Below are 288,358 nucleotides of genomic sequence, written 5' to 3' on the forward strand. Positions count from 1 at the left end.
AGAATTTAAACAATATAAAAAGAATGTATAAAGATTAAACAATATTAGATATGAATTGAACATATATAGGGAATGATCATAATTGACATCTTATGATTAACGATGATAAATAAAAATGTATTCATTATTTGATTATTCTTGAATAACGAATGAAAATTTATTAGTTATTTGACACTTATGATATAATGTTGGATAAAAATTTATTCATCATTAGGCCAGTCATTAATATTAAAATATAGAATGAATACAAATTTATTAGTTTATTTATTATTCGATCACATTTTGAATAATGAATCAATATAAAACTTATACTATATTACTACAAAACGTAATTTTTAAAGGAAAATTAATAATATTATAAGGGAATTTTATATATCTAACTAATTTAAATATTTGACTAATGACTTTTATGATTTTTATGAATTTGTGTTGCATTGTGAATTTAAATGAAAAGATGCTCATTATACCAAATACGAAAGTTGTTGTAAAATTAACTTGACTTATTTGCTGTGTATTATTAAACATTTGTAATTGTGTCGATTTAGTTGAATTTTCATTCATGTCACAATGTATGTCGCCACATTTTTTTACGTATTTCTTTTCGCTTATACGTCAAATTCCACAAACGGAATCCAATTTCATAAGCATATGGCGAGATTTAGAGCACTCGTTATTACACGAAGAAAAATTTATAAATCAATAAAAAATTTTTTTATCCATATTATGTTAAAAAATATAATCTTTTAATTAATTTATCTGCTCTTAATTTTTTGTTACATTTACAATAGCCTGGGAAAAAAATGTTTCATATTTTCATACATAATCATATAAAATTATATAAAAATATATATAATTTTATATATATAATATTATATATTTAAATATATATAATTATATACAATTATATAAAATTATATATAATTTTATACATATATAATTGTATATAAAACATTTTTTCCCGAGAAGAGAAAAAAAAATCATTGGAAAAGAAAAAAATGATATCGGATATTTCCTGAAATACAATTGTGATATTCATTAAAGCTAATGTTATAAAAATAAATAGATATAGCTCTATTGCATATAATATAATATAATATAGAAAATGCTATATAATATAATATAGAAAAAATTAAATATCTATTTTATTATATCTTTAATATTTCATATGTTAATTGCAATTTTAACTGTTATTAACTTTTTTTTATCACTCTTTCAATTTATAGTTGACGAAATTATTCATGTTGTTTGCGAAATTATGCCAACAATTTAATGCACCGACAAATAGCAATACGATTTGGTATAATAATAATAATTTGTGTGTGTGTGTGTGTGTGTGTGTGTGTATGTGTGTGTAGTTTACCAGAGGAGTAAAATTGTAAAATAAAATAAAAAAATCATACAAATAATTCTTTTTTATGGTGATTTTATTTTATAATAATAGTGAGTACCGAAAAAATTCTAAATTTGTATTACAGATGAGTTTCTTTTATAATAATGGAACATATTATTTAGAAAATTAGGAGCAATCTTAATATTTTATTATTTATGTACATCAAATAATATATATCTTAACAGTACTAATTAAATGAAACTTAATAAATTAACAATAAATAATAAATTTATAGTTATCTTTAAATTTATTATTATAGATAATATTTTTTTTCTTATTAAATCTAGTTAAGTAGTCTCAGCCGCTATTCACAACAGTAATAGAATGATGAAAATTACGTATCTAAGATATCTCAGATCTAGAATCATACTTTTAATTCACCCTAAAATTTTTGATCAATTTTGGAATAAATATTTTTTCATAAAAATATTTAGTAGCAAGTTATTAATTTTTTTATATTAAATATTGTGTGACTCAATTATACACAGAAAAAATCATTTTGCATTTATGTTAAAACGAATCCTTGTTAAAATTTTTGTGTTAACTTTTTAACATATTCGAGTTTTAATTTAACATTTCTCAATGTTAAAATAACACAATTTATAGGTAATTAAACAAATAATAAAAATATTGTAGTTTTAAATTTTAAGAATAAATGGATAAAATTTGTGTGTTGATTTAATGTATTATAATATTAATTTTATTGAAGAAATATATTCTGTACAACTAGTTACATATTTTATATATAAAAAGGTATAGATATTTTGTGTTATTTTTTTCTTTATAACAGTAAATATCTGTTAAATATCTATATATTGCATATGTTAAATTGTTAAATATCACAAAAGCATCGCCAAAACTAATTTCAGTTAAATTTAACATTATAAATGTGTCAATTCAACATAAAATTTGTTTTTAAATTGGCAAAGCTTTATTACGCTTTTTGTGTTAATTTTGTACATAATATTTGTGTTACTTTCTAATATATTCATCTTATGTTAAATTAACACAAAAATTTGGGTGGATCGTTTGAAATATGTGAAATGTATTAAATTTAACATAAAATTTTTTATTGTATATCTTTATGTATTTTTTATTGTTTTCAATCACTTGAAATTAAAATATTATTGCTTGGTCGACATTTTTATTGATGAGCGAAAATTGATCCTTAAAAAATTTTTAAATAAAAAGTAACTCAATTCTTTGAGATCTAACATATTTCTATGTAATATCAACTCTATTTGTTATCACTAAAAAAAGTTCAGAAAATTACGTTAGTGTCGATTCAGTTGTTTCTATTGAAGGATTTTCGATATCGTCCAATATATCAGGATCGAGTTCTGTCAAAACTTCGTTTTTGTTTCTTACATTATTTTGTTTGTTGGCAACAGGATTATTGTGTTCCTCTATATTGAAAATATTTTTAGGAAGTATAAGATCTTTGATGCGCATTATATTATCTTCAACAACAGCCTCATCTTCGAAAAATCTGTGATTCATTTCTTTTACAGGATTTGCATGTATACTATTTTTAGTTTCTGACAATTCCTGCGTTTCTGATTTGGTAGGATATTTTTTATCATTTACAATATTTAAGTAGCGAGGAAGTATATAAGCATTATAGGCATTGATCACAGGTGTACGGACAATTTCAGTACTGGTGTACGATTTGTTTTTTTCTCGAAAGATTAGATCCTCGTTTTGCTCGTCCTGGAAGTATTTATTATTTTCTTCAGAATATAATCCCAATTGTCCCATCTCTTGCGAGTTTTCACGTATAAAATTTAAATCGTCGAATTCTTCATTCACTCTTCCTTTCCAAATATTCTGAGGAAATATATGAGGATTAATATTATTTCGTCCAGTTTTGATATTATGTTCAGTCTCGTCTTCAAAATAATCTTTCATATCTTTGTCATCCATGAAGTATTCAGTCTCGTCTTCAAAATATTCTTTCATATTTTTATCATCTTCCTCATTTTCAAAAGATTTAGTATTTGCTTTCATTAAAGAATCGAACAATGTTTCATCCTTTCTTGATTTCCATGTATTTATATCCTGAGGAAACTTAGAATTATGAGAATTAGAATTGATTTGTTCATTATCGTCTTTAACTATAATTTCTTGCTTTCTTGCAGGATATAGTTCTAAGAAATTATTTCTAAACTGTCCTACATTCGAGGATTGTGAATTCTTAGCGATGTCCCAATTATCAAAGAATTTTTTGGTTGATTTTGAGATATCCGAATCCTTAACATAAGGATCAGGTTTAACTTCTGATGGATTAAATCCTACGGGACTATATCTTTCTGGAGAATATCTAAGCTGGCTGGCGGAATTTGAAGATTCCTTGATTGCATCTTTTTGCTCGTCTTCCCGACGAAGTCGGTAAATATTTTCTATTTCAGAGAAAGATTTCTCTGACTGCATGATGTTTGAAGACGTGTCTCCTGGATACTTCCCTGACGACTTTGTATCTTTATCATCGGCGCGATGTACCAGTACTTTCCTCATAAGATCTTCTTCGTTCTGTTTATAATCTTCCATCCTTTTATAGTCTTCTAACTCCTCGAATTCTGAATATTTATTGTGAGGATTTCTGAAAAACCAATTTTTTTCGAAAATTTGTCTCGATGGAATAACACGAGGATATTCTCTCATAGGTATGTCTTCAGAAAATATTTCTTGTCTGTCTGAGGATTGCGGAGAACTATTAAGATAATTCTTGACAAATGAATTTTGGCTAACAGGTTCTTGTTGTTGAAATCCTCTGTAGTTTCCGGAAGACATCAAATTTTTTGTTTTATATAATGAAACATTATCATCGCGTGCTATATTCTGAGAGATTTCTCCTCGTAACAAGTGAGAATTTTGAAGCGAATTTGTAGAGAAATCTTGCAAATTTGATTCTTGATGAGTATTCCTGAAACATGTCGCAAATTTTTTCACTCGTTAGATTTATAATAACATTCTTCAAATTTTAAATATATAATTATAACTTCATGGTTGGCAACGTTATCTCATAAAAATAACTCATTACTGTTACCGTTCTTTTTTCCTAAAAATAACTCATTATCGTTACTCGTTATTGATTTGTAAAAGTAACTCGTTACTTTTTCGTTACTTTTTTTCTTAATACTAAAAAAATATTATATAGCATTTTTTATTGGCAAAACTTGTGCGCACTCAATGTACATTAAAGCCGTTGTACACAACGCTAATCTAAATGTAAAAATGAAATATCTGAGAGAATAAAATGCCTAAAATATATTAGGTGTTGGAATTAATTCGTAGCGTTTTACAAGTGATGGGAAGTACTTTCATTAATGTATTTTTTAATGCTCATGTGAAATAAATAACATTCTTTCATTAAAAAACGCTACGAATTAATTCCAACACCTAATATTTTATCAAATAACATAATAAAATGTATTGAGGATTTCGTAATTTAACTCGTTTCTATTTTTATTAACATACATTTTTACAGCGTCGATTGTACAGCGGCTTTAAAGTGCACTGAATGCGTATTAGTTCTGCTAATGAAAAATGCTATTATATGCAGATTTTTGCGGTAACTATAAAAAAGATGGAGGAAAAAATTAAAAGACTGATAAATATGTATATGTATATCGCTCTAGTTACGATTAAAACTTTTACATAAATAGAAATAAAGTAACGATGAAAATAACTAGTGAAATCGTTACCATTACCTCAAAAATTTAACTGCGTGACCATGCTACCATGAACGTTATTCAGAAGAAAATGTAACGTCATTACTCAAACGTTACCGAAAAAAGTAACTTGTAACAACGTTACTTGTCAATTCTATATAACTTTCTTTTACATTTTAAGATTAAATTCTAAAATGCTGAATTTTTTACTTATCTTCTCTCTTTGGAGAGAAAATTGAAGTGTTAGCTATAGATATAGTCATATTATATACTTAATATAGTTACTATCATACTGTATTAATATTGCAAGTATACGATTATTGATAATCCAACTTTCTTAATGATAGCTTATATCCGTTAGTTTAAATTAAGATTCTTAAATTTTTCTAATTTATATAAATTGTCATAATAGCGTAGTTATGTCGTATTACTAATTGGACATGTATAATATAATCCCACTATGTATTAGATATGTATAAATAAATAAATAAATATATTTTATATATATTTTTTATGTATATAATAATATATTAATATTATTTTGAATTAGAGGCACATTCTAGTTTGATTGAATGTTTTTATTATGCATGAAAATTTAAGTTGTCAGATTGGAAATTCTTAAATTTAGCAGTTTCTAACTTTTATATATTTTGATTTAAGGATCGACAAGAGTGACTATAGAGATCTCTGTCAGAAACAATTTCTTTATGCTAAAATTATGGCTATAAAATACTGAGAAAATGTAACTGCAATGTTTGTAATCAAGAAAGTCGGCTAAAGGCTTATACGGCTTACATAGTGTCTTTGTTGAAAAAAAAAATAGTTAAAATAAAAATTTCATATCATATAATCATTTCGATATCTTACTCGGTCTGCACTATAAATATAGTTATTGAAGTGCAGATAATTTTATTTATTATAATGTTTTGAGAACTAAATTGTAAAATCCGACTCTGTACACGCTTTCGTAAGTTTTACAAAAAGAGAAGCTGAAAAGATTTCATAATGGTCAATGTTACTTCTAGGAGAGAAAATATCAGTATGAAAACGTGCATCTGCATCATGCAAGGAGCAGATTATTTTATTTGTTATATAATACTTTTAAGAACAAAATTGCAAAATCCTGCTCTTAGCAGGCTTCGTAACTCGTAAAACATACCAAGTAAAAAAGAGTTTCATGATAAAATATTATTTTATGCTGAAATATATGATGTAATGCAGACATGTGTAACAAGCTGATGTTATTTGTCATTTTAACATCAAAATAACATCAGCTTATTATCTGAGAATGTATATAATATATGTATCTATATCACAAAAGGCGTACCTAACTTGGTTCTTGTTGACCCTTAAATTATATTCTTACCATGGTAATTGAACGGTCAAAGCTTCTGGGCAATCTAGACTACATGAAGGGCAGGATGCTTCTTTAGGAATTCTTCGAAACGATCCGCAAGCTAGGATTACGCTCACAGACAAATAAAACAAATAGCGACAAGAAATTTGTCTCGACATACTTAAAAGATTCGAATAAAGAAACCTTGACGATTCTTTATAAGCTCGCATGTTAGGGATGCAGCGAGGACACACGATGCTGAGTACAAAAATGTTTTTTCCATGTTGCATCAATCGCTTCCTGTATATATCTGTTAATTTTTAAATGAATTGTTTGCTTATTTCTTTTTCAATTTCTTAATATTCACTTCCTTTTATCTTTAATCTTTAGGCAAGATAGAGGTGACGACATAATATCGCAGAAGTCTTTGGATGTAGTGAAAATACTTATACATTTTTTAAAAGAGCGTAAGTCTATTTCAAAATGTTTTCTCTTTTTTGTAAATTGTTGAATTTTGATGTTAAAATTCATTTTATAAGAATGAGTTTTTATAAGAAATTCGATATTATTGTGAAAGATCATGGTATTATTTTTTTTAAACGATTATTTTAAGCTTAGAAAGGCTATCCCGGTAAAAAAATTTGTGTGTGTGTGTGTGTGTGTGTGTATTACATACATAAACGTGTGTAAATATTCATAAATATAAAATTATGTATGAAATACGTACATACATGTTCAGACATCCTTCATTTGCAAAATTACTTTATTAGTGCACTAAAAATAATAATAATAATGAAAAAATACCAAAAATAACTAAAAGGAAAATTTTCGCATTATTTGTTTTCGAAAAAATCAATTTTGGAGAAATGTAAAAGAATTGCTCATATATAATTAATAATTATATAATATTAATAATTATATATAGTTATGTATGAGCAAATTTTTTTGCATTTTTCTAAAACTTACAATGCAAAAATTGTTCCATTAACTATTTTTGATGTTTTTTTCAATATTACTATTTTTAGTACACTAAAAATAGTAATATTGAAAAAAGTAATTTTACAAATGAAAGAAAGATGTATGAATATATTTCATGTGTAATTATATGTAATTATTAATTATATATAATTATGAATATTTATGCGTGTTTAGGTATGTTTATACATATTATATTTATATACATATGTTCATGTATAAAAAATTTTTATCGGGATCTTACATTACATCTTTATCAATTTTTGCCCGATAATGCCATTAAGCTAAGTAAAATAAAAATACTGTAAAATATCAACTTAAAATTTTTGTTTAATGAAGTCAAAGAAACGAAATAAAAAACAAATTTACAGCTCCATCTCTTTTCTTTAAAATATTTTTTAAACTTCTCTATGATTTTTTTATACTAAAATACTTACGTACGTATATATCGTATGTTCTAATATAATATATTTGTATATGTTTTAATATAATATAGAATTTAATTTATATTTTATAATAATTTTATAAAATAATTAAGAATAAACGGACAACTGGGAATTGGCACATTGATCGGTGCGTAATTCGCTTTGAAAAAAATAAAGCTTTTTTAAAGCGAACGAATTACGCACCGGTCATTGTGTCAATTCCCAATTGCCCGTTTGTTCTTAGTTATTTTATAGTTTATTACGGGAATTCCAATATTGTTATCTTTAATAATTTTAATTCTGCATCAAAGATGCTAGAGTGGAAGGATTATTTCGACGAGCAGGACGTCGTGAGGTTCGACGACATATTCTGAATTCTCTAAAGAAAGGCCATAAACCGCATTTTGAAAATTCAAATAATGTTGCTCTGGAATGTGCGGCAGCTTTACAAATTTTTCTTAGCCGCTTAAAGAAACCAATTATGCCGCAGCACGTGCAAGAATTGATTCTTGGTAAATATTAACAAATAAATAAGGAATGAAAGTGATAAATGTGTAAGAAAACAACGAATATTTCTCGTAATTATAATTTATTTGTCGTTTGAAAATGACAAATATGTATAAAATTCAACGTTCATCGAAGCGTAAATTTATAAATTCAGCGTCAGCAGAATGTTAGTTCTGGTGAATTATGCCAGTTATTACGATATTATCAAATCTAAAATTTTGATGACAAATAAATCTTCGATGATTTAAAATCTTTGATCTATATACCTAATTAGTATAATAGATTTTGAATTAACATTTCAGTTTTTATTCGATATTAATATTAATATTATTAAATATAATTTATTAATGTTAATTATCATTTGTAATATTAAAGATATTTAGAGAACTTTGTATATTTTGTGAATGGTATAAATATAAATCTTAATATTTATATATGATCAGCTGATAATCCAGGTGTAGAAGCACAAGTTATTGCACAAGATGCTCTAGGACTTATTAGACAGGATGTCGGTGGTCGTCATTGCGAGCTCTTGACTCATGTTTTGGATCTTTTAAGGCACTTAACTCTTTCAGGACCTCCTTCTGAATGTTCCGAATTGCGCGGATCTCCATTACCTGTTGCACTTTTACCAGTGTTTTTTAATTTATCCGTAATAATATATTATTTATAATATCTCATTAGTCCATCAAATCAATTTATTTTATACAAAAATTTTTAGCGTTAAAGATCTTATACAATGCAATTTACTCTTTTTAACATTGAGAATTTTACTTAGATATTAAACTCTTAAATATTTATTTTTTATTTTGCATAATTGGAAAAGAAGGTAATTATGCATATATTAGGAGCGAACTCACAGATTTCAATGATCTTGACATATGTTGTCTTCCAACCGGGTTTAGCCATCGTTATTCATTAAAAGGTTATGAATAAAATAAATTTAAGAAATAATGTCTTTTTTCTATTACATAAAATAAAAATTCTCTATTTTAAAATAAATCTCTTCTGTCAAGAGGCGCATGACTTTCATACGAAGCGAGTTCCACCTTACCTCCTACCCTGCGAAGGAACGTGTGATTTTTCACGCGAAGCGAATTTCACCCCGCATCCTCCCTGCCAAGTGGTGTTCCAAGTTTCCATCATGGTAGAAGGAATAAAGATAGAATCACACGATGCTTGATTTCTTGAATGATAGCATACAGCCGTCTGCTCTGATGTATGTAGAATATAGTAAGTTCATGCATTAAGCGTTGCATGCTGCATACATACACGATTTTTATATTTATTATGGATTACTTCATAGCTTATTTCCTTGCATGCACCAATCAAAAGAAATAATTGCTAATTTCATAGTTATTTGTCAAACGCCAGACTGTATGCATCAAAGCAAGCATAGCAGCATGCATGCGTCTTCTTCTTATTCTTCTCATTATTCCTCTGCTTAGTTTTCCGATCCAAGAAAAGGATCATATCATGCGGTGAATTTGAATCTTAGATTGTGATAACCTCTGCGGGGGAGGGGGTGCATGCTTATCATTCAAGAAATTGAATATCGTGTGATTCCGTCTTTACATGGTGTGTGCAGTTGGACAGTATCTCTTTCTATATCTCTGCCTTCTCTGTCTATGGACTGTTCACAAGGAGGAAAAGCTACGAATTGTGAAACGCTAAACATGGGACGGTATTCATAATCCATTTTTATTTTAAAACTTTATCTTAAATATAATGTTTTAAGATGCTAATAGTCTTCAGATTGACTTACATCTTAAGATTGTAGCTCTTAAATCTCATGAACATCCATAGGCAGAGAGGGCAGAGATTTATAGAAAGACACCGTCCAACTACACACACTATGCTACTCCTTCCATCAGATATGTGAGTGGTGCAATTGAACTGTGTGCAAGTGCACTGCTTCCAAAATTAAAAAAATTCGTAATTTTTTATTATATAAATAATGCTGTATAAATAAGTATATATATTTTTAATGCTATAATATCTTATATATTGCTGAAAAATTATATTTTTTTCTCTAAAGTTATTATCTCTATTGATAATCGAACTCGGATGATAACATTAAAATCAGTTTTAAATCAAAATCGAGTATTATTAAGTTTTAAACATATATACATGTCTACGAAATTAATAAATCATGAAATCACTACTGTATTATTAGTTTCTTATTCTTAATCATTTAAATTTTAACAGGCACGCGAACTTCGCCGACTGTCTTTAATAATATCTCGTTGGTGCTCAGGGTCATGATCTTGATAACATATATCAGGATCATTAAAATCTGTGAGCCCCTGATATGCATAATTACTCTGGTGAAAACTTTTCAGAATTTTTCATATAATTTTTCAGAATTTCTATATAATTTTATAACTTTCTAACATTTTTATACAAATTGGAACATTTCTCAGAAAATCTACATCTTTTCTCAGAATTTTTCTTATATGTTAATTATGAAATATCGTAAGATTTCTAAGATTTTTTGTAAGTATAATTTCTGATGAAATGTTATAAAATCTGAAAATATTTTTTAAAAATTATGAGATAAGAAATTTCAGAATATTTCAGAATTCACTTGTATGAAAAATTCTGAGAGAAGATATAAACTTTTCGAATATTTCTGAGTATTTCTGAAAAATGTTCCAATTCGTATAAAAATTATGAGAAAAATTTTCACCAGGGTATTGAAAAAAATTACGCATTTAAATCCTTATAAAATGAATTATATTAAGTATTTCTTTCATATAATTTATTTTGGTCTCATTTTATAGCCTAGTGATTTAATAAGATGGAAACAAGTGGCGGCCAGATTCAGCGAATTAATTACGGAAGCCGCTGCGCAACTCCGTCGCGATGTACAACATGGCATTTATACGGAAACTATAAATTCCATGACGAATTACATCGATGTAAGAGACCTTTACTTTAAAGCAATTTAAAAAATGCATTAACATTTCCTTAACTTAATTTTGAGTCATATTTAACTTTATGTAATTGTTTTCATCTTAGAATAGTTTTTTTAGTGAAAAATAACCGCTATCATCCGTATTATGCATCTTTAGACAGCTTCGACCTCGCAAGAGGAAGATGAAGAATTAACGAGATGGCAAGAGTTTTCCTTGTTGTATCCTTTTGTTCGACTTAGAGATCATTGTAATATTTGTAAGATATTATTAATTAATTTTTATTATTATAATTTCACTAATATGTAGATCCACTATTATTTCGTAAAGTATGATTATTTTAATTTTATTATTTTTTTTATTATTAAGACTCCTGATTAGTCACCATAACTATATTGAATCGTGACATCAGAAAAATGACACATTAATTTTTGTTACTTGCCATTTGTAAATTAAGACAATTTGGATAAAACAAAATGATGAGATCGCTTGAAAACATTTGTAAAAATGGATGAAAACTATGCTTATTCCCTCTGATTCCCTCAGTAAATAATCGTAAAATGATAAAAAGCACGTAAAATGTTTTTATTTAATAATGCCTATTTTCACTTGCACCTGCCTTTTATCACTTTTTATGATTATTTACTGACTCTGAGGCGGAATAAGCATAATTTTCATCTATTTTTACAAATGTTTTAAAACGATCTCATCATTTTGTTTTATCGAAATTGTCTTTATTTACAAATGGCAAATAATAAAAATTAATGTCATTTCTCGCTTCTGACATCACGACTCAATGTGATAATTCAGAAGCTTTAATGATAAGAATACTAGTGATTTGGTTTATTTTCTCTAATAAAACGTTTATTAACGATTCAATAAAATTTTGCCGACAGGTCACGTTGGTGAGATGGCACGTGTTCTTATTACACCGTTACAACACCCGATCGTTGGAAGGTTACATCCGACAATTGCTAATCCTAATTAAAAATTTTATAACAATCGTACAAATGTGCAAAGTATTTTTAGATGCAAATTACTGTATTTATATTGTCATAATTTTGTTTATGTAAATTGATTAAATACTTCAATTATACTTTAATTAAAATATTATGTTTACAGTACTGCCAGTGAATAGTAACGATTAACGATCTAATTAAAAGTAACTAGATCAATTCTAAACAGAATCATGAGGCTTGTAATTTGTTTTCGTAAAACTTGTAAGAACTTATGACTGACATTATAATTCTATGTGTATGTATAAGATGTACGGTCATTCGTAAATATCCACGATTTTTTATAAATCTTATGGCTAGCAAGAAGCTGTCTGTAAAGATATTACAGTAAAATTATAAGCGCTTGTAGGTATTAATCTTACAAGAACATATTACAAATTTTATGATTTTCTTAGAATTAAGACTCGTTAAATTAAATACATTGTAATATAAAATGAAGATGTTTATTTAAATAAGATGTTTATTTAAATAATTATTTGCAAACACATATATTTTTATATCTTTTTCAGTGCCTCTATACATTAAACTGCAAATAAAATATTTCATACATTATAAATTCACCGTAAAATTGTACACGATAAAATTATTTTACTGCTAACGCGCGCGAGCAAAACGTAAATAAAACGTTTCGCATATGTAAGATGTGCACTAAAATGTGCAATTAAACTTTACGATTTAAATTTTAAAATTTAACTACATATGCCATTTTGTGGAATGACTTAAACCAATTTCCTTTAGGCATTCTTAAAATTTAACTGTGTAATCGCATACGGAGTATGATATTTTCAGGTGTATTCTATGATACGAAAGTACGTAAAATCGTTTCACAGCAAGCTTATGTATGGAACGTGTATGAAACTACGCCTATGTATACATTTCAAAAAATGCAGTAATCAATTAGACATATTCCTTTAATAAAAATAATATTGATAAAAATAATATGATGCCTTTTCTTATTTAAAATTAAAATCATAATCTTCTTCCTCTTAGATTTTTCTTTCACGAAAAAGATACTATGGTTAAAATTAGGTTAATAACAAATTTTTAAGTTTTATTTACATTTTCTAAAATTATTTTTCTTGTACTTTTTTTCAAGGAAAACTACGTAAGTTGTGTGTGTTACTATAATAAAACCAATTAAATTACTAGTGTAAAGTTCATTTAAAGAATATGTCATGATTGATTTGTGCATTCTCTAAGATAGATAAAAGATGAGCATGAACAACAGAGATTGCCATTCATTTCTTTTTTAATATTAACCGGAGCGACAGAAAACTGCTGCAGAGCTCAAAATCAATTGTTGCACTAATTGTGGCTACGACCAGGAAAACCACGATCGTTGTGTGGGTGACTTTGGCGTAGTTGGCATAGATGAGGACGGTGTACCGGTCTGTTTCTCATCAAGTTGATTTTTCAGTCTAACCTTTTCATTTGTTTCGATTTGCATTTTCTGCTCATATTGCCGTACATTTTCCAGGTTCATGTCATACCACTCGTCAATCCAGGCAAATGCCTGTCTGTGACCCAACACTAAAATATCCCTTATACACTAAAATCAAAAAGAAAATAAAATAATCAATATGTAATCACAACTTTTAATAGAAAAGACTCTAGAGTTTAGTACTGTTACTGTTCTTTGAATATTACATTCAATCTGTATATCAAAAAATCGAATTCATATAAACAATAAGAATCTTATTGGACCATACAAGTAAAATCACTAATCTCAGTTGTTACTTCATATAATTTTGTATTACTAAATATTAAATATATTCTGAATAGTAATGATTATTTATACAACTGTTGAAAAAAATATTATTAAAATGTAAGGCAGATGAATGGTCAATTAGACAAACTTACTCTATGTATGAAATCTTCAACTCGCGTTTGCATACCCCAGACTTCAAACGAGGCATGAACCAATTTATACGAGCACATTATAGGTTGTGTTGTGTCCCTCCAACCTTCAACCAGAGGGCCACGGCCTGTTCTTTTCGATTGAAAGTACTTTGGATCCTGTTACAATTAAGACATCTTGATTAGAATTAAAATCTAATATTAGGAATTAAATATGAATCAAATTATGGTTATAGGCAAGCCTACTTCTTCCTCTTTGTAATGTTTTGCGGAGAGTTCGTCATATGCAATATCTACAAAATCGACTTCTCGATGGATCAATTCCATGGGTGACAGCTCTAAGCACTATAATTTAATAACAATAGAATCATCAGTATTAATATTATATTATTAAATAAAAAGTAATAACAAAATGTATGTTATAAATATGATGTAATAATAAGTTACTTACATTTTCTGTGGAGCCATTATTGTTTTCATACCGTGTGTTTATCGCTATATGAAACTTTGGCATAAAGGAACACTGAAAGAAAAGAAATTCAAGAATAATATAAAATTTTATAACAATATTCATACTGAACGTTACTCACAGTGTAGTCTGCAGTCGTCAGGAAGGAATAAACATGCAAGAAAATAAAAAAAAATTAAGACAGTTTAATTTCTTTCTTTTTTTTTTAAATACCAACAATTGAAAATCATTATTTATATTAGTACTAAAAGAGAGTCATGTTACTTCCAATTTCTAAAGTAATGATTGTAAAATTTGATAAAAAACAATTACACTAGTTTACAAAATTTTGTGCAAGAGTAAATGAAGGCTGTTCTTAGGGTAATTTTTTCAATGTTAAATCAGAATGTGCCATTAAAATATTTCCATTAGGTCTTGTTTTTCAAATATAAGAAGCGATTTTTTTTAATATATTTGCATGGATTAATATCTAGTATAGATCTGTCCAACACTTTGCTCGTAAGCCGAAATGCTTATATCTCTCCTCCGTCGCGGTAGAGTAAGACGGAGCGAAAATAACAAAGGATTAGACACCAAGATTTTGTCTGAATTCAGGTCTGTCTAAATGTCATAAAAAAGAACCAAAAGGAAACCCATTTTTCAATTTGCAATTATAGTAGGTGTTTTTATTTTGTTTATTATCCTGTCTGTGACACCCAAATGTTACAATAAAATTTTAATCAAATGTTTCGACGCTTAAGATCAATGATTTTTATAATAACTGACGATGATCAGATTTCTGATGCTTGGGCAAATCTGAATTCAGATGGAATCTTAATGTCTATTCTTTGTTATTTTTACTCCGTCTTGCTCTACCGAGATAGTGGAGAAGTGGAAGAGTTTTGGTTCACAAGCAAAGTGTTAGATAGGTCTGATCTAGCAGTAATCGTTTAGCATGTTTTCATTCCAGTATCCTGATGTTTCTTAATTATCATCAAATTCTAGTGGATTTGCCTTTCTCATCATTCATCGCAAATTATTTAGAAAAAGTCTTAAAAATTGACATGCAATATCTTAAAAATTCGACCAGATGAAACTTTTCTAGTAGCAGATTCACCGTTTAAAAATGATTCAAAATTTGTAATTCAGTGTTGTGATTATATCATGCAAACAAAGCAAAACATACCTGTTATAGTAAAGGGATAATAGTTCCATGCTTTTTCTGTCACATAAAATATTCGTGGCAAGATGGATTGAATCCAATAAGGGAGTTTACTGAAAAAAAAAGAGATAGTGAAAATGTTTGTTTCAAGAAAGCAAGCACTATAAAACTCCTATATAGGACATTTTTCAGCAAGGACATATTCTTGTTGTTTACTAATGTTAAACAAGGATGAAATGATTCGCATGTTATACTGTATCCTTGCTGGAAAACATCCATACCTGTTGCAATACTGTATGTATTTCTATGGCTCAGTTCCACAACTCATACTTAATTCTTAACTCAGGTTCAATTTCTTTTTTATCTATTTCCAATTTTAAAATTGGAAAGAGACAATGAATAAGTTAAACCTTGATTAAGAGTTAACCATAAGTTATGGAACTATGCTTATATGTTATATATTTAAAAATAAAATTTACCTAGACAGATGGATTCTTTTCTCAGTATATTGACCCTTTCCGTGAACAGGATCCTCACAGACAGTATTTTCAACCACTTCCACTCCTTCATCGTTATCGGATTGTTCATGACTATGTCTGGCGATCATGTATAGTTGACCAATGCGATACTATACAAAGAAATTGATCGATCATTACAAAGATTCTTAGAGAAAAGATTTCGACATCTTTAAAAAAAAAAGATCAATATACGATAGGTAACGATTATCAAATGAGTGGGATAAATACTTTCGATTATCGAATAAAATAATAAATAATTAAATAAGCGTTCGAAGGTTACCTCTTCCGTAGTGAGCGGCATGCAAATGCGGTACTCCTTAGTAAGAACCATCCTTGAATTATTTCCGACAGTCGATCAAACGCAATGATTGATCAAGTCCGTTTTACATGCGTCCTTACTGGAGGAGCGACACAATTCTATATGTTCTGTGATGATTCTCGTGATTTTTCGCGTCCGACGTTACGTAGGATAAACCATAGGATAAACATTACAACCCGCGCGCAACGGCGACCGTGGCGACGAGAAGTTTGGTGGAATTCGTCGTTGGTGCAGTGATCGATATGAGCACAGATCGACAATCTGCTGGCGAAAAAGTCACAGTCCGACAGCTCGTGACAGCCTGTGTGGATTGGCAGTGACGGCGTATTTCGCGCGAAAATTCAGGCGTGCACTCCCCCTCCCCCGACAGTTTCACGTTTCACGCAGTTTCACGTGTTACGTGTACAAAAATTGTGTGTGCAAAGCGGACGACGGAGACGAAATCGCGTTTGCGGGCAACGATGTGCAGGTAACATTGCCGCGCGCATCGGTGCGACATGCGATGGTGAAACGAGCAGCAGGATTGGAGAGCGGCGTGTATGTAGCTGCGAGATCTTGGTGCGAACGAAGGAATACGTTCGGCGTGAGGTCGCCGACAATCGATGCCAATGGCCTACGAAGCATTATGGCACGAATACAAGCAGATGCCCGTGGTGACGCGGGCTTACACCACAGCCTGCGTCATCACGACCCTTGCTGTGGTACTTATCTCGTGTTTTTTTTTAATCCCGTCGATCAACCTCGCCCATTGGCCGTCCGTCGCACGGGTCCAAACCCGAATCTTCCAAAATGCCTATCTTATAAATTCTCTCTTTATCTGTTTCTGCAAGATAAGTCTTATACTTATTTTGTAAGATTCAAGTATAAGACTCAAGTCAAAGTTGAGCACATTTGATGACTCAGCACTTATCCTTGCCACTGATGCTTGCCTAATGATTGTATAAAAATGATATACAGAGAGAAGCCTGATAATTAGGAAATAATTTTAATCGAATGAACAAATGGATTTCGTTGAGTTTATAAAATATATTTGCTTGTCAGCAATGTATAATTATTTTAAATGTTTCAGCAATTAGACTTGGTATCCCCATTTCAACTGTATTTCAATCCTATTCTTATTGTGGAGCAATACCAGGTATGAAAGTATAGATATGCAAATGACTATGTAAAATTGACTTTATTATGTAAGATAATTCAAAGGTTATTATCATCGTTAGAAGAAAATTTATGAATAGATTTGTACTTTTTGTCAAATTGATTTTTTTGTCATGTACTAAATCAACAGTACAATCACAAGTAATCCTAAAGTAAAAGTATTATACTGGATTATTTCAGATATGGCGATTAATAACAACATTTCTGTTCTTTGGAAACGTTGGATTCAATCTATTATTCAATATGATCTTCACATATCGATATTGTCGTATGTTGGAGGAAGGATCTTTCCGCAGGAGAACAGCTGATTTTGTGATGATGTTTATTTTTGGTGGATTATGCATGATTGTATCCTTGGCAAATTTTAATTATTATAATTTCAATAATTATAATTATAATGATATTCTATAATATTATCGATTGCAACACTAATATTCTATTAATAATTCAATTAAATTACATTTCTGTCTTAATAACAATTACAATTAATAGCACTTGTGTATATAATAATCTTCATAATTATAATAATAATTTATAGTAGATTGTAGTAGTTACAATGATAATTATAATTATGATTATGGTAATTATAGTTATAATTATTAATGTTTGCTATTTAAAAAATGTCTTTTTTAAGAATATTTTTGTCCTTGTTCCTTAACTATTCATAGACTTTTGCATTCTTCGTCAATTTGCTATTCCTGGGGCATGCATTCACAATAATGTTGGTGTACGTGTGGTCACGACGAAATCCTTTTATCAGGATGAACTTCTTCGGACTTTTAAACTTCCAAGTAGGTTCAATTTAAGGCAATATACATGTCATGCATTATTTTTGTTTTATTAATATTGTGTAATTAGCTATTGCATTATTATTCTGACTTCTATTTAATAAATAGTCATGTTACAATTACCCATAACTTTTTTTTAGGCTCCGTATTTACCGTGGGTGCTGTTAGGCTTCTCTGTGTTGCTTGGCAATACAATATGGGTTGATCTTGTGGGAATGGCAGTAGGGCATACTTACTATTTCGCGGAGGATGTATTTCCTCGGATAAGAGGTGGTTTCCGAATTCTAAAAACTCCTCAAATATTGTAAGCAAACTTAACATTAAAATTAAGATTATTAAAATTATGTGATTATATTATTAGGGATGATTACTAGAATATCCAGGAAGTATCCGATATTATCCGATACTTATACCTACTATCCGGTCGGATAGCCAGATATCATTATAGTACTCGGTATTATATATATATATATATATATATATATATATATATATATAAATCCATATAATAATTCATAAAATCCATATATAAATCCATATAATAAAAAATTCAGCTAAAAAACATAAAATTCTGTATTAGTGATGCAAATTTTATATTGAAAATTGCATCATTAATACAGAATTTCTTGCACAGTTCATTTTTCCTCTTTCTCTTTTCGGGAAGATGAAAAAAATTATTATAGCTATTTTTCCTTGCTTTTTTTGGAAGCTTTCTTCCAGAGATATCCGAGATATATATATATATATATATATATATATATATATATATATATTCAAGTATATCCAAGGAAATGTTCGGTATCCGATCAGATAATTACCCTACTGGATATCCAATATCTGATGTTCGATAATTTTACTATTCAGTGTATCCCTAATTATTATGATCATTATTTAAAATGAAAATTATAGCTTTATTAATTAAATTGTCGAGCAAAGAAGATGGGTGAAATTGCTGGATTTTGACTTAAACAATGGAACCTCTTATGCGGTTTTCTTGTATTTTTTTTATGTACTGCATCATGTAGATACGTTTATTTCAAATTGATCTGATGGCAACACGTTGAAAATCGCATTAAAAGTAACATAATTTCATCCAAATCTAGTTTTTTATTGCAACTTTCAATATTTTTCCGTCAGTTTAGCTTGAAATTAATGTTTGCAAATGATTTAACATATAAAAAAAAAATACATATAATAAAATAAAAATGCATAAGAAAGATTCCATTACTTTAATCAAAATTGATCTATTTTATTCATTGTCTAGGGTCTAGGACATTGTATAAAATAGCCAATTTTAGCCTAAGCAATGGAACTTTTTTTTATGTATGTTTCTTTCGTACATTCGATGTGCTAAATCACTTGCAAACGTTAATTTCAAGCTAAACTAATAAAAAATCTGGTAATTTCATTCAGCCTCCTTTATCGAGAAATATCTCAAAAGTTGAATGGCGATAAATAAACGATAGACTATTGACGAGAGAAATAATATAATTTTTTCTTCTTAGAAAGACTTTGTTTGATGCATATCCTGAGGATCCAGATTATATGCCACCACCAGAAGATCGGCCAGGTGGCTTCAATTGGGGACAAGAAGCTAATGTACAATAATCGAAAAATTCAGCATTCTCTTCTTGATGCTGTTTCTTGCGTTGAATTGTCCGAGGATTGATGCTATCATTGTTCCTTTCAAATTATGTATAACAATTTTTAGAACCTGGGTTTGTATGCAAAGATGTACAATGTGATACACGTAAAAGATAATATATGTATAGGGTGTATAAGAGATCGAGCGATTTCATTCCATTAAAGATCTTTCGAAAAACATAATAAAAGCATAAGCTGATATTTTTTTAATAAAAATTCGATACCAATATAAGATTTTACTTAAAGATTGCGATTAATAATCTTCAATAATAATCAAATTGTCATCGAAGGAAAGTCTTTTCAAGGAATTAATAAATATAAAAGAAAAGGCTTAATAAAAGACAAGCCAAGTATTGGTCTTTCTTTTATTATTTTTTAAAATTTTTGAGCCTTAGTATATAATTGTTAACTTCTCAAGAAATTTGTAGACAGAAAACGCGCGAATATTTATACACTCTGCATATAGTCGAAGAAGCTACAGAGAAACGCACTTAAATAATCGGTAAACTTTATTGATTTTCCTAAATTCCATTTATACATTCATATGTGTTTTTCGATATTCGTTTCTACGTATAGAATCTATATTAGCTTTGGAAACCAAATGTTGCTTCTAATGCTATTGCAGAAAATATGAATTAAATTGTTTTATTTAGAATACCGCGAACAGAATGTCGCGTACTTTATTTTGTTTTTCATAGGTTTTTCATTAAGTTTGAAATGAGTTAAATTGTAAGATTAGTAATTTTAGTTGTTATTAAATATTTCAGTCTATAAGCTGTTTATACGATCCTAATATCGTATATAATAACTTATTTCATTCTAAACATGTACTGAGTAAAATGTTTTAGTAATAATAAATATTAAAGTTTGTCGTATCCCGCAGATTTATATCTGCTGCAGAATTTAAAATTCTCTAATTCGATAGAAATAAAATTTTAATGTACGCGAATGCAACTGAATTAGCATTCCGAGGGTTATACTTCTATCTGTCGCTAGAGAATAAACTTCCGGTTCAACACGGGAATTGTAATTTTCCACTCGCGAATTAATTAGATTTATTATATTGAGAATGTCACTTTTGTAAGATATTTGCGATCAGTGGTAATTGTGATACACTAATTGTACTCATAGTTCTTGCAAGATCTATGATGGAAGAAAGAGGAAAACAATGCCATTGTGACAAGGAGAGTATTTTAAATTGTACTAAAGTATTTATTTATATTTATTATTGTAGCGAAGTGTAATCAATAGGTAACATCTACAAAGTACAAATCGTTAAATATAAATTGAAAAAATAATATATATACACTTCCCACACTTTGTTCATACGTGTATATTATGTACTATATGAATACAATGGAGATTTTGCATTGATAGTTAATAACTGTCGCTTCTTTTTTTCATTACCTTTTCATTACAGAATGATGGAAAGGTAATGTTTTTTTTTCTAGGACCAATCTATTATATAGTCAATTACTAAGAATTATTTAAAGTGTGAGTTAAGTTTTAGATAGTTTTGCATCTTGAAATTTTTTTTTCTTATTTAGGAAAGGTGGATTATTTTTTCCAAATACGATTAATAATTAGCTTCGATGTAACTTTTTCTGTGATTCTCGTGAGTGCTACGTGCAGTTATCTTAAGCTAAACAGTTGTGAATTTTTAACATAAGTCACCTCCGAATGTTAATGCAAATATATTTTATAGTGGATTGATTTAAGCAAAGAAATAAGAAATTTAGACTCCCGTACGATTGCGAGGAATAATTATCGTTGTTTTAATAGTTCTAATAATTTCAATTTCTAAGATTCTTAGAGATTTTAAGTCCTTTAAATTATTTATTCCTTTTGAATACTGGATTCGAATGTCTATATCATTTTAATTTCTTATAGCGTTTTTCATTGGCAGAGCCGTTGTACACAAATCGACATAAAAATGTACGTAATAAAAATATAGAAACGAAAACCATACGAAATCCTCAATACATTTTATTATGTATTTGATGAAATATACATTGGGTATTTTATTAATTGAGATATCTCCCAGATTAAATTAATGTACAGCTTTAATGTGCACCAGTTCTGACAGTGAAAAACACTATTAAATTTGCACATATTTATCTTTTCTTATATCTTTGACTTCCAGGATCATAGGATGTTTTTCCTTCGCACAATGTATTCCTTGAATTTAATAGTTAATAATTATCAAAGAGTTGTTGTAAAGAAAATAATAATGAATAGTATAAGAAATGATTTTATAAAACCATTTATTTCGATTTAAATAATAAATGATTAGCGTAATAGGATTAATATAATGATGTATAACTAAATACATATACGCAATGACATGGACTATAATACAATGATCATCAGGGCTCTATTGTACACTTGTTTCTTATTGTTTTTATCATATCGCCACTGTTGCTAAAAGCACCGTGATGTCGTCTGGTTTACCACCTGAAAGATTAAAAATCTATCTTTCCATGCTTTTTTATTAAATATCTTGAATTTAAACTTTTTACATTTATTTATTTATATTAGTGAATTAAGTCCAAGCGCAATGAGTAAAAGAAAATTTTCATTTAATATTAAATTTTTTTATGAGAGAGAGGGAAGGGAGAGAGAGAGAGAGATAATGAGAAATTATATATGATGAGTTTCTTTTATAACTTTTCAAGATATTTTTATAGAAAGTGATTTTTTTGTTATCGAAAAATGTTACTTAAAATACGGCATAAACAATTAATATTTTTTTTTTACATACCTATTGCATCGATCCCATTCTCACGGGCATTTTGAGCAAACGGAGACATAAAGGCGTCATCAAAAGCTAAACGACGTGCCATCCATGCTATCGTGTTAGCGACGCACTGTATTTTCGTTGGATCTCTTTCGCCTTCAATTTTACGCATCTCTGTGACTAGCAACTGGTCAGGCACATTATCAAATACTCCATCGGTTGCCAGAAGGATCACATCGCCGTCCTCGACACCAAAACTCGAAGTGTCGGCGGATTCCGGACTGAAAAGAAAAAAAATATTATTAAGAGGTTAGACAGCGGTGTGATCAGCCGTAAAAATAGGTAATTTTTAAGCGTGGATTGCTGAAGAAATAAAAAAGCTGCAGACTTGTATTTTGATACCTTATTCAAGTACACATTGAAGATATAAAATATGCAAAATGAAAGAAAAAAGTAATAAACATCTTAATACCATTTATTAAAATGTTATGAAAGATCAATTTTTTTCGCATCAGTCATTGATGTCGATGATTTCGCAATATTGTTTCGTATGAAACAAAAAAAATTACTGAAGTGTATTGTATTCCGTAAGTATTGACCGAGTTTATTCAAAATTTATTAAAATTTGACTGAAAAAAATTTTTTTTAACTTTTGGTTTGACTTTTGGCACAAATATTGTCAATTAATTTATTAGTACCTTGCAAAATAATAATGATATTATTAAAAATCCTCGGTCAATGCTTAGAGAATACTATAATAAGGGTAATAAAAAACCAAAATTCAAGTCAATCTGATGAGTATATTCTGAGAAACCTTCGACACCATTTTAAAAAACAAAGTTTCAAGAAAAACGCATTTAAAATTCTACAACATATTTATATTATATAGTGCAAATTTTGTAGACTTTGTAACTCAGAAACTAACTCGAATTTATACTTAAGATCTTTTGTTCCATATTCTATGGGTTTCTTTTTATTTAAATACTTTTTAAGCACTTTTTATTTAAATACTTTTTAAACACTTTTTATTTAAATTATTTTTTAAAGCAAACAAATTTTTTCGATTTTTTTAAAATTTTGCACCATTCTAACCCCTTAAAAAATAACTTTTCACGGCAATCTCACATATAACATAAATATATAAAAATATACATATAAACAGAATATTTATCAATATATACATAATAATAAATAATCTACCTGTCACGAAGTACTAGATCAGAATGTCCTGGAGGTGGCAATGACAATTGGAAAGGAGTATTGAAGTAATGTTGTTGCTCTGAGGACCGATGTACTACTTCTCCCCTTCGTACGACTACAAAACCGCTATCTCCTATATTGGCTGCATAAATGCTGCTCGTTTCTTTATTGAGAATTATTACGCACGCGGTGCTGCTACCTATATACCAAAGAAATAATCGATGTCTAAAATAATTTTAGAACATTTCTGAATACTTTTATCTCTAATTTTTTTATTGAAAGCAATTTGTTTACCTAATATTGGTTGTTTATTTTCTAACAATTCATAGTAACTACGTGCTAATAAGCCAGCTGGTTCTGTAGGTGTGAATCTACCCATGGAGACTAGCCTCTCACACGTTCTCATTAAGAAATTAGAAAACTCTCCTGGATCAATTCCATAGTGTCGCCATCCTCCCACACCATCAGCCACACCTGAAGCATAACAAATAATACCTGTATAAGGCAAATATCTGAAAAAGCTGCTGGTCAATTTTATATTTTCATGTATAAAACTTAATCTAAAAATTAAAAATTGAAAACAAAATGTATATACATCATATAATTATATTATTAATATAATTATATTGTTTTAAACAAAATCTATTATATATTTTATATTTTAATAAGCATAACATTATACGCATAAAATTGTTAAGTTTAAATTATTAAGTACTTTATAAATATTTTAAATAAACTATATCTATACCAATAAGGTACAGTAATTATGCATTTTTATAGACATACATGAAGTATAATTAATTAAATACTTCATACTTAATATGTATATAAATGTCTAACATTATTTTGATAATTATTTATTTGAAGCAAAAATTATATAAAAAAATTAAAGTGAATATGTTTGTTTTTTCTTGTATATGCATCTTTATTTAAAGATATTAAACTTTTATATTTAAAATAAAATGCATGCATCTGTATGTTAAAGAAAGCAAAAAAATCAGCATATATAAAATAAATTTAAAGAATTAATGATAAAATCACTTAGGTTTGGTTGCATCAATTATTTTGAGCTTAAGACTTAAAATTCTTTGTCTCATTTTAAAGCCTAAAGAGAGAGACAGAGAGAGCTTTAAGCCTCGCTTAAAGTCAAAATAGCACTGATGCAACTGAGCAATTAAAATTATAGGTTTTTAAATTTTCATATTTAATATACTAGAAGCCTTTTTATTTAAAAAAAGGACAAAAATTGTAGGAAAATGCAGAAAGTGTAGCAAAAAGTTCAACTAAATACTACATATGAGACACCTGACAAATGAGAAAATATATATATGTATCTTATCATCTTTTAAAATGTAGTTTTACGGCAAATCTAAAGTCTTCTTTTTGGCTGCAATTTTCTTCACTTTTTTTACAATCTTTATTTTTCTTTTTTTTTCATACTTTTCTTCTCTCTTTTTGCACCAATGAATGTATACTTATTTCATTTTAAGTAGCAAGTATCATAACAATACAGTTAAAAAATAGATCTTTTTTTCAACAGCATATTTGAAATCTGAATTGTCTGTTAAGCGATTCATGAATTTTACATTGTTGCTAATAAACTCTCATGTTCTTGTAGAAACAAAGTGTAAATCCTATTCTACAATTGTATAAGTGTAGTTGCAAGTAATTGGTAATTGTAAGAATTGATCTATCATAGTTGAATATTCTCTTTATATTTGATTGTGATTGATTTTTTACAATTACACTTACAAATATGACTATGCAATTGTAAAATGTTTCAGTCTATATATATTTTTTTTCAGCTGTATAGGATAAATCCGTAATCAGATTGAAACAATAATTTGAAGAAAGAGAGATGAAAAGAAAAAATAGTTAAAAGCCTACTCTACAATATACAATATGCACTTTGTTTTTTGTTTCTTGCTTTTTACCATTTTTTACTTTTTGCTTTTTTGCATCTTATCTAATTTTTTCTGATGTCCGAGATGAAAATTGATGAATTTCGGAAGAGACAAGGAACACATGAAATGCAATTAAAATGGTCGCAAAGGAAAAAAAGAGCACGAAATAAAAAGCAAGAAAAGTAAAGAACACATTATAGATTAGACTAAAGTGAAGTCCCTTAGCTATTTTATCTTATTGTTAGGTCTTTTATTAGATCTTTAAATAGATGCATGGGATTTGGAAAAAAAGAAAAACATAAGAGAAAACTTAAAGATGCAACTAGAAGAAACAAACTTCCAGTATGCATAATGTAAGCTCAGAGGAATGCGATCACAGGTTCTTTGGTCCCACCTATAACTTCAGTTGTCCTGAATCTAGCAGTGAACCAGGCATCGTCGCCAAACTGGCCCCTACGTATTCGGCTTCGGGCAAAGTCCTTCGGAAAACCGCATACGGCGGAGACAAGCGAGGCCTCGTGGCGCCTGCTGCTCACAATAGCCGTGCTTGACTGTTGCTCACTACTGCACGCAGAGCTATAGCTCGCGATGCCATTCCAGAGCGCGCGTGATAGCAATCGTCCAGTCCAGTAGATGGATTGCATCGCAATTTTGACTCACGAGTATCACCACTCACGATGACGACGACGAGAACCAGCATGTGATCAGCATCAGCGAAGTCAACAGCATCACGACACACATTCCTCTTGCTTGTTCCGTTTCACTTTTCGGCTCACAATTATCTCGCCGACTCACAGTCGTTTCGATGTTATTGCCATCCTTTTTCTCTCCCGTTTCTTCTCTCTCTTTCTTTCTCTCTCTTCCTCTCTCTCTCCTCTCCCTCTCTCTCTCTCTCTCTCTCCTCTCTCTCTCTCTCTCTCTCTCTTCTCTCTTACAACGCGAAGTTGGCACGAATAGTCTGTTTTTGCATTGCTTACACTTTTTGCACTCAGCATTTTCGTTTTCTCTCTATTTCGCCCAAATATATATCTATCTCATTTTCACAAGTTTCAAAAATTTTTGGAGATTTTAAACAATGTGAACAAACCTTTTAAATCCAAAAATTTTGGGGAATTTCGAGCAACGCGAATAGGGCCCTTATTCTTGAAAAGAGACATTTACGAAAATCTAGGGAAATATAGTATACGTTACGTGTTCTATAGTTTGAACTATTGTACAATATTATCCTAGTTTTTCGTATGCGATACTTTTCAAGAATAGGAGCTCCTACAACAATTTATTTTAATGCTGAAAATGAACGTCAGCATAAAAAAGCATCTTAATAAGCGCAATTGAGTGAGTAGGAGCTACAATTGGAGGAAGTAAAAATTGGAGAAGCGTATTGGAGCATGCGACGCGAACAAACCTAATGGGCCTTCTACGATAAGCAATTTAATCATAAATCAGAAGTCAGAAGCTAAAAATTGACCAATCACAGTCGTCAATTTTTATCTTCTGACTTCTGATTTAGGATTAATGGTTTACTGTACAAGACCCATTATGCTTTATGTATTATTGTAGATCCGGGGTTATGCAAGAATGTGCTTCCCACTACGCATAAAACATGAAACATAAGAAAATCAATCAATCAGAATCCTTATTTCAGAAAGGAAATAAAGGACTTTGATTGGTTCATTTTCTTATGCTTTATGTGTTATGCATTATGCAAGTCTGTGCTCTCCGCTTTAGGCCGGAATCAAACTACGCATTGAAAAATAAGATTGAGGATTGAAAGATTGAAGTTTGACCAATCAGAACAAAAAAAGGATCCAAAACTTCTTTGTCCTCATTGGTGAAATTTCAATCTTTAATCTTTAATCTCAATCTTCAATGCATAGTCTGATTCCGGCCTCCTGTTCTTTTTGGTTGAATTTTTGCACTAGTTCATCTTTCTTCCTTTTCTCTTCGGGAGAAAAAAAAGGAAGAAAGATAAACTGATGTAAAAGTTCAGTTAAAAAGAACAAGCCTATAATCAAAGATGATCAAAAGTAGAAATGATGGAGGATATGGATAGCTTGGATGACAAACTTTTCAATAATGCATTTAGAAGAAATCCATCCATTGAAAATAGCAGAAAAAGAATTACATTTGCAGGTTCAATTAAAAAATATTAATCAATATGCATTTTATAAGTTATTTATCTGAGTAAAACATTTGGAAGCGTTTAATAAAGTTTTTGTAGCTAATTTTACAGATGTATAGATTATTTTATTATTTCTCATTTATAGATGAGGATGATCCATTAGTTAGTTTGCTAGCCGATAATGAAGATTTGTCATCGAATCAAAAGATTCCAGTAACAGTAAAAGATAAACGAAGTATAATAGATGATTTGTTCAGTAAGAAAGTTTCCAAAGAGTTGTTATCAGATTCAAAGTCAGATGAAAAAGAGATTAGCTTGATGTCTGCATTAAATACTACAGAAATTGAAAGATTAAAATCGGATGATAAGATAAAAAAATTGTCATTAATGCAAGATCTGTTTGGAGATATGCATACTTCATTACCATTGAAAGAATCAGTTAGTAAAAGATCTGTACAATTAGAACTGGATGTTACACAACCTTCAGCTGAAGTTTCTAAGACACAATCACAGCATTCGACTTATGCGCCAACGTCTTTTGGAACAAGAGAATCTCGTAGAGGCAAAAGAACTTCAGAGATCATTAATGATCCTCTAGGTTTATTTTTCTTGGATACAACATCAAATCAAGCTAAGCAAACTGTAAATATAAATTCATTAGGTTTGCATATATTTCTAATGTCTGATAATATTATTAATTTTGTTTTCTACTCATGTTTGATAATTCTGTTGTTATTTCAAAGACAATAGAAACACATACAGTGCCTGCAGAGCTTGATAAACAGAAATTGGAAATTAAAGAATATTTACCAAATTGGTTGGAACCTAAAAAAGTGTCAGAAGATAAAAAAAGTAGCGATTATGTTCAGGATAAAGTAACGCCTACCGAAGAATTGTTTAGTAAATATAGGAGAGCTAGTTCTGATAAAATTATTCAAGAAGTAAGCAATATCATTGATGTACAAATACAATAAAAATACTATTATTGTTTTAATTCTTTATTATAGTAATTATTCGTTACAGATGCCACAAGATGATAAGATAATGGTAACCAAATCACTGCCACAAGAGAAGAAAAAATTGTTAAATTTATCAGATAATCAAGAGATAGAAATCAATGAGTATGAGAAACAGGAAATTGAAGAAAATTATGCTAAAGTAAGTCTTTAAGTTACTTATTTTAATAAGAAAAATTTATATTTATGATTATTTTGTAATTAAGATTTATTCAGGGATGCCAAAGAATTTCACTACTTCGTAATCTATTACTAGAGATGTAATGGATCACGCTGATAATCCATAGACCTTTTGGCTTCTTTGAAGAAAATATCTGTAAAAGCTCAAAAGTTTAATTAAGATTTATTAATCTTGTAGCAATCCAACACAACGGTTGTTCCAATTATTTCTGATATAAATACAAATTCGGAAGATGTACGTATCTTAACTCATAAAAATATAGACTATGAAAAAGCAATTCATAATTTAGAATTAGAAAAGTCTCATTTGTCGGTAACATTACACAGCTTAAACGAAAAATATAAAAATGAGATAATGATTCTAGATGAGTCATATAAGTAAGTAGGAGCTCATTATTTTATATATATATATATATATTATATATATATATATATATATATATATATATATATATATATATACGCACACACCACACACACGCGCGCGCGCGCATATATATCTATAAATATTTCTTTTCTTTTTCAAAAATGTACAATTGCTCCAAAGACGGCAAATAGGATTCTTACAAGAAAAAATAGACACATTGGAAAAGAAAATGCAGCAAGAACTTGAGTGTTTAGAGACAAATTATGAAGCAAAAATTGAAAAACTGAAAAACAATGAAGTACAAATTGAGACATTTTATAAAGAAGAAGTACAGAATTTAAAGGCATAAAATTTTTTATTACTTAAAAATTATCTGTGGCATTGATTATATTGCTATAATTAAAGTTAATGTTTAATGTGATTTATTTTATTTAGAAAGAACATGCACAATTTATAGAAGAAATTCATAAACGCCATTTTCAAAACGTAAGACTGCTGCAAAAAGAGCATTTTGACACGATAGAAAACATATTAAAAATGAGAGAGGTAGAGAATTTAGCTATGACAACCATAGCGGCTCACAAGACTGACTTGCAAGATTTGTTACAAAAAGCTAATTTTATTATAGAGAATATAAAACTTGTGCAAGAAAAGACTGATCAGAGGGACGACCAAAGTGTAAAGTTAAGAGAATATTATTTAAAAAATCAGGAGGAAGACATGCAAAGTATGTTAAGATGTTATTATATAAGTAGTTTAAATAATTCATAGTTTTTATTCACTTTATAACTTCACTGTAATTTTATTACAGTACAAAATGTAGAAATCAAAAAGCAACAGAAATTATTGGAACAAGAACACGAGAAAATAATGAAAGTAGCAGACAAATTAGATTCGCACGTTACACAATTAATGCTCAAATTAGAGAAAAAAAGTGTGGAGCTTAATCAAACATTGGAAACATTACAAAAAAGAGAACAATCTTTGTCACATGAAAAAGAAATGTTTGAGGAAAAAGTACAATGGGAGCGTAATCATTTACAGGTACGTAATCATTTAATATGGATAATTAATATTTGTATGAACATTATATTTAAAACATTTTTATGTTTTTATATATTATATATATTTTATAAGATTTTGAGAGAATCTTGGTTTAACGAACAAGAGAAACAACTAAAGACTTTAACAAAGGAGAAAGGAGTGATCGCGGCTAAAAAGAAGCAATATGAAGTTTTAAAGACAATTAAAAGTAATTCGGATAACTTCACAAAAATAGAGGTAAAAGGATAAATCTATGAAATATAGAATATATTAGAAAAATAAAAACTTACTTTATAGTTAGCAGCTGCTATAAAAGCAGCACAAGATGCCACTACACTCGCAAATCAAGAACGCTTGAAATGGCAAGAAAAAATTAAATATCTTGAAGTGCAGCAGCAGGCTTTACAGGAAAGAGAATATCGGCTCTTAGCACGCGCCCAAGATCTCGAAAATTTTACACAGGTAATGATAATCGAATGTGCGATACAGTTGATATTAACACAATTGAATATTTATCTAGATAGCATTTGAGAAAAATGAGGAAGCCACTAAATCATTGAGAGATGCTCATTACATCGAAAATGAGCATAAAACTAAATTTGATCCTCATTACAGGAAATTTGGGAAGTTCAATTTGGCAAGGTAATATTTTGAATTAATTTTAACAATTTAAAAACCAATGTTTAAATATTTTTTAATTTTCTCAGCGAAAAATTATCTTTGGAGAAAATAAAAAAAAGTACAAATATCCCTTATAATTACAAGCGAACGTTATCTAATCAACATGAGTTTCAAGTTACTACTCATTTTACAGTAAGATAAATATAATTAGGAAATAATAATGATGTTCTTTATCTTGAATTATTTCATAAATTAACATTTTATAAATATATATACGTATATGTATGTATGTACATATATATATATATATATATATATATATTAGGTGTTGGAATTAATTCGTAGCGTTTTTTAATGAAAGAATGTTATTTATTTCACATGAGCATTAAAAAATACATTAATGAAAGCACTTCCCATCACTTGTAAAACGCTACGAATTAATTCCAACACCTAATATATATATATACAGTATATATATATATATATAATTATTTTTCAGGAAGTTGTTGATCCTCAATTAGTAATGTTGAAGTTGAATCTGGACGATCAATTAGATAACATTCAATATACATGACTGCCATAAAATTTTGATATAACATTTGACATACATGTGTTGTATACTTTTCATATATGTGTGAAAACTGTCTGTTTAATATATTATATATTTTAAGTAACAGATAATAAATGCATGTGTTAACATATTTATTACATAATAGTTGAACTGCTATCTGTTGATTCATTATTGATGTTAATTAAATCTATATTTCCATCTGAAAATAATAATCTTTAGTTGCTATTATATTCAGATTACTATATTTCAAATTGATATTTTTTTTTATTATTATATATGTACAGTACCTAAAGCTATATATTATTTTAATCTTCAATAAAGAACAAATAATATTATTACTAACATTTTTACCAAGTGTTGATTATAAACAAGAGATTACCTTCAATATTATTACTATTATCTAAGAGATGTTGGAGCACTACTATATTTTCCTTCAATGTTTCCAGCTGAGCAATACTGCACTTTGTTTGATATAACTTGTTTTCTATAACTTCTGTGCACATTGTCTACAAGATAAATTAGAAAGTGTTAATATACTTAAAGATATTTTATCTTCAGTACCTGTGAATAATGTCCAATATTTTACCACATCTTGAATTAATTTTGAAGGATCCACATTATTTTCTTTAACATTAGTGAGTGCTTTGTGAATATCTCCTATATTATTCAAGAATTCAATTGCATCAATGAACATTGTTGTCATATTTCTGAAACAGAGTGTTAATGTTTTGGAGTGTATGTATATATATATATATATATATATATATATAAAATTTTTTTAATAAAAAATGTATGAATCATATATACCGTGCATAATCATGTGATACAGGTAAGCCTGAAATATTGCTCGTAGAATGTACTATTTTATGTACAGAGTGTTTGTGTGATGTTATCATATTAAGATGTTTTGTGATGTTCTCCTTGCATTGTTCTGTCTCCCCTATGAACAATAGATTTATGCCTTGTATAACTGCAAAGTTTTTCAATAACAAAATTCATTCCAATTAAAAATAATCTAGAATAGCTTACTTCTCAAGTCTCGCAATTCCTTCATTAACTCTTTATGTTCACTAGGCTCTTTGTCGAGACATTCTAATTCAAGCTGATTAGCCAATCTTTTTTGTTGCATAACTCTTATAAAACGTTCTATATCGTCCATATTGTACACGCTAAAACAAAATGCAAAACAAATTCCAAAATCTTTCTATTGTAATAATCACTTTTCAAATATATATCTCAAAAGATCATTTAATTTCATTTTGAAGAATTTTTCAAACAAACTTATGTAAAGTAATCACTATAGAATTTGAATTTATAAGGATGAATTGCAAATTGTACAGCACAGAGAATGTTTATAAAAGAAACTTGTACATATTCAATTTAACTTCAATCCATTTATTCACTAAACATTACACTTTCAAACGACTGATTCAACCGATGTCAAGTATAAGCACAGTATATACAGTAACGCAACTCTCCTGATTTTATATTGGCCAAAATAAAGTGCGCATGCGTGAAATAAGTACAGTAGAGCCTCTCTAATATCCGTATTTATAGTTCTTCCTTGAGGAATGAGGATTCCTTGTTCCTCATTTCATGTTTCATAAACCTTCCTTGACCAAGGAAACAAGGAGCCTTATTAGCTTTGTTTTTTCAAGGTAGGTTACGAGTTTCCTTGAGGAGGAGATATAGTCTTCATAACTAAACAAATCTCCAAATTTAATTCGTCATACCGGTCTTTTTACTTTCGATAGCATTTAATTTAAATCTGACGCATCGATAATTATTTTTGATAACTTTTTTTTCGGAAATAAACTTCTCTAAAAGCATTTTCTCCTTCTTATAATAAGCATTATGACGTATTCGATTGGAACACTGATGCATATTAAAGCCGTTGTACACTAATTTGAGTATAAAAATAAAATATTTCGAATATAAAATACATATTTTATCTAACAGTACAATAAAATGTATTGAATATTTCACAATTTAATCGATTTCTATGTTTATTTATAAACATATATACGTTATATATATTGTATATTTACGTTATTTTGTATGTACGGCTGTTTTAATGTGCATCAGTGCGCAATGAGTGCGTCCAATCAAATTCGCTATTAATTTTATTTTTGTCCATTATTGTTGCAAAATGCTTAATCACGACCTTATTTAATCAACAATGCCTTTATAATCTTTATTATTCGTAATTCACGATATTAGGTATGCATATACTATATATACAATATTATGACATGCTACTCTCAGTAGGTTACTAAAATTCCTAAAATATTCCTTCCTTCGGGAAGGCAGACTTAAGATCCATTTATGAAACAAGGAGGCCTTGGGAATCGAGAAATCCTTCATGGAAGTTTCCTCCATCCTTAAAATAAGGAAAGACTATAAATACGAATGTAAATTTGGCCCATGGGGCGATAAAAGTGCCAAAATTATAGAGTACCCTCTCTACAGCACGAGTCTACCAATCATCGCGCAGTTGCGCATGCTAACCTGTCAAAGTGCACTACAGTGTACATAACCTTAGCAGAACAAGTCATATGTACATATGTATCATATATTATGTATCACAAAAGAATACATAAAGAATTACACAAATAATTAATAATTATACATAATCTGCCTATGGAATTACATTACATACACTGTGAGACTAGCATACCTAGTACAAAGTGCAGATGCGCGCGCAAAATATGTCCAACCTACTATACATGGAAAGAGCATGACATTAGTGTTTGTAAAAATACGTGTGAAGAATGCAAAGATTATAGAAGTCAAATTTAGAGAGACTCTACTGTAAAGTGAACAAAAGTAACATAGAAAACCGAGTAAGAAAGATTACTTTTTATTTATTGTATTTTAAACTTATTTTTTGAACATATGTATATAAATTTCTTTTATATCAGCTTTCTCATAATATTTTCATAGCATATATAATTACATAATATTTCTTTATACAAATATACATTTTTAAGTTAATTTAATATTTTTCTTTATTTTTCAATATATTTATAATTTATTTTTATTAATTTTCATAAAGTTTAAATTATTTCATTGCAATAGTAGGTTTATTGGTCCAATTTGCTCCAATATGCTCCTACAATAGTTCTTACTCACTTCAACGCATTCGTTGAAATGCGATGCGAATAAATCTAGTGAGTTTTGCAAGGAATTTTGACAGAGCGAAAAAAAGGATGAAAAGAGAAAGAAGTTGAGGTGGTAACCATGACAATGCTTGATAATTTACTTATTTCTCGCATGCGCACTCCATTTTGGCCAACACTAACATCAAAGACAGAGAGCTGATAGAGAGTTGCGCTACTGTGTATACTGTGTATACTATGGAATTACCGAGAGAGGGATTTGTGTGGGAGTTTATTCCTTACAGAATTACATGGACGCGCGAATGTGTAGCCAGTGACATACCGGATTGTGTCGCTGCACTTTTCTTTAATAATGTGATAGGAAACCTCGATCAAATAATTCATTGGATATCGTTTTGAGCAGATCCAAAAATGAGCACGATCTTGGAAAAAATCGCCTCAATTGAGGCTGAGGTAATGTCTGTTATATTGTGTTACGATATGATTCACAATAGGTTATTCGCAGCATAGGTTATTTGCAGCATTATTGTTCATCACGATTTGCTTTTCCAGATGGCTCGTACTCAGAAGAATAAAGCAACTTCTGGACACTTAGGTTTGCTGAAAGCAAAACTAGCCAAGCTCAGACGTGAGTTAATCACTCCAAAGGGTGGTGGTGGAGGTGGCGAGCAAGGTTTTGAAGTTGCCAAAACTGGTGATGCTCGTATTGGCTTCGTTGGTGCGTCTCTTCCAATCACATCATAATCTTATACTCTATTACAGCTATATTATCTCTATATTAGTTTGATAAATTCACGTGTTATAAGTTTCATTCTAACTTTCCTCTGCAAGTAATGAGTGCTAAAGATATTCTAAGTTTACACAGTGCATGAGCACCGAAACTGAACTCAACCAATGTCATTAAACAGACTTGTTTAAAACTTTATCTCTAGCCGACGTTTGATTTAAATGCTCGTGTGCTTTAAGCCTGGATCTATAATATAAATTTTTAAGTATTAAGCTATAAGAAATGGACGAATCATTGTCAATTATTTTCCTTGCATTTGACTTTAATTCTGCAAACACAATAGAGTAGTAAATCTTAAGGCTTAAGGAATTGATCAATCATGTTAGATTGTTCTTCTCACATTCAACTGTGATTGATCAATTTTTTTTAAAGCTTAAGGGAATTCTAAAGCCGCCTGTATTACCGATTAATCATAATTTTTGTATAACAATTTTTTTTCTTTTACCGATTTGAAAATCCTTTTCCAGGATTAGAGTATACGCATTAATACGTGTCTGTGAGGTGGAGTTTATGCCGAGAATGACAAAAAATTTTTCTTAATTTTAATTTAAAACATTTTATCGTTTTTGGAATAAATTCCATCTCACAGATACATATTAATGTGTATACTTTAATTTTGGAAAAGAATTTTCGAATCTGTAAAAGAGATAAAAAAAGTAAGTCCTTCCAAAGCATGTAATTTCATTTTAGAAGAAATATTTTTTTCTATTCTTTGAATCTTAATTCCATAAACATATTGTTCGTTCAAGTAATCCCGCCCGAATGCTTATTTTTAATTTATAAGTAAAACTTTTATATCAAGCAATGGCTGAAAAAGCAGCTTTGCAATTGTTGTAAAATTCTTTAATACGATTGATCCTGCTCTTAGTTCCTCACTGGATCTAAATGCATAAACTCATATTCAAGAATTTTACAACAATTGCAAAGCTGCTTTTTCTGCTGAATGCAGCCAATGTTAATCTCAGGTAACAGTTGCATGTGTCAGAAAAAGTGAATTTTTTAATTTTTTTTTCGATTTTCTCGTGAAATCGTGTTTTCCGGAATGTCTTTTCATGCATTTTTTATACTTTTTTCTATTTCTTTATTCTATTATTACATGAATTCTGTAAACAAATTTTGCAATCCGTGAAACCAATTCGGAGATTTCTCCTAAAACATAATCTCGTAAAACAGGACGACTTTAAGATCTCTTTAAGGCTTATTATATCTATTATGTTTGCAGGGTAATTGGTTAATTTCTTATGGCTTAAGGCTTAAAACACCTATTGTAGATCTGGACTAAATACTTATAATCATCATTCTCTGTCTTTATTATTTATTAGATCTAAAACGAAGATAGAAACACTGAAAGCTTTAAAAGCATCCAAATTGAACTCTAATATCTATTTTAAAGTCATAGGCGCATAATAGAACAAATATTAGGAACAGGAATAAATATTAAGATTTCAACCTATCAGATATCAGTTACACCGGAATACACAGTTTCTAATAGATTGAAATCTTAATATTTATTCCTGTTCCTAATATTTCCATTGTGCACAGGGCCTTATATTAATGATACTAAAAATTGTTCCAAGATTGAGAGAAGGAAAAAATTAACAAATCACCTCTAAATAATTCGACCAAAAATGATCAATACAATTGATCAATTCTATCTTGGTCCGACATCTCGGAGTATATAATTTCTAGTATCACAAACTCAAGGCTTAAGGCTGCAGTACAACTTTGTACAGAAGTGTGTTGTGCAGAAGTCTGTGCTGTTATATTATTGTTTTCTCTTTGTTTCACTCAACAAAGTGATGACAGGAGAAAGTATTTAACTCTCGAGTTAAGTTTCGAACGATTTATATTAGACTAATATCTCTTGAACTTTGCAGCATCTTTTGGAATATCAACATCTTATAAATTATATACTACATTCTTTGTTTCTACGCATGATTTTCTTCAATAATTAAATTTACAGGTTTTCCTTCTGTGGGAAAATCTACATTGTTGAGTACACTCGCTGGCGTATATTCCGAAGTAGCTGAATACGAGTTCACAACACTCACAACTGTTCCTGGTTGCATAAAATATAAAGGTGCAAAAATACAGGTAAATCTACAATGGATTATAGTTACTTATTTAGATTGTCTCTGTATATAGTATCAAAACTGCTACAATGACTTTTGCATGAAAATAAGTTGAAAATGTCTAATAAATATACATATGTCTGATTCCAAATAGTTTCGGAGTTACGGGATATTGAAATAAGAAAATATGAATCATAATAAATGTTTAATGTTCGTTATTCTATTTAATGCTTTACAAAACATGTTCAAAAATTTCTTCGTCGACTTTGATACACTTTCTAGTACGAATTAATAAATTGTTTCGGACTTGATGACAAATATTTGGAGTTTTGCGGATATCGGCAGCGTTAAGTATTAGTGGCTATAATTCTGCATTCTGAATCTCATTCTGGTAGATTAAATCTTTCATTCGTCCCAAAGAAAAAATCCAGTGATGTGAGGTCGGAACTTCTCACTGGCCAGTAGGAGCATCTTAACTTCGTCCAATTCAATAAGGATAGTGGAGAAACATTCGCACAGAACGTATAAAGTGAGATGGTGCCTTGTCATGCATGAACCACATGTTTCTTCGAATTAGAAGATTTACATCCTCCAACAGTGCTGATTGGTCATTGCTCAAAAAGTGCAAGTAAGCCTTTCCTGGATAAATAAGGCAGCCTGAAGGACTTAATTATATGGTTAGCAAGGATTCTAGTCCACACTTTGACAGTGAATTTGAGGAACGAATGAAAGATCTAGTCTATCAAAAAAAAATTCAGGATTCAGAACAACAGAATAACGAACATTAAACAACATTTACTACAATTCAGTTTCCTTATCTCAATATTTTGTAATTCTAAAATCATTCGAAATCGAACATATGTTTATTAGACTTGTTTTCATATGCTGAAGCCGCTGTAGAAGTTTTAACACCATATGCAGAGATACCCTGTATATAACTAAGATAATTCATCTTTAATATCTTTTAATATTTCTCAGTTTAAATTAGAATTTGAAGTTAATAATGTACATGTAAAAAAGGACAGTAATATCAGCTAAATATTAGTTGCTGGTTTAAACTTTGCTACACATAGAGAAAAGATTAGCCAACGCAGCTAAAATATAGCTGTGGCAGTTAAAATGTGTCCTTATAATAAGGACAGCTAATGTTTACTGTCAAAGCTCAATTTATTCTATTAAAATTTAGGTACTGCAGTGAAAAATATTCACTGCTAGAGTAAAATGATGTTCAATTAAATATATATAAGCTAATTTCTTTTTACAATAGAAATTAATAATATTTGCAGCAAGATTAAAAATCTTAGCTGACATTGTATAGGGTGTCCCATTTTAATGTCCCACTCTAAATAACTTTTTTATTTTTGATCTTAGAAAAAATATTTTAGACAACAATCTATTCCACAGTCTTGTTCAGTATTAATGATATAAATTAATAAAATAAATAATATTAGGTGTTGGAATTAATTCGTAGCGTTTTTAATGAAAGAATGTTATTTATTTCACATGAGCATTAAAAAATACATTAATGAAAGTACTTCCCATCACTTGTAAAACGCTACGAATTAATTCCAACACCTAATAATATAAAACAGTCGAGGACTCTTAAAAATTAAATAACAATATAAGGATAAAACAGGCAAATAAGAATCGATTCTTTAAAATGTAACGTATGAAACTTATTAATAGGAGTTAAATACATAATAAAAAACAGAAATATTATCTTTCCTATATTGAGTTATCTTCAGATATTATCCTCTTCATTATCACCTTATATTAGTTATCATCGTCAAAGAGATAAAAAACATGAAGTAATGTGTCCAATTTGTGTCCAATTTGTGTCCAATTTGTGTAGCAATCTTGATAAATGTTACATGGAAGACGTCAGTTACTCATAAACGATTAGATGTTACGGAATTTTATGATATTCTGATCAGAAAGACAAAATTCGTTCATCGAGAACTACCCAGATAGCCAAGTCTGTAGAAAACAGATTTTTTTTAAATGTCTGCTACACACTATGCCAACAAAATAACAACAGAATTAGATGTATATATCAAATTGAGCTTTGGCAGCAACGAAATTGTCCTTTATAAAGATACATTTTAACTGCCACAGCTATATTTTAGCTATATCGGCTAATCTTTTCTCTGCGTGTATATGATAATAAAATCAAGTAAGATTATAACAGAATGCATCTTGCAGTTGTTAGATCTTCCAGGTATTATAGAAGGCGCAAAAGATGGCAAGGGACGTGGACGACAAGTCATTGCTGTGGCACGAACATGCAGCTTAATCTTCATCGTTTTAGATGTGCTCAAACCACTCGGACATAAGCGACTGATTGAACACGAATTGGAAGGTTTTGGTCTGCGATTGAATAAACAGCCACCAAATATAACTTTCAAAAAGAAGGACAAAGGTGGTATTAATTTACAAACAATGGTGAGAAAACAATTTGTAATAATGGACTCTTGATAATTGAAATAAATAAATAATAAAATGGATACGGGAGTCAGGTGGAGATTATTATGCAAAATTAGTCAATAAAATAAGTTTAATACAATAAACGTAAATAAAACGATATCATGTTTTACTGATACTTTTGCTATTCTTGGATCCTTGAGGATAAGCTACTTTCAGTTTTAAATATTTTGTTAATTTTCACTTGCATGGGTTAATTAAAAATCTCTAGTACAACTAGAGATTCTTGTCAAGCGGTCATCCAATCACATGTGAGCAATGCTCATGTGGTCAATCAACGTTAGAAGTGACTTATCATGACCCATAAATAGATTATTGTTGTTAATAATTATGATCTGAAGAAAGCTCAAAACATAAATTGAAGCTTGTAATCATTAAATATTATTTTATTTAGTGCACGTATGTATTAAATTTATTTTATTGACTAACTGTGCAATAATTTCCACATCTGATCTCTTATCAGTTTTATTATTTATTTGAAAAAGATTTATGAAATAATTAATAATTACAATAATTTATAATTAATTCTTTGCGCCACGATGGGACCCATCAGCCGAAACGTTTATGTTATGAATTTTAATTGTTAACAATAATTTTAAATATATGATTTCGCTACGAATAATTTGCGTTTAGCTGTATGCTCCTTATTTGATTATTACAATTTTTTAATTCGTCTCTTATAAAACAAAATATATAGGATGAGATCGGAATTGAACTTAGGATTGATCAACTATGAGTTGATTGCTCTTGCTCGGAATTACATACCACCTGATTAATATTGATAGTCAATACACCAAATATTGATATTAAAAGTTATTACGTTTTTGTATTTCAGTGTCCACAATCTGAACTAGATTTTGACGCAGTGAAAATGATCTTGTCAGAATACAAAATTAGTAATGCGGACATTACACTAAGGTACGATGCTACCTCAGACGATTTGATTGACGTTATAGAAGGGAATCGCGTTTATATCCCTTGTATTTATCTCTTAAATAAAATAGGTAATTGTGTGTAACATGATAAATATAAGTATAAGTATTGTACAATAAGAAATATTGATAAAAATGGGGAATTCTCTTGTAGATCAAATAAGCATAGAAGAACTAGATATTATTTATAAAATTCCACATTGCGTGCCAATCTCAGCCCATCATAAATGGAATTTTGATGATCTATTAGAGAAAATGTGGGATTATCTACAACTTGTTAGGATGTAAGTTTACAATTTATCTCGTATATATCATATAAGCTAATTTAATAGAATTTTATTAAAACAATATAATTTTAATTTTTAAAATAGTTATACGAAGCCGAAGGGACAACTCCCAGATTACAACGCACCCGTAGTACTAAACACCGAAAAGCGAACTGTTGAAGATTTTTGTAACAAGCTTCATAGATCAATCGCAAAAGAATTTAAATAGTATGTCTTTCATATTTCATCATTAGTTTTGGGGTTTTTTTTATTACTAAATATTTACTCTTTTTGTTGCAGCGCATTGGTATGGGGCTCATCCGTAAAACATCAACCCCAGAAGGTAGGGAAGGACCATCTTCTTTGTGACGAGGATGTTGTGCAAATTGTGAAGAAAGTGTGATATTGTTTTCCTTGCACAGTCGTTTATTGGCAGCACAAATAAACTTAACTAATGAGATATATTTAAAAAGATCATTTTAATTAATTATAATGGATAAATTAATACACAATCATATAATATATGATTTAAATCGTTATTTGATCGATGAGAAGATGCAGATGCAACATAAATGATGAAAAATTGTGGTTAAATCTTCGTAACATTATAAACGCATTTGGTTTTGTGTATATAAAATAATAATCAGATTTATATTTTATCATTTAAAATGTCTTGAATGAGAGAGAGAGAGAGAGAGAGAGAGAGAGAGAGGGGGGGGGGCGTATATAAGATACACAAAGTCCCGAATCTTTTAAATGTCTTGAAAAATAAGCATTTCTGAAAAAAATATTTCATACAAAAGTTATAGGATTTCAAAGCTCGAACTCCGACGAAATCACCAGAGGTTGCGCCGTGCGCCGCACATCGACATGTATTTTTATTTATTTATTTTATTGAATACTGTACTGCAGAAGCATTTCCAAATCATTGGATACTGACTAGTGACTTCGTTTATCAGAATAGTTTTATGTTATGAGCCAATACGCGTACGAGGCTGCAATGTATAACGTCACTAGCCAGTCATTTGGGAACGCTTCTCCAGTACAGTATCCAGTAAAATGGCGGCTACTGAATACTGCACTGAAACGAAATGGGAACACAGCCTAAGAAATGGTAAAAAATATATCAATTTTGAAATTTTTGATCGGTTTCGGTATAAACTCCACTTTCCAGACACAAGTATTAATGCGTATACTTTAATTCTGAAAAAGGATTTTCGATTCAGTGAAAGAGAAAAAAAGTATTTTTTATACAAAAATTATACGTGCTTACGTGATAAAACAGGGGACTTTAGGATCCCCTTAATAGGGCCCGAGCATAATTGAAGAAAGAACAATGACATTACCGACAATTAATAAAAATTCATGATTATTAACGTATTTTGATAATACATTAAATTTGTGATTTTTTATTACAAAAAGCTATATAAATAAGTATGCATATTTTAATACTTTTAATGCTATAATATCTTATATATTGCTAGAAAATTACAATTTTTTTTCTCTGCAGTTATCATCTCTATTGATAAACTTGGATGATAACATTAAAATCACAGTTTTAAATAAAAATCGAATATTGTTAAGTTTTAAACATATGTATATGTCTACGAAATTAATAAATCATGAAATTAGTATCATATTATTAATTTTTTATTCTAAGGCTTGATTGCACTAACGTTACTTTGATTTTAAGTAAAGCTTAAAACTTTTTCTGTCTCTATCTCTTTTTGGCTTTAAAACGAGACAGATAGAGTTTTAAGCACTTAAAATCAAAGTGACATTGGGCTTTAAATTTTAACAAGTAAATATTCATAATCGCCGACTGTCTTTAATAGTATCTCGTCGGTGCTTACATATATAACATTGTGTTTATACATTTGCAAAAATAAAATATTTAAATATAGATTGTTAAATTTATGTCAATCCTTCATTTAGTATAGTTAAGAAAGTTACAATTTTTTAATATTTTTTTAACCACTTAATGCATTTTAAAAAATATATCGGACATGATGACTCCTGTATACACTTAATGGGTACTAAAAAAATCTATACACGATAAGTAAATATATATTTGATACTTAAGTAATACTTAAATTTATTACGTCGACATATAACTTAAATATTATTTAAGTATCAATTAAACACATATTTAAATATCATTTCTGAAGTTCTTAAAATTTTTTAAAAGTTTTGTGATCTGTTTACAGATTACAAACGTTAAAAACGTTAAAAAACCAAAAATCTGAATATTTAATAATTTAATCTTAATGTACACTGATTAGTTGGCAATAACAACGCTCCGATATTTATAGTCCGTCTACAATTGGAAAGTAGGCCTTGGAAAGCTCCTCCAAATCTGTCTGCAGGTTGAGACCACATGTCTGTCTTCTGATGTGTAGCATCTCTGACACCAATCTCTTTCTGTATTGGGTTCCTCATCCAAAATGCAATATTTTCCCAATCGAATTCGTGGTCCTCTTCCAATCGGTGGTCTGTTATATGTTGTGTTCCACCGAATATGATTCCTATGCTCATTCCTATTCTCGTCTTCAGCTGTTCCTGTTTGTCCCACGTAGCTCACATCTCAATCTTTGCAACAGATCTTGTATACCATATTAGATTTCTTTTCATATGGAAGGGGATCCTTATGTACCTTGATGAATTCACACAACTTATTAATACTATAAAATGATATTCTAATATCCTTGCTTAATCTATTGAATTTCTCGGAAAACATCGGAACATAAGGAACAGTAAACCATGAAGCGCTTTCGATATTGTCATTATCCTATTTCTTTTTCTTAAAATTAATAATGTTTTTTAATCGTTTACTAATACTATCAAAAATGAATTCTAATGGATAATCATTCTCTAACAAGATTTTAATTACAAAACAAAAATTATCAAGATGAAATTTAGGATTCAAAAGTAAAATTATTCTATCTGCCCAACCGGCAATCGTGCCCTCTTTTGAGAAATCGGTGATGAGACAAGAAATTCAAATATACCTCCCCGAAAACGTTAATTTATGGTACCAATCAAATTCGATTTTATTATTATTAATAATTAAAATAACATCCAAAAAGTTTAACCTATCGTCTCCATGGTAACTGAATCCACAGATGCTCAGATCCTCAGAGAGTTAAAAATATCGGGAACCGAATTAATCAAAGTGGTAGGTACCATCATAATTATATTGTCTATCAATAAAATAGCGGTGAACGAATAAAAGACACGGCACTACTTCCAAATTTTGCATGATCAGATCAGCAACGACGGGAGATAACGCAGAGCCCATGGGAGTGCCAATAGTTTTGCTTATATAGGGTGTCTCAGAAATAGGAGCCGCATTGGGGGCGTAGAATGGATCAAGGAACAAAAAAGTCTGATATTTTGAGATTTTCGCTGTAGTTTTCGAATTAAAAAAGGAAACATATAAGCCAATGTGCAATGAAGCCGCGCCGCGCAAATTCGTAGGACGGTCCATCGCTATATGTAGCACGATTATATGAACTAAATATTGATTTATCATCTCCTGCTTTTAAAAATGGACTACCTTAAAAAAGTGGACATTGCTATGTAGTTTACATATTGTCAGAAGGTACTAGTACGTGGCAGCATTTTGCGGTTACAGGTTTTGAGCCGTCATGTCCTCTCTCAGGTTTTTCTCTGGTAATATTGACCTACCGACTACTGAATGCACTTAAAACTTCTTAAAGGTATTCATAAAAATGGAAAGTAATATGAATAATAAAAAAATATTTAGTCAATATTTTATTCATAATTTTTTATTCGATATTTTTATATTTAGCAGCAAAAAATATCGAATATTCGATATTGTCTAATAACAATAAACATCCCTAGTAAAGTTCCCACATAATACCATTATTTATATAATGGTATTAATATTACCATAATTTATATAACAAAAGTTTTTGGTAATTAAAGCAAAATAAGTCATTCATATATAAAAGTTTTTCGCAATTAAAGTAAAGCAACTCATGATAATAAAGTGATATTAAACTGAATTGTGATTAATAAAAAAGTGACTTTTAATAAACATTTTGGAGCCATTTTAACCATTTTAATCATGATGATTTTTTTGTTCTTTTTAAATATGTTTTTAAATTTATTGCGTTGATAGATTTTAGAAACATTTCTGTTAAAACATTTTATATGACATATATTATATTAGAATCTTTTCAGAATTATTGCACATGAGATGTGAAAGATTGAAACATTTTTGAAAATTTCCGCAACAATCGGTGCTGTATGTGAGGATTAAACTATACGCATTAATATGTATTTGTAGAATTTATGCTGAGAACAATTAAAAATTTCGAAATTGATATATTTTTTATCATTTGTTAGTGTAACATAGAGTCTCAACCCAGTCAGAAATGATAATGGAATCGACATCGAATCGATCTCGAATTAAATTAAATATTTATTTATGATCTCAAATGCGAAATAATTAAAAAAAAATATGTATGCAATGTGCTGAGAAAAATGTGATATAAATATAAATAAAAGTTGAATACAAAAATGTGAAAATTTATTGTGCTTGAATTCTGTCTTTTATTTGTTATTGTATATATAACAGCAATGAAATAGCTATTTTTTTGCTATCATTTTGATGCATCAACTTTTTTTTGGTCATCGATGATACATCGAAGAGAAACTTTTCCACTGCTAGAGGGAGAAACCGTTTGTCCGATATACCGATTTGTGCGCTGGAAAACAGCGACTTCTGGTGACTTTATCGGAGTTCGAGCTTTAGGGTCTGAGCACAAGAATTGTCATAACACTTACTTTAGAGACTTAAGTTGTAGACATAAGTAACGCACAAGCTTTGGCATATGACGTACGATTTATTTTATTGCCGTCTCTTGGAGACATGGCAATAAATTGTACGTCAGTTATCACGTACGTTATACGTGAAAGCTTGTGCGTTACTTATATCTACAATTTAAGTCTAAGTAAATGTTACGATAATTCTTGTGCTTAGACTTTTAGGATCCCCTTAAAATAAATTTATTTACAGATATTCAGTACAATTATTAGATAAATAACATCAATTTGTTTGCTAGGAAACAACATGTATATATACATATACAATCTTCTAAATTAAGTTATTTACAAAGTTTTCAAAATATATTCCTTCCTTTGTTGATCCAACAATTTTTCCAAATGTTCACATCTTGAATTAACGTCATCCAATTTTTTATTGAGATTCTTTATGATTAAAACCTTTTGAGTGACTACAAATTTTATCCTAAAATAAAACGTCATATTCGTAAGATCTACAATATATTATACATTATGACATATACTGATCCATAAAAAACTAGTATAACATTACAGTGACTAGTTTTTTGCAGATTAGTATTAAAAGAATTATAAATTTATAGTATTAGACTTAGACCTGATTGCACCAACATTACTTTAACTTTAAGCGAGACTTAAAATGTTAAAACCGAAAAGAAACAGGAACAAAGAAAGTTTTAAGCCTTGCTTAAAATTAAAATAACATTGGTATACCCGAGTCTTAGACCGCGACAAATTTGTTAGATGAAAATTGATACAAATTTATATTATTAATGTATTAATTTCTTATTATTGCACTATTAGATATTAATTTTTACCTGCTGTGTAATTGTGCCATAAGTTGATCTCTATTAACATTATTTTGTCTTATTTCTTGATAAAGCGATGCAATTTTATCTTTCAACTCTTTTTTCTCTGTCTCAATTTCCTGTCTTGCTGTCTCCTTTGCATCGTTTTTCTCTGCAGTTAATTTTACGATTATCTATAAATTAACAAATCACCAATTTAACGACAATTATTATACCTAACTAATCAATTATTTTCATAAAATTTACTTTATTCATATTATTGAGATTCGATATGCATTCTTTTAATTTATTTTCTGTTTTTTTAAATTGAATTTCTGTACATTTGAGTCTTTCTTCCAATAATAATAACTTATTTTTATAAATATCCTCGCTTTTAATTGCAGCTTGCAATTTTGCATCATAATCTTCATTTATTAGCCTGAAAACAATTTCAATAATTAAATTGTGACAATTTTCTTTATATTTCTATATTTTAGAAAAAATATGTAAACTTACTCCAATTTATTATCAAAACTTTGCTGCAACTTGGCTCGCATTTCACGAGATTCTTTTTCCAATCTAACTATAACGATCTCTATTTGCTTATCTCTTTCCTTTTGACAATCATTACGAATTGCAGCCTCTGCTCTTGTAACAATCGTGCTTTGTTCTTTTTTATAATTATCCGCCCACGCGAGCCATTCTTTTCTCAAAGTTTCCTCAAAATTCTTCTTAGCAATTTCATGTTGCTCTTTTAATTTTTCTTCTTCTTTCTGCAAAGAAAAGTTCAATGATTGTATAAATCACTGTTAAATGATTAGGTTTTTTTTTATCAATAACAGAATAATTTTATTGTAAAACGGACTTGAAAATGCAATTCCGTTCGTTGTATCATCACGCTTGTTTCCTGATCACGTTTTTTTTGTTCTGCAATGAGCATCGATTTTTCTTCTTCAAAATGCTCTGCGAATGTTTTCTGTTGTATCTGAAAGTGCGCTTCTTGCTCTTCCAGATTTTCTTTATACCTAGTCAATTACGATTTATATAGACTTAACTAAAATGATATTAAAATCAATCAAAGCGGCAGAATTCCCATACCTTGTAGCCAATATGTTCTTCTCTTTAGCTAACATTTTCTCGTGGCTGTCCGTCAATTCGATTCGCAATTGCTCCAGCTGTTGATTAGATCTACGCATCGCGCGCAATTCCGTATCTTGCAATTCCTTTATATGCGCACATCTTAACTCTTGTATCTCTTGTTGATGTTGCTCCATCATATTGTTCAATTCTGGTTCCAGCCCTTTTACTGTCATTTCCTACGATATCGGTAATCAATGCATAAATTTTAATTATTTGTCACTGCATTTATTACATTGTATAACATTTTATTTACATTGTCATTATCTATGGAATATTTTGTATAAAGAAATGAAAGAATTACATTCTAATTTCAAAATTAAAAGCGAACCCTTGTGTGTGTGAACTATTGCTAATAGTTCACAAAGTGGCATGAATTAATGATAACCTTGATTTTTGACGTTTTCACCTCCAACCATTTTTCACGCCGGATTTTCTCAGATGCTGCTATGTGTTCCTTTGCGCGTTGCAACTCAACAGCGTGCCTCTCGGTAATTACTTTCAGATCTCGTTGGATCTTTTGTTCCATCTCTTTAATTTGTTGCGCCAGAGAGTCACATTTCTGCGTAAGATCTGTCTTCTCAGCGAGTAGCTGTTCGATAAACTTCTGATGACGTTTTACGATCGTTCTATACTTATTCTCCAACTCCTTCATCTTGATAATGTGATGACGTTTCTGCGATGTCATTTTGTCACATGCTGCCTTACGCTCGGATTTTAGATGCTCTTTCAAACACTCTATTGTCGCATTTCTTTCCTCGATTTGTAATTTCGCAGTTTCTAAATCATCCCATTGAATCGAACCAAAATTCTGCACATCATGTCTATGAAAAAAGCAGTTCTTATAAAATTTTTGTCTGCTCTTTAACATGATATATTTCGCTTATAAGCTATTAGAGCAAGTCAGTTTCCTACCTACTAGCATTTTGGCAAGACGAGATTATAATTGTTGCACTATTGGCAGTGATATCATTTTCTAGCATATCTTCTACAATAAAGATATTACATAAAGCTTAGCTTATTTTACAAATCAAATAAGCAGAACTCTCAATTTTAAATATAATTTTAACGATACTGATCTATTAAACGTTAGTACCATTTTGTAGCGTTCCCAGGAAGGACATTATGTCTTCGTAAGTTGTTGCGATTGGCCCATATTTGTTTGTAGCGTCTTTCTCAGGTTCGATCTGCGCTTATATTTGATTTTTAATAATAAAACAGAATTATTGTGTTTGTAAATAGCGATATATGATCCTTAAATAAATCGGAAATTTTATTCTTAAAAATTAACTTCCCGGCAAACATCAAACTAACAATAACATAACTGTTAATTATAGTTTCTCATTCAAATATAATTATTACGTACAATATAATTATTACGTACATACATACAACATGTATTATATTATAGTTATGTTATTGAGTGGGAAATTATAACCAACAATTATGTTACTATTAGTTGGTGTTAAATTTAGAAAATTAAATTTTCTTGCTCACTTGTTCCGAATATTTGCACATTACTGACTCCAGATTGCCATCATATTTTACATCGACGGCCAGTAAATCCATTGGATTACATTCCACGATTTCAATATTGCTATCTTTTTCCAATTTATTTATCGTGTTGCACTGTTCGAACGGACGAGATGGTTCGATCAAATTTTGATTGAAATCGCACTTTTTGTCATATAAATTCTTTGCTGCCATATTCGTTTGACGTATTACGTATGCTGTATGATTATAAAAAAATACATAAACGGGGTACTGAACTGGTCGACAAACTTACGTGCATTGACGTGTAGATAGCGCAAACGCACTTATTTATACGTTGCCCAACGCATCGCCATGACGATGCGTGTGTTGTAAACAAGGGTGATGAATTTTCTTATGTATCGGAGAAACATAAAATGCGCATAAATGCAAGTGAATTGCAATGAAGGAACGACTGTATGCTTAACGTATGGGCATATCCAGGGAGGAGGAGTTGGGGGTGAAATCCCCCAAAATTTTTTATTTCATTTTGAGAGGGTCCCGTTAGTGCATATTCTGATATATCCACTCACATCGGTTGGTATCTAATAATTTTTCACTTTACTAGTGAGAATATTTTATTTTGAATTGGCGATGTACATATTATCGAACTTCTTTCTTTCATTAAATACGATAAAGAAAGCCAAAATCGATCAAGTTGGATGTTTCAAATAATACATTACATATTAAATTAATTTATTTCAGATATATCCTTTCTTTCATTTTTAAATATAACCAATTTTACTTTTGATTTTGTGTGAGTTTTTTACATAAAATTTTTTTTTCTTCTCGTTACAAAACCATATAAATAATTTTTAATACTTCTGTTAGTTTGACAATGAGTTTTGACAAAATATGCGAGAAATAGAAATAAAAAATTTTTAAGATTTTTGCCACGAAAAACAATATACACTATGATTGACACTCTTGTAGTAATTATATTATCCTTCTTTAAAAAAAGTCTTTAAAAAAATAAATAAAAATTACGTGATGTACAAAACATTTTTCCTCTTCAAAATGAGATACGAGGAAACATTAAAAGTTGTAAAAATATCCAAATGGAATTCATTAATATTAAAAATTACAATAACAAAATTAATGCAGTGACGTTCTTTTCAGTACAATAATAAAATTTGTTGTCTTTTTTTTGTTGTCATTCTGATTGGTGCATGATACATCCCTGGGTTGATTACCCCCCCCCCTCTCGAAACAAATTTCATGATATGTCCATAGCTTAACACATCTTTTTACAATTTCTTTAAACCAAGTCACAGTAGTGATTTTATTACTCATAGCGACAAGTATGGGAAGTGGGTAACCTTTTATTTCATGTAAAACATAAAAACAATATATATATATATATATTTAAGTCGTGGTCGCTTGAAGGGAGATGGGCTTTTTAAAATGTTGCAGATTTTGATTTTTTTATTGAAAGCGTCTTAAATATATATGTATTGTTTTTATGTTTTACGTGAAATAAAGGCTAATTCTGCAATGTGCTCTTTGTTTCCTACTTCTTGCTGTTTGTCTCTGTTTGTCTCTTGCCTTTTTAGTCAGTAAGACAAGAGACAAACAACAAGAAACAGAAAACAAAAAGTACATTGTAGAATTAGTCAAAAGGTTACCCATTTCCCATACTTGTCGCTATAAGTAACAAAATCACTATTCATCAGTGGCCTCTTGATCTATTTGTATTTGATTAAAATATGTACATTATTTCAAACTTTACATATTATCAAACTTTAGTTTTTAAATAATATATGCTCTGAATATTAAACAAAAGATTATATTTATCAGCCCTGATGAAAATTTTTCTTTAAATTCTTCATATAATTTTTCAGGATTTCTATATTAACAGATATATAATTACAGATATATAATTTTAGTATTCTTCAAAATTTCTTAGATTTTTTTATATAAATTGAACATTTAAAAATATGTTGCAAAAGTCTATATCTTTCTTAAAATTTTTTTATATGTGCGAATTCTGAAATTATATCTATGTATATTTATATTTAAGATTTCTTATTCTATTATATTTCTGAAGAAAATTAACAAAATTTAAAAGTCAGTTTTCAAATAATAACAAAAATATTCGTATATACTTGTATATATATGATTTGAAATGTTTTTAGAAATATTAAAGTTTTTATTAATCTACAATGTGTTTTTTGTTTTCTTGCTTTTTATCATTTTTATTTTTTGCTTTTATGTCTCTTACTCAGTTTTTTCGATCTCTTAACCGAAATAAAAGTTGAGGAACTTCGGAAAAGTGAAGAAACATAAAAAGAAATGCGATTGCCGATAAAATGGCCGCAAAGAAGGAAAAAAACATGAGATAAAAATAAAAAAAAACAGAAAGCAAAGAATACATTGTAGATTAAGCTTAAGAGATAGTCTTAGAAATGTCCCTCTTGTGTGAAAGTTAACTGTTTGACCTGGAATCATATACTTCCATTTGATATCTTCCATTTCAACTTTTGGTCAAGAAAATACCTATTCATCAATTTCCAAAGGAAAATTCCTTTTATCCGGATTCATGTCCCAATAAACTTCTATTATAACAATGTGTTTAATTTTAATCTCGGTTCTCTCTCTCAACTTTTACTCTTCTAATTCTATAAGAAATAGAAAAAGATGAAGAATAATTTGAACCAAGATTAAAGTTAATCTACATTAAAACGAGCAGCAGTCGAGTTTATCGTTGTCTAGAATCACGTTTATCCTCAGAGAGATTTCACCCCTCGAGATCTCTCAATGCGAAACTTCGCTGTATCCTCGGGGGTGGTATTCCTACGTAGTTGCAGGGTTGGCTGTCGTGGCGTTCGCGGGGCGAGGTTTCCTAGGATTTCAGGCGGCGATGGGGAGGTGGCGAAATGGGAGGGTGGATGATAGGAGAGGGTGCAGGGTGGTACGTGCAGAGCGGCCCTTCCGACCCCTCGCGGCGTACGGCGGTACGTACCGTAGGAGAATCGATCTAAAACTAGGAGTCGCCGCAGTAATTGCTGGGAGGAAGCCAGTGTTACAATTCGCGGGGGCCTCTGTCGTATGCGCCAGTGAAATCTTAAATACACGCCTGTTAATCGCACGTACGCACGGCACGGCACGGTCGTCAGGCCAGGTACGTCCACGTTGACGGACGTACGTACGTCGCCGTAACCCCTCCTCGTCGCTCCTCGCCGTTCAATCGCCCTCTCTCTTCCACTGTCTAGTCTGTCCTGGTGGTACGACAGCACAGGGGCGGCCGGCCGGGGGCGGCCGTGCTTTAATTGCGAGATACATATAACGGAGGGTGTTGTGCATTCCTCGCTCTCGTCTATCTCGCGTACGTACGTTCGAGCGAGCGAGACGGAGTGAGGCGCGGCGCCGCGGGTGCGACAAGAACGGCGAGGAGCAACCACATGAAGAAGGGAAGATTCCACGGTCTGTCATCAGTGATACAAGTCAATCAGCTAGCCAACTAGTAGCTACTACAGCTCACCGCTATTCGATCAGTGAGAGTCCAACCAAGTAGATACCTAAACGGCCGGCTAAGTAAAGTGTCGCGCCCGTTAAGAAGACAAAAAGAAGAAAGAGAAGGAGAAGAGAGGAACAGAGACGGTGCGTGAAGACGAGAGAAAGAGAGAGAGAGAGAGAGAGAGAGAGAGAGAGAGAGAGAGAAAGAGAGAGAGAGACAGAGACAGAGAGAGAGACACCTTGCGAGGGTGTACGCACGAGCAAGCTGGGCGGACAGCAGCGCGACCAGAGAGCAGCATCCTCCGATATATAATGCGACGTGCAACCTTCTTCACTTTCGCCTTGGTGGTCGTTCCTTCGGAATAAAGCATTGCTGCTGGGACGGTTCCTTACCTGCAGGGCTATGACGTAATGGCAAGAGAGGTACGCATTTCCTTCCGGCAGCTTCCTTCCTTTCTCACGCGCATGCAGCATCCACCCTGCAAATCACTTCTGCAATGGAGGAAGGGAGAGGAAAGGAGAATTGCTACTTATTTGTATCGTGAATGAAAGAAATCATTGATGTCGTGGGAGTTTTCTCTCCGCGGAGAGGACGCCTTTCGATGACCTATTTTCATGTGACCTCGTGACACCCGACGATCGGTCCTCAGTTTGCACCCTCCCTCCCCCCAAAGTGCATCACCCTCTTGACAAGGCCGAACGGCCGAAGGGACGAGCCCTTTAGCCCGCTCCTTCCTTCCCGATAGATATGCGTTTCTTCATAAAGAAATGTTTGCGCGAATGTTCCACTTTTTCGCTCATAGAATCGCACGGCTTCATTTCGCTCTTTCGGGATATCTCTGTGTGCTTGCGAGATTGCCTTTTCTGAAACCTCCCGATTGCAGGATTCTGTTTGCTTGGAGTATCCTTCGAGATTAATCCTTGCCATAACTTTGAACGTCTGCCTTCATAAGGATTTATTTCGCTTTATTGAATTATGTCGTGGGTGTATTTAGAATTCTATCTTGATTAAGATACCGAGAGGATTACATTTCTCGATAATTTCTGAAATTCCTAAACTCTCGCATCATTGTAATGGACACGGTTTTTCTTCATTTGTAATATGAAAGCACATAGTTGTAGAGATACTACTGTTGTCCTAGTTTGTGTATATGTTCAGAGTTATGATTCAAGTCGTTTATCACAATCTACGATTTCTAAAGAGAATAATAAATAAAAAGGAAACATGTTCGAACGTATCTTTTAAGAAATAGAGAATCGGATCTGGAATTTAAGATTTTTTCTCATTTATAATTCATATTGTCTTTTGTTTTAGAGTAGCATTTTATCATGATTTTTTGTGTTAATTAATAATAATTCTTTCTATTGGTATACTCTTCATATATATACGTTTTTCTTAATAATTATTTTTTAAGATAATTTCTAATTATTATCTTAAAAGCATTGATTATTTATTATTATCTTTGTATATTTTAAAAATTTTCATTATTATTTCTTTTAGTTCCTAAGTGTGCTTCTTATTATTTTATTTTATATTGAATGATTAAAATCTTCTTTGTGGAATTATTATTAATGTTTTATTTATCTCTTATTAACAAAACTTTCTACAGAGATTTTTCAGCATCAGTAAAATCTTTCTTATCATTTTAGTACATAGATTAGTACTACTAATATTTTTTCCATTGAAAACATTCGCTTCGTTCATTTTATTCCTCAATAAAAGCTAATTCGTCGCTTTTACGTTTTTATAGAGTCCTTGCATCCGTTTTGTCTACTGCTAGAAACTTTTTTCATGCTTTTCTCGCTCATATAGACTCGTCCTCATTGCCTTCTTACAATACACCCTATTTTACTCGCTCGTAGATTCCGCTTTACTGATTTGTAGGATTCTGAAATCCCTGTATCATCATTAGTTGCTGGAATCTTCTTGAAGAAGTCCGCAAGATACAAATTTTAAATTCAATACGCTTTTTGCAAATATTCTCTCTCGACCTGTTTATATTGAAAATTATATACAAAGCAGAGTCGCGAGAATGTTACTTTTTCGTTGTTGGAATGCTTTTCTCGCTCGAAAAACGCTCTGTGCCTCATTGTATGTTCTGCATGCTCGCAAAATTCTTCTCGTCGTTCTGCACGTTCGCGGATTCTTTCATGCAAAATCCTTACCATCGTTTTTCACGTTTCATAAAATTCCATATCTTTTGTTTCATTGCAGAGATTTCTTGTCGTATTTACAATTTTATGCCAGATTTCCCGAAATATTTCAAAAAAAGATTTCTTCTGGATTTGGCTCTATATTACAATTTATGAAAAAAAAACAAATTCAAATGTAATAAATAATTAAATGGACTGTATGTACAATTATAAACTTTTTATTAAATAACTTTTATTAATATTAAAAACGAATTTGTAAAGATGAATCTCAAATTTTTTATAAAAAACGTCGAGTTATATAATATTTATGAATTATAATATTTATAATTTTTATGAAGAAATCTACATTTTTGTACAGATTATACATATAATTTTTAATATAAATAATATAAATAATTTCAAGAAAAAGTTTTTAAATATGCATGCAGAATCGAATTAGGTTTAATATCAGGTTGTGCCTCGCCCTGATGAAATGAACTGCAATGTTTATGAAACGTTGGTTAATCTAATAATATATCTAGTAATAATGAATCTGTACACAGAAATAACCCGTTAAACGAATGGCTTCTGTACAGAACCGAATTATTATGTTTCTTAAAAAAAAATATATATTATATATATATATATTTATCACAAATAAATATCTTAATTAAGGCGAAGATCCGAGAACGTGCAAATGCATTAAAATGATATCGCTTCGTAAAAGAAATGTTTCGTTAATATTTATTTAGCATTATTCTTGGCTCGTTGAATATCACTACTACAAATTTTACTACTTTAAAATCCTCCGAATGTGACGGATTTAAGTAAATCAAAAATTCTCGTAGTAGTCGACGGCAGCGGTTCTAAACGATACTTCGTTAGGGGATGCACCTGGGTACATTCGCGTTGCAGCTGCAGGCGGTTCCCTATTTGCTCGTTAGCACGTTGCGATGTTTACTAAGTTCCTTCCACAGCGAGTTCGTGGAAGCGAGGGGGTTATTACGTGGGAGAGGTTGATATTCGTATAGTTAAGATAAACATTCAATTTTAGGCGTTTAGAATCTCTAAATTCTCAGATTTTGAACACCCGCTTTGTGTGTGCAAAATCTGATCCTTAAATTCTGAATTTTTTTTGATACTTCAATTTCTTTATATTTTTATGCAACGTGAATTATTATTTTTGTTTAGATTATTATCATGTTATATAGACTTGTGTGTCACTTATCTTTTTAATTGTTTACGTATTTTGGAATTTTCTTAATTTCTTTCAATTAATTAGATCTATAGATCTTCGAATATATCGTTAGATAAAAAAAAGCATAAAAGTGTTTGAAACGTTGTACTTTAATTTCTAGTATTTCTTAATTTTGAAATATTTAGTCTTAAGGAACAATAAAATATGAAAGATAACAAAAAATAAAAATGCAAATAATTCGTCTATACAAAATAAAAATAAATAAATGTAATTTTTTACATCCAGTTGAATCGAACATTCGTATATGACGTACATTGCTCTGGTGGACGTATTTAATAATTATAAATGTTTAATAAATATAATAATGATATATTAGTATGGACAATGAACAACCGATAAATCCGACTGTGCACAGAATAAATAAGCGATATTACAAGTTAAGACCGGTTAAACCAGGTCAGTGCTTTCGATCATAAACTGCGCACGCGTCTCGTACTCTTAGCGCCACCCTGTTGAGGACTAAGGATACAATCTCAAACATAATGCATCCCTTCGGCTCGCATTATTTCGAGATCGCTAGCGACGTCGGGATGCAATCTCGTCGATCGAAGAGTGCAGATGTACTTATTCACAGTGCGAAATACGATAGAGTGCAAACGAGACAGAGGCGAATATTCGCGAATAAATTGTATGGAGTAAATGCACCTCTAAAATAAACCTAGTAAATTAAAGTAAATTAATGAAATAATTCACTTCTCGATAAACATCTTCGAGTGGAAAGTTCGTGGAAAGATACGTTGCTGTAAGTGTCCTGCCATGCATTATTGCATTTATATTTTCAATATCATTAGAATATCATTAGATGTAATCACTTTATTGTAATCGATTCGATATAAATTAGTTCTTCGCTATTTGACATATATGTAAATCTAACATAAGTATAAAAATTTGCGTTGCAAATTTTGAATGCTTGCAGAAATTGTAAATATATTTAAATATTTAAATTTCTAAATTTCAAGATCTGAGAGAAAGGATAAGGGGAGAATCATTAAACTCTCAAATTCCCAAATACAGTAATTGCATTAATCTAAACATTGATTTTTGTTTTGCAATTATTTTTATATTATTTTATTGTTTCGATTGTTAGTTACAGTCGTAACTAAGTTAGTGAACTTAAAATAATTTTTATAATCTTGTATGTGTTCTGCATGTTATATTATATATTTTTAATTTCCACTTAAATTTGTACTACACTTGTACAAATAAATAAATGTAAGATGCAATCCTGTCGCGGCGTTATACTAAAAATTTTTTAAATATTGAAATATTTGATAGTTTTATATGCGAGATTTTATTTATTAGCTGTTCTATATGGCGACTATGTGTACAAAGCATACTGGAAAATTATTTACTCCATTTAACATCTGGGCGACCTGGGATCAGCTTTCACTCGCTTTTCTTGTCGCGAATTATTTTTAATTTGTGTATGAATTATTTCTTATTTGCAAAATTTCTTTAATTCTTTCTTACACATACACACACACACACACACACACACACACACATTCTACAAAGTGTAAGAAAATTCTATTTTAATAATTTTTTCGTTTATGCATATATTTATAAATTTTGCAAATTTTAATCACGCACAATATATGTATGTGTTACGTTTTATATTATCTAAAATCACGAAGAACTGTATTATAAAACTAAAACTATTATATAAATTGCGTGATTTAACTAATACTAACAGAAGTCTGCTATTTTACCTTTTTTCTTATGTTGAATATCTTTATTTTTACAAAGCGCTTTAAATGCCTGCAAGTTGCACGAGCTTCCGGAGAACATTTAAGGTCAATAATAAATTGCAAATGTCAGCCATTTTTAACTTTACCGTGCATTAAAGTGCAGTACACCGGCATTTTTTTCACTGCACTAAAATTAATGATGTCAGATGTCATGCCCTTTCTATCATATAAACATTTTTGTCTTTCTCTTTTGATATTTGATTTTCATTTTAAGTAATATATGTTTAATATTTTTCTAAATTACCATTCTATTTTTTATTCAAAAATAATAATTAATTCACATTACTCATGTTTTAATCTTTGTAACTGATATTAATGCTAATTATATAATTTTTACGCAGGAGTTACGGACCAAGAGACCTTTCAAGATATGGGACAGTTGGCGTAACGTAAGGAAAGGACTGGTCGTTAGCAATTTCGAAGAGTTGATTGTTCGAGGTGAGAAAGATCTAAATCTAAGAAATTATTCATAAATTATAAGCAAAGACAATTAAAAGTCAAAATGCATTATGCTACAAACTTATAATATTATCAGACATTAAAGGTTGCTTCCTATATTATCGTTAAAATAATTTGCACTTTTTTTAAAGGTATTACGCTTCCAAAATCTATCTAATTTAACAGAATAAACATTGTTGAAATAATAATTTATCATCTCTATCTATTGTTTCCTGTTGTAAATTAACAGTAACATGTTATATAATATATAATATATTTATTTTTACGATATTCAAGTTATTGGATCAAGTTATTAGTTACAAGAATCGCTTTTTTTCATAGAATATTTTTTTGAAATTGAAAAGATTCTTTTTTAAGACTTTAAACAAGGGGTAAATCGCTGAGAACATTACGTGTATAAATTTGAGACATTATTGAACATTACTAGGCATTACTTGAGAGAATTGTGTATTATATTAAATGGTATGAGATTATGCATTACTACAACATTAAGGAGATCCTAAAGTCATCTATATTACCGACTAAACGCAATAATTTTTGTATACCAATTATTTCTTTCCTCGTTCATAAATTTGAAAATTATTTTTCATATTAGGATTAAAGCATATGCATTAATACGTGTCTGTGAAATGGAGTTTATGTTAAGAACGAAAAAAAATTGTTTAAATTAAGATCTTTACCATTTCTTAGTCTAATATGGCGTTAGAGCTGTCAATAGCTTAACAACATTTGCTTAATATAAAAGCTTTGCAATCTATACTTACGAAATTGTGGTCCATAAATAATCACATAGTTCGCATGAACAAACAACGTCGAGTTCTTGGAATTAGATTTATAAGGAGAGACTCACATAAGTATTTCATGGATGTTGATCAGCTTTTGCATAGTTATTCTGGGGCACCAAAAAATAATCCCTGTAAAGCAGACCTGTAAATTGTACCTCTATGTATTTTTCGAAAAAATCGTGATTTTAGGTCATGACGGATCGCTTTCAAACTTGGGGGAATTGATAGATATTTAACAAACGAGTAATTTTTATGTGTGTGTATATATATATATATATATATATATATATATATATATATTAGGAAAATTAATTTTTAGTATACGGTTTATTTCTCGTTATTCATTCACTCTCTAGCAAAATGATATACACAATGATGGGTGGTAGCTGTCATAGAAGCATGCGAAGCATACTGTCTTTCTTCATCATGTACTTCTTCAGTGTACCGAATAAACGTATAAAGTGTCATGCCACAATCACATTCACTAACCGTACTTTTATTAAAACATACGTCATTAGCATTCAAAAAAGCGCAAATTATTCATTTTTTAAATATCTATCGATTCCTCTAAGTTTGAAAGCGATCCGTCATCATGACCTAAAATCACGATTTTCTTAAAAAATACGATGAGGTGCATTTTACTGCTTTACAGAGATTATTTTTTGGTGCCCCAGAATAACCATGCAAAAGTTGATCAAAATCCATGAAATATTTATGTGAGTCTCTCCTTGTTAGACACTTTATTGCAACGAATTTATTATACGAAAATTTACACGAACGTGCGATTGCGTGTATTATAGTTTGCGTGTATTGTAATTTGTGTGAGATATTGGTGTGACAGTATGTACTAGATATGTCAATGTGCTATAAAACAGTGAGCTTTAGTCATCGGAATTCGGGCTTCACTTTAGGATGCTCTAATGGGCATTACTAGGACATTAATGAGCATTATTAAGGCATTATTAGGGCATTACTAGGACATAAATGGGCATAAAATTTGGGCATTAGTGAGCATAAAATTTGAACATTATTTAAGCATTACTATAGGGATTAGTAGGCATTGGTGGTCAACACAATTTTGATCAACGATTTACCTCTTGATTTTAAAAAAATCTCAGAAAGACTTTAGAAGATGTTAGACTTATTGTAAAAAAACCGATGCGTATTATACTCGGGATAACTTCTGCAAGCGTCATACGCATTGTCCTTCCGGAGCACTCTCTTTCCACCTGTCCGGCTGACCGACGAAGAAATATTTCCGGTCGGAAATATTTCCGCGCGGCGTATCACAGCACGGAATTGCATTATCTGTAAAGTTCCTTTGAAAGTGTCGCTCTCGCAACACACATTTCTCGCAACATTTCTCAGAAACAAAGCGCCGTTCGTTCATTCGTTCGTTCGTTCGAGGACGCACCACCATTATTCGCAACTGCTCCATTCACACGATTAAACAGTACATGCGACACGTGGCACACGCATATGCACACTTACACGGAATATATAACATACGCGTACGCACACACCCACACATTGTCGTTAAAGCGTTATCACTACGCCTGAACACTATCTGACACCCCAACCCTCGGCCAACCCTTGCTTTCAGGTAAGGAAAAGCTGGGTGTACCACAAAACGAGAATGTCTCACTAGTTTTGGAATCGGACGGCACGCAAGTCGAGGACGGCGAGTACTTCAAAACACTAGGAAACAACACGATCCTGCTCTTGTTGCGGCATGGTGAACGCTGGTGTCCTACTGGCGTCGACATCATACGCGCTGGTAGGTGAAAAGGACATTACACAGATCGATCTTAGGAGAAATCGGCAACTTGGTTGAGAAAGTTAAGGTTGAAACAACACGGATAACAGAAAATTCAAAGACATCTAAAGAAAACGCGAAAATATGTAAAGAATTTAAAAGATCGGGATAATTAGAGTATCATTGAGACATATATATATATATATATATATATATATATATATATATAGTAAATTAGATTAATTGAATCATTTCTTTCTCTCTCTTTCTCTCTCTCTCTCTCTCTCTCTCTCTCTCACAAATAAAAATTAAATTCTTTCAGAGACCTTTAAATCAACCAAGTAGCTTTTCTTCTGTTCTCAAATGTTTCGACTTTCTAGATTTTTGAACCCTCGAATATATAGCTTCTTTAGAATCATACGCACTGCTATGTAAAGGGGATATTACAACGATCAACTTTGGTTGATGGAAATCGACAACTTGGTTGAGGAAACTAATCTCGAGGCAACTGATAAAATTGAAACTGATCAAACTGAATTACATGTGGATCAAACTGAATCCTTACACACACACAAGCCTTTAAACGATCAACCAAGTAGGTTTTCTTCTATTCTTAAGCTCTCTTTAGATGTTTTGGATTTTTAAAACAATCTTTATCACCCGAAATCTCTTTAGACTTTTAAATCTGTAAGTTTTTTGACTTCCTTATAAGATCTGCGGATCTCGCACTTTTGCGATGGATCACCGGCACTGATTGTCACGCCTTGCAGCACCGAACACCACCCGGCCCATATCCCCCGCAGCCGCGTCCATCGAAATAATTGATAACTCTTTTTCTCTTTCTCTTTCTCAGCAATTTCGGCGATCCCGAAAATAGTCTGTGAGACGATCCACGCGCTGGAATTGCACGATGAGACGCCATCGTGGAAAATCATGGACAATAAAGGCCGAGTCACAGTGGTATTACACTGGGACCAGCGCTCGTCGTCGTCATCGCAGGTGCAGCAGCAGCAATCAAAGGCAGGCCAGGACGCCCAGACTTCCAAGTACTCACCGACTAAGAAAGCTGACCTGAGTGGCGCCCAGCGGCCGTCCCTGGTGATCCAAACCAGTTTGGACAAACTCAGCTATGATGGCAAGGCAACGCACTTGCCTGGCGAGATCGCCCCGACGCGGTACACCAGTCCGCGAATCACTGTGATAAATCATGACGATATGGTATATTCAATCTGCAATTACTTCAACAAGAATTTTAGCTTTAAGTTTTAATTTAATTACACAAATTCCTGTGCTTATCGCAGAATCTACAATTGATGGTACCAGTGCGATAGCAACATCCATAATCCATTTTCTTGAAATTCTAAAAAAACTAATTCGTTCATGTTTTTAAAAAAATAAATTAGTTCAACGTCGCATTGAACTTTTCAATTTCAACAATAATTAATCCAAGCGCTTAATTATAGCTATAAATTGTAGGCTCATATCAATCACAATTTGTTAAATTCAATCAAAATGCAAATCATCTATGATTAAAAAGGTCAATAGTTTTTTATGTTAATTCATTAAAATTTGTAAGAAAATGAATTAGTTTACTATTACATTATCTAATTCTTGGATTTCGACCGTGTGCATGCGTGCGCGCGCACGTTGTTATTTGTCTTATTTTTAAAATATTAATACATATTGTAAAACAAATAACTTTCTATCTCGCTGTAAATTCATCTTCATCCTAGCAGCAGCAGCCGATGCAGTCGCACATACCGGGCCGTCTAGTGAAGCAAGGCACGAATTCATTCGACAGTACAACCATCCACATCCACACACCTGAATGCTCCAACCACATTCATCAGCCGGTCGCGCGAAATGGCAGTCCCGTGAATGGCGCCGACGGTGGTGCCATCGGCGAGTGCGACTTCCACTGCTGCGCTCTTCACGAGGAAGGCCGCAGGATCGCTGTACACAAATCGGTGGCAACATCGCCGATCCAGGACGCACAGCATGCGCAATATCAACACCCACATCATCCACATCAACAACAACAACAGCAAACGCAAACACAAACACCGTCGCCACAGCCGCCATCCTCTCTTTCGGATGGCACCAAGCGACCTGGCCTGAGCAAAGGTCATGTTCGCTTTCGCGATACCGCCGACGAGGAATCAAGCTCACGTCTGGCTGGTGCCGTTACCCATTTTCACTTACATCATAATCATCATCATCAAGAACATGACAGTTCCGAGTCTGAAACGGAAAATACAATGATGGAGGATGAATTCGTAACTTCGGAAAAATTTCTACTACTAATCGATCAACTGACGGTCGATCAGAAGCATCATCTTAGCATCAAGGACATTGGTATCATATTGGAGCGACTCAGCTCTAAAATCCTCGACGTCGAGCGGCTGGATCGCGAAAGCGAGAGCGAGGAGTGCTATAATTGGACGATCAAGGCGCTCATACGGGGCGATGTCCTGCGGGAGCTCGGTGTGATCTACAATGGGAATTATTATGCAATCTCGGAACATCCTGGTTACAAAGAAGAGTCCGAAGAGAATAACGAGGATAATGAGGAGGAAGAGGAAGATAGACTTTAATATGATGCTGTTTTACTAGATAGATAGATAGATTATACACCTATTTCAGGTTATTATTAAATTAGGCACGTTGCAAACGGAAATAAGGACAAAGATCCCATATGGCACAGATCTCCAAGAGATGTTCTGAAGGACGTCCTGGGAACATTCCAACGTCCTGAGAAAACGTTCCTAGGAAAATCTTTAGGATAAAGTGTGCTGTATGGGATAACACGTAGTATCTTCATTGACTCCGAGGATTTTTTGAAAATTAATTCAATCCAATTTTTTAATGATTTTTTTTTAGAATCTATAGCATTTTCTAAAATTTTCTTAGGATTTTTGTGATCCTTTAAGAATTCCCAGTGAGCTTGGGTTTTTCTTTTCTAGAGAAATTTTCTAATGTTAAAACATCAGTTTTGTGCCAAATATATGAAAGTTCTACAGAATTAATTGCTTAAGGTTTGATGAACTTAAGCTTTTTTAGATTAAGTCTTCTAAAACTTCTCAGGATACTCTTAGAATTTTTTAAGCTTTCGGAATTTCTCCCTTAGGATTTCCTAGAATTTTTTAGGAGATTTCCGATATTACAGTCCTTTAAAATCTTAAGATTCTCTGTAAGTTTCTGTGTATGTTTAGAATTTATAATGCTAATCTTACAAGTTTCAAGGAATCTCTAAAAATTTTCCAATTTTAGATATATCCAGAATACTTTTTTTATTTTCGATTCAGGATGTTTTTAAAAAAAATATTTGACTCTAAAATTCTCGGAAGAAAATTTCAAAGAAGGATGTTAAATTAGGACTGTTTCTCGGCTAAAATGAAAAAGTTCCGAGATGTGCAAATTATATGTCATATTAAAGCTACTTAAGTAGAGTCGAGTGATATATTGCTTATTTTAAGGAAATATCGAACAGAAATCGTATTAAAGACAATAAAATTAAAAATTCGTTAATAAGATATCAATATATTTCGCGAATTAAGCAACAAAAATTGTAGTGTTATTATTTAAACATGGTAAGCATGTTTGTTATTCAAAACTAGAATCCGAAACCAAACAATTATTTTGTATTGGACTCTTTATCGTTCGTCAATTGCTTGAAAATTCTCTAAATTATATATTATAAATGCAATATATTTGCTGACAAGTTGCAACTAATTTTGATAAACTCAGGACAAGGTGAGACAGCATTATGTCTATCGCATTAATGAACTCAATGGAATTCGAATTCTTGCGATGGCAAATTGATGGCAATATGTCAGCATGAATATCCTTGACAACTCGTGTTGTCAGCATTTTGTTAGCAATGAGCTCAAAATAAATATGTAATTAATTATTCGTTGCTAACATATTGCTGTCATGCTAACATGTTGCCGACAATAACATAATGTACTATCATTGCTCACAGTTTGCTCTAGAAATTTCAATAACTAATTACATATATAAGCAGTCATGTTATTTAATTTATAATGTATCATATCTTGATGTCAGCAAATATACAGCAAATATATGTATAACAATATATGCAATACATTAGTTTGCACAATATGCTATATCACGCTTAGCTATCTGGGAATATTATGGAGTAGTATTAAAGCATTAAGAAATAATAGCTGTGATTGGAATGTCTTTGACAACACTGATATTAGTGCTAGCTCTTGCAAAACGCTCAAAACTAAATCACATTCTTAATAAATGTGATAATATTAGTTTTATTGACTTTTTACGATTTCTCTCATGTACCCGATGTTTCCCCAAGTTAACCGATACATCACTTGACTCTGCTTAAATAGTCCTTTAATATGATACATAATTTATACTCGGAATTTTTACATTTTAATAAAAAAAAACAGCCCTAATTTAACATCCTCTTTTGTAGATTCTCACGCTTTTTTAATTATTTTATATCTTAATCTTCTTGGAATGCAATTTATTCGTAATCTTGGATCTTGGATTTTTTAAATTATTGTGTACCTTAGAATTCTCTAAATATCGTAAAATATCTTAGACTCTAAATTATAATTCTAGATTCTTTAAATCTTTAGGTATCTTAAATCGAACAGGCAAACATCAATTCTAAATATCTATGATTCTAGATGCTTTAAATCTTGAATATTATAAATTCTAAGTTCAGGAGTTCTTTAACTCCTGAAATCTAAATTTGAAATTTAAATAATATTTTTCACAATAAATCTTTTGCAACGTTTTGAGATATTTATTAACATTATTTGTTAAATTGATGGTCAATTTAAATTGTAATATTATTCTAGCTTCAGCTTACGATTGCATTTCAAATCCAATCAGTAATCTGTTTATAAAATTGGAAAATGTATTTAAAGTTTACATATTTAGAATTATTATTAAGCACCAAGATCTGACTAATATTTAACGATTTTCTACTTATTTGTACTAAAATTTTAGAGCATAGATTTGTTATGAATTCTTTTTTCTTCAATCCTGACATACTTCCCATTCTTTAGGGTTGTATTACTTCTAGAATTGCTCTTGGAGGAATTGGAATAAAAATATACGTTGTAGGACACCATAGAGAGGAATCTTGATTATCAAGATAACAAAAAGAAAAGAACATTTTAATTTAATATTTATTAGAAAAATAAATAGATATATAGATTATAATTAAAAAACTTTCACTTTTGTTTTCATATTTATACCCTTTTGTGAATATTAATCTTCGAATTGAGGAAATACGAAATAAATGTTGTCAAGTTTTACGAAATATTGTGCCAAATCTTTAATTGTTATAATGACTTTATGTATTGATCGACAAGCAATCTAAAGATCGACAACTGTTTCGAAATTCATGAAATCCTCGGATCAAAGACGAGTTCCACGAAAAAGCGAAAATTGAGCGACGTAGGCGAATTACATCTGCGTCACGAAGAATTTAATTCGAATTTGAAAAACAACAGAAGATAGATCGACAAGGATAGATCACCATTTCTTCCGAATGTGTTTCTTAATAAGAAAAAAAAAGAAGAAAACAAAGTAGGGGAAAAAGAGGATCACAACATAATGAAATCATGATATGGAATATGATATAATATACAATTTTATTAAAAATCTAGTTCTATATAAAGACGTTTGTTGAAATACGTATTTATTAAAATTAGCATGTATACTTGTAGGAAACATTTTTGGGATTACGGACGTCGATTCCGTAACCGTCCACAACACTGCCGTTAAAGAAGAAAAAAATAAGAGGATGGAAATGTGAGTGATAGATAGAGGAAGAGGGAGAGAAAAGAGAATGAACTAAAGAGAGGATAAATATATACAATGCGTAATAATTCTTTTCGACACAAGTCTCGGCTAAACTTGATGAGATAATTCTCTTTTTTTTTTGCGAGGCGTAAATGGCTAATCCTTTATTGCAGGTTTTGAGTGGTTTACATAAGTTTTACTACCTTGATTAAAAATGATTTTTAATTTGTATCAATTCAAATATTTTAGGATAATTTATAGATCGACGGATAAAATCCTAAAATGATTTTTTGAACTTCAATTCTTTAAGTTCTTATTGTTAGATTTTCAGATTATAATTTTTCTCAGTATTAATTTTCTTGGATGGGTATTGGAGACATTAAAAAATTTATTAACAGATATTTAAAATTTTAAAAATTATAATTCAAATAATTTTAAAATAATTAACAATGTAGCAAATATAAATAATTTTGTCGTACCGTTCTATAAACAATATACAAGTGTTTTGCAATAAAGGATTAATTAATATTTTTAATATAGCCGCAATTGAGGATGAAAATTTTGCGAAGATGTGAGATCGATCGTCAACGTCAGAAACGATCGATAATAATCGAACAACGGATGGATAACACATATGGCGAGTACTTGTATTAATTCATATAGATCGCCATAGAATGCTCATTATCAATATTAAATATTAATAAATGTATCGCGTGGCTGCCTTCAATTCATCGAACATCGCGTACGAACACAAACCGCGCAAAGATCGACGTCAAAACCAACAACAAAGCGACGCTAACAATGAGAGTGAAGAATGAAGTTGTTTGTTTCTCGCCGACGTAAATTCTTTTTGTAGATTTGTGAAACATGTTCTCATAGCCTAAGATCCTTGGATCTTCGGATTCTCTGATCTTCGATTTTCACTTAGGTACTAGATTCCTTGAATCTAATTTTTTATGTAATCTAGATAACTAATTCTTTTTAATAATATGAATTAATCGATATTGCGAGTTTGGTTTTTAAAAATTCAATTTTTAAAATTCTTAGTTCCTTGAATTTTCTAAATTAAAGAAATTTTAGAATATTTAAAATATATTTTAATCTATTTAATCTATTTATTGAATTATTATTGATTCTTTCTTAATCTCTTCTACCGAATTATTATCAATTCTTTCTTAATCTATTTTTTATGTTGATTATTAATTCTTCTTTAATGGAATCTAGTACCCATTTTATTTATTTTAACTCATCACAACTACTAATTCTCGGACTGGATCTGCGAATGAAAGTTATTTAAAGTGGAGTATACAGGCAGCATCGCTCAAAGTTTTCTACTTCTCCCTTAGAATGAAATTAATGCGTGATTATATATACATAATTTCTTCTACGTGATCAATGATTATTTTAAAGAAATCGCAAACATTGCAAATATTAAATTGGAAAAATGGAAAATTTTTTATTGTTTTATTTCCTTTCGTTTAAATGTATGATAAAAAATGTGTGACAAGGAATTCTTTATCTTTTTGTACTTTTATTATAAAAATTTGTTTATATTTTTATTACTTTATTTAAGGAGTATTTACATAAATATCGAATTTTTTTATGAGAGAGATGGAAGTTGGAAGTTTTGAACGATACTTAAAAAATACATATGCTTATACATATATGAGCGTGTAACAGTATAAACATAGTCTGAACCATTCGGAATTTACGTTAGCGAACGTATCACATGATTATAAGTGATATATCGATTCATGTTGATAAAATACGCTCTATATGAAACTTTGCAATTTTAATATATTTCTATTGTAAGTATACTCAAAAAACTCTGTGTGTGTATGTATGTATGTATGTATGTATGTATGTATGTATGTATGTATGTATGTATGTATGTATGTATGTATGTATGTATGTATGTATGTGTGTGTGTGTGTGTGTGTGTGTGTGTGTGTGTGTGTGTGTGTGTGTGTGTGTGCGTGCGTGCGTGCGTGCGTGCGTGCGTGCGTGCGTGCGTGCGTGCGTGTGCGTGTGCGCGCGCGCGCGTATGTGTGTGTGTGTGCGTGCGTGCGTGCGTGCGTGCGCGTGTGTGTGTAATGAGTGCGTGTGTGCGTGCGAGCGCGTGTGCGTGCGTGTGTGTATGTAATGAGTGCGTGTGTGCGTGCGAGCGAGCGAGCGAGCGAGCGTGTGTGTGTGTGTGTGTGTGTGTGTGTGTGTGTGTGTGTGAAAAAGAGAGAAAGAGAGAGCTACACGATGTATGGAAGTTATTCGATAGCGTATATAAATATATACATATATATATATATATATAGATATATACATATATTATATATAATACAGCGAATTATCGTGGGAAAATACGTTATACTTATAAGTCGTCACGGTTATGACCGACTTAAAGAATACTGGAACGAATGTTGAGAATAACTAAAAAAAAACCAAGAACAAAAAAGTAAATATCCACATACAGAGGAAGTAGCTAAGCTTGTCATTCCGTTGGCGTTCAGATTTTTCATGTGTCTTATCTCATCTCATACTTCGTTCGCGATCATTTTACCTTCGAGCGTGGTACGCTTGGATCGCAAAATTATCGAAATCTAGGAATTTGAGTTCCCTTGGATTTAAAGTTCTGGAAAATCATTTCGAATATAGATCATTTTCAATTTAAGATTTCACGGATCTTGAATTAAGTAAGATCTTAGATTCCATGGATCTGACTTTCCTAGATCGTTCGACTTGTTATTTCTATAGACACATCGTATCATTAACTCCTCGAGTCATCATATCTTGATACTTTGGTTTTCAAGGGTTATATGAATTTAAGATAATCAGAATAAGAAAAGAATAGGGGGAAGAACGAAAAGGAAGGAGGGAAATACAAAATAGAACAATTTAGAATTATCGGAATGATCGTACATCTTTTTCATTGTAAAGAAACGTATGCTTTTGCAATTGAAAGTTTCTGCTATCGAGAACTATTTCACGATAAAAAAAAACCTTTCACAGGTTTCTGGTCTCATAGTTACTTCAAATAATAATAAATAATAGTAATGATGAAACAGCAGCAAATAATATGAATATTAATATTTACAATAAAATAATAATGGTAAAAGGAATAAAAGAATTGTTGTAAGTTGGAACTGTTGTTTCTGGTACATGCAGATACTATACGTATATACACACGCGCACCTTAAGAACATTAAAATATGGCCTTTGTCATTTATTTGTACGTAACCTCCTATGATCCTTTCTTATAAATGTAATGTCTGGAATTATTCGAACAGAAATTAACTGGCACACTTATTAAGTATTTTATATATATCGTATTCAGTAATCGTTGAGATCATTAATTATTTATTTGTAATTATCACAGATTTTTAAATATTTTTTTAAAATAAAAGGCATAAATTTGCGTGCGGATCCTTAAACTCTTTTTGCATTTTCAGCAATTTTAGACTCCTATTCTGTACTTTAAGGGAATCTTAAATCCGTTTGTATTAACGATTAAATCGTAATTTTTGTATAATAATTTTTTCCTCTTTTACAGATTCGAAAATCCTTTTCCAGGATTAAATTATACGCATTAACACGTCTGTAAAACTCATTCTACATTAGATGCAAGCCGATCATAAGTTTGTTGCGACAGCCAATAAACGTTGATTTCAAAATGCAAGTTTCAGCTTATTTGACTGTCGCAACAAACTTACAATCGGCTTGCGTCTAATGTAAAATGAGTTTTACAGACATGTTAATGCATATAATTTAATCCTGGAAAAGGATTTTCGAATCTGTAAAAGAGGAAAAAATTGTTATACAAAAATTATAATTTAATCGAATAATACAGACAGCCTTAGGATCTCCTTAATGACTGTATTGATATCGTTTCAATAATTAAAAAATAGGATTATTTTTAATTTCTTCAGATCTTCGAATATATTCATATATGCTACTCTTAATATTTTTATACTATCTATTATTTACACTATTAAGTACTTATTATTAAGCAATTTATATTATCTATGACTCTTATAAATATTTCCGACTATTATGAAATGTTATTAATGTTGGGGAAGGCTTTATTTTGTAAGAGATGTTTGCTATGGTATTCCTATTTGTATAATTTGTTATATGTTAGATTGATATATATTGATATACAGTCTTGTGCAAATTAATGTGCGTACATGCGTGCGTGTTAACAGATAATTTTTAAATTTATACTATATATATATTTATTATATAAAAAGGATTCACAATATTGTGAATCCTTTTTATGTAATAATTATATGTACATCTAAAAATTACTTTTTGTTCACATTAATTTGCATAAGACTGTAATTGTAATTATTCTATCATAATAACGAGATTTTTCACGACCTACTGATCTGTAGTGAGCAATTGACGATTACTATAAGAGAGAGATCTAGCGTAAGCAACCTCGCATTATGATTACCTCTATGTATCTGCATGACCACTTTACAATAATCTTTAACTACTCTTAAAGGAAGGAAGATATAGTCACATAGCAGAAGAGAACTTTTATACAGGTGTTCCAAAGTATGTGCCAAAGAAGAAAATCGAGATTTACAAATCGATGCTATATATAATACTCGATGCTAGTACATATTTTATCTTCGCGACGACAATCTTTCTCAGTATATAAATCTCAATATTTAACTATTAATCTCTTAATCCTTGTTAAAACTTATTAAGAATAAGTTTTTTTATTAAGAATAAGTACGTTTGAATTTGCAAACGTTTACATTCTCTATTTTCCAAATTTTTTCATTCCTAACGTTTCAAACTCATAAATTTTTAAAAATATTTTGAACAATAATATTTACATAGATTTTTCTGGATCCCATCATTTATGTAATCCTGAAACTACAAAAGCAATTTTTTTCTTTTACAAATACATATATTTTACATGTTTTATAGGAGAAATTAATTTTCAACGTCGCGCGAAACACTTTCGGAGCACTTTGTATAAATATTCATACTAATCGCGAAGTACATTTAGCAACTCTTGCAGCATAGCGATTAGCTCGTATTAATAAATGAATGACGTTATTAATTAATTGCATTAACGAAGGTAAGATTCGAAACAATGAAGTAAAGGAGTTAATCAAAAGACGGAAATTCTTGCGAGATTTATTCAGGATGAGGTACTTAGGAAGTCTTCCCTCGCGAGAGGCATGTTGCCCTGCACGTATACAATGTGTCAAGAAAGCATTCATTCATACACATCATGTTTTTTTATTATAAACATTGCATCATACTTTTCATATTACATTAAAAATTCTTTTATTATATATCTATTGTATTATGTACTTATATTACGTGAAGTAAATTATTTGTGACATAAGTAGACATTTATAATGTTTAATATAATAAACTTTTCAATAATTATAAAATATCAAAAATTCTAGATTTCTTGGGTCCTTAAAATTCTTATTAATTATCAAATATTTTAAATATTAAATAATTTATTTTTGGAATGCTTGAATACTAATTAAATTTAACACAAAATTTAAATTATTTTTAATATTTAGTTCTTTGAATTTAAACCTTTCTAAAATTCTTTCTAAAAAATTGTAATAATTAATAAATTTTGTCGAATCAAATAGCGCAATTTACAGTATATTTCTACAGTTTAACATTATATTGTAAGTACATTGTTACAATACAATTACAAAATTTATTGTCCTTAAATAAGATTATATTTTTATCGTGAAATACGATGCGAACGCTTTCTTTGCACATCACGCATATACATATACATATATATATATATATATATATATATATATATATATATGAATTATATAATATAAAAACTAATATGCAATTCTACAATACACTGTCGAAAATGAAACATAAAACAAGTAGTGCAAATTAAGGTTTTTTAAGCATTAACGATGAAAGAAAATGAGAGAATTAATACTGGCGATGACGACTTTTTTAACGGTTTATCGCGTTACGGAGTATAATATGTGTATATATACATGAATGCATAACGTATCCTTATGGATTAGAATGGAAAAAAGAAGAAACATGCGTAGACCATATGTGTCTATGTATATACATATATATATACAATTCATATATACGCGCGTGCGTGGGAATGTGCGTATGCGTGTTTGACGAGAGTGCAGCAAGAATGTAAATAATAAAGGTCGTATAATTATACGATTAGCCATTGAGATCTGTAATTGCCAAGTGTATAAGTCACAAACAATACATACATATATGTATAGGGTATCCCGCAATTTTTGTCAAACACTTTTATGTAGATAGAGTGGATTAAACTGAATTGAAAAGTCTTCTACCATCTTGCAATTTTCACAATGGTTAACGAGATATTAATTACTAAAAATTGCCGAATGTTGATCTTCAATAATTTTTTATTCAAATACTATCATCTTTACAGAAAAACAGCAAGAGACACAAATTGTTTATTTTCTTCTAGACATCTAAGAATTTTTTCAGAATTTTTTATCTTTTTAGTACTTATATATTTTCTAATTAGCAACTATTTTTACCAACATGAAAAAATACGGTATTAAAAAATTGTGAAAAAATTTTGAAAAAATTCTCAAAACTCAGAAGAAGAAAATAAACAATCTTTGTCTTTTGCTGTTTTTCTGTAAAGTTGATATTTGAGTAAAAAAATTATAGAAGATCAATATTCGATAATATTTAGTAATTAATATCTCGTTAACCATTGCGAAAATTGCAAAATGATGCAGGACTTTTCGACTTATTTTACTCTATCTATATAAAAAAGCGCTTGGCAAAAATTTACGGAACACCCTATATATATACATATAAGTATATATACATGTATATATCATATACACATGTATCTATAATATCTATATATATATATGTATATATACATATATAAATTATATAATATGAGTTCGATGCACTATAGCGACAATCGCATTATCCTGTGCGATTTTCTGACAAATGAGTTTTTGCACCACTTTGTTCGTGAATTTTTCTGCAAAATGGTGTCTAAACGAATTTAAGAATATTATAATAAAAACGACAGCTCAATTTTTTATTCTTTCTCGTTTATTTGGGTTTTGGTACAATTGGATTAAACAGTTTTCTAAATCCACAGTTACCTGGATGTTTTTTCTTTGATCTTTTCATATATATTACATATGTAATACCTCAAATCCCGAATCTCTTCCTCAAAATTTTATTTCATTATTACTAAAAATTATTCAGATTATCGTCGATAAACAAAATTCACCAACAAAAGAGCGGTGCAAAATTATGATGAGAGCATCATAAGCATTCTTTGTTAATCCTTTCTGGGCACATATAGCGTTCGTTCTTAGATGCACTGTGATCAGATTCCACACCATTAATACCTTAATACGTGTGTAATCTTATTTTTCATTTAAAAATAGATAAGTTAAGATTAAGAAGATAAAAGCGAAATTTCATGAATCTTAATTTTATGAGATTCGACAGGCTATATCTTCAGATACATACACAGAAAGGGTTAATCCTTCCATCGCACCACTGCTGCAACTGAATGCATTTACTAAAAGGATCAGTTAACAAGCGTCGCAGGATAATGCCCAGGGAGATTGCTCGATTGTTGAAGAGGCGAATGTTCACGCTGACGTCGAGCTTATAAAGTTACTTAATATTAGACGGATGTTTTTACACGACTGCCACTTTACAATGACGCAAAATTACAATTGTTTGTCTCAATGGCCGGCGCGCATGTTTGTCGTCGTCGCACAATATGAAATTTTTGTCCAATCAAAGAGGATACGTTATTTGTTATTACATTCTGCACTTTTGTTTTAAAAATTAAATTTATATGTATTAATTTGGAACTTATATCTGAAGAAAATAATTTATGTAAAAAGATCTTGAATAAAAATGAAAAAAATAACTTATCTTTTAGGTATAATGTGAGAAAAATATAATTTTATTATTTTAAATTAATAGAAAAATTTATGTAAACTTACTTATTTCTGTAAATTTAAGATTAAAACTTTTTAATAAGAACATTAAACTATAATTTTATTTTTTAACTAATATCTATATTTTATGAAATTATTTCGGAAAGATAATTTTTTTTATCTTTCATCTTTGAATTCTGAGCCGCAGAATTCTTTCATGTAGAAAGCTAACAAAAAAATGCAAGCTATAAACATTTAGACATAATCAGATAAAACATTTATCTTTTTTCTCCTAGATTGGTCAAATTTCATACTGTATATCATGTTTTCGGTCAGTGCGAAAAACGGCGTTTTTCTCTATTATTTTTTCTCGCCACAGAAAACACGGCGGCGAACTCTGCGCACGGCGAATAAGTTCCACTGCGAACGCAAGTCTGTTTCTCTCGACTACAGATTAATCGAAATGTACCTACTATACGTAAATAAATAAATAAACAAATAAACAAATAAGTGGAAAAAATAAAGAGAGAAAGACTAGGCCGTTTGCGACTGTTTACTTTCATTATTAAAAAATTATTATTAAAAGTTATTTATTTTGTGTTTGATGTTTGTAAATGCATGTTATTCTTATTACAAATTATATATATATATATATATATATATATATATACACATATATAATTTATATATTATTTCTTTAAATATTAAGCTATCCCTATTTGCTTAAAAGAATTACCCAATTGTTTTCAATATTCAGTTTTCATTAAAAACAATTTGTATTATCAATTAAAATATATTTATCAACAAAATATAAAAAAACAAATAATTTTTTAAAATTATGGACCATTTAATATATCTTAAATAACTGTTTTGAATAAAAAAAAAATAGTTTTTTAGCCTTTATTTATGTAACTCCGTATTTTTGTATATTTTAGCTTTTACATTTTTTAATGAAAAATGCACATGTAGTCTATGCCAAATGTGCAGAATAGCATTATTCCACTCACGCGCTATCTGATATAAATAAATAAACGCAAGCTGAATCGGTTGCTGCGCAGTCTACACAGCGACCCAAATTTAGACCAACATGGATGAATCTTTCATATGTCTTATATTGTTAGCCCTCTTTATCTTTTGTGTACATCAAAATCCATTATTGTATAAAACAGTATCATTAATACATATCATCGTTATTTTATTATTCTAAACAATAATACAAATAAATTTTAAAGAAATTTTTTTTCTCTCTTTTTTTAAATTCTATTTATACACTTGATATAGTACACTTGATAATAATTCGATCTTTTACATCTTGAAAACTAACAATTTTAAACTTTATTATAAAGAGTTAATTTTATGTTACAATTTTTCTTAAATTTGAAAATAAATTTTTAAATAAATTCTTTAGTTTTACTTTTTTCTTATTATATATATTTCTTATTATATATATATTTTTTACAATGTCCTCCGATTTTATCAATTTTGAATAATTGTTTTGAGAAATTTGTTATTATTAACATATTTATAGATATAATTATGATCATCTTGAGAGGCAGTCATTGCGACACTTGAGTCTCAAATAAATTCACTGATATAAAACAGCTATGTCAGATAAATGGCAGAGCACTTGCTTTTGCAAGCTATGTAAGCTTTTGTATGTTTAAATTTAGATATGAAACTTCAACTTGACGACAATTGGCTGTAAGATTGACCAGCAGGTAAGAAGTTACTGATGATGATAAATCTGTTAGAAGTCTGAGTCGCACAAAATAGTTATACACTGAACTCTGCAGGAAGAAAGAAGTCCGCGCTTTTTTGTAGAGGAATAATAAATAATGGTAAGTATCAAACTCTAATTATCACAATTAAAATGATCAAAATTGTTTTTTACTCTCAAGTGAATCCAAATTAAAATTTCATTAATTTCATTAATTTTCTAAATTCAGCATGTACATATTAACTTTCTTGAATAATAATATCATCGGATATTAACTTTTTCGATTTTAGATCTTTTTTGAATCTTGGATATTATAATTCATGAATTAATCTAGTTGCCAGAATCGTAGGCTCTGATACTTTTATATTCCTCGTATCCTGATAAGTCTAACTCTCATATTTGTTGCAAAACGAACTATCTTAGTATCCGAATTCTTTAAATTCTAAGTTCTCGAGATTTTAAATTATTTAGCACTCGCCTATCTAGCATCTTACATTCCAAGAATTTTTGAAACCTAGTTCACAGATCTTAATTCTTTTCATTCCAACTACTGCTGCAACATCCGCAGATTTTTTCTTACAATTAGTCAGACCAATCTCAATTGTTCTTTACACACCATTACTATTGGCAATAATTCTACTCTTCACTTCACATTTGATCTACCATCTCCAATATTTCATATTCTATGCTATCGACTAGCTAATTTAGCTTCCCCTCTTATTCCCTTTTATTTCCAGTTTACTTGTTTGATTGACGCTAATGATCGTACTACTAATTAGTAGTTTGGATATATATTTCCTTCATAGTCATCTACTATAAGTAAAACCGAGAGAATGAAACTTCTATGATAATTGGTTTCACGACTATTAATTTATCCTTACCTTAATACATTTAAGTATATATCTTTAATATCCTTTTACTTTGTTTAATTCTGAGCTAAGATAGAATTTTAATCACCTAACGTTTTAAAAAATTTTCAAAAAATTAAAAAATGTACAATAAATTTCTACCACATTTTCTATTTCCTTCCTCCCCCTCCCCCCTTCCCCATACACACACACACATACATACACATACATTGTTTTTCTTCTTCTTTTTACTCATATATCCAAAATCGAAAAATTAAAAAAAAAATTTTAAATAAAATTTAAAATTCGCAATCTTTTTCGTTCTTTGTTTTTTTTAGAATAGATTATTCCACCTTTCAATAAACTTCAACTCATTTCTTACTCTCTTAATCAATCTCTTATGATCTTATTCTTTTACTCTTTTGTTTACCCATTACAGATAATGTTACCACATAATTTATCTGAAGGTAGAACAACTGGTCCTTAATATTGTATCTTCGATGTATCTCCAATATTTTATTCTAGATACTTCTATTTCAGCTTTCTTATTCATTCCATCTTCCTACTTCCCCCTCATCTCTCTCTTTCTCTCTAACCTTGCTTTTTCATCTCTCTTCTCATTTCTTCATTCCTAATTTATTACTATTCATTTGCAATTTTCTTCATAATCGCGTAGGCACTTTGCGCTATTTTTCTTTTACAGGATCCGACTAAGCGACAGGATCACCATCTTCAAGCGATTGATACTCCATGGCAGCTCCCGCCACCTGGTCCAGGTTCATCCTCTCTCATGTCCTGCGCGTTAGAGGGGGTTTTCACATCTCGATACCCCCGCGGCAGCAGCGAGAAAGCCGCCGGCGCGACCGGCGCGCGTTATTGATTTGACAGGAATGACGGGAGGCGGAATGGCGCAGGAATCGATAAGAGAAGGTGGTGGTCCAAGCTGCTGGTGATGGGCTGCGCGGGGGTGCGCAAGAAAGAGAGGCTGCTTGTACAACGAGGGTGCTAGAGCGAGCGAGCGAGCGAGCGGCGAACTGTGTAGGGTTGGTAGCGAGCAGGTAGAGGGAGTGATGAGGAGAAGAACGAGGGCTGGCGGGAGCGGTAGCGAGGAGGAGGATCAGAAGAGAGAGGGAGCGGAGAATATTTTCATACTCCAGACTCCCGGCGTAGGTAGAAGATGGCAGCCGAGGCGTGATTCGGTCCGGGCAGTTTCCTCTTTTCTGGCCGCGCGCGCGCGAGAGTAGTAGGGCCGCAATCCGCTCCGGGTTTGAGAAGAAGTCGGAAAGTAGTGTGCTCTCCCTTCGTGGTCGATCTCAGCTCCTCGTTGTCGGTCGACGGTGCACGAAAACTCCAAAAAAAGCCGCCGAGAGATGATTTAAAGAGAGATAGAGAACAAGCAGAAAGAGAGAGAGAGAGAGAGAGAGAGAGAGAAAGAGAGAGAGAGAGGGAGGGAGAAAGAGAAAGAGAGAGAAAGAGAGAGACTGATTGACTGACTGATACTAAAGGAAAGATAAACGATCAAAAAGAGGAAAAGATAGAACGAGAAGGAAGAGAAAGATCCGCTCCATTTCGCTCATCTGCATTTCGTTCGCGCGACGTATCCAATTCGCTGTTTTTCTGTCGTTTTTTTTCGTCGCTGCACATACAGCTACCCGCTACGAGCGCGCTATTCGTATATCTCAAAGATTGGTATACGTTCGATAGCGTATTATCGAAGAGAATCAACTCGTGATCCGCTCCGATCCGCTCCGCTACGCTCCGTTCCGCTCGACTCCGCGTGCCGCGTCTAATGATCAAGGAGGTGGTAGACATCAGTGATTATGCGCGTAGTAATGAATAATCTTGTAAAGCCCGTCGGAATCGCAGTAGCCGCCATCGTCGCAGTGTTTCATGAGCGTCATGTAATATGGAATTAAACAATGTTGTTAAGACGTAAACATGTTCTGGCTACACTGTGGACTCTTTGTTCTCGTGATTGCCGTACGTGGATTTATTAGCAGCTTAGCCGATACCACATCCAAGCGAGGTAATGTCTGCCTGCCTTACCTGCCTGCTTTAAATTTATCTTGCCTGCCGACTTTGCCTGTCCAGATTGGTAGCTGAGCGTATTGATGGCTGGAGCTTAATCGGACCGAGTGTAATCGATTCAATATTTTAGAGGGTGCAGAGGGATGGTAATCTATCAAAAGAAATTCAAATCCAACCGGTCCGAATTCTTTATCAAGCTATTCTGTCTACAGGAAAGCGTTTATTTCGATCAATTTCGAATAAGATAGTGACCTAAGTTTCGCGAATAATTTAATGTAAAATAACTCGAAATTTTTTATCAGACTAAGTGGACGCTAAGGTCCTCTACACGAATGGCTGCGTGAATGAATGGGTGTAAAGCGCTGATCGTTACGGAGGTATTGCACCTGCTTGCGCACCTTGCTTGCCACCCTGTCCGCTTAATAATCCTAAGGAGGTAAGATTCAAGGAAGGAGAAGTGGACTTAAGAGTTTAAAGATCTGATGAAGATCTAAAGCTTCTTAATTGTAGTTTTATGTGAATAACTGTAATATAGTTTGCTTTATATAAAAGGAGTCTCTTAGCTAGCAAATAATTTAACGCAAACTCTATCTAACTTATCGAGTAATCATGTCTGTTTAGTGAACTGAAATAATTTCATTGAAATAATTTCTAATGTGGAGGAATAATGGTTTCGTTCATAATTAGAGCGCGAATTATTCACCGAGTAATCTTGTCTGGATAGCTAGGTGCTATCATGGCAAGCAGTATATTTGCCTATAATTCTAAAGAGAGTTTATTATCATTTTAGGATATTTAGCTGAATGGCTTTTGGTATATTTAAATTCTTGAATTTACAAGAATTGAAAAATTTCATAAGTTTTATTTTTATTTTATCGATTAAATTTTTTAAACTTTTGCTTCGTCTAGGATTTCAAGTTTCTTGGATCTCAAGTCATTTTGATCTTTGATTCATTGAATTATAGATTTCTCAAATGAAAGACCGTGATTTCATTTTCAGCGTCAAAGACCCATAATGTCGGGTTTGCGGGTCAGGAGATCTCAGAATTTAAGGATTCCAGGAAATCTAGGATTCAAATAACTTAATCTAATTTCTGGAAATTAGATAAACTTAGAGTAAAGGAAATCCGGAATTTACCAACCTCAGGATTCAAGGAGTCGAGGAATTTATAATTTATCTTAAAAATAAAAATATCTAACGGTAAAAGGGAATTGAAGATTTAGGATCTAAGAAATTTAATACTCGATAAAATTGAAATGTATAATTTATTATATACAGGATAAAAAATTTCAATGTCATAAAATAAATATTTTGAAAAATATGAAAGATACGGAAAAATGTTTTAGACAAAAGTTTTATGGCTTGATAGAACGCAAGGATAAAATTAATTTTCTAAAAAAAAAAATTAGTTTTTCGAGGTCATATGAAGGTTATTGTCATTTTTTAAAATTAAATTATATGATTTTTTTTATATAATATAATTCATCTTATTTATATAATATAATTCATCTGCATTAATATCAAGACAGAGATATCGAAAAATCAATAATTTTAGAGTTATTTTATACTTTATTCTAACACAAATTAATACAAAATATTAAATATCTCGTAAACTACTGATTTTCTTATATACCTTATTTACTTTTATGAATTATTTGATAAAAAAAATATATAATTGCTTAAAAAAAAGATATATAGTTGCGTATTGCAAAATACATAATTTTTTAAATAAGCAACTATATGTTTTCTTTACATCGATTGATTCATCTTACTACTTTTATATAAATATTAAGGTATGATACTAATTGCATCTCATCAAACTGTATAACTTTTGTCTAAAACTTTTGTCTTTTTATTATACGTATCTTCTATGAATTTTGAATTATCCCATTAAGTTTGATATTTTTCCCTATATATGTATATATGTCATATTTATAAAATTCAAAATTTGTTCTGTAAAATATGTCATATTTGTAAAATTCTAAATTTTTCCTGTATATATGTCTATATGACATGTCATGTTTGTAAAGTTCTAACATGTAATGAAATTTAGAAATTCAAAAAGCTTGAGAACCTTATCTTAAAATTTAAGGAACCGAGTCTTCGTTGTTGCCAAGGCGAGTTCACAAATTCTCTGCATCCTTGAACAAGGATGAGCTCCTTATCAGAGTGCAACCCTCGACCTTTTAAATTATCTATTAAAATTCTTATACGCTTGACTTTCCGAATTTTGAAATCTTTATGACTTGTATTTCTTGGATCCTCGAATTTTCACATTCTCAATTTTCTGCACGCTTAAATTTTTATTTTTGCATACTTGAACTTTAGCATCCTCCAGCTTCTTGGATCTATGAGTCTCAACATCTTCGAACCTTGCAATATCTTCAAGTCTTAATCCAGTGGATTTTATGGTAGCATTAACAATCTTATATTTTGAGAATTTACGTTGCTTATTACGTTCCCTCCTTCATATCCTGTAATCTTCTCATTGATTAAACTTTAATTATGTTTTATGCTTTAATTATGCTTTATCATTAAAGCATATGTATCTTCGTGGCTTGTAGTCCATCCTTTGCTCGTTACAATGATCATCAATCTTATATCTTTATTATGCACGATATGTCCTTCTTTTACACATAATTTTTTAATGTGACTAGCATAAAACAAAATGTAAGTTAATATATAAAACATAATCTTTTTACGTTGAAATAAGTATAAATTTATTGATGATTTATATCTACTTGGAATATATATCTAAATACGTGCAATTTTATAAAAGATTAATATTAATCTCTTATAAAATTTGATACATATACAAGCATCTAAAATATCTGCGATACATCTATTGCCTCGTTATACTTTACAAAAAGAATAGTATCTTAATGATGCCAATATAATTAATATAATTAGCACAATATAAAAACTGCTAATAGCGCACATGACATTCCTCATAAGTATTACATATTCGCGTGTTTTGTTAGTTGGTGGATAATGCGAATATAGATCAGGGGAACGACCATACGCTTACGACTATACGTATGCGGTATACACACTGCGAATTTTCCCAAAACAGCCGCGGGAAAACGCGCGACACCGCGCCGCGCCGCGCCGCGCCGGTCGTCGGAATGCGCGTAATCGTTACGTACATTTCCGCCGGGCTTCAAATCCCGTTGCTGCATTATTCATAATGTTATCGCGTGGAATTACTCCACGCCCGCTTGCGTTCGTCCGCTCGTTTTGCATACCGTTAGACGCCGCGCCGCTCGTCGCTCGTCGCTCGTCGCTGCGTAAAACCGCGAGCACGCGAATGTACGTTTTGCACATGCATCATCGCAGCTTATCGCGCCGTCAATTTCAAGCGACGACAACGGCAGCGATAATGATGCATGTACATGCACTTATCACGCAATATTAAAAGTTCTTAATTTCTAACTTAAATGGTTTTAATATCTTTAAAAATAGAATTTAAAAAAATAGTAGTTTCTTCGAATTGTACATGAAGGTTATACAGATAAGATTGAATGATTTAATTACTTGTGTTATATCTGTAAAATGTTACCGACTCCGTTGCTACTTAGCTAACTATGTTTATCCGTAAGATATAGCTAAAGCTAGTACTGTATCAGTATAACAGTCATAAAATATTTATAAGCTTCTTACAAGCTAGTTTCGAAAATATACAAGCTGGCGTAAAGCATCAATAAATATTTTAATGACAGTTTTAGCGTCCTAGCTCTCGTGTGAAGAAGAGTAGAGAGCGCACACTGAGAAATATAACGTTTCTTTCAATTTCTCCCTGGATGTTTTTAACTATCAAAATTGAAAAAAAATATATAACAACATTGAAATTATAAATAGAAATAACACAATTTTACTTTTAAGTCAATTTCGAGAAAATACTTCCATAAATAAAAATTTTTATTTGTGGGTTTTAGTTACAAAGTCACTTAACGCGAAAACTGCATAAATTGTAGCAGGATAGCGTCTAATCAAATTTTCGTTAAAGCGAAATCGATATCAGATACTGTTTGGAGGAGCCATAAATGTGACATACTTTTGAAAAGATACGCATTCATATTTACAAGATATTTCCATAATTGTAAAATATATTCGAGCCTCATGCAACTATATTTATGAAAAATTCATATAGTTGCATGTTACATGATATTTATCAGTAGCTGTGAAAAATATCTTTGAAATATCACGAAATTTGTAAGTGATATCATTCCCTAATATTTTTTACGTCAATATTTTGCCAATGCAAAAATACATCAAATATGTGAATAAGTAATGAAGATAATAAGTTATGAAGATAATAATCACAAAAATTTGCAAATAAATGTCTTTAATTAATAATCATTTTTAGAAAACAATTCTTTTCATTCTGACCAATGTTATAAACATATTCCCATATAAACATATGTTATAAGATTATCTCAAGATCTCTCTCGAGTGTCAAAAATGACTATAGCGAAAGGATTGCGTAGCGGACGAATATTTTGTTTACCCATTGTACATGAAATCAATCAATCTATATCCCACAATTAATCAAAGACATAGAACGGAAAGACGGCTCATCGACGAGTTCTCTCGAGTAGGATCCACGAGATTGAAATGGCAGCGTGCCAGTTCTAATTTATTGGCTTTTAATACGTGAACCCGCGGCCGATTTTGCAGTTCAACGAAATAGAACGGTAGATCTTCGAAAAATTGAAGTAATGTGCATGGATTTAATATGAAATTTATCACCGCTTGAGATGACAAAAACTTAAGATACTAAATCAAATTTATTAATCAAATTCAGAAAGTTGTCTGTACAGATGTTGCAGATGATATTTTCAAATAAGCAACCATTTTTTTTTACAGTCATACTATACAACAATATATGTTTAGTATAATGTTGATAAGTACTAAACAATTGCGGAAAACGAGCTATTATAGTGAATGATTGCACGGTAAAGACGTAGTCTCTGGATGAGTGGTTACCTATTCATTCGAGCATTCATATATGCCTGCATATCTACTCGTTTAACCACTCATCTAGTGAGTACATCTTCACTATACCATTATCCACGATTTTCGCTTGTTTGCATTTTACAGCCTTAATGCTTCTCGCTCAATAATGTATAATATAATTCAATTATATATCTATCTTTCAAAATAAATAGGCATTTTCTATAATATTCTTTCGATTATATAAGATTTATCGAGTAAAAATTTAATTATCAATTATTATGTAACATTTCCTCGATTTGAAAAAGAATGTCTAAATCTAGTGAGCCAAACTTTATATCAGAAATTTATTTTCTTAAAGATCGGATATCTTTAAACTACTATAATTTTTTTTAAATCTTTTTCTTTTAAAGACTTTTAAAAAAAGGTCCTTAAAATAATTAATGAAAGAATCTGTAGATAAAAAATGGTTTGGTAGGTCTGGGTCAACCATGTATTTTTGTAAAATGGCTTCCACCGAAATAAGAATAAGTTGATTTCTCTTACAATAGATCTAGGAGGATTTGTTTCCTAAATTTCACCCTGTTTCTAGTCTTATATATAGGTGACAGATGAAAAGAGATTAAATAAAATCACGCAAATAGCGTTAGTGTGTCAGCAAAGTTACAAATCGATCTGGATTATTATCGATCAACGTTACTTTTAACGGTGGTATGATAAAAATCGTATTTACACGCGTGTACACGAGCGTGCGAAAAGACGATCGATTTCGTGTATAATATATACACGTAGGCGCGTGTCCTTCTGTTCGTCGTTCATGTACGTACATATCTGGCGATCGATCCCTCGCGATGTCGTAGGGCGGCGATCAACAGGAAATCGCGAAATAACGAGGCAGTCGACTGCAGAGCGCCTGCAGTGTACATTGACGTATGCGTTGGTAGTGATGACGTAATGAGGGTGGAAACGCGAGAGGGTGAGAGGGAGGGACGGGGGAGCCAAGCGGGGGGAGGGAACCTTACGCGGTTATCGAGTGACGGAAGAACGATGGATTCACTAACCCCTGAAATGTTGATGATGTGGGTCAATTTGATCTAGTTCCCTATACCCTTAAATGTAAATTGTACATCGGTTATTTTATTCGAGAGCGTGTTTGCCGACATCGATCTAGGACATCTTCGGGTGGTGGAAACGTGGCAGACATCTTGAATAAAACGAGTCGGATGCATCAACCCTTCGTCGATTATCAATGAACGACCGGGAGATGACCTACCCTGTGTTCAGTGAATTTTATCACGCTTCACGAATTTCGCGCGAGTTTCGTGTATTCCGTTTGAATTCTGTCTTCCACGCGAATTTGACGTTTTCCATCGAATCGGAAACATGGTCACGTAGTGATAAAAATTCAGGAAGGATAGCGGAGAGCCGGTAGCGCGGGACGCGGGGTAAAATTAAATTTCTCGGCGAAAAGAGGCCGAGTCACTTCACCCGGCGATGAGATAAAAAGGCAAGATCTTCAATTTTAGCATGATCTTTGAAAGTAGCAACGAAAAAGTAGCAACGAACCGTAACACTGTATACGAGACGGTATATCCTTTTATGCATCTACATCTTTTTATCTTGCCTCACCAACTTGCCTCACTGCATTATTAGGTTTGCGTTATATTTGTCCGACTGTTTAATTCATGCAAATCGGGAAGAAATCAAATCATTTGACATTTCAAACGCAGAAATCTAAAGATTTTAAGAAAGCTATTCACGCCAAAAGGAGAAAGGAGGGATATCAATTCGTTCCGCAGCTGTGTTACATTCACTCTCTCTTCGGCGAGACGTGTCATGTCATATTGGTTGCTCGTGTGCAAACAATATCATGATAGAGCAAGGCGAGCAAACTTCCGGATCATTTTTCCCACGTGTTCTTCGAGACGCTATCAATGTCTGAAAAATTCTGCTCGAGTTCACTATCCGCTTTTCTAGCTGATGCACCCTATACAATTCCATTCGTATTAAATTCATGTGTTATCTCTGCATTGTTAAATAATCGGATTATAGCATTTTTAATTCAATATGTCAGACTCAATATGCGATACAATTATACAATTTAATACATCGATTTTTATAAAAATGCTCAGGTTAAAGATTTAACATTTTATATTAATTAAAATAATATTAACTAAAGAACTATTAATAATGTTAATGACAAATGTGACAATATTTAATTTATCATTTAATTTATCTTTTTCCATTTATCTTTTTCCAAAATTTAAAGATGTATTTTTAAAAAGAGTAACTTAAGTAGAAAACGCCTTAATAGCCGGACAAAATAAATTTTCTTTCAAACATAGAAATTGAAGTTTCATTAGTCGAAGATAAATTTTACTATTCTATTTTTATCCACCATAGCAAAGGTATTTGTCGTCTAAATTCCGGATAATAGTTCTGAATTTTTGAATTGGTACATCCCGGATCGCAACCTCGGATCGAAATTGCCGGGCTCGTGGCAGGTCATTTTTCCTGGATGTCCTCTTAAATCGTCTTCGACGCCTGAGAAATTCTGCCCAGACCTAGCTGCCGTTTTTCCGGCTGACTCACCCACAACCTCTCGCCAGTCTCGTCCATTTTCCTTTTTCGGGAATGACCGTCATCATTCTCTATTTCGATACCGAGGGAATAATGTGGGAACCGGCAAACGGCAGCGACAGAACGTTAGACAAGAAATAAATATGTCGCGGAAGGTTTGCTATGGCAGAAATATCTACTTTATTAAATTGCGATGATATATAAACTTTTAAACCAACGTCGGTGACATGGTACAGCAGAAAGAATTCGTTATATTATTATAGTTCTGCATTTTGGATCCGAGATTTTCCGGGATTATAAAAAATTCTATATGGTTATTAAAATTCGGAAACTTGTGAAACTTATGTGCAAAAAAAAAATGCAAGATCGAAAGATATAAGAGTCTTACACCGTAAGTTTGTCAATCAAAGAATTCGGCTGTTGAATTGTATCCTGAGACAACGCGACAGAGGATCGAGATGGTGAAGAGAAGAGCGGCCAGGACGAGTGCAAAGCGTGGTATTTGTTTTAGAATTCCTACGCTTTACCGATGTTCAAAGTGGCAAAGCGTTTGAAATCTGAAACGAATGCGCGCAAATCTTCATCCCAGCCAAGCAGGGGAGCCATAACCGTGGAGGAGATGCGTGATCCTGGACGTTCAAGGCCATCGCGTGAAAGAAAAATATAAGACACTTAGGCATAATTAATCTTTATTTCCGGGATTACGCATCGCGCGTTGGAGCATTATTTTTATTCTGCACCATAATATTTCATTGGGAAGAATGTGATTTTACATAGAAATATCATACGTGAGAGAATAAAAATATTGACCCATGTTGTTTGTTGAAAGGTTTTTACCACGCTTGAATTTCGTGCAGAGATTTTTAATTGTATCAAATAACTTATTTACAGACACTAATGTTTATTAAAAAATAAATTTTTGCGCTCTCTTTCTCCACATACACACACACACACACACACACACACACACAAAACTAATTCTCCTGTGTACATCCACAATTTTTTTAAATTGTTGTCCAAATGTTAAAAATTATAATTCCACGCACGCATTACAGATTGTTTTACAATTAGTTGTCCAAATATAAATATAGACTATCAATATATCATAAGGCGTAATGTATGCATAAAACAAATTTATATTAATACCCAGATAACAGTTAGAAAAAATCGTCAGTATTATGATACACTGTCCGGACAATTAATTTCGTGTATATATTTATTCATGTTTTTGTAAGAACATAAAATGTAAAAACAATTAGAATTCATTTTTTGTTGAACTTAAAGTCAATTTTGTTCTCAGCCAAAAGTAAATTTACATTTTATTCCAAGACGTTTTTAAACAAACTATTTATTGAGATATTTATAATGTTGTAAACTAAGAAATATAATATCCGGTGAAATTTTTTCTTTACAAGAGATTCTAAATTGATCAAAGCGTTCGTAGAGACGAAAGAAATGGCAGTATTTCTGAGATGTCGTATACACTAGTATTTGTCCAACCTGCAGCCTGGGATTCGCCAATCTTCCATAAATGTAGGAAATAAACAGTTGCGTCAAACACGGAAAAGAGAGACAAATTTCGAAAGGAAAGACTGTCTCAAAGCGAATGTCTGCTAGTGTCTGATTGCATATTTATTCGATTTTAGATCTTTTTCGCATACGACGAGATGTTGACGGGACAAATCGAAAATCAAAATTTGAAACGAAAGAAATTGGTGCGACAGGAAAAAGTTTACGGTGCAAATAGAGATTTATGCGCTTTTGCTTTAATTCACTTTTCACGTTAACGTTATATAATCACATAATATATTTTTATCAATTTTGAAAATGAATTAAAAGTACAATAAATATGTCTCTATCATCGCTTCTTTGTTTAATTTCGGTTCTGAACTTTCTTCTTGTAAAAGAATGTAAAGAATTTTTCTGATTCTTTTCTTAAATTTTGAAATTATACTTATAATAATATAATTATATAAAAATTAATATAAAAATTTTCATACTTAAGAAGTCGGTGAATAAAAATCTCAAGAGAATCGAATAATTTTCTAACTTTCGGATTTTTGTAAATTTTCAAGTCCTTGGATTTGCCAAAAGAATTTCAAGAATTAAGATACAAAAACGAGTAAATAGAAGTAGGCAAAGAGGTCGAGGGGTTGTGTTTTAATCGACCTACCATTCACACAGCACTTTCCTCATTCTCCTCCACCTTCTCCACTTCTTCCTCGTCTTCCACGTCTTCTCGCCCTTCACACGGCTTCTCATCCCATCGAAAAACATTTCCATGCTGGTCTTCGGAATAAATAGTTTGCACAGAAAAAGGATTTCTCTACGCCGGCAATTTATCTCGAACGTACGCGGCTCCATTAAGTGGAGACGCAACCCTTTGAGCCTTAGGTAGAGTGGGATACTACGGATTTGGGATTGCGCGTGGATTTAAGACCGTAATCACGGGATTTTGGGACAAGCAAAGCGTGACGACAAAACCGCCGATAACTCCGAAGAAAATTGCTTTGCGTGTGATCGCGAATTTCGATTTCTATTATAATAGTTTTAAATTAATATGTGTTATTATTATTATTATTTTGTCTTTAAAATAATACAATATTTTATTTTATTTTTTTACCTTTATATAAATTTTTTTTACCTTTATATAAATTATTACATTATTGAGACATTTAAGAACTCAAAGTAATTATAGTTACTTATGATATTATAAATTATAATTAAATTTACTCTGGTAGAGATTTGTGCAGTTTGACTGAACCACTCAATTACTATCTAGTAATTATTATATAATTACTATTATTAATTTCTCTTTATAATGCAAAAATACTGCATAGCAACTGAGCAATATTAAAACAGTTTTACTGTGCAGTATTTGGGTTAATTCTTTACAAAAGAATTTATAATATAATACACTGTTAGAAATGTAACCACGAGCTTCTTTTACATATAAATGAAGCTCGTGGTTATGAACGAAATTAAAAGTAATGAATGATTTAACTGAAAAATAAGTTACAGTAGTTACTTAAATGTAATGAACGTGTACATTAAATTTCATAAATTTCATAAATTTCATGAAAAATACATTAAATTTCATGTACATATATACTAATATACTTTTCAATTATAAATAATAAATTTAATATAATGTCATGAAATTAAGTTAAATTGTGTAATTTAAAAGTATATTAAATTTCATGAAATTTTTAACAGTGTAATTATTCACTTTGTAAAGTATACTTATTTTTACATTGTTTGTAAAGTTATACAATTAAAAATGTGTAAAAGTCGTGAGCGCGTACAAAAATATGAGCGAAGAAAGAAAAACTTAAAGAATTTATAGTTTGTAGCATTTAATTCTGTCACAAAAATTTCAAGAGAGATTAGAGAATAAGGAATGACAATGCTCAGCGATTTCTAACTGAAATCTATTCCCTGTATCTTATTCTCTGTTACTACTGCCTGTGCTTTTCATTGTGTTTAAACACTTACACCCCTTAGATAATGTGCGAAAGCAATAGCGACACAAGTAACACAGAAATAATTAACCCTTGAAATAACCTATCTATTGCTATTCCCTTGCATTGTGCAAGGGGCATTACTCGTGTATATAATTTCCATTACACAGGTTTTTTATCTATTTAGTGTTGTTCTATTGCTCAGTAACTGAATTCAGATTTTGTACTTCTTTACTATGCAATAACTGCGAGAAAAGCATTATATCTTGATTGGTATCTTGTACAGTTGTAACAGTTTTGTTCATTGCTGTTCAGTTACTAGATCAAAGTCAATACAACTGTACAATAATCAATCAAAAATTATATTAAATTTCTATCAAGGTAGTTATGTGTGTGTGTGTGTGTGTGTGTGTGTGTGTGTGTTTTAATTATACATAAATTACACATGCAGATTATAAATTTGAGAGATATAATAAAGATTATATTTCTTAAAGTTTTCTTTTAAACTAAGACTATAAAATTTATAATTTCTTCAGACCATGAATTCTTCGATTTCTCCGATAAGATCTTTAGAACTTTTTGAATCTTTAAGCTCGTTTTATAAGCTAAGGATTATGAAACTGTTAAAAGATCGTGCGAGTGTTCTAAATTCTCGGACACACGTCTGTCTTACAAATGAAACGAGTCTTTCGCGGAAATGGTTTACGCGACTGTGAAAAGAAATCAATATGAACTAACGCAAAGAGTCTTGGTTACGAAAGAATCGACAGTTACCATTTTCTGTGGCAATAAAGTTAAGAGACCTTAAAATAAAAGGGCAGTTTAAGTTCAAGACGTTCGTCAGTAATATAGTCTTAAGTAATATAGTTCTTGTACGAACTAAATTCGACAGAAAAGTAAGCTTTCAACCTAGAAAGTTTATCTTCCGACAACGAGTTGCAAAGAAATTTAGAAGCTCAGAAACACGTACGTCGTGAATTAATTGACTCCAATTCTTTAAATCTGCATTTTTAATTTTTTAAAAAGCAGCTTTCTTCATACATACTCAGATGTTTATTAACAAGAATTTTATTAAATTTCCAACTTAAATATTTCAACGATATTCAATATTTTAAAATGTAATTAATTTTGTATTAAATTATTTTAGCTTTATGAAAAAATTTTAACAAATCAAAGATTTTTTTACTATGTGATCGGGTTTTTTTTTTTATAGAGAAATAAATTTTTTTATTCTTCCTATTTATATTTCTGGATGGATGGAATTATTACGTTTCATTTTCATTAACCTTTCTCTATAATGAATTTCATCTTTGATCCTTCGCTTGAACCTTAGAACCTTAATCTAGATGTAGGGTTATAACTTCCGGTACAGTGCCGTTAGGCACAGCGAAGGAGGGAAAGAGAAGGAGAGAGAGAGAGAGAGAGGCACCGAGACAGACAGGTTAACGGAGAGAATGAGAAGGAAGAGTAAAAGGAAAGGGACAGAGGGAAAAGTAATCAATCTTTGAGAGGCAGATGAGTGCGGAAACCTAAAATATAGGACAACACAAATTTAGTCTGGCTGCCGGTCCACGTCCACGTGTCGACGTGAATGCGCAACCGCCCGGGTTTGTAATCGATATTGCCGACAAGGCACCACGCCCTGCACCTGCGAGATGTGCCGGGATATGCAATGCCACCGAACCGAACCTAGTCGAACCTTGCCTAGGACTCTCTCTCTTTCTCTCTCTCTCTCTCCCTCTCTCTCTCTCTCTCTCTCTCTCTCTCTTTCTCTCCCCTCCCTTCCTGTCTTTCATGGTGCCCTTTTGCACTACCTTCTCCAGTCACTTCGAAACTTAGACGATTTCAAGCTCCTTTGAAGCTTGATTCTTCGAGTCCTAGATAAACCGATTGTTCAGTTTCATATTCCTATGAGACAACTACCTCAAACTTGGACAAATCTTCCCTGGAAATTTTTTCTAATTATTTTTTATACATTTTTTCTTATTACATAAGTAGGAGATGATTCCTATTTATTTTTATATATATTCAAAACTTTAGTTCTCCATAAAGATTTTGTAAAGCTTCAATGCTATTTTTCTCTAAATATTTAATCATCTTATTTCAGATAACTATTAAATTTTTTTATTACAATATTGGTTACAATCTAGTTATATAATCAGAATTCTCATATAGCATACTTCTGACTTAGAGGATTTCAGGATTTCTCTTTTGAAGTCTAGCTCTTTTGAGTTTCAGATAAATCGATTGTTTAATTCCATATGTGGCAACACGATGCTTACCTTGAATCTAGCCAATTGCTAAGGTTTCCTTGGGGACTCTTCTCATGCGTTTACCTTTCTTTTCAAGTATTACTCATATACAGTTTTCTAAGATTTTCTAAGCTTTCGAAGCTAAGTATTCAATTCTAAATATTAGGTGTTGGAATTAATTCGTAGCGTTTTACAAGTGATGGGAAGTACTTTCATTAATGTATTTTTTAATGCTCATGTGAAATAAATAACATTCTTTCATTAAAAAACGCTACGAATTAATTCCAACACCTAATAATTAGATAACTAAATCATTACGTCCTTTATATAAGACTGAATCAAATCTATCCGAATTTTGCACAAGTTCATATCTTTAGATGCATCTATGTTCTTACGTAAATGATGCCTTCGAACTTAGACGATGTCAGAACCCTTCGAGTTCTAAATAACTTAATTATGAAGCTTGTCGGGCAATCGAACTTTCTTCATCTTTGACGCTCTTCTCAACCTCAATCTTATCCAATTCGAACTTTGTTGCTCTGACTTCAGAGATTTTAATATAAAATATTAAATTAAAAAAAGGATGATCAAATTGCGAGCAAGTAATATGAACTATCTGTTTTTAACGATAAATATTATCGTCAACAACGATTGAAAAGATTTCAGTCACTCAATAGTGAAGAATGATGTACCGCGGTTTCGCTCGAAAAGCCCGAAGGGCTCCAGAGGGTTAAGAAACGCTGTGATTGCATCGTCGTGTCACTGACTCCGATCTATTCGAGGCCAACTTCGCCCTCGGCTGATTTTTTTGTGCTCTGGTACCGGAAGTAGGCCAGCACAAACTGTCGTCCCTTTATCTAGGGTTACGTCCGTCTTATGAATTTTGCGGCGAGGAATTTTGCGCGAAGATGAAAAAGTTTCGCCATCCATTCTCGTCCTTGTGCGGGATAAAAGTGCAAATACTACCGTATATTCTTTTTCTTGTTTCTCACATGAACGTTTTACTCAATCCAGATTGCAGGATGTGATGAATTGCGCAATTATATAACGGATCCTTTTATGTGGAAAGAACATAACATGTTTTTATGATAAACAAACGAATGGAAGTGCTTGAGTCGACATATATCCATAAATAGAAGGTAATATCAGATATTTGGCTAATATAAGAAAATTATTCTGTTTGTATTCGAATAGAAAGGTTGGCAGTTTCTGTATTAACCTCGCGTAACAGATGAATGAGTAAGATAGGTAAACATACGGTTATAATGGGACGAGTAACTGATGCATAATTAATGGATTCATTACGATGTTTCAATATTGGAACATTTAACATTCGTCGTCACTAGAGTACTTTACTATTGTGATATTTAATATTTTAAATAAAATGTTTTTAAAATTAACAAATAGATTGAACATAAAATATTTTGTACATGTTTTTAAACGTCACAAAATTCCAGAATTTGTAAAACTTTGATTGAGAGAAAATATAATACTTTTCAAACGCTTTATCTATCTACATTAAATATTTTTAAAATTAATAATTAAAATTTTGAAATTAAATTGAAATTTACCGTAAACTGAGTTAAAGAAGGCTTTCGTCTGAGATGTTTTTGAGGTCTTGAAAATCTCTTTTGAATAGAGATCTTCAAAATCTCAAGTGTCTTAGATTCTTTGATCCCATATTCTTTTGATCCTCGATTTCTTGTTTGGATGTGGTCAGCAGAGTTTGCTTTACTCTGATTCGCTGAAGTTCTCTAAAGTTTATTTTAAAATCTAAAATTCTCAGGTGAACCATTAAAATACCTGAACACATATATACCATCTTTATCCTTTTATCGCTAGTAACTCTTTAAAACATTATCCTTGGCTAATTATTATAAAGAGTAGTTTGTAAAGCTATTTATGTCTGTTTGATTGATTCACATTTTGTATTTGCTTTATTTGCTTGTTTTTATTTTTGAATTATTGTATCATATATCTAATTTCTATAATTTATTAAAATGCACATTCTATTTTGTGTTTTAGAAGCAGACTATACCTTAGATGATTCCTTTTGGAAGGAAGAAGAAACTCCCGCTGGTGAGTGAATACAATCATTATAATGGACATAAAATTATTAATAAAACAAAATTACCTAAACAAAATTATTAAGTTTAAGTACTACCCATATTCATAGTAATAAGATAATTTAAAATACAATTATATAAATTTACATAGATATTAAAGTTCAATGAATAAAATTTTATAAGTACTGTTTCACAAATCATTCAATTTAATCTAAGTTTTCCTGTGAATTAATTTTAATTTAATGTATTATAATAATAAAATTTTTTCATCAACGATTTATTTACACAATAAATCGTTACACAATAAACGGTTAGATAAATTCTGTTAATATTGCGTGATAGGAAAAATTTGCAAAGATTTGCTGTCACAATCTTTGTACAATTACGATGGCTATTGGATAAGGCTTTGCGTAAACAAACTACCATAAAATGGAAGGACCGCAATGCAGCACTTTCGTTAGAAACTTGATCCTTGAGGATACGACAAATCCTCGAGAGCGGTTTATTGTTAAGTCAACATCGCTGATTGGTCGGAAACGCGAAACTTAAATTGGATTACATTTTAGACGGGGACAATGCACCGGGACAGAGCTCGACGGCGCGAATCTCGGCCTAGATATTACGGTGATTGTATAATGAGAAATCTGTCTTAAGAGAGAGAAAAGAAAAATTTGAAGTTATTCCAGTTCGCATTTATTTAAATCTGCTTTTAAAAGCTGAGAAAATTTTATATAATGTATTTCAGTAACATTGAATGCAGGATTCATAGAATTAGGGAGCTTAATTAGGGATTAGGATGTAAAGCAGCGTTGAGCGTACACGAGTAAACAGCAATAGCTGCTGTATATTACATGAAATTTAATTTAATTTGAGATATATTACTTGAATATATCTATTATTTATACAGAAATTCAATTTGAAATTACTTAAGCTAGATTGAAAGTGTTGGGAAACATATTACATGATGTGCCTTGATAACAAATAATCTAGAAAATCAAGAAGTTTAATTAAAAATTAAAGTTTGAGGTAGTATCTTGTATAAAAATGTAAAATTCAATAATTACAAACAAATGATTATTTTGTATTCAAGTATTTGAGAAATTTTCAAAAATCACATTTAGGAAGGACGTCATTGTAGAATTTTCTGACGCAAAATCGAAGCCACCGCGCTATAAATTGCCACAACGCATGTTCAACAACTGTAATGTGCAACATATAATGACGTTGGCCGAATTAATCGCAATTTACGTGACATTTCTGCGGCAACGGCAACAATTGGTGGGAGGAAAAGGACGGAGGATGACGGGCGGGATGAAAAGAGTAAATTAATCGGCGAGTAATCTCGACATGTTTGGGCGCCGCTCGAGGAGTGGAGATTGGAAATTAAATTCGCGACCTGCGCGCGTACTTCTCGAAATAAGGACGCGAAACGATTTATGAAATAGGGGACAATCGACATTAGCCCAGAGAACGAGCTTTTGAGACAATGGATATTTATCGCGAATCTGAGTAATGATAATTTTTCAATACGCAAAATGTATTCCTAACTATAAATTCTAGGGGCAATGTTCAATGTATAGAATATAAATTGTTCGCGAAAAATCTGCAGATAAATGAAGTGGGAAGAATTTTAAATTTAAATTACATCAGATTAATCTAAAAATATAATGACATTTGATAAATATTAAATATATATATATTTATAAATATATAAATATTTATAATGCTATAAGGAATATATACATACAAGGATCGTTTTGAGCCTCAATATGAAAATAGCATTACTCAAAACTCATTCTGGTACTACAATCATACATGTTTTGAAAGATACCTGTAAAAATTGTAGTCATTTTGAACGCTCCGTTATTGTGTGATAGTTATTTGTGCCAGTCGATGTCAGTGTTTTTGTTTGATGAAGATCTCTGTTCTCCGAGCCAAACTTTGACCCTAGGAAATAGGAAAAAGTCGTTAGAGGCTAGATCTAATGAATACGGTGGGTAGTCAATCAATTTGAACTGCAATTCATAAATTTCTGTCTGTGGCAACCGCCGATATTCGACTTTTTCCATTTTTACAAAAACACTGACATAGACTGGCATAAATGACTGTCAAACAACAACTGAACGTTCAAAATGGTTACAATTTTTCACAGGTATCTTTTAAAACATGTATGATTGTAGTACCAGAATGGGTTTTAACGAGTAATGCCATTTTCATATTAAGGTTCAAAACTTTTCAAATGACTCTTGTATGTATATATACATATATCGTCACTTTCATGTATGAGACTTGATCAGAGAGAAAATGTCACTCTTTTATGTAGGAAATCGAGGCCGAATCAATCGAGAGAGCTGATACGTGGATGCAAAAGAAATGGGATAATAAAATCTATTTTATACTACTTTATTACTATACCATTATTATTGAATCGTACGGACTAAAATCTCAATGCCGACGGTTGAGAGGGCAGGTTAATGGCAATAGCGTGAAATTTTGTCGATGCGGCGCAATGAATCGCCCCAAAGTCCATTCGAGATGAAATTAGAGATCGTAGAGGGGTGGTTAAAAGAGTGGGGAACCGGGGGGTGAAATTAGGGCGTTCGATTGAACGTGGAAATTAATTTCAGGTGAGGTCGAACGACTACTACACGAATATCGACAAAACCAAGAGCTAATACGAAATATCGGTGGTCATTACTATCAGATCATCTATCCGGTACAGCTACGGCATCACGAGAAAATGGGGATATCCACGAGAGAAGTTGGCGTACCGAAGGTAAAATTTCGCATCCCGTATTGTTTTTATCTATAGTCTTCACACTAAGAAAAAAAATGGTTGCAATTATCATAATTTAAGTATTAAACATATTTTAAAAACATTCAAAAAATTATGAAATGATTACAAATTGTTTTATATTGTTTTATATTTGAAGTAGTAAAAAAAATTTAGCAGTTATTTTCCATATGGATAAAAAATTATGTTAATAAGAAATAGTGTTCTAATAAAAATATTAAGAAAAATCTAATGAAAAAAATCTGAATTTTTGTATTTAAAAACTTTAAATACATATTCAAGATGATTTATAATATAATATAAAATTTTATTGAATGCACAGAGTTAGTTGTTTTGTAAATAAATAAAATTATTTTATTTATTTTTTTATTTTTTTACAGAAAACGGACAATCATAATGAATTTTGTTAAAGAATTTACATAAAAAAATTGAGATTTTTCTTAATGCTATAAAAAAAATTTAATTTTTAGTGACAAATAAACTAAATAGACTATAAAAATGTGTTATTAAATAAAAATATTATATTATTCACACAATTTCCATACATATCTAGTTTACTTGAAGTGTAAATATTAAACACATTTCCAAATTTAACTTTGCAGGATACATTCTTAACTATTACAGTTTATAATAATTTTCTGTGCCAACTAAAATGTACTTTAAAACTACATATAAATATATAGTTATATTATTATTAAAACATTTCATAGCAATAGATAATAATTACAAAAAATGAAATTTCTAACCATAATTACTTTAAAATGTATAAGTAATTATAATCATCAAATATCCCAGCAAACACAGATATAATTGTCATACAACATATGTGAATATATATATATATATATATATATATATATATATATATATATATACATAGAGAGAAAAATTTTTATTACTTGTAATTATAATTACATATTACTATAATTATAATTATTATTACTATAATATTAGTTATAATAATAACTATATGTATAGTTCAAATATGTATGTATAGATGGGACTATGATTACAATTGATGAAAATGATTACAATTATAATTATTATCACCAATATTACCATAAAAATGAAACCAATTGCAATACTATAATTTTACTATAATTTATAGATGTGCAATTACTATATTTATAGTATTTTTTGAGACAACTAATTTATATTCTGTTTGTTGCAACTTTTCTCTCGATGCACGTAAATATTTTATTAATAAATTAAATGAAATTAATAAATGTACATATAATTTTTGATATACATATAACTGATATATATATGCAAACGGAAAGAGAAATTGTATATACAAAATAAAAATAATTAAAGAATTGTATTATAAATTTAATAGTATTAATATATACTAAACTCTTCCATGTTATATATTTTTAATTTATTTAGATTATTTTTTAAAATATTATAATTGATTTAACATATTATGTATGTTTCTATTGTATTTCAGTTTCCTCAAAGAGGTTACGGAGATGGAGGATATCAGAATCCTAGAGGCAGATTGAGAGTAAGTTTTATAGTACAAAAACAGATTTTAAGATAATCAATTAGTTTTAATATTAATTTTAAAATAAATAATCCTTAAAATATTTGCAGCGATAAAGATTAATAATAATGAAATTGATATTTTCAGACAGGGAGACATTTTCACCGGACGTCTCTTCTGATCAAGGCCTTTAATCATAAATTTCGTCTAGACTTAGAATTAAATACGTAAGTATTTTTATGTATGTACATGTACACTGATTAAAGTATACCTATGTTTTAATGCAATGATAAAATTTTAATCATAAAAGGCGCGAAAGAAATAGTAAAAAATCTAATTAAAAAATATCATCTATTAAAAAGATTTACATACATCTACATACGGTTCTCATCATTATGTTGCAGGCAACTTTTAGCTCCGAATCTTATACAGAAAGACTTTTTAGCCGGCAATGCGGAACAAATGTCTAAGCAGGTAAAATATTTCGAGCGAAACGTAATCTCACAATCTAATGATACTCAAATATTTATACGTAACTCAATTAACAGTTGTTTAGAAAGAATAATTGTTTTGCATAGTTGATTATTTTACTGTGTAGTTTGTTAAAACTAGTTTAGTTGGATTAAATTGCTTTTAATATGAGCTATCTCATTACATAGTCTTACCTGATATTACAATAAAAAGCGAGAGAAATAAAAAAAAATAGCTCTTTTGATCGGGTAATGACAGAGCTATTTTAGTACCGTGAATGAAAAAATATCAATAATAAATATGTACAAGCATATACACTGCTACTTTACTTATTATAGTATAAAAGCAGTATTGTGAATAATAAAGTCTAAAATATTCACGTAAGACTTAAGCATTAAGAGGAAGACTCAAGTTTAACGATAAACTCATAATGGTGTTATTATCTTTCTTGCAGGAGATAGAACATTGTTATTATCACGGCACTGTGAGAGATTATCCGGGAGCTAGCGCTGCTTTTCACACGTGTAATGGTGTCAGCGGTGTCATTCATTTAGGCAACGAGACTTTCGTCATTCATCCATTCTACGGCGGCGATTTATCGGTCAGTTAAATTTCTTCTCGTTAATTATTATAAGAATACGATAATGTAATAATTACACATTGTTCAAAAAATACTGAAACACACACAATTATAATTGAATTACTATGAAAAAACCTAATCTGCGCTCATCCATGTGTATAATTCGCACATCATTCGAAATAATAATCAGCTAATGCGGCTAAATTTAAATCAAAGACTTCGATTTGGCTAATTTGGCTTGATTTTATTACTAGATAGACTTAACTTCGTAGAAGTTTAGGTCGCGCTATAATTAAAAATTGAATGTCAGAAAAGGGCAAAGCAGTTGGCAGAAACATAAACTATATGCAGGCCTCTCTTTTAGCAGAAACATCCTCACATTATATTTGAAGCCCGAACAAAAGTTAACAAAGGCTGCGCTAACTCGGGAAATCTTGAGTGGCGTGTAAAGAATCGCCGGCAGAAGCACATCTTCGGGCTATCAGAAACCACTTCCGATCGATACAAAAGAGACGTCCGTGAAGCAACCAAATATATCGAAACTGCCATCATTATCGATAAGGCTATGGTACGTTATTATATCCTTCAAACATAAATTAATTAAACTGACAATTATATAACAGATAAAACAATAAATTATACCGATAATACAATTTAAGTAGAAGGTTGTAAGATGATTATTCAGAGAACGGATTATTTAATTTTTAAATTTGCACTTATAATAGTAGAAAATTATAAGATAAATGTATTTTTTAATTTTAACTAAAATTTATATTAATTTAGATTTTATTTGAAATTTAAATTTTATTCATCTCTCTATTAGATTTTAATTGAAAATACAATTTAATATTTGTTATATTAATTATACTATTTAACACATCTATAATATCCAGCTTCAAATGGTACTTTGTTTCTGTGTATAGTTTGACAAAAGAAACGGTAGTACCAGAGCTGAGGTTGTTCACGATGCCATCCAAGTTGCTAATATCGCAGATTTGGTAAGCTGAATTATGTAATAATATCTATGTAAATTCATTTTCCCATAGGATATGTACTAAATTAGATTTTCTGGACAGTATTTCCGTACATTAAACACTAGAGTCTCCGTCGTATACATCGAAAGTTGGAAGGGCAGTAACCAAGCGCAAATCGATAACGGCATCGACATCGATCAAGCCTTGTTAAGCTTTAACGATTATACGATGCGGAGAATGTATCAAGTTGCTCAGGACACCACCCAATTACTCACGTGAGTTTATTGTTATTCTTCCGATTTATAACTTGTTCCTTAATTAAATTCTGATTGTGTCAAACACCAAAATATCTGTCCATACTTTTATCTCGATTTAATACGATTAATTTTTGAAATAAATTAAGAGCACAAAAATTCAATGTTAACAACTAATAGCAAGTAATATTATTAAATAAACAAGTAACATTTGTGGAAATATATTCGGTAGGGGTGAGACTTTCTCAGGTGGAGAATCAGGGGTGGCTGTACCCGAGACTGTGTGCAGCCAAAGATCCGTAGGAATCAGCGTTGATCTAAATACTTATGAGCCTCATCTTTTAGCTGGTACCATGGCACACATGATCGGTCACAATATTGGCATGAGCCACGACGATGGAAGTAAGTATCACAAAGTTCTTTGTTTTATTTCCAATACGTGAAGTTTAGCAAACAGGAAAATAGTTTCCAGTTTTCCAGGAGATGGTAAAATGTTTTATTATCAATTTTAGGGAACGATTGCAATTGCCGCGATTGGCACGGATGCATTATGGCTCAATCCATCGTTGGCTTAGAAAACGTTCAGCCATACAAGTTTTCGGAATGTAGTAAAACTGACTATATAGAAGCTTTAAAGAGCGGTCACGGCATTTGCCTTTTTAACAAACCAAACGAGGTAAATTGATAACTTACACATAAAATCAATAACACTTTAATCGAATTAGAATGGGATCGAATGAACCTTGAAGCAAATTCGATTAGCTTAATCGATTTGGGATCTGCTTCGGGTTATAGTTGGAGATTAGGAGATCATGCGGAAACAGGGTAATCGACGACGGGGAACAATGCGACTGCGGATCGATCGAGGAGTGCAAGGAGTACGATCCTTGTTGCGATCCTATCACTTGTAAGCTGACAACGGAGGCCGAATGCGCGACCGGTCCTTGTTGCAGCGATTGCAAGGTAAGATAAGAGAAGATGCTCCTGTCTTTTAGCGAGCAATCTCTTGGAAGTAATACGATATGGCGTGAACCACATCTCATAATATTGAGAGAGATATATCATTATTATAATTAATTTTTAAAGATTTCCGAATATTCAATACAAAAAACATTAAATTATTTATCGAATGTAAACTATTAAGTATATAACAGCATGAAAAATGGTGAATGTATATTTACGAAGGGTATAATAATTCCATTTCCGGCGTATTATTTTCTCTTGCTTACTTTTCTGTATTATAAATCCTACATTTTTCAATATATTGATAAAATTTCAGCTCCGTGCTCGCGGCGTCGTTTGCCGCGAATCGACGAATGAATGCGATTTACCGGAAATGTGCACTGGTGATACTGGTCAGTGTCCACCGGACGTTTATAAAAAGAACGGCAACCCGTGCGCAAATAATGCTGGGCATTGCTTCAACGGAATTTGTCCGGCTCTAGATCTACAATGTGAGCAAGTATGGGGTTACGGCGGAATCGCTGCCGATCAAGAATGTTTCGAGCAATTTAACTCTAAAGGATCTATCAACGGCCACTGCGGTACCGACTCCAGCGGTCATCTTATCAAATGCGAATCTGAGTGAGTAAAACTACGCTTTTCTTATGTAACGAGAAAATAAAAATGTGAAAGATATAAGGAAAAAGGAGATGTAAAAATTTAATTTAAAAAAATAAATAAGATTAAGGTTGATATAAATTGTAAATTTTTGTCTTAATTTTCATTACATTGGTACGAGAGACAATTCGATTGAATCAAATCGAATATTTAAATATAATATCAACATAATGGTTAAATAAGAAAATTTTTTTCTTTTAGAAACGTTCGTTGTGGATCTCTTCAATGCCAACAAGGAAGCAAGCAACCAGTAATCGATGGAATGAAGGATTTACATACTAGAACTATAATTTCCATCAAGAACCAGGAATATGAATGCAAGTAAGTATTAGGCAATAAAGTCAAAATAGCTACTTTTTAACTGATATTTGATATATTTTACATTTTGATACACAATATATGTGTATTATGTTAAATCAATTATTTCTATTTGCAAGAGCCACAAATGGAAGAGTGGAAGGATCTGATATACCTGGAATGGGATTGGTTCGTGATGGCACATCTTGCGGTGATAACTTGGTAATTATAATGACATATTTAACTCTCATAAAAATTATTATACGTAGTTTTACTTATTTTCAAATAATATGTTGATTCCTACTATTCATTGATTACTAATTATGCATTCTAGATTTGCGTAAATCAAACTTGCACGAGTTTGTTTCCATACATCGATCAAGAAAAATGTCCCAGCAATCATGATGATAAAGAATGTTCAGGAAATGGCGTAAGTATATTTCATAACAAATAATCTAAAGCAATTTTACTACTAACACTTTTGCAGTAAATTTTTCATTTTTTTTTTAATTTGGAAGCCGAATGCAGTAAATTTAAATTTACAGCTAATCGCAGAATTCTATCATTAAAATAAAAATAAAAACTATATTAAATTTATTTTAAAATATCGTGTTTTTGTATTATAATTAGGTATTTGTTGTTTAAAATTGAAAGAAATTTATCTGTTACAAATAAAAAATATTAAATTATGAACACAAGGAATGTTAAAGTTAAAAAACCTCTTAAAATTTGTCATAAGTATATACTTTTAAAAAAATTAATTTTTAACATTTTTAACATTTTTAATTAAATTTTTTAAAGATATTTTAATATTTAATATATTTTTAATTAAAATTGTTTTTTAAAGAAATTTATCGACACATTTAATTTTTATATCCCAGTGAATATCGTTCCGTATATTTATGTAGTCGTTACGGAACAATGTTCCACTGTTCTGTAATAGTCACGTTATTTTCAGATCAAAATGTCAGCATATTTTAATTATATTTCGCAACAAAGTCGGAAAAAGAGAGGAATATTTACATATAAATAACGTACATTATCATAGTTACGTAACATTTACGAAGTTTTCAAAGAATGAAAATTTATGTTATTCAAATTACGTAAATGTTACGTTAACTATGCATCGAAACAGTGACAGTACGATCATACGTAACAGTTATAGCTTTTTGCGTAAATGATATACCTGCTACGTCTTTGGTTCATTGTGTTATTCTGTAATAATTACATACACTATGTTATGTAAATTTTCCGAAATTTCGTACATTTACTGGGATGTGCGTGTTTACTGGGATATTTCAGCTTTGACAAATTTTTTTGAATTATTTAACTGCAACAATTTTTGCAATCTATGTAATTAATTGTGACATAATATTGTTTTTTGGTTAATTACTCCAGATGACCAAAAAATGTAAGGGAATGTTTAATTAATTTGTTATAGAATAAAAAATTACTCTGGCTGAGGTAATATTTTTCGCAATGAAAGTAACTATATATGAAAATTCTCGAAATAACAAATTCAAAAATATAAACAAAATATAAAATTGGCATTGGGAATTGGCACAGTGAACAGTACATGATTTAGCTTTAAAAAAGCTTTATGCAAAATCTCTATTTTCTGAAAAAGGCTAGAATGCTAGCTGAAACATGTACTATTTCCTATTTGATTATATAAGATAAAGCTTTTTCATGCACTATTCCCTGCACCAATTCCCAATTGCCCATTTGTCATTTGTTTATATTTTTGAATCTGTTATCTCGGGAATTTCCATATAATTACCTTTAAAGTCACGCTGGCTGAAAAATGCATCAAACACACATCTCATTTCTTAAATATATACAAAAAACTTTGGAATATATACAAGCAAATTATTAAAGAATTGGATTAGATGAAAAAAGATCCATTTTAAAAATATATTTCGCGTTAAATTTATTATACATTTTGTATTGCAAATAATATTGTTTCACCGTATTTAAACAAGATTTCAAATTTACATTTGAATATACTTTATCATAGTCTTTATTTGTTGAAGAAGACTAGAATACTAACCGAAATATATACTATTTCTTATTTGGTTATGTAAGATAAAGCTTTTTTTAAAGCTAAATCACGCACTGTTCACTGTACCAAGTTCCAATTGGCAATTGCTCATTTGTCATTTTTCGCAATACTTAAGATTTTTACAATTTTTTTATAATAATTTAATTTAGGGAGGATTATTAGCGTTTCTGATGGTGTTAAAAGTCCGGAAGTTATCGGCGCGCAATCATATCTGAAAGAAAAAAATTAATTTAATAAAGAATATATATTGTAATTCGAAAAATTTAATTTTGAACGTGATTGCATTCTCTATCGTATTTGATGTAAAGAATTTGTATTTATACATAAACACTTAGTCCTGACTTTAATTGGCAATTGTACCTTTATGATTTATATTCTCTAGAATCTTTTATTATTCTCTTTTTAATTAAACATTTTGACATAAATAAATAAATAAAATTAATTAAGCATTTTTACAAAAAAGAAAAAGCAATCAACAACTCGCTGTTGCTTTTAGCCCCTCGTTTATTATATAATTAAATTTACTTAATTGAGTGTCTTTATCACGAATTTTTAAAAAATATAACTTTTACATAAAATTATAATTTAATATTTTTTAATGATATTTTTTTAAAGCAATTGCCTTTCTGTTTAATTTTCAAATTAAAACTAACTTCAACTCTGTTAATAAAACTCGTTTTGATTAATTGAAACTCGTTTTGATTTTAAAATATGAAACGATTTTATATATAAAGTGCGTTCCATTTTCATACTTACACGCTGTAAGCATCAAATTATCCTTGTTGTCCATCAAATATTAAACAAGAACAAATGATGCTTATAAGCGCTGTGAACATAAAACGAAATGCATCCACAGATTACATTTAGGAGTACGCTATAAAGCGCTATTCCATCTTTATCGTATTGGAAGTACTCTATTGCGTTATTCCATCTTTATCGTTCATAAGACATAAAACAAGATCAAGCAGACACGCAGCTGTAATACTATATTAGTAACAGTCAGCTATAGATTTTAAAAAGACATAATACTATCAACAATAATCAACTATAGTTTATAAAAAAAAACGTAATACTATAGTAGATGTAAATATGTTAATAAATAGTAGTATAAATAATAATTCAAAAAGATCATAATTCAAATTTCATACGCACATAGCATATCAATTTTCAAGAGATATCCTAAAATATCCAAAAAACATTCTGTGTTTTAAAAACATTCTTAGAACGTCTCTCGAATAAAGTGTGCTATGCGAGGTATTCCATATCTGGAGAATTCGATCTTTCAAATATTGTTATATTCGAAACTAAAGAGCAACTAAAACTAAAGAAACACGGAAAAAAATTTCAGCTGTAGTAGGCAGAGATATTCAGTTAGTTGAGTTTCAGTTAGAAACAACATTTAGCCTGTTCTCACTAATTGAAGCGTTGTTTACATTAACAAATGCTTTCAGTTAGAGGAATCGAAATTTTCCGTCTCAAATATGTTGCCATCGTAACGAACCATTCGGTTACACAGCACATTCGCACCAAACTAAGTTTTCACTTGACGCTATGATGCTCATTTTCAGCGTCAAGTGAAAACCCAGTCCGGAGTGTGTGAAATGAGGTGTAGTGAATTGTGACAAGAAACAATTTCTCTGTTACTATAAACAAAAAAATCTGATAGACGAATCCGACGAGTTTGGCGCTTGATAGCAGCTTATGCCTCGCTCAACGGCAATAACGCAGGTAAGTTACAGCTGTGTTGGTTAAAATTTTGACTAGTGTTTTATAAAATATTATTTATAATAATTGAGGTGCCGAAAAAAAATTATAAAACTCGGTGTTAGATGCCACGATGTTAAAAATCGATTTGAGATCTCGGATGAAAAAAGAATTGACCAATCGCATTGATCATGTGACCAAATTGTTCAAATGTGATTCGTTAATTCTTTCTCTATCCGAGATCTCGGATTGATTTCTAGCATTGTGAACATCGAGCTTATCTTGTTGTTCCTGTTTTAATAATTAATAATCGGACTTCAGAAAACGTAACGGATGAAAGTCGAAAATTACCTCAAAGAGTGAGGGTTAGACTCTTATTCAGACATATTCGAAAGTAAGTGATGCAAATGTCAATATAAAATTGGCAAAATAATATAACATTCGCATATTATATGTATAGCTACATAATCTCATTCTCTTTCTTTTCTTTGTAGACTCAGGAATTGATGAAGAAACTTTCCTGGTCTTAGAAGCCGAAGACAGAATAAACAGGTTAATAACAAAAGAAGAACCTCAGGTAAAATTAAGAAATAAATTATGGTCATTAAAGGAAAAGTTGAAATAGGAATAACAAGATAAGGTAGGAAAATATCGCACGAGTTATTACATTCATTTCTACATTTGTTAATTATTTATAAAACGTTCTACCTCATAGTTGATTTCAGTTTGATATTGTTAAGCCAATATTCATAAATTTTCATATTATATATATATATATATATATATATATACTTAAATATATTTAAGGCAAATATATTTATTCTTATATGTATGTATTTTTATACTTATTAATATTATAGAATTCTTTTTCCATTTTTTTCTTCCTGATCTGTCTTATAGGAAATCATTTCTCTGACTGATGCCTCTTTTGTCTCAGGGATTCTCTTTAAACTTTATTCCTTTCACAGAGACTGAATTTGATTTAGAATTTCAACCTCTTGCAAATGCTAATAAATTAAGCACTTTCACTTCACACTTCCACACATCTCCTATGCACTTACCCAAAATGAAACATCTAAAGTATTAAGTGTAAGTGGTATTTTTCAACGTATATACAATATAATATGCTCATGCTGTTTGCTCAAAAATTATAAATTTTATTCCAAGAATAATGCACTTCTGTTTTTTTTATAGTATATTGGATAAATTAAGAAAGATAATATTAGGTGTTGGAATTAATTCGTAGCGTTTTACAAGTGATGGGAAGTACTTTCATTAATGTATTTTTTAATGCTCATGTGAAATAAATAACATTCTTTCATTAAAAAACGCTACGAATTAATTCCAACACCTAATATATTTACAAAAGCAATTCCAAAGAAAGATCTAAGGCAGGAAGACAGACTGAGACTTGTGGAAGCAATTATTAATTATGAATTTACTGGAGATGTGAAGCATATGTGAGTACACGACTGATTTTTCAAACATTATTTATAATCAATATTTTAATCTTTTATTCAACGTATTATAATCTGTCAGAATTTTTTTTCTCTGTTCAATAACTCCAGCTCGGTTTATACCTCACAGAGTAACAACCAAGAGATTTTAAATAATTTTATTTTTCTAGTAAAGATCAGCTTCAATGATTAATGAAACATTTCTTTTTATGTAAATTACATGGGTCGACATGTAAGTGCAGATTGAGTTTCTCGAGCCATTTCTTGAGATTTTTCTCCGCTTAATTCGAATCCATTGAAGCTTTTTGTTATTACATCTAGTTTTTTTTGAAAAAATTGAGATCAAAAGTGCAAAAAAATGTATTTTTGAACTATTTTTTAAAGTATAAGCGATAAACGTGATATGCTAGAAAATTAAAAAAAAAAGCTTAAAATGCGGATTAAACAGTGCAAATTTATTACTTATATTTGAAAATGTTGAAAAATATTTTTGCTCTTTTGAATTGTTTTAAAAATCAAATATGATAATAAAAAATATGAAGATAAAAAAATTTCAATGTTACGTTCGGATTCATCGAGAAGTCTACGAAAAATAAATCGACTCAATCCGCATTTAGTATGTTCATTTAGTATCATTGTTATTTGTAAAAACGAAAATAGGATATATTATCAATATCTCCATTTTTTTGTAGACTATAGATGATATTGATCCTGACATTGAAAGAATTGAAAATGCTGTCCCGGCAAATGAAACAAAGTGTTCATCTTTCGTGATCTTTGTAGGAGAATCATAGGATTCAGTGATTGACTTCCATGTAATTATTGATGTAAGAATATACATGGAGAGCCCAATTAGAGCTGTTGAAGATTGTTTTAAAATATTTTATTCTTAACTTAATTGTGCCTATTCCAATTTTTGTAAACCTGTTTGTTATTAATTCAGGGATATATCTATAAATTATTATTTGACAAGGAAGACAGCAATACAGCTGTTAGCCGTTAGTTAAAGAAATTTAAAAAATGTATTAGGTGTTGGAATTAATTCGTAGCGTTTTTTAATGAAAGAATGTTATTTATTTCACATGAGCATTAAAAAATACATTAATGAAAGTACTTCCCATCACTTGTAAAACGCTACGAATTAATTCCAACACCTAATATAAACTAAGATAGATAAGTTTCTTTGTACAATATCCGTTATATCGGTTCTACAGTTATATTCCTCTTTTTAGTTAATATGGTTTTTGCATAACTATTAACTGTTGTTGCTGTATTATACTTTCTTTTTTAAATTTTATCTGCATAACGTCATGTCTTTTATCTGCAAAACTGACTTCCTCTCTATGGACGCTCTTTATTTACATTTAAAGATACGCGAACAAGTCAATGAACATGCAGAATTTAAATGTCAAAAAAAGAATTGTTGGCGGAATTTTCCGAACTGGAAAACATTTCGAAGATCAAAATCCACATAAATATCCTACTTATGTGCATCCAAGTGGTAATAAACCTATTTTACCAGACACATTTACAATTAGTGAGGAATGAGAATTAATTATTAATTCTAAAGTAAGTAATGAGAAAAATAGCGATGTCTCTAATATTTCAAATAAGGAAAGTAACAATATGTTTGCTTAATGAAAGTGTGAGAAATAATTTAATGACATTTGTAAGTAAACTTTATGTAAATCCTAACTTGCCAAGAAATCGTATACAATTAGTTATTGATGATTTTTATCAACTTCTTTCTGATGCAATGGTCAATTTGAAGCCGTTATTTTGTAATTTTGATGAAATAAACATTACATTTTGATGAAAAATCCCGCTAAAGAAATATAAAGGAAGAAGTTGATAAAGTTCTTATGGTTTTAACAGAACCATTTCAGGATGTTTATTCAGAGTATCATCGTTTCAAGATATTTCAAGAAATGGGCCATTATATTTTTTCCCAGTCATATGTTCTAAGATCGACAATAAGCTCTTTCAAAATAAAATCATTAAAGAAATTGTTTCAGTTACTGCTCAATTTATTCTCATGAGGGAAGTGCTTTATAGTTTTTTGTCTTCCTGGAATTCTTCAAAAAACTTTAGAATATGTGAAAAAATAAAAAAATTGAAAAAGATTTATCGAATTTTGTTCAAGGAGAGATTTGGAGGGAAAAAGAATCTAAATACTTTATTAATAAAATAAAAGTTGTGCTATCAATTTTTTTATATTATGACGATTTTGAAGTCAATAATCCGCTTGATAGTTAAGTTAGAGTCCAGAAAGTGGGAGTAGTATATTTTTTAATTCCTTGCATTCCCGCCAAAGTTCACAGCAAAACTAGGAAACATATTCTTATGCCTCCTCTTTTATTCCTCAGATAGAGATACGTATTCAAATGAAAATATTTTTCATATTGTAGTGAATGAAATAAATTATTTGCAGAAGAAGGGCATTACATTTGAAATGAATGGTTCTAAAATTTATTTTGCTTTGGGATTGTTGCTTGGTGACAATTTAGCTCTAAATTCTGCTTTAGGTTATATAAGCTCTTTTAGAGCAAATTACCGTAGATTTTGCAAAGCTTCTAGACCACAGATAGAGTTAGATTGCAAAATACAGGCAGAGTTACAATGAAAATCTGAACACTACATGGAGGATGTATTAGTAATAAATTTTTCTGTAATTGGCATTAAAGAATTATCTGTTTGGAGTTCAATACTTCAATATTTTACACGATATTAAACTCGGAGTTTTAAAATGTGGAATGGTTTTATAATATGTATCCATATTATATATGAGTACATTATTAAAAGGAAAACTTTTTCTCTTCGAACACTGAAATATACGAACATTGAAATGAACGTATAGACTGTTTTAACTATAAAAGAAATGAATTCAGAAATAAATCACCACTTATTTCAACGGAAGTTAAACAAAAAAAAATAAAAATGTTGGCAGAGATACAGAATTTTTTTATTTGTTTTGCTTTTTATGTAGGTGATCTTGTGCAGTATGATAGTTTATGGAATTATTATATAATTTTATAGAAGATTGTAGATCTCGTTAATGTAAGGGGAGCAAAATGTAAGGGGAGCAGTCAAACTTCTTGAAACATTAACTATTGAACATCATAAATTATATCAAGAAATATTGGTAGATACATTGAAATCAAAATTCCATAATATCTTGTATTATTTTCAAATCCTACTCAAATATTTGGAACTATTAATATTATGATCTGTAATGAGATTGGAGATGTATGTTTTATATGCGAAATATAGTCTAACATAGGATATAATAAACAACTTCAATAAATTTCATTTAGCTCGAAATAAACCATGACATTGTGTTAATTTTTAGGAGAATATTATGTTGCTTTAAAAGCTTCCATTTAAGACTTTATTATGTTAAATTTTATATAAATTAACTAACAGTTAAATTTAGTTATACATATATGTACATTGTAAAACAGTGCTGGAATACTTGCAACTTTTAACCGATTTTCAACTTTGTACCTGCTCTTTACCTCACCCATGCTGATCGACATTTAGATTGCGTGAGTTGGTGAGGTAAGGGAATCAAGCTGAAAATCAGCTGAAAATCAGCCGAAAGTTGCAAATAAATTCCAGCACTGTTGTAAAACAAATGTAATAATTCGAACTACATATTTTATTATAAATATATTTATTATAAAAAACTGCTATTTTTCAATAAATTTTATGAATTGTAATTTAATTATTATATGATTTGTTCATTCCGTTATAACATTTTTTACTGATTAATTTTTGTAAGATTTTATGAGTGGAGTTATATACTTCTCATAAAAAAGTTTTATATTGTATTGTATATAATCAGACATGTTCTTCATTAATACATCTTACAGATAATAATGCATTTTATACATGTATGCTTCTTGTCATTAATTTGAACTTTTTTAAATTGAGCAATGTATTGTTCAATTTCAATACTTTAAGTTAATGTCAAAAAGTAGATATGTAAAAATGTATTATCTATATAATAAGATTTGATAAGTATTGATTAAAAATATGTCTGATTCTAGAAAACTTCCTTTATATAAACAAAATTATTGATTTGTGAAACACGAAATTGCAAAGGTAAGCGAAAACTTATCTCCAGCAACTAAAACACTCGATAACGCGAGCCATACTATATAGTTATTACAAATGAGAGTGAATAGTCTGAGCGACAGACGTTTGTTTCTTATTACTATAAACATTCGTTATTATAATTGAGCTATTGGTTGACATAAACTAGACTTTTAGCAGAGGCAGCATTAACATTCGGTTGAGATAACCGAAAATAATTGCCTGAGCGGAATTTTACCTTATCATAGAAATTTTTCTGTCTTACAACCGAGTTTTCATTTGGTCCCCAGAAAACAGAAAATTTCGGTTGTCGTAACCGAAATTCAGTTACACGAACCGAATTTTTTTCCATGAAAGATTTCCATCAAAGATTTCTTTCATGATTCAATGATTATTTATGAAGTAAAGATTATTCGAGATGCATCAACGCAACATATACAATTATATTGATAATTTATGTTAATGGATATTATCTATAATATTAGCTATAATATTATCTAAAATTACTGTTTTTTTTTTTATAGGTGTGTACGAACGTCAACAAGTGTCATTGCTTTCTTGGTTGGAGCGGACCGGACTGTTCCATAGAGCAATCTATTCCAACGGCATTGCCGACAACACCCCCAACTGAAGTAGTAGTGAAATCTGATTCTAAACTTCCGGAAAAGAAAGAGACCCCCTACGGTAAGCCGCGGCTCCTTACATACAAATCTTTCTCATAATTGTTATTTAGAGGATAAAAGCGGGAAATTGATGCGCTATTGTACTTGCAGATCTGTTTTTAGACATTATAATTAACTCTCTAGCAGGCGTATACAATATAAACATCCTATTTCTCTTCACAACTTTTATTTATTATTTAAATTCAAATTTAATTATTTATTGTATTACATGCTTTCTGGAGGGTTATCTATATGAAAGAAATACAACTATTCATGCTGCTATACAATTATTATTATTTCTATATCGATAATTTATTTCAAAAAGACAGTAAATTAATGAATATTCAAACTAAAATTTGCATTTAGATCATACAAAAAGTTCTTTAAGTATAATCAAAGTACGCTATATTTTTCATGCAAAGATTTGAATAAAAATTTAAACATCGACATTGTATAAATTATTTTGAAATTTTTTACATATAAAATATAAATACGAGAGCACCACTTTCGGTCCAAGTTAGATGTTAAGCTAATACACACACACACACACACACACACACGCACACATTATATATATATATATATATATATATATATATACATATATTATTTAAATGAATTTATCTCAGAAATATGATTGCGCGTTGATTACTTTCAGACTTTCAACACAATCAATTTGAAATATTAATAATCCTCCAAACTTAAATCAAGTTAAAACCTTATTGCGGGAAGTAAAGAACTTATTGCGGAAAATATTATCTCGGCCGGGAAGCGAACTCGGAACTCTTGCATTCTGTTCTTATTGTTAGATCACTGAGGACTTAGTAATATTCCTCGCAATAACCAATATGTATAGAGAGTAATGCATTGAAAGGGAACGTATGTTACAACAATAATAAGATTAAAAACGAAACCATTAATGTAAGTACATCACTTAAATACGACAGCATCACTTTCGGTCAAAATTAGATGTTGAACTAATATAATATAATATAATATAATATTTAAATAATTATATATATATATATATATATATATATATATATATATATATAATTTAAATGAATTTGTCTCAGAAAACGCAATAAATTCTTTACAGATTTTATTGAGATGATTTAAATTTGGAGGGATTAACATTTCAAATTGATTGTATTTGAAAATTAGATAATCGCGCGCAATCATATTTCTGAGATAATTTAAATAATACATATAATATAGGTATTTTTTAGCTTAATATAACTTTGACTGAAAGTGACGCTCTCATATTTAATGATGTACTCACATTAACAATCTCTTCTTAAATCTTATTATATAAAATATAATAATCTCTCTAATCTTATTATATAAAATATACTTTACATAAAATTAGATTATTATTGCTGCTTTTTGAATTAAGTTCTCGATACAATTATGTAATAATTATTATTTATAATATTATTAAAATACAAGAAAATAAGTAGGAGCAACAGACGACTACTCAAGTATAAAAATATACTTGAGTAATCGTAATATTTATTTTTATGTATTACCATTATTAATTGTCATCAAGTTATTTAACAATTATTAATTCTCATATAGTATAGCAGACTTCCGTTAAATAGTTATTTTTTTTAAAACTTAATGATATAACGAGTATAACATTTGTTTAAAAAATAATTATAAAATTGTAATTAACATTATATTATCTAATTTATTAATTAATTGTAATTTTTTTACATAAAATCTTCTAAAAGATTACATCTATTATAATATAATAATTAATACATGAATGAAATTACAGTTTTGAACTAATAAACTTCAGATAATTATTTGTTTAATTAGAAGTAAAAAAATACATTTATAAATCCATGTAGAGAAGATCAATATATCGATTGAAGCTATAATGATTTTTCTGAACCGATTTCACATTCGATCAGCGATAAGTCTTTTTTATTGGAAAGTTTAGGCGCCGGAAATAATATCGCGCGTTTCCGATAAAAAGGAAGTCTACTGTACTTTCAATTTTAGCAATATGAGTCCAGTCGATCATCCCGATCGACTTTAGGCTTGCGATAAGGCAGAGTTAGAATTTTTTGGGGTCATACTATCAGCTGTGCACATAAAATCTGGATGCGAACTCATATATTGTACGATAATCACGCTCGATTTCGTTTCAAGAGAAGCGAAAGCGGAAAAGAAGGATCCTTTTGTATCCTTTAATATCCTTTTGATATTTTCTCAGTCCTTTCAAATGCGACATCCCCGCTTTTATCCCTTGAGCGATAAAACACTTTTAGGTCACTTTGTTATACAATATTTGAAAAAAACAGGAATATTACTTTGTTTTTGCATTTTTCGATTTTTAGATTTATTAAATTCCAAAATTCATATGTATTCTCTTGTTTTTTTTAAATCCCTAACTCTCTGTATCTCCCTTTCTCAGGTTAAGTAATAATTATATTAGGTGTTGGAATTAATTCGTAGCGTTTTACAAGTGATGGGAAGTACTTTCATTAATGTATTTTTTAATGCTCATGTGAAATAAATAACATTCTTTCATTAAAAAACGCTACGAATTAATTCCAACACCTAATATATATTTTAATAGCTATGTACATATTAAAAGCAGTATATATATATAAGAAAGATATTCGTCTCTTAATTATAGAACTTTAACTCTGACTCTTAATTATAGAACTTTAACTCTGGCTCTTAATTATAGAATTTTAACTGACTCTTTAATACAGCTCTCTAAGCTGTAGTAAACCTTCAAAATTGTCAATTTTTCATGAGTAAAGATATGAGTGAGGATCTCCGAATCCTTGAAGTTATAAAGTTCTACGATTAAAGTGATGATGTACTTGCATATTAGGATGCCATTACCATGCGACGCAATGCACATATTCACGTACACAAACAAGATACGGCCACACCGTACGCGCCGCACGCGGGATACAAATGCTTGATCATTTCAGGAGGCACCAACAACAATCTCTCTACAGGATTGATGGTAGTGATCCTGGTGGGTGTGGTGACGGGCGTCTTCCTTTGTTTTGCACTAATGGCTGTTTGCTACAGGTACAGTAACAGCGAGAACAGATCGCCCGCGATCAAGGCCTGTCGTCTTCGTCTTCGTCGTAATTCGTGGCTAGCTGGATGATGATGATGATGATGATGATGATGATGATGATAATGATGATGATAATGATAATGATGATGATGATGAGGAGGCATCGCACGCGGCCATCATAATATCGATCACTCTTAGTCTATTCTACTCGGTGTTCACTTATTACACGTATAAACGCGAAAGTTGCAGAAAACAAAACTCACTGCGTTCAGTTCACAATAACGATAGTGGGCAAAATTATTTATCTGTTGATATTTTTTATTTGTTTTTGGCCTTCACTTGCTCTTCTTTTTTGGCACTTTCGAATAAGTTGTGCAGAAATTTATTATAAATAATCTCTTGAAAAATCTCTTCTTGGATCCTGTTACGTGCTTTGTAGTTTAAATTGCTTGTTCTTAGACTCTTCATGTTTTAGCTTTTGATTCTCTGAGATTCTAGTTCCCTCGTGTATCCTAGATTCCTTGCTAAAAAATTCCTTAGAAGAACAAAACATTCTACATATTATAAATTTGAATTTAGTCCTATTACACTACAATCTATGCTTCACGAATTCTAAGTTTGCTCTTAAATATTTTAAGTAACGTATAGCTTATTTCTAGAGTTCTTAAATTTGAAATACAGTGGATTCTTTAATATTTTAATATTTATTATTAATTAAAACAGTTGTTAACAATTATTGAGAATTTCAATATTATCTTCAACTGCGTTTATCAACATAAATTTCCTATGAAAATTGAACGCAGCTGGTTTTGCATCTGAATCGCTCGCATACATGACAACATAAATATATATGTACACATCTTTTTTTTATATATATTATATATTTATATATATAAACAATATTGTCACTATGTGGTGTGTGCTATGGATGTGCTCATGGCATAGTGATTTATGATCGTGACTATGTTGTTCGAGCGAAAATCTCCATTTTAGTGATTATCGCGTTTCGAGGGATGACGATAATAGTTTCATAAGTGTAAGTGCAGATTAAAAGAATCTTTAAGAAAACAATGTTTAACAAACAGATAAAAATTTTAAATAAATATAAATTTAAAAAATTTAAAGCATTAATTATTGTATCTTTCTTTAAACATACTGATAAATTTACATTTTCTTTAGATAATTATGTATTTATTAAAAGAAAAACACACAAATAACATTAGTCAAACATTAAATTCTAATCAAATAACAGCAAGGATATTTCTGAATTTCTGATCGTCCCTCAAAAAGCGACGTCAAAAACTATACAATGTGCCAGCTGCTTGTATGCCCTATGAAAGCATGAAAGAAGCTGATTAGCGAAGAACTTACTGGACATCGTCAATTACTAATAACTATGAGTAACTTGGCGGGAACTTGTTGAAGTTAGAATAATCAATTTTTCTGAGTCAATGAAACCGACTCTTTGTGAAAAACCGATGTTCCGATGTTCCGAGTTAAATGATACGATTAACCCTTTCGGCAATACTTTATATATTTTATAGCTCCCTGTTATATTTAATTTACTTATAGTTAATTGTTATTATAATTGAAAAGGGAATATTTAGAACTGAAAGGGTTAACAGAACTGCCTTTTTCCAGAGAGAATACGAGGATAGGGTTCTAAAATTATACTCTGGATTTTGAAAACTACGGATTTAGCCGTCTTTGGATCTTTATATCCTTAGATATTAAGATCCGCAGATTTCTGTGTCCCTGGATGTTGAACTTCACAGCTTCTTGAAATCTTACAGATCTATGAATCTATACAAATTATTCATAGGATCCCTAAATGATTGAGATTTAAGTTTTTGACAATTTAGATATATAGATTTTCAGATCTGAGAATCAAGATTCTGAAAATCTGTTGACCGTATCATTGTCCTTATAAAACTTCGTAACGTCAAATTCTTACAGACTTTTATTTTTATTGCTAAAACATGCTCAATCGAATTCTATACGAAACCGAATCTGACATGTCTGCATTTCTTGAGTTACGAGTTTTAGTAATTCGACAATGCTACATAGAATGTTTATTCTAAGATGCAACTCAAATTTTACTTTCTTATAAGAGAGAACTTATTATAATAATATCCCGTGTGTGTAAAATAACATAATATAACATAATATATATTTAAATGAATTATATTTAATTATTGTGTCATATTATATTTATAATTTTAATAATAATTATGTAAGTAAAGTTTAGGTTGCATTATTTTAAGAATGAACATGTATCGTATAGATTGTATAATTATGTTGTCTACATATATAATAATATACATATATGGATGTATGTCTTTCTTCACGTGCTGATATTGGCTTCTCTGTTTCTTGTCTGTTTCTGTCTGCCATCTCTGTCTGTCTGCATGCTGTGGGACGCTCGGATACGAAAATACCGAATCGAACCACCCTCCTGCACTGCGTAAACTGCGATGGTGTAAATCCTCGTTTCGCAAAATAAAAAAATTAATGAACAAATAATAATCTATTCATGACAACGTAAACGATGGCTCGCCATGTCTGACGGTGATGATGACGATGATGATGATGATGATGATGATGATGGTGATGATGATGATGATGATGATGATGATGATGATGATGATGATGATGATGATGATGACGATGATGACGACGAATTACATACATACAATACGCATACAGAGAACTACCACGGCTCTAACACTGTATTTTTAGTTGGTATGCTCATGTCGGTGGTAGGGGGTGTTTTCGTATTATTTACTCTGGTGGCTCTCTGCTACAGGTCAGTCGTAGTACATAAAAACTTCTCCCTCTGTCTCAGGTTAGTGTGCAGAAACATACACAAGTAGAACTTTTTTCTCTATGTCCTTTTTCTTTTTTATTTCTTTCCTTTTCTCTTTCCATCTTACTTATTTTTCTTCTCCCTGTCTCTCTCTTTTCTTTTTTCTCTCTTTCTCTCAATTTCTGTACATGCAAAGAATGGAAGGAGTGTATACACACTATGAGCGGCACTCTGTTCTTCAGGAAATTTGTAATGCAGCTTCTTTCTTCAGCAAGCATTTAATTTTGCTCGATGTTGCTTTCATGTTCATAGTAGTACGCATTAACAAAATCTTAAAATATAATTTTATTATTTTTGTTTAATTTAATTACGACATACGTAATTATGTCTTTATTTTATAATCAGTTAATAGATTAAACATATTTAATATATTTCGCAAGTACTTTTTCGCTCTCTTTCTCGTTTTTTAAATAAAACTAGATATATATTTTTCAATTAGAATAATTTTTATATTTTTTAAATTATTATTAAAATTCTAAACTATAAATCTTGATAGGTATATTTACATATATTTTATAGAAAATTAACTCTAAAAAAAATTATTTTTATCTTATAATTAGTAAATTTCATTTACAATAATTAATTCAAAGTTGCAAATAATTTTGATTAAACTGTTTGCTAAGAAGTCTGATTATGAATTCATCAAAGAATAAAATTGCTGCTTAGCATACGCTCTTTCCGCGATCTTCTTTATGCATTTATACATATGTACATATATTCATGCCATTAGACTTGACATCTTATACCTTTTCATCTTTTCACACTGCTCTTTGATATTTTTTCCATCCTGATTTTTATTCTCCTTATTAATGATAAGAGGAATTGCATATGCAACATATTTCGAAGTTTATCCCTAAGCACAGTAATTAGTATTATATAAATATATTTGAAAATTATATTACATCTAAAATATTTAAATATTTTCCATTCAATTCTACATTTTAATATTAAAATTTATTTCTATTTGACAAGAAAAAATGTTTATATTACTCAGAAATGAATATCGTTCTTTCATAATTCACTATTTTCTATTAAGCTTAATTTATGTCTTATTTGTTTAACCCAAAGCAGCATACAATATCTTATTTTCTGAGAAAGGTATTATACAATAGTTTTAATTTTGTAATAATAATTTTAAAAACAGTTTACACAAAATCAAAACGCGGCGTTATAAATAAAAGCGATAATATTATCTTGGTAAATATTTTCAAGAGCTTTCTTTGCTACTATATTTTAATGCTGTTTAGAGTTAAACTTGCTATTTGTCTTTCATTGATTAGTTAATTGGTACTGCAATGGAAGATGATCTCTGCAAGGGTGACTGTAAATGTACCAATTAACTGGTTATCTGTTTTGTTTCGGAGTTAATTTTTGCATGTTAAGAGGATCCGTTGATTTCCATGACAAGAATAGAACGTTGAGTAAACGCAAATTTTACTGATAATGCTTATGTTATTTGTAATAATTTTTTTATTATAGATAATTGTGTAGATACGTAGAGTCTGATGAACCTCATCCGCCAGTTTAAGAGGGATTATCGACATCATGTTTATTTGCGTTGATGGGCTCGTATGTCAAGATAAATATTTAAATAAAAACAATTGTCGCAGAATATTTAATATTGTTGAATATTAATAATTTTAAATATTAGGTGTTGGAATTAATTCGTAGCGTTTTTTAATGAAAGAATGTTATTTATTTCACATGAGCATTAAAAAATACATTAATGAAAGTACTTCCCATCACTTGTAAAACGCTACGAATTAATTCCAACACCTAATAATTATTAATTATATTGAAAAGTGTTTAACATTAATTAATGATTAACATTTGATTGAATATATTTTATTGAGAAAAATTGTTATTAAGAAGATTGTTATTTATTTCAATATTTAATTTTAAAAAAATTATATATATACAAATTTTGTATATATTAAATTTTTGTTACATAAACATTCATTCTGAATTTGGATTCTTGATTTGCTATATTCTTAATCGACAAATTCTTTAAACACTTTTATCTTATCATGTTTGTATTTTTTTTACATCTTTATAAAGCAAATTCAGCATTCTGTGATAATTACTCCAGGTAACTTTTTGTTATATAATAGTTATTAACATAATTAGGTAAATTATGTTTTATAACTAATTTTAAATAAAATCATTGGCAGTTATGCTAACAATATTAATAAGTTTACGCAATGATAATCCCTTTTAACATTATTAAAATCCTTGAGAATAATCTGTATTTTTTGAAAAAATATTCTTCCGCTAGCTTGCATGCGCTTTATCAGTTTTTCCCGCGCTAATAAAGTGACAGGCTATGCGTAATGGGCGAATTTCTCGCAGAAGGAAGAGCACCGTCCAGAAGTATGATCCACCATATTCGAAAAAACCACAGCAGAAGAGCTACAGTGGCGTTTCCGGTAATCATCATGCGGAAGCTGCGGCATTGGATACGGTCAACAAGATCCTCACTTTTGGCAGTATGCCTCAGTACAGGTACGGCGGTCATTTCGTTGCTTATTTTGTTAGTTACTAGCTAGTTTGGAATTACAGAGTATTTTAAGATTACGTAGAGGAAGAACTTAAATATTAAAAATGAGTAAAATATGCACACAGAGAACTGTTCTCAAACCTTTGAAGTAAAATTTTTAATATACGAAGTAGAGATTCGATTCTAAAAATTACAGAGTAAACGTCAGAGAAAAAAGTTTTAAATAAATTGCAAGATAATTTTCACGATTTTAATATTTCTAGTCAATTGATAACTATATTGTTCTTTATTAAAAATTTCATAAAGATTATTACATAATACACACACACATATATATATATATATATATAATTGCGATTAAAAATTATTAAATATATATTAAAAAACGTGCATTAGTAATAAGAGCATCCCATTACATCTTATCTCATTTTTATCATATACTTAGTTATTTCTTACACAATCGGCAAATCTTAAAGTGCATGTTAAATATATTTTTTTTAATCATCGCGATCCCAGAGTTCCACAAAATAAGTATCATGCGTTTATCGATGTACGATGTAGAATTTATTGCAGCTCGAGATGCTTCTGTCGTTCGATCGTTTTCGAGGGCATCGTTACATAACGACGAACGAAATTCGCAGTATATATTTGTAATTTAGATAGCTACAAGAAGGGCCAAAAATTGTCGGTGATTAACTAGCTCGCATTTAAAATGCGTGCGTGTGCATGTGTGCGTGCGTACGTATGCGTGCGTGCGTATGTAATATTGTGTGAATTTGTAATATTTAAAAAAAAAGAATTTTTTAAAGAATATTCAATTTTTCTTTTTACGTATATCAATTTTCGATAGTATTTTTGGCCTATTCTCTACAACAAGTTATGCTTATTATTGAAAATGCGCGAGCTGCTTTATAAGAAGTGAGCTGAAGTTTGCTTGAGTTAAATGTGACTTTATGGAGCTCGATACCTTTTTATTTCAGGTAAATCTCGACTCCTAAACTTCACACAAGCTTTAGTATGCGCTTTATCTAATGATCTTCCTGATACTGTTAATTGCATTTTAGATCCCTAAATATGAAGTTGAACTTTAAAGATTAACAGAATATTGTGGAGATGAAGAATAAACAGAAAAGTGAAATTATATTTTTATGAGACGAGTCTTTTTTTTACAAAGTTTCCTCTTGATTCACAAAGTTTTCTCTTGGTTAGAGACTAATAAAAATTTGAATTACAATATAAATGTTTGTAACATTTTATAAATCTGATTCGGAGATTTTAAGTTAATGTTCGGTATGACAAAGTAGATCTTGTAATTGATCGTACATTTACTTAACTGTACATTTACTTAATATCGCGTTTATTTTGATAATAAAATCAAAGCGCGCGAACGACAGAAAATTACGAGTTTTGCTCGATTGATTTCTCTTATTCCAAGTAAAGAAGTAAAAGATAGCATTAAACTCACAGAATTTTATTAACCCTCAATTATTATAAATAGTGCAGCATTTCGTGTGAAAATAATTTCATTTAAATGGTAACAAATATTCAATTTGTAATTCTATAATATTTGTTAGGTTTCTAATTGATTGTCAAAATAATTCATGATAATCTTTGAATATAATTTATATATATTTATATTACTCAAAGAAAAATTAATAAGTAAACAAATTACTCATTAAGTTTTGTAAAAAAGATAAGAGAGAATTCGTATAAAGATCATACTGTAATATAAAATTTTATTGTAATTTTAATATATCCTTAATCATCCATAACAAGCGACGTATCTGTTTTTCATAAATTTATTAAAAAATAAGAAAATAAATGTGGCTATTTGTAAGAATTAATAAAAGAGAAATATATTTTTTAAGAGTCAAAGTTAAAAATGGATTAAATCCAACAAATGGTGCACATGGTAGTTGAGGGTTAATAAGAATAGCCGCGGCATGCCTATATTAGTATATTTCTAGCCGCGGCGAGACCCAGCGCGTGCTGTTTCGACACCCGAATAACGTCGTCACCGCCGACGGGCCAAGAGTCAAGTAAGTCTCATGTGTGTCGCTATCATGTTTATTATCAGGTTTGATCCAACCAAGGAATCATTTTTACTATTATTCTCGAAGACAATCTGTTAAAAGAAAAGAAAGTCATCTTGATAACAATTCTTAATTGATGATTGCTGTTAAAATTACATAATTATAATTATCAAAATTGAGACTCTGTTTTTAATCAATCATAACAAATCAATAGATTACCTAAATAACAATTATTAATTAAAATTTGATTAAAATAATTAATATCTCCCTGTCTAAGATTTAAATTTAAATCTAAGTATAAATCTAAAATTTTGTATATTGCATCCACAATTTCGATAATTATTATTCCTTACTTGGATCATAATTTTTTCCAACAATCTATGGTTCTCGATTGGAGATCCATCTGTGTCTTAAGACACAAGAAATAGTATCGTCGCGTTGCGGTTATTGTAATTGTAGCTTCATAAATTTTTGACGATCTGAAGAGTCAAAATTTTTCTCTGTATGTAATTATACTTAATAATAATCCGGCCGTGGATGTCTTTATTTCTCTTCTTATATTTTGCACGAAAGCATTTTCTGCACAATCACGTTTTTAATAATTCAGCTGACTTTGCAACACACACGCTGCGGTCGAACTAAATATGAACGATTCGATCCTCGCATGCTTATTGTTATCCATTGCATTAAAATGTTTATGATTTTATCCTGCTATAACTTTTTATTTATCGCATGAAAATAGATGCACTTATACAAAATATCGCAGTATCATTGCCACATAGTATTTTTCTATAGTTGATGAACCTAAAATATTAAATATCGTCAGTCGTTAACTATACATTGACTCCGAGACATTCACTCAGGAATTGATTTTTCATTTAGCATCTCTTTCATTAGCATCTCTTTCAAAACTATCATCAACTATCAAAAATTATATCACCATCCATTCTTGCAATCAGATGTAAACAGACAATTGACAGAAGGATAATTGCAATAATTACTCAATTAACAAAAAACATAATTCTAAAATCTATAAATTAGAGTAAGTATTGCAAATATATTTATGATTATATAATTGTAATATAATTGTAATTTTTAAAATTTTCATTACATATTTTTGAACAAAAACGACTGTTAATTAATAACTAATAAATCAAAATTGATGTCTCTCTATTAAACACAAAAACCGTTAATTGCAATTAAACAATTTTTATTTCTTATCAATTATTATCAAATTCGAATACTTAATTAAGAAAAATACAGGCAATAAGTGTTTACATTAAAAAATCCGTATGTATATCGTGTGCATATGTATATATGTATGATATATGTTAATAACACTGTTCCACGGCATCTATAAACTTAATTTTGCTTATTATTATCTTGTTTTAGTTTATAAAACATCGTTTTATAATACATTTAATCAATTGTTTAATATTATAAAAAAATATATATTATAATAATTATTATTATAATTATGATATTAGGGGGCGAGTTTAAGCTTCAAGACTTATTTTATTATTTTATATGTGTTTTAATACTTTTAAAAAGATTAACATAATTAAATTTTTGCACATTTATTTTTGCGGAGATGAAAGCTAACATAAAGTATTGATTATAAAAGTGAACACTAATATAAATCTGATCGATCTTTCAGGGAGCATAAACCGCAGCCGAAGAGGCTCGGCGTGGAGGAGGAAGATGGAGGTACGGGAGCAGAGGAGGTTGTCTCTTTCATTGATCTCCCACCAAACAATCTCACAAAGTTGCCTGAGAAGGGAATTTTAAAGAAACACGGTGGTTACGGTATTGTAATGCCTGATAGTTGTAACACAACAAGTGAGCATGATGACTCACGATATTCCGTGAAGAATAGTTGAAGGAAACTCGAACTTTGGCGAGTCGAAAGATCAAGCGAAAGCTAGCCGAACTTGTAGCTCAACAAATTGCAGATCAATAATAATACGATGTTGTAATAGTAGAGAATCATTGAAAAAAAGAATTGTCGAATCAAAGGATTGAATTTTATTACTTGTATTCCAATATAATTTTAAGTAATAGCCAATCTTATTATTCAATCTTAACATATCAATAAATATGTTGTTTTAAAAAATTCATTCATTTAGAAAAGAAATTTATTTAGAAAATTATGTACAAATTATTATTTAATTTTAATTAAATAATTACTATTGTTGTATATATTTTATAATGCACGTAAAACACAGAAATTAAAGTATCTAGTTTTCTTAATATTACATTTGATCAAGAAAATATTTTTAGTATCTTGCAAAATTAAAGAATCATAATTTTCATTTTGTACTGTTACATAGAAATTGATAAAGAAATTTCCAAGCGATCGAGTATCTAAAGAAATTATCTATAATCTTGTGCATATACTATGTATGTATGTACATGTTCGATTGTCTTTCGATCTCTTGCAAGTTCGTACTTCTTGCATCGATTTTTCACGAACTTTAACCCTTTATAAATCAGTATCACGCACGCTTCATTTTTCTCACTAAGCAAAAACGGTTAGCAAACACAAATTAGTTCATTATACATTATGTAACTAGAAATACTAACATTAAAAAGATTTACCTTGGGATTTAATATCATTCTAAGATATAAGGGGTTAAGAACTGTCATTAAAGGATCTTTTTAAAGGACTTCATAATCATTTATCTCTTTCGTGCGCTAATTAATTCCAGACTTCAATTTTATTATATACAAATAAAATTGCTTAGAATAATTTTTATGTTCTATAAGGTCTAGTAAGAAAACATAGATTGATAAAACAAATATTACTAATAAAGGTACTAATAATACTATTAGTCCACAAATGGGTACAAGAAGAATTTGTTAATTTCGGGAAAAATGAGGTAATTATGCACCATTAGGGTTGACTTCATCAATTCAATGATCTTGACATATGTTGTCAAGACCTCCAACAGGTTTTAGCCAATCGTTATTCGTTAAAAAGTTATAAATAGTCAAAGTTAAGTATTACTTTACTAAATTTTATTTTTTGTATGTCGTTGAAATTCATTTATGTAGTAAAGCACAGATTTAATACATATTTATTGCTTATTTATTGAGATACTCGATACATCTGCGTCATAATATTAAAAAGGTATCAATCTATACTCTTTGTTTTAAAAGCTCAAATTCTCTCTCTATTTTAAAACACAAATTCTCTGCTTTAAAGACACAAAAATTATACACTTTATAAAATTAACGCATAAGTAAAGTTATACCAAAGTATTGCATAACTTCAAATAAACATAACGCTACAAAAATGATCGTATTACAAGCTTTTTTGCATTTTTAAGAGTAGAGTCTCTACTTTAAGACACATTAGTCATCGTTTGATGTTATCATTTCCATATACCGACATTTTTTTTTAAATGATTTTATTTGAAATGTGTTTCGTCTCCCAAAAAATTGCCTACTTTGACGTATTGTACGGAGCAAAATGAATTTTTTTCGTAAGTATCATGGTAACCATCGTAAAATTTGGACTTTTTCTTACAAATTGAAAAAAAGAAAAGTTTATACAATTTTTACGATATCTATAGGTTAAATAAAAATATTTTTATTGGGAATAAATAATATAGCTCAGAATTTAATGTCCACATAATGAACAACGCGCCCAAGATATCTTATAAAATGTTTATAATATTACTGTGACGTAATCGGAATTATATCGGAATATGGCGTTCTCAAATAGATATTTATAAATAAAAAATGTATTATTTTCTAAAATATTTTTCTAAATTTCTAAGTTTCCTTCATAAAATTTGAATGTTACAATAACAAAAATAAATAAAATTCATTTTTTTTTTACTTAAAGTCATCAAAGTGCCAGTTATAGTTAATGATCGTTTATTGGAGCTTTCTTTTTCAGTTTATATTCATAGTTTTTTGTGAATAAATATTTTTTGAAAACCCAAAATTTTGAATGAATATATGATTACATTTTTTTATGTAAAAATTTTGAATAAATATAATTTGGAGCTCAATTACAAATTTTTTATTTACTGGGCACAACTGCGTGCATGCTCGCGTGCGTGCGTGCATGTAAAAACGTACAATGCAGTGTAAAATTTGAACTTTTTTCTACAAATTAAAAAAAAAGAAAAATTTATACGATTTTTTTTTTCGCGGAGTTACAACGTCCTCGAAGCTATGCATTTTTGCTTACAATCAATTACCGCCAACATTATTCGATGCGTACCATAAGAAAATTACTGGTCGGATTTTGATGACTCTAATTCAATCCTTCTTTCAAAAGAATAATGATTTGCGCACACTGAATTTCTCTGAAGCATTGAGGCATTGTTACAATTTTGTTGTTGGTTTTCTACAATATAATGATTACAATACCATAGTAAAGTGACGTAAAGTATTGTACATATTGAAATAAGTAACTTTACAGTATAATACCTGCTTACTTCAGTATGTATACTTCACAGTAATCACTGTATTATATTGTATGTTTGAAGAATAAACGATAAAATCGTAACAACGCCTCGTTTAAATGAAGTTCATTGTGTGCAAATCATTTGAAGGAAGCAGTGAGTCAAAGTCAAATGCTTTTACAATAATTATGATGACTTGTGAGAAAAATGGATTCTGCTCCGTACAACATATCAAAGTAATTTTTTGAGAAACGAAGCACGTCCTTGTTTTTTAAAAGTTACTAAAATACAAGAAGGATAAATTCAAATAATGACTAATTCTTAAAGTAGAAACTCCAAAGTAGAAACTCCTTGAAAATGCAAAAAAGAAACCTTTAAGTACTAGTAATTTTTTTTAGAATTGTATTTATTTGAAGTTATGCTAAGTTGTGGTATAATTTTAATTATGCGTTAATTTTGTAGAACAATGTATAATATAAGAAAATAATTTGTTTTTTTAAAGCAGCATTTGTTTCATCGGAATATCGCCCCTAAGCACGAACGTTATGGGAGACCTTGCGTTACATGAAAAGTCAATTAGCTTAGGAGGAAAGTGAATTGGACGTCGCTTTGCATAGAAAATCGTTACAAAATTGCAAAAATTGTGTTTTATATAACTTATTTCGTTAATAACTTTTTAAATAACAAGCGACAGCTAAAACCTATTGTAAGTTATTCAGGGTCATGATCTTGACAACATATATCAAGATCATTGAAATCTGTGAGATTATTATGCATAATTACCAAAAATGGAAAGAAAGACTTGCGCATGAAAGGATTAATGCAAACTGCACCACCGAAAGACTTTTTATTTATGGAGCGGTAACTCGAGTCACGTATTTGCCAGGACTAGGTGGAGGCGCGATCGAGCACGTAGAAAGAACTTTGAATCAATTGAATGGCTATCATGAGGATATACTCGAAGTGCTAAAGAATGCGGCGAGTCGTCGCGATCTTGTGGGCACTCCATCGGGCAGCAATCTCCTTGACGAAGACGCGCTACGTAAGTCACTGGCCGAGTGTGGCTATCCCGACGTGTACCGCAAGGATACTGATGGTCAGGACAATGGCATTGATAACGGTCAGGAAGAAGAGGAAGATGACGTGGAGCTGCAACCGCCATGCGGCACTATTCGTATACGTAATCTCGAGGATCTCATTCGTCAACTTGAGCACCGAGCAAGTGCGAGGTACTCTATATAAATTAATATTTCTTTCGTGCTTAAGAAAATTTTAGATTCCTAGAGCCTTCACAATTCTTAAAGATTTTTTAAAATATCGTTATTAAAATCTCATATTGCAAAATAAATATAAAATAAATATAATTTTAAAGCCCTTGGAATTACGAATTCTTTAATTTTAGTATATAGTCGTCGGTTGATTTTTATATACAATTTTATAACATTTTTACAACCAAGTCCGTAGATGTTTTAAATTTAAAAGTTGTTAATAATTAACTCTGTCAGACCCTACATGACTGGTCAGATGAGTCCGAGCGGGTCCGAAGAGATTCGAACATCCGAGACTGAACCGGATCGACACTACAGAATCGATTCTTCTGTTTGTAGCGAATCATCACAAGGGTAAGAACTTATGAGAAAAAAATACGCGCGCTTATAACAGACAAGCTTTTTAAACTCAACTCAGACAATGAGCGTTAATTTCGAAGTAACATCAAGATCATTCCGAACTACAAGGGTGTCTATTACAGTACACGAAAAATATTCTTAGACATTTTAGCAGTACTTTGTAAATTAGACATCGTCTTAATTCAACGTATTCTTATCGAAACGATTGGCTACATACGTTTGAGCTTCTTCGTACTTTGTTAATCACAATTATTGTCAGCAGATATTTCACACGCTGCCATAACTCTCACTGTAAATCGCTTACTATCTTCTCTTTCGCCAACTTATTATCTTAACCCTCTCATACATCAATTAATTGCAGTGGCAAATTAAAAGTGGCCATAAAAGTATTTTTATAAATATCTAAATTATACTTTTAAATTCTCATCAATTCTAACTCTACTGTTAACTTAAATATAATTTTTATATTTTATAATTTTGTATAATCAATAATAAGTACATTTTTACTATTAACTGTATTTTTTTTATTACTTTCAATATCATAATATTATATTTTTATCGCCGATTTTTAGAAAAATTTATAATAAATTCCTTCTTAGAGTAAACTTTTTATAAAAAATTATATATGCGCAATATTATAATGTTCCGTATTTTAAAGGAAATACATAAAAAAAAGCAAATTGATATATTTTGTAAAAAATTAATAGAAAAATAATTATAATAAAATGAGAGGGTTAACTTATTATCTTATTCTGCTTCCTATCTTGCGCATCAGAAGGCTGTCAGACTCGACGCATTTATTTATGTATATCAGACACTATATTCGATGTTTTGCGAAACCGTAGATTACAATAAAACACGCGCAAGGATTACGAGAAAAGGACACACATTTGGTAATAAATCATTAATAAATATTTACGCACAGAAAATTTACTCAAGGCATAAGATGCGGAGTCTGTTTATACTAAATATTCGTAACAAGCTTAATTATAACAATTATTGCAATCCAATAAAAATATTAATGAGGCGCCGAATAGCATAAAATTGATTAATATCAGGTGTGACTGTCACTGCCGCATTCAGGAAAACATAAAAAGAATTAATTATACATATTATAAGTTATACAAAGAGCATACAAATAAATAAAAAATAAAACAAAAATGACTTTGAGAACAATTAAGAACAAACGATCCGTTATTTTTTAAATAAATTAAATTTTATACATACTAAAAAAAATATACTAAATTTTAATAAATTATACACGCGTGCGTTTGAATAGTATCAACTAAATATTTACTAAATATAAAAATATATTTATTTGGTACAGGAACCATTAATTTGATTTAACCATCATTTCTTTTTATTGAATAAATATTTACTGTAAGTAAATTTGTAGTTGGCACTTTCAAATAAATATTTATTAAAATTTAAAAAATATTCTTTCAGTGTGTAATATCTAAATTAAATTCTCAAGTATCAAGGGCAGCAATAAATCCCGAAGAGCGTGAAAATTTTTCGCGTGAGTTTCGCGTAGCTCGTGGACTTATACAAAAATTGATTGGATTTCCTACGTAGAAGCAGAAGATGTAGCCGCGGCCGCGACGAGGACGCTAGTAGATTCGTCTACGGTAGATACCGTCAGCCAACATCTCGAAGTCCTTACGGCAATCATCAACACACCCATCAACACTCCCATCAAATGCACCCTGAGGACGAGGGTATCTATGAAACTGCCGATCCTGACAGAGGCTCAAATACTAGGGGTGAAACACCCGATTGTGAAAGGTATTGCAAGACTCTGCGTCACGAAAAATCTTACGGCTTCACTAGTAGCAGTTATTCACTGTCACTGAGACATGTTATCGGTTCACGTCTGTACACTTTCTCTATCACAAATCCCACAATATAATTCACATATATCTCAGATAAGGATGGTGCATGTGTTGTCGTTTGCGAAAAGAAAATTTATCAAAATATTAATAAAATTGACATCAGAATAATTGTGAACAATGTAGAAAAGTCGTATGTCGTACCGTACAATAAAAGGCGCAATTTAATAAGAATTTGAGAATAAGCAGGAGATTTTTTTTAGATTTAGAAAAAGCTATATTTGTAATTGATTTTTCCGTAATCGCGGATATTCAAGAACAATATATATAAAACAAAAAATTGTGAGTATTGTGCAAATCACAATACTATTGGCTGGAGAATCTACGTAAAAAAGTATAAATGGACTCGGCATACAATATTCAATTTCGCAGAATTGCAGCGTTCGCAATTGCATCGCAGATTGAATTAATAAAACAATTTGTTAAGAATAATGCAACATATAAAATCTGGCAGAGAAAAGCACACGAAAGTTTGCATGCTTTTTCGTTTGCTTCTGCATCGTATGAATGTTGCTCTGTACAATATCAACACATATATAACTAGTGATCTCTTTCGAAGTACAACAAATGTGTCCCAAATCTATTATTATAAATTAAAGATGTTTAAACTAAATATTGATAATATTATTTTTTTATATTTTATAAGTAATTTTTTTTTCAGGGAAGATAATTAGTCTTTCAGAATGATTGTGTTGGAAGTCCGAAAGTTATCGGAACGCAATCATATCTAAAATAAATTGATTTAATAAAAGAGTATATATTGTATTATTCGAAACATCTTATTTTGACCATGATAACGTTTTCTACCATATTTGATGTATTCATATATACAGTCGTTTCTTAAGTATTAATAATATTTATTTTTTTTTAATGTTCAACTAACTTTTATGTAATTGATTAATACCTACAATTAAATAGATCTGGGACACATCTAGCAGAACTCACAATTGACTAAACCTCGTGCATGTCGCTTTTAGAATTTTGCATTGCAAAAACTTGTTAAACTATAGTAGATTACATTAGACTATAATTTCTCAAGCGACTGTAAGAAACTTTTTCCAATCTATTTCGCACAATAAAATGATCTATATTGTGATTGATGTACGCATTTATCCTTATCTGAATAAGTTTCTCTTCGTTTGATGATAATGTGTATAATATATATAAGGAATGTTGAATTAAAATATAAAATAGCAATTGTAGTGAGTCACAAAGCTTGGCACGTGCTTTAAATGTCTTAATTAACTTTTCAATTAATGTGTGTACGTGATATTTCCTCTGCAGAGTCTAATTTCAATTTAATTAGAGCTAAAATAAAGTATAAAATAAATTAATTCCGTGTGTAAAGTTAGTAAAATATATATCATTTTATATATTTTTATATAAATTATAAAAAATATATTGATTAATAAGGAGGATATATTTTTCTAATTGTTCGAATAATTACTTTTAAAATTTATATTCTTGATTTAAAAAAACGTTTTTTTAATAATCAAGATAAAATATATTAATTAGTATACGTGAAAATTTTAATGATAGAATTTATATAATTTTTTTTATGGTATAAATAAGAAATAATAGTTTTAATTTAGTAATTCAATTGTACTTTGATACAATATATTTAGCATTGTTGCAATTTGGCAGCTATAAAAATTTACTAAAATTTTTAAAAACTAATGCTCAGACCATTTTCTGATTAGCTAATTCGTAAAGCGTATTTAGATTAAGAGTGGAAAAGTAGAATGTGCAAAAGCGAAAGCCAACTCAGATAACATTTATGCATAAGATATCTAAACGACGTTTTTCATTTATTCTAAATGATGTCTAAAAGATGTTTTTTAGATATCTTATACAACATGCATGTTATCTGGGAATCAAAAAAAAGACAGAGAGGAAAAGATGATGTCTGATTAGCTCAAAACAGCTTTTGCTTTTTTACATTTTCCTTTTCCATCCTAATCGAAATGCGTCCTTATAATCCACCATCCTCTTCTATTGTAAATTATACTAAATTTTTGATTATACATTAGAGACTTGCAGCCCTATTTTGTAACTCTTAACGCAAGTTTCGTTATTATTAAAATGTCGTTGCGCAATTTTTTTACCATGGTGAAAAAACATGCGTAATGGTATTATAACGATAACGAAACTTGCGTTAAGAATTACAGAATAGCCCTGCTGATCACCAAGCCCCTAGAGAATAATCACGTATACACTAACAGCTCCTGTTTCTGGGTCAACTGGGTCTCACCACTGACTTCGTTTACTGAATGTTGTTACGTCGTGCGTTCGAATGCAGCATTAGTGGCGGTGGACTAGATCCAATGGGCTCGTGTAATCTTATTATTTTCTAGTGATGCATTTATTCAAGCTCAACAACAAGTAGCCCGGTGGACTAGTGAGGATGGAGGAGGAGGAGGAGGAGGAGGAGGAGTGCAGCACCGGCCGCCACAGCAGCCACCACCGCCGCCTGCGATGCCGGTGCAGCAACAGGCGCAGCAACAGCAACACCAACTGCCGGTGGAACAACTGCCAATCACGCAGCGCGGCTATTATCCATCTCCCCCACAAATCGAAAACAACCTCGACGCTGGCAGCAACGCCGAAGTCGAATCTGCTCAATCCCAACAGCAAAGCGAAGTTCGTGGAATCGATGTTAATCACACGCCTAATATTAACAAGCGTCCTCTAGACGATAACTTTAGTCTAGATTGTAACATAATGAATAATGATTCCCCTAAAGAATTAATTACTAACAACACTAGTGATAACGAAAATACTGCCCTATTGTCCCACCATTTTCCTGAGTACAAGCATTGATAATTAATTAATCGATGACAGGTAGTGTCCGAGAAAAAAAGAAACAAATGAGAAAAGTCGTAATAATAATAATAATAAAACAGTATAGTGGTGTGACAATGATAACGATGACGACGATGATGTAATCTCGAACTCGCATTTTATACTGAATAGTGTAAATAACGATAAACTGTAATTGCGATGATTACAAGAACAACACGTATTAAATTATAATGAATTCAAATAATCTATATGAAATGTTTATTAATAAACATTAGTAAAATGATTTACTCAAATCTCGTCATGTCTGTTATTTCATCTTTCTGCATGAATTTTTGAACAGTTATACTTAATGAATATTAATTTACAAATTTATTTAATTGAGTAAAATAAAAAATATCCTTGTTTGTAAATTATATAAATTATATTTTTTGTTGAACTATATGTAATTATATTATTATATAGACAATCTAAAATTCAAATAGCCAGAATTTAATAATAATAAATCATACGACCATAAATTAAAATTCATTTCAAAGCTATTGAATTTTATATGCGAGCGAATATTTATAATTGTTTTTTAATATTCTTGAATTCTACTTTGAGATAAACTTTATTAAGAAACTGAAACATTTATTTTTCTTTTGTTTAAAAAAAACTAGAAAATGATCAAAAACGCAATATTTTGTCCCACTTTGATTTACTCAAAGTCCTGATGATGTGTTATTCGATTCTATCAACATGATGTTTAACACGAAAGATCTTCAGTAAATAATGTACTATTTTTTTCTGTTTTCTCGAATTTCACTTCTGCTATTGCGTTGCTTCTTAGCTTCACTGTCTATTTAGGAACATTTATTGTCAATTAGCAATTATAGAGATATTTAATAAATTTAATCTTTTCTAATATATTGCCAATTTAAGATATGATTTAGCAAAAACGAGCTATAAAGGGCCCTCCACATCCCCGCCAATTTTATCGGCGGTCCTCTTTTCTTTGTAAATATACTCATCCATAAAAACAAACAAACTACTAATAAATTTAATAGTCCGTTTTTGCAGGTAAGTACAATATATCTTTAATTTATTTTTTTATTTTTATGTCTAATTATTTTATTGTATTTCGCTAATAAAATTGTAATAACTTTTTAAATATTATCCTTTACAATACAATATACAATTATCAATGCTGTTCAAAATATAATATAATAAAAATGATAACATAGAAGCATAATTAACAAATTTTTGTAATGCGGGATTATACGAAAACGACGAAAATACATAATACGATAACAAATTTTTCTAAACTAATGTTTAATGAAATATTGATAAACGCAGAAGAAATACTAGCAACAATTAGATCGTATTTACTATTAATTATTTACTATTAATTAAGTATTATTAAGTAACTATTAATTAAGTATTATTATTATTAGGTAAACTAAACTTAGTTCTTACATTCCGCGGCTCACATTTAGATGAGTTACATTAGTTTTTTTTGACATTTGAAGCTGGCTTTTAGAGGTTTGTCAATTGTATAATATTGATTATAAAATTCAGTGCAAAAAGATTCATTTAAGCGAACAGTGCCATTTTGTTATTAAACATGGAACGTGATAAGTTGTTTTTTCGACATGTACTGCTTCATTACTTTGATTTGAAAAAAACTGCAAAAACAGCTCATAAATTGCTTGTCGAAGCTTATAGCAATTGTGCTCTATCGGAAAGAACATGCCAAAAATAGTTTCAACAATTTAAGAGTGATGATTATGATGTGAATGATAAACAACACTCAGGTCAACCGAAAAAATTTGAAGACACAGAATTGCAAGCATTATTGGACGAAAACTCAGCTCAAATACTCTAAGAATTGTCTGCAGCATTAAGTGTTACTCCGATGACTGTTTTCAAACGTCTACATACAATGGGAAAGATTCAAAAGAAAGAAAAATGAGTACCGTCAAAGAAACATTGATGCAGCTCGAGTGAAAAGTTCTCTTGTACCCAGCATATTCATCAGACTTAGTTTCTTCAGACTATTAGGCTAATTCTACAATGTGCTTTTTGTTTTCTGTTTCTTGCTGTTTGTCTCTTGTTTTATTGACCAAAAAGGCAAGAGACAAACAGAGACAAACACAGACAAACAGCAAGAAACAGGAAACAAAGAGGACATTGTCAAATTAGCCTTACTTGTTCCGATCGATGCAGCACGGCTTGGTGGATACACACTTTAGAAATTACGAGGTGCGAAAATAGATCGATGAATGGATTGTTCCAAAGAGACTAATCGTTCTATCGTCGCGGAATTTACTTATTGCCACAAAGATGGGAAAAATGTATAGCTAGCGAGGGCAAATGTTTTTTTTGATTGATGTATTTTTTGCTTTTTATCGAGATAAATGAGTTTTTTAAGCAAAAAAATCCGCGGAAACTAAGTTTAGTACCTAATACTATTAATTTGCCAATATAAAACTTAATATCGCGATAAAAAGTCATTAATATATTTATAACAGCACTTTCATCGCGTTCAAGATAACTATCTCAATAATTTCATCATATCAAAATCCCTTCGCCTCATGGTATACCGATTAGTATCCAAAACAAAGAAGAACAATCTTCATTGTGGAAAGTGAACTTAATGTATTTCGATTCTACATAAATTTTACAAAATCCATTTGCAAAGAAAAGTTAAGCAATCCGTCAATACTGTCAGTGATCTTGTTACAGAACTGCGGTGTAAATCCCGAATTTTTCAGACTACTTAGCCATGATAATAATTTTGGTAGTATGTCAATTAAAATTACCATTTTTATCATATCTTTAATATAATATTAAAATTCGCGAGAAAATATGTTCTGCCACACGTGACTACAAATCATCTCTCTTATTAAAAATAAGCGAATAGAATTATTTCCTTATGCAATAATGGTTACGAAGGAATATATTTAATAATAATAAAATACATGCGTTATTGTAATTTTTTATATATATGGGTACAAAAGTTTCTCGGGTATCAACTGTTCGAGATGAGCCGAATTCGATAATAACGGGATTTTAAAGAACATTTATACTGAAAAATTTATTATATAAAATTGAACAATTCTTTATTTTTCAAAAATTACAATTATTAATATCCTGCTATTATGAGGGTACCTATTCGACTTATCTTGAATTTTTTGTACCCACACATTTAAAATTCAACTCATGTAATCATGATAACATTGTTAACTATAAAAAATTTTGAAAAAAGTTATGTAAATATCGACAAAAATCAATATTCGTTAAATATAATGTCTGCATGTATTTTATCATCGAAAAGTGTATATACATATAAATTAAAAATATTCTGCAATGGCGGGATGTCCAATACCTAAAAATAATTTTGAAATAACAGTTAGAAAATTAAATATACACATTCGTAACCATATTTTTATTAGAGCAATCATTGATAAATTATGAGCAAATTATTTGTATAAAACGTAATTTTTGTTTACTTAATAATTTGAATTTAAACAAATAATAATTATATATCCATATCATATAATACTATAAATTCCTATTGTTATTAAGATAGTACTATTGCTAACATTATTACTAGTGGGAGAACATTTAATAAAATAAAGAAAGCGAAAATTATATGCTAAAATATACCATTAAATTAATATTACAACTTGACTTTAAAATATATAGCAATTATCAGTGACTCATTAACAAAATTGTTACTAGTAACTGCAGACGAAAAAACCCGAGATTTCCAATCCTGCATAAAAATCTTCGAAGAGACACCAAACTAGACTTTGCGAATGAACTTCACAAAAAACGACGAGGAATAATTCTCTATGATGAAAATAATTTCGACTTTCTATCGGTACAAACCACATAATCATTGGCATCTGACGCGAGAGATAGCGATATGAGGCCTTTGCATATAATAAATTGTTAATTTCACTAAAATATACTTGTAATTTTATAATGTAAATGTTAAAAAGCAAGTAAAAATTAATATTTAACCATTACCTCAGACAAAGCTCCAATCTTTATGACTTATTTAATAAATTTGTATTAAATACGAAGAAAAAATGACAAGTATTCTAAACATCAAATTTTTAATAAGAAATTACTAAAATTATTAATAATTTATTGATAAACAAAATCAAATTTAAATAAAAAAAGTTTTAAATTTAATATTTATCAAACTTATTAAATCAATAAACAATTTTTGTTATTATATGTTTCGTCGATTTCGTATAATTTATAATTACGCAACAATTTGGTTTACTACGACAAGATAAATGGCAGTTGTATTGAATATTTAATACAGATATATATATTCCAGTAAATGTATAATTAATTAGTAACCCGAGGAAAAATGTTTTATGTGTAATTATATATAATTATATAAAATTATACATAATCGTATAAAAAATTAATCGAGAAAAAATGTTATATATATGGACATATTTTATATACAATTATATATCATTATATATAATATGTCCATATATATAACATTTTTTCCCGAGAATCATTGTGCAAATTACAAAAGTAAATAACATTCATCTGGATATAGAGTTTACATAAATTTTATATTACGTACCTAATATTATTATACATATATTTAACAATAAAGTTAATTACAATATTAACGCATTGCATAATTTATGTATGTATGTAGAATTTTACAAAAAAGTTTAATTTCAGGGTAGTTGAAAATTTAATAAAATTTGAAATTAATTTGGTTTATTTTTATATTCGATAATTGGAACGGGATTCTGATAATTAAATAAAACTTAAAATTAATTTAAAATTTTATTTAATTTTTAATCCCACATTTCTAATTATTAAGTGTGTATATATGACGTGTTTAGTCCTATCTATCTATACTTATCATCCTATATAGTCGCTACCTACCATCCATACTTATTGTCCTACCTACCTATATTTTCACTTATTCGTGCTTATTCGCGAATACCTATCTCCATCCGTATATTCCTACGTACATTACTTTATAAACATGTAATAACACCGCGAATATATAATATACGTTAATGGCTGCGTTCAAAGAAAGTAGATTTTCGATTGTAAAATTCTTCAATACGATTGATTCTTGTTTTTGATTTTTATGGATTTAAATGTACAAACCAATCACATAGAAGAATTTTACAACAATTGCAAAGCTGCTTTTCTCTGCTGAACGCAGCTAATGTATAACCGTATATTCTATCGCGTACTAATAAACTCAGTGGGATAACTTAATCACGATCATATTAACAAATAAGCAATAAGCACGATAATATAATTAAAACAAGCTCTTTCAACCTTTAAAATACAAAAAAATTAATAAATAATTAATAAGAGTCAGGGCGGATAATTAAGCCCAAGTTTTGTAGATTTTTTTTAATCTATCAAACTTGCGTTTGATTATTCGCGCTGTCTCTCATTAACCCTATTGTTTGTTAATTTTTTTTTGTATTTTAAATAACTCAAAAAATATAAGAACTCGCAATTTGCGAGCAAATTACCCTCCCGAATATTCAATTTACCTTTTACAAGCTTAGATTGGTGTCACAGACAACCTATCTCTCAATGAGAATGTCTAAAATCAATGCTATTAGATAAGACAACTTTAAGATATCTTTAAGAAATCTTTAAGAAACACCTTTAAGATATTTTATAAAGAATTCTGAAAGATATATTAAAGTTGTCTTATGCGTCGATTTTAGACAATTTGCTCATTGGACTTGGCATTTCTCAAACTCGCTTTTGCAATAAATAACATATTGAAATTCAAATAACTATTTCCTTATATCGAAAAAATTGCCACTCACCAATCCGATGCGCAACAGTGGAGTTATATCTGCAACGTCGCTACGATGATTCTGTAACAAATGAATTAAAATCCAAATTAAAACAGAAGAAAGAAATAATCATTACTTTAAAAAATAACTGCTATATAAACGCATGCAGTTTGCTTAAAAATAATTATGCAATTCTACAAATATAATTTTTGTAAGCATCGAATTTTGTGTCCCATTATTTAATTAGATATAGAACAATTATATATTCTCTAAAATAATTATATATTTTTTTGAAAATAATTGGAGGAAAGTCATAGATTCCGACATATCACTTTGTCTTTAGATAATATTTCTAAAACAAAAGGTAAAAATGAAACTTTGAAAACATAAGTACAAACTAAAAAGTGTTTTCCAACAGATAGCATAAGCAATTTTTATAATAATGTTTGCAATTTAACAATAATTAATTTTTAAGGTAAGCAAAAATGAATGTCTGACAAAATGTGCTCCAAAACTGACACAATAGGCAATAGTATTATGTATTCCTATTTTTTTTTCTTTTGCAGGAATTATCTGTACAGAGTACCTACAAGTGAATGTATACAAGATATTAAGAAATATATAGAATCTCTTCACTCTCTTCGTTATAAAATATTTTTATTGAAATATATGCATATTTACTTTATTCTGTTCTCTCTGCAAGATGCAAATATGCTATGCGATTGTTTTTCAAGAGTTATTCTATATATGAACGATTGTCTTCAGCGCCAATAAAGCTATTTGACATTATGAAGTAACATCATTATAAAGGTTAAATCATGATCTGTTTTACAAACAGGTGTGGTGGTTTACACTGCATCCCAATTTTGTATTTAAAATCAAAAAACTAATAGAGAACTAATAGAAACTAAGAGAAAAAAATAACATAAAATTGATTTTTAGGAAACTACAAGCATTTAGAATAACGTAATATTATCGATAATATAGTCACTGTTATTTTTTAAAACTACGCAATTTACAAAAGAAAATCGTAAAAATTTTATTTTCACAATTATAGAATTCATTTTTTTAGTTGATTTGGTACAGAAATAAGCCACAAATATACAAACTATGAGTTTGTATTTCTTTAATTAGGTAAACAGATCATGATTGTATTATTAGGTGTTGGAATTAATTCGTAGCATTTTACAAGTGATGGGAAGTACTTTCATTAATGTATTTTTTAATGCTCATGTGAAATAAATAACATTCTTTCATTAAAAAACGCTACGAATTAATTCCAACACCTAATAGTATTAATAAAGTGCAATAATTAGTTTCTGAGAAATAAGAGGGTGTCGCTGTAGGAGATCTATGTCAGTATCGGTGACTTTCCTCTATAAATATTCTCTAAAGATCTTAGCAAAAATAAATTTGTATAAAATTTTAAAATATTATTTAAATTACTTGAAAATTTTATACAAATTTACTTTTGCTAAGATTTTTTTAGAGAATATATATAAATAAAATTTAAACAAGTTATTAGAAGTGGATCGATAACATAAAACAAAAATAGGAAAGCGCATACAGTCACATAAGCAAGTTATTATTCGCACAAATCATATATTTAAAATATAATTACATGTCAACGTTTCGGTCAAATCGTGAGTATAATCCATCGTCAGTAAAACTAAGAGAATGCAAATGTTAAAAAATATAATTTAACACATTATATATAGGATGTCGCAGTATCAAATTCCAAAAATTAATCCTGTCTTCATAATCTTTTTTGCAGTAAAATTAAGAATTTATTCTTGATATTCATAATTTGTATGGTAAAACACGGGTCGCTACACCAAGTGATTACATGAAATTTCATATAGAACAGTCTTATCATATTATATAATATTTTTCCATCTACGCTAATATTCTTCTAACAAATTAGCATCGCATTATTGTATTATATTGATAGTTGTGAACACGGAATCTGGTAATCCCGTGTTTTAATACACAAGTTATCAAGAATAAATTCTTAATTTCAATGTTAAAGAAATTACGAGGCAGGATTAATTTTTGGAATTTTGTACTGCGACATCCTATATATATAATGTGTTAAATTTACATGTAATTATATTTTAGATATATGACTTGTGCGAATAATAACTTGCGTATGTGACTATATGCGCTTTCTTATTTTTGTTTGATGTTACTGAGCCACCTCTAATAACTTTGTTTAAATTTTATTTATATATATTCTCTAAAAAAATCGTAGCAAAAATAAATTTGTATAAAATTTTCAAGTAATTTTTAAGTAACTCTCTATTTATCTAATTTAGATAAATGGAGAGTCACTTAAAATTTTTAGATAAAATAATTATACGTATTCTCTAAAATAAGAATTATATATATTGTAAAACAAAAGTAAGAAAGAATATATGGCCACCTACGTAAGTTATTATCCGCACAAGTCATATATTTAAAATAAAATTACATGTTTCGATCAAATTGTGACAATCATCAGCACAATCAAGAGAATGCAAATGTTAAAAAATATAATTTAGCACATTATATATAGGATGTCGCAGTACAAAATTCCAAAAATTAATTCTGTCTTCATAATCTCTTTTGCAATAAAATTAAGAATTTATTCTTGATATTTATAACTTGTATGTTAAAACACAGATTAATATACAAATTATCAAGAATGAATTCTTAATTTCACTGTAAAAAAGATTACGAAGGCAGGATTAATTTTTGGAATTTCATACTGCGATATCCTACACACACACACACACACACACACACACATACACACACACACACACACACACATACACACACACACACACACATATAATGTGCTAAATTATATTTTTTAACATTTGCATTCTCTTGATTGTGCTGATAGTCATAATTTGATCGAAACGTTTACATGTAATTATATTTTAGATATATGACTTGTGCGAATAATAACTTGCGTATGTGACTGTATGCGCTTTCTTATTTTTGTTTGATGTTACCGAGCCACCTTTAATAACTTTGTTTAAATTTTATTTATATATATTCTCTAAAAAAATCTTAGCAAAAATAAATTTGTATAAAATTTTCAAGTAATTTAAATAATATTTTAAAATTTTATACAAATTTAGTTTTACTAAGATCTTTTTAAATATATGACTTGTGCGAATAATAACTCGCGCATGTGGCAGTATGTTCTTTCTTATTTTTGTTTTAGAATATATATAATTATTATTTTTTAGAAAATATGTATAATTATTTTATCTAAAAATTTTAAGTGACTCTCCTCTTATCTAAATTAAAAAATTACTTAGAAATTTTATACAAATTTATTTTCGCTAAGATCATCTTTAAAAAATATATATAATTATTTTAGAGAATATATATATTACTTTAGAGAATATTGATTATTTTATAGAATTATTTTATAGAATATAGAGAATTATTCAAATCATTTTATTTAACAATGATTCAAAAATAATCATTTTTTACTCATTGTCAAATAAAATGATTTAAAAACAAGCGAAAAATTTTACACAAATAAAAAATAATATTTACCGCCAGGTTGCTCCACCGGTGCCCGATGTCTCTCCCAGACCTCCACCTCCTCTCAAAATATGCACAGGACACTCGCGTAAAACACTCGCGAATACACTGTAATCGCACGCGGACTATAACTTAAGTCTAATAACTTGACGGCACTCCCGAAACGCGCGACGCGACGAACCGGCTGCGGTTCGTTCATTTTCAAATAAATCCGCGACGAGGGTACGTTAGCTTCCCCGTCATTGAATTTTTACACGAAGAGAACGATTTTACTCAATATCTACAATTTATCTGGATATACATTCAAACATATCCGAAAATTTTTAGATATTTGAGAAAAACCATTCTTTTCGTGTAAATATCCTCTGGGTACTGAGCCCCCTCACCAAGATGTAGGAGAGGGAAAATAATCTGAAAAATATAATATATAACTATTATTACTATGCAATTATTATGCAATCGATTAACTTTTAGAAACGAACACACGTCTGCAATTCGTTACCATTGCAAATTAAAATCGGAGCAGATAGAAGGGCTGAATCTTTTACTTATACATAGATAGTGAGATGTGTGAGATATGATTAGAGTCAATAAAATAGACTAGAGATTAATAAAAAAGAAAAACGTTTCTTTTATTAATGATAAATCGTTCCAAAGTTACGGTTAATTTTTTAACGGATCGTAACGGAAGATGCACAAAAACAAAAAATTAATTAAGTTATTAAATTGTATTAATTGTGAAAGCAAGAATTGCGACTTTGAATGAGAGTATTCATATCAAGATTGCTTTTCTGTGACTCGCGTGATACCGTTCGTACAGACAAGTAGCCGTGTCGCATGCCGCTCCTCTTCACATTTCTTTTAATATATAATAATCGCAAAAAGTGCTAGGTATAATACGAAATGTTGTATTTTATGTTGTATTATATTCACATAATACTATCGCTAGTATGAATAATTATTCATAAAGTAATACAACGTTTCGTATTGTATTAGACATTCTTCGCGAAAAAGATTTCAAAAAGTAAAAAGAAAAGTGTGAAAAGAAGCCGCGACACAGCTACGTTGTTTGTACGAGCTTCGGTAAGGGAATAATAACTGCGCGATAACTAGGCGTAAACATGACGCGCCGTTTCGTGCCACCCCGTACCATCCCCAACCGAAGGTCACGCGCCAACCGTCTAATCGTCGAAATACTAACGTTAACGCCTATTACAAAATCTGTAAAATAATCTATTCGTTACGTTTTAATATTCTTCGATGAATATTACGCGATGCTTTATTACGAACGTTTTATTTTTTGAATTCGTTACGCACACAACTCTATATCTTAGACCGATATTCACAGTCAGAGTATTCATATTCAAGACCATCTTAAGTATAATTTTAAGAAGTCACGAATCAGAGAGATCCGTATTAAGACATTACTTAAGACAGTCTCGAAATAAGAACGGACTGTGAATATCGTCCTTGGATATCTAATTTATATATCTGTAAATGTATAATACGAATTATATTTATAACATTATTATATTTAGTCCTGTTTCATAATTTAAAAAATGTTTGCGTTTATCTTTACTTAAAGAATGTATATTATTAATCTTATTATTAGTCTTTATTTGAACGTAAATTATCAAAGAGAATAATAAAGATTGAAATATAATTCTGAGTACACACCTTAGTTTCGAGCAATATTACTATTTGAGCATCCTTATGTAATTAATTATCAGTTCGCGTTCGTGAATATCTAATTTTCGTAGATTAATGCGGAGCGACTCATGCCACACGTCCATCTCGCCGCGAAGTCGCCGAGCGAATGCCGAAGTGATGACGATCGACCACCGCACCTTGCCCCCCTACGCCTTCGCTCCGCGTCCCACCGCTTTTCGTCGCCAGTGACCCCCTTCCCCTACCGAGCTTTTTGCCAGATGTTTTTAGATTACACCCAACTATCGCGTATTCAAACGACGAAAAATATTCAACGATTTATTCAACGATCTATATAATTATATTTTTCATATTTTACATGATTTTGACAAACGGATATCACCGTACATTTCGCGTTTTGCTTTGTGGCATCTCGGGCACAATCCTATATTATTTGCACTTGATTCTCTTAAACGAATTAGTAATTATTCGCGTGAGATGTTTTTGATATATTTAATAATTCTCAATTTTCATAATTCTTTTTAATGATCCATACTTCAATAAAGATTGATAAAATATTCTATATGTTCTTTATATAAGATAAATGCAAATTTTCTTAATATCGTGAAACAATTTGTGCCGAATAGCTAAGCTTTAGCTAAGAATACTAAACATCTTGTTAATCATTATTTAATTTTTCAGTTAATAAATTAATTTAAGACACTACTATAACGCCGATCATGGCTTGATAAAATAACGTACGAATTATTTAAAATAAAAAATAGAAAATAAGTTTCAGAAATTTATTTAAAATATAAAATCATAGGAATATGTGCAAAAAGCAGGTGCAAAAAGCTTGTTTAAAATAAAAGATATAAAATAGTTTTCGGAAATTTATATAAAATATTAAATAAGAAATAAGTCAGAAGTAGTTATTTAAAATAATGAATTAATACTAAATAACGCTTTTAATTTCTTTATTTAAATTACATACTTTAATTTTCGTCGCTTTTGCAAGTAAATAAAAATTATTAAACGGTTCTTACATATATTTTGACATCTTTAGAAAGTATTTGTAAAGTTGTATATTTATAACAAATTATATGTAAATTGTTATAACTATATATAGCTAATAAAATGAAAAAACTGTACTTTTTTATACAAAAATGTAAAACTCTGAAACAAAAATATTTAAAGGATAAATATGTTTCAATATCTTAAAGTTGACATTCAAAACTACAAAAGGAAAAATCGTTCAAGTTTCGACTGTCCAAAAAATTTCATTATTTAGTAACTTTTATTTTAAACAAGCTCTTTGTACCTGTTTTTTACAGATTCCTACTATTTTATATTTTAAATAAGTTTCTGAAACTTATTTTATATTTTTTATTTTAAATAATTCGTATGTTATACGTAAGTTTAAAGAATTTCTGAAACACGGATAATTTGTGTGTAGTAACAATAGTATCTTAAATTAATTTATTAACTGAAAAATTAAATAATGATTAACAAGATGTTTTAGCCAAGTACTTTTAGCCAAAGCTGCATTTAGCACAAATTGTTTCACGATATTAAGAAAATTTGCATGTATCTTTATATAAAGAGAACATATACAGAATATTTTATCAATCTTTATTGAAGTATGAATCATTAAAAAGAATTATAAAAATTGAGACATAACGTTGGAATATCAAAAATACCTCACGCGAATAATTCATTTAAAAGAACCAAGAGTAATATAGGATTGTGCCCGAGATGTCACAAAGCAAAACGCGAAATGTACGGCGATAAATTCGTCGTCAAAATCATGTAAAATACGAATAATTGAATAAATTATTTTTCGTACGTTAATATTTTTCGTACGCAAGTTGGGTATACTGTAAACAGCTCCCGGTGAAAAGTATGGTAAGGGGAGGGTGGGAAGGAGAAGGGTCGCGCGGCGAAAAGCGGTGAGACGCTTAGCGAAAGCGAGGGGGGGGGGGGGCACGGCGCGGTGGTCGACAACGTCATCACTTCGGCATTCGCTCGGCGACTTCACAGCGAGACGGATGTGTGGCGTGAGTCGCTCCAGTTGTCGCGCATTAATTTACGAAAATGAGATATTCACGAACGCGAATTGATAATTAATTAATCAAGGATGCCCAAATAGTAATGTTGCTCAAAACTAAGGTGTGTAAACTCAGAGTTATATCTCAATCTTCATTACTCTCTTTGATGATTTACATTCAAATAAAGATTAATAAGTTGTATATTCTTGAAATAAAGACAAACGCAAACATTTTTTAAATTATAAAACAATTTGGACTAAATATAATAATGGATATAAATAGAAATATCATATCATACATTTACAGATTTTATTAATTAGATATCTAAGGGCGGTATTCATAGTCCGTTCTTATTTCAAGACTGTCTTAAGTAATGTCTTAAGACGCTAATACGGAGCTCTGATTCGTAACTTCTTAAAATTGTACTTAAGACAGCCTTGAAATATAAGCTCTGATTATGAATACCGGCCTAAAATATAGATGAATTGTGTGCGTAACGAATTCAAGAAGTAAAATGTAAATCGTACAAAAAGCATCGTGTAATATTCATCGAAGAATATTAAAACGTAATGAGTAAATTATTTTACCGATTTTGTAATAGGCGTTAACATTAATATTTCGACCGTTAGACGGTTGGCGCGTGACTTTGGGGATGGCACGGGATGGTACGGGGTGGTACGTAGCGGCGCGTCATGTTTATGCCTAGCTATGCGCAGTTATTCCCTTACCAAAACAAACAGGTAATCAACAGGTCGCTCTTATTCACATTATTTTTTGAAATCTTTTTCACGAAGAATGTCTAATACAATACGAAACGTTATATTACTTTATGAATAATTATTCATACTAGTAATCGTATTATGTGAATATTCATAAAATACAACATTTCGTATTATACTTAGCACTTTTTGCGATTATTATATGTTTCAAAAAGAAATGTGAAGAGGAATTGCAGACGTGATCGTTTCTAAAAGTTAACCGATTGCATAATAATTGCGTAGTGTAATATAGATAATAGCTATATATTATATTTTTCAGATTATTTTCTCTCTCACGGGTACACCTTGACGTAGTGAGGGGGCTTAGTGCCCAGAGAATATTTACACAAAAAGAATAGTTTTTCTCAAGTATCTAAAAATTTTCAGATTTATCTGAATGATATTTCTAGATAATTTTTTAGATATTTGAGTAAAATCGTTCTTTTTGTGTAAAAATTCAATGACGGGGAAGCTAACGTACCCTCGTCGTCGATTTACTTGAAAATGAACGAACCGCAGCCGGTTCGTCGCGTCGCGCATTCGCATCGAGAGTGCCATTTAAGTTATCGGACTCAAATTATAGTCCGCGCGCGATTACAGTGTATTCGCGAGTGTTTTACGCGAGTGTCCTGTGCATATTCTGAGAGGAGGTGGAGGTCTGGGAGAGACATCGAGCACCAGTGGAGCAACCTGGCGGTAAATATTATTTTTTATTTGTGTAAAATTAACCTTTTTTCGCTTGTTTTTAAATCACTTTATTTGACAACGATGAAAAAATAATTATTTTTAAATTGTCGTTAAATAAAATGATTTAAATAATTCTATATTCTATGAAATAATTATACAATATATTTTCTAAAGTAATATATGTATTCTCTAAAATAATTATATGTATTTTTTAAAGAAGATCTTAGCGAAAATAAATTTGTATAAAATTTTCAAGTAATTTTTAAGTAACTCTCCTTTTATCTAATTTAGATGAAAGGAGAGTCACTTAAAATTTTTAGATAAAATAATTGTACGTATATATATATATATTAGGTGTTGGAATTAATTCGTAGCGTTTTTAATGAAAGAATGTTATTTATTTCACATGAGCATTAAAAAATACATTAATGAAAGTACTTCCCATCACTTGTAAAACGCTACGAATTAATTCCAACACCTAATATATATTTTTTTTTTCTCTAAAATAATAATTAAATATTTTCTAAAACAAAAATAAGAAAGAATGATATTTGATATTTCTTGATATTTATAACTTGTATGTTAAAACACGAGTCACTACACCGGGTGATTATACAAAATTTCGTATAGAACAGTCTTATCATTTTATATAATATTTTTCCATCTACGCTAATATTCTTCTAACAAATTAGCATTATTATATTATATTATATTGATAGTTGTGAAAACATGGAATCTGGTAATCCCGTGTTTTAACACACAAGTTATCAAGAATAAATTCTTAATTTCACTGTAAAAGAGATTATAAAGACAGGATTAATTTTGGAATTTTGTAGTACAATATCCTATATATAATGTGCTAAATTATATTTTTTTAACATTTACATTCTCTTGATTGTACTGAAGATAGTCACGACTTGACCGAAACGTTTATATGTAATTATATTTTAGAATTATGGCTGGTGCGAATAATAACTTGCGTATGTGGCTGTATGCGCTTTCTTATTTTTGTTTTATGTTATCGAACCACCTCTAATAACTTTGTTTAAATTTTATTTATATATATTCTGTAAAAAAATCTTAGTAAAAATAAATTTGTATAAAATTTTTAAGTAATTTAAATAATACTTAAAAATTTTATACAAAAATTTATTTTTGCTAAGATCTTTTTTAGAGAATATATATAGAGGAAAGTCGCCGATACTGACATAGGTCTCTTACAACGATACCCTCTTATTTCTCAGAAACTAATTATTGCTATTTATTAATACTAATACAATCGTGATCTGTTTAGCTGATTAAAGAAGTAGAAACTCATAATTTGTATATTTGTGGCTTATTTCTATCAAATCAACTAAAAACGGATTCTACGATTGTGAAAATAAAATTCTTACGATTCTCTTTTGTAAATTGTGTAATTTAAAAAAAATAACTGTGACTACATTATTGATATTACGTTATTCTAAATGTTTGTAGTTTCCTAAATCTGTTTTATTTATATTATTTTTTCTCTTAGTTTTTTCGTAATATGATTTTAAATATAAAATTAGAATACAGTGTAAACCACCACATCTGTCTGTAAAACAGATCACGAGCTAATTTTAATCTTTATAATGTTACTTCATAATGTCAAATAGCTTTATTGAAGCTGAAGACAATCGTTCATATATAGAATTACTCTTGAAAAACTATCGCGTAGCATATTTGCATCTTGTAGAACATAATAAAGTAAATATGCATATACTTCAATAAAAATATTTTACAACGAAGTGAGTGAAGAGATTCTATATATTTCTTAATATCTTGTATACATTCACTTGTACTGTACTCTATAAATAATTCCTGTAAAAGAAAAAAAGGAATACGTAATACTATTGCCTACTGTGTCAGTTTTGGAGCCCATTTTATCAGATGCTTATTTTTGCTTACCTTATGAAAAAATTAGTTATTACTAAATTGCAAACAATATTATAAAAACTGCTTATACTGATAGAAGGACACTTTTTAGTTTGTACTTATGTATTTAAGGTTTTACCTTTTGTTTAAGAAATATTGTCTAAATCTTCTACAAAGTGATCGGTATCTGTGATTTTTCTCTAATTATTTAAAAAAAAATATAATTATTTTAGAGAATATATAATTGTTCTATATCTAATTAAATAATGGGACACAAAATTTGATGCTTACAAAAATTATATTTGTAGAATTGTATAATTATTTTTAAGCAAACTGCATGCGTTTATATAGCAGTTATTTTTTAAAGTAATGATTATTTCTTTCTTCTGTTTTAATTTGGATTTTAATTCATTTGTTACAGAATCATCGTAGCGACGTGCAGATATAACTCCACTGTTGCGCATCGGATTGGTGAGTGGCAATTTTTTCGATATAAGGAAATAGTTATTTGAATTTCAATATGTTATTTATTGCAAAAACGAGTTTGAGAAATGCCAAGCCCAATGAGCAAATTATCTAAAATCGACGCATAAGACAACTTTAATATATCTTTCAGAATTCTTTATAAAATATCTTAAAGGTGTTTCTTAAAGATTTCTTAAAGATATCTTAAAGTTGTCTTATCTAATAGCATTGATTTTAGACATTCTCATTGAGAGATAGGTTGGTGACACCAATCTAAGCTTGTAAAAGGTAAATTGAATATTCGGGAGGGTAATTTGCTCGCAAATTGCGAGTTCTTATATTTTTTGAGTTATTTAAAATACAAAAAAAAAATTAACAAACAATAAGGTTAATGAGAGACAGCGCGAATAATCAAACGCAAGTTTGATAGATTAAAAAAAATCTACAAAACTTGGGCTTAATTATCCGCCCTGACTCTTATTAATTATTTATTAATTTTTTTGTATTTTAAAGGTTGAAAGAGCTTGTTTTAATTATATTATCGTGCTTATTGTTTATTTGTTATTAATATGATCGTGATTAAGTTATCTCACTGAGTTTATTAGTACGCGATAGAATATACGGTTATACATTAGCTGCGTTCAGCAGAGAAAAGCAGCTTTGCAATTGTTGTAAAATTCTTCTATGTGATTGGTTTGTACATTTAAATCCATAAAAATCAAAAACAAGAATCAATCGTATTGAAGAATTTTACAATCAAAAATCTACTTTCTTTGAACGCAGCCATTAACGTATATTATATATTCGCGGTGTTATTACATGTTTATAAAGTAATGTACGTAGGAATATACGGATGGAGATAGGTATTCGCGAATAAACACGAATAAGTGAAAATATAGGTAGGTAGGACAATAAGTATGGATGGTAGGTAGCGACTATATAGGATGATGAGTATAGATAGATAGGACTAAACACGTCATATATACACACTTGATAATTAGAAATGTGGGATTAAAAATTAAATAAAATTTTAAATTAATTTTAAGTTTTATTTAATTATCAGAATCCCGTTCCAATTATCGAATATAAAAATAAACCAAATTAATTTCAAATTTTATTAAATTTTCAACTACCCTGAAATTAAACTTTTTTGTAAAATTCTACATACATACATAAATTATGCAATGCGTTAATATTGTAATTAACTTTATTGTTAAATATATGTATAATAATATTAGGTACGTAATATAAAATTTATGTAAACTCTATATCCAGATGAATGTTATTTACTTTTGTAATTTGCACAATGATTCTCGGGAAAAAATGTTATATATATGGACATATTATATATAATGATATATAATTGTATATAAAATATGTCCATATATATAACATTTTTTCTCGATTAATTTTTTATACGATTATGTATAATTTTATATAATTATATATAATTACACATAAAACATTTTTCCTCGGGTTACTAATTAATTATACATTTACTGGAATATATATATCTGTATTAAATATTCAATACAACTGCCATTTATCTTGTCGTAGTAAACCAAATTGTTGCGTAATTATAAATTATACGAAATCGACGAAACATATAATAACAAAAATTGTTTATTGATTTAATAAGTTTGATAAATATTAAATTTAAAACTTTTTTTATTTAAATTTGATTTTGTTTATCAATAAATTATTAATAATTTTAGTAATTTCTTATTAAAAATTTGATGTTTAGAATACTTGTCATTTTTTCTTCGTATTTAATACAAATTTATTAAATAAGTCATAAAGATTGGAGCTTTGTCTGAGGTAATGGTTAAATATTAATTTTTACTTGCTTTTTAACATTTACATTATAAAATTACAAGTATATTTTAGTGAAATTAACAATTTATTATATGCAAAGGCCTCATATCGCTATCTCTCGCGTCAGATGCCAATGATTATGTGGTTTGTACCGATAGAAAGTCGAAATTATTTTCATCATAGAGAATTATTCCTCGTCGTTTTTTGTGAAGTTCATTCGCAAAGTCTAGTTTGGTGTCTCTTCGAAGATTTTTATGCAGGATTGGAAATCTCGGGTTTTTTCGTCTGCAGTTACTAGTAACAATTTTGTTAATGAGTCACTGATAATTGCTATATATTTTAAAGTCAAGTTGTAATATTAATTTAATGGTATATTTTAGCATATAATTTTCGCTTTCTTTATTTTATTAAATGTTCTCCCACTAGTAATAATGTTAGCAATAGTACTATCTTAATAACAATAGGAATTTATAGTATTATATGATATGGATATATAATTATTATTTGTTTAAATTCAAATTATTAAGTAAACAAAAATTACGTTTTATACAAATAATTTGCTCATAATTTATCAATGATTGCTCTAATAAAAATATGGTTACGAATGTGTATATTTAATTTTCTAACTGTTATTTCAAAATTATTTTTAGGTATTGGACATCCCGCCATTGCAGAATATTTTTAATTTATATGTATATACACTTTTCGATGATAAAATACATGCAGACATTATATTTAACGAATATTGATTTTTGTCGATATTTACATAACTTTTTTCAAAATTTTTTATAGTTAACAATGTTATCATGATTACATGAGTTGAATTTTAAATGTGTGGGTACAAAAAATTCAAGATAAGTCGAATAGGTACCCTCATAATAGCAGGATATTAATAATTGTAATTTTTGAAAAATAAAGAATTGTTCAATTTTATATAATAAATTTTTCAGTATAAATGTTCTTTAAAATCCCGTTATTATCGAATTCGGCTCATCTCGAACAGTTGATACCCGAGAAACTTTTGTACCCATATATATAAAAAATTACAATAACGCATGTATTTTATTATTATTAAATATATTCCTTCGTAACCATTATTGCATAAGGAAATAATTCTATTCGCTTATTTTTAATAAGAGAGATGATTTGTAGTCACGTGTGGCAGAACATATTTTCTCGCGAATTTTAATATTATATTAAAGATATGATAAAAATGGTAATTTTAATTGACATACTACCAAAATTATTATCATGGCTAAGTAGTCTGAAAAATTCGGGATTTACACCGCAGTTCTGTAACAAGATCACTGACAGTATTGACGGATTGCTTAACTTTTCTTTGCAAATGGATTTTGTAAAATTTATGTAGAATCGAAATACATTAAGTTCACTTTCCACAATGAAGATTGTTCTTCTTTGTTTTGGATACTAATCGGTATACCATGAGGCGAAGGGATTTTGATATGATGAAATTATTGAGATAGTTATCTTGAACGCGATGAAAGTGCTGTTATAAATATATTAATGACTTTTTATCGCGATATTAAGTTTTATATTGGCAAATTAATAGTATTAGGTACTAAACTTAGTTTCCGCGGATTTTTTTGCTTAAAAAACTCATTTATCTCGATAAAAAGCAAAAAATACATCAATCAAAAAAAACATTTGCCCTCGCTATACATTTTTCCCATCTTTGTGGCAATAAGTGAATTCCGCGACGATAGAACGATTAGTCTCTTTGGAACAATCCATTCATCGATCTATTTTCGCACCTCGTAATTTCTAAAGTGTGTATCCACCAAGCCGTGCTGCATCGATCGGAACAAGTAAGGCTAATTTGATAATGTCCTCTTTGTTTCCTGTTTCTTGCTGTTTGTCTGTGTTTGTCTCTGTTTGTCTCTTGCCTTTTTGGTCAATAAAACAAGAGACAAACAGCAAGAAACAGAAAACAAAAAGCACATTGTAGAATTAGCCTAATAGTCTAAAGAAACTAAGTCTGATGAATATGCTGGGTACAAGAGAACTTTTCACTCGAGCTGCATCAATGTTTCTTTGACGGTACTCATTTTTCTTTCTTTTGAATCTTTCCCATTGTATGTAGACGTTTGAAAACAGTCATCGGAGTAACACTTAATGCTGCAGACAATTCTTAGAGTATTTGAGCTGAGTTTTCGTCCAATAATGCTTGCAATTCGGTGTCTTCAAATTTTTTCGGTTGACCTGAGCGTTGTTTATCATTCACATCATAATCATCACTCTTAAATTGTTGAAACCATTTTTGGCATGTTCTTTCCGATAGAGTACAATTGCCATAAGCTTCGAGAAGCAATTTATGAGCTGTTTTTGCAGTTTTTTTCAAATCAAAATAATGAAGCTTGTGTAAAATTAACTTTTTTTGCTTATTTTTAAATCATTTTATTTAATAATGATTTAAAAATGATTATTTTTAAATCATTATATAATAATTATATATTCTATAAAATAATTAAACAAAATACTTCTAAAAAATAATTCTATAAAATATTTCTATATATAAAATAATTATGAATTCTCTCTAAAGTAATTATATATATTCTCTAAAATAATTATATACTTTTTTTAAAGATCTTAGCAAAAATAAATTTGTATAAAATATTAAACTAATTTTTAAGTAACTCTCTTTTTATTTAAATTAGATAATACAATAAAGAATAATATTTAAAAAGTTATTGCAATTTCATTAGCGAAATAGAATAAAATTATTAGACATAAAAATAAAAAAATAATTTAAAGATAAATTAAAAATACACTTATCTGCAAAAACGGACTATTAAATTTATTAGTAACTTGTTTGTTTTATAGATGAGTATACTTACAAAGGAAAGAGGACCACCGATAAAATTGGTGGAGGACTTCTATAGCTCGTTTTTATTAAATTATACTTTAAATGGTCAATATAATATTTAGAAGAGATTTAATTTATTAAAAGTCTCTAATTGCTAGTAATTATAGAGACTTTGATACATATTAGTAATTATAGTCGGCACGCTTCTGTCCTGAGGATTTAGTACAGAGACGAACCACATCTACTTTGGACTATTTTATCGATAGTGTCAGAAAATGTACAATATGTAGTCCCAAAATGAAAATGAATGTATGGGCGATTTCGACTGTAGTAGAAAAAAGATCAGCCTCTCTCAGGTGCAGCCAAGAGAAAATGCTATGTGATTAATATCCATTTCCACCAACGTAGATTAACTTTAATCTCGGTTCAACTTACTCTTTGTCTTTTTCTAATCTTTAGAACTAGAAAAAGACGAAGAGTAAGGCCGGAATCAGACTATGCATTGAAGATTGAGATTAAAGATTAAAGATTGAAATTTCACCAATGAGGACAAAGAAATTTTGGCTCATTTGTTCTGGTTGGTCAAACTTCAATCTTTCAATCTTCAATCTCATTCTTCAATGCGTATTCTAATTCCGGCCTAAGTTGAACCGAGATTAAAGTTAATCTGCATTGGTGGAAACGGGCGTAAGAAACTAGTAATACGGTACTAATTTCATGATTTATTAATTTCGTGAACATGTACATATGTTTAAAACTAATTAATAATACTTGACTTTTTTTAAAAATAAATGTCTGTGATTTTAATGTTATCATTCGAGTTTGATATATAGAGATGATAACTACAGAGAAAAAATTGTAATTTTTCGGCAATATGTAACTTATAAAAAATATTATAGCATTAAAAGTATACATACTTATTTATACAGCATTTATATAATAAAAAATCACGAATTTAATAATGTATTATTGAAAAATTTATGTTAATAATCATACATTTTTATTAATTGTCGCTTACGTCATCGTTCTCCAATTATCCCCAGGTCGATGATCTTTAATAAGTATCTCGTCGGTGACGAATATCAAGCGGCAATTTTGATCGTAATCTATTTTGAAGCTGAAAAATGAGCGTTGAGCGTCAGCATGAAAAGGCACCTTTAGGCTTAGGTTTATTTCTAACCTAACTAACCTAACTTAACCAGGAGCAAGTTTGTTGTGTGTCGCTATTGAAGTATGTATCGCACAGACATGTGACAATGTCGTATCAAGACTCCGGTTTTTCTACGATGTACGATCGTCAGGACGACTATGATCTTGATGAAGACAATGAAGAGTATTTGGAGGAGGATAGAGATGCCGAGGAGCAAGATGAAAGCGACGAAGGTAATATTAAAAAGAAATTATATACATCTGCATGAGGAGTATTTTTTCTGCATTTCGTGTTCTTAATTTTTGGAGTTATACCTTCTCTATAATATATTAAGTAATATGTATGTAATATGTATATAAATGAAGTAATATGTTGAAGAATATTTGTAAAAATTAATAATTTTTTTAGATACCGAAGAGGCGAGTGAAACTGATATGGGAAAATCTGAAGAATATACAGAAATCAAGGAACAGTAAGTCTGCAAAGTTACTATACATGAATTTATTTATTTATTTATTTATATGGCACTGAAAATTATATTTTATATGCAATTTTTCAGGATGTACCAAGATAAATTAGCTAGCCTGAAAAAACAGCTGCAGCAATTGAAGGAAGGCACGCATCCTGAATACAATCGTAAACTAAAACGACTAGAAGCTCAATATAAGGAACGGTATTATTTATAATTTCTTTTTATCAACGTGATTATTCATATGAAATTTTTTCTAATTGAGATGTTGTCTTTGCTAGACTGAGACTGAATATAGTTTATCGGGATTACTTGACGGAATGGGTTGAGCGCGATTATATATCTGAGAAGAAAGCAGCAGCAAAAGAATTTGAAGAAAAAAAAATCGATCTTAAGGAAAATCTACTTACTGATATGGAAGAAAAACGAAAAATGATTGAGTCAGATCGTCACACAATGGAACTCACTGGTGATTCTATGGAGGTATTTGAATTTATTTTTAAATTGATTTAAATACACACACACACACACAATATATATATGATGTTTCTAAATGTGAAAAATTTTAGATCAGCTTTTGTCAAAAATTAAAGAGTTTTTCGTATAATGTATATCTACTCCTATATTCTTTTCTGAGGAGTTTTAAAAAGATAAGATAAACATTAAGTTTATTTTTTTCAAATTTTGGATAAGATATACAAATGAAGATGATTAGAGTAATGATCAAAATTATTTAGTTTATTAATAAATTTTTAATGATCTACAATAAAGATCTCTTTTTGAAATATAATAAGGAGATACTTAGAGAAGATACTTATTAATATTACAAAAAAATAAAAACTTAATTTTTACCTTTCCTTTTAAAGAACTCAAAGAGAGCTGTAGGGATATGAAAATTTATATGAAAAATTTTCCTTAATTTTTAATAAAAAAATCATCCCTCAAAATTTTTCGCATTTATTTAGAAATACTGTATATATATATATATATTTGTTACTGACATCATTTTATTTTGTAATTAGGTAAAGCCCGTAATGACGAGAAAATTACGCAGACGTCCCAATGATCCAGTACCTGAAAAAGTAGAGAAACGACGAAAACCACCTCCTGCACAATTAAATTACGTATTGGACGATAAAGATATCGAATTTGACTTAAAAGCAATCAATCGTGCGAAAGCGCCGACCACTATTCGCAAACCAGGTGCTCAGTACTTGATATCTTAAAATTCACGATTCGAAATACTATAGCAGAATATCTTCGAAAAATTTAAATAATGAAAATCTATGATCTCTTTATTTTTTGTAATTTATACAAAAATTTACAAAATTTTGAATAGTTGCGAATTACAACTTTTATGCTGTGATTATGATGTTTACTATTTATTTTTTCCAAAACTATAGTATTTGATCCTTGCGAATTTTATGATACTTTGTACATAGATGTAAAGAAGCGAATATAATCAATGTAAAAAACTAAGAATAAGAAATAAATTTTTTTAGTTAATACACATTTTTTAGTTAATACAACTGTATTTACAGTAGTTTTGCCACATTACAACGCGGTAAATATTCCATCGCAACATATATCACAGCCGGAAACCCCATTGGTTGAAACTCGGATAGAAGACGGGAAATTATTATATGAGCGAAGATGGTATCTTTGATTTATTTCTGTATTACTTTATATTCAATACTTGAATTCTTCTTAAATATAAAGGAATCCTTTCGTCGAATTTCATTGAAGGTTTCATCGTGGTCAACCTGTCTATGTTGAAGGCAAGGATCTTAATAGGTTCGCAGCTAACATTTCTGCAATTGGCCCCGATCTGGTAAGTGTTCAAAGCATTAAATAAATCGCGCATCATCGCAAGATATTAATTTTTTCAGATTTGGGTGAAGAAAGTAACGGACAGCAGCAAAGTACGCATTTATACATCGCAATTGAGTCGTGGAAAGATCTCCATTAAACGACGAGCTTCCTAATCAACTTCTTTATTATCCTCGATATCTATTGTTAAACTTGCGACACATTACACTTATTGTTTCTACTTAAAGCAATATTTTCCGGCATTAAACCAACAATTTTTACGCTACTGGTTTTTTGCCACCAGTAAAACCATGCTTTTTGATGATATCGTACTGTCATGTAGATCCAAACGAAGAAAGACAGGATTAATAACGCCATCATTGATAGTAAGGAATAAGTAGTCCATCGCGCGGGTGGAAAATTGTCGTAATTATTCATAGCGTAAAAATCGGCAGCCACTACACAGATGTAAGAACACGCAATGGTCACTGGGGTCACTATAAGACATCTTAGTAGATCGGCCTTCACGTTGCGGACATACATCTGATCGTTGTGATTCAGACATAACCAGATTATAACAGACCGAAGAACCTTGTAACGAGGCGTGCGTTCCATGCGGAACTCGTGACCACATAATTCACAACTATTCCTATTGCTTTCTTCTAACCATCGTTCCAAACATTTTAGATGGATCGCGCCCATTGTTCCCTAATCCCAATTGTCATTATTATAATTATATAGTTATTGTGAGACACGGACATATTTTTCAGATGTGTTTGATTGAAAAAATTAAGTCACTTTAAATTAAAATATTTATAATTTATTAAAATAAAAAAATTAAAATAAAAGAGAGAAAGAAATATATAGAGCTATTTGAATTTTTCAATATCCCGGATCTTCAGAAATTTTCAACTTTTAATTTTCCTAATTATTGTGTATAATCGAATTTTTACACTATCCTCCCGAACCTTACACTTGCATGGATACATGATAGGTAGTTCTTGATTAGGATCATAACAAATACGACAGTTTACGTCTTCCATCGAATCGCATGATAATCGATTTCTTTTTTCTGATATAACATCTTCAAATTCCGATTGGGGTATGTGTGTATGTAACGATTTCTGCTCCAATTCTGTTTCTATTTTTGAGATTATGCTATCCAAAAGGTCAGTTATCGAATTGCTTTTCTCAATCATTACGAATGAAATTTCTATACAAATATTTTTATAAACAAACAAACTGCATGAAACATAAGACGAATGTGTCATATAATTCACAGATGTGTTGAAAAAGAAGATTAAAATAAGGAACATCCTTTATTATTGTGTGTGTATAAAAATTTGTATTATATTATAGTGGATACAGTTGAGTTAGTCGCGTGAAATAATCTTAAAGAGCCATGTAACTATATGTGCACTTTATAATTAATGAGTAAACTATAAACGAATGTTTGTCACTCCGCCATCATGTCCACACTGAGACAATCTTCACCCATATTACTAGGTGACGTCTCAAGTTCTCCAATTTCATTCGATTCACTAAAAATTGGTTATTTTAATCATTTCATTTTTATTAAGATCCAAAAAGAGAGAAAAATATCAGTAACAAATAAATACTTACCTGTCCAAAGAAGGATCATTACTAAACATCTCTGTTGGAACTGTAGGTGGTGCTTTCTCTGGCACAAGTTCCAGATATGTCTGGCGAGATTCCAAATGTCTTTCTACTTCCTCAGGTGTCATATGTCCGTCAGACATTAAGGACATTGGAACCAAATTATTCGTGGATTGTACCTGAAGTAAAAAAAATCCATATTATGATAATCTTGTAATAAAATGTAATTTTTAAACATATTACATGAAATATATAAATGTATTTACTATAGGTGTGTTGTTTGTTTTAGCAACTTTTGGGGCACTCCTTTTCTTCTTACTAGTACTGAGTGGTTTTGTGACCATAGACGAATGGTGAGAAGTATGATTATTGATATTCATCTCAACTTTTTTCCTAAAAATTACGTAAATTCATATAATAAACAATGAATAAAATTTATGCTTTATAGATAATGCTTTTTTTTATATCATATAGCATATTGTTAATATACAAATTCAAAATTATTAGATGTCTTTTTACTAGTATAGAGTCTGCGGAATATTTTAAAATAAAAATCCTATATAAAAATGATAAGATTATATTTTTCAAATTATAAATAATTAAAGATGGTTATTATAGCAGCTATAGTTAATAGGCTCAAGCATTGTATATTGCATAATAATATATCCTTATGCAAGGACTCAATTATCAAATATTGATATAATTAAGATGTTTACAGTAAAATTGTTTACATAAATTCAGTTTCCTATTTTAAAGTGTTAATGGTTTCATAAGATATTAACTTATTTAAAAAATTAACTAATTAAAAAAGTATTATAATCTCGATATTTATAAGAATCTTGAATATGAATTTTTTTCATCCTATAATGTTCCACAAAATTTGCTGATGAAAGAATATCCAGTAATATGAGAACGTTCTGTATGATAATAAATAAACATTTCAACACAGCTTCTCATTGGTTTATGATAAAGTTTCTTTTATTTCATAACCTGATTATTATATAATTTTCTTACCTCTTAGAATTATCAAGACGAACAACTTCTTCATCTGATGAATCAGTTTCATCGCTTTCACTAAATGACGCATCTACTTTTTCATATTGCAGCAGGCGATCTAATAGAAAACTTTTATCTCTATTCACCTTGAGCAGTTTCCTTTGTGTAGAACGCAAAGCTTCTTGGAAACATTCATTCTCCTGCAACATAATACATATTTTATTGTGAAATAAATAATATAGACAAATTAAATATTAGATATTGAAATGTTCCTTGCATACATAAATCAAAAATTTCAGCTTCCTTTTGAGATTGCGATACTGGTCCTTATAATTAGGCACTTCTTCCTCGGGACTCTCTTCATCGTCTTCTTCTTCTGCATTGTTGTTGGCAATAGATCTGCAATACCATCCTTCCAACATTGATCATCTGCAACTATAAAAAGAAATTGCTTTTTTACTGTCAACACTCATAGAAACACTTCTTTGAATAGAACTTGTTTATTAAATTTCACATTACAATACACAAAAACTACATGTAGTAAATTACAATACACTATGTGTAATAAATTATTAATAAATTTGAACAAAAAAGAAATTTATCTAGACACATATTTTTTATCAAAAAGAAATAAATGAATAGGCAATCAATACAAAATTAAGATATAAAATCAACAAAGAGTTCTTCAGAGACGCACTTTGGTTTCGTGCTGGGAGGTTAAGTCGCGCAAGAAACTCGTTAACTTATGCGTCAGCCGTTAAATTGTGCAAGGAAACGAATGTTGAGCTGTAATGAGCCGTAATATTATCAGCCGATTTTCTTTTGCACTCACTTGAAACCCCAGAACGATTTGTCGCACGTCGCAAGCGCTCGCGGCGGCCAATTATTGCGAAGATAAATAAGCTGTTTATGACTGGCTTCCATTCTGAACTCTTTATCGATTCCGTAGTAACTTCAGCGCCTTGACGGTCGAACGGAAGCGCGCGTCGAATCATATCAGTGCTGCAAATATCAAGAAAAGAAAACATCGAGAGACATGATGAAATATCCCTAGTAATTTGAAAAGTATTTTACATCAGAAGCTATAAAGTATAATTTTTTAATAAAAAAATTAATTTTTTATGTCATTATTATTGATAAATTTTTATTTTTACCATTTTACAGCAAGTTTATTTTTGCCATTTTTACAGACGGATAATTATTTTTAAATAACTGACATTTTTTTATTTCTATGATGACATGTAACGAATTCGCATTGGAGGCACTCAATGCGTATTGGTGCATATTAAAGCCGTTGTACATAAATTGACATAAAAATATTTAATATAAATATAAAAATGAATTAAACCTCAAATCGAATGAAATCCTCAACATCTCGATAACAAATTTTTCATGCATGAATGTATATAAACATACATATAGGGCTATGTATAAATACTCATAAACATATATAATTATAGGTATATGAAATATGTCCATGCATGTCCATATACATACATCCTTCTTTTTTTTGTAAAATTACTTTTCAGTATAATAAAAAAAATAATAATAATAATGAAAAAACATTAAAAATAATTAAAAGGATTATCTTTGCATTATTTGTTTTAGAAGAAATCAAGATTGAAAAAATGTAAAAAAGTCGCTGATCAGTAAATATTATATACGTAAATGGTACTGTTCTTTTTGACTAAACTTTTGAACCAGTTCATCTCTTTTCATCTTTCTTGAATGTTTTAAAATGTATAATAATTATAAACTCGTTCTTATAATTTCGTCACTCTTTCTTCATGAAGCAGGAATAGTTATTATCTTATATTATTATAGTTATTATCTTATATATAATAGTTAATATCTTATATTTTAAATTACATTATCATAGATTATTTTATAAACTAAATTAAAAATTTGTTCAAAAATTTTTGAAATACAATAAAAATATAAAAATAAAAATAAAATTAAAAAAAATTTAGAAGAAATTTTACAATAAAGTTTTTTAAGAACGATCTCCTTTATATCTTTTAATTTTTCCTGAGACTATTTCTTACAAAAATGTGCGTATTTTTTTTATTATATTAGAAGTGTGATTTAATTTTGAAGGTTTTTAAAGTTTAAGGTTTTGAAGATTTTGAAGATTTAAGAAATGTTCGCACATAATGTTATCGATGATATTTCAATCACAGTTATTATTTCTTAATGCTTTAATATTACTTTATGATATTTAGTCATTTATATATACACTAACAATAAATGCAGTAAACATCGTTTGTACCATTTAAAAAATGGAGCTTCCTAAAGAGCATTTTCGATATTCATTGGTTTTGTTTTTTTAATGAGAAGTAAATGGCAGTTGAAGGTCATAGAATTTTAATAGAAACTTATGTTGTTCCATCAATTAAAATACATGTGAAATATTGGTTTTCTGTCGATTCAAAATTCGATTCAAAACGCTAACTCTACTAAACCGTAGTACTACAAACTACCGCAGTAATATCACGAGTTAAATTGACTAGCAATTTAACAAATTTTTGATGCTTATTCACATCTTCGAAACGATTTTAATAATATTGAATGACATATTAAAAGAATTAATTATTTACAGATTTTAATATGTCATTCAACATTATTAAGATCGTTTCGAAGATGCGAAGGTTCGTTTAAACCAACTCAGATTAACTTTAATCTCGATTCAACTTACTCTTTGTTTTTTTCTAGTTCTAAAGATTGAAAAAAGACGAAGAGTAAATTGAACCAAGATTAAAGTTAATCTACATTGGTGGAAATAGGCATTAGTTTCAAGACCGAAAAATTATTTCGGTGCGCGTTTCTAGGAACTACATACGTAGTATATAAATTCACACAAGAATCATATAAGCATTAAGATCCAGTTAAACCATTTAAAGCTTTAATTTCTATAATATATGGAATATGTTTAAGACATTATATTAAAATGAAAGTTTTACAATGTTGGCCTTATTAAATAAGCACTCAAAAATATTCTAAACACCTCCACATTCTGATCCAAAGTCCTAAAAATGTCCGTCTTTAATCTCAGATCTATTTTTGAATTTTTCAAATATTTTGCTGCTAGATATTATCATTTCCCGCATTTAAAATTTAGTCAAGGTTTCTATATACCAATATAAGCTCAAACATATCATAATTATTTATTGGGTTTTCGTATGTACTTATAGTGCACGATATAAGTGTATCTTTTTGTACTAACAAAGTTATGAATACAATAATATTTTGTAAAATATATTAATATTGCAAGTTCAGCACACTTTATCCAAGAAACATCCTACTTATTCTTAGAATATCTTTAGGGCATTTCTTGGAGATCAGCTGTGCTGTATGGAAATAATAAGATTGTTCCAAGAATTTTACGGATGGACATAAAGATGAAAGACTTTGGATTTGGTCGTCTTGTGGATGTATGTAGGACATAATGAGGCGTTTATTTAATAGTCCTCAGAACGTCTTCATGATATCTCTGGATTATAATAGAATGTTTTAAGGACGTTTAGCTGACAGGACGTTCACAGCACATCCCTGTGCTATTAAGAGAATCCTAAAGCCGTCCGTATTACCGACTATCGTAATTTTTGTATAACAATTACTTTTTCCTCTTTTACAGATTCAAAAATTTTTTTTCAGGATTAAAGTATACATATTAATACGTGTCTGTATGGAGTTTATGTGCCGAGAACAACAAAAAATTTTTCTTAAAATTTGAGTTTCAAAATTTTTGATCATTCTCGGCATAAATTCCATCTCACAGATACCGGATATCTGAAAAGAATGTAACACCGGTATTTGGTTAGATATCCGGAAAGACAATTGGTCGAGTCGGATATCCGTTCGGATTCCGGAAAAATGTTATCTTAAAAAAAAACTTGTAGAGAAAAAAATTGGAATTTTGCAATAATGTATAAGATATTATAGCACTATATAGAATATGCATATTTATAAATAGTTTATAGAACATTTATATAATAAAAAATCAAGTTTAATGTTATAAAATTGCAACCGGATATAGGTATTCCCGGATACTAATGATATCCGACTATCCCGTCGGATAATAAAAAAATCCCGAATAATATCGGATACCGTATACTTTTCGGATATTCGGTGCATCCCTAGAAAAAACAATTTTATGTAATTAATGTAATTTTATGTAATTAGATAAAGCAAAAAGAATGAGGATAGGCATTAATAATAATATTAAAAAAACACACATAGAATTACAAATATTAAGAGTCAACTGTAGATGTTCAGATGAATATGAACCAAAGGCAATTAAAAAAAAATATTTCGATCCTACGTTTTTCTCGGGTCATTTTCAATAAGTAAAACGATCTTAATAATTATAATTGATTACATTGCGGATCAATTATCAATTATTACATTCATCTATTTTATAAATTGAGAAAGTTATATTGGTCAGTATTTATAATCATCGATTTTTATATTTAAGACCGTCCTTTAAGTACAGTCTGAAGATATCATAATCCAATCACACAGCTATATTAGCATCTTAAAACATTGTACTTAAGGAATATACTTATATTATATTTAAAGTAAGAATAGACTATGATTTGAAAAACGCTACGGAGTTGAAAAAAAAATGTGTCAACATTAATAAATTCTTTATATTTTATTGGCAAATGGAATCTCATCAAATTTTTCTCATAGGAAATTCGTTTTATTTTACAAAGAATAAATTAAATTGACTTGGATACAAAATATTGTAGAAACAATATAAGAAAATAAATTTAAATTTATTAATTTAGCTCTGTATCTCATCTTTAAAATGCGTTTTTTGAAAACTTAATTCTCTATGATTATTTTTCGAGCTACTTAACTTTTTGTGAAATGTGAAAAAATTATAAACAATAATGTGTATTATACAAGGAATATCTTAAATAATAATGCTTATTAATCATATAGTGCTATTTTTGATAAAAAAATCTGAGTTGAAAAGTCCTACCATTTTGCAATTTTTGCAATAGTTATAACAAGATATTAATTTCTAAAGATTGCCGAATAAACAGATAAAATCAATGCATAAGACAATTTTAATTTTTCAATGTCCTTTGTGAAATATTTTGAAGATGTTTCGCAGAACTCATAAAGATATTTTAAAATTATTTTATGCGTCGATTTTAGACATTTTGCTCATTGGGTAACCAAAAAAAGTATTGCAAAAAATACAAAATGGTAAAGATCTTTTTGATTTAGTTTTTTATTAGGGATAGTACTACTATATGATTATTATTTAAGAAACATTACACACGCACACACACACACACATTATTCCAATAAAAGGAAAAATATATTTTTGTAAAATAAATTTATACATATATATATATATGTGTGTGTTTGTATGTGTGTGTGTGTGTGTGTGTGTGCGTATCCTATGTATTACCATATGATTTTTCTTTATCGCAAATCGGTACTGTAAAATTACACATTTAATCTCTTCGGACCGACGGGAAACAATATCGATCCTGTGAAATTAGCACATGCGCCCTGAGGAAAATCTTTCAGTATCCGCATGTGCGAGGGGTGAAAATACACCAAGCTCTCGTCTGAGAAAATATCATTGAATATGAACAGTCGATCTTCGTATCTGTAATAGCATATTTTAACCCATAATAACGTATTTCTGCTTTGACGAAAATGAGTCCCGGGCTGGGTCGTGATCCTTTGCCATCGTACAACAGCACTTCTGTTGGTGAGTTCCAGAGAAAAGAATTCTAGCATTTGTAAGCGAGATTTATTCTTTCATATTAAAAAATTCTTATTTGTTAAAAACATGTAAAATAAGTAACATCTTCGATTTTTTAAATAAAGACGCAAAAACGTGTTAACGAGGGTTGCTTGCCTTATGAATGAAAGACGTTGCGCACGGTAGAAATATTGCCGCGTTTATATGAATAGAAAGTTTATGAAAAGCAATAAATCAAATTATCGATTCTTCTTTCTCCTTTTCAAGGAAACCCCGCACTCTGTTTGTGGCAACAGCCTCAACACATTTTATTCCAATTGGCGAATTTTTGCTTCGCATTGTCGTACTCGGCGCCGTCCTCGAAAAAGGGAATTTTGTTCATGCATTCGGTGCTAATAATAGGTAAGTAATTAGTTAATTATTTATATTATGGAATATATATTATGGGCGATGAAAAGAATACGTAGTGGTTTTATATTGTAAATTTTTTATGTGGAACTAATTCTGTACTATACATATAATAAATCTTATTAAAAAATGATAATTTCATTTCATTAAAATTCAATTAAATAAATTTCGCAGAGACAACACTCTGTGTGTGTGTGTGTGTGTGTGTGTGCGCGTGTGCGTGTGTGTGTGTGTGTGTGTATTCAAAGTTCGAGACATAAGACGTCTTAAAGATGTTTGTAAGACATCTTATGTCTCTATTTTAAACATAGCTATCTGGATTTTTTCTTGATCCTATTATTTATTTCTAGGTTTCATGTTGCTATCGGGATGGGCTTGGCACGTAATCTGCGCACCAGATATCTTCTCCTGGAATTTTAGTTTTTTATTACTGAATATCGGTCAATTAGTATATATTATTTATCAAATGAGACCTATCAGATTTGATCCCGAATTGGAAGAAGCTTATCACACGCTCTTCTATCCTTTCAAAGTAAGTTTTTTGGAAGAAAGAAGTTTTTGCAATGCGCTTCAGGATTAATTTTCTTTAACTTAGCTTTTTCCTTTAACTTTAAATTTACGTAGGTCTCACGAATACAATTCAAGCGATTGGTATCTCCAGAATTTGCGACGATAATGTCTCTTCATGCTGGTGAGGCGTACGCGATGCAGAATCTAACAAGAACAGACAGATTAGGCTTGCTACTCACTGGAAAAGTCAACGTCTTGAACGAAATCAATGGTTTTCTACATCCGATACTGCCATGTGAATTTTTGGATTCACCGGAATTCGAAAGCTCTCGAGCTTCCGTCGATGATAAATTTAAGGTATGATTTCAATTAATTTTTCATTTTAATCATTGAAATTTCTAAGTCAAATTAAATGTTTCAGGTATCCATCATAGCGGCAAGTTCCTGCAGATATTTGTATTGGCAACGATCAGCCTTGGAATATTTGCTAGTGAAGGAAACCTATCTTGCAACTGTTTTAACTACGCTAGTGGCACGGGATATCGCAACGAAGCTATATGCAATGAACAATAAGGTACTCTTTTAAAAGTAATTATACAAAAATTATCATTTTTACTTTAAAATTGAGTTAATATTTTATCATAAAGCTCTTCCTTTTTCTCTTCTCTCTTTCTCTCTTTCTTTCTCTGCAGCTCGTCCATTTGCATTATTTTTTAAAATTATTTATCTCATTGTTATTTTATTCATCTCATTCCTTATTTTATTTCGCTTTTGTTTTTCTTTTCTTTTTATTTTACTGTGTATTTACTGTGTTTCTGTCATTTTATTTCATTTTGCTTTTATATTTGTTATATACCTTTTCTTTTTTATATTTAATTTTTAGATTTTATATTATTTACTGTTCAAATGTCATAATTATAATTTTTTCTTAATTTCAATTTATTTTGTATGTTTTTTATTTATCTATCTATCTTTTATTAAATCTAATTGTTTCTATAATATTTAATATGTAATAATATTTATAATATTAATCATTTTTTTTAAATATAAAGTCTTTTTCCTATAATTTTATTCTTCAATTGTATTTTGATCTTATTACAATTTTAGATAATTAATAACAAAGGATCACACTTGGACATTCGTCTTCCTTCTATTAGTGCCAGCTTAGGGATCAACGGTAAGTATAGGAGCCTTTGAGCTTACAAGCAAATCCTGATTGCAAGAAAGAAACAACATCGACGTCTAACAATATACTTATTAACTAACAATAAGGTCAAATTGAACTCAAGATTGCTTTCCTTTTAAGAAACACAGCTCCTACAGCACAAAAGTTACAGCAACAATACTGCAACATTGCAGTAATATTGCATGTCGCAGCATTATTGCTGCAAGTTCTGTGCTATATGAGAGTCGATCATTATATAAAATCGTACAAATGTTGTTCTGTCTTTGTTATTCACTGAATATCAAGAAGAAATGACGTTTGTGTCCTTAAAAGAATTATGTTTCTTAAAAGGAAGTAGCCTGTATTATGTACTGTTTTATGTATAATAGAAGAAATTAAAAAAAAAAGGAATTATCTTTCTATATTTCGTGTTGTCTTAATTTATGTATACAGAGTGTTCTAAAAGTAACGATAAATCTTTCGCACAGGGATAAAATGGACTAAATTAAGAAGAAAAGTCCTCTATCGTTTTACAATTTTCGCAATCGTTAACAAGATTTGCTAAAAATTATCGAAAATTGGTTTTTCAATAATTTTTTACTCAAATACTATCAACTTTACAGAAAAACTGCAAGAGACAAAAATTGTTTATTTTCTTCTCATAAAGCTCTAAGAACTTTTTTTAGAATTTTTTCAGAATTTTTTAATACCATATTTTCTCATATTTTTTTATAAAAATAAGAAAATGTAGTACTAAAAAGTTGATAAAAAATTCTGAAAAAAATCTTAGCTCTATAAGAAGAAAATAAACATTTTCTCTTCTCTTGCAAATTTTCTGTAAAGTTGATAGTATTCGAGTAAAAAATTATTGAAACTCAATTTTTGGCAATTTTTAGTAATTAATATCTTGTTAATTATTGCGAAAATTGCAAAATGAGAGGTAGAGAACTTTTTTTCTCAGTTTAGTTCATTCTATCTCTGTGCGAAAGATCATTACTTTTAGAATACCCTATATATATATACACATATTAATCAACTATCTCATTGAATGATCGTTTATTTCAGTTAATAAGAAATCCAAGGAACGTGCAGCCAATGATTTGGCGAAGAAGGGCGTACCGAGTATGGAACCTCTTCCGGAGCTGCCGTCTTGTGATGACTTAGCTTCCAGCGGTGTGGAGAGCTGGCTTGACTCCTCCAGCAAATATCACAGCTGCGAGATCGTTGACGAAGAATAGCATTACGCCAACTACTCGAATCACGAGAATTTAATGATGGATGACGCCGATGACTTCGAACACGATATACAGGCCTTTGATTACAAAAACGCGGAGAGCTGGCCGTCATCATATGATGACTAGCAATAAAAAAAATAGCACAAATCCTTTAGCTTCCGTTTAATACATATTTGTGGATTTTAATTTGCTAATATAAAGTTACAGATTTTTAATGTTATTCCATAATTAACTAACGTTTAAATTTCGTTAAAATTAGAACCATTATAAAACTCAAAGGATTACATTCCTTTACTGATCGCAATATTATAATCATGATGTTGTGCACTGTAGATTTGTTGCCTAGCAACGAAATTCGCAACGAATTCGCACCTTTTGAAAAGCAGCTAATGTAAATTTAATACTATGTACATATCTGTAAATATCATACGATGCTTTCGAAGAATGAAAATTCTAGTCCATAAAACAGGAAACAAAACAGTGCTTACGAAAGTATTCTAAGAATTTTTGGAAAAAAAAACAAGCGTTAAATAAATCCAATGTTATAAGTAAATACATTATAAAAATGCGCCTATAATGTTTTTGTAAATATTGAAGTCGATCAAAGAATCGAACTTAGCAAAAATCTAGAATTTCTTACCTAAAAAAGTTTTTTACTAAAAATGTAAAAGAAATATCTACATATTTAATTAACTAAACTTCAAAAAATTATTTATAACAAAATAAATAAGAATATACTGATATTGAAAAGAGAATACTTCGTTAATTTTCTCATTACATTGATTCCATTTTACACATTCATTCGTTATATCTGGATATTTCCAATAAAAACATATCAAGAAAGGAAAATTATGATAATCAAACTTGTCTCTTTTTAAAAATATTTAAATAAAATATTTAAATAAATTATTATTATATATTTGCATATTTATATTCTTTAATTATAATATTAATTTAATTTAAAAAGTTAAATTTAAAAGTTATTTTCTTCAACCTCTGCAAAATTTTATTCTTTTATAACCACTTATATTTATCACGAAAAAGAACTAAATTTGAGCAGAGAAGAAACTATATGTAAAAGGACCGAATAAGAAGATAGAAACGAGTAAGAAGATAGAAAAACAGAAAAAGAGAACGAGAGAGAAAGCACCATGGTTAATAGAGCACATGAAGGACTCTCGAATGAGACTTATTGTTAATAGTAGTTGCTTTGGCCTCGAAAAGGGGGTTAACGAGCGGTGGTGCCATCTACGCGGAGGGCGTGGTGCTAGTTCCAAGGGTAGTTTAGTGTCGCGAGAGCCTCCAGAGGCGCGTCATCGTGCGGAGTGCAACCCCCGGAGTGTGCAGTTTCGCGCCCTCAGATCAGGGCGGCTAAGAGCGAGAGGGACGCGCGCTTGAGCGCGATCGAGCGAGGGGGTTGAAGGTGGACAGGTGGGCAGATGAAGAGGGGAAGCGGAAAAAGGGGTGAGAAAAGCTTTGCGGGGTGACCAACAAGAGAACAAAGCTGACTGGCGTATTCTGAATGTGCGCGTACGTCGGCAAGAGGAGATTCCGCGCGGAGATGAGCGTACAAGTGGCCGTCGTCCTTTGTGTTGCGTCCTCCCATCGATGAGACCGCGTTCCGCAAGTAGGATACCGTGGAAAGAACACAAGAACACCACCGTCACCGTCACCATCGACAGGACGAAGGACATGCCGTCCCTGAGGACTGCTTCTCCTCGTTTCTGACAACAGTGACCATGGCGTCCAACCTGTCGTGTAAACAGTGCTCCAGTGAAGAATGCAACCCGTTTTCCAGACTGGAGATGTTGCCATATCCCTGCTGACAAGCGGACGAAATATCTGGTATGTTGAGTACAGAGGGAAGAAAGAGGAGGTGAGGGGAAAAAGATGCTGTCGCGCATTTTTGAGCAACTTTCAGTGAAGCTACCAGAGGAGAGAGTACTGAGAGTAATGATCTCGCTGCTGGACTTGCAGTGTGCATTACTGTAGTCGCGCGGGAGATTCATAAAATCACGAATGAGAGAGCTGATGAGCATAATGTGTGATTATTATTGATCAATAGCGTAATGAAAACATGCATCTTGGATGCGTAATTGTTGCTCTAAGAGTCTCAGCAATATACAATATATTGTTTATTCATTCAGGTTGCTTTAAGCTCAATACAGCAAAATAAATAAAAAAGTTTCAGAAAAATTTTATATAGAGAGAGGGAAAATGAAAAAAGAAAGTGAAAAATAATATGTAATCGCTATTGATTAAAAGTAATACTGGCTGCTGCATATTATGTCAGAATACATCTTTTTGTTTAGTAATTCTAGTTTTTTACGTAAGCAAGTTCATAGAGATTAATTCTGATAGTTCTGCAGCTGATGCAAGAACATCTGATATTAGGTACTTATGGGACTTACGAGATACCGAAAAGGATAATCTGTGTTTAGAGACTTTCGCGTGGGTTACAAAGAGTAATAACAGTCGTTTGAGTTTGTGCTACGTTGTGTATTAGTCAGCAAAGCATAATTGGGTTATAAATGGAAAGTTGGCAAGTTATCTGTCATTGCCGATGACAGATGAGAGTTTGTGCTTCGTAATGCTCCGTAATCAAATGATGATCTTTCTTTCATTTGTAACATATGTATATTTTTTAAGCTATTCTAAATTAATAGAAAGCTGAACTATTGCAACTCAAATTCAAAGATTAAAATTTTTAATTTGTTAGCTATACTTAATAGTTAATAGACAGACATTTTAATCCTCTTAAAAACTTTTTTGGTTTAAATTAATCAAAAAATAAAACTGTAATATTTTATAAACGATTTGAATATTTAAAATTGAAATAAATTGAAAAATAGATGATTTTTCATTTTTTCCTCTTTGTTTTTTGCTTTTATTCTTCTTATTTTTTAATGTCTATATTTAAAAAACAAAAAATGTTTATTTTGAAAAATCATTTATTTATATTAATTAAATTCTATAATTAAAAAGGGATTAAATAAGAAAAAGACGGCGCTTATAATCGTTTCGCATGGTTTAATTATCAAAACTTTATTGTAACTTACGTTAACTCATCTTCACAGTATCAAGAAACAAGATTGCAATGCTCGTTTAGCTCTATAATAATTAAGGAAAAAGTTAGATTCTCGCTGAGATTTGTAAATCGTTCATGATGTTTCAGACATCAGCGACTGGGCGGCGAAGAAAGCAGAAACGTTTCATTAAAACAAATTCACGGGAAACTCGCGTTATTAATATAATTATTGTGACTTTACTTGTGATAATCTACATGATCGATCTATGTGATTCTTTTCTTACGTAGTAAGCCTGCTTTAAAAAATAATCGGTCGTGATGGTGTCACGCGGAATGATGATTGTTCGCGTCGCGAATTCCGACGAGGACAAAAAGAGTTCAGCGCCTTCATGTTCGCTGCTGTCGTCGCATACTCACAGTAGACTGAGGTGTATCATCTTACATTCCAAAAGACATATCGCTTATCCACCATAAGGTAAGGACTTAAAAAGTATTATTATGTAAATCATTAAAAATATAGCATATTAATAATTGAATATTAAAATGGCGCGATTATACGACAGGCTTAGAACATCCTATATATAAGTTGGAAATGATAAAAAAAATGTGCCATTTTGCAAAAGTGAAAGGTCGCGTTACAATGAATTAAACATTCTTTTCAACAATTAAGATCTCTATCTTATATGTTATAATCTCTCTAATCGGTCGCGTTCACGCTGTCTCGACGTAAAAGAAATTAATTGTGACATGCGATGCTAGAACATTTACCTGTTGCTTTACGTTCGTGCAAAGCAAACGACGAGATTGTAAGTAACTAACCGTTAACTTCGCAATTCGTAAGAATTCTGCGTGTAAGAGCGAAATGAAGCTTAACCTTCCAAGTATTCGAGAGAAATCGAAACGAGTAACTTTTATAAAAAAGAATGCTTTCAATTCTAAGTCATGTCATCAGAAGCTTAACATCGTGGAAATAGTAAATAAAATTTACAGTAATATAAACATTATTTATAGTAATATATATATAACATTAAAGATTTAATTAAACGAATTAAATAATTGTGTAGCTATAATTTATAATTTAATTTATTTCACATCAGGAAGAAAATATTCATTATTGCAGCTATTAATACACATTGATATATTCTGAATGATTTAACATTCGCGGTAAAAGTGTAGCTACTGCGTATATACACATTATGTACGTGTATGCAACATTTTGAATCTTACGATATGACGCAGCGCTCGTTGATACGTGCAGCTGCGTCATATAAGCCTCGTGTCAATATTTTTCATTTTGGACAAAAACACATTTGCGAATTAAATTTCAGATATCGCATTTCGACAAAACGGAGACTTCGTAATCAATTTGTCGTTACACGTGTGTCATAGTATATAGCAGCCTTTAAGAAAGAGGGTTGCATGTAGCAGACCGCGTGGTTCCTTCGTTGCTGTCGATATAGGCAGATGTAGGGTCGATAGCCCTCCCTTCTCGTACGGCGCTCGCGCCAACCCCACGCGCCACATTATAGACAGCGGCTGGCTGTTTACTGGAAGAGTAAACGTTACCCCATCGAAGAGCTTTCTTTTCTACCGTAACCTTCGGTCTCCACAGTCCGGAGAATTAAAAAACTCATTCCTGTAAATATTATTTAAACAATATTTAAAATCGTCCTATTAAGGATAATATAGCTCGATATCGCATTTTCTCTAGCAAATTTCATTACATTGTCCTTATGTATGTTCGATTTTCTTCTCCTTTGAATTTAGGAGAGTTTATTTTTTACTTTATACGATAAGTAGCTTTGCGATTTGCGAATTTTACTTTCAGCCGTGGGATGATTGAGTTTTATTGCTTGGTTGATTGTGATTAGCCTTTCTATTGGCTTATAGTGAATTCGATCATCCGTATTCTATACACCGGATTACTGCGCATTAAAAAGACTACTTTATATAAAGTATGTAAATGCAGTGACATAATATAATCAACTTTGACAATCAAATAATACATGTATATTTTGTTAGTAACGTGACAATATCATTACTGGGTATTTAATTTTTTTAATATTTATATGTTTTTGCATTAATTTTACTAATTTTATATATAGCAGTTTTTAATAGAGATGCACTGGATATTTGGAAAGTATCCGGTATTATTATTCGACACTTTTTTTACTATCCAATCGGACAATCGGATATTATTAGTATCCAGGAATATATCCGGTTGAAATTTGATATCATTAAATTGTATTTTTTTTCTTATCCAAGTTCTAGAAATAAATATGCATATTCATGATGTTATAATATCTTATATATTGTTGAAAAATTACAATCTTTTACCTTGTAAAACTGCAGCAAAATATGGTCGTTTTGTTGTATAAAATCATTATAAAATATTAAAAATCAAGTTATTTGTTGTTTTGTTCTCTGTACTTGGTTTCAAGGAGTATTCACAGAATAATATATCACAAAAATTTGTTTAATAGTATTGGCTGATCTCAAAGACATAAAGCATAGCTGCGTCATTCGTATCTAACTAATATAATATTAAAAATCAACAAAAATGAAAAAGAGGGAGCATGAAGACGGCTAAACATCTTCTCTTTCTAATATTGCGATTAATTGAACAGAAAGAGATAGAAACTGGCCGTTTTCGCGACTTATCACTCTCATTTTTATTGATCAATTTTATGGAGCAGTCCATGCTGTTTGTATTTGGCTGATACTAGCTTATTTTAATTGATTGTTTGACTGATACTTTTAGCTGATATCTCACAATCAAAACTTTCTGATATTGAAGGATTTCAATTAATGATGCGACAAAATGATAAAAAGACAATGCGCTCTGCCACATACAGTTGTGACTTATAAAATAATCACGTACAAGACAGACGTCGAGAAGTCGCGCAAAACTATTTACATGCGATGGACTCGCTCACGATAAGCTTGACGGGGCAACAAGTGTCCCGGCGTAAATCCAAGTGCAAGTCCAACGTGCTCCAGTGAAGACCTTGACTCGGCAAACATTTTTATAAGAAGATTTATTTGCATTTGTTAACACTGTTTCATAAGTTATTTTTCTTTATTATTAAATTTAAAATATAAATTCAGCTCAATTATAAATTTCCAGTAAAACGTATTTAATTTTCATAAAAAACCAATTCTCATTTTTAGATTTTTTTTTCTTATTTTAATTAAGAGGTTGAAATGAATTAAAAAAATTTTAATCAATGACTATTTTAAATTAATCTATGCATAATTTAATCAGACTATCTAAAACTTAAAATTTATTTATCTGTTAATCATTTTTTATGAACTTCCAAATAATATTGAATGCACCGACATAGATTTACAAATAAAGAAAATGTGCAGTGGATACAATGCCAAAAAATTACAGGAAATTTTAGTGTTCGAAAGTAGGCGATTCCATTTCTATGTAAAGTAAGTAAACGAAATAAGTTAGGCAATCTCATCGACATAAATTGGATTGACCGATCAAACGCCGCACTGTTGAATCTGTCTCTGTCTCATGTGGCTTGTTGGCTTGTTTCGGTGGAAATCGAAGGATTGAAGGGCGAAGGGTTAGCTTCCAACCCTACGCCAGCTTAATCCAATTCAAAAGCTGTCCGACAAACCGCCGCTGTCCATCGTAAAACGAATCGAGAATGATAGAATGTGTCCTCTCGGTGGTTCTAGATCGATTCTAGAATGGTTACGTGACACCGGAATGATTACGTGACACTGTTGTATTTCACCCTCCTAATTTGCATTTTTATACAGTGTCGATTTTGCAACGTTTTTGAATTTCTATTAGGTAATAGAATAAGTGAATAACCGAATAATTTCTTCTCATTCAAATTTTCTCTTTTTAACCCACTGTACACACTTGTTTTTTGCACCTTAGATATACACACTGGGGTTCCTGAGACCCCATCCATATTTGTTACCGTTAACTTCTGTGAAAATGGATATATTTTAATTAATTTTTTTTTTTACAATCAATGAAGAATTGATTAAGGAACTAGCTTATAATGTGTAAAAGTCAATAGAATTAAGAAACTTCGAAATATATAGGTTCAAAGAAAAAGAAAAATTTAGAAATGCGGAAAAATCTCGATTTAAAAAGTTGCGCTGGGGACCCCAGTGTGTATAGCTAGAGTTAATATAGAGATGTATACGGAAAGGTTCCATTTATGTCTACATTAAAGTGTATTGTGTGCAAAATTGAAATATTTATGATTAAAATTAAACTTTCTGCAATTAAACTTCATTAATTTTCTAAAAATATTCTAAAATTAATAGAACCAACGTTTCCTATACAAGCTGACATCTTCGAGGTCGGAACAAAGTGGCGAACGGAAGTAAAATCGCAAGGAAGCGATTGTCGTCACGCGAGCCATATCTTTCCCGTCGACAAGATTATTTTCATATTTTCAGGAGACCCAATTTACATACGGACTCACGGTACGAGCAATAAAAGAGAGCGCACACATTGGTTTTCTCGTTTTTTTTCCCGATACGTTATCGACGCTAATTTGTTGGCTGGAATTGAAGGAAGCCAATTAACCTAATTTAAATAAAAATACGATCGACATAAAAATATAGAGTTTCAACGTCACACGCGCAACGTATTAATGGACCTTTGAAATATTATTATTCTACTATTTAATTATTACTACTACTATTTAATAATATTTGCCAGTTTTAAAGTTAATTTTAAGTAAAATTATTTATTGTTCATTAAATTAAAAAAAAAAGATTAATACACATTTATTCAAATATAATATACAATTCCTTAAAGCAGTCGACATAAACGAGACAATTGTATTGTGCATAGAAATTAAGTTATTACATACTTTTGTCAAAATTTTAACGCTGTAATAGTAATCATCAACTATTTGTACGATTCTAAAAACTCTTTTCGATATTTGATTCATGGCTTAAAAATTAAACGTCGCGCGAGTAAAAATTCGAAGCGTCGTAAAGTCAAGCTGCACACGTTGCAAGGAAGCTTTTAAAACCTCACATAAATCACCACACCCTGTTATGATGTCACGTGATTTACCCTGACCCAGCCGAGCCCATGCAGAACTCGCGAATAAGTCTTCTAGGGCGATAGTGAGTACAGCCAGTCACGAAAGCTCCGCTTTCGTGCTTAATTACCATACAAGCTCTAAGTCGATACAGAGGCATGATGACCTTGAAACTTTTCGGCCGTTCATAAGAAGTATCTTCAGCAAATTCGTTCGTTTCGTGTGACGCATTATCGCTCTGATGTTATTACATGGATTAATCGGTACAAGAATATATCAAGAATGTATGCAGGTAACATCGAACTTTAGTAATGAACTTTTAAAATCTCTTAAAAAATGGAGATAAATTAAAAAATTTTATTTTCAAATTTGTCATTTTAATAATGTTTCAAGAGTATTCTTATATTTTATATATTATTTTAATACATTTTACAGAAACTTTATCGGACATTCTAATCACCGCAAATTCTTTTCCTATTTACAGAAAAATGAAATTTTAATATGTTGTAAGTAATTGTCTACATGCACGAAAGCAAATATATATATTTTAAGCTGCTTCGCAAGTATAACGTTAGTAACTTCTACATATTTATCAATTGGATAAAAAAATAAAAATAAAAAGTGTAATACTTATACTTTTCATAAGTGTTAAACATATATAACATATATAATATAATTCACGAATATTTAGTTATTAATTTTACATCTACAGCATACAATAAATATATTTGTTCTTTTATATACATAATTATTTATAATATTAAAATTCTAAATAAGAATGAATTTTGTGCGGTGATTAGAACATCAAATAAAATATCTGCAGAATATATTAAGATAATAGGAATAATCACACACGGTATAACAATAGTTGATAAAATCTACAGTTAAAATCTCGCTCGCAAAGCCGATTATCTAGTTACTTTGCGTTTCCTTTTGCGAGGAATAGTTCACGTCATGGCGAGATTAAAGCAAAAGAATATGAAGATAGGATCAAACTTGTATCGCGGTGCGACCTAAGCTGCGAATTAGGATTTGCATAACGAAATGCACGAGCTGCCCTTGCAGAAGGCAGACGTTAACTCTTTAGAGATTGTATAAACGTGAAATCAAGTTAATGTGTTTAGGAAATCTCTCAGGCAAAACTAGACCATATCAGAGATGAATCAAGCGTAAACAATATCCGGTTTTGAAGCTCTTAATATAATTAGCTTTCTCTGCACAATTCACGGTATGATACGACCTATATAACTGCTGTTTTAAATATAAATTCTATATCGACTGTTTTATTTGGGGAATCTCGGTCGTCGATTTATAACACTTTTGTATAAAAATAATGAGAGCAGTGTCTCACGAAGAGCGAGATTGTACAAGTGAAACTGTCACAGTAAAGGTTTAAAAATGATATTTATATTTGCAAGCCATATTCTTTACGGTACTACGAATCGTTGTAAAAATAGACTGAATCCAATTATCAGATTTGAATATTTAATTAAATAGTGTCCTCTTTCGGATATAGATTTCAGGTATACATTTCAGGTATCGTTTTCGCAGAATCATATGCAAGAATATTCAATTCTTATATTCAACGCAGAAGAAGAATATAATCAAAATTCTGATAATGAAATATACATGCTGCCTTGATCCTAGATTCGAGTTTACATGCATTGTTGAATCAGGCCGGAAAGAGTGTCTTAATTTCTGGGTAGGCTGACGTAGTTCCGTTAGATGGAAGCGTGATACCGATTCTCCCGGACGGAAATATCGAAAATCGAATGATAATATTGAATCATTCTGAGAGCGGATCCACGATTATTGGCGCGTGCTGTGTCAGCGGAAAGGACGTTAAATGGCATTTCTGGTTGTTTCTGGCTGGTTGCACAGCTCGTATCGACGGCATGCTTTGCAATACAAGTCAATCGAAATTTTCTTTCACGTGATTTTATTGTTTTTATTAATACTTATAAGATTGCACAAACCAGTGACTTTCTTATCCTGCAGTCACAATCAATTCTGAATTAACAACTGAATCAATTAGAATGACATACAACTTATTTTTACAAGAAAAGAACAATTGTAAAATCATTTTAGTTTCAATTTTAAAATTGTAAAATCATGATTTAATGCAGATCTTTATCACATAGATGGATATCAATACTTTCATGTATTGATTGTTAAATATAAAATTTCTAATTTTGGATAAGAATTGCATGCATTCATTCTATTCAATGTAAAAAAACCTATTAAAATGTAAATTGCTAGCTTCACATTACGTAGTATATAAGAAATCACGTGGGATCGTTGGATCGAAGCAAAAGCAAGAAATGGAATTTATATGAAATGAGTTTTATATGAAACTCAATATGTTCTTGAGAAAAGTATCTTAATAAATTACACAGATGTATCTTCGAAGAGACAAGATGTATTTTAGAAAAGCCAAGAAGTACGTGCCAAGAGGTTTTGTCCGATTTTGCGGTCTGGAGGACGCCTCTGCATTTTCGGCGGTATTCTGTACAGTTCAACTCGAAAGCGGATAAAATCGACTTTCTTGATGGCGATGACGTAGTCGATCCTTAACTGCATGCTATTTCGAGATTTTCGCCATTTCGATTAGAAAATATCCCGCGAAATCTTTGGGTCGGCGGCGAAACGAAACGTTAAAGTCACGCAGGCCCTCATGGCGCGACCTCGAAGATAATAAAGCTCAGATATTACATCCCAAATCACGAAGAGTCAAATCGATATTCCACGTTAATCGTTCAGTTGCTTTTGGCTTCTGCTGTAAATCTGACAGCTAGTGCTTAACTATAATTTAGATAAATTAAGGGCAAGAATATATACAATGCCCCAATATAAAAGGTCGACTCTAGCATATTGAAAACATTGGAGATTATCAAAAAATTATTCATAGAAAATAAATTTTTTTAAATTTGAGATTAATTCAAGTGGTGACACCTTAATTGGCTAATATTCGTCTAATAATGATTTTAGATCTTGTTTAGATCCCGGAAAAAAATGTTATACATACAATGGACATATCATATAAATATATATAAAATATATTAGGTGTTGGAATTAATTCGTAGCGTTTTACAAGTGATGGGAAGTACTTTCATTAATGTATTTTTTAATGCTCATGTGAAATAAATAACATTCTTTCATTAAAAAACGCTACGAATTAATTCCAACACCTAATATTATATATAAAATATGTTACTATTATATATATATATATATATCGTTTTATATAATTATATATGAAACATTTTTCCCCAAGACGAGATAACATTTGAGATATGCATAAATAAATAAAGTATTTTTCAAAAATTGATATTTTTATTTTTATTTTAAATTGATATTTATATTTTTATTTTGTACTTTTTACTTTATTTTATAATATTTAAAGATTTAGAGAAAATAGCATCAGATATTTCTTAAATATATACTATAATATTTAAAACAATTTAAAGAATGTAAATAATTTAAAGAGTATTAAAACAATAAGATAGAATTTCCAAAACTGATTTCAACGAAACGTTAAAAAGCTTCATTTCGAGTTAAAATGAAAATCCTTAAAGGAATTTTTGGCGTTTGCCAAGAAAAGTCGTTTTTTTAAATATAAAATAGTTAAATGAATAGCGTAAGTATTTATATTAATGGTGAAATCGATTTTATTGACCTTAAAGTATATTAAAGGGAAAAGGTTACTGAATTTCCTCAACTATTTTTATTGAATGAATTTATTTTTTTACACTTAGAATAAAGAAGATTTTATAATACAGTTTGCATTATATTTTTATTGATAAAAAGAATTCCTAGATAAATGATTTTAGCCTTTTCAGACTTTGTATATATTACAATAAAAAAATTTAAAGATATTATCCGTTGATATTATTTAATTCTAATTTAAAAAAACAAATAAATTACAGCAATTAGAAATCGGCACTGTAATTAGTGCGCTTAAATAACTAATAGACCTTAATGTCTCTTGAAATGTATTTCATATTAATGCATGTATGTACACGTACATTTCGTGTTAAATTCTAACCTTCTTCAGCGTAGAAAAAACAATCAATTTTCGCTATGCGATCTGCATATGTATTTTTCCATGGTCAGTCAATATGCTGGATAATCTCATGGAAATTGAAACCTTAGAATTACGTATGCAGAAGAGCATTTTAATTTGTGATCCGCAAGATCGTTATCCGTTTTTAATTTTATATCATTGACTTTACAAGACGTTTTACATTGCATCATTTTATATAATTTTATCTGGACTTTATACTGCGTTATTATTATTTTTCTGCACGTGATCCTGAGGTCTCAATGTTCGTGAGACTATTCAGCATATTAACTGGTCATGGAAAAATATATAGGAAATAACCAAAGGTTCCTACGTATACAGATCGCATACACTATTAGAAATGTAATCATGAGCTTCCTTTATATGTAAATGAAATTCGTGATTATAAGTAATAACTCGAAATTAAAAGTAATGAATGATTTAACTGAAAATTAAGTTACAGTAATTACTTAAATGAAATGAACATGTTCATTAAATTTATGAAATTTAATATACTTTTAATAAAATTTTATGAAAAGTACATTAAATTTTATGCACATGTACACAAATATATATACTTTTTAGTTATAAATACATTAAATTTAATGTCATGAAATTAAATTCAAATTGTGTAACTTAAAAGTTAATAAAAATAAAATTTAAGAACATTTCTAACAATGCAAACGAAAACTCATCGTTTTTTCCACGCTGAAGAAGGCTAGAATTTAATCGAAACGTACGTGTACATATATGTATTAATACATTAATGTGAAATACATTTCAAGACATTAAGGTCTGTTACTTATTTAAGCGCACCAATTACAGCACCGATGTCTAATTTATTTGTACTTTTAAATTAATTTTAATTCAAGAAATCTAATTTCGACTTATTTATATTATTTAATTCGATCGATATCTAATATCTGATAAATAATAATAATGTATATGTTGGAAAAATAGACAAAATTTTGAAAAAAATTTATGTATAGTATTAATTACTTGAAAAAAATTAATATATATAGTATGAATTACTTAATATAAAATGTACATAAATTGAATTAAAAACGGTTAATATGATTCCTGTAAAATCAAGTCTGAAGGGATTAATATCCCTTAGAAATTTGTCACGGATCTACACTAGTGCTATCTAATTTTTCAGTGGTGGAGGTGCTCCGAAGAAAGGGGGCGAAATCCACTGCACCTACACCTATACGCATACACTTTACAACGCAAAGCAAGGTTCCATATGGATTTACAACTTCCTATGCAAAACGAGGTCTCAACTAAACTTATGTGTCTAGTTTTTCAATGGTGAAGCCCTAAAGGTGGGGTGAAAGCCACTGCACCTACACTTAACGCAAAGTAAAGTTTGATATATGGGTTTGCAACTTTCCACGTAAAATTTAAATTACAAAGTTAAACACACATTTATATTGTCAGCTTTATTTGTTAATAACTTTTTAATGAACGACTGTGTAACGATGGAGTTCAAGCACGACTTTTCACGCAAAGCAAGATCCATCCCGCACACTTCCTCCCCTTCATCAATTAATATAAATATTATTTATTTTACTATTTTATTTTCTAAAAATGACTTTTTCATAGGGGTCGCTAAAAATCCGTTTAAATTTCCGCTTTCATTTTAACACGAAATAAAAATGAAAAAATTTTTTACAAAATTTTATCTAAATCGAAAATAGTCGGCTTTCAGAATTTTATTAAAAAAATGAATACATTGATAAATACATTTCTTCTAAATTTTTAAAGATTGTTATTTAGAAGGGACCAACGTTCGACTTACAGGAGTCAAAGGTGATGGCACGTATCACGCGCCCTCGACAAAAAATGGCGAACACGACTGATTCACCTGCGACGGCCGGCAGCAGCCTCCTTTCGTCTTCAACAACGACACCATTTCCCACCTCGACAACATCGGCAGCAACTTATTCGAGCGAAAATTACACCTTTAACTATAGTGGTTTGTCGAACCTGGGCGGCTACTCACTGGACGATTTCAACTACACGGAACTGTGGTTGGACGTCTGGAATGGCACTGAGGTCAGCAATGTCACCGAGAGACTGAACGCGACGGTGTTGTTACCGAGTGGCTATTGTGATGAATGGGAGGCTGCTCAGCATAAGCTCTTCCAGGTGAAGATACGTTTTGAACAATTTCTAAATTCTTTTTTAAGTTTCTAAGATCTTTCCTTCGCGTATAAATAATAATCAATGCTTTCAATAAAATCTGTCTTTTGCAAAAATTCTACGAAAATTTTGCTCTATTTAAAGTTTTGGAGAAAGAATGTTCTTTATATATAATCCTACATTACTCGTGTAATTTTTCTTAACGCAATTACTCGCGTAGGATGTTTTTAAGTCCAATATTATATTTCAATTTTTGTTTTATTATACAATTTAAGAAAAACGATATTTTCTTATTTAAAATTTATTCGACCTAACAATTATCTCATGATGTTTAAAAAAAAACATATAATATTCTATATATTCTTCAGATAAGAATAAAAGCAAAAATGTTTTTTTTTTATTGTAAAACAATATACGCTAAATACACATAGTGTGTATAAACAATTCATACATTTAACGAATTTATAAGGCTGATACTCCACGCGAATAATGAAGGATTAATAATTTGAATATTTTCTTATCATTTAAATTTATTATTGATTATATTAATTTCAGGCAGCAAATTTATTTTTTGCGGCTGCGTTTCTGGTGCCACGCTCGTTCAAGGCTTCCGTCTTGGCTCTTCGCACGTTTCTCACGGCAGGTTTCATGTTGGCGGCTCTCTGGGCTGGGTTCACCATATGCGCTCTAGATGCCATGTTATGGTGCTTGGCCCTTGGTCTGTTAAACGGCATTCATTCGTTGATACTCGCCTGTCGATTCCTGCCTCCGGCTCTTAGCCCCGAACTAGCCGAACTTTATTTGAAGCTCTTTAAGCCTTATAAGGTTAGCAAGAAGCATTTCCAGGAACTGGCAAAGGAAGCGAGAATACTCAAGTTGGATTCCGATCAGACCTACGCAACGGAAGGGGTCACGCCGGCGGATAGGAGGCTGTCTATTCTTTTACGTGGAAAGTGGGTCTTCTTTTCAGTTAAAAGTTAATTCTTTTAAACTAGAGGTGTCATTTCTTGTGAAAGAAGGCTAATCTTAATTGAAATTAAAAGCTAATTGAAATTGAATTAATACAGATGCCTTTTATCTTATATTTGCTTTCATGAAATTAATATTGAGAAATATAATTTTAAAACTTTCATGTCCTTCATTCAATCTTTTTTCATATATTGCATTAATTTATTATTGGAGAAAATTTTATTAAGCGTTGTCTGGCTTAAGGGTATTGCATGCAATTTCGATGTCCGAGTTTCTTCTCTTATTTCAGAATGAAGGTAACTTGTGACGGAACTCACTTGCACTACATCAGAGCCTACCAATTCGTCGACTCGCCCGAATGGGAGGCCACGCATGAAAACGATGCCGACGTCTTCCAGGTGACGATACTAGCCGAGGAGCCCAGTACGTATATCTGTTGGACGAGAATGAAGTTACTCAGGGTGCTCCGGCATAGGCCATTGCTCAAGGTCGTTCTCAACACTCTCATCGGTAAGGACATTACGTCCAAGTTGTATGCCCTTAACGAGCAGCTCGCTGGTGTCGCGGCCGCCAGTGAGAACGCCACGTCGAATCCTTACAGGGGGGTCACGAGAAGCCTCAGCGTCGATGCCGTTAATACAGAAACCGCCGGAAGGGTTCGATCGACGACCTGGAAAGCGCAGAAACAGTATAGCAATTTGCGTAGTGACAGTAAGTGTCGCAACTTATTTCTCTTTTCCTTGATGATTCAAGCAACAGTTTCTTAATTCTACATAGACTTTATATTATCCTAGACATTTAGATCCTGATAATTAATCTCTTATATTACGAAGATACAAAGAACGTGTTTATCGTAATTTTATATTTCGCTTTGTGTAATTTAATCCATCATCTACGTCAGGACCTTCATAATTCGATTTACGTAATCGGTCATACAAGCAACATATTCGCTCGTGTGTGACAAATTGGACATTATAAAAAGGCTAATCTTTAAAGGCTAACCAAGATAATTGTGTGTCCCCAGGGAGTTCTTTGGCCCGGTATTCCCACCAGTACTGGGCGCCGGTAGTGGCGAACCATTTTCCGCCAACCTCGCCATTCATTCAAAGCCAAAACCTCGGCTACTCGTTACTGCCGCAGGGTGACCAGTTCTCGCCACCTCCGCGAGCACCCGTGCTGACCCACCACCCTCCCGTGGCGCGGCAGCGAAGCGGGGATACTGGCGGCGATTACACCCTGCTACCTCAAACACCGAAGCTCGAGAGGAAACGTTCGAGAAAAGGGACTCGAGAGGTACGTTGATTTCATTCATTAACTTCGTTACGTTGACTTCATTATAGAGATACGATAGAGGATCGAGTGCCATCCCGTGGTGCGGAAAATGTAGCAGCTATTTTTAAATCAAATAAAACGTGATACAGACGAATTTTAAAAGCGAACTAACAAAAAAGAGTGCATTTTAGAGCGATGTCTTTATGCTTCATTTTTTTTCTGGATTTAATCGTCATTTTATTTACGTTTTTTAGATTTAATATCAAATATTATGATGATTAAAATAAAATTTCGTATGTAATTTCCTTATTTAATAAGTAATTTTCTATGCTTTCTATATATAATGACCTATTGTATTGCTTGGGAGAGAACATATTTCTTATCGCCATCATTAGCGCTTCCTCTTTCCAAACAATCAAACTGTAGTATACTTGTGTTTCTACAAATAAGTTTATGCTATTCTGATTGCTGTCCGAATATACTTTGGACCCCAATCTATCACAAATACATCAAGATATTTAGATTCTCCTTTAGCAAACCTAAATTGTCTAGTACCTATACTTTAATGCATCGTATTAGAGATGTAATTACAGTTTCTAACATTAAACGATGTAATTACACTGTTTTATATGTATTAAACTGTAGACATTTCTCCGTACATTTGCGCTTACCGAGGTTTTCGCCGATCTAAAGATAGCAGACCGTAATCCATTTTAACAACTTTAACAGCTTGATAAACAGATATCTAACATACGTGCACGTGTAAGATACGATTTAATCTTCCGAAACTGATGATGAGTCTATTGGACCTACTTAATTATATTCTTTATGTAGGGAAGTAATTAGTTATTTGTAACGTTACGATTACAAATTACTTTTGAAAATCAGTAACTAGTAACGATAATAATTAATTACTTAGTTTTTGAAGTCCGGTTTTTCATTATCTAGTTAACTTGTGGTTAAGCTTAACCTGACGTTTTACCCAATGGACTTCATTTATAACATCATCATAGAAGAAACTCATTAGATAAAACATCAAATTAATCACAAATTAATCAAATAATGGAAAACTATGTCGGTAACCAGACTTGGTAACGAGTAACTAGTCACTTTAAAAAAAATAATTCTATTCTCCGTCTTTATGTTACATCTGTAAATGTGAATTATTAAATGTGTTACTAAAATAAACTTAGTATTATAACTAAACTAGTATTATACACACACACACACACACACATTCTTTTTTATACGAGTAATTTTAATTTCTTCGAAATTAATTAGTGCTTTTTAGTTAACATAATATAAATTAAGTAGATCTCACAGATCCAACACTAATAATTGCGTATTTTGACGTCATCTCCGGAGAGTTAATATTACTTAAATATTTTCTGATATTCTTAAATAAAATTCTTTGTTTTTGTATTTGACTTGTCAACTGATATTATTTGTTATCATTTTGAAAGAAATCTTGTCACCTCCAAATAGATCAAAATAGATCTTTTAAGCTTCTTCCTGCAGGGAGAAAATTAAATTAATTGTTTAATATTTTTTTATTCTAACTTTATCATAAATTATAAAATAAATGTTCCAGGTGACCTTCGAGACACCGGTATGACGCTCGCCCGACGGGGAAGGGCCTGCCAGCGTGCCTCTACTTTCACTGTCGCCGCAACGCTCCGCCTAGCCCCGTCGTGGTCTTGTCATCATCATAAAGCACGCCGCAAAACTCACCCTTTGAACTTCCGGTGGACACGATACCGATGAATGGCCTATTTCCTCGGAAGAGAGAACGCAACGGTCTTGGTACCGCATGGATTATGCTTCGGTACCACGAAGATTCTTGGTACCACAAAATCGCAAGAGCGCTGGTGGAAGAAGTCGTTGGGCGTAGTTTTGACGTGTGCAATTGATTTTCATATCTTGCAAGTGCCACGCCTTACAGAGACACGCACGCACGTGTGAAATCGAAACCGCGATGGCGGCCGTTAAAAATAAAAAAAATATTCCGATATCCTTCGATCACGTTTGGGGTATCCATCAAAGTTTCGAGAGATGAATCGAAATTCGATCGTGTGGTGGAGATGAATGTGAATCGTTCATTCATTGACGTGAAAAGTAAGAATAAAGGAGAGAGAAATCGTAAACAAAAGATTAAATATAGATTATATTATATTAATGAGCATCGCCTCTGTGTACACTTTTACATCGACTGTGATTACAACGGATATAATTATTAAGTCTTTCAGAGAAACGCTGATTATATACACATACAAGAAAAACACGTGCGTAAATAGCTGCCGTGGTAACCATACACGCATATCTCGCATTTGCGCGAGTTAGGATATCCTTCGCGCATAACGATTTTGATATATATACATTTGCATTAAAAAAAAAATCCTAATTCTACAGATTTTTTTTTTCATCCTATTCTCTTATCAATGATTCCAAGCAAACGCCAGTTATTCATTTATACATAAGCAATAATCGGTAAATCGCTTAATCTATGAATTAAATAGTATTTTGCATTAATGTAAAAATACATCAATATAAAAATAATATTTGATTGCTATGTATTATTAATGAAGGACATCCAAACAGCGTAAACAAGTCGGGATTGTTGTATAAAATTAGTGCATAAAATGCGCATTCACGATAAATATAATATTTCGAGAAAACACGCAGCAATTTGTGAACAGAAAATTGCATTTGCACATTCCTTAATCAATTGTAAAATAAATAAACAGAAAAAAATAAAGATGAAATGAAAAAACCAGCCGAATGATCCGGGTGTAATAAAAACAGATAAGTGCTTTGTTAAAAAAAAAAAAAAAAAAAGAAACCTGCAATAAAGTGCTTCGAAAATCGTAGTTAATGGCGAGATGCAAATTATAAAAAGCAAAGTTTAATTATTCGCGCAGATTAAACGAAAGAAAAGCTAATATGCGTCGTGTGTGACACGTAGAAGAAAAAAAACATGTGTGTTTGTATGTTTCTATGTTTATATAATCACCGCGTGTGAGAGTGAAGCCGTAGAAGATCAATAAAGACGCACAAACGATTAAACAAAAAAACGTAAATGGAATAAAATTAATAAAAACGGCTGTGTAGAATCAAGTGTAAATGTTAAACACAAAAATGGTTGTAGAATATTGTAACGTTACGAAGGATTGTATGAAGTTTTAAGAGGCGCACACGTCGGAAAAGATCATCATTGTTTAAAGTAAAATTTATTTTTACCAAATTAGATTGTTGTAGTATTCTGTCATTATGTAATTGTTTTCGCGAAAATTGAATTTATATATATATACAATGTGTAACATATATAGAAACTTTATACATTTGTAATAATCAAAATTTGAAGAAGACTGAGTTACTATAACTTTGTTAATTCTTATAATATTTGCTGTAATATTTAAAATTTTATTAATATTAGATTTGTTAAATTACTTTTAGAATTAATTTTAGAACTCTCTAAATTGCGCATACAGAAAATTCTTATGTTTGCAAGACTGTTCTATTTTCCGACGTAGACAAGAGCCTAAAGAAAGAATCTGTTTGAGTGATCTTTGTTGACGTTATGTCAAGAAAATAAATGAAATCGCGTAAGATGAACTGCAGCAGCGACACATCAACATCACGACGACATTGTATGTAATTATTATTTATGATTACAGTATGTTCGTTGACTATTACGTTAGAAATAAAAATTACGTTGAAAAACGTGTAGTATAATTAAGTATAATGCCAAATCATCCTGCTTCTAATTTCCATTTTCTTCGTTATCCTTGCCATTATTACATGATGATGGGATAATTTCAGAATTGTAATTTTTTAATCCTAAATTGTAATTAATAAGATAAATATTTAATCGCAAGAAATAACTTATACTAAATCTTATACTAAATAGAAATTATAAAAATAAGGTACAATCCTAATAAATAAAACATAATTTTTAAATATTTCCAGGTCAATATCGACTATATGCATGTTGGCATATATTTATAAATAAACACAATCTCAAACGCGAAAAGTTAATATGTAAAATATGTCAAACATAACGAGTAAATATCAGATATAAATATCGAAACAGAAACTCAACTCTATGAATTTTTTATATTGTTAGTTTTAGAATTTATTAATCAAAATTTAATTATTATATATCTTACAACACAAAAATCATTAGTCGTTATTGACTTTAATTTGAATTTCTTAGTTATTTTAACTTGTACACTTTTACCTCATCATCATCATCATCATAATCATTATTTTGCGGAGGGTCTATGATATGCTTTCGCTGATAGAAATCATATTTCTTTTTTTCGCTTTTATGCGGAAGTTGTATGACTATAACAAAAGGTTTATCTTGGTCAGATGTATCTAACGCATCCTCATGATACGGTGCATATCTGCATGTAAAAATAATTAAAAAATATATATATATTAAATATGCATAATATTAAATATAATACAAGCAATATATATATACAGGGTTGGCCATATTCGACGGAAAGATGTTTTTTTTTCAATCATGGGAAAGAAATGTTAGATCGAGTAACGACGTTTCCCATGATTGAAAAAAAAAACATCTTTCCGTCGAATATGGCCAACTCTGTATATATTATATATATATATATATATATATATATATATAAAATGTAAGCGACAAAAATGGGATAATAACGTTTAATGGGAGAAATAAATTTTTAAGATATTTAATAAAAATAAAAAATTTTTAAAGATTTTCAATTTTTACCTGTGATAGTCTGGTTCATAACGATGATACTTGTTCGCTAATATTCTTTTGGGATGATAATGTTTTCGATGTTTTGGAAACGAATGCCATCGTGGGCGTTGCCATGGAGGAGGATTATAATATGAATATGGCTTAATTTTGTAGGTTTCATTAAATTCCACTAATTCCATAATTAAGCCAAAGAACACGATAACCGTAGGTAACTAAAAGTTATTATCAACACATCATAATTAATATTACATTAATTTTTGCGAAAGAAAATGTTTAATTTTTAAATATTAATTAACTCACCTTCATTTTCATAATATAAAATTTAATTTTTTATAATTGTACTTTCAAGGCATCCAATTTACTTTAATTAAATTATTGATTAAATAAATACATTAGAGTGGCATTTTCTAGATACACCTTTTCCATTTTAATGCTAATATTCTTTTCCACAAATTGGTAAAGAAATATTTATTTATCACTATTTGTTAATTCATCACTTTATCTAAAATAATGATTTTAACTTTTACTTTAAACATCTCAATAGCTTTACAATGAACAATTGTGTATTGCATATATAAAAATTAACAGATATTAAGAGTCTTCGATTGTAGATTTTATATATATATATAAATATATACATATATATCACTTTATTTCAGAAACAGGACACATTATCTCGCTAAGATTTTTGACGAAAAGAAACGCTCGTGTAGATAAAACCTTCATGGATCGAAATGAAACTATGAACTTGAAAGTCTTCGAGCAGACTTTCTTTTATACCTTCCCTTCCATTTCTCTCGAACCGCCTAAAGCAACATATGTATAATGACTCATAAATGTCATCGTAATGCTACAACTGAAATTATTACAATTTATTCTTCAATGAAGAAAAGTTTCACTAAGGGAAATGTACACTCACAAATAAACAGACAAACAAATAAGAAATTATTTGGCAAAAGATTGTATGTATCTAATATATAGCATAATAGAAAGTTATACAATAATTCAAGAAATAAGGAATGTATTCAAGTAAGAATCACATTTCATTCGTGTGATTCACATTGTGCAAATTAGATACTTTCTTTGTGATCTAAATTTATAAGAAATATTAATATAATATTTCTTATAATCTTGTAAACACATACATTCATACATTTGAAGTATGCAAGAATATTAGCAGCAATTAAGTAGCAAGTTTTTCAAATAATTTCAAATGCGACATTAAATATCTTAACATATTAAACTTGATTATTATATAAAAAAATAATTTTAGAAAAAGTTTCACAAATTTATGCTTTGATCAATATAAATTAACATTAAATTTTGTTTATTAATAACTATCATAATATTCATTTTAAATAAACATATAGCATTAAATTTTATAAAAGCGATAATATAGAAAAGATGTTTGTGCTAAAAAATTGCAGTAACAATTGATGAGCCGTAGATCCAGTGCGGCGTAGTGAAAAGTGAACGGAGGCATCATAAAGATACTTTCAAGATACTTTCAACAAGGAACGCATGCTAATGCGTACGTGCATTTGCTTTCAAAGATTTCTTTAGGAAGTACTCATTCTTTTGAATGATGTTGCTGTTATATTGTTTATTTCATCAATCTAGTCGTAGTCGAGATTCTGAGAGCTATTAGAACTTTCTCTTTTTAATTATAAAGGAAGCGATGATCATATATATAATTACTTAAAATAAATTTAAAAACATGTTAATATATTTTACAGATTTTTATTCAATCCCTGGAAGATTTTAGAACGTAACTGTAACATTACGAAATGTATTGTTACAATTGCATTTATAATTGCATTAACATAAATTCGCACGCGACCAGTAGAAGTACAACGAATATATTTTATTATTACATATTATTGTTTCCTACTATGTTGTACTGAATAATAATTACGGTTTTCATCACAGCTTATAATAAATTGTAACAAGGTTGCTTATTGAAGTAATAATTATCTATAATTAATCGCTTAAATGAATACATTATTTTAAGAAGATATATTTTCGTATAAAAGCGCATTGCGTATAAATGTGTAAATAAGTGTACAATTAAATAAGTTAAAGCTAACAATGCCTTTTAAGTATACACGTAGAGTTAATTTCTTATTATATATTTTCTCTATAACTTCACAATTAGGTCTAGAATATCTCTCTCTCTCTCTCTCTCTCTCTCTCTCTCTCTCTCTCTTTGCGCTTCGAAGAATATATGAACATTAAACTTGTATTCGCATATATGTACTTTTATCTTCTTAGCACTTATGGTAATATAAATGTTACTATATCTTAAAATACTCAGCTTAAATGATAAAAAACAATTTTTAAAAAGTGTAAAAATGCATAAAAAGTCATTCTATATAATTTTTTTCAATAATTACATATTAGTAGCAACTATACATGTAGTAAATTGTTGGTTTATAAAATTTTAATTACAAATTTAATTAATAATTTTAATTACAAATTGGAAGGTTAATTAAAGTAATTAAAAAGTGTGAGATATAAAAATGGAAATAATATAACAATAACAAAAAAATCTCAGGAATGCAAAACATGACTCAGAAAAAAATGATTTGAATCTATTTTTAATTATCTAATAATCGCTACGATGATTAACAGTTGACCATTACCATTAATAATATTACTGTACGTTTTATTTTATTTTATGATAGCACTTGAATACTTTCTATAAGCGATAATTGCATCGTCACTTTGTATGCGCCGATCGAACTTTTTAGAAGAGTAAATTAGATTTTTAAATCAATTACATAATAATTCAAAATTTATCATTGTCGACACATGCACATTTTCTATTTATCATGTCTACTTCTAAAAAATATTTTGGTAAAAATATTTTATAGTAAAAAATATCTCGGCGCTTTCTTCATTATAATCCAAGCTAATTATCAGTTGAACACTATAAATAACTAAACCATAACTGAATTATATCGAAGCTGATTAAACAATGATTAGACAATGTTCCGATTTAGCGAATTATACAATGTTCTAATATAGCATTAGGACTAATTGCATGATTGATATGATTGTACACTACACATTTGTCTCTTGGAGCTCCGTACAGTCAGTGGGCTTGATCTCCAACCACCAATCGTTAGGATAATGATACTTCTGTAATTCTATGCCTTCTCGTGGCACGGGCATCAATCGGCCGCCGAATTGTTTCGCCGGTAGAGGAGGTATCACTAATTGTGGTGGAAAACACTGTAGACTCGGCGAGAACTCGCAGTCTGGAGGCAGGACCCTTCTGGTCCAGCCGACTCTTCTCACCATCTGCGTCTGCAAGTATCAACATCATTGAATTTTTTAAGGTGTTAGTGATGCCTCTACATTTTTTCCTTCTTTTTGGATTAGTTTTAAAACTTTCCATCTTAAAGCAGAATATTTTTAAAGATGATTGTGATATTCTCAGTGACACATATATGTTTCGTAAATCCAGGAAATTTAAGATGGATTTGATGGCCTTGTCGGCGAATCCGGCAATTCGGATCGTAATACCTACAAATAAGAGGCAATAAAACTGCATTCGCCAATTTATGGACAAACCGACGCTACCAAAGGAGTTGTCTTCACTTGTTCTATATACGTGATGCGCTTTTAAAATCCACGGAAATCATATATTTCTAGAGTTTTCTTCAATGCTCCATAAAAATATAAAGGCAACAAGACACAAAGCGTCGAATTTGCATTTGCGTGCTAGATACATAAAACGAAATTTTACTGAGTACAAATACTGTTCTTGATGTAAAAGCAAGGAAGAGTTGAAGTTGTAAACTAGTATTTACAGTGACAATAAATCTGATATAAATACGAAGCACTTAAAGGAAATATTAACAAAACGAGTAGTTTTATCTGTTTGATTTTATGTCTTATGTGAAAACGTATTCTTTAAAAATTGTTATTATTTAAATTTTACAGATACAATTAAAAAATGTTTAATATAAAGTCCATTTTAAACAAAAAAATTTGTTTAAAAAACTTAATTACCACTGCGTCTTCCTCGAAAACAACCACTTCCACTTTAGGTGCATCTTCGCCGACTTCGTGTTCCTGTATCCTGTAAATTCCCGCTGCGTGAAGATAAGTTGCACTCAAACCGACTTCTCGGAAGGCTTTTGTGATTAAGACATCGTCGCGAAGCGTGTCGACCAAGCATAGCTCCACTTTACGTGCCCATGGCAGTGCGCGGCCTATTCGAACTTGACCCCAAAGGCCGCCCAGGCAAAGAAAGTGGACGATGCCTAACTTAGTGAGGACCAAATGAGCCCTGGAGAAATTATAGAAATTATATATGTTTTGATAATAAATTATTTTACAAACTAAACTATTACAGATACTCTACGCATTAAAAATCAAAGAGAGACATTTTCTAAAAATCTAATTAAATTTAATTTAAAATTCTAATTAAAAAGCATTTTATCAATTATATCAGTTACATTTTATGACTTAAAAAACATCTAAATGAAAATAGAACTTATGATTCAGAGGGAGAGATAAAGAAATTAAATATAATTATAAACTATCATAAATAAATGTCTAATATTTATTGTATTTAATTTTCCTTAGATCGTTATTTAAATATCACATAATTTAAATACTGACCTGTAAGCGAGATCATGTAATTTCTCAGTAAATTCTTCGGGCACGCTACATGGCTGCTGCGGAATTTCTTGCCGACTGAGGCTATACCAGAACAGCACAATCATCAGGAAGAATGCCGCCAGAGCTCGCATAGGAGTGATGCGAAAGCGTCTCCGTGAACAGAGACTCATGTTGATGTTCTGGAAATCAAGGAATTCGATCGAAAATCTTTACCTTTTTTCTGAACGCTATACAAACCAATTATACAACTGAAATGTATTCTTTTATTTCAAATTTCGAGATATTTTACTTATCAAAGAAAACGATAAGAAAATTTCAACCATTAATTCTTTTAGATATATAGATCTGCAAATTATTGTATTCTGCCTTTTCCTTTCATTCTGAAATTTTTTTTTAAACGAGTCATTGCATTCTAAATTTTTTTATACGTCTTTGACATGTTCAAATCCTTATTTTTAATTTAAAATATAAATTTTTTATTTAAAAAATCAATAATATCTATTAATTTTATTTGTTCAATTTTTATATTCTTTCCGATTGTTTTTATTTTCAATTTTGTTTAAAACTTCGTTTTTTTAAATCCTCAAGTTTAATTTTATGTTTTTTATTCTTCAAATTTAGCAATAAAAAGTCTGCTAAAAATAAAGTCCAATATATACCATTTCACTGTTTAACTGTAATGATTTAAATATTCATTAACCAATTTGTGTATCGTGTTTAGTGTAAATTCTAAAAAGATTTTCAGGAAAGACTCACGTTCCCTAAGGAGCATGCATGATATTAACAACACTTGTCTCTCGGAGACGACACTCGTCTCATGCACTCTGAACACAAGGAAGGAAAAAAACCAACGACTCGAAATTACGTACTCGCGATGTACGACGTAGTCATGACCCACGTGTGATCAGACTTTCTTGAATTTTTCCTTTGCTTTTTTCTCACCCCCCGTGACGAAAACCACTTTCTCATAAAGACTCCGACACTCAACCCTTGACGAGTTCGACATGGCAACGTTGCGAAATATTGATTTTTCTGCTCTACCGACAGTTTTCTCAGACATAGTTTTGTCAAAACAAATATAAGATAAGAACTTGAAGAAATAAGAAGTAAGAAATAGATTATTTTATTAATAATAATATAATTTTTATTTTTATTTATAATTATACAAAATCTGTATCTTATTTATAATTATACAAAAATTTTAAATTGGTTTTACAAATTTGTAATTTTTAAGATTAAAGAGCAACTATTTATAAAAATCTTGCAGTATTTTTTGTATTATCAATAGTTTCGTAAAGAATGTTTTTTAAAGATATAAGATGACAGATGTGATTTCATAGACTTTCAAAAGATAATTTGTAAAACCAATTTAAAATTTTAATTTGATTATTATTATATATATAATTGATAAAAACTGATAAACAATTTTGGGGAAAAAATTCAATATTTGTCAATATTATTCCAAAAAATAATGTAAGAACATCATTTACAGATCCCTATATTATTAACGGATATCTTGTAGATGATAATCCCTTCGAAATAAATACACACTGTATTAATAAAATGTTAGTATAATTTTTAAAATATTAACTTCTTTATAATTTAATAAATTTTAATTTTTTATTGTAATGAAAAGTTTATAAGAATCTATTATTTACAAATAAAAGAATATTAAATTATAACATTAATTCTATCTTATCGATTTGTGGTATATGAGTTATTTTAGTTCTAAATATGATCGATTGTTAATATCAGTGGAATATTTTGAATATTTCCAAAAAAATATTTAAAATGTAGAAGAATGCATATTAGCAACTTTTATAAACACAAATATATTTAATGTAGAAATAAAACATAGAATAAAAAATTTATTTTTACATTAAATATATTTGTGTTAACAAAAGTTGCTAATATGTATTCTTCTACTTTTTGAATATTTTTTTGAAAATATCTAAAATATTTTACTGCTATTTTTTGCGACTCATAATCAAATTTATATTTATATATAACCTTCTATGTTACATAAATTTTCTTTTGCTTGGAAAGTGCTACATCTATTAATAAATTTAGCTGTGTTAAAATTATCATTAAAATTATATATACTAATTATATATATCAAAATTACATATAAGAATCTTTGACTTAAAAAGGTCGATATCTCGACTTATAATAGTTTTACGATAAAGCTTCTCTTATTAAATTAAAGATGAAAATTATGAACAAATAAAGCTATTAACAAAACAAATAAAGATGCGTGACACACAGTAAATTAATATAATAAATAAATATTAATAGCAATATTAAATTAACAAAATAATTACAATTAACAGCTTTATCAATCTGTTATATTAATAACAGAAAGATTTTACAAATATTTTACTACTTTATTAGTTTATTAAATATTTTATTAATTTTTAATTAAACTTCTACATAAAGTTCATGTTAAATAATGTAATATCAATACATTATGATTTTTTATAATATTGTAATATTGTAAGGTGAAGTTTTTGCAAAGAGATAGAATTACCTAAACTTAAACAGATCTTAAATTATTTCTTTCTTCAAGTTAATTTATAATAACATCATAATAACGGGGTAAGATTATCCTTTACAAGAAATATCCTGCTTGAGCTGAATTCGGAACCAAAAGAGACGTGTAGATTATGAAAAGCGCGGGAGACAAACGAGCGACGGAAGCGAAACGTGAAATTAACGAGCAAAAATAAACGTTTCCTCGATAATCTCAGTCTCTCGCAGAATTCCCGGCCAGCGTACGCGCTTCTCCGTTCTTCGCTCTATTTACTTTTTCTCAGAGCCGAATGAGTTATCGCGTCGGAACCCCCTCGGGTTATCCTAATGAGCAGAAACGCCAATAAGCCAGTACGTCTCGACGGGGATGGTGTGTTCTTACGTCTTATTTTTAAACGGGGTGCCTGTTGACGAATTTGCGGACGCGCCGTCCGTCTGTGTCGTAAATGAAAGTATCTTCGGAAGTATCTTCATCAGCTTTTCTAGAGATGTTTAAATATAATAAATTGTTGACATTCTTACTCGCCTGATGTCAATAATTAGATGCTTTCTTTAAACATGTCAATATAGTACAGAAACGAATACTGTTTAATGTTACAACATAAAAACAAATAAGAAAGGTAAAAGATGTAAAACAATAGGCATAATTTACTTCGTAAAAGATAACGGAGTTTATTACATTAATCTTTACACAAAAAATTATATGAAAAGATATGTAGAAATCTTTATACTCTAATTTTTAAGTATACTCTAATTTTGCGTATTGCAATAAGTGTTTTATTTAAAAATAATAAATAAAAAATGTATTTGTATACTCTTCATATTTACGGATTTCTTTATTTCACTCAAATCTTTGAATATTTAAGAATGTTATTGCGAGTAATCGCGTCAAGGCGAGCATTAATCTCTCTCGCTAGCGCGGGGTCGGCAGGTCGCGAGCCCTCTCCGGAATAAAAGAGCTCGGGCGAGGCACTAGAAAGGGGGGAGGACAAGGATGAAGAAGAGGAGGCAGCAAGAAAAATTGCGCTCGATGTCGTGGAAACGGGCGAAGCCGTAAAACAAACGGTCGGACGTCGCGCCTCTTTCTCCGCGTCTAATTCTGTCTTGTCGTCTCTTCGCCGTGTATTTTCGTAGCGCGTGTCACCTAAGTGCCTTATCTGCGCGTTTTTCGAATCTCGCTGGATCTATCCTCGAGTCACGTGCCACACACCTGAACTTGCACATTTATTCATTTTGTTCCTAACGAGATACAATAATAATGAAGCTATATTTGTTATAAAGATAATTTTCAGACTAATCGGATCAAAATTTTTTAAATATAAGAAAATTGATGGATTAAAAAATTGATAAAATATAAATAAATTGAATAAAAATTTTTAAAAATAATATTGAATAAAAATAATTAATATATTATAATTCTTATATGTCAACGTTTTTCTCAGCTATTGATATACATATATCTTGAACGTAATTTACTTAGGTCCGGTTGCACCAACGTTTTAACTTTAAGCGAGACTTAAAACTCTATCTCGTAAACCGAGAGAGAGAGAGAGAGAGAGAGAGAGAGAGAGAGAGAGAGAGAGGGAGAGAGAGAATTTTAAGCCTCGCTTAAAGTTACCGTAACTTTGATGCAACCAGGCCTTAATAAAATAGAATTTAATATTTAAATGAAATCTTATTATTTTTTTTTTATTCAATGCATCAAGACAGTTGCTTTTTTATATTTTAATTTTAATTAATAATTATTTTATATATTGATAAATATTTGATTCGATGAGATGATAATTTAGATGTTTATTTCCAATTTCCAATTGCAGCAGATCACTATAAAAATACCATAAAAGATTCTACATTCTGTCCTACATTCTAAACATCACAAATCATCCTAGATCCGTGGATCCCAAAACAACTTTTGATTCTACTCGGAGCCGAAAAGTCGACGCGATGATCCCATAGCATTCCACGGGGTTCGCTCGCTATCGCGAAAACACCGTCCGTCTTTGAGACTCTCCTCGCCGACGATCGCCATTCAAAGTTTTTACCCTCGTGGAATCCACACGAAATCCACTCTTACGTACGCGCTGGTCACATTGAAATGCAATTCGCGTTCTTCGATCAGGTCCATCAGCTCTTCGTCTTCTATCCTGCTTCCCCGTCTACTTCTCATCGCTAGATTGCCCTTCGATAAACCACTAATCTGCCCCAATCGTTTCTATCAGCACCTTCTCTACTTGCGATCAATCTTTGCTGGTCCTTCTCGTTTTGTTAACATAAGTGGAAACATTTACCGCGTACCAACGTGAGAATAATCATTCCGTGTTGAAATAGAAATCGAAAGAGAAACAAGCAGAATACTAAATGAAGAATATCGAAATGAGAGAAGTCAGTATAAGATGATCATAGAATCTGCAAGTTTAAATATTGTTGCAGAAATATTGTTGCACTTAGATTGTCAAAGATAGATTTCCCTAGAGTTTAATTGTAATTAAATGATGTACAGGAAATATATTTTCCAAGTCGCGTCTATGATAGAGAAACAGTGTTGTGAAAATATCACGCGTGTTCCTCGACCGGGAAGAGAGAAGCGATAACGACCGAAGAGAGTAGCATGAACCACGCCGCAGCCACTGTTGACAACGTAAAGGCGAACCATGTGGTCAATGTGCGTTAAACGTCTGCCGCGTAAGCATTTAACGTTCCGCCAGAATATATGGACATTCCGCGGTTATTTCGAATACGTTCCACCGACAGTTTTTACATCAGTGTAAATCACGCCCGCGTTCGACTTAGCGCGCTCGCAAGCACACAAATCGCCATTGACGATTTCTCTGTCTTTTCTATTGGGATTCTTCAATTTTGGAATAGGACGCTATTGTAGAATAATCGATATTTTGAATTATTTCATTATCAAAAAAGACTTAAATATATTTAAAAAACAAACGATTTTGTTAAAAACGATTTTGTTAAAGTACCTTTAGTCAAATATATATAGGTCTCTAAACATAATTTTATTGGACTATCAAAATAATTATATAAGATTCAAGTTAGTTGCTAGAATGTAAAAATTTGTTGTAATATTGTTCATCATATTTGAGTTCTCTACATTATTTTAATAGTTAACAAAACTATTTTCATGTCCGTATCTGTAGGTAAGTTTTTAAATACTTTAGCAAAATCATACTTTCTGTATAGCTATGATAATTTACCTAACAATCTAAAGACTGCTATAACTTAATCTAAGGTTTTAATTTTAATATTGAAATAAATTTGAAAAAGATAATCAGAAATTGTTATACACAGAAAAGAAGACTATTATATTTTGAGAATATTTTTATTTTCGACACATAAAGCTTGAAATAAGATTATGTAGCATTAAACCGACGTAATTTGTTTGAACTACATAAGACGTTTGAATTAGTTACACCAAAAAATAATATATTCTCATTATTCAATAATAATTTTCTAGATTTGAGAAGAAATAATATTGGATAGAAAATTACAATATTACATCTTCAAATCGAAAATTAGAATATTTTAAAATTAAAATTAAATTATTTTTATTTGATTGTACCTCTCTTACTCGTAAAAAAAGTAGTTTATACAATACTATTAAATTGTTTAATTGAAAAATTTTGTAATAACAATTCCTTAGACTTTCGAAAGTGTTACATTTGTAAATCTTGCATTCATAAATCTTGCTGTATTGTCAAAAAAAAAGTTATCATATTGTTAAAGTAAGAATAATTTATTTAAAAATTAAATATTCATATACATATGTACGCGTAATATAAATAAACAATTAAAGTTGATTTAATTCTGTTATGCAATGAGATGTCTACGCAATTATAAAAAAAATTATAATATGAAATTCTTTAATATAAGTATGGTGCGTGCAGAATTGATAACTCAATGGGCAGTTTCTTCATAAAAAAAGGAACTACGATAAAAAAGAAGATTCTCAATCTTCTTTCGAATTTCGCTTTCTTCATAGTTAGTAAGAGCTAATAAGTGCAAGCCAGAGCAAGTAAGAGAGTGCATGCAGATCTTGAACGAAAGTAACTGACTCGATTATCATATTCTCTATCATATAAAGATAGTTTCCGAGGAAGCATCGGATCTCTGTTGAATCCAGACATTAAAAGTGTCATGCCTTAGAGTTATCTCGACTTTTTTCGAACTTCATTATTTACGGTATCATATCACAAAAGAACGATCATACGTGGTCTCGAACGAAAGTGATCAACTCGATTATTCCGTTTCTTCATACATTAAGATATAAAAAAATAAAATAAAATAAAATATAAAATAAAATATTTTATTAATATAATAAAATTGTGTCGAAAAAAGAATATCATAAACTTGTTTTACGATAATGGGTATTTTGTAAAAAAAAAAGAAAAAGAACTTTGTTTGACAAACTGATATCGTTGATTAAACGATATCAGTTTTTGTTCTAATACTGTAATATATTCCAAGTAACTTCATCCAATAAAATGTCATCTAAAAACATATGTATTCTTAAAAGAAATTTATGTTTAACACTACATAAACTTAAAGTAAAAATAATATTTCATCTTCTTGATATGATCTTTTAAATGTCGAAAGAAAATATGTTATTATCAAAATAATTATATTGTGCTTTTTAAATAACTAATATAGTATTAAGATATGAGATTAATAATACTGTAGAAATTTGAACTTGTCAAATTCTTTAAGAAAGAATTATATTTTTTTGCTTATATAGGAAACAATGATTGAATGGAATATAATCGTTTTAAATTGAGAATAACTTTTTTTTGTGTAGATATCAGAATAAATGTATTCAAAGATGTTTAATTTAAATTCGACGATTATACATAAAGACATGTATATGATATTATATTGTAAGTCAAATATACCAAAGATAGAAGTCTCGACACTTTTTGCACGGCAAATAATGGTATAGAGCTAAAAAGTTAATTTATGGTGAATGCATTCTGCGACATGTTGCACAAAAGGAGACAACTTGCACTGTCCACTGTTGTTCGTCGCGCGGAAACCGTTGGAAACGATATTTAGTCGACTTCTTCGACGACCAGTGATCACCTGCTCCATCAGAGCAGGACGTTGTACGTTTGGTGACTACAGAACTGGAACTGTCAACTGGAACTGTAAGTCGTCGAAACGACGAGTGACGGTAATCTATGCGTACGAATGGCTATGTCGCCATGAGACACCTGCGACATTCAGTCTGTGACTGATACAAAGTGTACCAGTATAATATTCAAGAAACTGATTATGCACACGTACACCATATCATATCCGATAACGATCACATCTCTTTATTTTCTTACGCATTGAACTTATCAAAAGTGCTAATTATTTTCTAAATATTTGTCTTTCGCGAGCAACCAAGAAAATCGCGTTTACATTACATTATACAATTCTGTCATTGCAGAATATGATAAGTCGAAATTAAAACATAAAATGATTTTTCTTTATATTATACGCATTTTAGTAGCTATAAAAAAATTTGTGCCATTTATCTAGTATAAAGAAAATTTCTCTATATATTCTTGGAAGTAAACATTGTAATTAGATATCAAATTTACGAAATATCTAATTTATTTACAAAAAACACTTATAATTAGATTTATTTCAATCAATATAGATTAACTTTAATTTCTATTTAATTTATTTTTTTTCTAATTCTTAGAATTAAGAGATAAAAGATATGTTAAACCAAGATTAATGTTAATCTACATTGGTAGAAATGGATATTAGAAAGCTGCTTATTCCTTTTTACATGATAAAGATTCTTCTATTAACTTTCTTATGAATAAATAATCTAATTGTAAGATGATTAAGAGAAAGGAAACATATCTTCGGAGATATTCACCTGAAGATTTATCTCATTACTGGCAAAGGAAGGAGAGGCACAGGGAGAGGGCAGGAACTCGGAAGGGGATGAAAATTTTTATTTGGCATTTATGAGCCGATTCAGGGCTGCGGAAGGACTCTGCCCCAAGGAAGGACGCTTTAATATCCGCTTATGACGGCTATGTTTCACAGTCTGAGACACCCACTCGGCCCCATTCCGCCCCATCAACCCCCATAGTGCGTTTAATTTACGTGTTTTCGCGAGTTATTCGCCCTCCCATCCCTACACAGCCCTCGTCGAAGAGGGTCGGTCGCCATGACAACGCTGGGCGTCCCGGCGCCCAATCGTAGGACGCCTACACCGTGTCGACGTCGGCCCTACGAGGACGAGAAGGACGATAATAATTGATGGGGAAGGCTACCCCGGGGAAGTGTGCGGAGGTGTGTGAATAGGTGGTCGGCGGTTTCGAGGGATGTAGCGGGGGTTAAATCGACAATCGAAAAGCGCCGCGTTTCACCCGCCACTGTTCGGAAGTTCATTGCGGGATAAAAATAAGAGAAAGGATTTACCAAGATACACCCTCGCTTTCGGCGATACGAACTCGGACACGCAGGAATGTGAACTCAAAGTTGAAAAAGTTGAAGCATTTGAACAATCCAAGATGCAAAAATTTAGAAATTCAAATGTTTAAGAATCAGTAAATCTACATTAGAAATATAAAAATTTAAAGATCAATTCAACAAAATTTAAGAATATAAAAATTCCAGAATTAAATTTTTTACATGCAATATACAACGCCTTCTTTCCAATAACTTTAATTCTAAGATCTCGGTGTGCACGGAATAACGATTCTGCTAAAATATGTAAAAATTCAGCTAGATACAGAACTTTGAAAATAATTTTGTTGGTCTATCAAATAATTTAGAAAATAATTAATAAGAACCTGAAATATGATAAGCAAATTGGAATCAAATTTTTCATTAATGTTCTTAGATGTTATTTGCCTTTTTACCAATGTCCCTACAGACTTGGCAATGGAAATTATCACAAGTAGATGGGATTTGTGTGTGATTGCCAAAAATACATTCATTTCATTAGATGAATTCATGATAGCGATAAAAATGATCTTAAATTTTATATACTTCATGTTTGATAATGTATGTTTCAAATAGATATTCGGCACCCATATAGGTTCTCTCTTATCTTCTATTTTAGCAGATATTGTAATGTAAGATTTATATATGGAGAACTTAGCATTGAATCTTCTGTCCATGTCAGATATGTAAACGATATTCTGTTGGCAGTTCTTAAAGAAGAACTTGATAATATTCTTAACATCTTCAACTCTTCGTACCATCTACAATTTATAATAGAAATAAAAAATAATAAACGAATCAGTTTTCTAGATGTATCTCTCTGATCAGGGAGGATGATGAAATTATTTTCGATATAGAGTAAAAGCAGAGAATATGGAATAGAGTTTTTTAAATTAACATCGCTCCGATATAAATGTATATGAGAAGATTTTAAATTTACACAGAACTCTTGAGGAATATGTTAGCTATTCATTCAATAAATGAAAGTCGTCAAAATTTAAGTCCAACAAATGCGTTTGTGAACAAAATTTCAAATAAATTTTTGCTCGATAAAAATCGCCGCGCACAAAAATTTTCACTGATATAAGCAACTGTCATTCTTAAACGACTTAAAGGAACGCCATGATTTTTTTTTCAAATGTGAAGGACATGTGTACTTAGCAAAGCAAACGGATTTGATTTACAGTTTCCCGCAATTTTTAAAAAATAAAGTTCGAATACATTTTGATCACAGTAGTAGTTCTTTTTTATAAATATTAATTTTAATATGTGTAATTATTGTTTCAATAATTAAATTAATGATGAAGAAAAAGTACTTATATTCTTTAGTCAAAATTGACAGAACAAAATTTTGGTTTTCGATTTGCCGAAATTTAATTATTATTTCAATAAATTATGACATTAATAAAAAAAATATGGTATATGGTACATATCTATACATATGACCTTTATAGGATTTCTATTTTTTAATTTTAGTTTCGGTTTCAGTTGAAATTGATATGTAGCCGAATGTATCGGTAACTTCTGATAAAAGTTTCGATCGGACTTTACTTATTACATCGAGAATTATTCAAGTAATATACACATAGCATTACAATACACGACTATCCATCAGTGTAATAAGAATTTAACGTCCATACATAATACAGATCTCAATTAGGACATATATTTTAAATTTAATCCATTAATTTCTAAAACGTTTTATAATTATTCAGACAGTTAGATTTAAATTTATATATATATTGAAAATAACCGATATTTAATAGATCGGAACGTTTAATATTATTATTATTTATACACATTGACATCTTTGTATTCATTTTTTGTATTCATAATATTAATAAATAATTAGGTAATTAGCTACAACAACATCCAATATGGCTCGTTAGCTCATTTTTTATATCAATTTGAATTCATAAGTGCTGTTTAAATTAAAAATTAATTTTAAATTTTATTTTTATTTAGCTAAATTTTTAAATATTTCAGCAAAACCATCCTTTTCATGTACATATTTTACTAGGATTGATAAAAGTGTCGGTGTTTGGATCTTTTAATTTAATTTTTTCAAGGATATTGCCAGCATCGATTTTCGAATATGTGGATCTAAGAGTCCACGGGAAATCCAAGGATTCACGGCTATCAGAATTCAGCTTGGAAAGAGACTCGCGGCTCGTGCGGTACCCCCGCTATGCGACGCTCAAATTCCGGTGACTTGTGGTGTCACTCGTTGAATTCCGTTGAGCCTAACGACGATTTCCTGTCCGCCGTGCCGGGGACGAAGAGTATTTCAGATACGTACGTACCAGGCGACGTACAACACAGCCGCCTCCCGAACCATCATGCGGTTCGACATTCGCGAGAGATGAGCGTTGAAACGAGGTTTGGTCTCCTCCGTCTCGCTTCTTGGTGGTTGATCCCGTAAGGATCGCTTCACATCGCAAGCGTGGCTTCATTCATGTTCCAGTTATCAAAGTATTATAGGTATTCCTCTACTTTGACTTACGACTACTTTGATTTTCGGATTTATTATGCGCCAGCATCTGCTAAGAATTGAAAAAAGATAAAGAACAAGTTAAATCTGGAGGTTAAAATTAAGCTACTTTAATAGAACGGACGTTAACTTATTTTTTCATATAATTTTACAATAATTTATATCCAAACTGACTGGTAATATAAATATTATTACTAAAAGAGAAAGAAAAATCACAGATTTGTATTATATGATTACTATTTGATTTATAATTCGACTTACGACGACCGAAGGAACGTATAAATCCTATTACCAGTTAAAGATGTAATTATGCCCTACAATAACCATGACAGTAAGAAAAACTTTATAGATTTAGAATCTTCTGCATAATATTCTAATATATATATTCTGATATATAATTCACTAACTTTGATGCATTATCGATAAACGCGAAGTAAAAAGATGCAATTAATTGCGACTTGTCTTGCAGCGTGAAGATGTAAAGGCGATCGTGTATTGAGATCGTCTAGGGCAGAGACAGCGTGATACAAGCGAAGATTTTATCTCGGGCAGCTGATCACGACGCCCAGGAAAGAGCATCCAAGGCTCCTTTCTTTCTTTCTTTCTCCTTTTTTTTCTCCGAATCCTCGAGGTGCTACTGCAGATTTGCATAAGATCAGTTACCGATTAAGGCCGATAGGATCGCCGTCGACTTTGGCTCGAATCGGAATCGCTGACTTCCTGAATTTCTTTTTTCTTAATCACTTAACTTGCAAAAAAGTATTCTACAAATTCACCGATAGTTTTCAAAGTTTTTTTCTCTTCTTAATTTATCCGTCGTCCAGTATTCTATTAGCCCCGTAAAAAAATCCCCTCCGTTAAACTTTATAGAGAAGAGAAAATTAAACTTTGTGAATTTGTCACCGTAAATGAGAGGAAAGATAGGTGCAAATTTTATTGACTGTTAATCGCAATTATATTGATAGAAACAATTGTGCGTTTATTTGTACAATTGTTTCTATCGGTATAAATATGTGAAAACCCTCTCTCTTTCTCTCTCTCTCTCTCTCTCTCTCTCTCTCTCTCTCTCTCTCTCTCTTTCTCTCTCTTCCTTTCTTTCTCTCTTGAAATAATATAATAGCATCAGAATTATTACGCACAAGCTACTTAACTGTTGAGAGAAAAGTTGCAGTTTGTCGATCATGTTGATTGTAATTAAGTGCTCATCATTATATTCAATAATTAATGTTAGTTTAAATTATGTGTCAAACCATTTTTAAAAGAAAAAAGTTTGTATATAAGCTACAAAGAAAATGTTTTCAAACGATGTAAAACATAAAATTCTAAAATCTAAAGATTCTAAAATTCAATAAAAATAATTTAGACAATTTAATGTAAACGTAATTATAAAAATTTTTTCAATTTTCAATTTGATATTTTCTAATAAGAGTTTCAGGATTTGTGTGCGGAATAAAATATAAAATAGTGAAATATTTAAAATATACTGAAATATTTCTTATACTGAAATCTTTATAATTATAACGACAAAAAAGAATTATTGTATTAAACATTAGTAAAGTAATAATTTTAAAAGTTTCTCTTAATTGATTTAAAAGTTTCCTTTTCTATTAATGTTACAGAAACTTTAGACTTTTGTGCTTTTTTGCTGTCTTGCTAATGGCATAGGCTTTAAATGCAGGATGGCTTCGGAACAAATATAACACGAGATTTGGTGAAAGCGATGATTGGATAGAACCCATCAAAGTATAATTAAACCTGCTTTTACCTATTTTTGTTCCTCAATAATGCTCCAAAAAAGTAAAGTTGCAAAATTAAAAAATTTCTAGAAAGTTCTATATATTGTTATATTTAGAAGAAGTATCAAATGTAAGTAATAAAATGTATACTATCCTTTCAAACACACTAATCTTAAATACAATCACATAAACATATTGCAAAGCGAATTTTATATTATATTTGATACATTTTTAAAATTTCCATGCAACTTATTTTTACATCTCACACAGCACACAATAATTATATATATTTACAAGATTTATTTTAAATATTTTGTAAATATTTTTTTAATCTTAGATTGCACAGATTATAAACATTTATTATAAATATTATGAAATATTTATTGTAAATGTTTTGAAAATATTTAATGAGACATAATTCAAGTAAAAATACTTATTAGAAATATTTATTTATATTTATCATAAATATTACAATAAATATTTTATAATCTATCTTTTAATAATATTTCGAAGAAAGCTTTATATAAAATATGTATAAAATATTACATAACATTTAAAAAAATAAATAACAAATATTTACGATAAATATTCTGTCTAGGATTAAATATACTAATATTTGTGTATTATATACACATATTCTTAGTACGCTTTCAGAAATGTTATATTTTTTAAAATTCAAATTGATTTTAGTAATTTAACATTTTTTATGAGCTGGTTATCACAGCGCGCAAATCAATGTCAATGCGAACTTGTCCAGTACACCGAAATTTTGCGAAGGAACGAACATACGGCTATCGGACATTGTATGCATATCAGACAGCTGGGCAATGCAGAAACTTGCACTTGTATCCAAATGATTTATGCGTACTTTCCGATACATTTGTCAGACGAATTCCTATTAACTTTTACTCTACAAGACGGGTCACTAGCAGGGTTGGTAAAGACTAATATTTTTTTTTAAGAATAAAACATATTGTGTTTTTTCTTAAATCTATTTTTAATGCTTCAAATATATTTTTAATAGTACTATAAAAGAAAACATATTTAAAACATATTAAAAACATATTAAAAATATATTAAAAACATCACTTAAGCATGTTTTAAGCTTTAAAACACGTTTAAAACATGTTTTTTATCAACCCTGGTCACTAGTGATCCTGTTCGTGCAAGTTTCTTTGAGTCTTTCGATAATTATAAATTATATTACATTTTATTATTTTTCAAAATGAAATTCTAATATATTCTAGAAAGATGAAAGTATGTTGCTGAATTTTTAGAGATTTTTTTAATCATTCTGAGTAGGTGAAAAAAAACGGACGGATTCTAGTGTTTTTCTGTTTGTATGGATGATCCTTATAGAGTAAGGATTAACTTCTTCGATACATTAATAAATAAATATTTATTGAAAATCAATAGGAATTTAATATATGTACTGACTAATACACAACTTAAATTAATATACTAATTAAAACACACACACACACATACACACACACAAAACAGAACATAAAGTGTTACTTTATTTCATAAAAATAAAACTCTCGACTAATAAACCATTATGTTATCATACAAACCAAATATAGCGAATATCTTAATTTGTAGAATTATATGTATCACACGTATATTTGTATATAAATCCTTTTCGTACATAACTTTGACAGCAAAGACCATTCCAGCAGTATTGCAGTAACATTGCAGCAACGTTGCAGCAATATTAGTGCAGGCTTCAGTGTATGAGGAAGAGTGCATAATACGAATAAAATCTCACGAAGGATCCGGAAGTTGCTCAAAGATTGCCGACGACGATCTCGAGCTACCGGTTTCCCATGAGATCCAAAAATAAAGTGCAGGATAGATAGAGAAGAAGAAAGAGTAGGCGAGTGTGATCAGTAAAATATGTAAGATAGATAGATAGATAGATAGATAGATAGATAAAGAGAGAGAGAGAAAGAAAGAAGAAAAAATCGACGATATCGATGAGAAGAGGACGCCTTGTAGTCGCGTATTCGGAACATCGTACGTCAGAGAAGTCTCGAGCCCGTGGGAACACGAGATGCCTGTGGGCTCGACGAGCCCCCCTTGAGCCTGTGCTGCAGGTAGATAACGAGGAGCTGCCTAGACGAGTCGCGCGGGAAGAGAACACAGAGTTATAGAGAGAGAAACAAAACGAACGTACGGGCACACACGGAGACGTGTGAGGAAAGAGAGAGTAGAAGGGTAGAAGAGGGAGCATCAAGTCCTCTCTGGGAGGTGACATCGCCGAAAAATGCTCGTTGACATTCCTAGAGATTTTTTCGGCCTTTGTCGAGCGCGCGATTGTACGACGTCGCGTCATCGATCGGATCGAGGTTTGATCTCGAATCATAACTCAATACAGAATGTTTCGTATCGAACTTATATAGCATATTTTTTGACTAATCTGGAATCCTTTTCTTGCCATGAGAATTAAATTTAAATTTAAATTTAGATTTAAAAATATTAATATTTATTTTACATTAGATATTAGAAGATATTCAATAATGCAATTGATTTCGCGAATCAACGTGCACCTGCCTCCTTGTCGGAGCGTTTTAATAGACGAACCCCAACGCGACACGCTGAATGTGCCAAATGAGACGTGACTGGAACACGAATAGGGATCTTGGTGCTTGCCCATAGTAGGACTCTTAAATGAAACCCACGTGCACCCTGACGATGAACTCGTGTGTAACTATTGTTATGCCGATGCGCTTTGGATAATCGCGAAAAGATAAATCATTCCGTGCTAGAAATTCTTTTTCAGATCAATAAAAGCACTTAATAACATTTATTCTCGTACAATTTTCTATTCTCATTTCTGTGACATTATAATATAGAATTAACTATAAGTAATTGATTACAAGTTTGTTACGAATTAATTCATTTTTAAAAATTAGATATCATTGTAATTAAATGTAAAATTTTGAAATTTGATATTTAGTTACAAAAATGCAGAGAAAATGGATAATAGTAAGTAAGTAAAAATCGACCGACAAATGATCAACACAAATAAGCGAAGGAAGCTTTAATTGAAAAAAAAAATGCGTATTTTTTTATCTCTAATATTTTTGCGTGAAACTTAGATTTCGAAAAAATGGTGCTTGATAAAATTTCTGACAAAATAAAATAAGATAATAAAACTTCAAAAATTTATATGTAAGAAAAAACCTATATATTTATACAACTCTTATTTAGTGAATTAAAATAAAAACGACTTTCCCGTATCTGTCGTTAGAACGACGGAAAGGGAAATTGAAGGAATTGTTATATGCTGTGCGAATCTCGTTGATGTTGGATTCGTTCGGCGCTCATCTCGTTGCGTTTTTGCTCTGCATAAATGATGAGCCCGAGTATTTTAATGAAGACATTCCGCAGCTGCTTGCCGGCTTCTTGGCGCACGACGACGAGAGAAAGAGGAAGGACAACCTCCTTGACTTAGATTTTATTCCTCATCCCTTCAACGTCGTATCTAAATGACGTGAACAATGGGATTATGAAAGCTGCTTTCGCAAACTGTCGATTAAGTTCGATGTCCTCATAATGAAAAAAAGGAATAAATGAAATTAAATAATATCGACAAAGTCATAGAATAAGCTAAAAGAAAATTATTTTAAATAGCTACAAATTCGCTTATAATTTAATATATATGATTGGCTATGACCATAAATTTTATTAATAGAAAATACATTTTTTGTGTTTCTAATTTATTAATTATTTTACGATCTAAATATTTATTTTGAGATGTACGTAACTCGTAAAATCCATTGCAATATAACTCTTTTGTGATGTACAACAAACTTAATGGGTATTACTTCCGGACTTCCGGATTCTTTAGAAAAGTCCTACCGATATTAATTGACCAAAACGACCAGGTCCCATTCCTCTGAATGCCCGAGGATTGCGCCATAGAATGCTCGAATCATGCTCCCTAATTCTCCGATAATCCAGAGGCTATACGAAGATTTACCGCGATCGTCTCTGAAGTATCCTGAAGGGGTCTCCCGCAGAGCAGGTAGCTTCTTGCGCGAGAGAGGGAGGAGGAGAAGCGGAGAGACTTCTGTCAGCATGACCACGATTATATCTGTGCGTTTATCTACGCCTATGTCAGCCACGAGAAATAGCCGAATGTCCCTGTTCTACAGTTCTATGTATGAGAGAACACGCGGCTCATTTATGTAATGAGGGATTCGTGGACAGCGCATTGGTAGCAGGAAGATAAGGGGAAGTAAGTTAAAGACGAGGAGAGATCGAACACATTCCCTGATCATAAATCTATTTCGTGGGAGAAGACGCTGATATCACGTGGGGTCTAGGGTAAAGATGAAGGTATATTGTGGTCGATAGTAATTTTGGGTAAACTAGGAATTTCGATAAATTAAAAGAAGATTCATCTTTGCCACGTGTGAATTCTTATTTACGTTTGATACAAATAGGTATATCTGATGGAAACATTCATTAAGAAAATTTGCATAATATAAATAGCTATCATATATTAAAAGAAAGAAAAGGGACGATAAAAACGAAATTTAATAATTAATTGATAATTGATATATTTCATATTTTGATGATTAATAGAACTAGAATTAATTTACAGCTGTCACAAAATTTGAACATTGACGTGTGATAAATGGTCGAGGAATTCAAAAAGTAAAATTAATATTCATATTCACGGTCGAGACATTTATTGCACTGGTGCAATATCAATTCGATCCCCTATATCATCCCAGCAGGTTACAAAAGGGGGAGCATGTATTTGGTATTTAATTACCGAGAACTGAAGGGTGATTCGCGCAAGTGTTCGATTATTTATTACGCAAATATCTAGTGCTTTCAATATTTCTATTACACAAAAATTTAATATAAAAATTTAATGTAAACTATTATATTTCTGTAATGTTTTTTTTTCAGATGTAGATATTCTTTAACAAATATATAAAGTATTTATATTTAAATACTTAAATATTTGCAGATAAAAAGATCGATAGAGGAAACTATTATTTTACCCTTCCTGTTTCCAATAATCTGATTTCTAACGTTAATTGCGCTAGTAAATTCGCAAATGCGATTTCATCGCAAGCATGGGAACAATGAATAAATTATCGACCAAACAAAAGCCAGTTTGCTAATTACAACAGCATAATATATTTTAGAGGCTGGCAATAAATTTCATTCCCTTCTCCTTTCCTTTCTTTATCATTCTTCAGGCTTCTTTCCGTATACTAACTATTTCTGTAAACACTATCCTCTATTCATACTAAACTTTTGATAAATATAGCATCGATACGCGTTTATATTGTTAAAGTTTGTTTATAAATTTAATAAATTGTTTATAAACAATTTAAATACGTAATTTAATTGTGTTTAATCGAATTTTTAATTCAATTTTTATCAATAAAGAATTTTCATTTCGTAACAAGAAAGAGCTACACTATATGTCAGTTGCTTTCTTCTTATCTGAGAATCAAGACAAGGCTTACGAGAATTTATTTTATTATGTACTGAATTTATTTTATTATGTACTGGCGGCTACCGTTTATTGTAATGGGAACCGGATCGAAGGTTATAGAGTTTATCTTTATACATTGTATGGAATAAATTAAAAAATTATTTAATTTAATTTAAACGAACTTTGATTATGATATATTTTTATTTAATGTTAATCTGTCATTATAGAGAATTGAATTCCTTTGGTTGAATAATATTTAAAAGAGATAATGAAGATATATTAGGAAGCTCGAGATTTCGTTGCTGTTCACGTGAGTTTCACGTGGCTTCCTGTCGATAGTTTTTCCGCGTCTGAGGCATATGCACGATTGCGTAAGAAAACACGGAGATCATATGAAACGGTAGAAGAAACAGAACAGACTGATTTATATATATGCTGGGATGATGTCCCAGCCAGAGTCGACGATGTTAAATTGCCAGATAAAACGCGATCCCTTACAGAATATTTATAACGCATAAAGTTAACATCATTCTGCATTTTATATATATATATATATATATATATATCAAGATTTTTTACTGGTATATATATATATATATATATATATATATATATATATATCAGTAAAAAAAATATATATATATTTTTTTTTTCTACAAAATATTATTAACTGCATTTATTTTGAATCTTGATATAGTAACAAGTACATAGCAGAATGAAAATTGTGGAATTCTGGATTATTAATTTACTGCTATTCTTAGAATATCATAACCTTACTTGCAGTGTAAATAGAAACGGGACAAGATAAAAAACCATATTTTTGCGTCTTGAAAGATAAATTTACTTCTCGTATTTTTTTATGTAGAAAAAAAAATCTGGAAGCATTTTATGGTTGACTAGCTCTTTGTAGCAAAAGTTGATGCTTGTTTTGACGCAATCTCATATCGTTAAGTCAAATAATACATGATAAAAACCAGCGGCAGCAGTAATAACTTTAAACACCATTTATCTTGGAACGGGCGTAGAATACGAACAACATATGCCTTACACGTGATAACGCGCGCGTCGATCATCTGCGCGTTTCCTCCTCGGCCGAAGTGACGAAGTTAATTGCTCGTTTTCTCATCTCGTTAGCGTTACTTCCGCCTACGTCGGGAAAACAAATGCACAAGCCCACGTGTTACGAGCTTAAATTAATGCCCTCGTGTTATTACGCTACATGTAGAACTTCAAGATTTCTTGTAAAACCTCTGATAAACAAAGTGTCTCTTTGCATCTTTTCCATCAATCAAAGAATCATTTCTTCGTAAATGATATAATAATAAAAAAATAATTATGGTTTATCGGTGCTAAAATTTTTATAGCAAATTTAATGTTCTAATTTGCAACACTTCGCTTACCTGTATTATTCAGAAGAAGAGATGGAAACTTGTGGTTAAACAGAGAATAGATTAAACTTTCCGTTCTTATTATGTGCTCGATTAATTTTCTCATCTGAAGCACCACTAAATTTAATGACGGGTAATTAATTTTTGTAAACGAATTGTAGAAATATATAAACTCCTATTTTCTACAATAAAAATGCTTTTAAAAACCAATCGATTAAAGACGGAACAAAAACTACAACGTAAAGTTAATTAAAAAAATAAATAAGTTTATGGATTAAAAAATATATCGTTAATTATAAAATATATTATAATATATTATAATATGTATATTATAAAATATTATAAAATATTTAGTTAAAAAGCAACATAAATATCTCGTTTTTGTTTCTGCTATACTAATTCGTAAAGATAATTAGAAAAATCATGAAAATAAAACAATCAATGGAAACCAAAAATTGTGAAAAACCAAAATATTGATTAATTAATTAATCAAAGAAAAAATAAATATTGACGGTAAATAGAAAAGGCAAATGATGTGATATGCGAATTATTTATTTAACAATTAGACAGGCGATAACATGAGATGGATATGATGTGCTTAATGTAGGCAATACGATGATGATTATACCGGACAGATACTAAACGATGAAGTAGCAGGTGGAAAAGATTTGAGAGATGAAGAGACAAGATATGCGTAGGGTGTAGCCAGGGTGCAAAGAATAATATAGTTGACTCGTCGGATAATAACTATTTTAATTCGCTAACTCGGGGAGATTTCAGAATATTTGCGGCGCCTATTGTTTATGATACATTAATAATAATAATTAATTAATAATAATATATTTATATATATGGCAAGATCATTGGTCAATAAATACTTCACTTAAGTCGGCAGCTAAATTTGCCAAATAATTATTTTATAATTCTGATTAGTAGTACTGAGATATAAATTTAAAAAATCGAACTCTTTAATATCAAACTTGTTTCTAGCGACTTTCGAATGTACATGGTTATTATTTAAATTTTATTTTTAATGAAATATCAAATTCACAAATTTAATGTTTTAAAATAGAAAGAAAAAAAATCGAAGATATTAATTATTTGGGAAATTTAGATGTACCTTGACGGTCTAAATCGCACTACACTATTGTATCAATTGAAGACGATTCTCGGTCACGTTTTCACGGCCAATCCTTTCTTCGACGCCAGACACAGCAGTCACTATAAAGGTAATAGTGCGCGCAAGTATTCGTCTAATATTATCTTTACGCTAATAGTAGATTCTTAAAATATGTAGGTAACACTATGTACATGACAACGACGGACATTTCAGTCGTCATTTTTGCTTAACAAAGTCCTCGTTCCTGTCACATTCACGTCTACGATCCACATCATCAGATCGTATTATTAAATTTTCTTATTACTTGAAACACAGTTCTTTAGTCGACTTCTGAATTTAAGGAAACCGCATGCCTGCTGCCGATCTCCAACACTCGATCCTAGAACCAGTAGAGGTCCTTGGAATCCTGAACTTGAGATTCGAGTCCTGCAACAGCGAATAAGAGAGAAAAATGTTATTGAATATATAATTCATTAAATCTATCAATATATATTCGATACACATATTCTTTTTTTATACAATATTTGAAGTTTAAATTCTGTTATACATGTATACATATATTAAAGACTTTGCTCTTTTTAATTCTATATTTCTTAGATTTTGAAGTGCCTAAAAGTAAAACATCAATCTTACAATATAAAGGTTTCTGGCACTTAGTAAAAAATATCTAAACGTTATACAAGTGATCATCATCTGATTCAAACTGCTTTCCGATCTGAAGGACGTCTCTTGTCGTTGCTCAAAATTATTTATCGGTAGTAATAAAAGAAGAGACAACGTTATGACGGATGCGAGGGTGCAGAACTGGTGATGGCACCCGCTGAGCAACACGGACAAACCGACGAACGGACGAACGAAGGGACAAATGGAGCCTGATGTCATGAGACCGACCAGTTAAGATCTCATATTCTTGTGGTCGAATTTATCTCTTATCTCTTATCTCTTACCGAAGAGTGAATCAACAGATCATCATCGCCGATATAGCATTCTTGTTTAAGAAGGCGCGATTTTATTGTACAACTATCAAATATATAGTTTAATAGGACAAATGTTATTTCGTATGCAATATCCTAGGGAATGTTTGAAAAGTTTTGCAAATAGATAACGCTAGAAAGAGTGTTCGATTTTATTGGTATCATCTTTTATATCATCGGAGAAATTTTATTTTATTCAAGCCATTTTGTTTTGGCGGTAATAGAGAGTATTAAATATTATATTGCTTTGGTACTTTTAAAAAATAAAGATATTAAAAAATCATGCTGTTATCAGATATCTTGTAAAAAAACATGTCATCATCGAATGAAATTTATGTAGATATAGTAACGTATATATTATTACAGAATATTTGATAGCTGCATGATTTTTTAATTTTTTTTTAACAACATTTATTGCAAGAATAAAACAATTTGTCAGAGAGAATGCAATAAAATTTCACCGAATGATATTATAAAAAATGACGCCAGAATCAAACAAATAATTTTTTCCACAGTTTTATATATAATAATATATGCATTAATTTGTAAAACTTTTTAAACACTCGTATAAAATATTAATTATTAAAAGCAATATCTTCGCTTAAAATTGAACACAAACTTTCGCGTAATTTAATAATTATTTCGGAATAATTATTTTATACAATTAAATGATTATTTCAGAAGATTAAATAAAAAAGCGAATAATGTAAAAAAAATGTTGCTTATATATATAGTTGAATTAAATTACTACACGATCAAAGAGTATATCTAAAACAATAAATTATATTTTCCAAATTCTCTCTTTTCAATATTTTTTCTTTAATATTTCCTGATCGGATTGAGCGAGCCGCGCCTTCGATTATCGTACAACAGATCGATGTTTCGATATCGTGAATTGCTAACATGTGATACGGGAGATTAACTTTGTATCCATCGATACGCACGTGTCGGCACGTGGACGGATCTACCTGCTTCAAAGTCAGCAACGTGAGACCCGTGATACGTCGCCATATTGGCGCACTCACGCACATACATATATACGCGGGTGCAAACACAAAGAGCTCGATCGTGTGAGTGATTGTCGGCATCGCGTGGAACGCAAAGTATTATTTGATCGAGAGAGTCACTGAACCGGAAAATGATCAAGAAAGGTATCGACGGATAAAAAAGAAAACAGTCTCCGAAAATTATTGCGACAGCTCGATTATTATGCAGAAATGTATGATGATGAATGTATGAAATAAAATCTTGTTTTGAAGTTTTATGTACATAATACAATCTGTTATTGAAAATATTTATAAATTATTTACGCATTATTAGAAATTATTATAAATTGACTGTTGATCAATGGATTCGTAGCATTTTCATTTTTAATTTAGCATACAAAGAACATGTATACGGAAAGAACGAATTTTTAACTAAAGTATCTAAAAATTTAACTAGATCTATAACTTAAAAATAATTTTACATTACTATAATAATTATTATGCAGGGTGCCATAGAATATCAACATTTTCTGCAATATTGTTTTGCAATATTGTTATTATGCTTAAGTGTTTTACATAATTATTTTGATAGTCCAACAAAATTATTTTCAGAAGTATCTAATTAAATTTTTAGGTTCAATAAAATCGTTCTTTTCGTGTATAGGAAGAATAATGTGTTTATTGGAAGGAAATTAATTTGTGTAATGTTTTCAATAATAAATTTGATAAAGAAAAAATTTTATATATTTATCGAAATTAAACTGGGACACAGTTTAACTAGGAACTAGGAACACAATACAGTTAAGAATGTAACGATGACTTATGTGATTTATACATATTATACATAAATTAAACGCGATTGTAACTTTATCTAACGGGTGAAAGGTGAAAGTATCTACAAGAATTGAATGCTTTTTCCATTTAAATTGTAGATTATCGTGGCCTTGACTCCGTTAGTTTATTTAGAATGTTATTTTGCGTGATTGAAATTTTAGTAAGCGTCACATAGAGAATAAATTCTTGGCAATTTCTGACAGAACGTTTCGTTTCGCCGGTTTCCTTGGAGTTTGTACGCTTCACTTCTTTGTCGGTAGGAGTAAAGGGAATTCCTTCGCGCGGGATCTCGCAATGCTCTTTGATATCGCGATATTGAATGTTGGAACATTCATAACAGGTGCGTCCGTCCGTAACTTTGTATTCGCTGATCTGTGTGCGTTTGAGGTTTCAAACAGAAACATCCCGTTCTGCATTTCTTAAGAATATGATAAACGCGGCACGTGCCTTTCTCACGAAACGCTATCTTTATGCGAAGTATCTTTATACGAAGTCCATACAAAAATCATCAATTCAGCTAAATAGTATAAATTAATATTTAGTATTTTTTCGTCTTATCACGTTCTTAAAATATATATAATTTACTAGCAAAAAAAAATAATATAATTAGTAAGTCATTACCAATAAAATCATCAAATCGGAAAAGAATAATTATATTAATAATATAATGTTCTAAATAAATCAAATTTATTTTAAAATTATAGCTCTTCACAATTATTGTACTAATAATAGAAACTCTTATTGAGAAACGCAATAATTCAGAGTGATCATCGTAGTAATTCTTGTGACATCGTCAATCCCTCACGGAAATCCTGAACAGAAACGCCGGTGTATAATCTTCGTGGGAGGACATCCTAATTCAATACATCCTGCGATACCGCGAATAATGCGCCATAAGTGTCACCGGCTAGGACGATTTATGCGAGTTGCTTATACATATAACGCATATTCGCCGTAGGTACATGCGAAACCGATATATAGCCCAGGGTGCTGGGAAAATGGCGAGGCAAGGGACAGCTTGGTAAATGGTGTGTCGAATAACCCGGACAATATTGCTCGATGTTTGCCATATTACCACGAAGTCACCCTCTGTGTTTGCAGCAAGATGCGGCACGAGGGATACGGTACATACCTAATTCCCAGAGTGAAATAACGACCGAATGTGCCGAAATATCAATTTCAGTCATTATACTTAATCCTTAAGTATAATCCTCATCGAATCTTGTTACTTCCGTCACTCTTTTTCTCAGATATGTATAGTATCGCTCTTGATAATTGAAATTTGATAATTAATATTCTTACGCATAAAAAAAACGGTTTTGCTAAAATATCTAAAAATTTAATTAAATATAAATCTGAAAATAATTTTGTTTGGATTAATAAAATAGTTATGTAAAACTTATGCTTAAGTGTTGATAATAATACTGCAAAAAGTTTCAATATTCTAACAACTTGTTTGAACGTTCTGCATAATTCTTTTGATAGTCCAAAGGAAATTGTTTTCAATTCTGTATAAAATAATTAAAACCATTAAATATTTAATATTTAATATTAAATATTAAATATTTAAAACCATTCTGTCCGTGTGCATATACTTCTATTCACATGATATACAATAATCTCTTTTTATCTTTATTAGAATACGAATTTGAAAATTTGATTTTTCTGAGCTAAAAGATCTTGAACAGATCTTTTGTCTTTACAAGTGGTTTTTCCGTTTTCATTTAGAGCTGATCTAAGGGAGGAAGGAGGCAGTTTCAACACGTGCAATATTGCGCCCAACACACGTCGTTGATCCTGGAGATTTGAGAGGTTTAATTTGTAATTAATAGTCGCTCATCAGTGCATACGGGTTCAAGAGGGGCGCCAGTCGACCAGGCTTACAACGAGTTCAAGTATATTGGATTCCAGACGGCGAGGGGTCTGACCCTTCCCCCCATTGATAAGGGTCATCACAATGCTCGTCCCTTGCGCGCATCCCTCGCCGGTGAAGAGATGGCAAAGGGTCGAGTCCTCACTTTTTGCAGAGCGAGGGTGTTCGATTTAATTTAATCTCGATGCCCTTGTTTCTAAACGTCGAACGCGATTTTCAAGCGGTCGCAGGCGGAAAGGTGATCATCTTCGTTTTACATTTTGTGTAACGAGAGACGCGAGGAGATCAAAGAACAAAAAAAAAACATGATAGAGGAAACCAATAGAGGAAATCAATACAGGATATCTAGACTTGACGATTACAAATAAGAATTTTACATTTCTTGATTTTAAAGCGCGACACTTTGACATTTTTTTTGTGTATAACGTAAAAGCTTCAATTTAGGGACATGTATCTTATGTCTTCACACAGTCTTTATGTAAAAACATATAAAAAATAATGTAAAAATATCAAGAATTGCAAGATTTTAGATCGAAAGATTGAAAAAGGATAAAAAAAACAGCTAAAACAACGCGCGAAGAGAACACGATGAATCTCGCGTATTCGCTAATGCGGCAACCTGTCTAGTTCGCTTCGTTCGTAGAGAAGCAAGTACAATTCGAGAGATCGATATAACCAGCAACCGCTCGACCACTCCCTCCGTTCGCAGGCTGACCAATCGAGGATGACTGGCCATCCCCGGCTGGCCTGAGTCTCTCTTTCCCTTCTTCTCATGCAACGGTGAATTACGTGACGTCATTGTACGACGCCATTTTCGAAGCGCGTGCCAGAAAGCGTACGGGAGCACAGACGGATTACGTCGTGCGAATTCTATGAAAAATGTCCTAGACCCAAAAAGAAATTTGTATACATGTGTATATATACATAGTATCATCTTGTACCCCAAGTTGGACCTTAAAAGTTTCATAGATTCTATCAATTGAATTCTGATGTTTCATAATTATGCTGGATTTCATAGTCTTCCTCATTCTAGATCCCTTAAATTCTATGTTAATTGATGTTTATTTATTTTAAATCCTAAGCCAATTTTTTTAGATAAATACGAGATGTTTGAATATAACTGATTAAAATTACTTAAAATTGCCTGAATCCCGATCATACAAACTCTAATTTTGATAATCCATGATACTCTTTAAACTTGCATACCTTAGAATCTGGTATCTTAGTTGCTAAATGGTTTAAACCATAGCATCTTTAGATCCTGCCTCGGGTTCGCTGCATTCCGAACACAGTTCATTTATCAGAACGGTAAGAATGTTGAACTTGTTTATCTAAAACCAGACCACAGATTAAAATCGTATGCGTGTCTGAATAAATTAATACATATAATTCATTTCTTTTTATCGCGTGTTCTTAAGCTAGTCAGTATCAATACATGTTCAACATTATTCTTATTCAAAAGGTGCTTAATCTTTTAGAAAAATTAAGTTAATTTATTTAAAATAAAACTCTAAGATTAGATTGCACATGTAGAGAAATAAATAATTGTCGACAACGTATCAAATTTATCGACTTATTTTCTGTAGAAGATAAATTAATGTTCTCTTAGAAGTCTTATTAATTATAAGACATTAATTTAGTTTCTGAAAATAAACGATTCGACAAACTTAAATTCGACAAACTTGATTTGTTATATCAAGTATATAAAAAAAAATATAAAATTGAGTAAAGTTAACAATAAGTTTGAATGTAAAATGACGCAACAGTTTTTCACTTTTATTAAGATTTTTTTTAGATAAATCTTTTCAAGACTAGAATTTAACACTGGAAAAAATCTGGTTGCATTAATTGAAATTCTGGTTGAAAATGAATAAATCAGAATTTTCTGGTTGAATCTATTATATGATTCTAGTTGCGAAATAATCAAATTTCTGATTGATATGATCAGAATCTTTTAGTTCGTTCATTTTCAACCATAAATTTTTCTCGGTGAAGTAATTGATCGCTTTGCAATATCGACAACATCTCTCATGACGAAGCTAACGTGACGACTTCCCACGGGAAACAGCAGCGACAAGCCGCAAAATAAAAGCAGCGTGATGCATGCGAAGACATCGCCATGTTAAGACGCGGGCGCGTCATCCGGTAATTGCGATTTATTTCTCTTAATCACTGCGTAAACGGCAGCCAATTTATACGGTTCGAGTTAATTTCGTGCAATTATATAATTATTGAGCGCGGCGGCCATCGCGCAGGCAGCGAACCTAATCGGTTTGCCGAGCCGAGCGCCGTAATGGCGGCACTTAAATTTAAAGATACTTCAGAGACTTTGCGCGCACCAATTCACCCCTACTGGTTCAACCCAGCGCTCGTTTCACCCTCTATTACTCTTTCACGAGTTTCTTGATCAGAACACGAATTTCTGTTACCTAAATTCTTCACAAACAAACTCACAATTGTGAGGTTATTTTAGTAAATTAATAACGATTAGGTTTATGCTTTTTAATAAAACTTTATATTTTTATATAAATTTCATATATTCATAATTTTGAAGAACTAACAATTGGAATTTGTCTTATCAATGTCAATGTGTGAGTCACAACAGAAAAAGGATATGGCAACAATTTTTTATTTTCTTATCTTAAAAAATACTCTTCCCCTTCTAAATTATAAACTAATTTGTTACTTATGTAACTCTTTTCTTTTATAGACACAAAACATTAAGTTCATAGTATTTATTTTTATTCCACAATGTTCCGCTGTTCGAATGAAAGAGAACTGTAAGAGGGTTGGGATTCATTTTGCGGCACGATGCTTGGTCTCGATGTAAAGCAAAGTGAGGGTACAAAATCGATACTAGACCTCTTCTCCCTTCTTGGGATGGATGTCACTGTTCCCGTGCTTGGCAGCCATGCTTTTCGTCTAAGAGAAACGGAATTCAGCAGCCTAGGATCTTGGCAGCTGTGAAAGTTAGATGAGATTTGGACGATCTAAGAATTTGTACGAAAGTGTATAGATAACGTGCACTTCCGGATTTCATTATAAGCAAAGTCGAGGAATGTAAAATTAGATCAAGAAGTTGAGAAATTTACAATTCGAAAAAACCATGCATCACAAGAAATGTGAAAACTATAGAATGTAAAGTAAATAAAGTAACGAACGAAAGATATATTTAGATGCAATATATATATGTATATATATATATACATATATATATATATATATATATATATATATATATATATACATCCTAATTGAAAGCACAAAGTCGAAGAAAATAGAAATAGGAACAAGGTTATAAAAATAACGAGAATTCCAACACGTCGTTCGCAGAATAGCGTATCTCAGAAAATTTCAAAGATCATATGCGAAATTGTGCGACTGCTTCAAGGTGAGGAGAAGGCGTGTAAGCTGCATCAGGGTGCAGACAGATGGGAGTGGTCTCTGTAATCACAATGGGCGTGGTTTTTCACGGCTTACTGCAACTGCATCACATGGGGTAAAACTCTGCACAGTCGGATTCTGTCACTTTTACTGGGAAATCAATTATTCGATTTGATTTGTGATAAAATAAAAATTCAGAATAAATATTTTCCCTCCTCCTCTTTCAAACATATAGAAAATAAAATATAAACGTTTGAATAACTATATCACATATATAGCTATTATTTAATAATTTAATTGTATTCAATATATTTTAAACACATTCCTCTAATATTTAATTATTATTATTTACATACGATCTAATATTAATTTAGTTTAAATTCATTTCAGATTATCTATTCATTTCAAACCTTATTTTATAACGTACCAAATCTGTGCTCTGCACGCACAGGACTAAAAATTCTTTAAATTTCTCGGTGGCTTTTCCTCGCAAACAATATGAAAAATTAAATCGGAGATGAACAAAAATACCATTTTTCTATACCGCATAATTTAACGCTATTTTTCTGCTTCGCATAATTCACCGACAGAGGAGCGGCGCGTTCAAGGAACGAAGGTATATACGACGGGATCCTGCCGACGCGGCGGCAGGAGCTAGATGTTTTGCGGATGCGTCCGCGGCTTTTTGTCCTGAGGACGATTTTGGTGGGTGAACGCCGAGCCGAAAGAGGACACCGTATGGATCGCGGCTCCCATTAAGCCTTTATTAATTGCGAGCATCTGAGGGACCGACTGATCTTTCTTGCGCTACCTGCGCGCCATTCCGAACAAAACTCCATCCTGCTGTCGCTCGACACAGTCAGGATACAGTAGGATCTTTGATACGCCGTCAATATGCCGACAATATGCAAGTATATCAGATGCAATGGAGATCGCGGCGGTGTAATAAATCAGAAACGAATATTAGAAATCCGAGAATGAAACTCTTATTCTAACTTATTAATGACAATGTCGTTGCGCATGTATGTTTTATATATACCTACATGAAAAACCTATGCAATAACAATATAACAATACAGACAATGTCATTAAGAGTTACAGAATAGGGACGTAAGTACTTACAAAGAGTCTTTCTCTTAAATAATTTTATTAATAATTTTATAATTCTTATAGAGATCTGAAATTTACGAGTTGAATTGTAAACGTTATTTAAGGGAAAAATGTTGACGATTATTTCGCTGAGAAATAAAAACAGATCAGAGACAACGTACGTATTGTTTCACATTTGATTTGATCACTCGACGAAAATCTTTCTCTTTCTTCTTTTTTCTTAAAATTAATATTAAGAACCCGAGGCTATTTATTCTTATGAAACTAAAAGAAAACGCGATAATCTCGCGAACCAGTCTCTCCAACAACGAACGCGACCGCTATTTATTAAACTGACAATTTATTTTTCGCGAATCTCAGAAAGTAAATATCGTGAATATTTCACATATTCTGCGTGCGCGTTCTCTTAGAACGAACCTTTACCTGAGTGTCCACATTCGCCGTTGGTGAAACCGAACATGGAAAAGTCTACTTACTTACCGGAGAGAGGTGCGTAGTGGCCGTGAGGATAGGGCGGCGCCGAGGAAGCGTCGACGAGGGATTGCGACGGCGTCGCCGACGTCCATTCCTTGTAGGTCGCGGCGTGCGCGTGATGCGCCGCGTGATGAGACGTATGGTGGCCGAGGCCGCGTGCACCACCCAGCAGAAGGCCACTGTAACTCGCCGCTGCTGCCATATTGTGGTGATGGTATTCGTGCACGGCCCTAAAAAGAAAAGAAGGCGTAGGAAAATTCTCATTACAAGAAGGAAATGATTTGTGGCGTGAAAAAAATTAACGCGCTGCGAAATGTACTTTTCGGGTCAAATATGAATAAAATTAACTACTGACGTGTAGCGTTTTGGCGCACGGAGATACAGGGAGATATATTGCGCCAAATCAGCACATAAAAATAGCATCATGGTTCTCAGCATGTCGATATAGTCGCGATCGATGAGAATTAGAAAATAATATATGTCATCAGTACTCGATGCCAATCTCAAAGGGGTAAGGTAAAAGGAGAAAGCAAAAGAAAGAAGTGGAAGAAGGATAGCGACATGGATTTAAAAGCGAAAACGAAGAGCACAGGTATGTGAAAAATACTAAAAACCGTCGGGAGCAGGTAACACCGAGATCTTTAGCACTGATCTGACTACATCTATAAATTACAAATTCTGTCACCGTTGCCGTAGGAAGAGGATAGAAGGTATCAGCGACTTCTTTTTTTTTCTTTTGTTTTAATTTACTTTATTCCACTCTCCCATATGTAGCGCGTAACTCTTTTATCATTTCTTTCTCTTCACTTCCTTTTGTTCTAACGACAGTTGTCGCTCCAAAATCAGTTCGTTGGTTCGTTCAATGTCGAATTTCAATATCAACGATGTCACGCTTTAAGAATGTAGAAACACGAATCAACGCGCAGCTATGAGAAAGAAAGATAACAGAAATAATAAGTTATCGTTAATATAATAATAGTTAATTCAACACGGCTAAAGATCGTGTTTAAAAAATTCTCGTCTCGCTAATTAATGAACTATATAGTATTTAATGGCGCGCTCACAGGAAAAATTCCCAGCATGTAGTCTCGGTTTTACGTCTCTACGGTGTGACGAGATGCTGGAGTTACACGCAATTACTTGATGCGCGCACGATCAAGAATCAATGAGACAGGGCGTCGATATTGTAAAGCACAACTTTCTAAAGAATGTCTATTAAACAACGGGAAAAAGGAAACTATGCCATTTATGTAAAATGGAAAAAAGATAGAAATAGAGAGAGAGAGAGAGAGAGGAGAGATAGAAAAAATAGAGAACAACAACAGCGATCGGTAGCACTGACCTGTGATGGTACTGCGGGTAATGCGAATGCCACGGATCCGTCGGGTACTCGTAGACATCACTGGGATGCTGACTATTCCAAAAGGAAGGGGGAAAGTTCCTCATGGACATAGGGGAGATATTTTCTGCAATAAAAAAGAAAACAATTTTACAATGACGGCGCTTTTAATAACTTGCGCGAGAAAACATGCGTCTACGAGAAATTCTTGGAGAGAAAGAGAAAAAAAAAAGAGAGAAACGGTCTTTTTAATTTTTCTATATAAAATTCTTATTTTGCCCTCAGAAAACATCAGGGTAGAGCGATCGAGAGGTCCCACCGGTTGTTTATGTAACCTTTCTCGAGCGCGTGCGACTCGGCGCCTCTCCGTCGGAATCTGATCGGAGAACATTCTATTCTCTGCTGCTAAATATCGTGCTATTCTTATTTTTCCTGTTTAGAAGCGCGAGTCGTACATTGTCGAAAAAAAAAAAAAAAGAACGGTTTTCAGGGCAAGCACAAGCAGTGCTATAAATACTGGTGCCAAAGCGATGATCCTCAAGTGATGAATACTACCGATAACTCGTTGTTTCTCTCTCTGCGAGGAGATATCCTCTCCCCCGGAAAACGGGTTCCAAGCGATCGCGCTTCCACCAGAAACCACTCGTCCTAACTAGCGGGAATAAATAACGTCGCTGGCCGACTAAATCATCGTAGTTTGTAACGGCGGAGTAAATTAGCAGCCGGTATGCCTCTCCTAGCAGATAATCGAAGCGACTTAGCCGGAGATGAAATCGCGTACATGCGTGCGCGCGCGCGCGCGAGAGGGGAGGGAATTAGAGGGCATAAATCGTGGACCGGCACGGTCGACCTCGCGTTGGTCCACAACCTTCGGTCGCGCGTTCCGATTGGTTGGGGATGGATTAAAAAAGAAAAGAAAAAAAAAGAGTAGAAAAGAAGAAAAGAATCCAACGTGAGCGAGGACCGCGCGAGAGGATTGCAGGAGGATACACGACAAGCTTCTGGCTTCGAAGTGGCCGCTTGTAAAACAACCAAGCGGTACTCTTCTGCCTTCCGCCGATTTCGTCCCGTGGGATTCTGCCTGCCCGTTTAGAGAAGTCTTTCGGAATCGTGGGAACGAATATATTATATTTTAATAAAGAATCAATCAAAAGAATTGATCAAGCTGTTATTATCATACGTACATTAATTAATTGCCTAAAGTAATGCTAATTTGCAATTAATAATGTGTCACATAATATATGATTATGATAATGTATGATAATAAATCACATAATACATATGATATTAATATGATAATAATTATGATAATTTAGGTATTACAATATAGAACAATATATTACAACATTTATATATTATAACATTGATAACGCTGTCCGATATTGTCTAAGATACATTGCTTTGATTGGATTTAATAATTACTGCGTTTTCTCTTTTTACCGTTTGACTCACAAAAGTTTGATTAAATAAGATTATTAGTTATACAAAGAAAAGAAAATGAAATTATCATTAGTAGAGCAATCACAGAAAACTAAGCGATTTCAACGTCTAACATCACATGCATCTAAGAACGAAAGAATATCCGATATGTATCAGCAATATAAATTTTAATACTTGACAACTGTATGTAATATTTTAACTTTTTAAATTCAATATTGAGAAATAGGAGAACCCGATCGGCATCAAAACATTTGTTATTGTACTTCTTTATATTTATTTTCTGAATATTAAATGTTCTTAATTTGTTTTTAATCTGGCTTGTAGTCCTTCTATTTATTTATATTAATTTATTCTGATTGAGCCATATTATTATTTTATATTGCAATATATTATATTATCGACTTATTGCATGCAATAAAAATTTTAATAAAGTTATTTATCATTAATTACCTATAAAAAAAAACACTAATCGATATTCGTAGAATAATTTTTCATCAAAGAAATTCTTTGACAAGATGACGTGATATCTTACATTTTTATAGATCACACTTGCCACAGATAAACAAATAATTTTTATTATATAAATTACGACGCGAGATCGAACATTTTATCACAACAGTTGCAGTAACCTAACCGGTAAATCAACATTGAAATACCGGGTCTTACATAAACGGCGAGTCATGAAGTTTTATAACACGTACGATTAATTAATCGTGCAAGTTTGAAGTATCTACAAATGAGCTATAAATTAAATTGATTTCTGCTTGTCGATCGATTTTCCATCAAGATTGTATCTCGATCAACAGATGTATCCTTTTTGCTTAATAAAATAATATTTTTAAAAATATTGAAAGAAAGAAATTGTATAAAAAATGTCACGCTATCAAACATTCTATCGAGCTTCTTTCAGAATTAATAAAAAGATTTTACTTTATTAATAATAAATATAAAAGTTAATTTAAAAAATTATTTGCCATTAGCTTAATGTATTGTAATATGTTACATATATGTTGCACTTTTGTAAAGTATAATTAAAGAGATAATTATAAAATAAATATTGTAGTGTATAGTCATATATGTATTATCATCACAAATATGATCCTGTAATTCTTGAGATAGACAGGGATAGACAGGGCTGAGGACGTCGTGGGACCGTTTGCGGCCTCTCTCTAGTATCTGCCTCGGTCTCGGTTCGCCGACTGTCCTTTATTTATTAACGCAATTAAAGAAACAGAGTGTCGACCGTCTGCAGCCGGCTTTATTCTTTGCCGATGCCGCGACCAAAGAGAGAAAGGGTATCGCTCTACGTGGAGGAGAACGGAGCGAGGGAGAAGAGGGGGTAGAAAGGGTTGTCGAAGTCTGGTTAGCCAATAAGTACCCGCGTGTTCCTTAGAACTTCAGAAAACGCCGACGTTTTAATCGACGACTTGCGACTCTCGATACCGTTTTCGCAATCGCGTCCACCCTTGGTCCTTAGATAGCAAAATATTTTTAGGATATTATTATTATTATTATTATTATTATTATTATATATATATATATATATATACACAGAATGAATCAGAGTAGTTGAACCAGTTTTTATCCTATGAAAAAATTATCATTCACATATCTAATTATCAACTTTACGATACCGATCGAATGTGTGGATAACATCGTGCGAACTGCTGGTTTGAACGCGAAAACAGACACGTTTGACGTTGAGTTGTAAAAAAATTGTTAATTTTATTTTTATTATATGAAAATATTAAAAATATATGCGCTTTTTTCTCAATGCGCTCAGATTAGCAATCCCTCATAGGCTAAAGAACTGAATTAATTACTTTGATTCATCCTGTATAATATACATATAATTGAAATATTGACTTCTGATTACCACTCTGTTAAAATAATTAATTACATTATTTAATAAAATTTATTTTCTTCATATGAAAATAATCAAAGGGTAAGTTTAAAAGTACTTTTGAAGTATTTTATTAGCACATTTTTATATACTAAATTTATTTAATTAGGTAAGTATAGATATATAACTTCTCTCAATTTGTACACAACCCTCAAAATAACTCTATCTTTTTACGCAAAATAATTTCTGTTTGTTTCAAACCGGAACCCACCATATTTTTTCAAGCCAATTACTCGAATTCCTTTTTAATTCCGAAAGTAACTCTTTTCTCTCTCTATCTCTTTTCTTCCATTGAGCCATCCCTTCCTCTCTTTCCCTCTTTGTTTTCTCAGCGTGCGCGTTTTAGGCTCAAAGTCGCGTTCGGTCCTTGTACGTACGTTACCCGGCATTCCGCGGCTAAAACTGTCTCCCGCGATGTCGCCTCTCCATGCTCCACTCCCCGCCTACCTTTCCCTCACAATGTCTTTCCTCAGCGCTTCTCCACCATCCCTCTTTTCCCAGAGCAGAAGCTCTTAATTTACCATTCGTACGAGCACGGTCGCGGGAAGTTAGAGCGCAAGCAGAAGAGAGGGAACGATGAGCGAGGAAAGAGGGTGAGAGGGAAGTGGTGAGGCGTAACAATTAGGTCGTGTTGTCTTGAATTCTAAGCAGGCTACTGAACTGATCCTCGGCGCACTGTGGTCGGGATAAATGCGGCCTTAAACGACACCGATATAGACGAGCTTGCCGATCGCTTGCCAAACCCGCTCGCGTGCTGACAATCTTCCCTTCGTCCTCCCCTGCGGTCGAGATGTTCTCCTTCTGCTCTTTTCTCCTCACTGGCCTACCCTGCCCTGCTCGCGATTTAAGTCGACGCGAGTACGAGCGAGCTACAATTGTCACGAGGCTTGTTAGCCTTGTCGCCGCCTAATGGCGTACTTTATTACTCACTTTCGAAAACATTTCGTTGTCGAAACGTTTCGACTTCATTGAGATTGAAAAATGGATGGACCATAAAATTCAAGCATCACGATTGATACCATGAATAAAGTAAATTCCAATCCATTTAGAATTCAAAAAACAATTGTATTTAAAATTCTTGAATAATTGTACATACGCTCTAAAAAATATGTGCGTGAATTCAACACTATGTCAGTATTAACATTATTTAAATAAAGATGTTAAATCCATATCATGTTTGTGTGTTTTAAATTGTTTTGAATTCTAAATGGAATGCTCGAATTTTGTGGTCCATCCATTTTTCAATCTCAATGGAGATTGATATTACGTATATATGCCAACACCAACACAGTGAGAATTATATTGTATTTAACCCCCATAGTGTTAAATCTACATTCATATTTCTTAAAACGTTTGTATTTTTTTAATAAGTTACTTTCCTCTAAAACAAATCAAGAAAGATAATCATATTTGGCATCTTACCCTTTAATTTATCGTGTGCGAGGGCCCTTTGAAAGTGTTCCTCCACTTCTGACGCCGCGTCGCCTCGATAATGCGTAAACACGACGCAATTCGCGTTAACGTACTGCGCTCTGCTCTCGCCATCGTCGGAGTCCTCGGTCGTACCGGCACCCACGCCTGCGAGCCGGTGTATTAATACGCAGGTGTTCACGTGACGATACACACGTTGCTGTAAACCGAGACAATTAATCGTCTCACCGTCTGTCGATCTGTCGTCGTCCAACGTTCGCGAGGGTTGCGAGGTGGTGGTTGCAAGGGGTGGTCGCGGTTGCGGCGTTGGCCTTGGGGACGCAGGACTCGGCGCGGACCCTACGGAACCTGCACTGCTCGGTTGACCTTGAGGGACGCTTCCGCCGGCGCCGCAAAGCTCGATACCGGCTGCTTCCAAAGACCTTTGATGCACATTCAGCTGTAATAACAAGCAATTAGTCTCGTATGCAACATCGTCGATTTTTAGAATTTTATTATACTAGAGATTTTAAACAAAAATTTTAAATCTATGATTTTTACGTCTAATTGTAAGGACATTTCTGGATTACATTACATATATAAAATTAAAAATGATATATTTAATTAAGATTCTGCTGACTTTTAAGCGACTTAACAAATAATGGCTTAATAAATAATGGAGCCTTAGATCATGCAATGTCTTTTAATTTTTGAATTGCACAGAAAGAACAATTTTGCTGAAATATTTGAAAGTTTAATTAGATACAGGTTGAAAATAATGTTGTTGGATCATTAAAATAATTACGTAGAAAACTTAAGTATGATAAATAATGCTACAAAATGTTTTGACATTCTAGCGATCAGTTTGAGTATCCTACATAATTATTTTAATGCTTCAATAAAATTATTCTCAGATCTATCTATATTTTGAAATATTTCAGCGAAATCTTTTTCTTGTATACTATATTTAATCTTTCGAAGCTACAGTGGCTTTATTGAATCTACTCAATTATATTCTTTATATTACATCTGCAAATTTAAATTATTCTTATTAAAACAAACTTAGAATTCATTCTCTTTTACGAATCATTTGAAATTAATTAGTGTCTTTTAGCCACCATAAATTAAATAAGCTTCACAAATCCATCGTCAATATATCGAATTTTTGAGTTAATAATAACAAGAATTTTATTAATTTATAATATTAATTGAAAAACAGATTGACAAAATTATTGTTAAATTATATATTGGCTGAAATTTATGAGCTACTATATATAATACGTATATGTTGCGACATTTTTTTCTAAAATATATATTTATAAACTTGCCTTTAAATATCTATCTTTTTTTTCTTACAAACATAGATTGTAAACTTCTATCATTACATTTCTATTAGTAACTTTTATTTCACTGATTTCACTCTGTAAAAGAGTGCTATCTTCTTTTTTGTAAAATGCAGCGGTTGACGACAAGAGTAAAATAAAAATGACTAATTAAAGTGAATGAATTCTTATGAAAGATTTTTCGTTGGGAAGAATCGTAATTGCTTTTATGCGAATGTCGCACACGATCGTGCTGTTTACCGATTAACACATTAATGATACCAGTTAACCGGTTATTCCTTAGCACTTCGCGAATCGTAATAATTATCAGTTAACTAGTTTAATTGGTCGATTGATGTATAGTTTATATGGCGTACGATCTTTAATAAATCACGAGCGTCATGATAAATCAAAAATAAAACATTAAAGAATAAAAGCGAAGAAAAACACTAGAAAATCTCTTTAAATTCCAGATCTTGAATTCCAAGAAATTAAAGTTGTAGAATACCGTTGTAGAATAATTTGAAATTTTCAATTGTTCCAAACGTTTCTTCAATTCTAATTCTAACTTTCGATTTTTTCTTAATTATGAACACTTCAATAGGAAAAATATTTTGTTTTATGAATCAAAATTTTGCCATAAGAAAAATTTGATCGAAATGTATCGAGAACAAAACTTTTTTATTAAAATTTAACGAATAAAATTATAATTTTGCACCTAAATTGTTTACTTGACGTAAATAAATATTTTTGTTATTTACAAAGCAAAAAAATATATTTTATAGAAGCAACAAAGTTTTTTATTATATAAATCTTTGGTTGTTAAAAAATAAACAGTTTTGATGGAAACAAATTCTTTCCTGTATTCAAAAACAGGTATATTTACACCTATGAAAATATTCTTGTTCGATCAAATTTTGACAAGTATAGTGATAACAGAATATTCTGTATACATAATGTTTCTTCGTACAGTCGTTGTTCTACTCGTAGATTTTCGACGTACTTCTCAATCACCTTCTATCCTCTAAAACGTTAACACCCTTGTCGTCGATCGACAAAATTCTCGAGCGGCAAATCGTGTGAGCCAAGGAGAAGAGTGGCCGACGATTGCATTGCTCGCGTGGCGCAGTGATCGTGATGATGGGACGACAAGAGAAATACGAGCGCGTAAATACCGGCGCATTTTAACGGCGATAGCCGGGATTTTCCGCGTGACATCGGGGCCATGCGTTTTCTCGCGCGCTATAAAGAGAATGTCGACGACGGGAACAGCGGACGGCCCATTGACTTCCACGTTGTCCGCGCGCCAGAATTCGACACCGTAGTGGTCCATTAGTCCAACCCCTTCGGTCGTCGCGCGATCTTTTTGTAGAAATCATCGATGATAATTATTAGATAATATGAAACTAATTCGATTTCTCAGACAATTTTTTTAGTAAAAATGAGAATTTCAATTGTAAAGACATTTATTACTAAAAAATTAAAAATCATATTAAATTTGAATTTAATAGTTTAAATAGGTCATCCTAATCTCTGTCATTTAATTTTAATCATTAAATAACTACGAAAAGAATAAGTTTTTTTTTAAGTATCTAAACATTCAGCTAGATACGGATCGGAAAATAATTGTGGACTGTTAAAATAATTATGTAAGAATCTCAAACATGATTATAAAGAGTTCAGACATTCTATGATGTAATTGTTTGAAGAGCCAACAAAATTATTTTCAGATCGATTATTTATTAAGTTTTTAGATATTTCAACAAAATCCTGCAGCGTCTTTTCCTGCAACGAATATTTATTATTATAAGATAGATGCATATTATTATTTAGAGTTGCCCAACAGTGATTTTATCAAGATATATTTCTTAGTTCTTCGATTTTGCGGGAGTAAAAATGCGTGTCGATGTCCAACAAATCACTGCGAATGGTGCTTTCCTTGCCTACGGATCGGTGGAGAACGACGAGCCGAGCGTTTCGTTTGCTACCCCGCCTAACCAATTACGTGCATGCATCAGCGGTGCACGGAAATAAGCTGACGGTGATGTATGCACCAGTCGACGGAAGGATGCGCGGGTATGAGAGCAAAGGAGACACGATGAAGAGGAGGAAAAAGACTAACGACTACGCCCGCGAGAGATGCTATCGTTATCTACGCCAATAAACTCGAGCCCGGTCGTTTCATGGTGCAGTACATCATCGCCATGATGCACAAAGTGATGACGAGCGATGACCTGGAGGTAGGCGTCGTCGAATGAAGGTATATCCGCTTGTCATCATGGCTTTGCAACTGTTGATTGGTAGGCGGTTCGCGATGAAAACCAGAAGAGCTTTAAGCTCGGCGCAACACACCTACACATACCGCCTTGTAGCAATTTGTGCGGTTTGCTTTGCACGATTACAAAGTACCATCTTGAGAACTATGCCGCTTGTGTAATTATTAAAATAGCACACGCAAATAGCTCTGTTTAAATTGATAATATAGTTCGTGAATATAAATTGAAGAATCTATGAGTAATTAGGATTTACTAATTAAGCTACTGAAAATTCTAAAATTAATAGTTCTTTAAATTGATGATCAAATCTAATTTGTGAGATTATTATTTCAGTTTGATTATTGCAAGTCCGAAAATCGGCACGCAATCATATATCTGAAGTAAATGTATTTAAAAGAAATTACACATAGAATTATTATTTCGACACATCTATAACTTTGACCGTATAATTGGAGCTTCTTCTTACTTAGTTGATCTAAAATCAATAGTTCCTATTTTATCACATTTGGAACTTTGCTTGATTCTAAAGAGATATATTTTGGAAAAAAAAAAATAAAAAAAAATAAAAAAATTGTGAAAAGCATAAGAATATCAACAAGAATAAGACAACTTTCTTTGGAAGAAAGAAAAACTGGAAGATTATCTTTCGATAATTTATCAGAGACTGTAATTATTTTTTACTTAACGCCATCGATGCCCGTTCGATTGCGCCGTGCGAAATTCGCCGCTCGCGGGGTCGAGAGCGCGTAGGAGATTAAATCAAGGAGCAAGAGGGTCTTCCATAGATTACCAACGGTGGAACATCCAGCGCCGGTTGGCCGCACGACAATGTGGTAATTAATTGAAGCAAGACCGTCCCCGACAGCCTCTCTTCCTCTTTTGCTTTTTCTCCCTTCGCTTCACAGCCAACGAGCAGCTCTAGCCAAGAGAGCTGCTCGCGGCCTTTCAAAGCATTCCAAAGCGCGAGTCCGCCCGTTCCTCTCCACGGCCACTGCTCGCTTCTTCTTCTTCTTGCCTCCTCCCGCCCGTCCACCCGCCTGCTCGTCCGTCTCGCCCTTCCTGCCGGCGCGGTGTCGAGTCATTTCACGAAAGACCTGAGACCGCATCTTTATTTCTTTCCCTTTTGTCTTATAGATCTCTACAAGGACTATAATATATCGTATGGATCTTAGCTACCACAGATCGTAACTTTTGATCCTTACAGGCTTATTGGCCTTCTATTGGAGAGTCTCTAAATTTAATCAGATTCATTGAAATGAATTTCATAATGCCAATAATGCGATAGCAAACAAGGAGTTTCTTTCGAAAAAAATATCAATTTTACATTGTGGATTAGCCTCACAATATTTAGTAGTTTTATCATTACTTTAACTTAGAAATTTATTTACTCCATTTTTACAAAAACTAAGAATTAAAAGGTTTGCTGCAACAAACTGGGTTAGCTCATTTTATATTATTAGATTTTTTGAGGTTCATTAAACTGAATTTCTTGTTTGCTGTATATATATTATAAAATTCAGTTCAATGAACTTTAAATACAGAGACTCTGATAGAAACCCAATAAATCTAGAATAAAAATTACGATCTGTGGTAGATAAGATCCATACGATATATTATAGCCCTTGTAGAGTTTACTCCGTTTTCATAAAATGTAAATTAACTTACTGTTGCAGCAAATCAATTATAATCAAATATATCACATGGATTTTCTCCCATTCTGATCAAAATAAAAGAAAGAAGAAAAAAGAAGGATACAATATAAAAATATTCCAGTTTAGATAAGAAGAAATTTTGTCCCGTTAATTTACACTTACAGTATTCGAATCTAAAAGTTCTTTATACATTGAGATCCTGCAAAATTTGATTCCTTTACATTTTAATTATCTTAATCATTAATTTATTAATTTCCAAGTTAAACAAGTGTTCGATTCTCTCTTCGCGTTTTTAAATCCGACGTTACATTGGCGCAAACTGACACTATTTATCGCTTCATATGAGCAGCCAGCAGCACGCCAAAGCGGGGTAACGAGCGGAGTAACCCTTTAGTCAAACCTGGACCGCGCGTACGCGTTTGCATTTATATCGCGAGTCGGCGATATTACTCATGGTGTATCTTCGCGCGTTTGCGACGGAGCGCATTAAGCGGATACCGACGCGCGATTCTTTCTTACGGCCGAATACCTTTATCAGCGGGTGGCGCACCGTTTACTCATTTGTGGACGTCTGGTAGCACTTAACTGTTATTATGAAGCAGAGTCCGGCGGGAGATAAAGCGGGTACACGCTAAAGCGAACGATTAGCTGGAACTGCGAGGCTGGAATAGCGAGCTGACAAACGGAGGAAAGGAAGAAAAGCAGAAGAAGAAACATAGAAAATTCCCGTGGAGTCTGGGAAACGATATTGGACATTTGAAATAATTGATGCTTAATGAATACAACTAATAGCAAATGCAGTCTTGCAATACTTTAAATTAGCGCACTAAATTAGTGCAGTATGTTATATAATATTAAAAGCTTTATACATAAAATTAGCAAAGTTAATGTAAAGGTATATAAATATTTTAAACAATTAAATACCCAATAATGATATTGTCACATTTTTTAATAGAATATACATGTATTATTTTATTGTCAAAGTTGATTATGTCTGCATTTAAATACTTTAAGCGGCATCTACAATAGAGGATTTTAAAACTTAAATCTTAAGCCCTAAATTATAAGAAATTGACAAATCAAATGTGAGGAAAATAATCGACTATATGATTGATCATTTCTTATAACTAGCATAAGATTTACGTCTTAAAATCTCATTATAGATGCTACTTTATATAAAGCAACCTTTTATGCGCCTTTAAAGTGCACTAATCCTAATATAATATGAGTGATCAAATTCATTATAAGTTATCCAGTTATTCAGAAAGCGCGTTCAAGAAATTTAATCTTAACCCTCAACTACATGTCTCGTTTTAGAGTCTTAATTTACATGTCCGGGTCCAAGTCATCCATGGCGTCTTTGACTAGTTCTGTAATTATCACAAATCTCAATAGAAAATACCTAAATATATTTTTTTTAATAAAATGCTAGAATGTATAAAATATCCTAATATCAAAATATAAAAAAGTTTTGATAATAATTGAAAAAATTATATCAAAAAATACTAAAGAACAATTTGTGAAAAGAGTGCAATAATCAGTTTTTTTTCTTTTTTTTTCAATAAATCATATCTTTATGATAAAAAAAGATACAGATAAAAATAAGTAGTATTTTGGAAAGAGGAAGAAAATATGAACTTTAAAAAAAAATATGTTATACTGATTCATTTCAAAAAATATAATTATTTGCGCGATTGAAGTGGAGACATTTTTATACATGCTCGGACAAATAATATCAGAGGTTTGTCGAGTATTTTCTTCTTAAAAAAAAAAAATTACAACAAAAATATTTTATATTAAATTTATAATGATTTCGATTATTTACTCACGATTTTATAACTCCGAAAAAATAAAGCGATTATTTTTTTCATCAAGACGCCTCTCTCGCAAAAATACTTTTTTGGCAATAAATGCAGCACTAATAAACAGGCATTTACTAAAAACGAATTTTCATTCTCGGCAAAAATCTTGAATTTATATTTGACGGGTCCAAGTCACACAAGCTAAACTTTTATTGCATCGCAATTAGCATCAAGAGTTTTGATTTGAGACAACAATGAAACAATTACATCACCGTGATTGATAGAGAAAGGTTCCAAGTTTTTTTACTCTTTCACTTCAACTCTGCAATATTAACCATATGAAAATAATGGCCAACTAAAATTTTTACCCGGATCCAAATGGCCCACTTAAGTAATTGAGAGTTAATTGGTAATCGTGAATCTGGTGAACTCGGACATTTTTTTCGATTACGTTATAAAAAATGTTTATAACAAATATTTTCCTAAACTTTACATAATTTACATAATTTTAATTTAAATAATTTTATTTCTCAAATTTAAATCTTCAAAATAAAGAAAATAGTCATTTATGTCAATTTTATGTAAAGAAATATTAATTTAAAGTACATCGAACTTATGAATATTAGTGAAGAAAATTTCGGACCGGGAATAGGGTTAAAGTATCGTTTAAGATTAAAGTATAAGTCAAAAAATATATGGTAAAACATAAGAAATTGAATATCCAAAGAATTTATATACAATATTATGCGCAGAATGTATATCCCAGATAGTTTATTATTAGAATCAAAAGGACAAATTGCTGGTAACCCAAGCGATGGTAACGCAAAGACTTTTCCTCGTTACTTTCACATAACATCAATGCGTCTTTAAGATCCACCGCAGTGACGATCGATCAAACCAGGAATCCCAGGCATCTAGCGACATGGCGTTTATCACGAGTTGCATTTGCAACCGTAAAGACGCAGAGAACATCTCGATGATGTCGAAAAGAAGATTGCCCAAAGTATCGCAGTGAAGAGGCGTTACACGCGTTTCTACATTATCTCCGTGAATGATCGGCCGGCATTTTTCTCATTCGCGTAAAGTACTAATTGAGACGATGGCTGAGTCCTCGGTAGAAGTCCACTCAGGTTGACATGTTTCACCATCTTCACCGACGTAACATTAGCTGATAATGAGTGTCTGTGAGAGTTGATATAAATCGTTCAATTAATTAGTACGAGGCGTAAGTATGATTAAAATGAGGCGTTAGGCCCTGGTTGGAATCCGGCTCTATTTATCGAGTTTACGATTATGCCATCGGGCGAAATTCATATATAGTGGACTCATTCGAAAGGTGTTGGAATTCCCGTGCAATATTTTCCATGTAAATCTGAGACTTTTTTTTTTACTTATCGTAATATCTGTTGCAATTCAATTAATCTTTCTCATTTCAAATATCTACAATTTATACACACACAATTTATAGAATATAAATATTAAAGTAAATATTAAAAGAATCGACAAGACAACTAAAAATCTATAAAATTTGAAATAAAAATTTAATCGTTAGAGAAATGAAATTCCTTTCTATTAATTGCTCAAATTTTAATTAAATCTTTAAAACAAATGTATCTTTTTTAAAGGAAACGTGAAGAAAGCACAATAATGTTGAGAATTGCATAGTAGGATCGATATATAATGACGTCTAGCACGATCTCATTGTAATTTGTCGGCAAAATCGCGGCATCGTCCACCTGGCGAAGTCGCTAATGAACTAAGCTTAAAAGCGAAGGCAACCCGTTCGCTTGTGGCTTATCGATAGACGCGATCCCCGCAGTCGGACTCCTCTCATCTTCTCGAAGATAGGAGAATCGCGTCGATGAATGGCCGTGTCCAGCAAACAAATTGCAAGATACGCCACGGCCGCAGGCAGCTTGTTACCAGCTTCCCTATTCCGCACCCTTCATCTTGTCCTACATCCCTTTCGCCTGGAATAATCTCTTTCAGATCCTTTTGGATCACCATCCCTTTTTCTCGATCAAGGGTTCGATTGACAGTATAAAATATGAAAAATGAAATATGAAAAATATGGAAAATTCTGAATCTTAGATGCTTCATAAATCGTGTAAGAAAAAAATACATCGGATAAACAATTTCAATATCTATCTAAAAATTTAGCTATAGATACAGACCTGAAAATTTGAACTATCCAAATTTAATTAAATAGAATGCTTAAAGCAAGTTGCTTGAGTATTAAAACTTTTTGTAACGTTATTGCTTATATATTCATGAATTTCCTACATAATTATTTTAATAGTCCACAAAATTATTTTCATATCTATATAGGTATACATATATTTAGCTACATTTTTAAATTCTTAAACTCTATTTTTCATCTGTTTTTTCTTACACGATTTTAAAAACAAAATTGTTCTCTCCATGTAGATATCTAAAAATTGAAAGGAATCTAACAATATAAGACTATGAATTTCACAACGTTAGATTTTAACTATAAATATCGAAAACGTTTAATACAAAAGATATTTAAAATTCTAGAAGTGAACACTTATTGGTTTCAAATAATAAAATATCTGAAGACATTGGAAGATTTTAACGAAATGACGCTGAAGAGTGCAGCAAATTTCACGGTAACAGCAGGTGTAAATATTGCGTTTTTATTGGACAACGTGCTCGACTGCGAACTTTCAATAACCTGGCGAGGTACATAGTAATAAGCTGGTAATGATCCTGGTCGGCGAGAGTATAACCCAAGGACGCTGCGGTAGGTAGCTGTCGTTATTGGACACCGTATCGGATCAGACCTGATAAGAGAGCGCTAAAAGCGCTTCGCGTTGCCGCCGCATCTCGGAACCTTCTCACCGTTTCTGGTATCTTCTTTTTTCTTACCGGAGGTCGACCTTCGACTCTGTGTTACTCACGTTTTTATCTATCCCGGAATCACGACGCAGCAGCTGAAAGCGGTTCTTAAATGAGAGCTTTTAAGCGAAGTCGTATGAACGAGAACATATCCATTAATCATCATTGTCCTAAAATTTTAGATAATGTTTCTTAATTTTGATTCAATTAAAATAAAGTATAATAAATCTTGTCTTAGCATTCTATATGAGAGATTTCCAAAGTGTGGATCACTCGACCCATTGATGAGTCGATTTTTTATGAATAGCAAAAATTTTCTGAATGTTAAAGAGAGAGCACTGAATGTTAAATTAGCTTTATTAATTCATGTAATTGTACAAACTTACACATGCGTACCTTAATTTTATATAAAATTAGATTTTCAACAATAGTAAGAATTAAAACTGAATTTCAAGATAAATTATAATTATCGAACTTCTTGCGTCTGAAAACGAATCGTGTCGATGTCGATGTTAAAAGTGTTATCAATAGAAATACAAGAAACAAGCACATTCTTCACACACACATATAATTCATTATATATTTGAGAAATAGATTTATAAAATTATATTTTTTAATAAAAATTTAAAAAATAGAAGGAATAAATTAGTACGGATAAAATGGTATAGATACACAAAAAATCAGTTTACCTTTCTTACCGCTTTTTCATATTTATTAACTACAGCTAGATCGCGGATATCTGATGTTTTACAAAGTCGCCATTTCTTATGAAAGATAAGCGCGAATTTCTTCTTACATTCGAATATTTCTTTAAGTGACAATAATTGGCGGCAGCTCGATAACTGTGTTTTTAGAAAAATAAAAGTAGTTTTAAATGTAGTTTTTGCTTAGAAGTAAACCATAGCGTAGTAAGATTCTGAAAAACACCGATAAATTACGACTATTCGTGGATAATAAACTTGGAAGATACTAAGATGTAACCGTTCAGATTTCGAATAATTCTCGTCGATCGTGTCGGCACTCGTGTTTTTCTGATTCATTATAGCGGCAAGTGAGCCGGCACGGAGATCGAAGAACGCGATCCACGGCTATGCGGTTCGATTAATATTGAACGCCCGACGACGATGACGACGGCGCGAGGCTACTACCAATCGACCGATCCTAACTTTTCTCGCATAACTCGGAAACTTCTTCGTCGCATGCTGCAGATCAATCATTTTTTTCCGTGCATCCCATTACCCCCGATGTATCGGGGACGCTCGCTTGACTTCGTCTTGACATATCAAGGTCTCTTGTTACCTCGAAAAATGAAGTATTCTCTGACTATTAATAACTGACTAATGGTAAATGGTATTATCCTTGTACCTATATCTTATCTTGATATCTATAATATGATATCAAGAATAAACTTTAGTCTTGATTTCACGAAAGATCAATAAAAAAGTGATCAGAGTTCTAATAAACTTCAGAATACATATTGTGTGTATTCTATTGGATTCTTCTAAAATGTCTTCTCTTTAAAAAAAAAACGTTGCAACAATTTTTATTTCGTAAGATCTGAAAAGATACCTAAGATACTTTCCAGCAAGAGACACAAATGATATAGTAACCTAGTGAGTCATTACATCCTCGTTGTTTGCTAATATTATAATAAATAAAGATAAAATGATTCATTGTGTTATACTGTGTCATTTGTGTTTCTCGTGGGAAAGCACTGTACATATCTTTCCAAATCTTGTATCAAAATAAAAATTGCAGCAACATTTTTCATAAAAAGAAAATATTTTAGAAAAATCTAATAGTCATATGCAGTCATATGCATCCTGTGGAACTTGATTATTTTTTTCGTTGATTTTACAATACTTCTCATAATATCAAGAAGAAAGGATTATTTCGTCTTTGGATAAACTAGATATGTGATAATTTATAGGTCTGATTTTTATTTCTACACTAGGCTGTATTAGAACTCTCTTTCTCACTTTTGACAAATACATCACATAATATAGGGTAACTCCAGTATATACGCCGCATCTAACAAAAATTTAATTTATTAAGTATTATTTACTATTTTTAAAATAAATGAACTACATCAATAAAAACTTTGTACTGTACTGTCTATTATAAAAAAAAATATTAGAAATTCGAAAGTTATTTTTCGTGTTAAAAAAAGCTTTTTAAAACCCCTACATTTTTGCTGTATATCCCATAGGGATGGGATATATGGCTACTCATAGAGGGAGGGAAATATGTACGGCTAAAAAAATTTACAAATAATGCTTATAAATAAAACATAAAATGCTAAGACACAATAATTCATAAAATATGTTTACAAAATTTTATTAAGGAATAAGAATGATAAGTATGTATGAAGTAATAAATAATAATTATAATTTTCCTATATATATTACAAGTGTTATTACATGAGGTACATATTTTATGTAACGTGTTTATTGTATTTAGTGCACTGAATCTGAGTACTTTATATATTTTGGGTATAAATCCCGCCTGTTAAAAATGCCATATATCCCAAAGAGATGAGATATACAACAAACTAAACAAAGAATACAAGAGCAAAGTATTTGTATTTTGTTATACGACATGCTTTACTATTCCTCTACACTCATGTATCACGAAATAGCCACTAGTCTTTTGCACGTCCTACAGTAATCATTTTATGTAAATTATAATTTATGGTGGCGCTACTTAATACAGTGACAAATCGATTCAACTCACAATAATTTCATTAATATTAACATTAAGAAACTGAAATCATAACACAATATTAATATAACACAAAGGCATATAACAGAATAGTTGCAGGAAAATTACCCCCACTCCTTTTATTTTTTCTGACTTCTGTGACGTAAAACAAAAATAGAATGATACAATCAGCGCTAATAGCGTCTCCCCGAACGCACCTTATTAGTTCAATCACAGAAAATCGACCTCTACTAATAAATAAAAAAGAATAAAAGAATAAGAATAAGAGAGTAAGAGTGGAAGCTGAAGTTTATCGAAAGATAGAACAACTCAATCTGAACTAATACTGATGATCAGAGTACTAAGGACAAAATTTATCAGTACTTTTAGATCCATGTCTCAATGCGGAATGCGTGCCGCTGAAAGCGGGCGCGTGCGCGCGGAATAGCGGGCACGGGGCGTAGCAATGCGTGTGTCGCAAAGAATGGCGATCCTAGACTAAAAACAGAACAGCACCAAGGAATGCAACGCATTGCGGCACACCTTGCCGCCGGCAACTGACGAGTCCCCGGCATGGCTCGCACGGCGATAGACTTACGACTCGATCGTCACGTGACACGCGTGAGATATGGCAAAGTCGCGCCAATAATTGTCGCATATTCCGACAATTCCGACGACTATCTTGTCGGCCGCTGTAACGTGTTACTTTCCGTAGAATCTCTCGCAGGAGACTTGCAGCGACGAGCGTTGGAGGTTTCAAGTTATTAAGTCTATTATTTAAGTTAGACCGATTAATTTTAGGCTGCTCATTTATTTTAAAGTTAACTTGCAAAATATTTCAAAATAATACACTTTTATTTAACAATAATTAATTTTTTCTTATTAATATTTTCTTGAATCTTACCGTACAGTAAGTTTGACACACAAGTGAGCGATGTCAAGATCATTGAGCACTAAACTATACATCTTCAATATTATAATGGAGAACGTTAGAGTAAATAATTTCAATTTTTAAGCAATTTTGTGTTCTTATATATTTTATATTTTATTAGTGGGTACACATCAGATTATAAATAGATACTATTAAGTATTAACAAATAATTTTGTTTTCCAATTTAAATATTTAATTCTCTCATTGCACAATGTATTCTCCGGACAATTATTGTTACATAAGGTAAAGGTCTCAGTGATTGGTCGAATATGAGGCGTCAAGTGGCTTGCCGCTCGATTGATTCGCGATCTGTAGATTCAAATTCAATCTCATCTGCGCTCACATATGCGATTTTTCCCGTTTAAGGAATAGAAAATGACTCCATTTGTCGCAATTGAAAATGCTACACCTAAGAAAATCTAACGAATCTACAAAAGTGAGCCACTCAGTATAAATATAGATTTATCACTGTATAAACCAGTGGATTTTTCCTTTACAGTGGAAATTCCTTTCCTTCCAATAAATTTTATATAAGTGTGTCCGGATACATAGGTATATATCCGGATGCCTCATATCCGATCAATCACTGGAATATTTATCTTACGTAACAATAATAATGAATAACATCGTTTCTTTCTTTCTTCTTAAATTAATAATAAGATTATGTGTTATGTCTAATATAATTAATATAATTATTTAAAAATCTAAATAACAAATATTTTATCATTAAAATGTTAAATGTATAAAAATTTTGTGTTACATTAATTAAGAGTGGTCTATTTCTTTGGAGGTAAAATTTACCTGTAAACACCTATATAATATTATCGATATCGGCGATAGCATTCTAGAGTTAAATAAATATTTAAAATTTATAAATTCAGTAACAAAATAAGACTCTCAGAATCATCAAATAAAAAATAGAAAGAAAGTCTATATGAATCGAAACGAAGGTATGTAATGATGCACAAATGATGATGTATAAATTATTATGTATATAATACATAAAAAATATAAATATAAATACATACAAATTATACATACAATATATAATAAAATTAAAAAATTTATTACACACAAGCGTGTAATTTGCTAAAGTTTGCCGCTACGTTCTGCGCATAGTACGCCAATGTACGCAATGTGCGACAATGAAGGGGCAACTAGAGAGCTTGAGAAACCTGCGCCGAGTAATGGCGTCCAGTTGCCAATCATAAATAACAGCAGGTCGCGTGGCTTCCGCGATTCTACGAAGCGTCGGCATGGATTTCGCTTCATAAAGGCGTGCGAGAAGCGGTGATTAATTTTCGCGGACACAAATCACGCTCGCCAGGATCACGCATACATCGATCAATCGAACGATTGATCGATTGATCACTAGTGAGGTAAAACGAAGGTAGCCGACCATTGGTGTCGACAACTCAAAGCTATTGTTTGCACAAATGTTTCGAGCGATGTGTTTAATGTTTCTTAACTTTTAATTTAATTTATCATTATCATCATGTATTTTAATAATCAAAATATTCATATTCAACGAAATTATTATTGCTATAAAAATTATATTTGTGTGTGTGAATTTTTCATAATAATAAATAATTATTTATATGATTGTCCCAAAACTGATGATAAATATTTTAAAGATAGATTCTTAATTTGTAACATTTTGAGAGACGAAAAGTCTAATATGAAAAGATCGAGGTTTTGAAAAGAAAAATGAGAAGAATTTAAAAAATTATGAATAATGGGACCAGAATTTCGCTCTCAGAGATAGCAAGATATTCGGTATGAAAGTGATCAATTTTGTTTTTGTCAAAGGCATAAGTTCGAGGAAGGACTTTTACATTGATCAGCTTGCCATTCCGAGCACGAAATTCTAATCCCTTTATCAATAATTTTTAAATTCTTCCCACTTAAAAACTATCACACTCTTGACATTTTTGTATTACACTTTTCGTCATAAAATGTTACAAAGAATCTGTTTTTAAAATATTTATCGTCAATTTTGGGTACACAATAAATAAAAAATTATTATTATATAGTTCAATTTATAGTTTAGTTTTAGTTTATAATTTCGTTAAAGAAATGAATCATTTATTGCTAAATTTGTTAATGCTATACATCCATAGGAGTTATAAACGGTGTTAACATATTTTCATTTACAAATAAAAAATATATCTCTAAGACTTTTATAAAAATGCAACTCGTAAAAGTTTTCAAGAGTTGACGCCTATGCTTCTGGAAGGGAAAGAAAAAAGGCAAAAGGCGTCTCAATGGCGACACGAGCCCGCTCCGTGGAAACTGGCTCTCGAGGAAAACCTCATTCAATTCAATTCTAATGCCGCTGCCACCGCGACAGAGTCGAGCACTCGATCTCAAGATCGCGGCCGGGAAGCTATTGCCCGGCATTTACGATCGTTTCGAATGATGAGAGTATTCTCACTATGTGAAGATTGACGACGAATTGTGACTTTCCAAAAGAAATTAGATTCTGAGAAACCGGGAAACATTTATAAAGAAAATCCTGTACTGAATACGTAATGTACGAAGTATGTAAGAATGTGAAATCTAATTCAAGCATCCAAAAAATCTTGAATATTTCGAAATAAATAGCTTTCAGAAATATAACTTCTAGTAAACATTGAAACATTTGTGAAGTTTAATGTATCATTCCGGAGAGTTTGCGTGAAATTTGGCGTTTTTAAACTTCAGAGTACGCGACCGCATGTTCGAGTTGTCGGCGCGTCTCATCACTTTTATTGACATTAACATACATTCATTACACCCACCGCGCTGCCAGTCGGCAACATTGAAGCTCGTCGACGTATTAGCGGATCTTGAGGAATGCTTATGATTTTACGAGCCTCTTTAATATGCGTTTAGCTTCCACCGGTAGCTCGGGCTCACGATGCCTCCGGCTCCTTCTCTCTCATTCCGACTATCTTCACCGACCACCGCCGCCTCCTCAGCATGCCTCCGTACGACATTTTCTGCTTAACCTTTGAACTCTCGCGGCTGTCTCGAGCGGCCCGAAGCGGCAAGTGCATTCCAGCCAGAAGCAACGATTGTTGAAAAATCCGACCCACGGGCCCGGAAACATCTATATCGATCCAAGACGGAAAAGAGCGACCCAATCAAAGCAACCATTGAAGTGTAGACATAAAAAGAAATATCAGAAGAGAGAGAGAGAGAGAGAGAGAATATATTCAATTTTTCTGTTTAAAAAATTTTTGAATTCGTATTCTCCTCGTCTTAATTAGTAAATATAACAAAAATCATAAAATGCTTGAACTTTTGATCTTTTAAATATGTCCTTAAATACTCGTAGTTGACTAGTTTCTCTGAAATGACTTGTTTTTTTTAAATTTATTATATTATATATTGTAGATAATATTTAAAACTGAAGGCACATTTGTATCTTGTTTATATAATAATATGTAAGCGATCATGGTCTACCAAAAAGGAATTGTAAACGGAATGCCGAGACTTTTCGCGGATCATTTTTCACTCTCATAATCGTTCATCTCATCTCGGCACTCGTGACATTGCACTAGCTGACAGTGACGAATCGACAGTCCTCGAGTCAATCCTTGAGTCATCGAGCAGTGCCAGTGTCTCTCTGTCCGACGCGTCTTGTGACTAATGAAAATGTCCCGTCGGATTGGAAATGAAATAAGAGAACCATTCGAATTATCTTTCGCGCGATTGCACATCGATTAACGATTAGTGATGTATCCGGATAAATGTAATAAACTAATAATAAACTAATAACAACTGATTTATATTACTTATAAAGTAAAAGATGAAATCATGAATGATGAGTATTATGCTCGATTCTTAAATAGAAATTCTTTAACAAAAGCATTTCCTGATAAAAATTTTTCAGAATTTTCGTATGAATTGAAACACTTTTCATACACACTGAGAATACTTATATCTTTTCTTAGAATTTTTCATATATATAAATTTTGAAGTACAATATATTCTAAGATTTCTAAAATTCCTTATTCTATAATTTTTTATGAAATCTTAAAAAATTTTTTAAAATTTAATTTAAAGTTTTTCAAAAATTATAAAAGAAAACATTTTTTTAATCTTAGAATTTTATTTATTGGATTTTTTAATTGTTTCAGATTTTACACGTATGAAACATTTTATTAAAAAATATAGACTTTTTCGGTACTTGCAGGTTCTAGAAAATATTTAAATTTATAAAAAAATCTGACAAATTTTTTGAAAAATTATAAAATTATTAACAAATTTTCAAAATTTCTGAAACATAAAAATTCTAAAATATAAAAAATATTTTTTCTCTATTTAATTAATAACGAAATAAAAAATTTTTTATAATTATTCTGATATTGTATTTTTAATACAATATTTATAATTTATACATTTATAATCATTCCAATTATTGTATTTTATACAGAAAAAAATCACTATTTGAAGATATTATTAAGAAATAAAGCATATCAGCACTTTTATATTTAAATTGTCTTTCGGAAGATTAAACTTTCGCTATTTTTCAAATAAACGAATCAGTTGTAGAAAATAATTTACTTTTCAAATCAAAAGAAACGAACGTTGTGTGAGTGTACTTCAATTTGACAAGCGTATGCTACACTGTTGTCAGCGACAGATTTATGTTCAGTGCAAATGATTTCGTCAAAAACGCGCGCAGACGTCCGGCGATATCGCGGCGCGGCCGCCATGCTTCTTGGAGCGCGCAGACGCGACGCAGTAATTGCGAGGCATAATTGCACGGCCCCCTTTGTTTCTTCAATTACTCGTCTAGACTGACGGTTGGCGTGTGTGGGTGGAAAGAACGAAACAACTCGACGGAAACAAAAAAAAGGAACGACATACGGTCGGTAGAAATTTATAATTTTTTTTTTAGTTAGAGTTTTCTTATAAAATTAATTCCTTCTCCCTTTCCTTTTCATATCTGCGAACTATATTATCATATACGTGGGAAAATGCTAAATTAAAATATTGGAAGCGTTATCTGTGCGAATATAAGTTTTTGAAATTTAATTTCATCGGATAGGAAAGTTTAACAATTTCATATGTTATCAATTTTGAAACATATTAGTAAGACTGTTAAAATATCAAAGAGAAATTTCTCTCTCTCTCTCTCTCTCTCTCTCTTTCAACATTCAACGTTCATTTTTGCTTGATATACAATTTGCTGGAGATAATTTATTTAACTAATAACTATCAACATTCGTTAATAACTTTCCGTGAAGTCCAGCTCCTCGGATTCTTGGAATCCTATAGCTCTTTAGAACCTTAGATCCACGACTTGTTGAGTCCTTGAATTCTCTCGGATCATCGTATCCTAACGTGCGCAGTAACTCAATGAGTTAATCTCCAATCAATTAACAGTGAATTCTGTGTTTGCGCAGGTACTTAGGTAAGAATTTCAATTAGTGGACAAGGAAAGCGAAGAGGAAGAGGCGGGAGGGGACGATCGAAGACTAAGACAATTAACGGAGAGTTCGTCGAACAGGGTCGCGCTTCCGGGTTTTAACGAATCAACTATGGATTAATCGGGCTCGTGATTTTCCTTGCACGTGCAGTTTCTTTCTTTCGATCATGCGTCACACGAGCTCAGTCGCATTAACGATAATTGAACTATCGCTGGCCTCTCTAATTGCATTCGTTACGAGATATACCGAGATCTTTCATAGAGTGCGAGTTACCTACATACACTTCGTCTTTTTTGTGTTTATGAAAGATATACACTTTTGTTTTGTCATATATATTTGCTCGATTTTTTTCTTCGGAAATATTGCCTAATTCGATAAATCTTTTTATTTGTAAAAACTTTTATTTATCAATTTATTAAGTAGTGTAGCACAGCAAATTATTTTATAATTTCCTAGTATTAATCCTGTTGCTCGCCATTTGTCCGTCAATCGATTGTTCGTCTGTAAGATTTTTCAAAAATGGCTTAACTTTTCCAAATTCTGTTTTAAAGACCTTAGCTCTATTGTAGCACAAAGAAATTCAAAAAGAATTCAGTTACATGCCATTAAGTTCATTTTCAAATGCAAAAAGAATTCTTTTCAGAACTTTTCAAAAAACGAATATTCTCTTTACATCTGAAAATAAATTCAAAATTGATGACATACGATTGAATTCTTTTTGAACTTTCTGTGTTATCTGAAGAGTCAAATTAATTTATCGTAAGAGAGCTAAAGTTCAAGATCAATGAGATTTTCAGTAATATAGTAACAAAAAAGTTTAAAATACTAATCTTAAGAAATTGTAATGTATCATATTTCGACACTCTTAATGATATTCTTCTAATAATTACAGGTTTTATATTGCATTAATTATATCCGTTGCAAAGAGTTTATTTTAAGTTGATCAAAGTTAAATTTAACAAAGTCTACAACAGTATATTTTCTTACGTCTACAACAGTATTTTCGTCGCACAATAAGTCACTTCTACAGTGGATAAGATAAAGAAGGCGCAGAGGAAAGGGTGTTTTGTGGTAAGTTTTTCGGCTGTACGGAGAAAATGGGGAAATTTGCTGGTTCATGAAGTGCTAGCGGAAGAAAGTTTATGAGCTTGGCGAAAGAGAACGGGCGGCTAATTTTTAAACAAAGCCTAATTTCCGCAACTTCATAGCATAGTCTCGTGGTGGTTATTACTTGCTGGGATAATAAATGATTATTACGCCGTCGAGGGAAAGGGCAAGATGGGGATTGTAGGGGTTTCTACGAAGGTGGGTGAAATGCTTTGATGTTTTCTCGCTTGGATGGAAGCAAGCCGAGCGACAAACTCTTCGATATTCGGACGATGAAGAGCACTTTACCATCCTGCGGAAGTCAGGAAGAGGCGAGAGGCTACGGCGCGAATGTTTGGAGTCCTTCCCCATCTTTACCCTTTCACAGCTGGTTATCCCTTCTGTGTTCCTTCGTGGTAAAACTTTTGTAATACGCATCGAAATTGCATTGTTCATCGTATATACTCCCGTTGCTTTTACAATCTTCCCGCTTTCTCTCTCTCTCTCTCTCTCTCTCTCTCTCTCTCTCTCTCTCTCTCTCTCTCTCTCACACGAGATTTTGTTCCTAAAATACATGATTTTCTGCGTGTCCCGCTCTTTATCGCAGAACCTTCTCTTTTTCTCGCTCTGCTCGCCGACAGGTCGTCAATGAAATAACTGCGAACGGTGCCGCGAGACACGCAAAATTGATGAAAGTATGCGCGTCGCGCGCATTCCGCTCGCGTTTGCCATCGAGCGGAACGGAGCGGACTCGCGCGCTCGCATCTACGATTCTCCTGCTCTCTTTCTATCTCTTCTCTGTTCTTTATTAATGAGGGAACATTCTCTGCAAGATTCGCGTCCCCGCACGCGGCTGGATGCCCGGATCGTGCGCGAACAGAGAGGAATCCGCGCGCGGAAATCAACACGCCCGCGCAAAATGAATGAAAAACAGATGCACGCGAGAATTCAAAATTCATCCCTCGCTCTCGTCCTTTGATCCTGAGGGACCAGACTGGCAATAGGCCTCGGCGCATTTTAACGTCGACGACTTTCGGATACATCCAATTACTGAGCGCATTGCGGTTTCGCGAGCTATTCGCGTCAGCCAGAATCTGCATCGATCATGTCCGGCAAGCCGTTAATAAAGTCGAACGCCAACCAAGTATTTTGTCAAAATCTTGACACGTACATCGCGGGTATCCGTGTTGATTCACACTCCCATATTATTGCACGAAGATTTTCAAATAAAATCCTATAATTTTAACTGAGTTGACACGCAAATTTCTTCTTTACCAAAGATATTTAAAGAGATAGAACTGAAAACTCGAATATTTTCTGATTAATTCAATTAAAGAATTTCGAGAAGATTTAAATGAGTTAGAATTCAAATAATTTATTAAATATCTAAAATTCTGCGGTCTAAAAGGTATAAGCGGAGGTCGATGTACATTTGTTTCTCTTAACTTCAGAAATAAAGGGTCAAAGTTCCATGGTAAGGGACTCGACACTTCATCTTCCTGGAAGACAAACTGAAAAGTGGAAGGTGAGGATGTTGAAGAGTAGGAGAGAAAGAGAGAGAGAGAGAGAGAGAGAGAGAGAGAGAGAGAGAGAGAAAGAGGGCGCAGTTTAGGTCTTGGGGCCCTGCTGCGCGAAGATGTAGGGATAAGGAGATATAAATGGGTCCTGGTTGCGGTCTGAGGGCAAATATAGACCGACATATAGGATATCGGAAAAGGATTCCCGATGGGCCAAACGGGACCGAATAACACCGGTATGGAAATGCGATTGGCTTTTAAACGTCGAACTGCGCACAGCTATGTTAATCCTCGCGCGTGTTAGCCGAGGTGTAACTTCTGTTTATCTTCGTATCGGCCCCTGACCAGATTTAATGAATGCGAACAGACCACCTGCGAGACACGAGAAAACCAACAACACCATTCTCGGTAAAATCGCGCAATTCTTCGTCCATCTACAGTTTGAGTACGTATTTCATTTGAGGAAGAATTAGGAAATCTTTTAAAGCTGCAAAGAGGATAGAATAATGCAGTGATCCGTTGGAACAAATAGATTTCAAATACTAATAGATTCTCAGGAAGAACAGTTTTACTGAAATATCTAAAAATTTAGCTATGTAGATACAGATCTGAAAATAATTTTTTTAAAATAATTTTTGTTAAATTATTAAAATAATTACGTAGGATGGTTAAGCTAGTTGTTAGAATATCAAAGCCTTCAGCAGCATTATTCATCATTTCGACGAAATTCAACGAAATTATTTTTAAATCTGTATCTAATTAAATTTTTTTAATGTCAATAAATTCGTTTTTTTTTTAAGATATTTAGTTTTGTAAAAAAAAGATTTTACAATCAATTTCTGCATGGCGATGTAAAATAAAAATAAGTAAAAGTTTAGATATTTATTTTCGTAGATCTCCTTACCTTTTGTTAGATAATTTAAAATTACGTCTCTAAAATGTTTAATAAAGTTTTATTATACCTCACATGAGAGTATATGTATCTGTACACGTAAAAAATGTGAGTTTTATTCTTTACGTGCTCATTTATTGCTATAAAAAAATGCATCTCGCCTATCGATCTGATCCAATGTGATGGATTCACTTCGCTTCGCAATGGAAACGCGAGTGATGGCTACGAGCGTCAGCTAAGAACGGAAAACGAATACACGGCTATCCTTCTTTTTTTCACGCGTCTCTCCGGTACATGGCCCGGCAAAGTATAACTTATGGCAAAACGAGCGGGCTCTTCTTGTAAAACAGATACAACTAAGAGCCGACATTAATGATCCCATTTGTATGCCGCGTGGCAAGTGCTTTGCGATAATACGAGGTCGTCGAAATGCGTAAAGGAATGATCTCGCAGAGTCAAATTTCATGTAGAGCTTCTTGTAACCAATGTAATTATTCATGCGTTATCGTTCAAAACAAGATTGTTTTTCTTTTAATTTTATTGATATCTTAATTTTAAGGATTCGCGTCTAAAAACGTAAGTTCTATGAGGAAGGAATTTCGTAGACTCCTTGTCAAGAATACAAAATAGAATTCATGAAGACGAGAATCTAAAAGATTTAATGAGAATCTCTGTATTTAAAATGCTGATAATTTGAGAAATCTAGCCTCTAAAAAATTTATATATTTTGTTGAGGTTTATATCTATCGCGAAATATAATATTGACAAAAATGCAAAGTTTCATATAAGAATAAATATCGTAAAACAGCATTCCTCCTATACATAGATAGTCAAAAGTGATGTACGTTATAATGTACGTCGAGTCTGTAATGTATTTATTAAGAGAACGTAAAAAATGAAAATGCCTCGTGGAGTGGGCAGCTGCTGCGACTATTTGAAAGGAATTTCGAGATTAGAGGAGATGCCGTTGCGGCCGATGAATCATTCCGGGCACGCGATTTCTGGCATTCAAAGGAGGCGTTAAGTGATTAAGCGACCAGTTGTCATCGGTGACATTAACATATTACGTGCACCGTAGCTAGAGCTAATGTCTTGTATCCATCTAAACCGCCTACCATCCTGCAAGAAAAAATTATATATGACAGACGCGACAGTTCTTCAAGAAAGCGTTGAAATAATCGTCAGTGAAGAGAAGAGGAAGTCTTGGCGTGATGAAAAGCGTTGTTGAACTAGTCGACATGTTTAGGCTCTCTGGATGTAGGTACGTCTGGGTAAAATAACTTTCTAGTTAAATGTAAAATACTTGATGTAACTGTTACACGTAAATTATTACAAAATTGTGATGAAAAACAAGACTGTATGAGAAAATGTTTTTTTTTTTAGTAGGAAAAATCAACAGAGAAGCTGTATATATGATAAATATTTTATAAATGTTAAATTTTATAAAAAAGGTTTTATAAATTCAATAAATGCCTATGGTCTAAAACGAATAAACATATCACGATTGACAAAGAAAAATTTCGAATTATACTGGGATCAAGAGCAAGTTTACAACATGGTCCAGACTTAATTTGATGGGAAGCACGGTATGTGTTAGTGTAAAGTGAGTTAATATAGAGGTCCTCCTTCTATGAGGCGCGAACGCTTCTCTAGTTTCTCAGGATAACACAGACGCCGCACGCTGCGATGCGTGCAATTAAGGGCATACGCGAGAGGATCCTGGAAACTTGTGATCATAGGACGCCTAGTAAAGCTATCTGTTTAAAGTTCATATTAACTCAGAGAAGACTACGCGAAATTTTAGATAAGAAAAAATTCGAAGAATATATACAATAAGGAATTGCAACGAAAACTTATAAGCATGGAGCTATTGTAATATGTATTGTATGTATGTGTGAAAACAAAAATTCGGGTAAGAGAATTACGTCAGTCATAACGTACATTTTATATTAAACTATGAATCAAACAAAATTATAGAACCGTAAAAAGGTATTTGTTCTATTGGTTGTATTGTATACTTTATATTTAAAAAGATAATATAATTCTGATTATTTACTTGACGCTCTAAAAGTTAACAAGTGAACAAACATGAGAAAAGAGTCATCTGTTTAACTTTCTATTTAATAATTAAATCAATATAATATCATATATCCATATTTTACAATTGTGAAATGTTTGGAACAGTATAATAAAAGTTAAAAAATATTTATTATAAAAAAAAAAGAAAGAAAATGTTATATATATATTAACTGTCGATTATGTGTATATCGACTATTGAATCGAATATTTGAATCTATACGTATGTGCAATTTAAAATTATTGCAAAATATTATATTATATTATTGTGTTCCCGGAACTTCGCTACTTTTGATTCTTTTGATATAGAAACAGCTAAAGGAAAATCAATGATCGAGAGACTGAGTTGCTCAAGCTGTCATTATGTTTGGACATTTTTTTCTGAGACTTTGTATTTTCCTATTTATTGTATTTTCCTACATAATAGGGTAAGGTCATCTATTATGGGATAGGTTCCCAATATGAGATAGCAGGATTTTTGCTAAACTAATAAGCGCATATGGTTGATTTTATTATGAACTTGTTACTCATAGAGTGAAACATATTTAGTAGAAAACTCATTATTAGATGCGTGTAATAGTTGTGAAAAAAGATTTTTGAAATTGGATGTTGTCGAATTTTATTAGAGATTAGTCTTCAAATCATGTTTTATTATATAATAAATAAATATTTGATAATAAATCTGTATATAATGATAGAATAAGGTCGTATTAATAGGAAAACATGTGATATAATGATTTGTTTAACTGTAAAGATTAGATTTGATGAATGAAACCGCAAGGCATGGAATCGTAATGTGAGATACTCGAAGTATTCCTAGCTATATGAGAGCATCTAAACGATTCAATATCTCAAAGCATATTATTGAACGAAATGTTAAAAATGAGTTAAATTACTTTTAAATTACTATTACATTATATGTGTTAATTAATAATTAAACATTAATAAAGAAATATTTAGTTAGATTGATCGGATATACAATAAAATATTTAAAAAATTAAATTTTGCAAATGCATATGTATAATTATTTCCATCAATGATAAACGTATGAAATGATCACGTATGAAAAATGACTTTTTCACAATCCGGATGGCTATTCGCATTAATTTGAATGCTGTTATTAATAAAAAAATTTCATTGATAAATATTTATAAATTGTTTTCTACAATTATAGCATCCACGCAAAAATCTAAAAATATGGTTACAATTATATGGTTATTATTAATCGCAAACTCATACGATCTTTAGTTTAAACTGTAGTGTAACTTTACCTCATCGATCTTATCCATTTATGAGTTTAAAGGAAACGATGTGACAGCTCATCTTCCAAAAGTGATTTATGTCGACATGACTACTTATCGACTAACTTATGATGTTTACCGATTCAATTAGGGATACAACCGGCGCGCCGGTCCCTTAAAACGAGATACATTTGTTTCGGCATTAATTTACGGAAACGGCCCGCTGTCATAACAAAACTATAATAGACCTTCGGTCGGTTGGCGCGTCGCCAAGCTTTAGTGGCCGTATAAAATGCACCAGAATGTTTACCCGCCACATTGTCCTCGTCGTAATCTGATATGTCTTAATTATGTATTGCGAAAGATTGAATATAATATCGTCTCTTCTTGATATATAAATTATGCAGAAAAATAAATAATAATCATAACAATCAAATTATTTAAATTATGCAACACGTCTGTTAATGATGTGACATTTGCACTGTTTCGGTGAATCGACGTCAAATATGTCAAATTCCTGAATTTTGATGAAACATTAAAATATCAATAAAATTATATGACATCTTTTAATGTGAAAATTAATATTTGTAATTATTTTAATGATATATATTTCTGTAATTTATTGTCACGCACTTAATCTATCATCGAATACAGGTGGTGTTTTGTTCCCTACAAACTCTGTAGCTACTAGCTCTAATGCTTGGAACAAACTCTTGTTTGTTAGTTTAAGCTGACAGAGCTTTAGAGAACGTCATGAAAAACGAATGAAATGTCGGTAAGCACGCGGCGTTTTTGTAGCTAAGACAATGTCTGGGTATTCTTCCTTCAGACGACGAAACCGAGACGTCGAACAACGCGTCGCCTCTATATTTACATGCCCCAAAGTCAGTGGCCCGCTCAAGTGATTCATCACGGAAACAGACATGCTGAGATCCTAGACGATTCCAATGTTAAATTTTTGGACCCATCTTGATTCGCGTAAACTCGAGAGAAATTAACAAAGTTCTCTGGATCTTTTGAATCACTTTCGCATCCTAAGGTTTTTAAGATGATATAAAATTGAATTCTAGCTTGCTTGCAGTGCGTACATACTTTCCTTAAGTTTTAAATAATTTCGTTAGATTATAAATTTCCTGGTCAATATTAAGGCCCAGTTCAATTTATTCATTGCCTCTTTCCAATTCTAGAATTGGCAAGAGATGAGAAACAAGTTGAACTTCAGTTAAAAGTTAATCGTGAGATGTGAAACTTTGGGCCTAAATAGTAACGTTAATGACATCTTAACATTTTTAATGCCTTAATGGTATCTTTAATACTAACAAGAGGTTATTAAAACATCTTGCTACTCAGACAGCACACAATGTTTATAAAATATTTATACGATATTTACAAATTTATAAGACTTATTTTGAATATTTCATAAATATTTTTGTGGTCTTAGATTGTACACACCATAAATATTATAAATATTATGAAATGTTTATTGTAAATGTAGTAAATGCAATGAAAATATTTTATAAGACATTAAAATCCAAGTAAAAAATATTACAAGTTCATTCATATTTGTTACAAATATTATAATATATAAAATATTTAGTCTATATTTTAATAATATTTCAAATATTAAGCTTTATATAAAAAATGTATAAAGTATTTATATGACAAGAAATAAATAGTAATAAATATTTATCATAAATATTCTGTGCTGGCTGAATATTTAGAATGTTCCGTTTAGCTGAAAAGTTTCTTGAACTGAAATAATTGATCTCGCTATATACACGATAAGGACGAGAAAAAAAGCGGTGACCGAACAAAAATATTTTTGCCAGACTAAACGTTCATCGGAAAAAGTCTGTGGCACACGAGGACAGCAGCTGGTCGACGGTGCGACAAATCATACCATATTGGACAGCCTGCATGTTCCGCGCAAAACCGGGTAAGCACGTGCAAGCCGAACGCAGCAATGTTCACCAGTGGTGAATCTCTTTCTCTCTCTCTCTCTCTCTCTCTCTCTCTCTCTCTCTCTTTCTTCCTTTCGCGCAAATCCTTTGAACGAATCGCCCGTAAATTTATGAGGCGCCGTTCTGATCTTACGCTCATTTGCTTAAACAGTTGGAATATCTCGGTATACATTCACATCGTCGAAAATTCTCTACATACAAAAAATATATATAGAATATTTCATATTACATAAAAATAGTAAGACAATAAATTCGGAGAATTTGAAGACTTGAATTCTCTAACAAAATATAAACAAATATTCGTCAAGCAGCTAGAATTGCGAGTCTACCGTGAATAAATGGACACTGCATTTTGATTGGTGAGTTTGAGTGTTGTGTAGAGAATGAAGGGTGATTAATTAGAAATTGTTTGGTATCGGATATCTAAGCGAGTGATCGAATTGTGGACGAGCGACACAATCGTCGGTATCTCTTTGATGTTAGCTGGTTTCGACCGGACCAGTTCTGCTTGCCATCCAGTTCAAATAATATCTGCCTTAACACGTGTCACATGACACAGCTAGTCGGCAGACGGAAAGAACTAGCGAAATGCCTATCGATGTATTAGATGATCGAAGATCCAGAATTTGATCATTCTTTTTTATTATATGTAGCTATTTTTTTACAAAGAATTGAATATATATATATATATATAATAGAATCCTATCATGATTCTTGTTTTTATTAAAAATGAATTAAAATATTTGATTGTGAGAACGCAAAACTATATAATAAAAATGATTAGGTTTACAAAATGCAGCTGTTATAGCATTTCCAAATTGATTTTAAGCTTTCGAAAGTCTTCCACAGATTCCCTTTTTCGGGGGGACACGCTGTATATTAGTTTCCCAAATGCAGCGAGTTAATGCAATCACATTCCATTAGCATCCTGTTAATGAAATTGCCCAACTAGAAAGAAAGGAGGGGAAGTGCCGTGAAACAGAGTTCGCGAAAATAGACAACTTGCCGACGCAGCCAGGCGGCATCTCGAGAGAAGTAAAAGGGAGAAATCCTCGGGAGAGGCGAAAGGGTTCCGCGGGGTTAAACAGCCGGTATTTCAGTAATGGAGCCTTATCGCCAGCTACTGCAGAAGTCCAAGTTCTCGTACTCCAACGGTGGCGACAAAGTCGGGGATACTCCAAGTCTCCCGGAATCGAGTAGAGTCGAGTCAAGTCGAGTCGACGACGTTTATTAATTCGCCACTTAGCACGCATACCCGTGGCTCGTTTCTTTCGATAGAAATGAGGAATTACCGTACTTATCTCCTTAACTTACGTGGCCGTAAATCTACTAATGACCGATTTATGGGGAGATCGTGACGGAGCCGCCATCAAAAAACCGATGTCGTAAATATAACGTTTCGACCACTCCGACGCGATTAACCCTTAAGGACATTCTACAATGCGTTGTAAACAAATTTATCGCGACAACTAATCAGAAGCATAAATAATACCATTAATAAACGCTTCTAATTGATTGTCGCAACAACAAGTTTCAACTGGCAACGGGTATTTGCAACGCATTGTAGAATGCCCTTTTACTAGAAGTAGACGCATGTACCAAGTAGAACAACAAGTCATTATGATGTCAAAATGTCTCCAAAATAATCATTAAAAGTCATTTTTCAATTATTTCCGATTCATTTTAACATTATTTTGACGTTTTCATGACTTGTTGTTCTGCTTAGGTAGAGTTAGAGTCAAACAATTGCTATGTGATTTTGCTAATCCACTTAAAGATTAACTCTAGTGATTCGATTCGCTACTAATAATAACAACAATTACTTTAATTTTAAGGAGCCTAGTCGTTAAACTTTCCGCCCACCGTTGGAACACTTTATTATTATTGCATGGGATCGTATTCAGACCTGTTCTTTCTTTCCAACTGAACTTTATGCTGGGTTTTTCTTTTTTTTTTCCATGTTAAAAAAACAAAAGAAAAGGTAAATCGTGCAAGAAGTTCAGCTAAAAAGAATAGGAATATTAGAATATCCTGACCTTATAAATATTTGCTAAATATTGAATACTTATATTTATACTCTATTATATTTAGCGTAAACTATTTTACAATTAAAAAAAATTTGCTTTTATCTTTATCTGAAAGATTATAGAATGTTATCAATTTTTATTTAATTGTAAATAGAGAATAATGAAATGTGTAAATGTTGAGATATCATAAACACCCTACGCGACTAATTATGATTAAAAAAAACCACACGAGTAATGTATAAGATTAACGTTCTATTACTCGCGAATTTTGAAGAATGTAGATAACATTTTTATTATATATATATATTCGCATTCCTTTGGCATAATAATTCTATTTCTCACGATTTCTATCACTAATAGATATTGGTGGATGTTCGCAAAAGTGACAGATTTCAGATTTCTCGTGGATCTTTATAGCTAACAAGCACTCAGACGATGATGTCATCGTTTCATCCTAAACGCGCAGGCTGAAATCAAGAATCGCGGTTTAAGTTATAATAACGTACTCAGAGAAATACTCGGCGTCTGGATTCCAGACTTCTGGCTTGCTTGACGTTCGTAGCAGTTAATCTCGCGGCGATGCGTGTTTCGGCGGGATTACCGGGCGGTCGCTTGTAGTAATTGCGTTTAAATATACTCGAAGGGTAGTCGCGAAACGAGCGCGAGGTAGAGTTCGCAAGTACGAGGACATGCGGAGGTGCAGCAACGTGATTTGTGGCTTCGGCTCCGTAACAAATAGACGCGCGGTCATTTTCTCGGACACCGGGTGCGCAAAGTGAACAAAGACAAATGGCTACGCCGCGCGACGCACGTGACTAACGACGAGCGGGCTGATAGCTGACGCGGGAGTTTTTTCTCCAAAAGATTCGATCGCCACCGATCCTTCACTCTGATGAACTGATATCTCGCGGGATAAGGATTTTAACTCCTTCGTATTTTACGAATACGAGGTCAAATAAGCAAAATTCGATCGCGATACAATGTCGCAATTTGAAAAATTAAGATATATGATCTTTCAGCTCTTTGGTATTTATTCTTCATTTTTTTTCCTTTTCTCGCTCAAGGCATCCAGAGATCCTAGAACTCAAGGATACGAACGACCGTAGAATCGAGGTTACGAGGATACGGAGATCGGCAAGATCGGAAGATTTTCAGGGTCTCTGGATGTTTTTTTGCTGTCGCAACGAGCTGCAGCCACGAGTTCGTCCATGGATGAATGTCCATCTGTCCGCATGCTATCTGCAATTCAATGTAACCGCCTCGAGCAGAAACGCATCCGCGCTTTCTGACGAGGAAGGCACCACTCTGATGGCACAAAAGAAACGGCTGCCGTTTCCACGCACAACACTTCCTTCTCCTTCTCTTCCGTCTTCTTGTACGCTTTTAAACATTATTCTTGTTCGCTAATAAGCGCAGAAATTTTGAGTGGATAACTTTTGTTACTTTAGAAAAATCTTAAGGCTATAAAATACAAAAAAACTTAGCAATAAAACGTAAGCAGTAAACAAATTAGCTAATCACATTAGAGACCATAAGGCCATAATGTAAGCAATAGTCAACGTGTTAATTTTCTTACGTTTTTTACTTATTACTTAAGTTTTTTGTGTGGTATATATATATATTAAATATATAATTATTGAGCAAAAGGCAATTAGTTATTCCTAATATAAAACCTAATCCACCTAATTTGATTGCCTAAAAATCAAAATAAATGATGCTTTCGTAATAGTGTCTATTTTCTAAGATACAGATATTCCTATAACAGTATTAAGTGGAATAGACCGAGAAGTGTTTAAGGATGTTTTATACATATTTATAAAATGATAACAAATTTATGAAAAAATTACAAATTATACTAAATTCCATTTAAAAATAATATGACAAATTTGGTGACGGTTTATTATCTGAATCATAAGTTATTTTAATAAATAGTATTTTTTTAAGCTGTGCTCTAATAAAAATATATGGAAATGTGTTATAAAATAAATGACAAAAATATCGATTTTTTAAATATAAGTACATAAGGTATTCAAAATTATTTATGTACAGAACTATATTGCGATGTATGAACTAGTTGCCCAGTAAATAAACAAAATATTTATTTGTTCTATATATCTTTGTAATCAGTGACTCGCAATGAAACTTGCATAAGTTATTTGAATATTTAAAAAACTTATTTAAAAAATTCAGATATCAATTTTAATTTTAATTCTTAACAATAAAAATAATAACAAATAAAATAAAAAAACGACAAAACTGTGTTATTAAATAAAAATATAATCCTATTCAACTTTCATATGTATATAGTTTATTTAAAGTGTAAGTATCATAAACACATTTCCAAATTTAATTTTTTTTAAGGACATCTGATACATCCTTGAACGTAAATAAAAATAGAAATGTTATTTTCGATCAAAACGGGTTTTAGTATTTAATAATATTCACATGCAAATATCCAAATATCTGTTATCACTTCTATAGACTGCGTGCCAATTCGATTTGTAGACTTAAAACACAATCATAAACTGAAATAATAATTTTACACACAATTAATTAATTGATCGTCGATTTAATAATAGTATCTTACTAGCATTTTAAAAACTTGTAACCTATATCAATATTCTTATATCACAGACCAATGGACGTCCAAAGGACATCCTTATGTATGTTCTGAGAACATTTTTAAAATGTTCCTCGAATAAAGTGTGCTGTATGAATTTAATATATTAGGTGTTGGAATTAATTCGTAGCGTTTTTTAATGAAAGAATGTTATTTATTTCACATGAGCATTAAAAAATACATTAATGAAAGTACTTCCCATCACTTGTAAAACGCTACGAATTAATTCCAACACCTAATATAATAGCATATTCAGATAGGACGTGTTTCATATCATAGAATTTTATATATTAATATAACATTTACATATAATATTTTAATACCTTTTAATCATTGTTTTGTAGAGCGCAATAATAATCATTAATAGTGCAATGTATTGTTGCTATACTCTATTTGATGATTTTTACATTTCTAGGAATAAAATCTCACTCCAAAAGAGTGAATTATTGCCACTATTGAAAAAGAGTGAAAAATTTACATTCTTAAATAGGATTTTCACTTTTTTGGAATGAGATTCACTTTAAAGGAATGTAATCTCACTCCAAAAGTGTGAAATCTTATTCCAAAAAAAAATGAGTAAAAATCTGCCATTCATATTCAAAAATGCAAATTTTTCATCCTTTTTCAATAGAGGAAGTATTTAAACTCTTCTAGAGTGAAATTTCACTCGAAGAAATTTAGAGAACATTTTAAATTTTTATAGGACAATAATAAAAAAATTTTTAAATATCAGATACGAATGTCAGTTATTATAAAATTGTTAATTCTATATGATTCGAAAATCATTCTGTCTAAATATGCTATATATTAGAGTGAGGAATGTCTGTATCCCGGGAAACAGATAGTATTCGCGAGTGGTTACGACAGAATCATCACCATTCCGGTCTTTAGGCAGTCGGATCAGGCCTTATACCAGGAGCAACCAATCACTTTTTGTCCGATGATTGTCCATCGTTGTGTTGTCTTTACCTGGCACTCGTGGCACCCGATTCCCGATACCGGGATGCCGTTTTATCTCAGCCACGCGGTTGCCGATCTCCGCTGCCGTCGCCGGGTCACGTATTAATTTTTTCGTTTAAACCGGTAAGGCGAGTTCACCTCGATTTCGCGACGATTCGGTGAAAGTTTTGCGCGTTCCTTTTTAGCAGTGGCTGTGCCACTGCGACACTGACCGCTGTCGCCGCGAAGAAACATTCGATATTGTAAGACTATAGACTAAAGTAAATCACTCAACATTTTCGTATAGCGCGTGGTTCTTTTTTGCGAAAATAAATAGATACCAAAAGGGAAATAATTATGTTTACAAAATATAAAAATATTTTTCTTCATAAAAGAGAAAATTAAAAATTGCCGATAAATCGAAAAGTTCCTTATCTCTCACAGATAAACATATTTCTTTTTGTACGTTACTATATATGTTTTATTTACTAAGAGTTTATTCGAGAAGCTCGTTTATTCCTATGACGTCAATAAGAAAAAGAATTCGCAGGAAAGTGAAATGCTTAGAAAATAGATAAACGATAAAATAATATTTATTACGTAACGTATATATACACGGGGTCAGACCCGTTCGCCAAGAGATTGGCGGAAACACCATTTTCCCGTTTAAGTGCCGATTAAAAAGTCAGCGACTTGGACTTCCACATACTGAATTTATCGAGACCTCGCAACATCCCTACTTACGGTTCTCTTTCTATCCGTACCGCACCGTTTGATCCTACCGCGGTCGAGGATGCCGTTGCTGTACCGGTCTGAAGTATCATCGTCGTCATGGCGAACCGTCTCTCGATATTACCATCGTGTGTCTTTTATTTCCAATTTTTCTTTCCTTTTATCTTTCATACATTGGCGTGCCATAAGGAAAAGTCCGTGCACAAACTACGTCTTTCTATCAACTTGAGTTACTTGAGTTACAATATTCACTTAAAAAAACGTACACATCGAAATGTTCATCGTCTTCACAGATTATCTTCATAGTTGATGAACTTAGGATTTGTATAACATAAGATGGACAAGAAATTAAGGATACTTAAAGTTATAGATTCTGGAATCGGACAACTTTCTAGACATTTTTTAAGACGTCTTAAAGACGATTTTAGACTTTTTGTTATCTAGGATAATAATACACTCTTATAATTCAAATAAAACACATAATATAGAATTGAAGATCGATGAAATGAAACTATATATTTTGCAAAATTAAGATCTAAGGCATTTAGAATCTATACACACTGGAGAAAATATAGTGATAACAATTATAAAGGTGACAGCTATACAAGTTTTAAAATTAATGTACAAGTCGAATAAAATATTTTATACTTGCAATTATTATATAACTATGCACGCATAAATTCTACATATAAAACTCGTATAATTCTACATATAAAACTTGTATTGTCGTTTTAATTGTTACCATGCCTTTTTTCTCTGAGAGTAAATAGATGCAAGAATTTTGAAAACTAAAGTCGTGTTTAAATTAGCATCATATGCTAATTCTTGCCACTTGATTAGCCAATAATTAAAAATGCGGACATAAGATGTCTTGAAGAAACGTCATGAAGATATCTTTCAGACACCAGAGTAACGATCATGTAACTTATCCCTAGAGAAAAATGTAAGTGAAAATTTTTTGTATGTATGTGTATATGTACATACAATTCATAAAAAATTTCACTTTTCACATTTTCGTGAAAGAGAAAGTTACATAATCGATATTCATGTCATAAAAATGTTTTTAAGACATTATTTATATCTTCTTTTTGGACTTTCGTTGTCTGGGTAAACATAAAGTTCTAAAGTTCTAAAGATTCATGTAATGTGATTCGTAATTCTTCGACATCTTCAAAATAGCAAATGGTCAATGATGGCATCGATTTTTGCGGTGCAGTGAGAAGAAAGCGCGAGAAAGAAGAGGCAGAGAGAAAAGATTTTACTGGTGATGTCGATGTTCCCTGCTCAGCCGAGCTCAACGAAGATGGCGATCGTAGCTCATAGCCGGTGTGCAGTAACAGCACCTCTTCGACTTCGACAGGGTCAGCCGGCTGGCCTGGCTAACTTTTACGACTCGCGCTTCTATCGATGCACGGATTGATAGTAATTAATTCGTTTTTCCTTCTCCAACCACATTGCGGGCACCGTAACGAGATATCGAAACGCCACGTCGGCATCAGATACTCGCGTGACCATGTCGGCGAATGTCGGAAGCTATTCATGCGAGGGGAACGGCAGAAGAGAACTCCCTACGGTCGGCCGCGTTGGAAAAATGTTGTTCATCGCATGGTCAAGGGGTTAAGTAAAGACGTAGCGTAAGGTCTTGCGTGCCTCTCTGGGAACTCCCGATATACCGTGAGCCGCGCGGGGAACGTTTAAATGTACCGCTCGCTCTTCGCTTCTTCTTTCTTTTACAGGCAAGTGTACGATCGTTCCGCGCCGCTTTATGGGCAAATTTTCTGCGTGGTTCATACAGTGGCGTAGAGCCCTAAATCTTGAGATCCAGGAAATGCTCGGGAAAGAAATATTTGATTGGTGGTAAGAATGATGGTCGAACTCCGTTTCGTAGAATAAAAGAATTCAAAATATACAAAATGGAAACATGGGAAGTATTAATGATTATTATCAGTAACATGATGTTAGATATTAAAAGAGCAAAAGTATAATCCAATGTTATTTAATTCGATCTCTTAAATAACATTTTGTTATTTATAATTTTCATGTGTCAAAAAGTAAATTATTTATTTCTGTAGTTTGTTTCAAAGTAAACAGCATCCATAAATGTATGCATTTAATAGATAATAAACTAAAATAATAAAATAAAAATTTGAGTCAAATTTAATATTTTCTTACGTTAAATTTTTTACCTAATATAATCTTACGTTAATTTTCTCCGTTTTTAATTAAATTAATGACATATTGACATATTGAGTAGGAGCAACATAGTGTATGTGTGTGTGTGTGTGTGTGTGTGTGTGTGTGTGTATGTGTGTGTGAATGTGTGTGTATAGAAATGATTAAAAATACTGCAAAATATACTGTTCAATTTAATTTAAGATTTTAATGCTATTAATTATATTAGCAATGTTAATATAATATTTCAAATTAAAGATTAATGTAATAACTAATTAATAAATGTAAATAAAGTTTTAAATTTTGTTTACAACTTATCATAACTGAAAATAAAAATTCATTAACTTTTTTTTTTAAATACATCAAGTATTACTTATTGATTATTGATGACAGCTATCCTTTTTATATTTGTTTTGTAATTTTACGAGCCTGGCATTTTAATTCATATTTTGATTAAAAATATAACAATAATTTAAATGGAGCATAATTTGAATTATTTTTAATCAAAATATTACAAAATATTATGAATTTAACAGTGTGTTATTACAATTGTTTATACGGTATGTATCTTGCGATAATATATACATTATTCCAAACCTATCAAATATTTGGAAATTTTGATGCAATTTTCGATTTTTAAATTCATCATTTTTATTCGGTATATTACCAAATTACAAAGTTATTGGTTTCATAAAAAATAAATTGTTGCCAGAATCTTCGAGCGATGTTAATGCATCACGTTGTGTAATCATTCTGCCTCACTTTCCTTCCTTATTGATACGCGCGATCGTCATTATCTTTATTCATAGCCTATATGAAATACACGATTGTAATGCCACTTCTTTGACTCATTACATTTCATAGAATTTTATGGAAGCAATATTGGCTTCCCGTTTCGCGATCGCAACCGACCACTCAGCTGCCGGGATCGTTGTTCTGCGATTTTAGAAATCGGCATCGCATTCTGTAGATTTTCTGCAATTTTCCGCGACAGATTGTATAAACGTTTGTGACAGTGATCTCATGGATGGAATGCAAAGACGGCAGGCGAAAGGTCTCGCGCGCTTAATAGCGCGCAGAAGGTTGGCGTTGGCTGAGAAACTAGTCCCGGTGGAAATTTATTCCAGTGAAGCGAGAACAACAAATTACTGGCCGGTAGTAGTCGATCTCTCCTAATACGATGCGACGGGAATGCCAAGGCTTGAAATGCGCGGCATCGTATCGATACTACGGAAGATAACATATATGTATATTGACAGTCCGCTGGAAAGTAAATCGATTGTTTCGATGGTGACTTCGTATAATTAATTGGCTTAAAAAATAGAAGAAATAGCGTCAAATGAATTGTATCATCAGAGTATAAAGGTATGACACAATTAGCCTGGCAAGTTATTAGAAACACTCAAAATAAGAAAATTCTAAAAATAAAATCGAAATATCGAAATTCTAAAATGTAAAGACTGATTTTGACCTTCTTAATCCTTTATAGTAACACACGTGAATTATTCGTGTCCTACACATTTTTTAAATATTAGAAACATCTAGCTAAATAATAATCTCTACTCTCTAAGATATTTGGATTGGAATTTAATTCTAAAGAATGAAATGACGCGACAATTCAGCCAATGTTTGAAAAGAGTGACTCAATTGTCAATTTTTAAAAGTGAGATTTCATTCTTTAAAGTTACATTTCACTCTAAACATTTGAAAGAGTATCTTTTCCTTTTTTAAATATACAACTTATAATAAACATTTTCTAAAGACGTTAAAATATATATGTAAAAATCATTAAATAATTTTTTTAGGCTTATAAAAATGACGAAAATTAATTTGGGATAATTAATCGTATGTAATAAAGAATCAGAAAATTATCGTACTAATTATAGAGTTAAATAATACAATGCATTTCTAATCATTTATTATTCTAATCATTTTTTTACGCAGAATTAAGTAAAAATAGATATTTCTTATCACTACCGTCTTTCGTTTCTAGAATACCAGTTTCTAAAGTACTGATCAGATTGATGAATGCATTGATTGCAGATCGCAAAGTAGTGTCCTTTATTCGTTAATCGCAAGAAGCACAACGCCAGTGGAAAAGGATATGTAAGAAAAAGAGGGACGAGGGGAAGAAAAAGAAATATAATAAAAGAAGTCATAGCAGGAGCCTGCTTTAGCCAGGACAGATCCCGCCAGGATGATAACACGAGGACACATCGCCACCTCGGCGCGACGATCGTAAAACTTGATCAGGTAAAGGCGCGGTCCGTTTGAGACCTGCTGCTAGGAGGACGGACAGGAGCTGGTTATAGGCTAGGTATTATAGTTCTGGACTGCTGTCGGTCTATCTCGCGAGGGATGCACGTCCCGTATGCGTATCCTTCGGGGTGGTCCTGGCGACGACATCGGTTCATTAATCGGCCAGATACTCGAGAAAAATGTGCTTTTACGACTACTCTCCCTTCCTCGCTCTATCTCGCCTTCTCTCTCTCTCTCTCTCTCTCTCTCTCTCTCTCTCTCTCCCCTCTCTCTCTCTCTCTCGCTCTATTTTTCTCTTTCTCGATTTCTTTCTCTAGGTAGTTTCCCGAGGTAGGCTAACTGATAGCTTATTATCGTTACCGAGGAGATCTCAAGAAAGTGATCTAGATAGAATTCGATTAACGCAACATTTGACGATGTTGTTTCGGTTTCGCTCCGGAAGTCTACGAATGCGACTATGAATTACACAAGTTCGAAGTACCCTGTATCTAAATGCCCCAGATTCTGGACGTTTTGAATTCTAATCGCTCGTAATCTATAGATTCCTTGAATTCTGGATATCTTGAATCCTTGTCTCCTCGAGTTCCTCGCGCAGACATCAAATTCCTTCACGATTCTGAAATCTTCAAGAGAGAGACTAAACCCGTAATTTTTTATAATAAATTTCGCACAAATTTCGCAAAAATGTCAGATAAGAACGTTACCTAAGCTTCTTCAAATAATATGCTATATTGAGTTCTCGCTAACTCTATTTTCATTAACCGACTGCGACCGAGTGCAATCTATGTGACATAACTTGCGGTGATGGTGCAAGACTGCAAGACGTATGACGGTACAGTCATCACATATGTGTGCGTTAGCTGTGCGTAGAAGAAACATCGGTCAGATAACAAGAGTGCTAATGAAGGATAGCCAGGTTCTTATGAGCTTCTTCTGAGACCAGCACCTGTCCCTCCTTTGGCACACGTGTTTTTCCGATGAATCGTACTTCCCATCGTTTAATTTTTTATAAACTTTCGTATTGTACAAAATGAGACTAGTCAGCGAATTCTATCTGATTACCTCTAAAAATTTTTGTTTTGTTGCAAAGAATAAAATTTATTTAAAAAAAGGAATCAAGAATAGTGATGATTGAATTTTTTTCATCCTAATTAATGATAAATCTAAAGCTGTACTGAATATCAAATAATAAATATCGTTACATATCACGATATTTAAGAATCCGGAAATTGTACTCCGGTTTTTAATATCCGCGGTTTGAAAGAATTGCAATTTCTGCGATGTCTCGCGTATTATTCGTCACAAGTGGGGTTTATACCATGAGCTCGAACGGGCGTTCTCTTATTCGGCTAAGTGAGCGGAGGACGATAAAGCACGGCGGTTTCGGTGCGTCTCGTGAGAAAACGACGCGCATTTTTAACCCGCGTCACGTCGGTACGCGCTTTCGTACGCTCACGCATACACGCGTACAGAACGTAGCGGCCGACACACTGCGAAAAACACTAGCGTGGCTATTAATTCAGAGACCGGGGGACAGAGAGCGAAGGCTGCGGCAAAGGAGCAAAATGAGCGACGCTTCTCTCGGTTCCTTGGGACCCTAAATAAAAGAAAGGAGAAAGATTTAAATAAAAGTAAAATCGTGTCGCCGCGGTCGCGTGAACTACCCGGGCTCGACGAGGATATGAGCTGGGGAATCCGCGGGAACCCTTCACTTCCCTCGGGGGAACCCCCTCGCGGAGAACCTGTCCTGTCCGACTGTCGGGATCGGCTTTCCTTCCTTTGCTCCTCTTTGCTCGTATCGCGCGCGCTTCACGCTTTTGCCAAGTGTTATCTCGCGATCGCTACCATGGAACGGAAGAGAAAAGGAGAAAAGAAAAGAGAACGTCGGGCCGTTCACATTTCTACAATGTCTCCGGAAGATTGATAGATAAATGGACCACTGATATATACTTTACTGTTATACATCTTGAAAAGAGAAAGAGACAGATCGCCGGATTTGTTTAATTACATAAATTCTGGTTAAATTTAAAATTAAATTTCAAATGAACTTGTAGTTAAAATGTGTATGCATTTTTACATGAATATATAAAATGCAAGAATGAAAAGAATTCTGTCATTAGGGTTTTTAATTAAAAAAAATTCTGAACTTTTAATGTTCAAAACTGTATTAATTCAAAAATGTCCCAGAATAAAATTTATATATATTTATTCTATAATATAAAAATTTTTGATTTTGCAAAATCCTGGGAAACTTTTACTTTCTAGAAGATATACTTCTTTTTTTTCTTTCCTCTTCTCGTATTTCAGTCGATAAATTTTAAAGACTCTCATTTACATATTGAGATTAAATGAGATACCAGAACGTAACTACCCAATTATCTTTAAATTTTAATCATTTCTTATAGTTTTTAAAATAATCAGTATATGAATGATGCAATAAAGTCGAAAAAATTGTAAATCTGTAAGTCGCGAGTAACGGTTTTTAATTTCCAAACTTTTTCTTTAACGATTATAATTCATACTTTGTGAATATTTTATCCTACAGTAATTATTCCCCAGAGCTATGTTCTTCTTTTCAATAGTTTCGAAAAATATATTGGTTCTAAAATAATATCTAAAAGATATTATCGCGAAATATTTTCAGAATTTTCTCACAGTATTCTCGTTCTCAGAATATCTTCGTTTTCCAAGAATATACTTTCAAGAATATTCCCGGTGTGCATCACTAGTTACAAGCAGTTACAAGCATTAATATTACCTAAGAGAGATTGGTGCTGGAAAAAAGGAACATTACTTTCCCACCGGCCCGGGAAAGATAGCAAAACAGCGCTCGACACCCCACAGTGCACGGATGGGTGCACGGATGGGTACTCGTCGAGGGCAGGAGCACGCCTGACCTCCCAGCAGACAAATTAAAATGATGCACAGGCGATTCCACGCGTTACTCGCGAAAACTCCTTCCTTCTTGCCGTCTCGAAACTATTTCAGGATACGCAAAACTGAGCGAAATATTGTTTCGTCAGCGATGCTTCTTGAATTCTAGGAAGGGCCACTAGACGATATAAAAAATTGAGAAATTAAAAATAAAATGATTCGAGAGGGTTATTTGTTATTTGACAATTTCAATCCGAGACTCAAGCATTAGCAAGCTTAAAGACGAAGTTAATTCAAGGACTAAAGACCAAAGAGATTCAAGAATTCAATAGCTAATCTTCGCACTAAATTTCGAAAGACTTTAATTTAAGAAGAAAAATTTTTAGTAAGGTTTGTATACAATTTATCTAATAATATAAGCTAAATAAAGAATAAATATATTCTGCTCAATAAAGTCATCTTTTTGACTTAATTTATATGGCAATAAAGAGTGTCCAAGCGCCATAAAAGCGAAGACAGTCTATGTAAAATACAAATGAAACTTGTTATAAATGACTATAGTTTTTTTTTTTTTACTAAACGCGCCTAATTTGGTGACTACGTGGGTCTGTTTTTAATTGCTTTGGGTAATTTAAGGGAACAGACGACCACAGAATGGGGGTTATAAAAATGCGTGGATGGACCACCCTTGAAATGTTGAGTGTTCTAAAGCATTTTATTAGCGCCTTCGCACAATTTGTATTTCATCTTAATGATAAATTTTGTATTGCAAGATTAGGATAATTAGTCAATCAACGAGCGTAGCCGAATATACAATCAACTCATTATTTATTTATCTTGTGATATCTTCGTACACTGAAATTTTATCACTTTAAGGAATAATTTATATTTACATATTATCTCTTACATTTAATACTAACCAATTTATTACTAAAAGATATAAGTATTAATTCCTTATCTAGAGTATTAAAAGCACTGAATAACAGTACTTTTAATATTTAAAATAAGGAATTAATTCAGCAAGAAAACCAATTAAATTGGCCAGTATTAAATTTTTGTAAGGGACAGCTACGTTATAGACTAGTCGTGAATTAATTTTATAAATTTTTAGAATTATTTTTTTTTATTCTTATTTTACTATTGATTACAAATCCTTTATTAAAGAGTTCTATCGAGTTAAATTTTTTGCTTTGCAATCATAAGAATTAACAAACTTTCAAATAAGATGATTGACACTAGCATTATTTCAAAATCAAAATAGAAGTTCGACTTACCCTGTCATACTGATGTGTCGCCGTGGCCGCCGGAAAGGGTTGGAAAGGCGCCGGCCTGGCTGGACTGTGGTGGGCCGCATGCGGATTGGCGTGAGGGTGACTATGCGGGGCCGCATGAGGATGGGTCGGATGCGGCGGCGGTGGCCGATGGGTCTGGTACAGGTAAGGATAATATTGATACATCACATCGGAGCAGCTCATCACCCCGCCCGGGCCCGGCACCCCAGAGCTGGCCTGCAGACCTGCGTACCCGAACGTCGCACTACCCTTTCGAACAACACCACTCCTAAAATTGTCCTCCAACTCCGTCGATGGCTCACGATGGCCACGATCGGATCAAACGTTCGAGATCATCCAAGGTCATTAAAGTGATTAAATCATCACTGATGATAATGGTCCGTGCTGTAGCATACACCGACAGCGAGATATAATTCAATGTAATAATGTCAACAATAATATCGAACTGCTTTCTTTGAATACCCTAGTTTCGCTTCTTCGGTAGCTTAATATGATCAATATAAATATTTTAATTATTATATTTAAATTATTATATGTATATTAAATTAACGGTATATAGCATTAATATAGCACTGTTTATAAAGAAAATTAAATAACTCCTATTATTGTTAACAGTTTTATTATTTTTTATTTTTGCACCATTTAAAATTCAAAATTTATCAAAAAATATGATATTAACTCACGAAGACGCGTGTTTCAATATTTATAATCATTTCAAATTCCTCATTTATTCAAGTGCAATTTTAATGTTATCTGAATATATAATCATTAAACAAGGAAGAAAATATTTGTTTACGTTATCTGAATATATAATCATTAAACAAGGAAGGAAATATTTGTAAAAAGTGAAAGCGATAATTATGAAAGAGATAAGATATTTGTAAGTCAATCACAATAAGATATACTTATCAATTTTGTTTAAATATAGTAATGACCATTTCTACTAAAATGCGATGACATGTATCATAGCTAATACATAAACAGTTTAGTAAAAAATAAATAATTTTAGTTGTTCTTTCTCAGAAATCACTGAACCATGGCAAATCACAAATTACACGTTAATAATTCTTCGAAATAGTTAAGCCGATGGAAAAAGTTATATAAATCGATCGCTCTTCTTTTTTCTTCTATAAGCACGTCAGCTGAATGCAAAAAGATTTAAGTAGTAGATATTAGCTGAGAATATGTCAAATTATAGGACATCTTTAATTAAAATTTTGACAAAACTGAGCAAGACATATAAAGATATCTGAAAAATTCTTGTATGACACTTCCTCTTCTATTACTTCTATTACCTCACTTTTCAAAATTTTCTTTTGTCAGATTTCTTCCAGTAATTAGCTTTCGCAACATTTTCTTTTTTCTCTCAAATAGTTCTCTTCAAAACTTTTCTATGTGAATCAATTGTCACTGATTTCAATTCTGTGTCGACTATTTGCGATGACGTACATAATTTGACTTCATAGCTCCTAGTTCAACAAATTTCAATTGTTCACAAATTACAGTTTGTTGAAAACGAAACTATTATCTTGATCAAACTATTTAACTGCTTCCTTCTATTAAAACTTCATCGACACTTCACTTAACTAGTAGCTACTGTCACTGTCCTCGTCATCTCATATGTCATACAAGGATAATTGCGATTTAAAACGACACTCACTACTTTGCTTCACAATTGTTTCCAATTATCTATTTTTCCAAAAATCTCGATAACACCGTCTTTAATAATAAGATCACGCTCGTTCGATTGCGACACGTTCTTCGGACACGATCTAACGCAAAAGTCAGATGGTTCTCTTGAAGAACAAGAGAATGATCAGTGGAGAACGAAAAGCAAACCCTCACCCTCGCAACGTGAACGGAGCGTATCGCCGATGGTGGTGTGTCTCTGATGGGTGAACACAAACTGAAACCCCCCGTACGCGACACCGTGTGTCACCCTCTCTCCATAGAGCCTGTTGCTGTCTTTTTCTAGAGCCGTCCCGTCGTTTTCGAGCGGAGCGGCTGACGTTGGTATTCTCTTTCCCCTTTACCATCACCCTAACACGTTGGGGACCGCGACGGCAGGATCCGCCTCCTGGCAGTGCCGACATCGGCCAATCACCGTGCTCGATCGTCAGGGCCAATCGCACTTGGCCTGCCACTACCACGAGCTCTCCCCGTATTGATCCCACAATGAACCCAACTGCAGCTGTGGTATTAAGAAGTTCGTACTCGGGTTAAATCACCCCCGCCTAAACCTCCTTCGCTCCCTGTTCCTTCGCTTCCCTTTCCTCTCTCCGGCTTCTTCGTGGTCTTCATCCTCCGCTACGGCCACCTTCCTTCTATCCCGGACAACCATCCCCCGCAGCGTGCATAATGAGTCTTAATTAACAGTTTCGCGGTGTTTTGGGAAGCTTAATTTGCCGTAGTGAAGAGAGAGAGAGAGAGAGAGAGAGAGAGAGAGAGAGAGAGAGAGAAAAGGAAAAGGAAGAGGAAGAAGAAAAGGTGTTTTCAAGACAGAATTCCTATAGAAATATTGCTGTCGTAGAAATCGCATTTTTACGCGGCATTAACTAATCGCTTTGTAGTCTAATTTTAACCATATTTGAAATAATTCTCAGACGAATGACACTTCAAACTTTAAACTTGCAAGATAATTAAAAAAAAGCAAGAGATATATTTCGATCTCCATGGGATCTCCAATATCCCCTATTATAGCTAAAATAATTTTACAAGATCTAGAATCATTAATTATTGATAGATTACCTACACAACTTTCTTTTTACTTTAGATATGTAGTTGATATTATATTAGCAGCTTCTTCTAACATTTTGAATGATATTCTTGACACTTTTAATTCGTTATATATAAAACTAAAGTTTACTACAGAATGTGAGAATAATGGGAGATTGAATTTTTTTAACACTACTATACTGTTACTGTCGACGAAAATAAAATCATTTTTGATAGGTATCAAAAACCAAATCTTTTCAAGTAGATTTTTGAATTTCCATTTCCATTATCCTTTGTGTCATAAGAGAGGAGTTATTTATGATGCAGTTGATAGAATTGTATTATTATCTCACCCTAAGTCAACAAAGGAATTTTATTGATGCTATTCATATTTTTTTAGATAATGGCTATCCTCTTAACTTCATTTTTTTATCATACAAAAAAGAATTAATTATCATATTCACAATAAAAATAAAACAGATAATAATTTTCATTCATACAAGACAAATTCAAAGATAAATATTTTATTGTACCGTATGTTAAGTCTGGCTCTGAAAAATGTATGCCTACAGCTCTCAAACTTGATTGTGCAAATTATCCTATTCCATTCCTAACACCTCAAAAAATTACATAAAAAAGGGTAAATATCACCTCGACTTATACTCCCATTAAGAAGTTGTGTATAAAATCTCTTGTGAGAATTGTGAGTTAAGTTATGTTGGTTAGACCAAAAAAAATTAAAGATTAAATGAACATATGTGTGTCAGACATAAATAAAAAAACAGGATTTCCTTTTATTTCTGACCACCGGATTAATTTTAATCATGATTTTGATTGGAATAAATGTCAAAATTTTAAATAATGAACCATCGTATAACAAACGATTAATTTCAGAAATGATTCATATTAAAAGACAGAAATACGGTTTAAATAGGCAAAAAATGACATGGAATCTTATTTTCATATTTTATACAATCTCTTTTCATTTCTTAATTTCTTTCTCCTTTTTTCCCACTCTTAATTTTATCCTTTCCCTTACCGATAATATTTCTCTCTTTTAGTTTAACTCTCAGATGACTCTCATTTTAATAATATTTTAGACAGTAACGATCATCTCTATCGCAATTGCTTACACGCCAATCTCTATTTTACATATTGATCTTACTTTATACATTTTGTTATATACCATGACACAACTCATTTTCGCTTATAAAGGTAAATTTTATATTTATTATGTATACTTTCTCTTTTTTACACTTTATATTTTAAGTTTCATAAGCCTAATTTATTTCTTCATTTTACTTAATACGTTTCTGTATATTAACAGAATTTTCTATTATTTTATTCGATTGACTACATATAAAATTATTGACTGCTACGAACTTTTTATTGGCGTTACCATACCATATCATCAAATTTTATACTGCAATTGGCATTACTATACCATGTCATCAAATTTTGTACTGCAATTCTTCAGAAATTATGACTGACAATGAAATGTTACGTGCGAGGCTTTCACATCGAATCATTCTTATGGATTATATCTTATTTGAAGTCTAATTATGTATTTTTTTATATATTTATTCTTAATCTTTTTCCGTTACCGTTATATTTTAATTTTAATTAGTAAATGTTTTTAACACTGATAATGTGATAAGGAAGATTGAAACGTTTGTTTATATTTTCTATTGTTTTTGTATCATTTGTTAGTTTATTACATTAAATTTGAATTGATTTGGCTCGTAGTCCTTCGTATTACATTTATTTTATTTAATATACTTGGAGCTATAAGGCATTATTTCAGATATATTTTGTTCTTAAAACATTGTTGAAAATAATATTAAAACACACACAGAGAGAGAGAGAGAGAGAGAGGGATGAGCACGAAAATAATATGTAAAATCAATTCGAGTGGATATTTACATATATATTATATTTACATATATATTACATTATTAAGATGTTGCGTATTGTTTTATTACTTTTTATTGCTATTTAATAATCGTGTTACATATATATATATATATATATATATATATATATATATATATATATATATTAGAAGAAATAATATAATTAAATATATTAAGAGTATATATATTCAGTTATTTCGTTCTAACCGCATTTGCAATCATTTTTCGTAAATGTTTTATATTCATATGTAAATTTTCTAAGAAGATGCCAAATTTATAAAAATATTTTTGATATAATATCTAATAAAATAAAATTAAATGTTACGAAAATGCTAAACAGTGATTAAATTTTATCTTTTTTTCTAATTTTTTAGCTATTTTATTTTTAGTCTCTTGGAATGATTGGTTAGAAGTGTGCAAATAATTCGAATTTGAATCGAATCAAATCGAATCGAATCTAATTATAATAGATTCGATTCCGAATCTGTGAGATAAGTTCCAAATTTTTAATCATTGGTAATTCAATTTCGAATCAATCGCTTATTTCATTTGTTTCATTTATGCATGATTTTCGTAAATTAAAAATTATTTATTTTCTCATGTCTTTAAAAATCTGGAATATGTTATTAATAATACTGTACTTTATTATTTTTAATTTAGCTTTTAATATAAATTCGGAAAAATTTGATTCAAATTCGATTCATTTTCGAATCTAAAAGATTCGATTTGATGTAAAAATTTCAATTTTAATTTGTTTTCGAATATATTATCAAAGATTCGATTCGATTCGACCTCACAAAATTAACGTTTTCTACAAAGATGAATAAGGACCTTTTTATGGGCTTTTTTATATTTTACTGAAGATCCGGGAAATTATGAAAGTCATTCCTGCTGCTTTTCATTTTTGCTGAATTATGTTGCAGAAGGGTTTAACTGCTTCTCTTCTCTAGAAAATTTGATGAAAGAGAAAGAGCTTGATTTGAGCTGGCATTCTGAAGAATTGTCCTGTTTAATATATTGATTGGGAATTAGGTTATGTTTCAGATGCGGGAACCACGTTATATTTGCTGGAATCGACGAACATAAATTATTTACAGAAGTATAAATTGAAACTTTCCGTTGGCATCGAAAAGCGGAATATCCTTTGAGTTAAAATTCTATGGATTGGCTCCAAAACGAAGTTGGTATGATCCTTCCTAAACAGTATTTATAATAAAATATTTATAAACTATACATATATAATTAATTGTAATATATATTTCCAATACTTCTAAATTTGATATCAAATTTTTTTAAAAATGTTATCAAATAATTATTTTTCCTATAAATTTTAAATAATAACAGAATTCATCTAAAACGATTCACAATGCGTATAAATCAGGAAGAATGAGTAATTATGAACAGTGTTTCCACCAGTGATATTTCTCTTCTTCTTTTCTAAAATTTGCTTTCTTTCCCTGATTTTATCTTGAAATTTCCCCGCATTTTTTTTCCTATAAAAAAATTTTGTTATCTTAGATTTTATCATCAAAAGAATATGTCACATTTAAATTCTATTATTTTAATAAAGGAATTTCGGAAATTTTATATTTAAGGCACTTACATTTTATTTTTTTATAATTAATTTTAATGTTGTTATCAGGTTAAACAAGTGTTATTTTAATTTAGAATAAAGAAACAGATTATTCATAGTGTTCAATAAAATTGATTAAAAATATATTTTTAACAATAATAAGACAAATGGAAAGAAATATTTCTTAAAAGTTACAGAACAATCAATGTTTTGCTGTTAATTAGATTTTGTGATCGATTTTCACTATCTATTACTGACAGTTGTAATATATCAGAACACGACCATTTATAACGGATGAGTACATAACTTTAGAAATAAAAAAAACACAAAAGTAACACAAAATGTCCATGTAAATATTTATTTTATCTGATCTTGTTTATACTAATTATAAATTTTTACATGTTTCGTTAATTTTCATTACAAATTGAGCTAGCATGTCTGTATACATATCTTCACACGTCTTCGCGTTTTAATAACGTTTTTAAAGACAGAAATGCTGAAAATACTAGTTCAGTTTATAATTAGAATTAATGAAACAGAAAATGTATAATTCTGAAACAAAGTCAGATAGAACAAATGTTTATATGAACTTTTTACGTTATTTTTATGTCCTAAATAAATTTCTATAGCTATTCCACATGTAAAATAAAATACCTTATATAATACTAGCTTATATTGCTTGTGTGTAGAACGTCTTTATTCTTATGTACAAAAAAATTAATAAATTCATTAGATGTTTACATAAACAATGAAATTAAAAATAATGTAATAAATTCGTTAGTTTTTGTAATTTTTATTAAGATGTGTGATATACACATCAAACCTCTATTTCGTATTCACAATTCATATATAGTAAGACATCTTATACTTAAGGAGCTAATAATCTAGCATTATTATATAAACCGTATTCCAATCAACACTGTCAGCATTAAAAATCTAGTATATGTAAACGAACTACAGATTTTTAATATTAATATATATCGGAACATGGGATGCGGATGTTTATGTTCTTATCTCTGTATTGATAATTGTTAGCACAACACTAGCACAACACTAAATTAATTGATTAAAAAATTTGCGCTTTTTATTTAAAAAATAATAATTTTTTTATTATTTTCCGCTTTTTGGGGATTTTTCCTCGTTTTTTTCTTTTTTTCTTTTTCTTCCTTCAAGTGTTCAAAAATTTCCCGCAAAAGAAAATTTTCTCTCAAAGTGGAAACATTGATCGTGGACACGCACATAATATAGCCATTTATAAATAAAATGAAAATGAGAAAAGAAAGAAAAAATATTACATTACTGAATTTAAAAAGTATTTACAATTTCGTTGCTAAACTGTTCTCTGTTCTGGGCAACTGTATATGCAATGACGCAAGATAAGGCCAAAATGAGAGCAAATAGCTTCATCTTCAATATTAATAAAAAAAAATAGAGAACAGATTATAAGAGCACCGATAAGTGAAATATGACTGTCAAACGGAAGACGGTTAACTGCTTAAATAAGGCTTCGGATCTTTAGCATACGTCATTCTCACAGACATCAACGCCTTATTATTTTTACACGTGTTTTTTGTCATAAAAGCAAACAGCTGCTGCATTCAGTGCAGCACGACAATTGAGGGATTCCCGTGACATTTTTGTGACCTCCCCGTTTTAATTACGTAGTCTGTATCACACTTTTATTACTTTTCTTATCTCTCTGTTATGATAATATACATGCATAAGCGTGTATTCATATGGCTTTACATTTATGATATTTTTGTTTTTGAATTTTTGCATATGTTTGAAGGTTTGTACATTTTTGAAAGTTTTGCATAAGTTTGAAAGTTTGCACATTTTTCAAGATTGTTAGCAATTAGAGAAAACCGGAAGAACCGGGAAAAATCAGGAAATCAATTTATATAAGATAAAATTAAATTATTATAATACTTCTAAATTTAAACTTTATTTTTTTAAAAATTATTAAATAGAATTTTTTAAAACAAACAGAAAGACAAAGAGCTACGAGCCTAAAACAATTATCACAAAATAACAAAATTATATTGAACAGTTAAAAAAATAAAATAAAACATATCATGAATATAAAATATGAAATTTAATTTTACCATTAACAAATAAACAACACAAACGTTTCGATTCCTGTTGGATCATTTTCAATGTGACGCAAAAATAATTATGAAAATATTACATGGATAAGATATATAAAAATTAAAATTCGCTCTCGATCGCAATATCAAATATAAATCTCGTTTCAAAATAAAATGAAAGTTATACGAAAGTTGAAATCGACAACAATGTATTCCTTCGGATTGTGTGTGTAGAATAAGGACGAACATGTTTCTGTTAGAAAGTACAAAATGTAAATATTATAAATTACCACAGGAATAAAAAATAAAAATAAAAAAGCAAAAAAAACAATCTAATATTTTAAGACATGTACATTAGAGTCATTAATGCCGATAGAGAAAGTATAAAGTATCGTCATACAATATATATATATATATATATATATATTAAATTTAGTGATGGATAAATTGAAAATAAATACCTTTTTTTGTGTGTCAAAATGATATGTTATCTATTAGGCAATGCAATGAGAATTGAATGTGATCTCTCTAAGATGCTAAGAGATAAAGTAAAGTACATATAAAAGTAAGAAGGTTGAAAAGGTAAAATAAAGTAGAAGGAAGAGAAAGTGGAGAGAAAAGAAATGTATAGGAAAAGAATGCAGTTAAGAAGGAGAAAGAGATTGAATGATCTGTGAGTAAGTTTCAGATAAAGATTTGGTATCTTTTTGTTTATTGAGACTTTATTTCTGTCTTCTAATGTGAATCATTTCAGACACCAATCTCTTGTTATACGAAGATTTGCAGTCTAAAATTTTCATCTCGTTCCATTTAAAATTATGGTCAAAATTAATACGATGATCAATTATGACAGGAGAACCAATATTCCTCCTAATATCAGAGATATGTAATCTCGTACTCAATTTTCTTTTTGTCTGACATAACTCGCCTCACAGTCGTCACAGGAGATCTTATAAACTAATTCTAATTGGATAGGAAATCAAGCTTATCTCTTATCAAGCTTTTCCTCTTTTTATAAAACTTTTTAATGTGTTAGGAATAGAAAAGGCTAGTTTACAAACATACTACAGATAGGAAGGAAACTTTCGGAAATAGATTTAACATAAGAAATCGTAAAATATTTGTCTTTCTCATGTGAATTACGTGTAATATATTTATTATGCATATGAAACTTTAATCTTCGTTCAATTGTAGAGAAAATAAAAGAAAGAGGATAACAGTTATTTAAAAAAGTATGAATAGCATCTATCAAATTTTTTTGTATTTTAGTATTTTAGTTTTTATTTTAGTATTTTAGTATTCTGTTTTTAGTATTTTATTTTTAAAATTGTTATTTTATTATAAAGGCAATAAACTTATATATATGAAATATAATGTACTCAGTATAAAAACATCTCCTTCAAACAATAAAAAATAGAGTAAATCAATGTCTTAAAATTATATGAAAACCTTGTATATAGATATGTACTTTATCAAGTACTTTTGCTCAATCAAATAGATATATATACGTTCACTAACAATTATTTATCTAAATTGCTTAAATCTATTATTACGTTCATCGTTTAAGTAAAACATAAAAGAAGTAATTTTTACATGACAATCATACATTTTATTTAAAACATTATTCTGCTTGAATATAGGTAATAAAAATTAAGCAAAAAGACTATTAGTTATATTATATTAGAAACAGACATGTGATTAATACGTATGATTGTTGCAATTGACAGATTAAAGCACTGAGGAAAATACGTCCGAATAGTGTTACTATTTATTGCGCGAGGATTCCCCGACGCGAGAGAATGTCGCATGAACTCAACTCGAGGCACGTTCGATTTGCTGCTGGGAATTACCCGGAGCGATAAGTGACGCAACGGGACTGTAAGGAAAATTGAGTACATCCCCGGGAATCTAAAATTCGTATATAAGCAATCGGGGCAAGACGAACAAGCATCAGAAGTTGTTTCAAACTTTCAAGTAGAAACAGTTTCCTACTTTGAAAAAAGAATAGTTAATATCATCATGAAGCTGCTAGTTTTTGTGTTGGCCGTATTATGCGCTGTCACTTACACAAGCGCTGACTTGTCAGGAAAAACATCATCATCGCAATCAACCGAAGTTCTTTCATCACATGTAAGTAATCATTATATTATAAAAAAAAAATAATTTATTACTTAAATAAACTAAAGTTGAAAATTATATAAATACTTTACTTTAAACGTAGATAAATTTATAATTGAAATGATTTTTATAAATTTTTTCTTAATTTATATTTGAGTATTAAATTATCTAAATATTTAAAGACAATATTATATTTAAAATATGATTTAAATAACTATAATTTCTAAGCATTAATATTGCATCATCTAATGTCTAACGTGACAAATTGATGATACGTGACTATGCATTTATTAACGCATTGCATATTGCACACTATAATTATCTTGCATTTAGCGTAACTCACAAAAACACTTGTTACATCTGGAGTTTGTTATAAAAATTCCTGTTCACTTATCGCTATTCAGATTATGATGTTAGAATTGAGAAAATACATAATAAAAATTCTCATAGTAATGAAGAGCCTTAAAATAAGATTTTTTGCTTTAAAAAATACCTTTTTGAAATATTTCTTAATAATTTCTATTATTTTTGTATATGTATACTTCAATATATGGCTTACCGAATAACTAACACTGGATTTTACATACATAAATATAGGGGAGAAGGGAATTACGGACGTGGACGACACTATTGCAATATATTAGTGATAATTTCATTTATCGTATCCAATGATAATACGATACATTCTTATTATAACACATGACTGTATAAAAAGTACACGCTATTCAAAATAAAGGCCCGTATTCAGATCGCCTTTACAACAATGTTATAGTTTACGCATACAGAATTTTAGAGATAAAAGCGCTTTCATCGATAAAAATGCGTTGTGAATACAGACTAAATATTATTATACATATATTTTCGATGATTTTGATGGATAGGAGAACGGAATAATTGCGAATATCTAAGGGAAAAAAAAATTATTTAAATTGATAATATATGACTGTTAATTATATATTGCAGTTTAAAGATAAAGAACTAGAGTATCTTTTGAATAGTGTTACATAATTAACAATTTTATTTAATTTTCCCTTAGGTGTCCTCAATTCCTACCCTTCTTTCTATGTACACACGCGCACACACACACATACACACACACACGCGCGCGCAGTGAGTGTATAGACATATATAAAAGAATCACCTTTTCAAGGAATGATTTTTTTTCTTACAGGAACTGCGTTTTCCTCGCCAAACTAATCTACCCAACCTGCAAATCGAGGAGCCAAAAAAAGGTTCGATAACGTTTCAAGGAACGCAGCCTC

At 31.0% G+C, this 288,358-nt stretch overlaps 20 protein-coding genes and 1 long non-coding RNA gene across 55 annotated transcripts in view; 10 read left to right on the top strand and 11 right to left on the bottom strand.

Moving 5' to 3' along the window:
- Positions 1–1,585: 1,585 nt before the first annotated feature.
- LOC105152709 (uncharacterized) lies at positions 1,586–12,534 on the top strand. 3 transcript variants are annotated; one of them, XM_087403109.1, is made up of 7 exons: positions 1,586–1,617; positions 6,782–6,864; positions 8,109–8,309; positions 8,748–8,956; positions 11,088–11,225; positions 11,379–11,478; positions 12,116–12,534. In XM_087403109.1, exons 1-7 carry the CDS (start codon positions 1,586–1,588, stop codon positions 12,205–12,207), a joined length of 855 nt encoding a protein of 284 aa, XP_087259235.1. In that variant the 3' UTR covers positions 12,208–12,534. The 3 variants fall into 3 exon arrangements, 1 of the variants encoding a protein (XP_087259235.1); XR_015544160.1 differs by lacking the exons at positions 1,586–1,617; positions 6,782–6,864; positions 8,109–8,309 and having other exon boundaries at positions 8,574–10,182; positions 11,088–12,534; XR_015544161.1 differs by lacking the exons at positions 1,586–1,617; positions 6,782–6,864; positions 8,109–8,309; positions 8,748–8,956 and having other exon boundaries at positions 10,205–11,225; positions 11,340–12,534.
- Positions 2,562–7,253, bottom strand: LOC147910391 (uncharacterized). Its single transcript, XM_087403111.1, has 2 exons — positions 6,428–7,253; positions 2,562–4,313 (listed from the first exon to the last, which is right to left on the bottom strand). The coding sequence occupies exons 1-2, from the start codon at positions 6,685–6,687 to the stop codon at positions 2,660–2,662; spliced, it is 1,914 nt and encodes a 637-aa protein (XP_087259237.1). The 5' UTR covers positions 6,688–7,253; the 3' UTR covers positions 2,562–2,659.
- A 143-nt stretch (positions 12,535–12,677) lies between the features above and the next one.
- rdgBbeta (cytoplasmic phosphatidylinositol transfer protein 1) lies at positions 12,678–16,642 on the bottom strand. The gene is made up of 8 exons (XM_011067119.2): positions 16,501–16,642; positions 16,182–16,330; positions 15,727–15,815; positions 14,683–14,690; positions 14,544–14,615; positions 14,339–14,437; positions 14,096–14,251; positions 12,678–13,784 (listed from the first exon to the last, which is right to left on the bottom strand). The coding sequence occupies exons 1-8, from the start codon at positions 16,549–16,551 to the stop codon at positions 13,551–13,553; spliced, it is 858 nt and encodes a 285-aa protein (XP_011065421.1). The 5' UTR covers positions 16,552–16,642; the 3' UTR covers positions 12,678–13,550.
- A 457-nt stretch (positions 16,643–17,099) lies between these two features.
- Positions 17,100–21,510, top strand: Der-2 (Derlin 2). The gene is made up of 6 exons (XM_011067118.2): positions 17,100–17,240; positions 17,609–17,674; positions 17,875–18,042; positions 18,363–18,485; positions 18,623–18,786; positions 19,988–21,510. The coding sequence occupies exons 1-6, from the start codon at positions 17,142–17,144 to the stop codon at positions 20,088–20,090; spliced, it is 723 nt and encodes a 240-aa protein (XP_011065420.1). The 5' UTR covers positions 17,100–17,141; the 3' UTR covers positions 20,091–21,510.
- An 863-nt stretch (positions 21,511–22,373) lies between these two features.
- LOC105152698 (protein phosphatase PTC7 homolog) lies at positions 22,374–26,827 on the bottom strand. The gene is made up of 5 exons (XM_011067117.2): positions 26,362–26,827; positions 24,358–24,537; positions 24,064–24,262; positions 22,888–23,144; positions 22,374–22,580 (listed from the first exon to the last, which is right to left on the bottom strand). Exons 1-5 carry the CDS (start codon positions 26,609–26,611, stop codon positions 22,531–22,533), a joined length of 936 nt encoding a protein of 311 aa, XP_011065419.1. The 5' UTR covers positions 26,612–26,827; the 3' UTR covers positions 22,374–22,530.
- Positions 26,828–27,120: 293 nt separating this feature from the next.
- Positions 27,121–32,230, top strand: twy (fas-binding factor 1 twitchy). 3 transcript variants are annotated; one of them, XM_087403103.1, is made up of 13 exons: positions 27,121–27,302; positions 28,235–28,731; positions 28,833–29,030; positions 29,113–29,247; positions 29,464–29,663; positions 29,833–29,995; positions 30,088–30,379; positions 30,464–30,696; positions 30,790–30,933; positions 30,994–31,158; positions 31,217–31,338; positions 31,404–31,509; positions 31,817–32,230. In XM_087403103.1, exons 2-13 carry the CDS (start codon positions 28,408–28,410, stop codon positions 31,889–31,891), a joined length of 2,157 nt encoding a protein of 718 aa, XP_087259229.1. In that variant the 5' UTR covers positions 27,121–27,302; positions 28,235–28,407; the 3' UTR covers positions 31,892–32,230. The 3 variants fall into 3 exon arrangements, with proteins under 3 accessions (XP_087259229.1, XP_011065412.2, XP_087259228.1); XM_011067110.2 differs by lacking the exon at positions 27,121–27,302 and adding an exon at positions 27,716–28,100; XM_087403102.1 differs by lacking the exons at positions 27,121–27,302; positions 31,404–31,509 and adding an exon at positions 27,717–28,100.
- LOC105152696 (uncharacterized) lies at positions 31,651–34,916 on the bottom strand. Of its 6 annotated transcripts, none has more exons than XM_011067111.2 (6): positions 34,566–34,916; positions 32,918–33,057; positions 32,696–32,858; positions 32,475–32,595; positions 32,268–32,394; positions 31,651–32,087 (listed from the first exon to the last, which is right to left on the bottom strand). In XM_011067111.2, the coding sequence occupies exons 1-6, from the start codon at positions 34,625–34,627 to the stop codon at positions 32,023–32,025; spliced, it is 678 nt and encodes a 225-aa protein (XP_011065413.2). In that variant the 5' UTR covers positions 34,628–34,916; the 3' UTR covers positions 31,651–32,022. The 6 variants fall into 6 exon arrangements, with proteins under 6 accessions (XP_011065413.2, XP_011065416.1, XP_011065415.1 ...); XM_011067114.2 differs by lacking the exon at positions 34,566–34,916 and adding an exon at positions 33,302–33,461; XM_011067113.2 differs by lacking the exon at positions 34,566–34,916 and adding an exon at positions 33,260–33,405.
- Positions 34,917–35,228: 312 nt separating this feature from the next.
- 128up (GTP-binding protein 128up) lies at positions 35,229–42,193 on the top strand. The gene is made up of 8 exons (XM_011067109.2): positions 35,229–35,460; positions 35,560–35,725; positions 37,758–37,888; positions 40,069–40,308; positions 41,183–41,351; positions 41,434–41,563; positions 41,651–41,773; positions 41,846–42,193. The coding sequence occupies exons 1-8, from the start codon at positions 35,419–35,421 to the stop codon at positions 41,946–41,948; spliced, it is 1,104 nt and encodes a 367-aa protein (XP_011065411.1). The 5' UTR covers positions 35,229–35,418; the 3' UTR covers positions 41,949–42,193.
- A 670-nt stretch (positions 42,194–42,863) lies between these two features.
- Positions 42,864–52,860, bottom strand: dila (centrosomal protein dilatory). 6 transcript variants are annotated; one of them, XM_087403105.1, is made up of 11 exons: positions 52,790–52,860; positions 49,795–50,027; positions 49,394–49,484; positions 49,213–49,285; positions 48,686–49,121; positions 48,259–48,476; positions 48,026–48,185; positions 47,677–47,933; positions 47,428–47,599; positions 47,191–47,354; positions 42,864–46,820 (listed from the first exon to the last, which is right to left on the bottom strand). In XM_087403105.1, exons 2-11 carry the CDS (start codon positions 50,002–50,004, stop codon positions 46,682–46,684), a joined length of 1,920 nt encoding a protein of 639 aa, XP_087259231.1. In that variant the 5' UTR covers positions 50,005–50,027; positions 52,790–52,860; the 3' UTR covers positions 42,864–46,681. The 6 variants fall into 6 exon arrangements, with proteins under 6 accessions (XP_087259231.1, XP_011065410.1, XP_087259230.1 ...); XM_011067108.2 differs by lacking the exon at positions 52,790–52,860 and adding an exon at positions 50,115–51,129; XM_087403104.1 differs by lacking the exon at positions 52,790–52,860 and adding an exon at positions 50,084–51,129.
- Positions 52,482–79,223, top strand: Drep2 (DNA fragmentation factor-related protein 2). Of its 2 annotated transcripts, none has more exons than XM_011067103.2 (6): positions 52,482–53,706; positions 58,764–58,860; positions 61,270–61,443; positions 62,276–62,640; positions 63,156–76,981; positions 78,412–79,223. In XM_011067103.2, the coding sequence occupies exons 1-5, from the start codon at positions 53,695–53,697 to the stop codon at positions 64,014–64,016; spliced, it is 1,509 nt and encodes a 502-aa protein (XP_011065405.1). In that variant the 5' UTR covers positions 52,482–53,694; the 3' UTR covers positions 64,017–76,981; positions 78,412–79,223. The 2 variants fall into 2 exon arrangements, with proteins under 2 accessions (XP_011065405.1, XP_011065406.1); XM_011067104.2 differs by having other exon boundaries at positions 52,483–53,706; positions 63,159–76,981.
- Positions 79,224–79,367: 144 nt separating this feature from the next.
- Positions 79,368–134,977, top strand: mmd (disintegrin and metalloproteinase domain-containing protein mind-meld). Of its 4 annotated transcripts, none has more exons than XM_087403098.1 (26): positions 79,368–79,734; positions 95,009–95,062; positions 97,677–97,825; positions 99,291–99,347; positions 99,474–99,553; positions 99,731–99,800; positions 100,252–100,398; positions 100,742–100,945; positions 101,301–101,375; positions 101,454–101,626; positions 101,838–102,007; positions 102,118–102,281; positions 102,401–102,568; positions 102,885–103,189; positions 103,427–103,546; positions 103,663–103,744; positions 103,857–103,952; positions 113,365–113,524; positions 119,258–119,396; positions 121,767–121,919; positions 123,882–123,953; positions 125,605–125,786; positions 129,252–129,594; positions 129,871–129,987; positions 131,569–131,778; positions 134,237–134,977. In XM_087403098.1, exons 1-26 carry the CDS (start codon positions 79,647–79,649, stop codon positions 134,700–134,702), a joined length of 4,044 nt encoding a protein of 1,347 aa, XP_087259224.1. In that variant the 5' UTR covers positions 79,368–79,646; the 3' UTR covers positions 134,703–134,977. The 4 variants fall into 4 exon arrangements, with proteins under 4 accessions (XP_087259224.1, XP_087259226.1, XP_087259225.1 ...); XM_087403100.1 differs by having other exon boundaries at positions 125,605–125,753; XM_087403099.1 differs by having other exon boundaries at positions 100,745–100,945.
- On the bottom strand, positions 134,759–145,928 carry LOC147910392 (uncharacterized). Its single transcript, XR_015544162.1, has 3 exons — positions 145,700–145,928; positions 144,035–144,433; positions 134,759–140,560 (listed from the first exon to the last, which is right to left on the bottom strand). It is a non-coding gene; the product is annotated as an uncharacterized LOC147910392 (long non-coding RNA).
- Positions 145,929–157,227: 11,299 nt separating this feature from the next.
- On the top strand, positions 157,228–161,189 carry LOC105145624 (sin3 histone deacetylase corepressor complex component SDS3). 2 transcript variants are annotated; one of them, XM_011055307.2, is made up of 8 exons: positions 157,228–157,545; positions 157,721–157,784; positions 157,872–157,985; positions 158,063–158,264; positions 158,804–158,984; positions 159,323–159,437; positions 159,528–159,612; positions 159,671–161,189. In XM_011055307.2, exons 1-8 carry the CDS (start codon positions 157,419–157,421, stop codon positions 159,764–159,766), a joined length of 984 nt encoding a protein of 327 aa, XP_011053609.1. In that variant the 5' UTR covers positions 157,228–157,418; the 3' UTR covers positions 159,767–161,189. The 2 variants fall into 2 exon arrangements, with proteins under 2 accessions (XP_011053609.1, XP_011053610.1); XM_011055308.2 differs by having other exon boundaries at positions 159,326–159,437.
- On the bottom strand, positions 159,798–160,292 carry LOC105145623 (E3 ubiquitin-protein ligase MARCHF3). Its single transcript, XM_011055305.2, has one exon. It carries the CDS (start codon positions 160,290–160,292, stop codon positions 159,798–159,800), a length of 495 nt encoding a protein of 164 aa, XP_011053607.2.
- Positions 160,909–163,187, bottom strand: LOC105145622 (uncharacterized). 2 transcript variants are annotated; one of them, XM_011055304.2, is made up of 6 exons: positions 163,036–163,187; positions 162,485–162,638; positions 162,222–162,403; positions 161,474–161,600; positions 161,214–161,386; positions 160,909–161,131 (listed from the first exon to the last, which is right to left on the bottom strand). In XM_011055304.2, exons 2-6 carry the CDS (start codon positions 162,623–162,625, stop codon positions 161,047–161,049), a joined length of 708 nt encoding a protein of 235 aa, XP_011053606.1. In that variant the 5' UTR covers positions 162,626–162,638; positions 163,036–163,187; the 3' UTR covers positions 160,909–161,046. The 2 variants fall into 2 exon arrangements, with proteins under 2 accessions (XP_011053606.1, XP_011053605.1); XM_011055303.2 differs by having other exon boundaries at positions 162,901–163,186.
- A 4,528-nt stretch (positions 163,188–167,715) lies between these two features.
- Positions 167,716–173,456, top strand: LOC105145621 (popeye domain-containing protein 3). Its single transcript, XM_011055302.2, has 7 exons — positions 167,716–167,937; positions 168,199–168,333; positions 168,690–168,871; positions 168,964–169,206; positions 169,271–169,423; positions 169,957–170,026; positions 171,080–173,456. Exons 1-7 carry the CDS (start codon positions 167,883–167,885, stop codon positions 171,250–171,252), a joined length of 1,011 nt encoding a protein of 336 aa, XP_011053604.1. The 5' UTR covers positions 167,716–167,882; the 3' UTR covers positions 171,253–173,456.
- LOC105145619 (popeye domain-containing protein 1-B) lies at positions 172,953–191,473 on the top strand. Of its 7 annotated transcripts, none has more exons than XM_087416785.1 (8): positions 172,953–173,094; positions 174,425–174,752; positions 184,527–184,729; positions 185,171–185,518; positions 186,068–186,465; positions 186,771–187,192; positions 187,506–187,774; positions 189,345–191,473. In XM_087416785.1, exons 4-8 carry the CDS (start codon positions 185,183–185,185, stop codon positions 189,366–189,368), a joined length of 1,449 nt encoding a protein of 482 aa, XP_087272911.1. In that variant the 5' UTR covers positions 172,953–173,094; positions 174,425–174,752; positions 184,527–184,729; positions 185,171–185,182; the 3' UTR covers positions 189,369–191,473. The 7 variants fall into 7 exon arrangements, with proteins under 7 accessions (XP_087272911.1, XP_087272912.1, XP_087272909.1 ...); XM_087416786.1 differs by having other exon boundaries at positions 184,527–184,643; positions 185,135–185,518; XM_087416783.1 differs by having other exon boundaries at positions 184,527–184,643.
- A 23-nt stretch (positions 191,474–191,496) lies between these two features.
- LOC105145618 (uncharacterized) lies at positions 191,497–193,114 on the bottom strand. Its single transcript, XM_011055298.2, has 4 exons — positions 192,798–193,114; positions 192,507–192,709; positions 191,991–192,159; positions 191,497–191,590 (listed from the first exon to the last, which is right to left on the bottom strand). Exons 1-4 carry the CDS (start codon positions 192,807–192,809, stop codon positions 191,585–191,587), a joined length of 390 nt encoding a protein of 129 aa, XP_011053600.1. The 5' UTR covers positions 192,810–193,114; the 3' UTR covers positions 191,497–191,584.
- A 1,107-nt stretch (positions 193,115–194,221) lies between these two features.
- Positions 194,222–198,169, bottom strand: LOC105145617 (uncharacterized). Of its 2 annotated transcripts, none has more exons than XM_011055296.2 (4): positions 197,999–198,169; positions 197,130–197,308; positions 196,515–196,794; positions 194,222–195,806 (listed from the first exon to the last, which is right to left on the bottom strand). In XM_011055296.2, the coding sequence occupies exons 2-4, from the start codon at positions 197,297–197,299 to the stop codon at positions 195,561–195,563; spliced, it is 696 nt and encodes a 231-aa protein (XP_011053598.1). In that variant the 5' UTR covers positions 197,300–197,308; positions 197,999–198,169; the 3' UTR covers positions 194,222–195,560. The 2 variants fall into 2 exon arrangements, with proteins under 2 accessions (XP_011053598.1, XP_011053599.1); XM_011055297.2 differs by having other exon boundaries at positions 197,886–198,169.
- A 19,560-nt stretch (positions 198,170–217,729) lies between these two features.
- vg (transcription factor vestigial) lies at positions 217,730–278,839 on the bottom strand. 8 transcript variants are annotated; one of them, XM_087402741.1, is made up of 7 exons: positions 277,991–278,839; positions 276,673–277,174; positions 234,053–234,500; positions 229,291–229,414; positions 227,955–228,178; positions 224,187–224,255; positions 218,621–218,739 (listed from the first exon to the last, which is right to left on the bottom strand). In XM_087402741.1, the coding sequence occupies exons 2-6, from the start codon at positions 276,871–276,873 to the stop codon at positions 224,203–224,205; spliced, it is 1,050 nt and encodes a 349-aa protein (XP_087258867.1). In that variant the 5' UTR covers positions 276,874–277,174; positions 277,991–278,839; the 3' UTR covers positions 218,621–218,739; positions 224,187–224,202. The 8 variants fall into 8 exon arrangements, with proteins under 8 accessions (XP_087258872.1, XP_087258871.1, XP_087258868.1 ...); XM_087402740.1 differs by having other exon boundaries at positions 277,986–278,839; XM_087402744.1 differs by having other exon boundaries at positions 234,053–234,208; positions 234,290–234,500; positions 276,673–278,831.
- A 7,544-nt stretch (positions 278,840–286,383) lies between these two features.
- The window catches only part of LOC105145627 (uncharacterized), a 3,777-nt gene continuing 1,802 nt past the window's right edge, over positions 286,384–288,358 (top strand). The window contains exons 1-2 of the mRNA XM_087416642.1: positions 286,384–287,108; positions 288,268–288,358. The exon at positions 288,268–288,358 is cut by the window's right edge and continues 1,802 nt beyond it. Of these exons, the coding sequence (XP_087272768.1) occupies positions 286,998–287,108; positions 288,268–288,358 (202 nt within the window). The 5' untranslated portion in view covers positions 286,384–286,997. The remainder of the gene's footprint in view (positions 287,109–288,267) is intronic.

The sequence above is a fragment of the Acromyrmex echinatior genome, chromosome 2 (genome assembly GCF_024713525.1).
Source record: "Acromyrmex echinatior isolate Ae372 chromosome 2, ASM2471352v2, whole genome shotgun sequence".
In the NCBI taxonomy this organism is placed as follows: domain Eukaryota; kingdom Metazoa; phylum Arthropoda; class Insecta; order Hymenoptera; family Formicidae; genus Acromyrmex; species Acromyrmex echinatior.

Coding starts and splice junctions, on each gene's coding strand:
- twy (XM_011067110.2), top strand. CDS start 28,001: ATGATGGAGGATATGGATAGCTTGGATGACAAACTTTTCAATAATGCA. Junction 29,031..29,112: donor CTGATAAAATTATTCAAGAA/GTAAGCAATATC, acceptor TATTCGTTACAG/ATGCCACAAGATGATAAGAT. Junction 29,996..30,087: donor AAGAAGTACAGAATTTAAAG/GCATAAAATTTT, acceptor TATTTTATTTAG/AAAGAACATGCACAATTTAT.
- LOC105145617 (XM_011055296.2), bottom strand. CDS start 197,299: ATGAGTCTCTGTTCACGGAGACGCTTTCGCATCACTCCTATGCGAGCT. Junction 196,795..197,129: donor TTACATGATCTCGCTTACAG/GTCAGTATTTAA, acceptor TAATTTCTCCAG/GGCTCATTTGGTCCTCACTA. Junction 195,807..196,514: donor TTTTCGAGGAAGACGCAGTG/GTAATTAAGTTT, acceptor TGATACTTGCAG/ACGCAGATGGTGAGAAGAGT.
- LOC105152709 (XM_087403109.1), top strand. CDS start 1,586: ATGAAACTTAATAAATTAACAATAAATAATAA. Junction 1,618..6,781: donor AAATTAACAATAAATAATAA/ATTTATAGTTAT, acceptor TTTATCTTTAAT/CTTTAGGCAAGATAGAGGTG. Junction 8,310..8,747: donor CGTGCAAGAATTGATTCTTG/GTAAATATTAAC, acceptor ATATATGATCAG/CTGATAATCCAGGTGTAGAA.
- LOC105152696 (XM_011067111.2), bottom strand. CDS start 34,627: ATGCTCTTTCCATGTATAGTAGGTTGGACATATTTTGCGCGCGCATCT. Junction 33,058..34,565: donor GCATCTGCACTTTGTACTAG/GTATGCTAGTCT, acceptor ATTTTGTTTTAG/CGTGTACAATATGGACGATA. Junction 32,859..32,917: donor GGAATTGCGAGACTTGAGAA/GTAAGCTATTCT, acceptor AAAACTTTGCAG/TTATACAAGGCATAAATCTA.
- LOC105145621 (XM_011055302.2), top strand. CDS start 167,883: ATGAGTCCCGGGCTGGGTCGTGATCCTTTGCCATCGTACAACAGCACT. Junction 169,207..169,270: donor CCGTCGATGATAAATTTAAG/GTATGATTTCAA, acceptor TAAATGTTTCAG/GTATCCATCATAGCGGCAAG. Junction 170,027..171,079: donor TGCCAGCTTAGGGATCAACG/GTAAGTATAGGA, acceptor CGTTTATTTCAG/TTAATAAGAAATCCAAGGAA.
- 128up (XM_011067109.2), top strand. CDS start 35,419: ATGAGCACGATCTTGGAAAAAATCGCCTCAATTGAGGCTGAG. Junction 35,726..37,757: donor TGCTCGTATTGGCTTCGTTG/GTGCGTCTCTTC, acceptor TTAAATTTACAG/GTTTTCCTTCTGTGGGAAAA. Junction 41,564..41,650: donor TATCTACAACTTGTTAGGAT/GTAAGTTTACAA, acceptor TTTTTAAAATAG/TTATACGAAGCCGAAGGGAC.
- LOC105145624 (XM_011055307.2), top strand. CDS start 157,419: ATGTCGTATCAAGACTCCGGTTTTTCTACGATGTACGATCGTCAGGAC. Junction 157,546..157,720: donor GCAAGATGAAAGCGACGAAG/GTAATATTAAAA, acceptor TAATTTTTTTAG/ATACCGAAGAGGCGAGTGAA. Junction 158,985..159,322: donor GACCACTATTCGCAAACCAG/GTGCTCAGTACT, acceptor CTGTATTTACAG/TAGTTTTGCCACATTACAAC.
- rdgBbeta (XM_011067119.2), bottom strand. CDS start 16,551: ATGGTTCTTACTAAGGAGTACCGCATTTGCATGCCGCTCACTACGGAA. Junction 14,438..14,543: donor ATAATGGCTCCACAGAAAAT/GTAAGTAACTTA, acceptor ATTAAATTATAG/TGCTTAGAGCTGTCACCCAT. Junction 13,785..14,095: donor TTGAAGATTTCATACATAGA/GTAAGTTTGTCT, acceptor TTTTGATTTTAG/TGTATAAGGGATATTTTAGT.
- mmd (XM_087403098.1), top strand. CDS start 79,647: ATGTTCTGGCTACACTGTGGACTCTTTGTTCTCGTGATTGCCGTACGT. Junction 99,554..99,730: donor CTAGACTTAGAATTAAATAC/GTAAGTATTTTT, acceptor ATTATGTTGCAG/GCAACTTTTAGCTCCGAATC. Junction 125,787..129,251: donor TGATAGTTGTAACACAACAA/GTGAGCATGATG, acceptor CGTATTTGCCAG/GACTAGGTGGAGGCGCGATC.
- vg (XM_087402745.1), bottom strand. CDS start 276,873: ATGAGCTGCTCCGATGTGATGTATCAATATTATCCTTACCTGTACCAG. Junction 229,415..234,052: donor CGCACACGATAAATTAAAGG/GTAAGATGCCAA, acceptor TTTTTATTGCAG/AAAATATCTCCCCTATGTCC. Junction 218,740..227,950: donor TACGCACCTCTCTCCGGTAA/GTAAGTAGACTT, acceptor TCGCTGTTGCAG/GACTCGAATCTCAAGTTCAG.
- dila (XM_087403105.1), bottom strand. CDS start 50,004: ATGGCAGCAAAGAATTTATATGACAAAAAGTGCGATTTCAATCAAAAT. Junction 49,286..49,393: donor CCTGGGAACGCTACAAAATG/GTACTAACGTTT, acceptor TCTTTATTGTAG/AAGATATGCTAGAAAATGAT. Junction 47,934..48,025: donor GAACGGAATTGCATTTTCAA/GTCCGTTTTACA, acceptor TTTTCTTTGCAG/AAAGAAGAAGAAAAATTAAA.
- LOC105145618 (XM_011055298.2), bottom strand. Junction 192,160..192,506: donor TATGAACCAGACTATCACAG/GTAAAAATTGAA, acceptor TTTTACATGCAG/ATATGCACCGTATCATGAGG.
- LOC105145619 (XM_087416783.1), top strand. CDS start 184,614: ATGGATTTACAACTTCCTATGCAAAACGAG. Junction 186,466..186,770: donor TCTATTCTTTTACGTGGAAA/GTGGGTCTTCTT, acceptor CTCTTATTTCAG/AATGAAGGTAACTTGTGACG. Junction 187,193..187,505: donor TAGCAATTTGCGTAGTGACA/GTAAGTGTCGCA, acceptor GTGTGTCCCCAG/GGAGTTCTTTGGCCCGGTAT.
- Der-2 (XM_011067118.2), top strand. CDS start 17,142: ATGCCAATGGCCTACGAAGCATTATGGCACGAATACAAGCAGATGCCC. Junction 17,675..17,874: donor TTATTGTGGAGCAATACCAG/GTATGAAAGTAT, acceptor GGATTATTTCAG/ATATGGCGATTAATAACAAC. Junction 18,043..18,362: donor TTGGTGGATTATGCATGATT/GTATCCTTGGCA, acceptor AACTATTCATAG/ACTTTTGCATTCTTCGTCAA.
- Drep2 (XM_011067103.2), top strand. Junction 61,444..62,275: donor CGTCGACATCATACGCGCTG/GTAGGTGAAAAG, acceptor TCTCTTTCTCAG/CAATTTCGGCGATCCCGAAA. Junction 62,641..63,155: donor TGATAAATCATGACGATATG/GTATATTCAATC, acceptor TCTTCATCCTAG/CAGCAGCAGCCGATGCAGTC.
- LOC105145622 (XM_011055304.2), bottom strand. CDS start 162,625: ATGTTGGAAGGATGGTATTGCAGATCTATTGCCAACAACAATGCAGAA. Junction 161,601..162,221: donor CGTCTTGATAATTCTAAGAG/GTAAGAAAATTA, acceptor CGTAATTTTTAG/GAAAAAAGTTGAGATGAATA. Junction 161,387..161,473: donor AAACAAACAACACACCTATA/GTAAATACATTT, acceptor TTTTTACTTCAG/GTACAATCCACGAATAATTT.
- LOC105145623 (XM_011055305.2), bottom strand. CDS start 160,292: ATGGGCGCGATCCATCTAAAATGTTTGGAACGATGGTTAGAAGAAAGC.
- LOC105152698 (XM_011067117.2), bottom strand. CDS start 26,611: ATGCAATCCATCTACTGGACTGGACGATTGCTATCACGCGCGCTCTGG. Junction 24,538..26,361: donor CAGGACAACTGAAGTTATAG/GTGGGACCAAAG, acceptor GTTATGCTTCAG/GTGTGGCTGATGGTGTGGGA. Junction 24,263..24,357: donor AAATAAACAACCAATATTAG/GTAAACAAATTG, acceptor TTTGGTATATAG/GTAGCAGCACCGCGTGCGTA.
- LOC147910391 (XM_087403111.1), bottom strand. CDS start 6,687: ATGCAACATGGAAAAAACATTTTTGTACTCAGCATCGTGTGTCCTCGC. Junction 4,314..6,427: donor TTGACCGTTCAATTACCATG/GTAAGAATATAA, acceptor GACATGTTTCAG/GAATACTCATCAAGAATCAA.